The 282,870-nt window shown below is 42.1% G+C and overlaps 3 protein-coding genes, 1 long non-coding RNA gene and 3 pseudogenes across 6 annotated transcripts; 4 read left to right on the top strand and 3 right to left on the bottom strand.

Moving 5' to 3' along the window:
• The first annotated feature begins 61,027 nt into the window (after positions 1-61,027).
• LOC116590297 lies at positions 61,028-61,857 on the top strand (annotated as a pseudogene).
• Positions 61,858-65,611: 3,754 nt separating this feature from the next.
• LOC116582731 lies at positions 65,612-132,597 on the top strand. The gene is made up of 3 exons (XR_004282509.1): positions 65,612-65,876; positions 110,549-110,680; positions 132,473-132,597. It is a non-coding gene; the product is annotated as an uncharacterized LOC116582731 (long non-coding RNA).
• LOC116582663 lies at positions 100,648-101,527 on the bottom strand (annotated as a pseudogene).
• A 15,875-nt stretch (positions 132,598-148,472) lies between the features above and the next one.
• Positions 148,473-225,285, top strand: LOC116582356 (ubiquitin-conjugating enzyme E2 E1). Of its 3 annotated transcripts, XM_032329736.1 has the most exons (7): positions 148,473-148,665; positions 149,785-149,969; positions 153,988-154,038; positions 214,702-214,758; positions 222,012-222,144; positions 223,286-223,433; positions 224,490-225,285. In XM_032329736.1, the coding sequence occupies exons 2-7, from the start codon at positions 149,818-149,820 to the stop codon at positions 224,585-224,587; spliced, it is 639 nt and encodes a 212-aa protein (XP_032185627.1). In that variant the 5' UTR covers positions 148,473-148,665; positions 149,785-149,817; the 3' UTR covers positions 224,588-225,285. The 3 variants fall into 3 exon arrangements, with proteins under 3 accessions (XP_032185627.1, XP_032185772.1, XP_032185693.1); XM_032329802.1 differs by lacking the exon at positions 214,702-214,758 and having other exon boundaries at positions 148,477-148,665; XM_032329881.1 differs by lacking the exons at positions 153,988-154,038; positions 214,702-214,758 and having other exon boundaries at positions 148,474-148,665.
• Positions 164,415-166,154, bottom strand: LOC116582610 (annotated as a pseudogene).
• Positions 225,286-226,609: 1,324 nt separating the features above from the next.
• Positions 226,610-256,316, bottom strand: NKIRAS1 (NFKB inhibitor interacting Ras like 1). The gene is made up of 4 exons (XM_032330115.1): positions 256,117-256,316; positions 249,815-249,927; positions 233,115-233,356; positions 226,610-227,277 (listed from the first exon to the last, which is right to left on the bottom strand). The coding sequence occupies exons 2-4, from the start codon at positions 249,906-249,908 to the stop codon at positions 227,035-227,037; spliced, it is 579 nt and encodes a 192-aa protein (XP_032186006.1). The 5' UTR covers positions 249,909-249,927; positions 256,117-256,316; the 3' UTR covers positions 226,610-227,034.
• A 111-nt stretch (positions 256,317-256,427) lies between these two features.
• RPL15 (ribosomal protein L15) lies at positions 256,428-258,666 on the top strand. The gene is made up of 4 exons (XM_032330001.1): positions 256,428-256,511; positions 257,167-257,355; positions 257,678-257,814; positions 258,310-258,666. The coding sequence occupies exons 2-4, from the start codon at positions 257,184-257,186 to the stop codon at positions 258,613-258,615; spliced, it is 615 nt and encodes a 204-aa protein (XP_032185892.1). The 5' UTR covers positions 256,428-256,511; positions 257,167-257,183; the 3' UTR covers positions 258,616-258,666.
• The last annotated feature ends 24,204 nt before the right edge of the window (positions 258,667-282,870 follow it).

Below are 282,870 nucleotides of genomic sequence, written 5' to 3'. Positions count from 1 at the left end.
TTTTCTTTTCTTCTTTTGGTCCATTTAAGCCAGGAGTTTGTCAATTTTGTTAATCTTTTCAAATAACGAGCTTCTGGTTTCATTGATTTTTCTCTATTATGTTTCTATTATAAATCCCCACTCTAACTTTATTATTTTCTTCCTTCTGTTCCCTTTAGGTTTTGTTTGCTCTTCTTTTTCCAGTGTCTTAAGGAAGAAGGTTAGGTTATTGATTTGAGATCTTTCTTCTTTCTTCATATAAGCGTTAACAGTTATAAAATTTCCTCTAAGCACTGCCTTAGCTGCTTCCAATAAGCTATAGTATGCTTGCTGTGCCTTCATTTTTGTTTATCTCAAAGTATTTCATTCATCTCAAAAGATTTTCCTTTTGATTTCTCTGCCAGCTCAAGTTTACTATTGAACCCCTCTGTGAATTTCTCATTTGGCTTTGTACTTTTTAGTCCAGGATTTCTATTTGGCTCTTTCTAATAGTTTTTCTTGATTGGCATGAGACACTGTCATCTTCTTTTAGTGCTTTAAGCATGGTTATCTTTAGTTCTTTGAACATATTTATAATAGCGGTCTTAAAGTCTTTGTCTGCTAGGTCTACTATTTGGACCCTTCCAAAGTCAGTTTCTACTGTTAGGGGTTTTTTTCTTGCATATGTTTCACATGTTCCTGTTTCTCTGCATGTCTTATAATTTTTTGTGCAAACTGAACATGTTAAATAGTGGATATTGACACTACTCCCAGGGGTGGTGGTGGTAGTTACTGTTTGCTGGGTTGTGTCTTTCTTTGTTTAGGGACTGGACTTAAACAATCCTGGGAAGTCTAGTTCCCCGGCAGCGCACAACCCCTGATGCTGGTGCTCCATTTCTCTTACAGTGTTCTTCTCTTCTAGCCTGGCCACCTAGGAATCACTTCCGGTGGGTATAAGCCATTTATTGGTCAAAGGTTGTGCTTAAGCCCCCTTTAGCCTGTTAGATTTTGACCCTTTTCAGTGGTAATATGTGTATGGCTTGGAGTTCACAGTGTTTACTTTTTTGTCCCATGTTCTAGCTTCTTTGAACCCTCTGACTGCTGCTCTCTGAATGCTCCCAGGTTGGGTGCAGCCTTGGACATGTGCGCAGTCTTCTAGATTGCCATGAATGACTATGATGATTGTTTTAAAGCCTAGGTCCTCAGATGTCTCTGTGTCAGAGGAACTTAGTTTTAGGTCACTGCTTGATCAGAGGTAGTATTTAAGCCCCTCAAGTCAGTGAGGCCCTCCCTGTGTCTCTGGGTCTCTTTGAGACCTGTGGGATGCTTTCCAGTCAGGCCCACCCAGCTGCTCTGATGGATACACTGGTGGGTGTGGTGGGGGCAGGGAGAGGGGAGGTGCCCTGCATGTGCACAGCCTTCCCAACCCCTGAGTGGACTGTGATCCCAGGAGGGTTCTCCTCAGTGGTCTCTTTCTTACATCTCTCTATTAAATTTCTGGCTGCTCTGCTGCTTTCTGGTTTTCAGAATTACCGGCCTCTTAATTTCCACTAAGACCTCCAAGGCTTTTTGTTACTGTTTTTTGTTTTTTAAGACTTCCATTGTTTTGGGGGTGTCTGGATGGCTCAGTCCATGAAACATCAGATTCTTGGTTTTGGCTGAAGCCCTGATCTCATGGGTCATGGGATTGAGTCCTTAGGTGGGCTCCATGCTTAGTGGGGAGTCTGCTTGAAGATTCTTTCCTTCTGCCCCTCCCACACTTGTGCTCTCTCTCTCAAATAAATAAATCTTAAAAAAAAAATAAATAATTAAAAAGGACCTCCACTATTTCTGACAACTATTAGGCATGGCATTCGCCACTCTGTTCCAAATAGTTGCCTCACCTGAGCTGCAGAGCTTGTTGTCTTTCTGATGTGCCTCCTCCTCTCCTCTCCCAGCAGATCTCCTGCACCACTGCACAGCACTGCAGGCAAGGACCACTCTTCCCAAAAGGATAAATGCCCCCATTCTTCCAGTGTGCCCTGGGGGTAGGGGTTGTGGCAGCCCTTGGTCTTCGTGGCTTATCTCTCACACCATGGAACATCCACCCTCCTAGCCCATGCACTGAGCCAGGAATGGGGGTGACAGAAACCCCAGTACTGTCATCTGGAGTAGAGTTTCTACCTCAGGAGCAAGAAGGCAGTACCATCCAGAAGACAGCTTCTGCAACACTGGGGGTGGGGGCAACTTGTGTTATTGAACCTGCCCCTCCAAGAGTGAAAACAAAGCTTCAGCCTGGTTGCCAGGGCAAGAAGTAAGCCACATCTTCTTGGCCACACCTGCCCAGAGCAGAAGACCCAGTAGCACTTCCCTAAATCCCAGTTGGGGTAAAGGAGGGGCAGAAAGCTGAATGTGCCTGAAATCCCACACTCTTGCTGTTCCTACTAAGGTTGAATAGATTTTCCTGAATGACTTTTTTCCCATTTTTTGTATGCCCTTCAAACAATTTCCAGAGACTTTAAATTATTTCCTTTTATATCATTTTTACCAATTAAACTATTGTTTTGCTAGAGAGAATGTCTGCTGGGTTCCTATTTCACCATTCTGGAAGTTCTGGTCTACACTGACTTTTTTTTTTTTAAATGTCTATATTTTATTGGATTGATGAGCCCTTGACCTCTCCATTTGGGAGGACTGAGAGCTAAGGAAGTCATCAAGGACTGAGAGGATAGGAAAATGATGACTTGCCAACGTTCCCTGGAAACAGAGTTGCTTAATGCAAACTCTGGTTGCCTTTTAAAATTTCAAATGATGTCATATATTTCCTCCTCCTCCCCGCTCAAAGTTATCAGAACAGAATGCTGGTAGCTCACAACGTTTTCAAGTTGTAAGCAGACATCAAATAAATGAGGATGTAAGTCCCAAGAGAATAGAACTCGCTATTCTAGTTTTCCAATTTTTGTATGAAATAGGAAATGGTAGTCAAACAACAAATGATGTCTTTAAAATGGTATTTTCAAACTGAGTACTGTTTCTGGATGGCACAAATTATTCATAACTCAGCAGGGTCATAGCAAGCTTTATATTCTCCAAAGAATGCATTTTGTTTCCCGAGACAAGGGGCCCAATAGACAAAGAGCTGAATTAAGACATTTTCTTACATCAGCAGCAATTGTGAAGTTTCAGTTTGAAGAAAAATACAATTTGAAATCTAAGGGTACTCAAATGTAACGTCTTAAAATAAAAAAATCATTCTCTACTTAGTTATCGTGTCACTTCTGTTAAAAAGAAAGTAATCATATTTAGGAAATATTTGGGGGAATCAAAACCAAAATATTTAATATTTAATATTAATATCAAATACTTAATATTTAATATTTAATATCTATGCCATACTTGTTCCACTGGGGTAGTAGTGCTTGAGTCTGTTAAGTTGTGAATTAACTATTTTAAAATATTGAAACCACTCTAATATATTTCCTTTCACAAGAGCTTCTATTTTTTTTTTTTACCTATATGAGAGTGTGGTATGTAAATATGCTTATAGTTTATTGACGTTCACTTTAATAATTTTGCCCATTTCTGCAGCCATATGGCTGCCAGCCCCGAGTGACCAGGAAGCTGTTTCCTGATGCCTAGCAGCATTCTGTAAATCACTAGAAATAACAGTGTTGTAGAAAATCATAGGATCCTAAGATTCTAACCTCTGGGGAAAGAGACACAAAGAAATTAAGTGATTTTTCCCAAGACCTAGAGTCAATAATTGGTAGAGATAAAACTAAAACGCAAGTCTCTCAACTTCCTGTGAATGCCCTTTTCCCTGTCTTAAGTAAGGCACATTCTATTCTGAGGTGATAAGGAGAATGAAAATGGACAACAGAACATTTAACAATAATAAAATTAATATAACAATAATAATAATAATAAAGTTATTTTGGTCTTTTCAGTTTATAGAGTATTCACATTCCTTTTCTAAATTTTATCTTAGCATAATCCTTTGAAGCAGAGAGCAGCAGTAGTAGGTGTAACAGTAAGACTGTTGATTGTCTCATTTTAAAGAAGAGGAAATGGAGACTTCCTTTACTGATTTGACAGCCATCACCCAGCCTAGGAGTAGGAGAACCAGGACTTGAACCTAATCTTCCCATCCAAATTACTGTCTTAGACACTGAGGGGGAGTCAGTGGGACTTCACACAGACTGAGGAGCTGCAGGAGCTATCAAGAGGAATGAGACAAGGCCTTGCCCTCTGGGCATTTGCATGCCAAATGGTAGCCCCTCACATTCCTTCCTATACACACAACGTCTACACCACAAAGGACTGACTCAATATTGACACCAAGAATCTAGTAGCCTCCTTGAAGTCTGCCGATGTTTTGCCTTTCAGTAAATTATTTAATCTCTTCCTGCCTTTAAAAAGCAAAACACTTCCCAACCTGGATATCATGCAACAAAGACTAGCTGACTACCTAACCAATAAGAAACTTTATTTTTTTAAGAGGATAGAAGGACTGCTGTTTTCTTTTCTTTTTTCTTTTTCTTTTTTTTTTTTTTTTTTTTTTTTTGTGAGAGGGGGAGGGCGAAGGAACAGAGGGAGAGGGAGAAAGAATCTTAAGCAGGCTCCATATCCATCGCAGAACCCAACTCAGGACTCGATCTCATAACCCTGAGATCATGACCTGAGCTGAAATCAAGTCGGATGTTTAATCGACTGAGCCACCCAGGTGCCCCTAAATATGAAACTTTAAAAGCAGAAGTGATAAACGGTACTTCCAGTGACACCCTTTCTCCTAAGCATCTTTCTGTAGCAATGATTTCCCTGTCCTCAGAGACAGACTCAGATGGCCTTACATTTTAAGTCCAATTATAAAAATGTCCCACACAGTCTTTGTCTATGTCACTTGCATCTCCAAATAATCCTTGTATGCGGTGTGTACACGTAGCTCCATGTAAATTAAGAATAAAGGCTTGGAGGGCAAGAGAAGACATGAACTGTAAGAAATTTCCTATGCAGATTCTGTTCTGCAATTCAATTCACTCCCTTTCATGGGAAGGTCATCATTCCCTTTCCTAACATTGAACTGAGCACAGTGATTGAAATACTGGTTTAAAAAAAAGTAGTAGAAAGAACAGGGGAGGGTTTCACCTCCCCGGGAAGAGGTGTTTTGGTATTGCTGCATTAAAAAAAAAAAAATCCCCATAAGTTAATGGTTTAAAACCATAATACTTTATTATTTCTCACTATTCTGTGGTTTCACCTGAGATCACTTGTGTGATGAAGGAGTTGTTGGCTGGAGCATCCTTGTTCTATTCCACATGGCCAGCTGGGGCTTCTGCACCATGTGATGGTCTCAGGATTCTTACAGAGCAAAAGTGGAACGGCCAGGCCTCTTCTGGGATAGACTGGCAGGGCATTGCACTGGTCAAAGCAAGTCATAAGAGTCAACTCAGATTCAAGTGGAAGGCAAGTAGACCATACCTCCTGGTGGGGGAAGTGACGTGACCATTCAGAAACGGAAGGATTGTTGGTGGCCATCTTTGCAGGCAACTGACCTCAGAGGATATTATGAAATAAAAACCTTATCACTGGGGCGCCTGGGTGGCTCAGTGGTTTAAACCTCTGCCTTCGGCTCGGGTCATGATCTCAGGGTCCTGGGATCGAGCCCCACATCAGGCTCTCTGCTCGGCGGGGAGCCTGCTTCCCCCTCTCTCTCTGCCTGCCTCTCTGCCTACTTGTGATCTCTCTCTGTCTATCAAATAAATAAATAAAAATCTTTAGAAAAACAAAAACAACAAAAAAAAAAAACCTTATCACTTCCCTTTGGAAATTCCAGACCCACAGAAAAGGTGGGTGAGGTGGAAGAGGCTGTGTGGAGTTATCTGACGGGTCCAGACAGTTCCGAAGAGATCAGTGCAGTGGTCCAAGTGTAGTGAGGGAGTGATCTGATCTTACGTTTTTCCAGAAACATTCTTCTCTGGCCGTTGAACAGATAAGGCGTGCTCATATTCCCGCTCCCCTCTCCTTTGGGGAGGAATTGGGAATTGGGACAGGGCTAACTGAGGTAGGACTGAATTACATCCATCTCAAAATTCATACTTCAAAATGTGACTGTATTTGGAGATAGGCCTTTAAAGGGATAATTATATTAAAAGAGCCCCTTTAGGGTGGGCCCTCATCCAATCTGACAGGTATCCTTACAGAAAGAGGAGATAAGGACACAAGAGAAGCACCAGCCCCTGCACAGCCCACCATGCCCAGAAGAGTGACCATGTTTTAAAGAAGCAGCAGGAGGACACCGCTTTGCAAACCAAGGAGAGAAGTTTCAGGAATGACCCATTCTGAGGACAGCTTGATCTCGGACTTCCAGCCTCCACAATTGTGAGAAAATTAGTTTCCGTTGTTGAAGCCCCCAGGTGTGTGGTGTTTTGATTGGCAAATTTTGATTGGTTCCAAAGCCTGCTGAGCTAACAAGACCCAAACCTCGGAGCTATCTGGCAGCTTCTAACTCCGGGGAGGGGCGCTGGGAGGCTCACCAAATCCGAGTGGTCAGAGCCCGGTTCAGACGTGGTTCTGGGGACTGAAGGCAGAGAACCTACCAGAAGCCCACAGACTGAGGTGGCACACTGGGCCGTCAGCCCCAGGTTCGTCTTGTCAAACCCACCATATCTCCATAGACATTGTAACTAATTGCAAAGATTGAAAAATCAGTAAAATTACCTTCCAAAAAAAAAAAAATAGGGTTTCCATATTTTCTGGAAAAGTTAGAAGCCCTGGTTGCGTGGGCCCCGCAGCCGTATGCAGCTAGAGGGCAGGGGGCTGGCTTTTCCTTTTGAATCCCAGTTGTCTGTCTCGGCGCGTTTCCAGAACAGAATTTCGAGAATAACAAGTGAGAAGAGAGACAAGCACATTCTCTCAAATTGCAGCACTTGGAAATGTGGGGATTGAAAGTCTTTATGGTAATTTATGTCTTGTCATTACTGTAAAAAGAGCGCAATTCACCTGCTCGGCTCTGTTCATTGGGATTTACGGTGGAGAAAGTTCTCTAATTGGGCATAGCCAGAAGAGGAGGAAACCTCTAATATCCCAGGTAGGGCTTTTAAAAGGTTTTTGTGATCTTAAACCGAGTTTTTATAGGTGTTTCTATTTCCGGAAGACATTGGAAATAGCTTTAAGGGTACGTGTGTGTTCAAATTGCTTCTCACTTGACACTCTTAGATACGCGTTGGCAGCTTGTAAATTCCTGCTTCGGTGTAATGAAAAATCTCGTTATAATTTGCACATCAAACAAGAGGGGCTGGTTACTCTAGTTGGGGGAGCCTTGATTGAATTTCTAGGCTTTAGAGAAACTCACAACACTCCCAGTTGTTAATGTTCTTTATACATAATATCTGAGACAGAATTAGCAACAGAATTACTGCTCAGATCTGGGTTGCTTTTCTTTCTTGCAAGGCACTTTGCATATTTTAGAGGATTCTCCCTGTTCCTGTGTTAAATTAGGCACTCACAGAGGCTGCAATCTCTTTCCTGGGTGCTGGCACTTTAGCTGCACTTGGAGCGTCTGATTCTAGAACGGGGGTGATGCCTGGCTTTTCACACCTGAGCCTCATTAGGACATGAAGGCATAGCCTCTTGGAGGGAATGTATGAAGAACACCCCAAGTGTCTGGCATCCTTGTGCCCCCAAATCCTCTTTTAATGACCTCCCTTCGCACCCACCACCTCCATGGATTCTCCCCCACCCCCACCCTACAGCTGTTTGGCAATTTGAGGGAACATTGTGCCTCTCTGGAAAAATAGCTTTGATCCAAACTTTCCCTGAGTTCCTGTAAGTCATTTTCACAAGACTGGCTTTTCTCCTCTGGCCAGTCTAGTCCAAGATCCATCAGGGATGTTCCCTTGACCCATCAGTAATTATCGTCCATGTGGCATCTAGTGGAAGGTCACCCTTACTCCCCTGCGGCAGGAGTACGGGGGTGGGGGTGGGGGTGGGCAAGACTCCAGGGTGTGTCCGCTGTGATAAAAACCGGAACTAGCCTCTGTAGAGGGCTCACTGGGCTAAGAGTTTTCCACGAGCTAGCTCACAGAACCGTCACCTTTACTCATTGGGGTAACACTGACTTGCATAAAGTCACACAGGAGGGAAGTAACAAAGCTGTTGAACCCAGGCCGCCTGAACCGAAAGCCCTGCTTTTGAAAATCCTGCTCATATTTACATAAATAGCTTATGTATTATACAACACATGCCTCAATCCAGAAAGGACTCATGAGGGTTTACGGAAGTGCATAAGGATAAAATTTAAAATCCTCAGAGCGTTACATCAGGACCATTGGAAAATGAGAGCAGGAAAAAGCAAAGGGTACCCTGCATGTCTCTGTACACAGAACTAGAGGCTGCGGCACTGTGTCTGCAGCCTCACTATCCAGTCAGGACCTGTCATCAAAGTCCTTCTGGAGCACATCTTACCTGCACCCTGGAACGGGTGGCTGCTTGAGGGCGAATGAGCCACGGTCACATGATTGTGATGGATTGTGACATGATTGTAATTGTTTTTGATTGGTGACATGATTGTGATAATGGAGAATGCACCTTCTCCCTTTCTCCCTCCAAAATTCCTAGTTCACGAAACAAGCTTCTCAACTTCTCCAACACTCTGGAGAAGTTTCTCGGGTACCTTCCACTGGATCCCTCCTGGGGAAAGGATGTGGTTCCGTTGACCACAGAGGTGGTAGAGGAGCCCCATTGGCTCACATTGCTCTGCAGGAGGGAGTCTGTGCTTTCCAGGGTCACTGCCCCCCCATGCATCCTCTTTCCTACCTTGTGCTCTTCTCTTGGTGTTGATGGCCTCAGGGCTCTTCCCCCGCTCTCATGGGCCCTAGTCCTGGGGGTGACGATGGTGTTGGGTGTGGTCGGGGTATGGTGAGGGTGTCAGAGCCTGAAGTTCTCCAGCTGTTCTGAGCAGGCTTAAGTGAGTAACATCAATTCAGTGGAAAGTCCTGGGACAACCATGCTGGCTTCAGCTCCAGATTTTGCAGGAATAAAGTGGCCATTTGGATCCCTGACTAAGTTACACAACCATTTTCCAAATTGTTCAGAATCTGAAAGGAAAGGTTGTTTGTTTTTTTTAACCCTTTAAAATCTCAACTAATGCTTTCCTTTGTCATAAATACTTCTATTCCTAAAATAGGGATCTTCCAGGAGTCAGGAAAGCCCGTTGTTGGAAAAGACAACAATGGCTGCCTTTTGGCAGGGTGGTGGGGGGGAGTGGGGGCGTTGTCTTCTGAGGCACAGGTACCAAGACAGGAGGAGAGATCCAAGAACTGGATTAAAGCAGTGCTGGCAAAGGATGGAGAGGGGAAGGCCTCCGGGCTGTGAAAGGAAGAGAAAGCCTGCAGGGCAGGTCTGACCTCTGGGAAGGTGAGATTGGGGATGGGAGGGGAAGGCAGGAGGATGAGTGGGCAGTCTCGGACTGCAGTGCAGGTCAGCCTTCCGGGGGTGGCCCTGATCTGCGGTTGCCCATTGGAAGGTGCCCCCATCTCCCAGGAATGAGCCTATGCTGACTCGGTGGCCTTGTTCGGTCACTGGCCAGCATGTGGGAAGCACGGCCCCCCATAAATGTGCTGGTGAGATCCAGAAGAGAAGCAGCAAAACCTTGCACTGTGCTCTCTGAAGGAGGAACTCTGCTCCGGGCTGCTCACGGTGCCCAGTGGTTTAACCCGGTACAGATTTGAATTCAGTGGGCACCTGTTGGCATCTGGGCCGGCATCGCTGCTATACCTTGGGTCTGCCATCGGGGTTTGGGGAGAAGCGTGGTCCCTGCTGCTCCCACATCCACAGTCAGTGGTGGTGGGAGGCTGGCGGGGAAGATGGGGGGCGCTCCTTAGAGGCAGCAACTCTAAGAAGAAAGCCAGATCTTTCCCAGGAGCCTCATGGCCGCCTTCCACCTCCTTGACCAGGGCGGGGGCAGGTGGCCCGATGGCCTAGAGAGAAAGTCGGGTCAGCCACCACTGTTGGGAGGCTGCCACAGAAGTGTCCCGCTGAGCCCCAGAGAAAGACCCTACAGCTGGTGCGTGAGTCCCACGCAGACCGTATCGGCCCATTCCACCTCATGGAAGCTCCAAGTGCTTCTGGTCAGTCGTGGCTCCGTGTACTCCCTGGGGGTGACCCAGGTCACTCTCTAATAGCTCATCATGGCGAGACCTACCATCCCATCGACAGGGTTCAGTTCCGCCCTCCCAGGAGAGTAGTTCACTTCTCCTCGCAAGGCTGAGACAAGGGAAATGACTTCTGTTGTCTGGCCACCATCCCAGGTGCGTTTCCGTGTGTCCTCTTGCTCTCTCCCCACAATGAACTTGTGTGTGAGGTAGAGGTTGTGTCAGGCCTGGGGCGTGTCTCCTGTCTCCCCTGCCTCTCCTGTTGGGTGGCAGCCATGGGGTTTGGTACACAGATGCTGGATCCCCGGGGTGGTCTGGATTAATTTAAGCCCATCAGCGCAATCAGCGCAATCTCTTCCCCCTGTGATTAGTTCAGAAATGGGTATAGGACCAGTTTGGCTCTGTGAGATTCAGGGCCATGTTGCTGGGGCTTCTGGCTCTTTTTTTTGTTCTTCTTTGGAGTAGAGAGAAAGCTACAGGCAACTAGTTTCTATCTCTAGCTAGATGGGAACAAGAAAACTAGCTTGCCTCCGATGGTCATCCTGTGACGGTGAGGGAAACCTCATTAGAATGAGTCTAACACTGTACTGCAGGGAGGCAGAAAGAGCGGGAGTCCTTGAGGACATCACCGAGAGGCTGGACCAACCATCCTAAAAACCTCGGTGTGTAGACCCCTGGTTATAGGAGCCCATACATTTCCTTGTTGAAGCTACTCTGATTACAGTGAAAATACCCTAACTGCTCCAGATGTTATGCCCATTTTGGAGAGGAGGAAACCTACACCCAGAGGGGTTAAGTAACCTTCCCAAGGTTGCCCAGTGAGTGTGACAGTACTGGGCTTGGAGCCAAGGTCTGACTCTTGGCTCCACACCCTGCAATTAATCTGGCTTTTCACTGGGATAGCTGATTCACGGTATTTCAAAGGTTCGAAGAACAGCTCAGACATGCTAAACTAACTAAAAAAACTGGTCTTTGACTTTTTGTATTTCCTCAATGAGTCCAGCACTGGGCCATTTCCTGTGTAACAGGGCTCTCCAGAACATCAAAAGACTTCACAAGTCATACCAGTGCCAAATCGGGCAGATTTATTACCAATTTTCAGGATGACATCAGTACTTTTCCTCTATTTATTAAAATAGTCCATAATAATGAGAGGGTGTAAAACAAATATATATAGGGTAGTGTCTTCCAGCCCTCTCTTATCACAGCTGACAAATGTCCCACACTTGTGGGAAGGGTGTGGGTGAACAGTAGGCACTGAATCTTCCAGAAACTTCATACTGTGGGGGAAAGGCTTGTGAATGCAGCAGTATAATCAACAGAAGCCGAAGACCTTTTTTCTAAAGCAACTTACAATCTTAGAATTGGGTGGAATTGGAAAGGCAGCTGGTCTAGTCTCCCACTCATAGAAGGCAGGAATCCCTCCCGGAATGCCCCTGATGGGCTTTCCCTTGAAAATGTTCCAGGGTGGGAAGGTACTCTATTCCCTTTGCTAGGAAGTTCCTGATACTGTGCTGACGTCATACTTATATTTCACTAGTCACTCTTCTTCAGAGCATAACGGATACCGGCCCCTTGAAAAACAGATGATGGGATTATCTTTGTCGCTGTGTTTCACTGTCAAGAAGATGCTGAGCCACCAGTACTAGATAGCCCCCAACAGGGAGACCAAACCCACTTATCCCTTTATCCCCTAACTTTGGGTAGACATAGAACCCATCCTACCTATGAATTTGAGGTAGCCCAAGAGAAAGACAAAGGATAACTTCAAGGATTTATATAACAAAATGGGGAGGGAGTTGGAACATGGAGTGGCTTTGCTTTTATTTTTATGGTTTTCAAACCTATATTTGTTGAGTTCTGAGTTAAATAGTACCACAAAACTACTAATGAAACACAGCAGTCTCCCATGATACGTTCCCTATCTTCAAATATTGCTCTCCAGAGGCAAGCACTTTGAAGTCTTGTAGTGATTTCTTATGGTGTTTATACTTTAATGTGTTCATCTTGTTATTTCTTGATTTTTCAATTTTAAGTATCATTTAGTTCTTATTGCAGAAAAGGAGGATTTAGCATGGTCACACCTTCCCTTCCCTTCTGGTGCCAGCCCCCACCACCACTTACACACATGCTCCCTCTCCTGTCTTCCCAGTATGGTTCTATTACAATTTTTGCTTGAGTCAACATTCAGTATTTACACTTTTATGACGATGTAAATCTTGTTCACAGCTGAGCCATGCAATGAAATCCAGAAAGAACAAAGCATAACTTGACCTCACTAACAGAACTCGAGGATGTGTGACCTAGGCATGCCAAAGCCCTCCCTGGAGTCTTCTAGAACAAATAACCCAGACTGGGGGGAAAGTATTGGTGGGGGTTATTTGTCCTGTGTCTATATAGATGGAGTCAAGACCAACTCCAGAGGTGGCAGGCGAGCTCTTCCTTCCTAAGGGGGGTGGATTCTGGAGATTTTCTACAGAGGCCAAACACAGATGAAAAGAAGAGTGAATCCAAGCCAGTAGAGCGAAGCTATAAACTAGCCTCTAGCCACGTGGGGACCTTTCCGAAGAGGCTTTTTTCCTTCTGCTGCTTCTTTTGGACCTGGAAACAGTCCTATTAAGCATCCTATTGAAACACTTTTCTTCTTAGAGGCAATTCTTTCCTGTTATTCATAATCATTCAGTGATTCACAAACCACCGTGTGTTTGAGTTGATGTAACAGTGTGAGGAAGGGACAAGGCAGTCAGGGAAGTTCCACGTCCCCACTCTAAAAGCTTCTAGTTCTCTCTGGACCTGGCAGTTATGTCCCCATGGTGGGGGTCATTTTGCTTCTGTCCTCCCCCATGGTGGAGTCCCGCTGGTCCAGGAGCGCTGGGGGGCGCCATAGTCTGAGTGGAAGGAGACACATATGTTTGTCCTCGCTGATAAAAAAATATATTCAAGCTGAGTCTATTTTTTTTTTAAGATTTTATTTATTTGACAGAGAGAGAGAGAGAGAGGGAGCTAGCTCACAAGTAGGCAGAGAGGCAGGCAGAGAGAGAGGGGGAAGCAGGCTGCCCGCTGAGCAGAGAGCCCAATGCGGGGCTCGATCCCAGGACCCTGAGATCATGACCCGAGCCGAAGGCAGAGGCTCAACCCACTGAGCTACCCAGGTGCCCCAAGCTGAGTCTATTTTTAAAATAAATGTTGCCACTTTTTCAAGGATTGGGAATTAAAATTCAAACTTAAATTTCTCCCAAATACAATGGAACCAATCTTTAAGAAGTTCCCACTCACTCAATTTCCATGTCCGTATTTCTATAATGAGACAGTCTATAAGTCTATCATTTTTATTTCTGCCCTAAGAAACTGTCCTTATTGTGACTGAGTTTTTAGTTTCCAGGTCCTAACGGGAAAGAGTAAATCTATAGGGACTTAACCATAAATCCTCTTCTAGGGGTTATTTTTCAATATCTGTGGAGAGGAGCTGATCATAGGAAAGCCTCACTACATTTTTTTTTTTTGGTCTTCATCTTCTGAATGGAAAAGTTCAGATTACTTACAGAAAATCAAATCAACAAGTACCTAAACGTCCCTTTACTTTTTCAAATGTTAAGCTTCAGTTTCTAATCTACAGAAAGTCCTCCCCTTCTGAAACTCCCAGTTACTTTTCTAAACAGCTTCATTTGAATGGTTCCCTTTAACTGCTTGCTTTTATGGGTCTGTAAACTTTTGAAGATTCAGTTATGCAAAAGAAGTTTCAAGAGCTGTCTTCAAAGGAGGGGAAAGCCAGAAATGGATGTGAAAGAAAGCCATTTGCCCCACTCAGGCTGTTTCTAGAGAAAGACGACCTTCCTCTAGTCTTCATTAGAGATTAATATAACTCCATTCAGTCATGATCTGTCAGACTTAGAGCTTGTCCTCTGCGATTAATTGAGCTCAACCAAATCTCAGCCGCCGCAGAGGTGACCAAAGAACCGATTTTCAGATGTCATTTTAAAGATTTTTTTTTTTTTTAATTTGACAGAGATCACAGGTAGGCAGAGAAGCAGGAAGAGAGGAGGAAGCAGGTTCCCTGCTGAGCAGAAAGCCTGATGTGGGGCTCGATCCCAGGACCCTGGGATCATGACCCGAAGCCGTAAGGCAGAGGCTTTAACCTACTGAGCCACCCAGGCGCCCCCAGATGTCATTTTAGGCCATGTGATAATCATAGCTTACAGTGGGATTTTGCAGGCTGCTAAAGGGCTTTTACCCTTTTATTGGGAATATTGAGAAATTTGATCCTTAAAACAACTGGCTGGTGATAAGAACAGTAGCAAATATTTACTGAATGGTTATTCTGTGTCAAGTCCTGGTTTTGAGTTTTACCCATATTAACTTTTGGTCCACAGAAGGGTCCTCTGAGGTCTGTGTTGGGATGTCTTCTAATCCCTTCACACGAGAAAACAGAGGTCCTGTGGCTGAGAAATGACTGAGCAGGGATTTGAACCCAGGGAACAAATTTCCAGCGTCGACACCCTTAATCACTACAGGACAATCTTACTTCCTCAACAGCCCAGTGGGTGATTATCCTGCTCAGTTCACAGCTGGGAAAGCAGAGACTGATGGCCTGTCTCTTGAGGGTCACACAGCTAGTAGGGAATGCAGAATAAAGAGTTAAAACTTAGGTGTTGATTTCCAAGTCCTGCACACACCTACACATTAACGCCGCCTCCCTTTGCTTGTCCTTCTGACCCAAGCAGCTCTGGGATGAATGGTTTGTCTTTGTGGAGGGCCCTAGAACGAGGGAGCACTCACCTCAGGCACAGAATTTAAGGGTCTCCAAAACCCTCAGCAATCAAAATAAATAATAGCCATGAAGTATTTTTTAAGTAAGAATGAATACGAAAATCCGTGATGAATAAGATATTAAAAGTGAAGTACAGGTTAGTCCCTCCCAACTTCTTTTCAAGCCCTTTGCACAATTCTAGCAATTTTCCCAATTCCTTCATGCCTTGCTTTTGAAGAAATACTTGAAAGTCTTGAAATAGAACTCATTTATTCCAGGAGTATTTCTATTTCATCCCTTAGGTGTAAAGACATTAGATTCGGTGAGAATTGCCAGAACTGGGGAAAGGGCTTGACAAGAGCTTGGGAGGGACAGAGCCTGTCTTTACTTAAATTTTTGATACCCTGTTCATGATGGGTTTATATTTCTGATGTTTTTAAAATAAGATTTATCTGATTACTGAGGTTTTTTTTTGGCAACCCCTTAAATTTTGTTACATTTAGTACAGGATCTAGAAACCAGTGGAGATGAACCACTTTCAAAACCAGAGGAAAGGCCAAATAGAAAGTTTCGAGTGGTGAGGCAGGAAGGCAGCAAAACACTGGCGGGGGCGGGGTGTTGCAGGTGTCTGAGGGTTGAACAACGCTCTGGCAGCCTTCCAGTTACGGCTCGACATGCACTTGAACTACAACTCTGTAAGGTAGGAAGTGTCTCCTAGAAATTCGGTAAGTTGCCCGAAGCCAGGCAGCTAGCAAGTGGTGAACCAAGATTAGAATTTTGATTTTTCTCTCTGTTGCAAAGCCCTGAGCAGTGGTCTCTTTCTGCCATGAATCAGGAGTAAACAGAAGAGAGCATGGGAATGGCACAGACTCTTCAGTATGTGTAATGAAATGCCATTTTTTGGCTTTCAAATGCAGAGAAAACCCAAGAGACCAATGCATTCTTTAGGAATAAATAATACATAAAATAATTTTGAGTCTCCATCTTTGTTCTTTCAACTTGAAGTATTATTGAGGAACATAAACTGCACATATTCGAGTGTAAAACGTGGTAAATGTAACACCTGGGAAAGGAGACCCACATGAAGCTAAGGCTTTTATCACCTCCCAAAGTTTCCTTGTGCCCTTTGGTAATCCATCTCTCCTTCTGTCCTTGTCTCCAAGCAACCACTGCTGTTTTGTCTGTCACCCTGGGTTTGTTTGCATTTCCCAGTATTCTATACAAATGGATTCGTCTGGTAGGACTCCCTTTCCCTGGGCTGCTTTTTTTTACTCAGCGTAACTGAAGATTTAGCCCCACTCTTGGGTATCTTAACTCTTCTCTCCTTTTTACTGCTGAGTAGTACTCCATTGTGTGGATAGATGATAATTTGTTTATCCATTTACTGGCTGGTGGTGGTTCTCAGTATCTTAATTTTCTTATGCTCATAAATAGATTTAAAGATCCTTGAACCTGTTTAAAAATGTGTTCTCCCTGAACTCCTAATTTCCCGGATATGGTAGGGGCAAGACCATGTGTTCACCTGCTGCCTTACATTCCCTCCTGGGAACAGGGACCGTACACATGTCATGCCTCTCCCTGAAGATAGAGCCCTCTGGCTAATTTTGACCAAAACAGTGTGAGCAGAGGAGGTGAATGGTCTTTCCCAGTGAGGCAGCGAGAAGCCTCCCTGCAATTTTTCCGTTTCTCTTCCCCTTGGGCAGGGAGAGTGGAAGCCAGGATGAGCCGGCGGTGGAACTACCCAGTACGACCAGGGGGGCCCACTGAGTCACCGGATGAAAGCAGCTGCCATGGGGAAGCCACTTGCCCTGTGGTGCACTAGCCGCCATGAGAAATAAGCTCTTCTCTGACTCGGGGTTTTTACCACAGTAGAGGCCTGGCCCTTCCTTCCTAATGCACTTGAACTCGGCAAACCTGCCCTTTTTAGATCTAAAAGGACTAAATTTCTGCCTAGGCTAAATGAGAGCTTTACTATTTAGAGCTGCCTAAGAAATCAACTAATGCGTTACCGACAGATCCCCTTTCCCTTTGGTGTCTGCGAAAGAGATGTACATATTCAGAAGAGGAGCATGGCCAGCCGGGGTTGGGGGGGTGGGGGGGGGGCGTGAGGTGGCAATAAAGAAGGGAAAGGAAAAAAGCATTTATTTCTCTTGATCGTGTACCAGCAACGCACCTCCATTGACTTATTTAATTGTCACAACTCTAAAAAGATATTTATAGTCTCATTTATACAAAGGAAAAAACCTCACAAAGACACAAGGAGGTTCCCAAGGATACACAGCTGGGAGGTAGCAATTGAGGAATTAAAATCTAGGTCTGCCTCACTCCCAACTACCTAAGAGCTAGTCCATCGACTTGGGAAACACAGGAAGATGGGAGAAAAGGAGTTCCTGCCCGGGTCCCAGCCGCCCCTTGCTACATGCTCCCTAGAGCTGGGTGAAAAGTAGGCATTCAAGCAGGAAGGGGCCACAGCCCCGGCGATAGACGGCCGGCCACAGCACAGAGCCAGAGCCCCCCAGCCCCAGCCACGCTGATGCAGGCAGGTGGGGAGGTGGGGTGTGGACAGAGCAAGCGTGGAGTCCCCGTTCTGGATCTGAGGCCGCCTGTTGTCACTGAGGGTGCTGTGACCTCAGGCAAAGTCACCCCTCTCAAGCCTGGACTCCCTGGATGTAAAGTAGGGGTGAACTCTGGAAGGCTCGTGGAGAACCCTGATGGGCTATGTCCGTGTGGGCTTGTCCCACTCTCTATTGACACTTGTCTGTGTGACACAGCACACGACCACACAAGGCCTGAAGTGTGGATAAAGTGGGCCTTCAAGATGGTCCCTGGGCTCCGCCTCAAAGAGCCATACTGACATGATGTTGTTATTACAGGAAATTATTAAAGGAAATTCTCCTTTCGGATCACTTGTTAAGTTCACCTTGTGCAAAGGTCAGGTCCCTCCCGCTGGGACTGGTAAGAAAACACTTGCGAGAATCTTAGTGGCTCAAGCACCATGGAGCCTGAGAACCCCTTCATCCCAGTGCTGGGAAGAGTTGTGTCTCCTGGCTAAACTTCTCTCCCAGACACGGTGGGAGTGGCAGTTGGGCCAGGCACAGAGGCCCCGCCGTGCTCTCGCAGACTGTGAGGACTTGTGCATTTTTGGAGCTGAGCCCCCCACCCCCCCTTAGAGTTTGAGAGGGAGAGCTGTTTTTGTGAGCTGTGAAATGGTCCCCACTCTTTTGCTCTGGGAAGATCCCCAGCCCAGGGTAGAGGAGCTGAGCGAAATATGTACAATTAGCAATTAAACATAGTCCCTTTATAGCAATCGAGCCATGACCACACTACATAATATTAAATATATGGAGCGCTGCCTTAGTTGGTTAAAACAATTTTATCACTTGACACATTCCAGGACGGAGAGTGTTCTCTTGGTAACTTTTTACATTTTTTGCCTGTCCCTCTCTGCTTTTTTCTTTAAGAGCAACCAATATGAGCAAAAAGATAGATGCAATATAAATACACCCTTTAAATAAAGCTTCATCTTCTTAAACAATAAATGCAGTGTATTTTTTTCATATTAGATATATGGAACTTGCTAGGAGCTGCGTGGAAAAAGGTGTTAGCACTTGCTCTTTTCTCAGGGAGAAAAGGCATGCAAAGAAGATTGGTAGGTTGCTTATTAAATAATCTGAAAAGTTTAGGAGAAACTAAAATTAAGGATCACCTCCTCCTCCCAGAACCCTACTCTGCACTATCTGTGTGATAGAACTAAAGATATTTAATTACAGGTTAAAGGTCCTAGTCTTCGGTTGTTATTATTGGGTATTACCCCATAGAAACAAATCATTGCTCAATTATAAATGTATCGAAGCATAAACTGCTTTATTAAGGCTGTGATTATTCAAGTGTGGTTTCTGAAGATGCACCTTGATAGGTTCATTTTCACTGCCTCTAACTCCGTCCTCCATGGCGCCTCTAAGCCATGCAAGCAGTTAGCATATCCACGTACTTAATAACAAATTATTGGATCTATTATATACTTAAGTTCTTTGCTATGACCATGTAATTAGATCCCTGGTTCCTTTAAAGGAAAGGCGCTTCATATAAATAGAGCTACAGCAATAAAAGAGCGTCGGTGGGCCTGCCGGCATGTTGTTCATTTCAAGCCCACGACCCAGAGCCTGGCGGGCCCCCGAGAGATGCTGGTGTGGATGGTGGGGCACGACAGGACTCACCCAACCTTGCTGTCCATCAGCATAAAAGGATTTTAAGTATCAACTGATGACGTATTAAGAAACTCAGGTAAAATAACAGGATGCTTTTTCTTGTGCTGTGATAGAGAAGCCCTGACCACAGCATCCTAAGGGTAAGGAAAAGGGGGCACAGGCTTGGACCCAACTGCTAAATGGGAAGGAAAGGAGAAAGCAGCTGAAAGCTTCAGCTGACAACAGACTGTAGGCAGTGAAGCTCTGGGTGGCCTGAGTGAGCAAACATTGGTTAAGTACATGAGGCTGGGACGGAGAAGCAGAGAGGTGGCCTCTGGGCTCTGGGGCCAACCGCCCTCCCCCGCTATGTTCTGGTCACTCCCAGCGTCTGACAGTGTTGCCAGAACATGTCCCCACCTCATTCAGCTTCTCCTCTCCTTACCCCTCTCCCTTCTCATTCCCTTCCCTTTTATCCCCCACTCAAACCTAATTTCTTAATAAGTTAAGATTCTGTAACTGTTGTTCACTCGCATCCATCTGGCAAAGCTCAAACTTGACCTTCACCGTCCCTCTTCAAAGTTCCATAGCTCGGAGTAATTTGCTTGAAGACCATCTTTAAATGAAACCAGGTGAAAATGTTAACATACCTACCCCCTAGAGTGAACGAACGGATATTGACATTTTGTCATTAAAAAAATAAAAGCGAAAGGACAAATATTACAGATCTGAGGAAACCCTGCTCTCTCTCCTACTCTTCCCCACGCATGCTCGGTCACGAGCCCTGTGTCCCTCTCATTCTTACTGCATCCTGTGTAGATCTGTGTGATGAACAGGGTACAGTACTGCTGGGTTATCGTTTCACATGAATGAGCATCCTTCTAGGGGCTGCTGTATTCACTCCGCTGTGGACGGGAGCCCCACAAGAACCAGTAGGCTTTGTTCATCCCTGGGATTGTCCTGTAGGGTTTCACCGGCTGAGCATTCCTTGGCATATGTCTTCCCAATTTGATGGTGGGTTAGGTTGTTTCCAGTGTGTAGCTATTTCCAACGAGGCTGTGATTTCCCAGAGCACAGGTGGCTTCACCCTTCCTAGGTCCTGGCAGATGGCTCTGCAGAGCGGCACGGGACTCACGCCTGCCAGCGGCTGAGCTCTCTCATTTTCCTGCGTCCTCTCTCACTTGCTTTTCTCCGACTTTTTTTTTATTTCCGCTCATCTGTTGGGAGCTCTTTGGGGTTTTAATTCTCATTTGTTTCCCTGATGATCAAGGAGGTTGGGTATATCCTCGGCTGGGACTGTTGGCCATCCAGATGTCCTCTTCTGTGCACTGCCTGTCCCTGGGTTTTTGCTGTTTTTCTGTTGGTTTGTCTCATTTATAATTCTTCACATATTCTAAATGCGATCCTTCCTCTGACTTATTCACTGCAAGTATCTTCTTCTGGTCTGCCATTGGCCTTTTAACAATTTTATGATGCTGGTCTAGTACAGACAGTTTTCATTCTGATGAACTCGGATGTATCCAGTTTTTAATTTGAGTTCTGCTTTTTTGTGTCATCACTAAGAGATCTTTGTCCCTAAGGTTATAAAAACATTTTAAAGTTTTGCTTTTCACATATAGGTTTTCAGTCACATCAGGATGGGTAATTTTACATTTTTCTATTTCCGTTTTTCTCGCTGGGATTGCCAGCCGACCCAGCATCATTGATTCATAGGGACGTTGGTGTCCCCATCCTGAGCAACCCCCCTCCCCGTCTGTCTAGCATGGTTCCGCAGCTCTCTATTTAGTATCCATTTTTGTATCTTTCTCCTACCCTTTCCACCCAGTTTATCTACATGGCCTCCAGGATACATTAAGTCTATGAAATGGTTATTTGGTTTTATTAAAATTTACATGGAAAGCTGTAAGTAATTTTTTCTGGCCTAAGGAAAGAGTGGTGATGAAAGCCAGGGCTGATTTCTCCATGGATGGTGTTTTATAAATGTGCCGTGCAACAGAGTCCTAGACTAGGGGGCGCTGGGAGCGGGAGAAAAGAAGGCAAGTTTGTCGAGCACCTAGAATGTGCGGCTTTATTTTGGGTCATGCTTTATTAACTCATTTCAGATTGTCAATAGCCGTTTGACTTAAGTCTTATTGTTGTACTCACTTTATAGACAAGAAAAATGGGACAGACCCTGAGCAGTTTCATAACTTGCTCAAAGTCACATAGTAAGTGAACAGCAGGGAATTGGGACTGACCCTTCAGTCTGTCTCCAAACACTTTGACCTCTCCACTTGGGCAGAAAGGTTAAAGAATGGGCCACTAGGCCACGCCACCTCAGCCAGGAGAAGTTCCAACAGTCCTTTCATACTACCAGGTGAGCTCAGGGCTGGGACTGAACCACCCTCGTTTGTTGAGCTTCTGTTACTCTGTATCTATCAGGCCATTTGCATATGTTGTCTTACTACCGTAGTATCAGCCCTACACCGTAGGACTTAACTCTACAACTGCAGAGGAAGAGCCTGAGCTGCAGAAACGTGAGGATTTTCCTAAATGCTTGCTGAGATACACCACCAGAGCTGCAGGTAGCCTGTATGCCTTTGTGTACCTGACCTAAAAAACAAACAGCTCCCACCCCCCGGGTGGACACAGCCCAACGTAAGGGGCTTGGCTGGCAGAGTGCAGGCAGGGTCAGTCCCAGGAGCCCCTCCCCACGATGGCCTTGTGCAACCGCAGCCTACAGATTAGACCACAGAAATCCTGAGAAGGCTTGACCTCAGGTTGGTCTGACTCCAACAACTGGTTCTATTTTTCTTCTATTCCATTGTTTTAGACCAGTGCCTCACAAACTTTTCTGGTTCCAGACCATTTGGCTGAGACAAAGACTCCAAAGACCCACCCATTTCAACCTCCTAGTGAAGAAGGCACCAGGTAAGAACAAGCAATTGGTATTTATGTGTAGATGTATATGTTTCATTTAGCTGTAGCTGTTTCATCTGTATTTGAACCACAATGCCTATGACATATAAAATCCATTCATTAGGGGGAAAAAAAGAAAAAAGAAAAAAAACGAAAACGTGGCACCTGGATGGTTCAGTCAGTTGAGCTTCCGACTCTAGATTTTTGACTCAGGGTCCTGAGAGCATCCCTGTGTCTGGGGCTCTGCGCTCATTGGGGAATCTGCTTCTTTCTCTCTTCCTTTCCCTCTGCACCCTCCTCCGTAATGCGCTGGCACGAGAGTTCTCTCTCTAAAAATAAACAAAATCTTAAAAAAAAGTTAGTCAAATTAGCGATGCCAAATGTTGTCATAGCTGGAACTCTCAGGAAAAGACAGAGTTTTCTGCATACTCCAGTATGGTTCTAATTTTAAGATTCTAGATTACTTGTAAGTGGGGCTGAGTGGTACATAAAAATAGAAATCGGTGGGTACCTTTGTGGCTCAATCATTAAGCATCTGCCTTCAGCTGGGGTCAGGATCCCAGGGTGCCAGGATCCAGTCCCACATAGGCTCCCTGCTTGGCAGGGAGCCTGTTTCTCCCTCTCCCACTCCCCCTGCTTATGTTCCCTCTCTCACTGTCTCTCTCTCTCTGTCAAATAAATAAATAAAGTCTTAAAAAAAAAAAATAGAAATCGGTGAAAGGAGTTGAATATTTGGATTAATTCACAGCCACAGGAGATATCACTTGGAGAATCACCTCTTTAAACAAAAGTCCAGTTATGCTGGGTGTCTCCAAATCTCCAGTAGAAATCCTAGTTTGGGAATATTCTGGAGCATTTATTACCAACTGCATACCTGAACAACTCCCCATTCTTCTCTGAACTGTCCACACAGCCGTAGTTTATCTAGGCTCACAACTGTAGACACCAGTCCAAAATGACCACAGTCCACTCACATATTTCAGAAGAGATCATCTGAACTGGGAACTGGAAGGGGGTAGGAGGACCAGAATCAAAGTATCCAAGAAGAAATAATAATAGAGTTGTCATAATTGTGCCAGAAATATGATAAGCTAGAAGGAATGGAGATGAATGACTTTATTGACGTTCTGGAAGGAAAAGATGGATTCCACGTGTTCTAAATCCAAATACTGTTCTCAAAAGACCATGTTTAAGAGCTGAATGAAACAAAGAACAAAATAATACCCTTTAGGGAGAAATAGAGAAGCTGAAACCAATAACTGACTACTCGACATTTATGACTTTTCCCAGCTGATCAGTCATTGGCTCAAACTTTAAGTTAAGACGGTTGCTTCCACATTTGCTTTTTACCTGGCCTCACATCGGCATCCCTAGCTGATTTCTTCAGGTCAGTTCCTGTCCTTTGAGGCTATCCCTTAATGAGAAGGGCAGCAAAAGGACAAACTGTGCTTTACCCAGAGAAGTGACAATTTCATTGGATTTATGTAATATATGTATATATTTGAGGGGGAGAGAGCACATGAGCAGGGGGGGCGAGGAGCAGAGGGAGAGGCAGAAGGAGACTCCCAGCTGAGCAGGGATCCCGATGCGAGGTTCAATCCCAGGACCCCAAGACCATGACCTCAGCTGAAGGCAGACGCTTACCCAGTTGAGCTGCCCAGGTGCCCCTCATTTGCTTTTTAAAGAGGGGGTCACATCCTACTTTTCTTTGGTTCCTGCTGTGACCAGGACGAAAGCAAAGCGTGCACGACCTGATTTGGGTGATTCAGATGTCCCGTGACGCTAAATTCAGTCCTTGATGATTCCTTTCTTTTTGTTCTGAGCGCCACCAATTTCGATCTCAGGCATAAATGTCCCCTTCCCTGGTTCTGTTTTTGCTGCTGCTGGTTTTCCTCTGGTTGCATTTTCCAATTCCATCTATGTCCCTGCTGTGTTCTCAACAATACCTCAACTTGATGGGACTTGGCACTTATTTCTTTTAGTCACTGGTGTGTTATGAATCAAGCTTATGAAAACCGCTTCCTTGGAAATTGTGAACACAGTCTCATTCCACAGGCAGAATTTTGCAGCCTCTTACTCTCCTCATCTGTAGTAAAGCAACCAAAGTTCCAAATGGGCTTTTATTAAAGAGTCTGGAATAGGTTCCCAGCAATGAGGGCTAAAATTTGGTATTCCTATTAGGCAGAAGAGATGAGAAAGTATTTCTTCTTTTATCTTGCCCCTGCTACAGAAACCCGAACTCACCAAAGGTACAAAAGAAGTAAAATCTAATTCATTTCGATTAACGTAAGCAGCTACCAGTTTTACCGTCTTGGCTAAAGAAACCCTCCCATTAAATAGTAAACAGGCCAAATAAGGAAATGATTCATCGTGCCAAGTTCATGGACCATAATTTTGTTGGCAAGTGTTATGTGACACGGAATAATAGAATTTCAACATTGGAAGAGATTTGAAAAGTCATATAGTCGAACCATCCACTGGATGCTCAAATGTCCTTTATGCACCAGTGGCTCCAAAACCTGGCTGCACATCAGAATAATTTAAGGCACTGGTTCAAAATGAAACTCATTTGGCCTCACCCCAGTGAGATTCCGATTCAATAGGCCTGGGTGGACCTGTTTATTCTGAATAACACCCAGGTGATCCTGACGCAGCTCCCCACAGAGCAGTGTTCCAGAACCACCGCACAGCCTCACAGGGTTTGGAGTTCGTTTGCCGAGCGTCAGCCACAGCTCCGTCCTCTCCCACACCTGGCCCTCTCTGCCTTCCAGAGTAGCTGAACTGGGGCAGCTCCGACTGTTGAAAAATTCTTCCTTTGTCTCCATGGAAATCCTTTTCCTCACAGCTTCCTCCTACACTCTCCTCCTACCCCTCGGAGCTACACAGAGGCCGTCTGACCACCGCTGAGCCTTCAGATATCTGATAATGGTGCTCATGGTCCATCCTGAGGTCTCTGCTCCAAGCCAAACACCTCTCACTCCTGTAACAGTTGCTGTGTGCCTGGGTTCTGACCATCTCCCCAGGGGGTTTCCTTTCTTGGGGTTCCTACCGTTGGGCGTTAGAAATCAGCAGATGGAAAGTCCAATATGGGCTCTTCGTCTTGCTAGCTAAGGGGTGTGGCCACTTCGTGGAATTTAGCCTTTGTGAACCTGTGCTCAGACACCTGTGAAGTGAGGCTACAGCTCCCTACTCAGGGCAGTTATGGGTCCAGCCCAGAGCCTGCCTCCAGTTGGCCTCAGGGGTAGCCCCTCTTCTGCCTCCTGGTGTGTCCCTCTCTCTCCTGCGATGCAGTGTTGAAAGTAGCACCATTCACTAGGAATGGGAGCCACCTATGTAATTTTAAATTTTGTGGCCACCACATTGAAAGAGTAAACAAACGATTAACACTCATTTTAATATATCCTAGCTTATCCAATGGATCTAGAATATGTCAACATATAATCTGTAATGAGATGTTTGACAACTTTCTTCCACCTTAAATCTTCAAAATCTGGTGTGTATGCTAACTCTCACTGCACATCTTAATTCAGGTGAGCTTCATTTCAAGCACTCAGGGCAACATGCATAATGGACAGTATAGGTTTAAGGGTGCCTCTGCTCCCACTAAGCCTGCGACCCTCCCACTGGCAAGAGCCTCACTCCTGTTCTTACCCTTGAAAAGTCTTCCTGTCTCAAGATTACTCTCTGGTCCAAAGCCTGTCCCTCTCACATGTCTGTTTTTAAATCCTGAGCTATTAAATCAGCTCTTCACGAGTCACTAGTTGAGCACCCATATAGGCTAAAAACTGGGGACACCCGTTTTTGCCCTCAGAGCATTTGAATCTAGTTAAGAAATAGATCCATAGAACTATAAAATCCAGGTAGAATTATTAAGTACACAAAAATGTAAATATATTGAGATATTTTGTCTTAACCATTGACAAAGTAATCCCTGCTAGAGGGTGTTTGCCGTACTCCCACGCAGACTCCTCCCTCGACTCACCGCGTTCCCAGATCTTTTAGTGTTCCACAGCCACGGAGGTCACGTGCCAATCAACTTTACTTTGGCCAGGTAGGGGTTGGGATTCAAAGACTTGGCTAAGCCGATGTAGTGTCAACATACACTGTGAGGAAGGACGTCAGAGAATAAGCCATACTAAGAATATGCCCACATCCCCACCATCCCCCAAGATATTTGCAAAACAGAAATCTCACAGAAGGCTCTGGAATTTCAGGGGGGATTGAGTGATGATGCCAGGCCAGTGGTTCTCAAACTTCGCTGTGCATTCCAGTCACTAGGGAAGGTTATCGAGATCCCCAATGTCAACATGGCATCTCAGATTATTTCATCTAAATGCCTAAGGCCGGGACCCAGGTATCAGAATGTTCTAAGACTCCCCCAAGAGATTCTAGGGGAGCTAAAGTTGGGGACTAAGGATCTTAAGAAGTGCTTCTCCAACTTTCACATCAAATGAAAGTCATCTGGGAATCTCCTTTTGAGAGCAGATTTCTGATGCAGCAGGGCTGGGGCAGGGCTGAGACTCTAACCTGTGGTCAGGTGGGGTCTGTGTTCTGGTCTGGAAAGTACCAAGGTCTCAATTTCAAGGGGCTGGGAGGCCCTGCTTGTTGCTGGGTTATGTGAAGCTCTCTGAGGCTTTGGAGGCTGGAAAGTTGATGGCCAACTAGGAGGCAAGAGCAGGCGGGTCTCAGGGAAAAGAAACAATAAAGCAGGAACATGAAGAACAGGTGGGATTTTAAAAGGGGCCAAAGGAAGAAAGTGCATTTCTGCAGGAAAACACCCACGTCTTATCCCCACAGAGTCCAAATACATGGCACATGTTTGGGACAAGCAGCTCCCTGTGGAGACTGGAAGCTGGTGTGGAACTCTGGCTTCGGGCACCCTGGAAAGCCTGGCAGGTTTTTGACTTGAAGCACAGCTTTCTGAAAATATCTAGCAACTTCTCCCTTTGCAAACAAGGGACATCTGGGTATGACAACTGATTCAATGAGTAGAACCAGACGGGTTTTGGAACATACCGAAGTTTGACTTGAGCCACTGCTCCTGGAGTCTGGTGAAGGAGAAACTGACAAACCCAAAGGAGCAAATGGACTAACCTTTACTTTTCTTGGAAAGCAAAAATGTTAAGTTCTCCTTTCTTATCTCCCCTGTTTCCCTATCACTCTATACCAGATCCAAAATCCTCAACTAATGTGTCCCAGCAATTTGGCAGTCCCTGAGTTAAAGGCAAAGATCTTATAATTTTCCCCTACTTCCCCTGAATATCAATGTCCCTGCCTTACAGCCTTGGAGCATTTTAGGTTTAAAGCAAACCATCTTGTTCTGATGCTATCTGCCACCAGCCCTCCAAGCCGGCTGCCTGTTCTCATTCAAACAGATCCCGAGCACACAAACCATATCCCAGTCCTTCCTCATGCCCACCACCCCCCCCCCCGACCCTGAAATTTTAAGGCAGGTGTTGGCTCTTTATAAACCGGCTCTGGCTAACTGGGACACACATAGCTTGCCTTCTTCCACTCTGTCCTACATGTTCATGCTTTATTCACATATAACATAAACGCTTCTTTTTTTTTTTTTTAAGATTTATTCACTTATTTTAGAGACTGTGAGTGGGGGAGGGGCAGAAGGAGAGGGAGAGAGAGAATCCCAAGCAGACTCCCCACTGAGGGCCCGATCTCATGACCCTGAGATCACCACCTGAGCTGAAACCAAGACTCAGACACTCAACCGACTAAGCCACTGAGTCTACAACATAAACTTTCAATCTTTGACTTCATGGTTTCTTTGACAGTCATCTGAACCCCGTTCCCAAGTTTGGGGAATTCCTTCCTGTGTGTTTCTGGGGATCCATAGAGCCCACCTCCCGTCACAGCCAAAAAGGGCAAATTCTAGCTGCATTCATGCCCCAACAGTTCACTTGTTGACATGTGGCTCAGCTTAGTAAATCAGATCCTCTCACCCAAGTTCACAAATCTCAAAGTAAGAGACAAAGAAGCAGAGGAAAATACTCTTGCAAAAAATTCCTTTTTTGCCCAAGTTGATCAGAGCCAGGTTGCCCTGCTTACAAGGTCAGGATGTTCCAGATCGTGCCAGGAAGGCAGGCAGGGGTTCAGTCCCAAAGTCTGAATGGTTGTGAAGTCCACATCACTCTATGCCTTCTCTTGGAGCCCACACCAGGGTCATGAAAAACCACCCTGGTTTTCCTGGGGCTGAGGGGGTTTCCCGGAATGCGGGACTTTCAGAGCTAAAACCGGGACAAGCAAAGCTCAATGGTTGGTCAACCTGGCCTGAGCCCTGTAGCTCAGGTTTAAAAGAGTTTGGTGTTGCAGTTGGCTGTGAGTAACTGGGGATTTATCAGTATGTCCTGGAGAAGAAAAGGATCCCAGGAAGGCACTCCCGGGAGAGATCCTTCAGAAATCAAAGGCTCTCTGCACGAAATGCTCACCGACCTTACGGAGTGACTCAAAATATTTGATGGGAGCAGACGTGGATATGCCAGGAAGCTACAAAAGCTTGAGCTTCAGAGGCCCTCATATGCCCCCCCCACCCCAGGGAAGCCCTGAGCGGGGACCAATGAGTATTCACAGGATCCCAGGTTTCGTTGTTTCTTTTTTTAATATAAAAGTAAGGTTTATTTTTACTGCTGGAGGTGAAGGTGCCGATCTCTTTCCCTTTCTGACTTGCCCTCCTGTCCAGTGGTGGCGGGGAGGGGCTGTTCGAGTTTCCCCAGATATTTTCAGAAATTCTGCTAAGGGGATTTTAAGCTTGAGACAGATTAAACTTGGGTTTAATGGGCTGTATTTATGTAGTCAGCATGACTCCTTGTGTAGCTGAGCTGTTGTTGGCTGAGCCGCTGTGGAAAACACACACACCCCATCTGGAGAGTTTTATCTCATCCCGCACACAAGGTACTACTTACTCATCCACACAGGGATGAAGTGTTGACTTACCCATACATTCAAAGCCTGGGAGTGGATGTGGGGAGAGAATTAATAGAATATCCTGAAATCGATGGGAATGGCCTTGAGAGACACGTGTGGGGCTCATGAAAGTGGAGGGGGCTGAGCAATAAGTGATTTCGGTCTGCAAAGAGAGGCTTGGGGAGCAAGTGCATTCCTATCTTGGACATTTTATTTTGGACTCGAATTGGTTGAACTTGAAACTGTCTGTTAGTTGGGAGAAAGAGTAAGTTCGGGAACCTCTCCTGAGGTCAAGAGAGACTATAAAAGGCGGGATTCCCATGTGAGATGCAAGTTTGAGGAGTGTCCCTCGCAGGATGCCAGAATCGTGATGTCAGAAATTATGCCAGTAGAGGAGGCATGCTGAGTGAAGGCAGGGTGCCCTCCTCCGGAGGAGGTCCTGCTTCTAACACCGTGCCTGGTTTTCCCTGACACGGCGCATAAAAAACAGCACTTTTTAGGGTTTTGGTTTGTGCCACCTGCGAGCTCTTCAAGGGCAAGTTCTTAGTGATGTTTGTATCAGCTGCACCTGGCAGAGTGCCTGGACTCTCCCACCCCCGCCCCCCCATCCCCCAAACTTGGCTCTCAAGAAATGTTTGCTGAAGTTAATTAAAATACCATGCAAGATCTATGACCGCAACACCACCCAGTGCCCTGCTAGTTAACAAAGATGAATAACAATGAGGTGCTCTTAGAATAAAAGGGTTATGTAGAAAACCAGCTAAAGGGATTCTGGGACCACAGATCCTTTCCTCTCTACTCCCAATGCCAGGGAATGTGGAAAGACAACTGAGTGTGGTCAAGGTGGTGGGCTCTGGGTCACAATAGAAGCAAGGTAGCAGGACTCGCTGCGCCTTGCGTAGAAGCCAAAAGAAGAGACAGAAGTGTTACAGGGAAGACAGGCAGAAGAGGAAAAAGAAAACGATGGCACTGGGATTAAATCCATGGCATTCACACATTTAAGTGATGTACATAAAGATGTTAACACCAATTTTAAAAAACCCTTAGAGGGGCACCTGGGTGGTCAGTTGGTTAAGCAGCTGCCTTGAGCCCAGGTCATGATCTCAGGGTCCTGGGATGGAGCCCCACATGGGGCTCCCTGCTCAGCAGGAGCCTGCTTCTCCTGCTCCCCCTGCCCCTGTTTGTGTTCTCTCGTCACTGTCTCTCTTACATAAATAAAATATTTAAAATATCTATAAAAAAAAATCTCTTAGGGGCACCTGGGTGGCTCAGTGGGTTAAGCCTCTGCCTTCGGCTCAGGTCATGATCCCAGGGTCCTGGGATCAAGCCCCACATCGGGCTCTCTGCGCTGCAGGGAGACTGCTTCCTCCTCTCTCTCTGCCTGCCTCTCTGCCTACTTGTGATCTCTGTCAGATAAATAAAGAAAAAATCTTTAAAAAAAAAAAAATCTCTTAGAGCAGTGATTCTTAGAAGGGTAGGTCAGGACAGCGTGCTACCAAGAACACCTCTGAGGTGCACTGCCCAGTTTTAATCAACGTATAAAAACAATGTGGACCTCCCCCCCCCCAAAAAAAAAAGCCATACAGGAAAAAATGTGGGCTACAGCTAAGGACTGCTACCGTTATGCTAGGTTCTTCCAAGTGGAACATTGAGCAGTGAGGGTCAGAGGACTGTCCAGAGCCAGGCATTCCTTACTTTGAGCGAGAAGAGGGGTAACATGATGATAATGTCAATCTGGAAACAAGAATGGAGTTTACTCTAATTGAGGACCCTTTGCCTAGTGAGTGAGTAAGAAGGCACCAGGAGGGAACCGAGGAATTGTGAAGGGCCATGGAGCGAAGGGAGGGTAATTACGGGTGCCTAGACACAGGACGCCACCACCAACAGCTGAGGACCCCCGCTTGGTTCAGGAAGTTAACTCTATCACTCTCTTGGCTTTCCTGGAGTATTCTTATTGTTTCTCCATTTTTTCCCCTCTTAACTCTTTTGAAATAATTCCAGATTCTCAGAACAGTGGTAAGAATAGTACCCAGATTCAACAGTGGTTAGTGTTTTTGCCACATTTGTGTTATCACTCTAGGCATGTGCTTTTTTTTTCTTTTTTTTTAGATTATTTGGGAATAAGTTGCAGACATCCTATCTCCTTTATCCTTATACATTTCCACATGTTCATCCAGAGAGAAAAACATTCTCTTCTGGGGCACCTCAGTGGCTCAGTTTGTTAAGTGTCTGACTCTTGACTTCGGCTCAGATCATGATTTCAGGGTCATGAGATCGAGCCCTGTGTCAGGGTTCCATGCTGGGTGTGAAGCCAGCTTAAGATTCTCTCTCTCCTCCTGTTCCCCGTCCTCAAAAAGACCAAACAAAATCATTCTTTTACATAACTATGTTACAGTGGTCAAAAATTAGGAAATTTATTATGGATATAAATTATTACCAAATATATTAAAATTTTGTCAGTTGTTCCAATATATTGTATATACTGGGTTTTTTTTTCAAGATTTTATTTATTTACTTATTTGTCAGAGAGAGAGAGAGAACACAAGCAGCAGGGGCAGTAGGCAGAGGGAGAAGCAGGCAGAAGGAATGGCAGAGAGACGGAGAGGGAAAGCTGAGCAGAGAGCCCAATGCAAAACTCAATCCTAGGACCCTGGGATCATGACCTGAGCAGAAGGCAGATGCTGAACCCAGTGAGCCTCCCAGGCTCCCCCCAATATGTCATATATACTTAATAGCACTGTCCAGTGGAGTTTTCTGCCATGATGGTTAAGGCCATTGAGTACTTAAAATGTGCTCAGTGTGGCTGAGGAAGTCAATTTTTGATTATATTTAATTTAAATTAATTTTTATTTAAATAGCCGCATGTCCCAGTGGCTCATGGTTAACATGCAAGTTCCATCTTCCTAGGTTTTAAATGAATAATTTTGAAACCCAAGCACTGTCAGGAGAGCTCCCCTTCCTCAGAATTCAGAGACGGGGTCCGCCTACTGGGTACGACCGTCAGAGGTGTTCTGTTTAGCCAGCACAGTGTTTTCTCAATACGGAGTTGAATGAGTTGCCTATAGTTAAAAGTTCTGCACATGACATTTGGAATGCCTGGCTTTTTATGTAGAATCAGAAGACCTGGCAACATGGCACCTCCTTCCCACAGGCCCTCTCCTCTGCGGGAGCCTTGTGGGCTTCAGGGTACTTCCCAGATCCACCGTGACAGGGAGTTTGGAGTCACCTCCCCACAGCGTACCCACAGGCACCTTCACTAGGGCCTCATTGCTCGCTCCAGAAACCCACCTCAGGGGCAGAAGTGGGTGAAGGCTCTGTCAGCCTGAGAGAAAGTCGTGCTCAGTGGCGCCTGTTTCTCCCAGAGGAGAGCTGCGTGGTGGGGACAACACCGGATTCCATTTGAATTAACCAAAATTATTTTCTCCAAGGAGTTTCTTCTACTCCCTTGGCTAAATTCCAAGAATTCCCTGCTGCACGGATTTCCCCACTGGAAACCAATGAGATTTCCCCTTGGGCCAATGAGAGTAACACCCCTTTTCTGAACTGCTGCAAGGTGGTGCTGCTCAGAACCCCAGCTACTCCAAGTGTCTGCCTGATGGGCTTGCAAGACACCCCCCCCCCCGAAACACAAGCCCATGCTCTGGAGGAGTATGTGTGTGTAATGAACTTTTACTTTAAATCCTATAGAATGATTGTGATGGTGGTACAGAATTCCCACATACCTGGCCCTAGTATCCCCAACATTTTACATCAGCAGGCTGCATTGGTTACAATTAATAAATCAATATTGATATACCATTATCATCAGAAGTTCATACTTCACTCAGATTTCCTTTATTTTTACCTACTGTCCTTCTTCTGGAATCTCCCTGGATTCTATCCAGGATACACATTACCTCTAGTTGTCTCTTTAGGCTTCTCTTGGCTGTGACAGTTTCTCAGACTTTGTTTTTGATAACCTTGGTAGATTGGAGGAGCCCTGGTCAGGGATCCTGCAGAATGTCCCTCAATTTGGAGTTGTCTGATGCTTTTCCCATGATTAGAATAGGGTTATGTGTCTTAGGAATGAAGACCCCAGAGATGAGGTGCCATTTTGGTCATACTTGAAGAACGTATTGTCAACATGACATCATTTGTCATTGTGATATCTGGCTTGAAGCAGTGTTGGCCAGGTTCCCCCACTGTAGAGTTACATTTTCCCTCCTTTCCATACTGTACTTTTTGGAAGGAAGTCACTATGTGCAGCCCACAGTTAAGGCATAAAAAGCTATGCTCCACACCTTTATGGTAGAATATTTTCATAAAATGTTTGGAATTTCTTCACATGAGAGATTTCTGTTCTCCTTCCATTTAATTATTTTTTCAGTCATTTATGTATACCAGTAGACTCACGTGTATTTATTTTATGCTTTGAGTTATAACCCAATCACAGTCCTTCATTATGTTGCTCAAATTTTTCCAGCTTTGGTCATTGAGAGCTCTTTCAGTTGACTCCTGGGTCCCTTTAACATATCCTCATCATCATGGGATTTGTTTTGTTTTGTTTTGTTTTAGCACTTCCTTACTTTGTGCCATTCTAGATTCTCCAAGTTCATCTTGTATATTTTCAGCCTCAGTCCTAGAAAAACCAAAGGGCTCTGGTTCCTTTTATTGGAGAATGGTATTAAAGACCAGGATTTGGGAGCAAGGTGTGCTTTTTGGGACTGGGATATCTTCATTTGTAGGCCCTCTCAGCTAACAAAGCAAGGGACATATATATTAACCTGCATATATATACATATCTTTAAATCCGTCCACATAACTACCTGTTTCTCTATTAAGTTCATCATGAGCTCATGCTGTTGTTTTTAGCTCTAATCCATCACCACATGGAATATTTGAACTTCCCACTCCAATGGGTGGTTCCTTTCACCCACTATCCATTTACCTGATTGTTCAGTTCCAGTATACAGGTCTAGCAACATATACATATTAACCCATGGCTAACCCATACCCACTCATAGAAACAACTTTATTAATTAGAGACAGTGCTTATGTGCAGGTTCTTTTGCCTTTGGTCTTATAGACTCCACTCATTTCCAAAGTTACTTAGGTTCCCCCAGTCCCTCAGTGAGGTTTTTCCTAGATTTGTAACACGATTTGTTTTGTCACATTCTAACCTAGGATTTCCTGACTTACTAAAGGACTTATTTATTAAGGTTCATTATATATTAAGGTTCATTCTTTGTGGTATTAATTTCTGTGGGTTTTGGCAAATACATAGTGTCTTGTACCCACCACTACAGTATCATATAGAATGGTTTCACTCCCCTAATAATCCCCTGCTGTCATCCATTCAATACTCCTTTCCTCCCCTTGGCTCTGACAACCACTGATCTTTTTTTTTTTTTTAAATTTCTCAATTTTGACCTTTTCCAGAGTTTTGTATAATTGGAGTCATAAACTGTGTAGTCTTTTCAAACTGGCTTCTTTCATTTAGCAATAGGTATTTAAGATTTTTGTGGATTGAAAGTTCATTTCTTTTTATCACTGAACAACATGCTTATACCACAATGTGTTCATCCATTCTCACATTAAAGGACATTTTGATTGTTTCCAGTTCTTGGAAATTATGAATAAAGCGTCTATAAACATTCACATGCTATGCAGACATCAGTTTGCAAATCAGTTGGGTAAATACCTAGAAACACAATTTCTGGATCATATGGTAAGCCTCTGTTTAGCTTTGTAAGAAAGTGTCACTGTCTTCCAAAGGGTCTGTACTATTTTTCATTCTTACCAGTAATTTTAACAAGTTATTTTTCATCATGATAAGTGTACTCTTTAATCCTCATCCCCTCTTTCACCCATCCCCTCCCCCACCTCTGCTCTGGTAACCATCAGTTTGTTCTCTATAGTTAAGAGTCTGTTTCTTGGTTTGTCTCTCTCTTTTCCTTTACTCCTTTGTTTTGTTTCTTAAATGCCACGTATGAGTGAGATCATATGGTATCCGTCTTTATCTGATTTATTTCACTCAGCATTATACTAATCTCTAGTTCTGTGTTGTTGCAAATGGCAAGATTTCATTCTTTTCTATGGCTTAATAATATTCGTGTGTATGTGTGTACATACATACACCACTTCTTTATTCATCTATCAATGGACCCTTAGGCTGCTTCTATAGGTTGGCTCTTGTAAATAATGCTGCAATAAACATAAGGGAAGATGTATCCCTTTGAATTGGTATTTTTATATGGGGGTTGGTAAATACCCAGTAGTGCAATCACTGGATCATAGGGTAGTTCTATTTTTAATTTTTTGAGGAACCTCCATACTGTTTTCCAGAGTGGCTGTACCAGTTTGCGTTCCCACCAATAGTGCAAGAGGGTTCCTTTCTCTCCTCCTTGCCGACACTTGTTGTTTCTTGTGTTTTTGATGTTAGCCATTCTGACAGGTGTGAGGTGGTATCTTATTGTACTTTTGATTTTCATTTCCCTGATGATAAGTGATGTTGACCATTTTTTCATGTATCTGTTGGCAATCTGTATGTCCTTTTTGGAGAAATGTCTGTTCATGTCTTCTGCCCAATTTTTAATTGGATTATTTGCTTTTTAGGTGTTCACTTGTATCAGTTCTTTATGTATTTTGCTTACTAACCCTTATCTTCTACCTTGCAGTAGGTTGAATTACTGATTTCATTTAGTTGTGTTGTGTCCCTCACTGTGTGGAAGCTTTTAATTCTGAAGTAATCCCAGTAGCTTATTTTTGCATTTATTTCCCTTGCCTCAGGAGGCATATCTAGAAAAATGTTGCCATGGCCAATGTCAGAGACATTCATGCCTGTGTACAAATTTTTATGGTTTTTCTAGGATTTTTATGGTTTCAAGTCTCACATTCAGGTCTTTAAGCAATTTTATTTTATGTATGGTGTAAGAAATTGGGTTCTTTTCTTTTGCATGTAGCTGTCCAGTTTTCCCAACACCACTTGTTGAACAGACTATCGTTTTCCCACTGTGTAGCCATTCCTCCTTTGTCAAAGATTAATTGGCCATATCATTGTGGGTTTATTCCTGGATTTCTGTTCTATTCTTTTGATCTATGTGTCTATTTTTATGCCAGTACCATGCTGTTTTAATTACTATTGCCTTGCAATATAACCTGAAGTCTGCAATTGTGATGCCTCCAGTTTTGTTTTTCTTGTTCAATATTGCTTTGGCTATTCAGGGTCTCTTATGGTTCTGTACATATTTTAAGATTGCTTGTTCTAGTTCTGTTAAAAATTCTGGTGGTATTTTGATAGGGATTGCATTAAATATATAGATTGCTTTGAGTAATATAGACATCTTAATTTTCCAGACCATGACCATGGAATGTTTTTCCATTTCTTTGTGTCATCTTCAATTTCTTTCATCAGTGTTTTATAGTTTTCATATTACAGGTCTTTTGCCTCTTTGGTTACGTTTATTCTTAGATATTTTATTGGTTTTGGTACAATTGTAAATGGGACTGTTTTCTTGGTTTCTTTTTTCTGCTGCCTCATTATTAGTGTATAGAAATTCAACAAAGTTCAATACACTGATTTTGTATTCTTTGACTTTACTGAATTCATTTATCAGTTCTAGTAGTTTTTTGGTGGAGTCTTTAGGGTTTTTTTTTTTTTGTTTTTTTTTTTATAGAATATCATGTCATCTGCAGACAGTGAGAGTTTCTTCCTTACCCATTTGGATGCCTTTATTTCTTTTTGTTGTATAATTGCTGTGGCTAAGACTTCCAGTACTGTGTTGAGTAAAAGTGGTGAGCATGGACATTCTTGTCTTGTTCCTGACCTTCTGGGAAAAGCTTTCAGTGTTTCCTCATTGAATATGATGTTGGCTGTGGGTTTTTCATATAAAGCCTTTATTATGTTGAGGTGTGTTCATCTAGACCTACTTTACAGAGGGTTTTTATCATGTATGGACGTTGTACTTTGTTGAATCCTTTTCCTGCATCTATTGAAATGGTCATACAGTTTTTATCTTGTCTCCTATTGATGTGATATATCATGTTGATTGTTTCGTGAGTATAAAACCACCCTTGTATCCCAGGAATAAATCCCACTTGATTGTGCTATATGTTTTTTTTTTTTAATGTATTATTGGATTTGGTTTGCTAATATTTTGCTGCATCTATATTCATAAGAGATATTGGCCTATAAATCTCTTTTTTTGTGGTGTCTTTATTTGGTTTTGGAATCAGGGTAATACTGGCCTCATAGAAAATTTGAACAAATTACTAGCAATGAAATTGAATCAATAATAAAAAAGCTCGCAAGAAACAAAAAGTCCAGGACCAGACAAGCTTCACAGTCAAATTCTACCAAAAATTTACTTTTTACTAAACATTTAAAGAAGGGTTAATATCTGTTCTTGTCAAACTATTCCAAAAACTAGGAGAGGAAGGAAAACTTCCAAATTCATTCTATCTCTTTCTGCTTCAGTTTTGGTGGGTTACATGTTTCTAAGAAATTATCCATTTTTTCTTAGTTCTCTAATTTGTTGGCATAAAAGTTTTCACAATATTCTGTTACAATTATTTGTATTTCTGTGGCATTTGTTGTTATTGCTCTTCTTTCATTAGTTATTTTGTTTATTTCAGTCTCTCTCTCTCTCTCTCTCTTTTTTTTTTTTTTTTGATGAGTCTAGATAAAGATTTATCAATTTTGTTGATCTTTCCAAAGAACTAGCTCCTGATTTCATTGACCTGTTCAATTGGGTTTTTTGTTTCTATATCATTTATTTCTGCTCTAGTCTTTATTATTTCCCTCCTTTTGCTGTGTTTGGGTTTTGGTTGTTCTTTTTTCTAGCTCATTTAGGTGTAGAGTTAAGCTGCTTATTTGAGATTTTTCTTGTTTTTTGAGGTAGGCCTGTATTGCTATGAATTTCCCTCTTAGAACTGTTTTTGTTACATCCCACAGATTTTGGATCTTTGGTTTTTATTTTCATTTTTTTCCATGTAATTTTTTCTCTCTTTGATTTATTGGTTGACCTATTCATTGTTTAATAGAATGTTACTTAGCCCCCATATATTTTTGTTCTTTCCAGATTTTTATTGTGGCTGAGTTCTGGTTTCATGGCATTATGGTCAGAAAAGATGCCAGTTTTAGGTATCTAATAGGTGTGTAGTGGTAACTTGTTTTAATTGGAGTAATTTTTAAAGTATAGTACTCTATGCCCAAAAAAGGGCGGGGTGGGGTGGGGTGGAGGTGGCTCATGATATTAAATCACATGAAAATAGGTTATAGAAATAATAAGGAAATAGGGCACCTGGGTGGCTCATTTGGTTAAGCATCCAACTTCAGCTGAGGTCATAATCTTAGGGTCCTGGGACGGAGTCCCATGTCAGTTCCCTGCTCAGCAGGGAGTCTGCATCTCCCTCTGCCCCTTCCCCCAATTGTGCTCTCTCTCTTAAATAAAGAAAATCTTTAAGAAAAATAACAAGAAGAAAACAAATTTTTTAAAAATGAACAAAACATAGGCATTGCCAAATAGCTGGAGTAGTTAACTTTTGTACTTCCATAGTAAGTTTAGCTTTATGTGGCAAACCATTTATCTTATACATGAGAAGGAAGCATATGAGATTACATGGAAAGGCAAAATATTTCCTGCCTCCAAATTTAAACAGAAATTTATCTTGTAAACTTGTTTTTTGTTGTTGGTTTTTTGTGTTTTGTTTTGTTTTTTAATCGTATGAACTTTAAACTAATAGGAATTGGATACCATAAAGGATGGCATCAGCAACCACTTTTACAACTGTAGCAACATGCTTCCAGCAGAAATTCTTTAAATCTTCCTTCATTGGAAGCTGCCCTCCATCAGCCATCTCTAAGAGTTATGGTTTTCTGAAATGTGTGACTGAGAGCATCATGTGTGTTTCTCTAAAGAATTTTAGAACAACAGGCATGATGATCTGAACATTTTAAACCCCACTAAAAACTTATGAATTAAATTGAATGGAGAAGGTGTAGACACCATGCTATTTGGTGATGGGGGTTGGTCTCTTGGGTTTCTCCTAGTGGTTCCCAAATATGTGATGATTCTCTTCTAGTAGCCACTTTGAGAATAAAAACAAAACAAAGAACAAAAAACATCATACCCAGACCCTAGAATGTTTCTCTTCATTCCAGCTCTTAATTTGGAATTTCTTGCTTTTTATTTTGCTATTTTTTAGAGAAGAGTCTGACTTTTAGTACATTTTCTTAAAATGTAGTGGTACATCTCCACTGGACGGAGATTCCTAGATTTGAAGGCATCTCGGGAATTGAGATCTCCTTACACTGGTTTTATTTTGCAATGGCTATGTGCACAAGAGTTATTGCTAAGCAATTACTGTTCATCTGACAACTGGAATGGAGCCAGGTGTTTGAAATGAATCAGTACAATGAGGCATAACTCCTTTACCTAGAATTAAAAGGAGCGAAAAATGTTCTTGATAATATTTCAAGTTAATTTTCCACCGTATCACTTGCAGACAGAGCAGTGGGAAGGAAATGCAGTGGTCTGACAGCCTATTTGTCTACCCCAGCTGCAGCATGGAGAGAAGCAGGTGAACCAATACTGCCACACACTTTTTTTATAAAGCTGCTATGCAGAGTACACTGTCCAAAAAGAAGAAGAAAAGAGGGGAGAGAGAACCAAGGGTGTCAGTAGCTATTTAGACAGAAAGACAGTAATGCTCTTTCTAGAGTGTCCATTAATGCCAATTTGTTGTGAAACTTTCCAAATCTAATAAGATATTAAATGTGTTTTGTCAAGGGAAGAAGGCGATTAGTCTTTGGTTTGATTTTTAATGTAATTGGCAAGGAAAAGGATGTGGCTTAAATTTTGGAAGTAACTTTCATTCAGAGCCCTGTGGGGTTGGACTCGTGAAGGGTATGAAGACCACTTGGCCAGGAACTGAACAGCAGCTATGAAGCATGATTTCTCCTCTGGATTGGGTTAATTGTATGACTTTTCCCAGTATTTTAGGAAGCCCTGAGCCCCTATGTGCAGATACCCAAACATCTTCTTTTCTACACATCACTGTCATGGCTTTCAAAGGCAGTTTCATTCTGAGAAGGGTTTTAGAACTTGGGGCTTTCCAGATACTCTTCCCACATGAGTTAAGCCAGTATTCAATCATTAACCTATATCAAACCTATAGAGAGTTAGTATGGAACTATATGTTATATAATACACAGAGAATGGTCTACTTGATAAAAGGCATTTGGTATTGTGGAAGCAGGGGGTCTTTGAACTTGATGAATTGTTTATTTTTTTTTTTTTAAAGATTTTATTTATTTCTTTGGCAGAGACAGATCACAAGTAGGCAGAGAGGCAGGCAGAGAGAAAGGAGGAAGCAGGCTCCCTGCCGAGCAGAGAGCCCGATGTGGGGTTCAATTCCAGGACCCTCAGATCATAACCTGAGCTGAAGGCAGAGGCTTTAACCCACTGAGCCACCCAGGTGCCCCGAATTGTTTATTTTTAAACCACACCAAACCAAACACTTTTGCTCCCCTTTGGGATGGTTTGGGGGACAGTTTGAAGAGTCCAAGCTTGGTTCCACTTGGGTAGGCTTGAAAAGACAACTCCATGAACTTAAAAAGTAGTTTCACACCAATTTCCTACTATCAAGCCATATTTAAAATTGTTATATAAGGTATATTAACCTTAAAAATAAAACTGTCAGTTATCTAACCAGCAAAAATGTGTTTATTTGGAAATAGCAGAGAATTCCTTTTGGGACATGCAAATTAAGACAAAACCATAGGCAAGTCTGGGAAGCAAATGAGAGGAATGTTCTTTTATAGAAGAAGGAGGGTTTGGGGAAAGCCTCTTACCAAAAAAAAAAAAAAAAAAAAAAAAAAAAAAAAAAAAAAAGTCCCCTGAAGTGAACAGGGAGTTCTAAGTCTAGCGGCTTTTCATTGGTTGACTTGTGACAGTCTTTCATTAGCTGGACTATTGCCAGAATGGGAGAAAACCTTTGTTCCTCCTGCTGGAGTAGTGAAGTATAGACTGGCTTCTTGTGGGGAATGCAATGTTCTTCTCTCCCTGCCTGGTCTGCAGTTGAGGACTTGGGGTGGGGCATGAGAGTCCCGCGCTTCTGGCCTCCTGGATCCACTCTAAATGAGGTTTCCTTTTATTCAGTTTCACAGGTAATATATTTTTGTATGTAAAAGTCCCACTTGTGGGATACTAGCTACTTAATCCAAACATTGGCTAGACATCCCCCCAAGTTCCTGTCCTGTCCTTTAAAATCTAGCTAGATAAGTAGATGGTTCTATGACAGATTATTCAAATAAAAATAGGCATGGCATCTGTGACAAAATGAAAATACCTTCTCATCAGTGAACATATCTATAAATCAGGAGTGGCTGTAACTATAGTGATCATAGTTGTCACAAATTACAGAATTCAAGTGGAAATATGTAGTGCTTCACATTCAACAAGACATTGAAATAAACAGGAGAAAAACGGTAGGAAAAAAACATTAAACTCTTGCATTAGCATATAGGAGTAGACAGTGGAAAAATCAGATATACTCCTGAGTGAAGCATAAATGAATAAAGTAACAGTGTGAGAAAATAGGGTAGAGTATGGGCCTCTCAATCTCAAGGTTGCGAGTTCAAGCCCCACATTGGGACACTGGGTGTGGACATTACTTTAGAAATCTTTTTTTTTTTTTTTTTTTTAAAGATTTACTTATTTATTTTAGAAAGTGAGAGCAGGAGTGGGGGAAGGAGTCCAGGAAGAGAATCTTCTTCAAGCAGACTCCCTGTTGATCACAGACCCCAACTCGGGCTTGATCTCACAACCCATGAGATCATGACATGAGCTGAAATCAAAGCAGATGCTTAACTGACTGAGCCATTCAGGCACCCTTAAAAATCTTTTAAAAAATGAACTAGAAGGTAAAAAGCTTGCCAAAAATTATTCAAATTAAAAAAAAAAAAAATCCACTGCCCAAAACTCCTCTACTGAATGGGCTAGGTTGGTGAGCCACCAGTTGAGACCTTGAGCATGGAGGAAGAGGCAGTAAAGTCAAATGATTAGGTCAGGAATAAAGTCCTGTAAGCCTGTGTTCAAACGCTAGTTTTACCACTCACTGGCTGAGTGACCAACAGAAAATCACTCCTCTAATCAGTTTCCTATCTATAAATGTGGCTAATACTGATAGCCAAATGACAGTCATTGTGAGGATTATGTGAGATAATTATATACAAAGTATTTAGGTTAACATCAACCAAAAACAAACTTGGTTTGTGATATAGAAAGAGAAAACTTTACCTTACAGTCTAATAAAATTGTTTAAGCAGACTGAAGATAAGTTTTTAAAAGACAGTAAAAATCTCCTCCTCAGATAGATGACCTTAGGGCCATAAGGAGAGCTAAAAGCAGAATACATACTACCCAGGAATAAACAGATAAAACTTTCGCTCCATCTTAAGAACAGAAGGAAACTTTGAGGCATATTTCTATTGTTTAGTTTCCAGCCAAGGCCTTGTGGGGATTACAGTGAACATGGCTCCGGGCTAATAGCAACCCCAGACCTGGCTGGTACCACATCCAGTCACTTACAATGCCGATGATTCAGAAACAAGAGGACAGTTTGCTCAATGACAGACTAAAATTGCAAAGGCTTTGTTTTGATATTCATTGAAGTTCAGCTAAAATAGAGATCAATTACAATTTTTATCAGAAGTCCTATTTCTTACAGACAGCAAGTACGAGAGCATGAGCAGGGGGTAGGAGCAGAGGGAGAGGGAGAAGCAGACTTCCCGCTGAGCAGGAACCCCCCCCCAACCAATGCGGGGCTTGATCCCAGGACCCCGAGATTATGACCTGAGCTGAAGGCAGATGCTTAACCAACTGAACCACCCAAGCACCCCAGGAGTCCATCTTTTAGACATTGTTGAGTTAAGTAAGTTATATGATGTTTTGAGTCCCTAAATGATTGTATTTCTGTTGTTTTTACACAGTGATTTCTGGAGAATGGTAAATGAGTCCTTAAATATGGGGTATGATTTTACCTAAAAAGTTGAGAAGTTATGTGGTGGACTAAATTGTTTGCTCTAAAAAGATATGTTCAAGTTCTTACCCCTAGTGCTTGTGAATGTGATCTTATTTGGAAGTAGGGTCCTTATAGATATAATCCAGTTAAGATGCCAAAGTAGAATGAACCCTAATCCAATATGACTGGTGTCCTTCTAAGTACAGATGAGACAGGGAGAATGCCATATAACAATAGCGGCAGCTGGAGTGATACGTATACCAGCTAAGGAATGAAAGGATTGTCTGCAATTCCAGAAACTAAAATAAAGGCATGCAGAGGATTCTTCTCTAGAGCTTTCCAAGTGAGCATGGCCCTGCCCACAGGATTTCTATGCAAAGGATTTAAGAACAAAGTTTTTTCTTCTAGAAAAACCTCAGTTTTTGCTCTAAAGGCCTTCAACTGATTAGATGAGGCTCACCTACATTATGGAGAGCAATCTGCTTGACTCAGGCTCTACTGATTGTAAATGTTAATCATATCTACAAATTCTCTCACAGCAACTTCTCTACTAGTGTTTGGTCATGCAAACTGGCCATCCCAGCCTAACCAAGTTGACACACAAAATTAGCTGATACACTTACACACTTCTTGTACCCTCCCTACCTAATCTCTCTCACCATCTCTAGCATCTCAAGGCCTAGGTTCATTCTATTCCTTTTGCTTGCAAAGCTCCCCACCCCCCACCCCTGTCTATTCACATGGTATCTCAGCATAAGCAGAAAAGCCCTCTCTGATTCTTCCAACTTAGTTAGGACCCTTAGCCGGTATGACCCTACCCAGCTTTGTATATTTTTCTCTCCCATTTTTTGGGATATGTACATTATTTAAATTGCATCTATGTCATTAATTGCTATATGTTTTCCCTCTTGGACTGGAAGCTCCATATGGAATCCTTGGTGTTCCCACGCTGACAGGTACATAGTAGGTGCTCGTGAACACCTTGTCAACTCTCTAACTGATATAAGAGACCTGGAAGTGTTCCCAGAAAGCTTTGTGTACAGGTGAGATCTGAGGCCCAGAGAGGTTAAGCATCTCCTTGGGGTCAAACAGCAGGAGTTAGACCAGGTCTTCTGCTGTTGAGTCAGAGATTCTTCTTTGCACCTGAACCCACGCCTTCCCGTTTCAAGGCAGAACTTCAAGTGTCCATTCTGAGCTGGCTGACTTTTTCTGTCTTACTAAGAAAGTCAGCCTCTCCGACTGTGGTTTCCAAATTTGAAATCAGTGTGAGGAGGGTGCTTCTTCTCACTAGCGAGTGTGGAGGGATCAGTGGGTTGAAGATGGATACCAAGAGCAACACTCTCATGCCCCACTCTCCCCCACCCCACCCTGTCTGCCTCTCGGTGTTGTGAGAAACTTTGAAGAGTAGATAACAAGGCAACCGTGTGTTAAATGCTTACTGTGTGCCACACACTGTTCCCTGTGCTTCAGGTCTGTTTTATTAAAGCTTCACCTGCGTCTCTACTAGCAGTAGCCCCACTCTGGACATGGGGAAACTGAAGCATGGGGACTTGACGTGACTTAACCAATTCTTGCAGCCACATAATGGCAGATGGGGGATTTCAGTCTAAACAGTCAGGGTCCAGAGCCCGTGTTCTTCATGGCTCTGCCTTAGGACAGATGAGACTTGAATGCATCTAAAGCAGTGAGTGCTTCCAAGAAAACAAAACATGAGCCCCAGGTCTGAGTCACATACATAATTTTAACTTTTCTAGTAGCCACATTAAAAACAGGAAAGAAAAACAAAATTATTTTTAATAATTAAGCCAGTATGTCCAAAAATACATCATTTTGGCATGTACCAATATTGTTTTTTCGTACTCAGTGTTTAGAATCCGGCGAGTGTCCACTGGGACTAGCCATAATTGAGGGGCTCAAATACTACTTGTGGCTGGTGGCTACCATTCTGTATAGCATAGGTCTAAAGCATCTCACTGTCACCCTTTGTCACAGAGATACCCTGGCCGTGCTCTGATTTCCCACGCACAATAAACTCTCCGCTGTCCTGGTCAGGAACAGCTGAGTTATACCCACTCTAGGATGCCAGTCACTTATTGGAATGCATGGGCTCCCTCACAGCCTTGGGAGGTAGGGAGAGGGATCACCACCAGCCTCATAAAACGCACACATCTTTTGCCGTGTGGACAGAAATCCAGATCCCACAGGCCCCGTTGTCTAGATTGGGCTCTGGGTTTGCCCCTGGCTGGGCGGCCAGTTCTGCGGGCTCAACCTGAGCCTCTCACTCCCTCTCTGCCTGGAGTGCATCCAGCCTGCTGAGTCAGGGCATGAGTTATGAGTAACCCAGAAGGCCCTGGAACAATTGTCTTCCTGACTAGCTTTTGAATCACCCGATCCTCTCTGGGATCAGATCAAGTTGGGAAAATTGGTTCTGCCCAACCAACCAGGGCTCCCTGCCAAGATTTCTCACATCTGGTCCCTCCTTTCCTTCTTGGCTCCCAGACAGCCCAGGCATTTGGCAGAGGGAACTTGAATTTTCTGGAATTGCTTTTGCAGGGAATTTGGCATAAGCTAATCAGCCCCTTCACGTGGCTTCCATTCTCTCAAGGTTTAGTTCATTGGTTTGTTGGTTTCTTTTCCCCGACTCTCTTTCTTTAAAAAAGAAGAGAAAAAAAAAGCCATAGCCATTAAAATATAAGCTAATTGAGGAAGCTGAAGAGTAGTTTAAATAGAATGAAAAATTGGAAGAAGATTCTGGTTACCATGCGTTATCAACCTCTCACTTGACTGAAACCAATCTCCACCCAAATCTTCACCCAAAAAATTCTTCAGTCTTTACTTCCAGGCCCCTCTGACCAATTTCGTACACAGGAGCAAGATTTAAAATTTTCGCAAGAGAAAGAAGTGCTCCAGTACTAGAGGGACTCTAATGTTGACAACAAAATACAACAATGGAGTTAATTAGCATTGCATGGCTCACAAACCCCCCTCCAGGGGCTCCTCCTCGGATTTAAATCAGGGCTGTGCGAGATGGAACAGCTCCCACAGAGAGACCCCTTCCGCCAACAGTTCTGCCCGCTGTTTTTCAACCTTCTCCTTTGGCTCTGGGAGGAGTAACAGCTGAGCCTGGATCAGTGGGCAGCATTTACCAGCTGCATGCTAATAGTGCCCAACCCCAACCCCAGCCCCAGCCCCAGCCCCAGCCCCAGCCCCAGCCCGCCCAGCCCACCTCCTGCCTGGCCTTCCCCCTCCGCCCTTTGCTTCTGAATTCAGACCTTAACCCTTTACACTCACAGTTAGCCCGGGCCCCAAGAGGCTTCAGGCATTTCCCTGGCCGTCTCTGGCAGAGCCGGTACTGTTTGGCTCAAGCTCTCCTCCCAGCTTGGTCAAAGGAAGGGCATTTCCTAACTGACCCTGCCATTATTTTACTCTGATCATTAACTAGAGGCTTCATAAGGTCCCTGCGTGCTTACAACAATTTCACTGGTAGGTATTCTAATCCCCATGTTTACAAATCAGGAAACAGACTCCAGGAGATTACTGTTAATAAGGTTGAACCAGTGTCTGTCTGGGGTCGTCCTGAGATTCCAACGCAGATCTGTCTTTCTTCGAAGGTGGATGCCAGGAATCCTGTTCCTCATCCCTCCCTGGGCCCCAGTGGTGGGAATGTGTCTCCACAGATGATGATGATGATGATCCTAGTGATAATAGGAGTACTAATACTTGGTGACTGAATGCATTTTGCAGGGATGGCTAAACTTAGATAAATATAAGACTGAAGGCTCTGATCAGAACTGATCAGTGCTGGTGGAAGGGGCTGCTCTGCGGGAGCTGTTCCATCTGGAGCACAGACCCTGATCGTACATGATCTGAAGGGTTCCACAGGGGGGTTAGAGCCATGCAGTGATATATACATATGTATGTGTATGTATACACATGTATTTATACACATAAGTACCCCATCCCAAATACTCTTAAAATGACACCGACACACCTTCCATCGAGACATAGAATCTGTTTACCTCCCCTTGACCTCATGACTTCCAGACTGCTCCAAGCCATGGGACCCAGTAGAAGTGATGCTGTGTGACTTTTGAATTTAGGTCACACAAGGGACTCAAGCTCTCTCACACAGCTGCAGTCCCCTCCAGGCATGACTGGGGAGGGGCCATGGCCCAGCTCACCATATGACTCAGGACCTTGCTGTTGCCCAGACGTATCTGTTCCTTGCCCCAGTGGGCCTCCCACGAGACCACTCACAACATGGAAGCTTGCTTTCCTCCCAACGGGGACTCTGAGAAGCAGAGATGGAAGCAGTCTTCTTGTCACCTAACCTCAGGACTGATATCTCATCACTCTGCCATGTTCTCTCCATTAGAAGTTAGTCACCAGGGCCAGCGGGAGCAACAGGGGCGGAAACCAGGCTGAACGAAAGCGAGACCCCTGAGGCCGTTTCAGAGGCTGCCTGCACCACGGCCTCCTTTGCTGATCTTTTGCTACCAAGCCCATTGCACAGATGCACACGCTTAGGCACCTAAGGCTGCGTGCCTTGAATGGGCTCATACATGGCAAGCAGAGTCGAACGTATTTCCAACCGAATATTCGCGCTGCTCTGCCTCCTCAGGAATTTTAATTCCAGGACTGATTTGCTGCAAAGGACACAGATCCCATTCAAGTATTTTAAACTCTCGCTAACTTTTCGAAATTAACTTTGCATTTTGTTATAAGGAGTCCTAGGCCCCAGCCTCCTCCCTTCATTTCGAGGCCATGGAGAACACCGGTAGAACAGCTGGACTTCAAACCACTTCTCTACTCTGGCTGCATTTAGGAATCATCTGGGGAGGTTTAAAAAATCCAGCTGCCCAGCCCACATGCCAAACCCAACACATCAGTATCTTTAGAGCTGGGACCGAGATGTTCCCTTGAAAGCTCCCCAGGTGATTCCAGTGATAGTTGTCATACTTGGTAATGGGATCTTGGTAAAATAGAGATTCTGATGCAGCAGGTCTGAAGGAGGTGGGCTGACCAGCTCCCAGGTGATGGCAATGCTGCTGGTCCATGGACCACACTTTGAGGATCACAGGTTGAGGGCAGTGGTTCTTGATCTTGGCGACCCATCGGAATCCTTATGGAAACGTGAAAAATGCTGATGCCCAACTCTGTCCTAAAAGTGTTTATCTAGTTGGTCTGGGCTGAGGTGTTGGCATCAGGCATTCCGCCAGCGAGTCCGGTGTGTAGTGGGTTGGGCACCGCCGCCCAAGACGCTCCCAGGGTCCCTGTCCACACTTCTCTCAGCCCTGCCTCCCAGTCTCCACTCTTCACTGATGTCCCCCACCTCTTTCCTCGCTGCTGCTCTTCCCGATGGAAGCCGTGGTCTCCAGCGCGGTTTCAGGAGCTGGGAGGGCAGCCAGGCTGGCAAAGGTCTCCCCAGGTGCACAGGATTCCATCATGAGGAACTCCTCTCTGTGTGTGGAGCGTCACTTTGGCTTTGATGTCTTTTTAAAAATACAGCATTCCTGAGGATGGTAGCTCATTCCATCTCGAACAAGTCTCTCCAAACCTCTCCTGGAGTTCCTCCTTCTGAGTGGCCTCCCTCTCAGCCAGTCTCTAAAACACAAGCAGAAGATCCTGAAAAGCAAAACTGATCCCTAGCTTTGAGCAAACCCTCCCGTTCTTCCCGCTGCTTCCTCTAGGACACCGGGGCCTCTACCCCAGGCCCTGCTGCCTTCAGTTGCTCCATCCAGACTCCTGGATTCTGTGCGCGCTTGGCTTGGGCTCCCTCTGCAATGGTCAGCTGCTTGGCCACTCCCAACCCAGTAGCCCAGTGAGGAGAACACCCTAGCTGGCAGTTCCATGTTTCCCATGAATCTCACCCGGTCTGCCCACAGCATCCAGCAACATAACTACTCACAAAATAGGAAGGAAATAACCTAGTACTTGAGTGGGTTGGGGTGAGGATAATGTGGGGCTGCGAATGACGAAAGGAAGAGAAAAAGGAGAAAAGGGGAAGGAGCCACCCACCCTATGCACACCTTAGGGAGGAGGGCCAGAGCATTTCTGGATCTTCAGGATAGCAATCTTTTCTTTGCAAAACACCCTACAGTAGCTCTGGCCTAGGCTCCTGGTGTGACTGAAGTGTCACTAGAAAATGAAAGTATGATTCAACAGACTTTCTTAGCTGAACATATCCTTTCTGTCTGGTAACTCTCAAAAGCCCCCAGTGCTAATTCAAAAATAATGAATTTGTTTCATAAAGATTGGAAAAGGGTTGGGGCACCTGGGTGGCTTGGTCTGTTGAGCCTCTGCCTTTGGTTCACGTCATGATCCCAGGGTCCTGGGATCAAGCCCCACATCGGACTCCCTGCTCCACGGGGAGCCAGCTTCTCACTCTCCCACCTTTCATGCTCTCTCTCTCTCTCTCAAATAAATAAATCTTAAAAAAAAAAAAATGGGAAAGGACTCCTGGCTGACTCCATCAATGGAGCATATGACTGACTCTTGATCTCAGGGTTATAAGTAAGAGCCCCATGTTTGGCGTAGGGACTACTTAAAAGATTAGAAACATTTTTTCACTGGACATGGATATGCACGTACCCCATTATGAAGGACAGACCATTGAACCCTGACCTTTGGGGGCTGTGTCTCTAGAAGGTGTCTTTTCTGTCAATATGGAGTTCAGTCCCAAAGGAAGATGAAACAGACTGTTTCCCCTGTGACCTTTCTCTGGCCCCTCTTCCTCTCCACTCTCCCCTTTCTCTTCTCATTCACTCCCCCTTTCTCTCCATTCTGCTGGCTGCGTTTCAGCGTTTCTTGGTGTAACCTGATAAATCAGAGCCCTAAGCCTGCTTTTACACGCGACCGCAAGTCCAGATTTGAGAGTCCTCGCCTGGAGCACACCCTTGTCCCTTCTAGGTCAGCTTGGCCTCAGCCTGTTTTTCTGTCCAAACCACCCATGATGGATGAGAGTCTCAAGCTTCCCTCCCACCAGCGCACTCAGGGCCATGGGTTGTTCCCAGGGAGCCCAATATAATGCAGGTGAGTGAGAATGACATCGAAGACCCTCGAATACTGAGAAACAAGCCAGTCTTTTGACAACCTTGTTTTAACCGTCATTAGTAATAAACAACTTGTTGCTTAAAAAAAATAAAAAGAAAAATGCATCCAAGTATTCTAAGCCAGAGCCCCCCACTTAAACTTGAATGTGCATCCAGAAGACCTTTGAAGATGTAATTCTGTGCTTCCTTCAGTGATGATGATGCCCAGGGACCTAATGGGGAGAGACATGCCTTTAAAAATATAAACATTGTCAAGGTTTTAGTATGAGTCAAGTTGATAGTGTACTTCCTAATTGTGGAGCATGATGGAGATCAGAGCCCTCAGTAACGATTTATTTAATAAAACAATTAATGAATTGAAAGTAGAAGAGGGTAATTTGCCCAGCTGTCACACGTCATTGCCATCTGTTGGATTCTGGTCTCACCTGTGAGCTCCTTAGAAGGCAGCAGAATGCCTGACACACAGTAGGGGCTCAATAAATGTTTATTGAACTGAATTGCTTGTCTGATGGCTGAGTCAGTGAAGCAGATGTAAAAAGAAATTGCCCAGCTCTGAAAGCTCCCCTTGGATTTTAGCCAAAACTCTATTTCAGCAAATACTATTAGGATTAAAGATACACTTATTCTCAAGGAAAAATAAAACGAGAAGTCACTCTCTTTTTTCTCATCGTGTTAAAAAAAGATCTTTTGCAATCATCCTCTGCCATTTCTTATCCATCAGCATTACATTAACATGATCTGTTGCTGTGAAAATGCTTCCCTTAAACACATCAAATGGATTAATGCTGCCACTTTATCAGGTACAATTTCTGTTTCCATAAAACATCTTTAGACATATAAAAACTACTTAAATGAGAAGGAGAAAATCCTTCCCTTCTCACATCATCCAGTCGACTCTGTGGAAAAAGCTGACATTTCTAGAGGCCCGGGCTTTTTTCCCTCCTGCGGGAGCTGTTGCTTTGTGAAAGGGCCAGCTCCTCCCTGTGAACCTGTCTTCTCCTTAAGCCTGTAGTGGCCTGGGAAGTGTAGCTGGCTGACTTCGGGGCGGGGGGGAGGGGGGGGGGGGGGGGGGCGGGGCGGGGGGGGGGTGGGGGGTGCAGCCAGCGGGGACCAGGTGGAGGAAGGGACGGAGACAGCAAAGGTTGGCACAGGAGCTGAGCCAGGCTAACTTATTGCAAAGTGCTTGGAAAATCTTTGTTAGGGGACAGTGGAGACATAGGGCATAGACTTGGGGTCATCACGAGGGACATCTCGGAATGCAGCGCAGGATGCCTAGGTAAGGCATTATTGCCTGGAAGCTCCCCTCCCTCCTCCCCACCCATTCTTATTAATCCATAGCTTCTGATGCACAAGGAATATTCTAGGCTTGTGGCTCTCAAAGTGTCGTCCCCCCCCAACCCCTATCAGCAGCATCACCTGGGAATTTGTTGGAAATGCCCATCCTTAGTCTAAGACTTACTCCCCCATCTGGGTGTTAATAAGCCCTCCAGGGGGATTCAGATATGTGTTTGAGTTTGAGAACCTCTGCACTACATTTGGCAAGCCCTAAAAAGGGAGATATCTCTTTTCTAGCTGGCAAGGATTACCACCAATTCTCCAAGTTCCCTTCTAATGGTTCTCCCAGCTGAGGACTAAACTCATCATTTGTCACAATTTTGGAAGGTTTTCAAGAGGACGGAAAGAAAGTAGCATTTATGTTGTGCCTGCTGTGTACAGACACCAGGCACAAACCTGTCCTGTGCCTCATTTCTTTACTCTTCAAAGCAGCCCTTTTGAGTTGATGTTACACCAGTGTTATGGGCCAAATTGTGTCCCTCCCAAAGTCACATGCTGAAGCCTTTACCACTAAGGACCGTGGAATGTGACGCTTTTCAAGACCAGGTCTTTAAAACAAAAACGATAAGCTAAAAATAAGGCCGTTAGGGTAGTCCCTGATCCAGTCTGATCACTGTCTTTTTAAGAGTTGCTGAGGACACAGAGTTGGGACGTGGTCACAAAGAGGAAAGACCACGTGAGGCGAAGGTCATCACCGACAAGTCAAGGAGAGAGGCCGCTGAAGAAATCAAACCTGCCAACACCTTCATCTTGGACTTCCAACCTCCAGACTGTGAGAAATGAATTTCTGTTGTTGAAGCCCACCAGTCTTACCTCCCAGTCTGTGGTATTTTGTTAGGCAGCACAAGCAAACTACTACAGTGGGTCATGAAATGTCTCTCTGGAGCACCACGACTGACGCAAGCATTGAAAACAAAATCTGGACAGGGAAGAAGCCTGGCCTGACCCTCCTTGGTACTGGCAGGAACCCTGCAGATGTATCTCATTCCGCTGTTGCAGTGTCCTCATGGAGGTCCCATCAGGAGCCCCACTCTACAGGGGAGGCACTGAGGTTTGGCAGTTGGACCGACTGGCTCGGTGAACCAGTCTGACGGTGAACCGTCGAGGCAGGTGTTGAAACTAGGCGCTGAGACTCTCGGGTTCATGTGTTCACCAACCCCCTCCACAGCCTCCCTGATCCAGACCCTGTGCCGAGGGTTTCAAGGTCATTATTCGACCTTCTCAGCAGTCCATGCACGCTCCGCAGCACGCTTAGTATCCCCCTTTCTCAGGTGAGAAAACTGAAGCTTACTGAAGATGAAGACAGTTGCCCAAGGTCGCAGGGCGAGCAGGTTGCACAACAGAAATTCAGCCTCAGGCCTGGCTCCCTTCAGGGAACTCACTCCCACCAGGGATCCTTCCTTTTTCCCCAGGCATGTTTCATTAGAGACCCCTCAAAGCCTTGAAAGCTCAAGAGAATACAACTCTGATGAAGAATTTAACAAGGAGCCAGAGAATGCGGCTCTCGGGAATAATACAAGAACGTTCATTTTAATCTATCTTGTGTCTTCTGCAGGCCCCTCATTGTGCCCGGGGCCTGGTTCTCTCATGCAGTGTTACTTAGCCACGAAGAATGCCGCTCCTGTCAACTCTTTTAATAAGGTACGGTAGCTCAGCTCCCAGGCAGATGCTGGCTTCCTGCCTCACTAGCTGGAAGACCTTGGACAAGTTGTAGAGCCTCTGTATGCCTCAGTTTCTTCCTCTGTAATATAGGGTGACTGGGACAGTAACAGTTCTGGGCTTGTCGTGAGGACCGACTGAGTTAATATGTGTAGGGAGCTTAGAGTCATGCCTGGCGCATGGCAAAAATTTGCAAGTTATTTCCTGTTGATATTCTAAACCAGATTGAAAACTGCCCCGGTCCCTTGTCAGACGGGTTCTCAGGAGTCTTCATTGCAGCCCGGGGTTGTCTAGAAGAACTGTTCCTGTAACTAAGGATGAGCTTCATGCAAACCCATGTACGTTCATCTCTAAGTGTAGAGGTATTGGAAGTGGAGAGAAATGGGCTTTACAACCTGCAGGATGGGCCTGTGATTATCTCTTCCCAAACCCAAGCTTGACAATTAGTAAATAGTGTTTTATTGAAGCGAAGCCACAAATATCCCCGAATTTTTGCTTTCCTGCCAAGCCACTGACATAATGCTCAGTGTCAACAATAGTAGTGATAATAATTAATAATAACATGTTACCCAGTATATGTTCAAACCATAGGCCAAAAGCAACAGAACGACGTGGAGCTCTATTTTGCAAGCGTCATGCATGTGTTGGTTTGTGAGGGATGATACTGATGTAACTGAAGGGCAGATCTAATCTCCCAGGAAAGGGGGAGGGACCAGAAGATAAACTTCAGAGAGATATTTGGACCTAAGTCCAGGGGTATTCATTATCAGGGGAGCGCTGGCGGCCACCATGATGCCCGGCAGTATGGGAATAAATAAAATCATGGTACATCCATACAGTGGAATGAGTTAGAGTCATAGAAAAGAATGAGCCAGATGTAATCATGCTGATGTGGAACTATCTGGGATAAATGATACATGGGAAAGGAAGGCACAATTTAAATGGGTGACTTGTAATGGTATGTGAATTATATCTCCACGGAGTTGTCATTATTTTTTTAAAGACATGATGTGTGCTACTATTTGTCTTTTTAAAAGTGCACGCAAATACAAATGCCTGTCTCTATTGACCATCTGGATGGGTGCACAAGAAACCGACATTCTCTGAGAGGGAAAAGAGGGTTAGTGATAGGAGGGAGTTTCTTTTCACTGTACTCCATGCGTAAGTTTAGTTTTTTAGAAGTCATATTCATGTATTTCCTGCTCAATCACAGAAGATAGCCTTCTGCAAAACAGAGGAAAGGGAAAAGGGAGGAAGAAGTGTTTTGTTTTGTTTTTAAGATTTATTTATTTGACAGAGAGAGATCACAAGTAGGCAGAGAGGCAGGCAGATGGGGAGGGGGAAGCAGGTTCCCTGCTGAGCAGAGAGTCCTACGTGGGGCTCGATCCCAGGACCCTGGGATCATGACCATGAGCCTAAGGCAGAGGCTTAACCCACTGAGCCACCCAGGCAGCCCAAGGAGTGTTTTTTGAATGATACCATGTGCCAGGCACTATTCCAAGAAGTCAGTCCTCATTCTACCGAGGATTGTACTGTGTACTATTATTATTCCCATTTCACGGAGGGGTTAAAGTAGCTTCCCCCGCCCCCGGGGTCCCACAGGGAGGAGGTCCAACCAGTGAAATCTGCTGAAGGTCACTAGCCTCCCACCCCCAGCTTCCTTGGATTTCTGAAATCTTCGAATTTAAGATTTCCCAGCGGAGTCCTGCAGGAGCTTTGTCAAGATCAAACAGTCTGAAGTATTTTAAAAGGTTTAAAAAAAAAAAAAAAAAAAAGCCTCACAAATAATTCTAAAGCCCCAGGGCTAAAAGGTGACCCATCTGCTGTAAATTGCATTTGCTCAGGAGACAGTCCTTTTGGCTCCCCAGTGAGCTGTCTAGGCAGCGTCCACGTCCTCGCAGGCAGGAATCAGTCTGGGTCTCCCCAGAGCCTCAGGAACAATGGTGGGGTGCCCTTACTCTTCAGATGAATCTTGCCAGGACCACAAAGAAGTTTGCCTGAAAACCGACTGCAGAGTCTCAAGGCTCCTGGTTCACCCTCACTTCCCCCAGGGCCATAAACGGGTGTTTAATTACAAAGCAGGTGGAAAAACTTCAGAATAAGGGGTCAGGCATTCCATTGTTTGTTTAACTTCTTTACGGGAGAACAGTGAGATGACACCTCAGATTGGCTGTTCCCTGGGCAATTTACATTTCCTCTGCCACAGCAAGAGTTGCTACAAGGTTGAGAAAGAAGGGACCATTTTGTTTTGTTTTGTTTTCCTTGAGAAAGAGGAAATGCCAGGGGCCAGAGCTGGCAGTAATTCTGAGAAACCACAGTTTATCACTCAGTGGTGATGTTTAGAAATTTCTAAAGGAGAAGTATCTAGGGAGCTGGGATCATGGAATTTTAGGGTCATTTCTATTTCAGACATGCACGCAGGACCTACGATGTGTCAGGTCCTTTCTGGAGGACCTATATATATATACATTATGTCGTTTGATCCTCAGACTTGGGTTTTTTGTTTTTGTTTTTTTTTTAAGATTTTATGTATTTATGACAGAGCTCGGGAAGAGCTGAGCAGGGAGCCTGCCATGGCGCGCTGGGATCGTCGTGACCTGAGCTGAAGGCAGCCACTTAACGACTGAGACACCCAGGCGTCCCTGATCCTCAGACTTGTAAGGAAGTATTGAGGAAATCACTACTTTCTTCAGATAAACCACCTGGGAACTCCCCAGTTGATTCAGGACAGAGGGGGCGCCTCCAGTAGGATTCCTGGCTCATTCACTATTGTCACCAGGGTCCTGGCATCTTCAGAGATGGGAGGTCCTCTGACCCTCAGCCTTTCTTTTATTACCCTGTGGCACTGCTGAGACACAGTGGGAATGTTTAAAAAGAATGACTACGGCCACGGGGACAACAAAAGGAAAACAAATAGAATAACAGGAACACAGAAAATGTGGCTTATAGGGTGCAGCCTCTTTGCTGGAGCTGTTCCATCCCTCCACATAAGAGGCCAGAAAAAACCCCGTTGCATTCTCTTCTGTTTCCATTTTGGGTCCCCATTTATTCATTTGTGATTCATTTATTTAATAAATATTTACTGAGCACCTATGATGTCCCAGGCACTGAAAATACAGCCTTGAATAATTCAAATAAGTTCCTGTTCTCCTGGAACTGTCATTCTGGTGGGGAGATAAAGGTATAAATGTATACATGAAATAATTTCTCATGGTGATAGGTGGTATGCAGAAAATAATGTGATACTGTAGAAAGGAATCCCTAAAAGGCTTTAGAAGCCAGCCATTTAAAGCAATGTGCTCACAAGGATGTATAATTATACCCATTTTATAGATGTGGAAATCAGGGCTCAGGCTAAATGACTGGACCAAGTCACAGTGCTTAAGGCTGGATTTCTACTCAGAGGTCTCTCCAGAGCCCAGTTTTTCTCACTACAAACTGCTGTCTTGTCAAGGGTGCGTATGGATCCCATCCAGCTCTGGGGATCACGCATGCTGGGCTAGCGTATGGTATCTGGTTCATCTGCTGCCTTAGTCTAGAACAAAATACTGTAGACTGGTATTCACAAATATTCTATGACATTCTGCTCCAGGCCCTTAACATCATATTCTTTTGGCATGTGAAATACATTCATTCCATCCCAATGGGCCCCAAAGCCGTAACTTGTTCCAGCATCCACTCCAAAGTCAAAGTCCAGAGTCTCAGATAAATATCATCCAGACAGATAGAGGGGAGGCATAAGTCCCAATTTGTCCTCAGGCAATTCCTCTCCAGTTATGAACCTATGAAATCAAACACATTATGTGCTTCCAAAATACAATGGTGGGCAGTTACAAGATAGACATTCCCATTTCAAAGAGAGAAATACAAAAGAAGGAAGGAATGACACATTCCAAATAAGTCCAAAAACTTATTAAAGGAATGACATGTTCCAAATAAGTCCAAAAACAACATTAAATCCTAAGGCATGAGCGGCACCTGGGTGGCTCATTCGGTTGGGCGTCTGCCTTTAGCTCAGGTCATGATCTTGGGGTCCTGGGATGAAGTCCCAAGTCAGGCTCTCTGCTCCGCAAGGAGTCTGCTTTTCTCTCTCCCTCTGCTTGTTACGTGCGCTCTCTCACTCTCTCGCCCTCTCTCTCTCTCTCTCTGTGTCAAATAAATAAATAAATAAAATCTTCAAAAAAAAAAATTCTAAGGCATGAGAGTAAGCCTCTGTGGCTTGATGTTCTGCCCTCCAGGCCCACTGGGGCAGGAGTCTCCCCTTCAGGACCCACTGGGGTGGAGGTCCTGCCCCCACCAACCCCTTGCATCTTTGCAAGACAGGAGTTGGACCCCCCAAGATCCCAGGAGCCCCTGTCCCCATAGCTTAGCCTAATGACCCTTCCCTTAGCTTTGTGTCTGGGCATCCTTTGAAATCTGGGGGGCAGCAGCCATGCCCCCACAGCTTCTGGAGAAACAGTGCCACTCAGACACCGGCGAAGTCTGCTGGTTCCCGCTGGAGGGATGGCCACAGTGCCCTGGATCCACAGGGGCTCAGAAACATTGGCATCTTCCCTTCTCCACCAGCTCCTACCCTAAGTGTGGGAAGCAGAGCTGCTAATGGGAAGACAGAGGTCCGGCAGGCACTAGAAGCCCCATTTTTATAACCACTCTGATGACTTCCCGAGTTCCCTCAGGTGGTTGCTCTTCCATTGTCTCGGACAATAGCTCCAGGCTTCTGATGAGGTGGCTGAGTCATACAGTCTCCTGATCAAATGTGGTTAGGCCACACCCTTGGTGTTCTCTGCCCAACACCCTGCCTCATTTTTTTTTTTACAAAATAAATAGGCTGAGAATTTTCCAAATCTTTAAGTTCTGCTTCCTTTTTGATGAAAAATTCCATCTTGAAGTCATTTCTGTCTTTTTGAATTTAACTATGAGCTGTCGGGAGAACACAGGCTATTCAACAGTTGGCTTAGAAATAGCTTCAGCTAAGGGGCGCCTGGGTGGCTCAGTGGGTGAAAGCCTCTGCCTTCAGCTCAGGTCATGGTCCCCAGGGTCCTGGGATAGAGCCCCGAGTCTGGCTCTCTGCTCATCAGGGAGCCTGCTTCCCTCTCTCTCTGCCTGCCTCTCTGCCTACTTGTGATCTCTCTCTGTCAAATAAATAAATAGAATATTTAAAAAAAAAAAAAAAGCTTCAGCTAAATATCCAAGTTCATCGCTTGCAAGCTCTACCTTCCACAAAACACTAGAACTTGAGCATAATTCAGCCAAGTCCTTTGCCTCTTGATTACAAGAATGGCCTTTCCACCACTCTCCAGTAACATGTTCCTTATCTCCATCAGAGACCTCATCGGAATGGCCTCTAACCTGCATATTTCTGTGAACATTCTGTTCAAGATCACTCAAGTGTTCTCTAGAAAGATGGAAGCTTCCTCTCCGGCTCTCTTTTCTTTCTGAGCTCTTATCAGAATTGCCCTTAAAGCTTCATTCACCAACAGTGTAGGCTTTTCTAGCACACATCTCCAACTTCCTCCACCCTCTGCCCATCACCTGGCTCCAAAGCCACCTTCACATTTGTGGTCTTTGTTAGAGCAGCACTCCACTTCTCAGTACCAATCTCTGTAGTGTGTTTGGGCAGCTGTAACAAAATATCATGGACTGAGTGACTTATCAACAGTAGAAATTTGTTTCTCAGAGCTCTGGAGACTAGAAAGTCCAAGATCAAGGTCATGACAGATTCATCATTGCCTGGTGAGAGGAACATGTTGGCTCATTGACAGGTTCCTTCTCATCGTGTCCTCACATAGCAGAAGGAGGCCTCTTCTATAAGGGCACTGACCACCTCCCAAAGGCCCCAATTCCTAATATCATCACACTGCAGATTTAGTTTCATATGAATTTGGGGGAGACACAAATACTTCATCTGTAGTGTCAAGGCACAGGACGATAAAGCCTCTTGATTGTGGTAACACCTGCAGGAGACATGTACTATCCAAAGGCTAAAAGACCTGCAAGAAGGCTAAGAAAGCCAGACCCACGGACACAGTAGCCCTGCTCAGTCCAGAGCCTTTCCCACAGTCCGGGTTCAGACAAAGTGGTAAAGCTGGTATGCTGCCTACTGAAAGCCATCCATCTCATCCCTCCTCCCACCTAATAACAAAGTACCAGATTGTGCTTTCTTGTTCTCACACTGGGCCCATCACTGGCACTTGCAGTGATGTCTGAGAGCAGAAACTCAACCCAACCTGACCTACCAGAAGCCCTCTCCTAGGAATCTGCAACATGAGTAGTGGTGCCCACATTTCTGAAGTGGCTGGAAATGTGGGAGAAGGACTGAGAAGGTCTACAATATCCATCGTTCCTGCCCTTGCAGAGGCTGTGTTGTCTTTGAATCCCACAAGCTCCTGGTCTTCTGTAGTTTAACCAAGCCAGAGAGGATTTCTGTTGCTTGCCACCAAGAGAGTGCTGAATAATATATAAAGCTATATTCTAGTGGCCCAGCAAGCAGACCAGAGAAGTCAATATATAATCACAGAATGTGACAAAGTGCCAAGAAAGAGAAGAGAAGGAACTGGGGGACACATTAGACTGGGGAGTCAGAGAAAGGAGCTTTTGGGGAATTGTGTTTAAGTTGAAACCTTAAGGATGGACTCGGGCATTAGAAGAGTGGAGGAGGGACACCTGGGTGGCTCAGTGGGTTAAAGCCTCTGCCTTAAGCTCAGGTCATGATCCTGCGGTCCTGGGATCGAGCCCCACATTGGCCTCTGCTCAGCGGGGAGCCTGCTTCCCATTCTCTCTCTCTGCCTGCCTCTCTGCCTACTTGTGATCTCTGTCTGTCAAATAAATAAATAAAATATTTAAAAAAAGAAAAAAAAAGAGTGGAAGAAAGACTACTTCGGGCAGATGGAAAGCTTGTGAAAATCAAAATGCCCTAGCCCAGGGAGTGCCATAGCACATTCCAGAGACTTACAGGAAATGACGGGGGCTGGAGTGGGTGTAGAGAGATGAGATTTACTCTCAGATTGAGTCCAGGGCGGTTTTCTTCTTCTTGGTTAAAATAGTGAAAATCTGTAGTTTCTTCCTCTTGAAAATGGGCAAAATATATGGTAACTTTTAGATCGACAATTGTGTGTGCGCATGCATGTTCATGTGCACGTGTGCACGTCCCACAAATGGGATTCCATTTGGGAACTGGCAAGTTTATTCTCTGTATCACGTGATTTTAGCACCTGCCTAGAGGATCTGCTAGGGTGAGAACCTTATTCCTTCAGGATTAATGTGGATGGATCGGATAATAGTCATGTGACCTGGGCTTCAGAAGATCGTTTATAATCCCAGCACAGAGGTATGTGTGTCCTGGTGATGGAGGAAGGTGGGGAATGATAGGGGCAAGACACTGGAGAAAACTCTCTCATACCTGCAGCCTCTCTGCCCATCCAGGTCAGTTCTGCAATTGGGGGTGTGTATCAGTTACTTTTGCTGTGTAACAAATTACCACACACCCAGCAGCTTGAAACAACTTCTACTTACTAGTTTATGGGTCTGTAGATCAAAAGTCAGGCACAGTGTGTCTGGATTCTAGCCTGTTCCAAGTATCACAAGGTCAAATCAAGGTGTGGGCTGAGGCTATGGTCCTCCTCGGGGGGCCTCGCGGTTCTCTTTTCAACTGTGGGCAGAGTCGGCTTCCTTAGGGCTCTACGTGTAAGGTCTCTGTTTTCCCTTACTGTCACATGGGCATCTCTTTCAGCAGCGAGAGCCCACCTTCTCTGGCAAGGGCTCCCATTGTACATGTTTGCTTTCTTCCAGGCCAGCTGGAGTGCATCCCAGTGATGTTCTTCCCCTCCCCTCCCTCTTCCCCTTCCCTTCCTTTCCCTATTCCTTTCTGTTACCTGTTGGAGAAGACTCTCTGCATTCACAGGGTTTATGTGACCAGGTTGGAGCCACAGGGATAATCTGTTCCGAAATCAGCTGATTAGTAATCTTAACTACAGCTGCAAATTCTCTGTGCCATGAGCCGTAACAGCCGCAGGAGAAACCCCAGGGAGTGGAGGTCATGGCCGTCTGAGGATGCAGCTCGCCGCAGGAGGTTGTGCCTCTTTGCCAGCTCCCAGGCTCCTTGCACAGTGACTCAACAGAAGGTTCTAGCTTCCTTGAGGATGCCGCTAAAAAATAATTTCTTTCTCTTTCCTCCAACCATCCAAGATGCCAAAAGGCAAGAAGGCAAAGGAGACGAAGGGGGCCCCAGCCCCTGCTACTCTGAAGCAGCAGGAGGCCAAGAAAGCATCAATCCCGTTTGAGAAAAGGCCAAGAATTTTAGCAGCGGATAGGACCTCCAGTCCAGAAGGGACCTCACCCACTCTGCCAAATGACCCCACTACATCTGGCTGCAGAGGCAAAAGGCTATTCTCTAGCAAATCTCAAAGTACTCCCAGTGATTAATAAACTCACAAGGGCCTTGGGCCACCAAACAGCTACTCAGCTGCCTAAGCGGCCCACAGATGAAGAGGAGGGACGCAGCAGGAGGAGAAGCAGAGACTGTTGTTCCGGGCTGAGGAGGAAGTTGCGGGCAAAGGGGATGTCCCCACCATGAAGCCACCTGTCCTCCAAGCTGGGGTTAATACTGTCACCACCTTAGTGGAAAATAAGACAACTCAGCCAGTGGTGATTGCACATCTCCCCCGAGATCATTGTCTTCCTGTCTGCCCTGTGTTGTAAGATGGGGGGGTCCCCTACTGCATTATCAGGGGGAAGGCCAGGCTGGGCCATCTGGTCCCCAGGAGGATCTGCACCACTGTCACCTTCACGCAGGTTAACTCAGAAGACAAGGGAGCTCTGGCTAAGCAGGTGAAAGCTGTCGGGACCAATGACAGTGACAGATACAATGAGATCCGCCAGCCCCGGGGAGACAGTATTGGGGTCCAAAGTGGGTGGTTCACTTCGCCAAACTTGAAAAGGCAAAGGCTAAAGAACTGGCTGCCAAACTGAGTTAAGTGTACACTGTTGAATTTTCTGTCTATGAAAGTTACAAGGGTGCTTGGGTGGCTCCGTTGGTTAAACATCCAATTCTTGATCTCCGTTCAGGTCTTGATCTCAGGGTCCCGGTATAGAGCCTTGCATCGGGGCTTCGAGCTCACTGGGGGGTCTGCTTGAGATTCGCTCCCTCTCCTTCGGCCCTTCCCCCGCTCTCTCAAATAAATAAGTCTTTTTTAAAAAGTAATAATAAGTTCTCTTTCAAAGGAAAAAAATCCCTTCTTTCTCCCCCTGCCTACTATCCATTGTGCTAGTTTTCTGCGGCTTCTATAATAAATTGCCACAAACTTGTCTTAAAACAACAGAAATGTAGTCTTTCACAGTTCTAGAGGCTGATATCAAGGGGTCAGCAGGGTTGCACTTCCTACCCGGACTTTGTGGAGATTGTTTGCCTCCCCTGGTGGTGGCAAGCGATTCTTGGCTCGTGGCTGCATTACTGCATTACTCCGGTCTCCGCATCGTTTTCAGATCACTTCATCTCTATGTGGGTCTGTGTCAAAACTCCTGCCGCATTGTTAGATTGTTACATTTAGAGTCTGCCTAGATAATCCAGGATAGGTTGGTTCCTCTTCCGAAGATTAATTTAACCACATCTTCTTGCCATATAAGGTATTATTCACAGGTCTGAGGATCTGCATGTGGATGAATCTTGGGGAGACCCCTCTTCAACCCATCACACCCACTGTCCCCATTCCCACAACCTGGATACCAAGTATCCAATTGTCAGATGGCAAGTGTTCATGACACTTGTTCACCCACTGCTCACACTGGGGTGTGAAAGGTGACTTGTTTCAGTCTTTGCCAAAAAAAAAAAAAAAACTAAAACATGTAACATCAGATATGAGGTGTGTACTCAAGTCTGAAACCACCTGATCTTGCTGGCCCTTCTGAAGACCACTCAGCTCAGGTTCTAGGTTCTCACCCTCTAGAGGCTTCCTGGACACCCATCACATCTTTTGTAGACTTGTACTTGGATGGCAAACCAGGTGACCCATGTGAGGTCCTCACGGGGTGCCTACGTACCACAGGGAGCTTTGGGGATGGGACCCTTATGCTTCTGAGTATTCTTTTTGAAATGCAAAACAAGAATTCACCATAGGTCTCTCCTGCCCCTTTTTTTCCACTTTGATACTTTCCTATTGAAAATATCTACTGTGGTTTAATTTAAAAGCTATTTCTTGAGAATAAAAAAGCCCTAACTTCAAATGATGCATACAGATTACTTTTCAACTCATCTTACCATATGTGATCAGTAAGCACTCTTAAAATGTGATGATTTCTAGTGATGGGGTGCCTGGGTGGCTCTGCCTTCGGCTCAGGTCATGATCTCAGGGTCCTGGGATCGAGCCCTGCATCAGGCTCCCTGCTCAGCAGGAAGCCTGCCTCTCCCTCTCCCACTCCCCTTCCTTGTGTTCCCCCTCTTGCTGTGTCTCTCCCTGTCAAATAAAATCTTAAAAAAAAAAAAAAGTGATGATTCCTAGTTAAATTTCTATCTGATGATCCTGTCCCACCAGCTAAAAAGTTTCTGTATAAAGAACTGGAGGAATAATGAGAGAAATGAGTCTGCTTCGATTGACCATCACACTCTGTAAAAGCAACCAACTCCCTTTGTAAAAGTGATCACTGCAAGGAATTCCGAAAAAAAAAACGCAGACATCGCATGAAATGAGGACAGGGTGGTCTGTAGGAAGAATGTTCTCCCTCAGTAGCAACTGCTGTTAGTTCATCTCACGTGGTGTCATTTTCAATGTTCAAGACATACTTGTGTTTATTACAGACCTTAGATTATTGTTTGAGAAACATCAGATGAAAAGAGTGTATATAATGTATATGTGCAGCTTAAGATTAATAATAAAATGAACATAAAGCATTCTTTTCAAAGAAAGTAGCAGCAAGCGTAGAAAGGCTCATATCGCCAGAGTATGAAATATTTGACATTCTATTGTGGAAATGCCAACACACAAATTATCCTTGTTCGTTTTTTATTGCTGTAGCTATATATTTCCCCCATATAATGCTGTGCAAACATTTTATCAGAAACGGTGGAGGAGAGAAAACCCATTGTTAACCACAGCCAATAAAGTAATTTGGCTGCTGATATTACAGTCTTTGCAGTTGGATGGTTATGTTGTTTTCTACATTCAACAAGGGGCGAGAATAACATATCGAGGGTGGTTATAAAGAAGCAAAGTGGAAGTTAAAAAGGCAATATGCCATAATATTTTCACCTCCCTGGTTTCTTCCATTTGGAGCCCATTTTGAAAATAGTACAGCCCAGCCCACCGCTAATCTGGGGCTTGAGCGCAGTCCGCCAAGCCCTGGGATCCCGCGGCGCTGGGGCGGGTCAGTCCCACAGGGCAGCGGGCCGCGGACCAGGTTTGGCCCAAATATAAATCAGATCGCGGAGCCCCGCTGCTTGCAACCTGAGGCGGACTGGGGAAATGAGAGAGCGGGACCGCCTGGGCGTGAAGCCCCACTCTCCGCCCCCCGTGGCTCTGCCACCCTGGGAGCGTTCTCACTCCTCCCTCGGCCTGGGTTTCTTCATTTGCGGCAAGAAGAGGTAATGACAGGAACGTACCTTTGTCAAGAGGATGGAGAGTGAGTGAAAGTATGCAAAACCCCTGAGAGTATCTGCACCGCAGAAATGCTAGGTCGCTCGCTAGATGAGTACTGTTCCAGAACCCCGGGCCTCACCGCGACCTGCAGCAACCCCCACCCAGCCCCCGCCCCCGCCCCCGCCCCCGCCCCGCCTGCCCCCAGTGGGCCTCCCGACCTCGGCTTTTCCCGGCTCGCTCCACTCCAGCTCCGCTGGCCTGCCTTCTTTTCCTCAGACTTGCCATCTCTGTCCCTGTTTCCTTGACCCTCAGCACAGGTCCCTGGCTCTGGGGGCCTCGTGTTAGAGAGGCCCCCTTCCCCCTGACGTTAGCAGGTGCCTCCTCCTGCCCCCCAGCCTCTGCTCCTCGCTCACAACGTATCACATCACACTAGTCGTTTCCTTCGTTGTATTGATCACTATTTGAACTGAACGTGTTCGTTTGTATCCTTGTTAAAGGTCCGTCTTCCCCCCCCACACAGGAAGTTACCAAATTGTCCCAATTTGCCCAGGCCTTTCTCAGTTTTAGCTATGAAAGCCCCACACCCCGGGAAGCTCTCTGAGGGCAGGGACTCTGTCTCCCGCCTCCATTTCTGGCACTCGCACCATGTGCCTGGCACCTAGCGTCCCCTTGGGATGTATTTGCAGAGTAAACAAATGACTAGCAGCACCTGGGCCAAGAGAAGGCCAAGGGAGCAGCAGAGCCTCTCTAAAGCCGCAGTCATCTCATCAGATCAGAGAGGCCTGGGAACCCTGCCCTCCTCATTTGTAACGAACCGACAGAGCCAAATTAGCTCCTGCCGATGCTTTTCCTCCTCAGAGGGGCACCTGCTTCCTGACATCCTCACTGATGTTTAGGCTCCTGTCTCCATAGTTACCGAGATGCCTCAAAGGCCAGCAGCTGTTTTGCATCCCAAGATCAACACACACAAGTGTCTGGAGACCCTGGGCGATCAAGTCCAGGTGGAAGTTTTGGAGGCTGACACGGTTGCACATGTCACTTCCTCGAGGACCAAATCCCCGGAGGGGGCTTGTCATAGAATGAGACTTGGCCTGTTGGGGCTTCGAGCTCTCCCTCAGCCTACAAGCTGCGGATTCAGAAAGGTCTTCCAAAAAAATCGTTCTAAAGAGTAAGAGAGGTCAGGAAGAACCGGTGTGAAGAGAGGAAACAGGGGCTACCGATAATTAGGAATGAATGGGGGGAAAACCGTAAAACTAGATTTCCCCGTCCCTAGCATGATAAAGCAGCTCTGGCATTTGGCTTTCTGGTTGGGAGAAACAGATACACAGCGATGCCAAGGCAGGCTGGAAATCATCTTGTACCTACGGAAGCTGCTATGATGAGCCTCTCTTGGCCTGACCTGGGAACATGTTCATGGGCTAACAGTGAGTATCTCTCTTGGGTAACTGTGAAAACTGCACTTCATTTCCTTTGTTTATTAAGTGGGAATGGTCATCTCTACCCTGACTTCCTCACGAAGATGTTGCGTTATTATGGGATATCAGCCTCATCCTATGGGTTGAATGAAGTAAACTGCTCCCTCTCGGGGGATCTGTTAAGGGGGTCGGGTCATTCCAGTTGAGTGAATAAATCGATTTCCTTTGACAGGTTGGTTTCCTGCTGCTCCAGAAGTTTTTGCAACAGGGAGAATTTACTTTATCAGCAGAGAGAGGTGGCGCTCAGCGCTAAGCTCCTTGAGATCTTCTAGAGATGGCCTAGGGAATCATGATGGCAATGTAACACTGATATACGTAGGGTTCATTCTTTGAGCTCTCTGGGTAAACTATTTTAGAATCTGGCTTTCTGCGTAAGAGAGGAAGGGATGGGCTTTGAGCTGTGCCCGGGGAAATAGCCCACCACTCTCTGGGGTCCGGCTGGGGTTACAAACCAAACTCCAGGTACTCCTCTGAGCAAGTGCTTCTGAGGTTCTGACTTTTCCTTCCTCTCTTTACAAACCCTATGCTTTGGGGCCACCCTCCCTCCAAAGCTTTGTTCCCTCCCAGTGCCTAGACTTCTCTGAGCTCCTAGAGGCCATGACTGAAGCCCATAATGGCCCAGCTCCAATGCTGCCTCTTCCACCAGACAGCCCTGCCTACCCCCAGCCTTCCCTGCCAAGGAACAGCTCTCCACATCCCCTGCTCCAGTGGCTGCTAGAACCATTGTGGGTCCTTCTTGATCTTTTCCCACGGGACAGCAATTTGTAGCTCTCCTTTCCTTCTAAACAGCAAAATTGCTGAGGCAAGACCCTTTGCATTATTAATTGTTGTATTCCTCTGGAGCCTAGTATGGTGTGATGAGCACCACAGGGGCTTAATAATTATTAATTGAATTGAATCCAAGTGGAGAGAGGGTGTGAAATTTACCAGCAGCACGTGAGGGGGAGGCTGGGTCTGCAGAAAGCCGAGTAGTGGGTTCTGTCGGCCTTCAGGGGCAGGGTTATCAGTGGTTAGGTAGACCTTGGCCTCAGATGCATGGGTTATGGTCTGTGTCAAGACTGTTCTCCACTGGTGACCATGTTACGCGTGTTTGGTTTTCATGATGTCATTTATTAGGAGATGCAAAATTTTAGCTGGCCAGCGTCCCTTTCAGATTTATCTGTCTTTGACCAAGACTACGTGTCATTGAGCCTAGTGTCTGCATCCTGAGAAGCGAAGCTCTTCGGAGCTGGGCCTGCCCAGGTCCGATTTCGATGTCAGGGGAAAGGGAACCAGGAATGAAAGTGAAGAGCCCTAACGATTTGCTTGATCATGAGAAATCAAATGGAGAAAAAGTCTCCTATCTCCATGGAAAAACTGACACTCTTTTCTCCAGCCAGCTTCGAGTGGGGGAGAGATGGGGAAATTTGTAATAATTTGCAAGTTTGCCCAGAGGATGAAGTTGTGTCATTTTTCCTGCCACAGTCTGTGCTGTTGGCTGACAGCATGGAATTTCTTCCTGGGTCGAGTTGGCGATTATTCACAAAAATAGCCAGTTAGCTTGTGCAAAGCCCCAGACAGCGACTGGTCCAAATGTGCTGAAGAGGGAGATGGAGGTGGAGGGTGTTGCCCCACGGTGTGGCTTTTCTGCACTCTGACCTCCTCCGTGTTCAATTTCTACTTTCTGATTTCATCCAGGCCCCCTGGCTTCACTGGTTGTTCCCTACTGGCCTGATATCTTCACAACAGTCCTTGGACAGTCCCTTCCTGGGCCCGGGCTGCCCCCTACCTCAGCCCCCCCAACACCTTTCCCTTGCAGGCACCTTGCAGACTGATGGTGCTGTAACCCGGAAAACGTGTCCTGGATCCAGCAAAAGGGATGCAGGTTTCAGGTTGGGAGGGATGCTTGCTGTGCTACCATGGGCTGCTGGAACCAGGCCTTCCCATGAACTCCAGTTTTAGAGTGCTTCAGTAAGGCCCCAAGAAACTTTCCCCAACCACTGGCAAGCGCATCCCTCTTAACATTTCAGGCAGCTTTTTCAATGACTTCCTCCCCCTAGGAAAGGCTACATCAGAGACTTACCACCTGCCCTAAATAAGTACTTATTGCCTGATGGAGAGTAGAGGAGGTGACTTCTGATTTTCACCTCTCATTTTCTAGCTCAGGCCCACATTTACACACAGGTGTTTTCTACATAGTCTGACTCTTGGCCAGAATAGGATGCCCAGCTAAATACATAATTTAAGTAAACAATGATTGTTTTAGTGTATTTCCCAAATATTGCGCAGGACGTACCTATACTAAAAAAATATTTAACGTCCATCTGAGATTTAAATTTCTTTAGGTCCTGTATTTTTCCTAAATCAGGCAACCCTAGCCAAGCAGACCCTGATCATTTTCCTTACTCCTGTCAGTCTCTGTTTATTTATCTTGATGGCAGGCATTTTTATCACATGGTGTATTAATTAGTTCACTAATGCTGCAAAATGCTGCATAACCCAGTGGCTTAAAATAACACTCTTTTCTTCATCTGGGTTTGTGAGTTGGTTGGGGGACAGGTGACGGAGGCTGGCTCAGCTGGGGCCATCTCTGCTCCACATGTCTCTCATCCTCTTTTTGGGACCTGCAGGCTGGTTTAGGCTTGTCCTCATTGTCTCCATGGCAGAGGTGCGTGAGAGCAAGACGCAGTGCATAGGCAACTTCAAGCCTTTGGCTGTGTCGCGCAAATTAATGTTCCATTAGCCAAAGCAGCCGTGGCCAAATTGAACACCAGGTTGTAGAAATGTGAAGAGTGTGGACATAAGGGGAAGGTGAAGAGCTGAATCAAACAATCTCTCACGGTCAAAAGCCAGGTCACCCTAGGGGCTGACCTCATTTTTGCCTCTTCTAGCTAGGAGACCTTGGGAAAGTCTCTAAACTGTTGTTTCCTTGCCTATAAGGCCTGTAGTGAAGGTTGGGTGAGGTGATTGATCACTAAGTGGTAGCTGGTGGTGTGCCTGGGTGGCTCAGTGGGTTAAAGCCTCTGCCTTCAGCTCAGGTCATGATCTCAGGGTCTTGGGATCAAGCCCTGCATCGGGCTCTCTGCTCAGCAGGGAGTCTGCTTCCCCTTCTCTCTCTCTGCCTGCATCTCTGCCTACTTGTGATCTCTGTCTGTCAAATAAATAAATAAAATCTTTAAAAAAAAAAAAAAGTGGTAGCTGACACCATGGTCAAGAACAGCCATGGCTTCCAGTTTCCAGCCATGAACCCCTAAACTCTGCTTTTGCTCTAGAGTTTCTGTCACAGGGTCCCCTGAGGAGCTGTACGGCATGGATGCCCAGGGCAGTGAGCCAAGCCCCATGCAATGCTCTGAGCCAGCTGTCTCTGCCTCTCAACCCTGGACCCCCCTCTCTACTATGGCGGGTACTACACTCCGGCTCATCGCATTTTCCCAGCTCAACCCTGCCCGCCACATGGGCCCAGCTGAGTTTCTTACAGTTTAATCTGCGTCTGAAATCAGTATTCTTTTCTTCTCTGGAAAGGGAACTGATTACAGAGTTTGAAGCCTTCTTTTCTAAGAACTCTGGCTCTGGGTTCAACTCTAGACTTTTCTATTTATTAGCTGTGCCTTGGAGAAATTATTTAATGCCTCTCTGAAACATAGCCATCCAACCTGCCTCCTGGGATGGTTGTTTTGGGGATTATGTGAGTTAAGACATGTACAGTCTTATTTAGAAGAGGGCCTGTCACATTGTATAGACTCCGTAAGTGTCAGGGTGGGATACTATCATTTTTGATACTATCATTTTTATTATTTTTATCACCACTATTTTCATATCTGGTCTTCTTTCATGGTCGTAATATCTTACTTTTTCTCTCTGAAGACTTAGTTCTTTTTTTTTCTTTTTAAGTTTCCTTTTCCTTTCTGCCTATTGCCTTCTCCCCCCACCCCCGTCCCCCGCCACTCTAACACTCTCTCTCTCTCTCTGAATTCTTTCATTTCTCTTTGCTTTGGTCTCTTTTTTATGTGAGAAGCTTTCTTGGTGATCTTTGTCTCTGGGTTTATAGAGACATCTACAAAGAGATGACGGTTTAGTGGCCAGCCTTCAAGATGGTGCCCAGTGAATCTCACTGCCCAGTATTTTCAACTCCTTTATAGTCCCCTCCTGTATTGACTAGAGCAACCCATGTCGCTGAAATAATACTGCAGAAATGACAGAATTATGATTTCCCAAGCTAGGTCATAAAAAACATTGCAGCTTCCACCTTACCATCTGGGACCACTTGCTCTGGGTGAAGCCAGCAGCCATGTTGTGAGGCTACTCAAGCAGCAGTGAACAGATGTCCGTGTGGTGAAGGACTGAGGTCTCTTGCCAAAAACACTAACTTGCCAGGCATGGGAGTGCACCATCTAGGAGGTAGATCCTCCAACACCAATCAAGTCTTTAGATGACCATTGGAACTGTTTCCAACCAGTATATTGACTGCAACCTCATGAGAGACCCTGAGCCAGAGCCACCTCAGCCACCCTGAGCCAGCTAAGCCATTCCAGAATTCTTGACTTACAGAAATTGTGAGGGAATACATGTTTATTTTTATCTGAGGCCACTAAATTATGAGGTAATTTATTATGTAGCACTAGATAACTGATACAGAGGGGTAGTTGGCTGACTGGGCTAGGAAAGGGAATCTGGGTCTAATTACTTATCAACTAAACTTTCAGCCAATCCCAGAGTTAACCCCACCCTATATGGCAGTGTTTAGAGTTACTTGGACCTCCAAATCCTGAGTTCAGCCAAGCAAATATGCCTTGTAATTCATACGAAGTAGGTTTCAGTTTCTTTGTTCTGTGAAATAGGTTATCATTTTTTCATCTGCTTTCACTTTTCTAAAATTTTATTGATATTACTCATCTGCTGCCAACTCCTCTTTTGTTCTCTTTTTCTTGTGGGTTTATATCCTTCTTTTTAATTTATTGTCATTTAATAGGATGGGGGGAGCGGGCAGAGTTAATGTCACATTTAGTCAGAAGTCAGAAGTGATCTTTCACTAGTCCCAAAACCTCCTTGGGTCTCCTGGGTTGAGTAGTTTGAGTAGCCCGTTCTTGGTTTTGGCTCAGGTTGTGATCTCAGGGTCCCGGGATCAAGACCTGTGGTGGGCTCCGTACTCAGCTGGGAGTCTGCTTCTCTCCTTCTTTTTCTCCCTCTGCCCCTCTGCCCCATGCATGCTCTTTCTCTCAAATAAATGAATAAATAAACCAGAAAGAAAAAAAGAAAGAAAGAAAGAGAGATGGAAGGAGAGAGGAAGGAAGGAGACCTCAGCTATGTGGAGACCACAACTATGGCCACTCTGCTTTTAAAAGGTTGGTTGTGTGGGCAAAGAGAGCCGGTGTGCGAAGGCCCCAGCAGACCCCAGGAACTTCCAAATGCCTTTGGAGCTATGATGGTGTAGGTGATGGGGAAGGGAGAAGAGGAGGAGAACTCTCCTAGCTCTTTGAGGAGGAAGAGCCACATCAGACAACTGAAAGGAGAGACCTGGGCAGATGCTAAGAATAAAGACCATCAGAAATGGGCTGAAATTTTAAGTGTAGGAAGAGCATGTGGATTGAGGATGTGCAGGGATAAAACTCAGAGCAATTCCATCCTCAGATACTGTCCTCAGGGTGTTAAAGACAAACCCACGGCTTCAGACCCCATCATCCTATAAGTCTACAAAAGATAAGGGAGAAAAACTGACTACATATAAGACATTTCAAAGGGACAGAATCAAAAAGAAGTGATGAGAGGAAGATCCTTTTTTTTTTTTTTTTAGATTTATTTAGAGAAAGAGAGAGAGAGAAAACGTGTGCATGAATGAGTGCGCAGAGGGGCAGGGGGAAGAATCCTCAAGTAGACTCACCACTGAGTGCAGAGCTTGCCACTGGGCTTGATCCCATGACCCATGAGATCATCATGACCTGAGCGGAAACCAAGAGTAGGACACCCACCTGACTGAGCCACCCTGTTGTCCCAAGAGGAAGATCTTGAGCCTAGCAGGAAAGCTTCTAGTTTCTCACCCTTAAGTATGATGTTGGTCATATGATTTTGTAGATATTCTTCATCAAGTCGATGAAGGTTCCCTCTATTCTTAGTTTACTGAGAGTTTTTATCATGAATGGGTGTTAGATTTTGTCAAATGCTTTTCCTGCATCTATTGATATGATCATGTGATTTTTCTTCCTTAGCCTGTTGATGTGATGGATTACACTAATTGATTTTCTAATTTTGAACCAGCCTTGCATGCCTGGAATAAAGCCCACTTGGCTGTGGTGGATAATTCTTTTTATACATTCTTGGATATGATTTGCTTTAATTTAATTATTTCTGCTCTAATTTTTAGAGCGGAACCTCTGCTTACTCTGAATTTAATTTGCTCTTCTTTTCTAGTTTCCTAAGATGGAAGCTGAGGTGACTGATTTTAGATTTTTTTTTAAGATTTTATTTATTTATTTGAGAGAGAGAGAGAGCGCCTGCATGTGCACAGAGGGAGAGAGAGAGAGAAGCAGGTTTCCTACTGAGTAGAAAGCCCGACCTGGGCCTCAAGATCCCAGGATCCTGAGATCACGACCTGAGCCAAAAGCAGACACTTAACCAACTGAGCCACCCAGATACCCCTCTTTTATTCTTTGTAATATATCCATTCACTGTTATAGATTTCCCTGTAAGTACTGTTTTTGCTGGATCCCCCAGATTTTGAGAAGTTGCATGTTCCTTTAGCTCACAATATTTTGCAATTTCTCTTTACATTTTTTTCTTTTACCCATGCATTATTTGGACGTGTGTTGTTTAATCTCCAAGTTTTGGGGATTTTCCAGCTCTTTTTCTGTTATTGATTTCTAGTTAATTTCACTGTGGTCTGAAAGCATACATTGTATGACTTCTATTCTTCTAAATGTGTTAAGGTGTGTTTTATAGCCCCAAATGGGGTCTACTTATTGTATATGTCATGTATACTTGAGAAAAATGTTTACTCTGCTCTTATTAGATGAAGTGTTCTGTAGATGTCAACTATATCCAGTTAATAGATAGTGCTGTTGAGTTCAGATGTTTTAAATTTCTACAAAAGCAATATGTTCATGCATTGCATGTATTGTTTCTGTAAAATAGCAAGGCAACAAAACAAAAACAATGGATGAAATTTTTTCAAAGCAATAATATGCCGAGGCAGAAGGTGTTTGTGGGGAACAACCTTGTGATCATCACTGAGGGCTCATCTCCTCATTCTGCCAGCCCTGCCAGTTCATATGGCAACCCAGGGTTTGGAGCCACTGCACTGACCACAGTCAGTGGCACAGTTAGTGCCAAGGGCTGGGCTTGGACTGGGAAGAGGACGGTACAACTCTGAGCCTCTCCCAGATGCAGGCACAAACTGCTGGTGATAAATGACTGAAGTCCAGCCAAGCCTGTTCAACTGTGATTATAATAAAAAGCATGAAGTTTATGCTCAGGCTCTAGGCTTGTTTATTTGATTAAGCAATTGAAGGCTTGTGTCATTTTTGCCTTGTGTTTTTGGCTGGGTATTAAGCATGCCAGTTCACAGAACCAGAGGTACCTACCAGAGAAAATGACATCATGGATAAAATTATACTTTCAGCCTTTTCTTTGGCAATTGTCACCAAAAACACTACACTTTTTTGTTACACCACCCCCTCTTTCATAATGGACATGAAAAGAAGGAAATCTCGAGTTCAAAAAGAGACCAGGGCAACCAAAAAGTGTCTAGTAAATGAATGTGGAGAGTTTGATGTAAATAACTTAATGTTGCTGCAAGTAATCTTACCCAGCATTCTGTCAAAAGTCCTCTCCCTGGTCCCTTTCTTTATGGCAACACTCATTCTTCCAGTGGAAGAAGTCTTACGAGGAAGGGTTTAGCCCCCTATGCAACAACTGTGGGGGCGGCTGGAGGAGTTCGTGGTGCTGTTTTCCGATTATGAATATGTTCATCTGATTTCATCAAAATTAGCTTCTGGATATCAACCACAGAGATAGCAATTATGAGAGGGATAGGGGCAAGGACACAGGCCTATCTGTTTGTGTACGTATCTAAAGAATCAGGATAATCATTTCATTGTCTTACTCATAGGAAGTTAGAAGCCCTGTGAATTAAACAGTTTTCTTGATAATTACTTTTTTAAAGTTAGAATCATCTAGAATACTCAAAAACATTTTTAGCCCAATATCAGACTGATTTTGTGAGAGAGCGAGTGAGTGATTGTGCCCACGTGTGCATATATGCATGCATGTGTATGTGTGCCTTTTTGGAAATATGTTTGTTTACAATGAAGATGATGACATCATTGGTAAAGATAAAGCTATAAATAGAGCGTTCAATTTATATACCTGTCTGTAATAAACTCATGGTTCACAGGAAGCAAAAAAAATTTATAAATCACTTACGATGCCCACTTATTATATACAAATTACAGTATTTGAAGGAACGATAGATTTTATTATAGCTGTATGTCACTTCTCAATGAATACCTTTCTCTAATCATTTGTAAATCTTAGAGCTTTCAACTTCTATATTCAAAACCAAATTCTTTGCTGATTCTGTAAAAAAAATATATTCAATGGCTTTAAGAGAAGAGGTCAAACTTACATGTAATTATTCTGTAGAGAGACCAACATTTTTTTTAAACATTGGGTTATGAGGAATAGTTGTTTTGTGAACCTGTACATAAGATAAGGAATATTATATGCCTTTGAAAATGCTTTCCAGTGACAACTGGGTGGCTCACTCAGTTAAGCGTCCGACTCTTGGTTTCAGCTCAAGTCACGATCTCAGGGTTATAGGATCAATCCCCACGTCAGGGTCTGCACTCAAGGGGTAGTCTGCTTGATTCTCTCTCTCCCTCTTCCTCTGCCCCTCCTTCCCCTCAAATAAATAAGTAAATCTTTTAAAAAAGAAAGAAAGGAAGAAAATGCTTTCCAAAGCCTATGGAAAATTAACTTGCATAATGATCTTCTCCAATAAGCCATTAATTTATAGCCTTTCCAAACACATTTGCCTGGACCTTAGAAGTAAGAGCTCAGTTGTCACTGCTTTTCCCATGACTGTGTCCAAGTGCCTCCATGTGACAGCCAAAAGTCAGAGGATGGACTTGATATGTTCCTCAGAGTCCCTACATATATCTAGATCTATGTAGAAGAGTTATAAATTCTAAATTTTTCTTCAACTCCGTGCCATAATGCTGCTTTTGGGTGAAGCATTATGTTTTCTAGTGTCCTTTTAGAAGTACAAATATGGCCATAAGAATGTATAATCAGGTTGCTGTCCTGCTAGCTTGCTCTCCTCAATGACTTCCGGGGTGAAGGGTGGATCGGCCAATGCTGCTTTATGCATTATTGTCAGTGAAAGAGAAGAGAGAAACTTCGGGATTAGATTTAGCCTATGAAACAGAAAAATCAAAGTATGGCTTAAACATGATAGAAGCCTATTTCTTCCTTCTATTAAAAAAAAGTATGGAGGCAAGTGTCCAAGGACAATGGGTTCTAAGTTCTGTGTTTCTGGGGCTCCATCCTGTTTTATAGCTTCCATCCTCAAAGTTCCCACAGGGTCCAAGATGGCCTCCTACAGACAGAAGAAGAGAAGTAAAGACAGAAAGGGGCTCCACCTTGCTGAGTCAGCTCCCTTCAGACTGGCTTCCTGGGAGTCCCGAGGATTTCCCTCACTGGCCAGAAGCAAGTCCCAGAGACACATCTAGAGGCAAAGGAGACTGGGAAAGCAGTACTTTTTTCCTTGGTCACAATGTGCCCAGCTACAAATAGGGACAAGTAAAGAGCAAGTAAGGAGTAGGGAAGGAATCCTGGGAGTGACAACTAGCCATTTTTGCATTTGGCAAGACATGAAGGTCATGACTAGGCTTGGAACAACATCTGGGCTGATGCTGTTCTAGGCTCTCAAGAGAATGCCTGTTCTGTCCACACTTTCCTGCTTCGTCTAGGCTTTTCCTGGGTGTGGGACAATCCTAAGGGTGGGAGTCGCCTAGTCCTGGTAAGTGAATTGGTTTGTCCAGAGCCATCAGGCCTAAAATCAATACAAATGCACAGGAAATCACTGAGTTTACTCCAAGCAGACCACAGTGATGCAGTAACAACCCTGGGCATGAGGGGGCAGGTGGTGGGATGACCTTCCCTAAGTGGCTTGTAAGCTGGGGAAATAGCTTAGAACAGTGCTTCCGAAACTGCTTTCCCGCCAGTCCATCACAGACCAATATGAGCTCCTACTGTGATGACCACAGGCGTTCAGCAATACCCAACATGGTCTGTTCCTGGTTGGAAGAGACTGATCCTCTGATCACACACTTGGAGATCATACTGTCAACCTGCTATGAAAGGGTTCTCCATGTGTATTCTGTTTCAGTAATGGAAGGGCATCCTGCTGATACAGCCAACCCCCTGAGGCAAACCGCCTCCTGAGTATCCCAACTTTCTGTCCATTTCCCCCACCTCCAGGATTCCATCAATCCCAATAACTTCGCTTCCTGTTTAATTTCAGCGGCCTTGGTTTTTGTACTTGTGAACAGGCCAGTGCTGAATCAGTGGATATTATCCCCATTGTGCAGATGAGGAAACCAAGGCCCAGGTTCAGTGACACTCTTGGGGTCACGCAGGGTACTCTATGGCAGAGAATGAGGGTTATTACTTAGTCTCAATCCGTGCAAAGGGAGAGGCAACCTCAAACCTGCCTTGGTAGCACCAGCATCACTCTTGCCGTGGGACCTTGTCTCCGTCCTTGCAGCCAGGGGACAGCATGGTCACACTGTCAAGAGCAAAAAACGCACAGATCCCTTCCACATTCCTCAGCTTTGCCTGACAGCATCAACCGGGCAGCTCAAATTGCTCCACCTCCAGCCCTTGCCCTCTCCGACCTGCCGAATCCTGTGTTTGCCCCACTCACGTGCCGTTTCTTCACATCAGAAGTGAAAACCCATCCCAGCGCACAGTACAATCTTCCATGCCTTTCCATGGCTTAGCTGAGCTTTTCTTTTAAACCCTTATTCTGATCTTTGTTTCATGTTTACAGAAGTGGATTCCTTTTATTCCTTTACCCAGCCCTCCCCCCCCCCCACACCCAGGAATAATCCCTTTGGAATTTAAGCTTTTAAAGAGCAATTCCTTGGATTATTTGAAAGGCAGCCCTCCCCCTCCTGCAGGGAGCGGGTTCTGTGGCCCAGAGCTGTATGGGGACACAGGGACACACACCTTGATGATGCATCAATCAGGAGGGGAAAGCTCAGGCCTCCAGAAGGAAAGGAGCTCTGGCTCTCTGCTCAGATCCAGCCTCCCCTTCCTCCAGCTTCCCTTCCGTTTCTATACTAGTTAGCATGAAGAGCAATCTTGAAAAAGAGGAGAGAGGGACTGGGTGGATGGAAGAAAATGACACTGACATGTCACCTGCAATGGGGGAGGGGAAGGATGATGTCTGCACACCTGGGGCAGGGCCCCTCATTTTTCATGGTTCCCTGGACATTGGAACATGAAGACATCTGAAGGAGGACTCCAGGGTGTGGTGGCCACCACTGTTCACCACCAGCATCCTCTGCTGTGGCCCAGCAGCTAGGAGGAGGATTGTCAGTGGGCAGCCTCGCCTGTCAGCCCCTTCAGGGATCACCTCAGCTACAGAGAGCCACCTAGACCAGGGTAGCACTCCTCTAGAGGGGCCCCACATCCGGTGACTGAGGGCGGCAGGAGTCTAAAGACTGGGCCGTGTCAGCTCAACTCAGGATCATGCTGGAAGTTGTGGGCTCACGAAGGCTGCTGTTGGGTTTCATCTCAGCGCCACTGCTCGATGCCCTTGTCTCCCTTCCACAGTTGGTTGTTCCAAGGGCGATGCCCAGTAAACATCCCGCTCACAAACTCTCTCTGAGTCCACTTCCCAGGGAGCCCAGCCCAGGAAACAGGTTGTTGACACACAAGCCAACAGTCCTAACACCAAAAGGTACCACACACTGATGTTTGCTTTGATGACACATATGCTAAATAAAGCTGGAAAGACTCAGAAGATTCTCCTGGTCCCTGCACAAATCCATGGTGTTCCATATTTTTTTCAACACGCCCACGCAGCATAATTTTGTTTTTGTTTTTGTTTTTGTTTTAAGATTTTATCTATTTATTTGACAGAGATCACAAGTAGGCAGAGAGGCAGGCAGAGACAGAGAGGGGGGAAGAAGGCTCCCCGCTGAGCAGACAGCCCTAAGCGGGGCTTGATCCCAGGACCCCAGGATCATGACCCGAGCCGAAGGCAGAGGCCCCAACCCACTGAGCCACCCAGGTGCCCTGCACCATAGTTTTATGTTCACAGGACAGTTATAAAATGAACTGTCAAAATGTTGATTCTTCTGGCATCAGTAAATTCCTTCAGTCCTCAGTGCGCATGTTTATGTACATCGTGTGGCGATAAAAAGTCCTATGAGGTAGTTACTAGTATCCCACTTTACAGCTGAGGGAGCAAGAATCGGTGAGGACAATCAATTTGCCCAACATGGCACAACTTACGGCAGAGCCAGAATTTGAACCCACACAGGCTGGTTCCAGAATCTGTGCTCTCAGGCGCCACACTCCCCTTCCTCTCAGTGCTTTGTCCCTGGACTCTCTTCTTCCTGTAGGGCTGGGGCACAGAACTGTGTCCTGATCTCCAAAACTATCAGCGTCAGGAAAGTAAAAAGAAGGAGAAGGAGAGGAAGAGGAAGAAAAAGGAGGAGGAGGAGGAGGAGGGAAGGGGAAGATCAGAGAAAAGAATAGCACAGACTTGAATATAAATGGCAAAACTCTAAGTAAAAATTTCTAAACTTACAAACATGATTCTCGGGGCGCCTGGGTGGCTCAGTGGGTTAAGCCTCTGCCTTCGGCTCAGGTCATGATCCCGGGGTTCTGGGATCGAGCCCCACATCGGGCTCTCTGCTCCGCAGGGAGCCTGCTTCCTCCTCTCTCTCTCTGCCTGCTTCTGCCTACTTGTGATCTCTGTCAAATAAATAAATAAATAAAATCTTTAAAAAAAAAAAAAGACAAACCATAGCTCAGTCAGTTAAGTGTCTGCCATCAGGTCAGGTCCTGGGATTGAGCCCCACGGCAGGCTTCCTGCTCGGCGGGGAGTCTGCCTCTCCCTCTGTTGCTCCTGCTGGCTCTCTCTCTCTCTCAAACAAATAAATAAAATCTTTAAGAAAAAAAGTGTCCATAGAAATGTAAAATGAGCATATACCAAACATTTGTTTAACTGACTGTATTAGTGTCCTAGGACTGCTGTAACAAATTACCACAAACCAGATGGCTTAAACCAGTAAAAGTTTATTCCTCTCACAGTTGTGGGGCAGAAGCCGAAAATCACAGTGTCACTAAGGCTGGACTCCCCCAAAGGCTCTAAGGGAGACTCCTTCCTGGCCTCTCAGCTTCTAGCGACTTCGCCATTTCTGTGGCCTCCTCCGCCTCACCTCTCTGCCTCCCCCACCTCCAACTTCAGCTTGCAGCCTGTTCCTCCTCTTCTTCTCTGTCCCTTTGAAGGACACTTAGCATTGGATTGAAGGCTCCCTAGGGGTTCCAGGATGATCTCATCTCAAGATCCTTGATTTGATTACATTTGTAAAGATCCTTTTTCCAAATAAGGTGACATTTACAATTTCAGGGATTTGGACAGAACATGTGTTTCTGAGAACCACCATTCAATCCACTACAAGCATTAATGAGGGAACTAGGGTAAAGTAAATTTAAGGAAAATTAGAGAAACAGAGGTTTATCTAGTCAGTCAGAAAAGGCATGCTAAGAGAGCTTTGCTAAGTTGGAGACAAATCCAACGGCTAATGCCTCGCAAGGTGATAAAACTGTAACTGTAACCTGGTGTTATCTTTCTCTACAGAAATCTATTTGGACAAAAATCTATAAGTTAACACATGACTTTACAAATTCCCTAATCAATAGTACATGGTAAATTAAGCAAAGTATATCTCTTAGACCAGCACTCTCTAACAAAACTTTCTACAGGGATAGAATATTCTCTACCTGGGCTGTCCAGTCCAGGAGCCACAGGCCACATGTGACTAAGGAGCTGCTGACATGTGACAACTGTGGCTGAGAAACTGAATTTGGAAATTTATTTCGTTGTAATTAGAGTTTAAATAGCCACAGGTGGCTAGTGGCTACAATATTGGATGATAAGATCCTAGAGAACAAAGTAACCCTTGATAGGGCCAGAGAGACCATGTTCTAATGCAACATTGAAAGGATCTGCTGTTACCTAATTTCCAAGTTGTCATAACTTTTCTTAAGACCTTAGAGTGGGAGATGATGGAGAGTGGTGGGGACTGCGCAACTGGCCATCCTGTGTTTGTGTAGTTGGGAAAGCACGTCTATTTAGTTCCGATCGATCACTGCCCTGTTGCCAGAACTATTCATTTTTCAGGAGAGGCCAGGCATGTGGGTTTTCATACAAAATCTGAGATCAACGAATATTTATAAAGCATCTGCTGTGGCCGGGGCCCGACGGGGAAGCAGGTCATCATAAGAGGGAATAAGACACTGGCCTTGCTCTCACAGGCTACTAGACGACAGACACAGCACGGAGTACTTTGTAAAGTGCAGCGATGAGGTGAGCCTTGGGTGTCCCGGGAGGCAGGGCACACCTGCCTGCAAGTGGGCAGTTAGGGGACGAGAGGGTGATCACTGTGCTGAACCTTAGGTAGGAGTTGGCCAGGTGAGGGGAGATGGAAGCAGCTTCTCAGGCAGAGGCACCAGCCCCGTAAGAGGCAAGAAAATGTGGTCCTGCCCATAGTGTAGCATGGGAGGGAGATTTGGAGCAGTCAGAATCATTAGAGCTTCAAACCTGAGGCCAGAAGTGTGAAGAAGTAAAAGGAAAGAGGAAGCAAGAATCAGATCACAGAAGATATTACTGTCTTTGACATGATGTGGGGGCATTTTGTCACTGGCTTATCAAGATGGTGAGATGAACAAATGAACGAATACAGTCATTTATTCTTTTTTAAGATTTTTATTTATTTATTTGGCAGAGAGTGAGAGAGCACAACGAGGGGGAGCAGCAAGCAGAGGGAGAAGCAGACACCCACTGAGCAGGGAGCCTGACTCAGGGCTGCAACTCAGGACCCTGGGATCATGACCTGTTTCTGTGATAACTATAGTCCTGACCATTATAATTTTCAGTATCTGCACTATTGTCCATCCAGTGGGCCTCACATATAGTATTTATCCTTTACACATTTAGACTGTTTTATTAATTTTCATATTAATGAGCATAAACATCTTTACGCATACATATTTTTCCTCTTCTTTTCTCAGATAACTTCCTTAGGCTAAATCTCCTGAAGGGAGAGATTTCCTGTGTCAGAGGGAATACTTCGTCTTAGAGCTTGTAATAAGAGTCACCAAATTGGGGCACCTGGGTGGCTCAGTCGGTTAGGCGTCTGCTTTCTGCTCAGGTCATGATACCAGGGTCCTGGGATTGAGCCCTGCATTGGGCTCCCTGCTCCATGTGGAGTCTGCTTCTCCCTTGCCCCCTCTGCCCCCTCATTCATGCTCTTTCCCACTCTCTCAAATAAATAAAATCTTTTTTTTTTTTTTTTAAAGTTGCCAAAGTGTTTTCCAAAAGGAGTAAGGAGGGAGACCTTGGTAGGGAGAATGCACCCGCACGTGTGTGAGAACACCAGCCCGCACGGATAGCAGCCATCATACTCTGTGAGGGCTGGAGCCTGGGATGCCCACGACTGTGTCTGCAGCGCCTGGCACACAGGAAGAGCTCAATAATGGAATGCGTGACTGACTTCCAAGCCCAAGGTTTGCAGCCGAATTGTGGTTGCGCTCCCAAGGATAGGAACGGCCCCATCAGGAATGGATATCCAAAAGGAATGGATATCTTTTTGTAGCTGCAGCTTTTGATGAACAGAATGGAAACCGGATAGATGTTTATGGAGACTGAGCACGAAGACAAGCTGAGCACAGGATCCAAGCTCCCCCTCCAAATCTGTAGAAAAGACTTAAAAGATACATATGCCTTAAGCAAGATGTCATGTGTGTGCGTGTTCAGCCCCTCCCCATCATGGGGCCTGGGCTGTGGTGAAGTACAATATTCACAGAGACCTGAGCAGCCTCCATGGGAAGATAGGCACAGCCTTCCACTGGGTTCTCACCAACAGCCTCTGAGACGGAGATCTGTGGGAAGCTGATTTATTAGGAAATATTCCCAGGAAGAATGGGCAGGAGAATGGGGACGCATGACCAGGAAGGGAGAAGGCCGTGCATAGGGGTTCTAGCAAACAGAAGCGCTCAGAGGATAACTGGCCTCACGCAGGGAGCTCTGGAGACAGCACAGGTCACACATCAGAGCTGTCTCCACCAAGGAGGGAGGGGTCTGGAGGATTTACATCCCCTGGACTTGCTGGCAGGCAAGCTGTCCCCAGGGACATTAATGCCCTGGCAGTTCTGGCTCTTGGTATTTGCTGGCCAACTGTGGTCCAGCAGGCTGCGGTCTGGCCGGCAGTGGACATGTGGAGGCTGGCTGTCGGGGACGAAAGCACACAGAGCCTGTTCCATGAAAACGGTAAAGGGATTCCAGTGCAGGTGGATGGAGCCCTGCCAGCTCCTGCTTCAAGCTCACAGCAGTAATCACCATGAAAACCAACTCCGTGAAAGAAGACTTCACAAACAAAATGAAGTCCATTGAAAGAGGCAGAAGAGGACTCTAGAAGATGGTTCATTGGAGGTCTTGAAAATTAAGTTTTTGATCACTGACATTAAAAAAAGATGGGGCACCTGGGTGGCTCAGTGGGTTAAAGCCTCCGCCTTCGGCTCAGCTCATGATCCCAGGGTCCTGGGATCCACATCGGGCTCTCTGCTCAGCGGGGATCCTGCTTCCTCCTCTCTCTCTGCCTGCTTCTCTGCCTACTTGTGATCTCTGTCTGTCAAATAAATAAATAATATCTTAAAAAAAAAAAAAAGAAATATATAAAGTCGCAAAATGGGAACAGGTGAGAAACAAATCACTGGGCTAAAAAATTAAGGAATTCCCTGAAAAGTATGAAAAAAAAAGGAATATGGGAAATAATTTCATAAGTCTCCCACATCTGGCTATTAACATTCAGAAAAATAACAAAATAATAAACATTCAGAATAAGAACACAAAGAGGATAGATGGTGAAAACAATGCCATGACAACAGAAGAAAATTTCCAAAGTCAATAAAATACGTGAGTCCTCAGAACCAAAGTGCCTGAACAAGACCCAAGCAAGAAACGTGAAAAAGGCCACATGCATCGTGCTGACATCATCAGAAAATTTCAGAACACCAAGGACAAAGAGGAGGTCCTTAATCTCCCTGAGAGAAAGCAGATTATACACAGGATTAAAAAAAAAAAAAAAAAAAAAGACCATCACACTGACCTCATACTTTATATCAGCACTATTTGATGGCGGAAGACAGTGAAGCTCCATCTTTAAAATTCCAGTAGAAAAAGGTTGTGAACAGAGACTCAAGTGAAAATGTCATTCACCTGGGCACCAAATATAGGCATTTCAGACAAACAAGAAAATGAAAACGTACCATTCACAAACCCTATTTGAAAGGATTGTTAGAGAATGTGGTCGACAAAGCAACAGAAATTAATTTAAGAAGAGCAGCAACAGAGAAGCAGTAATAAACTCATGAGAAAATAAACAGGTAAAATGTAAAGTTAACAGGGGCGCCTGGGTGGTTCAATGGGTTAAGCCTCTGCCTTCCGCTCAGGTCATGATCCTAGAGTCCTGGGATCAAGCCCCGCATCGGGCTCTCTGCTCGGCGGGGAGCCTGCTTCCCTTCCTTTCTCTGCCTGCCTCTCTGCCTGCTTGTGATCTCTGTCAAATAAATAAATAAAATCTTTAAAAAAAAAAAAAAAGTAAAGTTAACAAAAATAAGTATTAATCAAGGCTTCCATTTATTGGACGCTTACTGTGCACTTAGAACGTGCAACACATTGCAACTTTGCTTAAGATCGGCCTCGAATAAAGTAAGCCACCAACATCTCCAAACATATAGCCTCATGGAACATCGCAGTGAACTTCAGTAAAAACCAGTAGATGCACAGAGAGGGGCCCAGCACAGTCATGACATGAAGACTCAGGTGATAATGCAGGTGTGAAATGAGGGTCTGGATGGAGCCCCTTAGCTGGGTATTTGCCAGCTGGACCAACAGTCTCTGTCCACTGAAAGGACATCCTGGATAATACACACTCCCACTGGTTTGTGTTCTTTCTTCTCAAACCACAGGTTCTGGAAACGAATTTGTGTAATTTGCCCTTCTGGTCTATTAGAGCGCTTCAATTACTCCACTGAAACCTCCCAAAAGCTTTCAAACCTTGAGCATTGACTGGCAGTGAAATTGAGGAACAGATGAGCTCAAGTCATGTTGGGGGTGTGGGGGGAGCGCTCTTGTTTGAGAAGAAAGAAAGGAGCTGCCCTTAAGTGGTTTTGTGCCAGACCCCCTCATTTATAACACCTCTTTGAAGTGTAACACGCTTTGCTTTTCTTTGATTGATTGGATCCTTTTGGAGTTAGCTCCCTCTGGCAGAGCAGGCTGTGGTGTGAGGGTGGCTGTCTTTGCTTCAGGAGTCCCGTCCACCATCCAGCAGCAAACACAGGGCATTGTGTTTCCGTATCAGGAACTTGAGGGATATCCGTCTCCTGAGGGACTCGAGATTATTAATTACTTTCCGTGAGAGAGGGAGCCTGCAGCATTACAGCTTGGCAGGTTTGCTAAAAATAGAGGCTACAGGTTATTTTTAAAAACCCTCATCCAGAGGGATCATGACCATGAGTCACATTTATCTCCGGAGTTTGCCTGCTGAAGGAAAACCACATGGCTCTGCGGACATTTTAAACCCGCCCGGAAACACTGCCACCTCTACAGAATGGCCCCTCCCACCCACCCCCACCCCCCAAAGGAGGAAATGCACAAGAATTTGGGCACATGGAATTTTAAGACCCAATTTAGTCTAGAATAGATATTCTATACCCAAAGGATAAACACTATATTCTCAGTCCTAACTCTTAACTAATGTTTGTCACGCCGGTGGATAGCTCTTTCTACTCATTGTCAGCTTTTTTTTCCTTTTCCTTTCTAAGGAATATTCATAATCTAATGAAGAAATATTCGCTGCAGAGGAGTTCCGTGGCATGGGAGGTATCAGTCTTCTCTGAGACATCAATTTCACTTGCTTACAGAACATTAAAAAGAAATTTTAAGTGATAAATGCATTAATCTACAGCTACTTATGATTAGGCCGTTCTGGCTAAAACGGAATACATTATCTGAAAGACATCTTTCATACTCCCAAGGCACTTTAAAATAATGAAAACATATAAAATAATATCTAAGTAATTAAAGTAATGGCAAATAAAATCTTAGCATTATATGGAATTGCCTATTGGAGTAATATATCTCTTTTTATAAGCCCTTTGTGATATTGCTATTAATTTTTAAGTAACAAAATATTGCTCTTGAACCAAAAATGGGATATTAACTAACACATACACTATTAATTGCTTTGCAAACGCAAAGTGCTAAATTCTGGTTTATAAAAATAAACCTTTGAGGTTATCTCATAAAATCTATACACAGAGCCCACTTCCGAATCATGTAAGCCGTAGAGGAGATTCCCCATATTAAAAGCATAGAAGTCGCTTCTTAAACCCTGGATCTCTTCTGTGCAGATCCGTGCACATCCAGAAGCCTGCTCTCATCTGCTCTTCCTTCCCACCTCACACAGTCATTTCTGTCCCTTAGCCCAGCGCCTTTCCTGATATTCAGGCATTCAGTTTCCCATTCCCTTTCAGCTCATGGGTTTTCTGAGCCACACATAGGGCACTTCTTTTTTTTTTTTTCTTTTAAAGATTTTATTTATTTATTTGACAGAGATCACAGTAGACAGAGAGGCAGGCAGAGGGAGAGAGAGAGAGAGAGAGGGAAGCAGGTTCCCTGCCGAGCAGAGAGCCCAGTGTGGGACTCGATCCCAGGAACCTGAGAATATGACCCGAGCTGAAGGCAGCGGCTTAACCCACTGAGCCACCCAGGCGCCCCTAGGGCACTTCTTAAAATGATGTACATTCTTGGGGCGCCTGGCAGGCTCAGTCAGTGGAGCATGCAACTCTTGATACCAGGGTTTAGAGGTTCGAGCCCGACATTGGGTGTAGAGATAATTTAAAAAATAATAGTAATAAAAATCTTCTTTAAAAAACAACATACGGGGGTGCCTGGGTGGCTCAGTGGGTTAAAGCCTCTGACTTCGACTCAGGTCATGATCCCAGGGTCCTGGGATCGAGCCCCACATTGGGCTCTCTGCTCAGCGGGGAGCCTGCTTCCTCCTCTCTCTGTCTGCCTCTCTGCCTCCTTGTGATTTCTGTCTGTCAAATAAATAAATAAATCTTAAAAAAAAAAAAAAAAACATACGCCAAAAAAACAACGCAAAACAAAACCGATGCCAGTTCTTTTTTTTTTTTTAATTAATTTATTTGTTTGACAGACAGAGATCACAAGTAGGCAGAGAGGCAGGCAGAGAGAGGAAGGGAAACAGGCCCCCTGCTGAGCAGAGAGCCCCATGCGGGGCTCAATCCCAGGACCCTGGAATCATGACCTGACCTGAAGGCAGAGGCTTCAACCCACTGAGCCACCTAGGTGCCCCCCCCACCAAGGCCAGTTCTTGTAGATGATATTCTGTCCCCTAGACCTGCCTGTTCTCTTGGCAACCTCCCACCATCATGACTTCTCCAGCGCTCATGTCCCACACAACTGGCCTGATCACCTGATTTATTTTTATTCAGCCAGAGTGTGATTGAGTCAGTCAGCACATCCAGAGTTACCCCATCCCAGGGAACCTATTTCTCTGGGGACCACACTCCACACTCCACTGTACATATCACTCATCCCAAGGACAGGGCCAGGAACTTGGAGTGCATGATTTAAGGAAGCACTTCCTCTTGGCTTCAGGTAAGTGCAGGGTCAGCATTTGACAACACCGAAAGGGAGTGCCTCCTTAAACTGTGCACCTTACTCACAGTTCAGCTTTTCCAGCCCCCAAGTTCCAAGTAGGATTCACTGAAAACAGCAAGCAGCAGGCAGAAAGGGAAGCTGAAGGGGAAGAGCACTCAAAACTGGATACAAGTCCCCCTTTTCCTCAACTTCCCATTCTCCCCAGCTCTCTGCATGAAAAATTCTCTCTCTGGAACTGACAGACCGGGCTCCTCAGTTTGTCCAACAAATCGTGTTTAACATAACAAACTATTTCTTGCCAGCACTCCCATAAACTCTCAGAGGGAAAACACAGGCAGTGTATATATAAAATCATGAAATGTTCTAACATAAGATGACCTATTTTCCTCTTAGAGATTTCCAATGTATATGAATATATTAGAGGTCTGAGAGTTCTTGTAGGAGAAAAAAGCAGTCTGTTTAAATTTGTAGCAACCAGCCTTTGACCACAGAGGCTCTTCTGGGAGGTGGGAGACATCTGTTAGTATCATACAGAACGAATGTTCTGAGGAACTTGGTTTAGGAAACCATAATGAAGGCGCTCCTGGGTGGCTCAGTTGGTTAAGTGTCTGCCTTCGGCTCGGGTCTTTCTTGGGGTCCTGGGATCGAGGCTTGTATGAGGCTCCCTGCTTGGCAAGGAGACTGCTTCTCCCTCTGCCTCTGTGCTCCTCTCCACTCTTGTTCTCTCTCTCTTTCTCTCTCCTCTCAAATAAAATCTTAAGGAGGAAGAAAGGAAGGAAGAAAGGATGGATAATGAAATAGATTTTGACTTGGATTTAATTCAGGAGACATGGATGACAAACTCTGCTCAGGAATAAATGGGACCAAGCACTCTATTCACCCTATTCTCAGATCAGTAAATCGAGGGGGGATGGAAAAGGGGAACCCTTCCACCTACAGGATGCAAAAGCCCTGCAGCTCATTGCTTCCTGCCTTCACAGGGAATCATTGTCCCTTGGTGGGTCCCAGGATCTTTGTATAAAAATGAGTGGAGCCCCAGGTTGGCATTCTCAGGTTCTGCTGCCGGTTGAAAACAACTTTGAAGTGGTATTTCAGAAGAATTCAGAAAAGCAGTCTCACCCAGGAAGATGTGCTTCCTTAAATACACCAGAAACATTTAGGGAAGATCTGATGGTGGGGTAACTGAGTAGTGCCAACCCCTGGGCTTGTTCAGAGTCTGAGGACAAACCCAAAACCAGCCAGAAAGACCTACTAGCGTTGTACTCCTAAACCTTTCAGTGATTTCTGTGGGGCCCAGGATTTCCAACCTGCATCAGAGTTCAGGGACTTCAGTTAATTCCAGCTTCAAGCCAACTTTGGATGTTAACACTGATTAATTGTCAGCCTAATCTTTATTCAAATATATCAATACTTTTCAGGCCAACCTAAAAAGGCAAATATTTGTCCCTTGTGCTAAAGTAACCAACTTTTAAATAATAAATAGACTTCACTTGAATCACTAATAACTATTCTTTATCAATATTCTCCCACGTTTTGAGGGATCTTGTCTAGCAAACTATATTTACTAAGTAATTAATTTGTTTTCCCTTAAAAAATTAATCCAAAGCACATATCGCTTGGCTGTCTTCCCAGCCAAAAGCAAAGACACTTGTTATAGGAGTCATATTTATTCGTTCAGCTTTAAAATTTATGTTTATTTTGTCTTACTGTAGTTTATATTTAAATAAATGTACAGAACTCCAGTGATTCTGTTTAACAAAATACCTAACGGATAGCCCGATGCGGGCGGTGTGGGCGCTGCCACGGCTGCCGACAGGGGCTTTATGGAATGGAATTCCAGCACGTTCTAATTCATCCAGTCAGTTGGTTTTTGGTGTACTACTGTGGGACCTTTCCCCCAGGAGAGCTCGTGTCCCACTGAAAATTTCCTATCCTCAATGTAATAAACCTGTCACCAAGATCATAAAAAACTGGTAGGGAGCGCTTATTAAATGCAGATCTGTGGTGCTCTGCAACAGCCCCCAACCCCCACCACTCCTCTGGCGCAAACAGAGGGGCCTGGGCTCTGCGCACCCAGCAGGCTCCATCCCAGGGGACCCAGCTGGCACCAGGAGAGTGGCAGTTGGGTTGGCAACTCCCCCAGAGACCAGAGACTCCCTTTATCCCGTTCCCTAAGGCAGCGGGTACAATTCTGACCTCTTTGGGATTCAGGGTTTCCTTTGTAAAGAACCAGCCTCTACTGGGTCTGGTTTACTTTGTCCTGGAATTCACTAGGGATTCGTACAAAGATAAAGATGCTTGGTCCCTCTTTCCTAGGTGCCCTGTCTTGGAGAAGTGAATTACTGTGCTATCAGATTGAGTTAATATCTCCAGGGATAGCGCTCTTTCCCCACCCCCTCTCCTAGTCTAGTTTTCTGCCCATCCCTCCCCTTCCCGCCAATTCAGGCCTGTTACGCAGCTGTGAGCTCACTGTCCCAGGGGAGGGATGTGCCTGAGCAGAGCAGAAACAAAGGTGACTCACTACTTAAACTCCAGGAGGCCAGAAGCCAACCAAATGTTTGTAGAAGCAAAATGTTAGACAGACGTGATGTTTGAGGGAAGATTTCCTCAGGGCTAGAGAGAGGAAGGACGTGCAAGTGTGCAGAGAGAAGCCCTCTGTCCTTCTTGCGCGCAGAACCCCAGGGAGGCAGCACCACCTGAAAGAGGTATGTAAACCCTGAAAGCTGGGCGTCCTCCTTCCGCTTATACCCCACAAAGGTAGCCAGACACCCTAGAGGAAAGGCTCTGTGGTGTGTCCAGGGAGAGCCAGCCCCACGAGATTTCCGCTCCTTGGGAAGACACAGAAACAACAGAATGAGGCCTCTGCGCCAAGCATAAGACCCAGGGGGGCGATTTGGTGTCTTGGGGTGACCTGAGTAAGAGATGACCAAGAACTCAATGATCCCCTCCAATGCCTTGACAATACGTGAGTCCTGAGAGGAGAGGTGAAACCTTGATTTAAAATAAGCTTCTGCCACTCCATTCCATTTTAAGAATGGAAACTTAAAAATTAGTGAGTTCTTATTTTTTTTTTTTTTAAGATTTTATTTATCTCTTAGAGAGAGGAGGGGAAGGAACACGAGTAGGGGGCAGAGTCAGAAGGAGAGGGAGAAGCAGGCTCCCAGCTGAACAGGGAGCCTGACACAGGACTCAGTCCCGGGACACGGAGATCATGACCTGAGCCAAAGGCAAACCCTTAACCCACTGAGCCACCCTTGTGCCCCTTGTGAGTTGTTTTTAAAATTGTTTTTTAGGGCACCAAAGGCAGAAGCCTCTGCCTTTGGCTCAGGTCATGACCCCAGGGTCCTGGAATCGAGCCTCGCATCGGGCTCTCTGCTCAGCAGAGAGCCTGCCTCTCTCTCTATCTCTCTGCCTGCCTCTGCCTACTCGTGATCTCTGTCAAATAAAATCTTTTTTAAAAAATAAAATAAAATAGGGACGCCTGGGTGGCTCAGTGGCTTAAGCCGCTGCCTTCAGCTCAGGTCATGATCTCAGGGTCCTGGGAGCGAGTCCCACATCAGGCTCTCTGCTCAGCAGGGAGCCTGCTTCTCTCTCTCTCTCTCTCTGCCTGCCTCTCTGCCTACTTGTGATCTCTCTCTTCAAATAAATAAATAAAATCTTTTAAATAAATAAATAAAATTGTTGTTTATTTTCTATCAAAGTAATAGGCTGAGATTTCTAATCACAATTTGTCCTGGGGATAAGGGAAAAGCAGCCGACCCCTCTGAGCATAGGTCCCCTGTCCAGAGTTTCCCACCCCTTTCTCCCCAACCCTCCCACCTGTCTCTTCGAGAATCTTCCCAAACTGGTGAAACCCTTATTCTCTGAGAAGCCAAATGCTTTCTTCCCCAGAAGCCGGGAACCTATTTCTCAAGTGACCAGGGTAAACATCAACCTGGGGCTTAGTTGAATAAAGGCAAGATGGTCTGAAGCCAAGGACTGAATTCCAGAAACCACTGGTAACTGACCGTGAGGAGGACCAAAGAGAAAGCTGGTTTTCCAAACCTGGAGCACGCTAATTGGATATGAGTGTACATAGGGGTAACTGAAGGTGAAGACAGGTGAATGGGGGAAATGTGCCTTTTTCCATTTGCCCAGATTCCTAGTCTTTTTTTCTTTTTCCTTTAAGTTTCCTGTGGCAACAAATTGAAGGTGACAAGAAAAAAAGGTTTAATTTGTCCCATCTTTGAACACATCATCTCCCCCCATTTCCCCTACAAAGCTAATAAAAATTATGCACACACAACTGTACCCCAACAAGATATCAAAGTTAAAGAGGCCAAGCTTATCTTTTTACAAAAATGGGAAACTGAATCCCAGAATTAATACAATAATTTCACTAAAATCTAATACTCAACAGATATATTTCGGCAGACTGATTTTCTTTGGAGAGGAAAGAATGCTTTAAAACCCAGAAGTCTAAAATGTAATATTTGCCTCCATCATTTTCTTTTGGTTTTAAAGCCCCTTACTACCCACCTCTCTCTGTGAAACCCACCAGTTGTTGAATGACTAAAACAAAGACATGAAGAAAAATGAGGTAAACTTTGAGAGCTCTGGTGCAAATCTGCCATAGATTTTCCAAACTGACCTAAGTCTTTGCAGTAGAAGTTGACCAGGAGAACCCAAAATCAAATCTTTTGGGTTTTCTATTTAATTATAACTAACATACTATATTGTATTAATTTCAGGTGTACAAGATAGTGATTTGATATTTTTATATATTATAAAATGATTACTATGAAAATTCTAGTTACCACTGTCACTAGACAGAGTTATTACAATATGATTGACTATGTTCCCTGTACTGTACATTACATCCCTGTGATTTATTTATTTTATAACTGAAACTTTGTACCTCTTAATTCCCTTCATTTGTTTTACTGGTCCCCCCACCCTACTCCCCTCTGACAACCACCAGTTTGTTCTTTGTATATAAAGGTCTGTGACTATTTTATTTTGGTCATTTTTAATTTTTAATTTTTTTTAAACTTCACAGATAAATGAAATCATATGGTACTTGTCTTTCTCTGTCTGACTCATTTCACTTAGCATAAAACCCTCTACGGCTGTCCTTACTGTTGCAAATGGTGAGATTCTATTCTTTTTCGTGGATGAGTAATATTCCATTGTGTATATATAGCTCACATCTTCTTTATCCATTCATCTGTCCATGGATACTTAGGTTACTTTCTGTATCTTGGATATTGTAAATAATGCCATACCTAGGCATACACATAGGGGTATGTGTACACATAGGCAAAAACATAGGGGTACATATATATCTTTTAGAATTAGTTTTTCCTTTTTCTTCAGATTAATACCCAGTAGTGGAATTGCTAAATTGTATAGTAATTCTATTTTTAATTTCTTGAGATACCGCCATATTGTTTTCCATAGTGGGTGTGTGAATCATTTCTACCCATGGTGCGTGAGGGTTCCCTTTTCGTACATCCTTGCCAACATTTGTTATCTCTCGGCTTTTGAGGGGGGTGACAATAGCCATTCTGACTTTTGCAGAAGGGTGGGTAATAGCCATTCAACCAAGATGATATCTCATTGTGGTTTTGATTTCCATTTCCCTGATGATCAATGAGGTTGAGCATTCCTTCATATATCTGTCAGCCATCTATGTCTTCTTTGGAAAAATACCTGTTCAGATCCTCTGCCGTTTTTTTAAATTCAGTTTATTTCTTTGTTATTGAGTTATATGAGTTCCATATATATTTTGGATCTCAACCTCTTATCAGATTTATCACATGTAAGTATCTTCTCCCATTCCGTAAGTGGCCTTTTAGTTTAGTTTTGTTGATCATCGCCTTAATGGTGCACCAATGTCAATTCTCGTTCTCTGCCATTTCCTCTCTGACACCAGCCTTCTCTTACCTTGACCAGGTCCCACTTCTCTCAAGTCATTTAAAATAGAAAAACTCTCTTCATAAGATCCATCTCTCAGTAACCCACCTAGCCAACAAAAAAATATATATGTGGAAACCTGAGATAATCCAAGTAACTAATTCTGGCAATTAATTTTAGCCTTCTCCCTCCCTGGGAGATTCAAGAGCTGCTGAAACACCAAGAAATAAATTACTGAATTTAGTTTCACTTCTCATAGCCTACCATCTGGTGAAGGTGCTAATGAGCAATGATGTGCCCCACAGGAAGGAAGAAATTAGGGGAAGTAGGAATGGGACCCGAGTACTACATGAGCTATAATCAAGCCCTCGGTGATTCAAAGTTGCCTGGACTTTTAAGCAAATCTGGTTTGGGTTTTACTTCTCTAGCTTTTATTATAGCTATTATAAATGAAAATTAGACTCCTCCAGAAAATATTTCTTTCCTTCCTTCCTTCCTTCCTTCCATCTTTCCTTCCCTCTTCGCTCCTTCCCTCCTTCCCATTCAGCAGCATTGTTGGCTATTTATAGAGTACCCATCACACCATCAGTTTTACGCTGGAATACCAAGGGTCTGAGAGTGGATGGGAATTGTCAATGTTTCCATCAAGTATTAGTGCCCTGGACTCAAACTAGATTCCTGGAGGAGAAGACAACTCAGGAGTGGCATCATTTGGGGCACCTGGGTGGCTCAGTTGGTTAAGCATTTGACTCATGATTTGGGCTCAGGTCTTGATCTCAGAATTGTGAGATGGAGTCCCATGTCAGGCTCCACATTGGGCATGGAGCCTCCTTAAGAGTCTTTCTCTCCCTTTTCCTCTGCCCCCTCCCCTCTACAAAATGTGGCATGATTTATCTTTATTTGTAACTAGTATTAATATACAGACTTTAACAACCAGAATGCTTCTATTGTCTCCACTGAAATCTTGTCCTTGTCTCTTTCAATATGGTCACTGAAGAATGAGCAAGGTGGGACTGCTTTTTCATTAAGTTTTGTTGTTGTTGTTGTTGTTTTAAGTAAATTCTATTCCAAACGTGGGGCTTGAATTCAGGACCCCAAGACCAAGTGTCACATGTTCTACAGACTGAGTCAGTCAGGTGCCCCACAATAAATATTTTCTTAAAAGCAAAATTGAGTGAGCAGGAGGGAGGACCCTAAATATAGATTTCTTCAGATGACACAGGTTGAAGGATTCTTAAACCTAAGTAAGTTAGGAAGTGCAGAATAATATAATGCATGTGATACAATGGACATTTGACAGATTTACTCCAGAGTCAATATGCAAGGTAATGAGAGATTTACTTTGCTGTAGAAAAACCCATAGTTTGCACCTCCAGATATCTATTTTGATTTCCACCCTAGCATTTTATTATCAGCATCTGTAGCTCTGAAAATGTGTTAGAGTGATTTTTTGCTTAAATAGAACAAAAACATTGCTTCACTAGAGCATGGATATAAGAGAAAAAAAAAATCCCATCCAGTTTTATAAACTGAAGCTGTAATAAAGTGATTGATTAATACACTGCATGTCTTTTTCTGGGCCTCTCACAACCCTAATAAAATTTAAACCACTAAATATAAGATAATTGCCTTCTGAAAGGAAAGGAAAATGTGAGGACTATTGCCTGTCTTCTTCAATTCAATACCAAATAATAGTATTAGAACTAGGTTCTAGGAAATACAGCCCTGGACATATAGAGCCAGCATTAGGCAAGCCAGGAAATGTGTTTCTTCATCTCTCATTTTCAATGTATCGCATTTGGTTTTCTACTTCACCTCCCAGCCTTTATTTATCATGAAGTACTAAATCAGATAAATACATAAAATATTTGCAATTATATATTGTAAATATATAATATTTACATAAAATATTAAACATACAAAAATTAGTTGAGATAAAAAGAATATCAGACAGCAGAGGAGAAGAGAACCAGCTTTGGAGTTTATGAACCCATATGCAAATCCTAGCTCTACATTGCAATAGGCTGTGTGGCCTTGGACAGGTCCCTTCATCTCTCTGAGACCAAATGTTCCTGTCTGAAGAAACGCAATAGTATTCTTTAATCCCATTGGGTTTGTTGTAAGAATTAAATGAGACGATGGCAATGAAATGCACGGTTCGCACTCAGTAAATGGTTTTCTTCAATGAGCCCACGGAAGTGAAGTTTTAATAGTTCAGTGTATTGTCACTTTTCATAAGTAATTTTTTTGCTTTTGCATTTTTATGACTTTTTGAGGCATTAACTCAAAAAAAAAAGAGGAAGCCCTGTGGGAATTTCCCTTATTGTGGCAGATCAATTGAGAAAGATGCACTTGAGACTTCAGGGCCTTTGGGGAATTTGTCCAATCATGTCACCAAGATATTCTAAGATACAATCTTCTATATGTGTCCAGAGCTAAATGTGTCACCAAAGAATGCCTGGCTTTCCTGTTTCTGTTGGTAATATCATTGGTGCTCTTATTTGGGGCAATAGTGGCCCAGGGCATGGCCCCCAGAGAGAACTCCAGGAATGAAGTCCCTCTGACACGAAGGCCATGCCCTTCTCAAGACGTTCTCGCAAGCAGGGCAGAGCATTAGGAATATCGGTCTAGGACAGTGCCAACCTACCCTGTCATCGCTGCAGGATTATGAGTAGCATTTCCTCCCTTTGTCACTCTTAAAGTGATCCCAGTTTGAATGGTAAAAATTACATAGTTAGCCCAATCAGAGTGAAGCATATATGCATGGGGACAGTAAGTCACAGAGGGACACTAATTCATAGACTCCAAGATTGTACCAATGCTGAGACACACCACCATGTCGTGTTCCATCAAGAAAGAAAAATACTCACTGTGTTAGTTTGCTAGGGCTGCCTAGCAGACTGAGTGACTCACACCACAGAGAAATATTGTCTCACTGTCCCAAAGCTCAAAGTTCAAACATAAGACAGCAACTGAGCCGGTCCTTGTTGGCCACTCTCCTTGGTTGGTAGGCGGCTGTCTTCTCTGTGGGCCTTCACCAGCTCTTCCCTCCATGCTTGTCTTCGTCCTACTCTCTTCCTCATGTAAGGACACCAGTCATACTGAATGATGGCCCACAATGAAGTCCTCATTTAACTCTATCATCCCTTTAAAGATCCTGTCTCCAAACACAGACACATTCTGATGTACTGGAGGTTAGGACTGTAACATAAGGATTTTGCAGGATCGTAATCCAGCCCATCATCCTGCAGACACCTATCAAACTCTGGCCCGCCATCAGTTGTCAGATGCATCCTGATGTCAGAGATGTTTCCATGTGAACAAGTGTGCATGTCAGAACTACATAATTCTAAAACGTGGTCGTCTGGGAAGGGGGAGGACGAGGGCCATTCTATATGCTTTGGCTCATGTGGGCATGGAAATTTATACACCTCTTCCTCTGAAATGGTTGTTTTCTCCCCTTCATCCTCCTGAGGGGCCTGAAAGAGGAAGGGAGAGCATCGCTGCCCAGATTGTGATCTTGATTGCTTCCCCTCCCTGGTGCCTCACTTCCTGTCAATTCTGTAACAGGGCCCATGACAGCTCCTTCCTTTCTCCCTACCCACACCTGCATCGGCCCTTCACTCATACCTAGACAGTTTCCATAGCTTCTGAACAGGTCTTCCCACACCCATCCGCTTCTTTCCCCTCCTCATCCACCTTAACACAAGCATCGATCTCCAAAACAACACTCAAAATGGCAGCCTTGGTCACACCACACCCCTCACAGAAAGTCTTAACTGGCCCTTCGTTCCTAAGGAATAAGATCCAAGTGTGTCTTAGTCTGACACTTAAGTGAAGCCCTCCAGGCTCAGACTGGCCCCCAGTCTCCCAGCCAGCTTCATCTGGTGACCCTCCACCATGGCCGTGCACACCCACCTCCAGGCATTTGCAGATTCCACACCCGGAGTCTGGCAGGCTCATGCACTGGGCCTGTCTGAATGCTGCCATGTAATTATTACACGTAGTTATTTGCGTCTGACTGTCCAGCTAATAGCCATCCAAATTATGAAGACTGTAATGTGCTCCATCAACCACATGGGCTGAGAAAGGATTTGTTTCTCCGTGGCTGCTCCAGAAAGAATGAAAAGTATTTACTCCACCCCCTCTTGTCTCCCTCCCCTGAGAGAAGGTAGCTGAGTCTTTGTCCTGGAAGTCTGACTTCCCTTGGCCCCAAGGAGAGTTAACGAGTCTTTTTGTGTGTTTTCTGTGGGAAAAAGAGAAACTGCCTGGTGGGATGGCCTTCCCCTTTGTTTTCTGAGGTTTAGGCCACAAGTTAAAATTGATGGCTTGGGATATCTTTTTATTTGGCCTGGAAGTATTTTACATGAATTTAAAATATTAGTTGCAATTTTCAAAAAGGAGGCAATTTCCCATGAGAATCTAAATTTCTGGGTTCTTTAAAAAAAATAATAATAATAACAGATTTAGCATCTCTGGGTCCCTATAGTCCCTTGGCAAAAATTGGCAGGATCTGAGTTATTCTGGTTCCCATAAGACAGATCGCATACTTTCCAGTTTACCACAGTAACCACCACTCCCCAAGACCTTACAGGACGACCGTCATCCATTTATGTACCTGCCTATTCTTGTGAACATCTGAGTTTCCGGCCCCTGCCACGGGTGATTTACCTGAAGGATTGAGGGGAAGAAGATGGTGGCCACGAGCTTCAAAAGTGAAAGGGAGCGTGGATGTCCTATAGGTCTCTAGAACATGGGCCTCTTCTAACATACCTTCTGTTTTTTTAATTTTACTAAATTTTCGATCTGAATTCCAGTAGAGTTATATTAGTTTCAGGTGTACAATACAGTGATTCAACAATTCTATACACTACTCAGGGCTCATCATGATACAAGTGCTCTTTAATCCCCCTGATCTATTTCACACATCCCCTCCCCCCAACACACCCTAACATAGCTTCTTGAGGGAGGAGCAGGACCAGGGATAGAGATGGCTGTGTGGGTACCCCTGAGGACTGGGCTTTAAGTGTTTCACCTTGACAGTGTCCAGAAAATTCCTCATGGTTGAGCTGTGTCCAGAGGAACTGGATCTACCCTCGCAACCACGCACAGGGATACCCGCCTGCAGGGAACATGGGCAAAGAGCAAGAGCAACAGGGAGCACACCCACCAGCGACGGGCCTATCTCCATTGTTCTGCCTGCATAATCCTCCACGCCCTTGTACAGCCTAAGTGGGATGGGGTGGATGCATTGCACTCATGATGACAACCCTTCCCAACCCTCCACGTGGTCTGTGGTGTAACTCCTGCAGATGTTCATTATACAACTCGAGAGAGTGTGTGCGTGTGTATGTGTGTGTGTGTGTGTTGCCTCTCAAGTTGACATTTGACTCTCCACCAGCCCAATGAGAGCCCGGTGAGAGCCCAGAACTTAAATCTAATTATTTATTTATTTTCTTTCTTTTTTAATTTTTTCTAATCTCTGCATCCAACATCAAACTCATGACCCAAGATCCAGAGTCAGGTGCTCTACTAACTAAACCAGCCAGGTGCCCTTAATTTAACTCTTTTTAAATTTTTTTATTTATTCTTTTGCCAGAGAGATCACAAGCAGGCAGAGAGGCAGGCAGAGAGATGGGGGGAAGCAGGCTCCGCACAGAGCAGAGAGCCTGATTCGGGGCTCAATCCCAGAACACTAAGATCATGACCTGAGCTGAAGGCAGAGGTTTAACCCACTGAGCCACCCAGACACCCCTAATTTTTTAACAAATGTAATATGCCTTACTCCTAAGTATGGCTTAGTGATTGAATTCTGTTACAAAAAATAAATGTTTCTCAAAGACAGGAACCTTGCTTGGTCCTCCCATAGTGTTTTGCAAAATAAGTACTTGTTGACTCTAACTACAGTTCTCCGTATGAAGGTCCTCTCCCTGGTAAACTTAAGTGTTCTGTTTTGCTGGATCCTGGGCCAAACTGGCTTTTGCTACCCAAACTCACTTGAGGCTAAAAGTCATTTCTGTGATTTGCAGTGAAGAGTTTCCTTAGCAGATAAGTTTCATGTATATAGACCAGTCGGTGTGTGATCCGTCCAGGAGGGAGTTCAAACAAAGCTCTCTGCCATTAGTACTCTGTCCTCTGCCTTAAAATTTTGAGTCCCTCTGGTAACAAATTTCACTTTTAGGAATTTGTTGTAAGAAAATAATCAGGAGATATGAGCCAAGACTTAGGTGCATAGATGTTTATTGTAATATATTAATTACACCAGCAATAATAGGAAGCAAGCTCCACATTCGACCCCTGAGGAGTAAAATAACGTTCCGACATATTTATACGTTGGAGCAGCAGGCAGTGTTTGGAAACCATGTGCTTGGGTATTGAAGGGAATGAGGGAATGGTTACATACATTCCTAAGACCTCAAAATATGTGGTCAACATTTGGAACGGGGTGGGACTATTATTAAAAATATTTACTCTCTTCTCGAGCTCTTGACTGGGGTTCGGTTGTGAGATTCATTTTAACTGCTGGGATATAAGCAGATGTGATGCTAGGGGAGGACTGAAAAGCCATTGTGTGATTTGGCTTCATCTCTTGAGCCTTTGCCATTGCCAGGAGAACATACCTAAGCTAGCCCACTGGGTCTAGAGAAGGATGACAGGTGTGTGCAGCCAAACCAAACCACGCCAGCTGGGTACAGTCTGGTTCAGTCAACCCCCAGTGAACCCACAGATCCAAGAGAATAAAGCATTGGGAATCCACCGAAGGAGACCCGGGAGGTAGCTGTTGTGTGGCCCTGGATGATCACAGATGGATATAGGAAGAAGCTACACTCCAATTCGAGAAAGATCTTTTCTCCAGTGATAAAGCATACATGGACTTGTGCAAATAGTCCTTTGCTTTTCTCTTCAAGTGTCCATTTGATCCATACTGAGCTCACCCAGGTTCAAGGGGTGGGGGGGGGGGGTAGTCCTCACTCCTCAGAGGACTATCACAGTCCCAGTATAAGAAAAACATGTAGGATGGGAGATCATTTACGGCCTTTTTTGGAAAATATAATCTACCATATAAAATTCTCAGAACATTGTTTTATAAGCACTATGTATGCGTTAGCTACTTTCGTTCAACAAATATTTACTGAACACGTACTACATACCAGCTACCAAGCTACAACCTGGAGATGAGCAGCGAACATCTCGGGGGGTCCCTGTGCTCGTGGGTTAGCCGAAGAAACGCTGCAGGCTGAAACCCATTGTAAGAACCATGCCCTGTAACTGGCCAGATGAACTATTGGGCTGGAGATAATTTTCTAGTGAGTAGGCCAACCCCAGAGGACCAGAAAATAATTCTGGCTATAGACGTATTTTGCTTGACTGTGTCTGCTGGATGGAGGCTTTGCTGGCAGCTTCTCTGAGTGTAGAATGAAGAGGCCAGGGTTCTCAAAGGGCTTAGAGTCCAATTCTATTTCTTTCAAGCAGTTACTATAGCTTTAATGCAAAGCAGGTGTTGGGCTTCATTTAAAAAAAAAAAAAAAAGAACTAAAGGGACCTAGCTCAGCTTTGTAGTAGCTTGCGACTCAAAGTATGATCTCGGCACAAAGTGTGGTCAGATGGTGTCAGCAACACCTGGGAGTCTCATAGAAATTAGCATCTTGGGCTCTGCTCCTGAACTAATGAATCAGAATCTGCATTTTTAAAAATTTAGCTGTGGTAAAATCCCACATCGGGCTCCTTGCTCGGCAGGGAGCCTGCTTCTCCCTCTTCCTCTGCCTGCCTCTCTGTCTGCGTGTGCTCGCTCGCTCTCTCTCCCTCTGTCTCTGACAAATAAATAAAATCTTTAAAAAAAAAAATTTATCATCTTAACCATTTTACTTATTTTTTTAAATTTTATTTTCTTTCTTTTTTTTTTTTCTTCATGCCGTATGACCTTTAATTAGGTATAGAGACTTCCAATCACGTCACCTAGGGACCAGCAGGGACCTGCTGCTCTGTTTGGCTGTCAGTCTCTTGTCTCTCTCTTCAGCAATGGTGAGGTGGATACCCTTTTCACAGGGATGAGAAATCCATGGCTTGTTGCCTTTGCCATTAACAAAAATGTTGGAGCGTCAAGTGACAAAGCTGTTGCCACTGGCATCTTTCACATGAACCACATCAAATGAACCAGGGTGTCTCGCTTTGTTGGTGATCGCACCAGTTCTCCCCAGGATAGCACCCCCAGTCACCAGACACAGATTACCAGTGTCAGACTTGATGGAATCAGTAATCTTTCTGGTCTCCAAATCAATCTGAATGGTGTCATTTACCTTGATGAGGGGATCAGGATAGTGGATTGTAAGAGTCACCAGATGAGGGATTCCTTTCATCCCCACAAAGATCTTTCTCACACTGCATGACTTATACTTGGCCTCCTTCAAGTGCAATCCGATGAACAGCAAAGCGGCCCTTGGTGTCATAGATCAGACGGAAATTCTCCCCGGTCGTGTCAATGCTGATGACATCCATAAAACCAGCAGGGTAGGTAATATCATTTTGGACCTACCATCAATCTTAATAAAATGCTGCATACAGATCTTCTTTACTTCATCTCCTGTTAGGGGATACTTAAGTCTTAGGAAAATGATGAAAGGGAGACATTCTCTCAGCTTATGGGGACCAGTAGATGGGCAAGAGTGAACACACCGGTCAGTTTATCCAGCATCCGATGCTTTGGAGTTGCTACACGCTTCCGATGCTTCTTGGGACCATGAGGCATGGCTGCGCTGGGCATGAGAAGAGATTTTTTTTTCCTTATTTTTTTTATTTTTTAAGTCATTTCCACACCCAGCATGGAACTCAGTGCAGTACTTGAACTCATGACCCTGAGATCAAGACGTGAGCAGAGATCAAGAGTCAGATCCTTAACCAACCAAGCCACCCAGGTAGCCCATTTAACAATTTTTTAAGGTTTTTTTTTTTTTTTTTTTTTAAGTAATCTCTGCACCCACTGTGGGGCTCAAACCCACAACCCTGAGATCAAGAGTCACACATTCTTCCGACTGAGCCAGCCAGGCACTCCTCATCTTCACCATTTTTAAGAGTACAGTTTAGTGACTTTTACATTGCTCTACAGACATCACCAGCATCTGTCCACAGACCTCAGCATCTTGCAAAACTGAACTCTGTAACCATTAAACAGCAGCTCCCCACCCCCTTCCCCGTGTCTGTCTCTATGAATTTAAGTACACCAGGGACCTCATATAGTGGAATCATACAGTATTTGTCCTTGGGAAACTGGCTTATTTCACCTAGCACAATGTCCTTGAGTTTCATCCATGCTGCAGCAAAATAAGCATCTTCAGGTCCTGAGTGTGCACAGTAAGGTCGGAGAAGCCCTGCTGTACTAGACTACTGGGAGCTGAGACAGGGCCCGAAATAATGTCCAGGAGCACAGTGCCACCTGGGGTTCAGACTTTCCTTACTCCTCCTCCAGCCAGCACTTTGGGGTCATCTTCAGTGTATGAGAGAAATTTGGGATTCCTAAGATCAACAGATTGGGCTCCAATCTGTCAATAAAGAGGTGTTTAAACTGGCCTCTGGACATCAAAAGTTTCTGGCCTACAGGAAGTAGCTTGGTGAAAGTATAACTTGTCTAGTGCTCACAAAAGAGCAAGGGCTATTAGACATCTGTGTCTGGACCGTGTAGGGTTAACAGCCCGCTTAGGTTCAAGTTTATTTAATAGCACATACGTTTATATTGTGCCAGCCACTATTCCAAGTAGTTATCAAATATTAATACCTTTAACCCTCATAACATATCTAGCAGGGGAATCTATTATTACGCCCATTTTACAGATGAGGAAACTGAGGTACAGACTGGTTTAGTAACTTTCCCAAGGTCATATGACTGGTAAATGATGAAGCTGGGATTTGAACTCAGGAAGTTGAGACTCCAGGACCTTAATAACGACATATGTCTCCCTTCTGGTAATTGCTTGACTTGAGTATTTATCAAAACTGAGCAAGAGGGAATTAAGCAGATTGTGGGTGTAATGTGGGGTGGGGTCTACTTTAGCCTTAAGGGTTAGTATATATATAATGGAAAAAAAAAAAAAAAAAGAAGAAGAAGCCAGAATGTCAGAAAGTAAGAGGGAAACCCTTGTGATCTGGTAGATTTTTTTCTCAGTAGGGCAGAGGAAAATATGGGGTCCATGTTCACATTACTTAATAATCAGACTGGTTTCCCTCCGACCTCTCTAGCCACACTTTCTCTGCCTCCTGCACAGCCCTCTTCCCCTCGACCTTCTTCAAAGCCTCCTTTCTCTCTCCCATGCTCTCCCTCACTAATCTCTGTTGTTCTCTTAGCTTCCAAGTGCAGAACTCCCAAATCCATGCTGCTTACTGTGATCTTTCTTCCTGGTTCTAGATCCTATTTCATTGCTTCCTGGTGGCTCAAGGAAAATGTCACACTAAGATCTCCAACTCCACCTCTGGGAAGATGAACCCCGTTGATTGATGGCTTGGAGATCAGTGGGGAGCCCAATGTCACAGGCAGACTGCACTCAGAGCAAGATGCCCAAATAGCACCCATCATCTCCCTGCCCCAGCGCATTCCCCCAAGGTCCCAACTCACTGCTGGCCTCACATCATTCCCTCTGTGAAGCTTGGAACCTTCATCATCTTCTCCTCCCTTTCTCCAAACCTTAGGGAGACTCCCTCCTCAATGCATCTCAGATGTGTCTTCCACTTTGCATACTGTCGCTGTCAGAGCACAGACCTCCAGTCTAGTCTCTCTAGCCCCCTCTGCCTTCCTCCCCAGATGGCACCCTCCCGGCAGCTGCCGGCATCTCTCCGGAGTGCAGCTCTCCTTGGCACTACCCCGTAACTCCATCCCCGCATCTTGGGGAAATTTGCGGACTGCTCAGTGAAGATGACCTCCTTCCTTCCTTTTTTTTTTTTTAAATAACAATCCCAAACTTGGAGAAAAGTTGCAAATATAGTACAAAGAACGTTTTTGTTCCTAAACCATTTGAGAGTAAATTGCAGACCTGATGACTGAAGATGTCAATGTGCATTTCCCACAAGCAGGGACATCCTCCTCCACGCAGAGTACACCCCTTTTAAAGGTTGGAAAATTAACATCGATCCCTTGTTCCCATCTAATCCTCAAACCCCATGCAGGTTTCTCCTGCAATCCCCAGAATACCATGTTCACAGCGGAAGGATTGGGTCCAGAATCACACATGTGTCCTTGTGGTGTCCCTTTGGGCAACTTGAGTTTGAGCAGCTTCTCATTCTTTCCTTGATTTTTATGCCCTTGACATTTGTGCAGACTACAGTCCAGACACGTATGGAGTGTGCCTCAATTTTGGTTTGACTTGATGTTTCCTCTTGGTGAGATTCAGGCAGGACGAGTGCATCTTTGTCAGGAATAGAGCAGAAGCAATGCTATGGTTGCAGTTTGCCCCAATCCCGCTGATGTTCCCTTGCATCCCTGGATGAGCGTGGAGTCTGCCGGCTTCCTCTTCAACAGGGGCTCTGTTCCCTTTCGTAAGTATTGTGTGGAAACTATTGAAACTATGTCAATAATTCATCCCTCATCAGGCTTTCAATTGAATCATTTCTTTATGCATGTCGGAATGGACCAGTGGTTTTCTATTTTATTCAGTGTGTTATATGTAATCTGTTACCATCATCACTTTCTTGCTCTCTCTCATCCCATTACAACTGCTTACCTAAAGAGGCCTTTAGCTATGTTTTTTGGCTACGGAGTCCTGTGTTTATCAAAACCGTGTACTCCGTTCCTATACAGAGGGTGGTTTTTATCTGAGTATTTGTTACCCAAATGCCTACAGTTATGACTCGCTTATGAAGCAAAGTTGTCATAACATGAAACTTACATGCTAATGGACCGTAACACTGTCTACACTCAAATAAAGTCTCTCCCTGTTTCACGCTAGCAGACATCCCTACCCATCAACACCTTTGTGGCTTGTAGCAACATCTCAAATCATAATGCAAATCCAATGCAAATCGGTTCATAAGGTGAAATTGCAAATGGTGTAGAGCTGCAGGGTTTCATGAAGCCCGTGAGAGTAGCACAGCAGCAGCCCCACGCCTTGAGTATGGCCGCTTCATGGCACCGGGGAGACAAAAGAGAATGATAACACAATGTGAATAAGAAGGATTTAGAAAAGACCTTAAAAAAGTGGATGAAGCCATCAAATGATTTTGTAGCCCTTTCTATGAATGTGATGTGAAAGTCAAAAATGAAGCAGAGACTACCATACAGATTTATCAGGAAAAAAAAAAAAAAAGTTTAGTTTTGTTGTTGTTGTTGTTGTTGCTATTCTCGGAATTAGCACATGGCTGAAACCACAATCTAAATTTCGTTAGAGGGTGAAGTGTTTGTCAACCTTTTGGTGTCTTTTCTTTTTCAGGATAAAAGGTTAATCAATATTTTCCTCCTTATTTACTGTAAAGTTCCCAACCCTTCCATGAGGGTCCCCTTAAAATGGCCTTGTCTTGGTGCCAGTCACTCACAGGTCACAACCCCTCCTGCACCCACAGAGGAAACTCAAAGCTTCTGTGGCCTGGGTAAGCCTCTGCCCCTTCTGAAGTCCCTTGTATGGGTCACCTGGTCTCCCAGGCCTATGAACATCTTCTCTTTCTCTCCCCCCTTGTCTCCCTTGCCTTCCCCACATTTTTTTAACCTTTTTTTTTTTTAAAGATTTATTTATTTATTTTAGAGTGACAGAGCACACATGCACTCAGGGACTATGTGGGGGTATGGCAGAGGGAGAAGGAGAAAGAGAATCTCTCTGTTTTTTAAAGATTTTATTTCTTTATTTGACACGGGAGCAGGGAAGAGGAAGCACCAACAGCGGGGAGCATCAGGCAGAGGGAGAAACAGGCTCCCCAGTTAGCAGGGAGCCCACTGTGGGGCTCGATCCCAGGACCCCAGATCACAACCCAAGCCAAAGGCAGCCGCTTAGCCAACTGAGAGAGAATCTCAAGCAGACTCCCCAACTGAGTCCAAAGCCTGATCGGGGTCTCGATCTCACGACCCTGAGATCATGACCGGAGCTGAAATCGAGAGTCGATGCATAACCGCCTGAGCCACCCAGGCGCCCCAGCTCCTGCACTCTCTGATCTCATTTTCCTCACTTTTAAAAAAGAAAATATCTCAGCCCCACCAACTTCACAGGATTGTTCTTCTAGTCAAAGAGTTCACGGGTAAGAATAGCAGTTAATCAGCAACATGTCTGCAGTCTTTATTCTACGTCTGACAGTGTGCTAAGAGCTTAACATGGATTATTGCAATGAACTCTCCCCAAATGTGTGAAGGTGGAGGAAATTACGGGCTTGCATTTTACAGACAAGCAGTCTGAGGCTCCAGGAGCTGAAGCGATTCGCTGACGGTTCCTCGGTCGTTGCAGGAGTGAAGATCTGAGTCCAGGAGCTCCAGTTGTTAACTGTCAGACTATCCTGTGTATAAAGGGCTTTGAGGACTGAATGGTACTCTGTGAACATAGGCACCATTATTGTTATGCTTCCCTATGTGTGCTCTGAACTCTGGAAAGCTTTGAATGACAGAGGAGACATTACCAGAAGACATTCATTTTGTGTGTGACTGGTTGTCCGGACCCCAGAATACTTCACTACTGGCACCCAGTGGCATCCGTGGGCATTGCCTAACCCTGCGCAGACCAGTAGCTCTAAAGCATGTGCCTGGGAAGACCAAGGTGCCCCTGAGTGGTAAAACAGCAGCAGACCAGCTCACCCCAAAGGACATTTCATAAGGTTGCCAAACCCTCCTCCAGCAGCTGTGGCAGGGGCTAACCTTGGTCACCTAGGTCACTCTGCCCTAGCTTTCCCAGGCCTAGGTGGGTGGGACCAGGCACAAGAACCTAAAAGGAAGTTTGGTTTCTGTTAGATAACAGAAGAGAAAAAGGCACATATGGGGTTCTGTGCTGGGTGCTAGAATTTGCTGTTGGCAAATGCAAATAGGCCTGTTAAATACCCACCTATACAAGGAGTACAAATCCATCCACCGGGCCAGTCAGTTCTCAGCACCCCCAGGCCTCCCGGGTGGGGGGGGGGGTTGTGTTTACAGCACAGGGTCCCTTCCTCCCCTACAGGTGTCCCTATTAATGGTGCTTGTTCAAGGGGCACCTGGGTGGCTCAATGGGTTAAAGCCTCTGCTTTCTGCTCTGGTCGTGATCCCGGGGTCCTAGGATCGAGTCCTGCGTTGGGCTCTCTGCTTCAGCGGGGAGCCTGCTTCCCCCACTCTCTCTCTGCCTGCCTCTCTGCCTACTTGTGATCTCTGTCTGTCAAATAAATTGAATCTTTTAAAAAATACGATTAATAAAAATGGTGCTTGCTCAAGCAGGGAGTGCCCCACCCCATGGGATAGCCATCCGGCTGGCCGCTGTGCTTTGCATTTCATTCTTCCAGATGGGCTGCGTTTGTCCCCAGCTAGCGTCTGCTGGAGCTCAGGTCAGTGAGTGGGTGCTAATTTGCCTAACAGGCATAGAAGGGGTTTGTGTGTCACCAATGCCGTAGGGGAGGGATATTACAACCTAAACATGCCCTGGAGGTGTCAGATCTGACTGAGGCAGTAAAACCACCAATTTCACGCAGCTGAGACCCGCTGAGGGGAGGGCCCAGGGGGTGGAAGGAAGAAGCGTATTGGTTGACAGAGGCAGGGGAAGACTGGGAGGAAAGCAAAGAGCCCCAAGACACCAGACCTTGCTCTTTCCAGCATAGACTTCTCATGGGAGGGAAGGGCCCTGGGGAGAGTCCTCTTTCCTACAAATGAGGAAGTTGAGACCTAAAAAAACCATCAGGATCAGAGCAAGTAAGCCCAGATGGTGAAGGACAGAGCTGGCAATCAAACCACATCTGGAAGCTTCCACTCCAGCACACCCTCTATGAGTTAACATCACACACCCAATTTCAACAAACACTCACTTGTAAAACAGCTAGTGCATATGCCCTTATGCGGAAGCCACAGCTTAAGCATATCAGGCAAGAAAACTTGGCGTGACAGATCTCTTTGCGGCCAATGCCCAGGACATCTGCAGGGTTTGCCCACCACCTGTGCCACTACTGACGGTTGTTCAGGTATCCCACTGCATAATAGCATCCTGCCAAAGGGAGAGAGGGCTAGTATCCAACTTTAGCTCTACTCACTCCACCATGTGTCCTGGGTTTGGGGCTGCTTCTGCTCCACAGAAGCTGGAAGGCAGGTGCTATGCCCCCATCCCCAAGTGGTGGGTGCACAACACTGCGTCAGCCTGGAGGAGGTGATTATCTCCAACTCAAACAGGTCCCATCTGGGCTAGCTATGTCATTCTGCATCCATTCCCCCTTCTTCTGAAGCTAAAACAGAATTTTCTTTGAGAAAACCAATCCTGACCCAATCTCAATGGTGTGTTGCATGGAGCTGACCCCTCTTACATCTCTGGGACTGGATCAGTGACTCAACACTGTGATCAAGTTTAAGCCTGAGGACCTGAATCCATGAGGATTAACTTCAACGTGATTACTGAGTATGGGTACTGAGGCAACCCTTCCCCTGGTGTTGCCAGTGTTGGGAGAGGGAGAAGGAAAGGAAAAGAGGTAGCATCATTTGAAGCCTCAGAATCAGTTGTGTGATCAGATTCAAGCCTCTAAATTTCCCTGTTACAGGAACCAGTTCTCCTTTTTGCTTAGGCTGGGCTGTGTTGAGTTTTTGCCCTCGTGACCAAAAGAATCAAAGCATCATCTTCTGTGAAGCACCTCTAGCTTTCTCTACCAGACTGTCCAAGAGACCTTGCTATCTATATCTGAACTGATTCTAATTCTAAAGCCCTAGGGGATGCCTGTCCCCATCCCCTAGGGCTTGTTAGAAAGATGGCATAGTGGGGGACCTATTAACACACACTTGTAATACCTACCCTTTCTCTTTTCCCAGTTCTGGAAGACGCAGAAGCACTTATCCCTCAGGTCACTAAGAGTACTGTCAAGCAAAGACTTGCATTTTAAATTCCATTTAAGCTCGCTCTACAGAGCTGGGTAACCAAATGAGACAGCCATGGAAAATATATGACTTTCATTATTATGACGTGGAAAGCAGAGCTGTCTAATTGCTTTTGTCCACTGGTGTATAAAGATTGAGACCAGATGTGTTTTAAAAAAAAAAAAGCAAAAGAAAGAAGAAAAGGCTTATGTTGGCTGTTGCTTTGAACAAAGCAGTCTGATTTCCTCTCTCCCTCTCTAAGGGGAGGACGACATAAAAGTGTTTTAACTGCTTGTAAGTTTTCATAGCCTCGTTGATTTTGCTTTTCACAGAAGATAAAATTGTGAAATTGGCCTTGAAAACTTTATTTTCGCTTTCCTCAATTCAAAGGGACAATCGTGGAAGTAAAGAACTGAGCTGCGGGTCAGGCGCGTGCGCTCCTTTCTCTCTGGGCAGCTGCGGTGCAGTGGGTCGTGGGAGGAGTGAGCCCCAGTGCAGATCGGACCCCACCCCCACCCTCAGCCAGCGCACTAGGGGAATAAAGTCTTCACATGGAAATCCACGGGAAGGGATGAGATGGTGATCATCTTTAAATAGAACCACCCAGGGCCCAGCTTCTGTGTTTCATTTTCCACAAGAGCCCCTAAATCTGCTTCAACATTTTTTTTTAACCTACCAGTTATTTTTAGCACACCCAGGCAACAGAGCCCAGCAGGCCCATGGAGGTCCTAATGACGTCCCTGAGTTGGGCGGGTGGAGTTTGAATCTCTTTTCGCAAAGGTGCATTTGAAGGATGCAAAAAAAAAAAAAAAAAAGTGAAGAAAGGAAAAAAGAAAAGGAAAAAGTAGTGCAGACCCAAAGAAGGTAATGATATAGAAGCCAGGGTGCATGGCCCTAGGCTTGGGAGCCAGGTCTCCCCACTGGAAATCTAATTCATTTAAAGATCACCTCATTACTTTCTTAATATTTATTTATTTATTTATTTATTTGAGAGAGAGAAGAGCAAGTGTGGGGGTTGGGGAAATGCTAGAGGAGAGGGAGAGACAGAGAATCCCAAGCAGACTCTCCCCTGAGGGGAGCCCAGGGCAGGGCTCCATATCAGAACCCTGAGATCATGATCTGAGCCAAAACCAAGAGTCCCACGCTTAAGCAACTGAGCCCCCCAGGTGTTCCTACCTCCTTACTTTCAAAATTAAGTTTTTCCTTGAAAATTAAGAGTGTGTGTGGTGAATTGGGAAAAGACAAGTCTCCCACAGTGGCCCTCTCCTGAGGGTCCTGGGTTCCATGAGTGATGGTGTTGAGCCAAACCTGGGAAATGGGAGTGAATGGCGGGCAGATTCCTCTGCAAGAACTTCAAGCAGTCCCTTCCGCCCCAGTTCACTTCCTCAGCTACTGAGGAAGAGGAGTTTGGTGTCTCTCCGCTCCCCTGGTGCAGGCTCTCTCCTTCCCATTCCTGGCCCTGAAGCTGAGTAGTTGAATCTCCCAGTTTTTACAGGGACTTCCTAGCTCCCTGGGGGTCCTTTCCACTCTCAGCTGGAAGCTCCCCCACCCAAGGTAATCCCTAAGTTGGGAAAGATAAAGAATGTTAATGAATGTCCTTCGTATACTGTACAGGGAGCAACCCCTCAGTGATACCACCAGAAGACAGAAAAAAATAAATGACTGAATGAATATGAGATTTTGAACACTTTTGCTGGGGTGGGCAACATTCCCCAGCACTTATTTTCGCACATCTGTCTCTCCTTCCTTACCGTTATTATCATTCTAAATTGGAGTTGCTCTCTTTTCTAATAGGGTACCCTTGGCTTTACATTAATTCCAACCTGGTTTCTCGAGGGATGACTAACGTGTGGCATTACTGAAAACATGCAGTGGAAAAGGTTGTGGAGCCTTTCTGCCACTGTGCTTAGGAGGCAGTGACCTTGGGTGAGTAATCTAGCTGCTACAAGCCTTGATTTCCTCCTCCATGGGATGGTGGCAGAGCTGACCACTCTCCTGTGTAGCACCGTTACAAAGATACGATGAAAAATGACAGTGGCACTCTATGAATGGGGCCCTATTGTGATCATACTGTTACCAGAACCTCCCTCGTAACACAAACCCAGGATATGTGTTGGATGTCTCCCCAGAAATGTGACTGACTTCTAAAAAGGAGTATGGCACTTTCCTAAGGGGAGCACAGTCACAGGTACAATGTGGAACCCAGGATTCCACCACATTCTCCTCCAAGGGCCCTTGCAAGGGTTGTCTGCTCAAATATCCTCCATCTAAGAGAAGCCGTCCTCCACTAGATCCACCGCAGAGGCCTGAAGGCCATGTTTCCTCCCCTTCCCTGACCACCTCAAGACCTCGAGGGACTGACCCAGAGAAAGACACCTCCCCTGATATCAGCCTGTATCCAGACTGACCAACAACCTTCCATTACTTGGAAATTTGAATTGGGAAACCTGGAAGGACCTGGGCCATTATAGTGGGATCATGAGGGCCATGAAGTTGGGAGAAGAGAAACCATGAGAAGCAGGAGCTGCTTGAGGGAGAACAGTGGAGTGACCTATTCTCTGGTGCCATGTCCTGTCCACATCTCCTTAACACAAACTGCTTTTCTCCTGGGTCAGAAGAAATGAGAGACAGTCCAAGCCTTGTGTAGTGGGCTGAACTGTGGCTCCAGAAAAAGACGTGCCCACATCTTAATGCCTGGAACCTTTGAATGGGACCTTATTTAAGAGAGGGTCTTTGAAGATGTAGTTAAGGATCCTGAGATGATAGCAACTTAGATTATCTAGGGGGACCCTAAATCCAGTAACCAGCATCCTTTTTTTTTTTTTTTTTTAAGATTTTACTTATTTGACAGACAGAGACACAGTGAGAAAGGGAACACAAACAAGGAGTGGGAGAGGGAGAAGCAGGCTTCCCGCTGGCCAGGGAGCCCAATACAGGGCTCAATCCCAGGACTCTGGGGTCATGACCTGAGCTGAAGGCAGATGCTTAATGACTGAGACACCCAGGCGCCCCAACCAGCATCCTTATAAGAAACAGAAAAGGAGAAGGTGCACAGAGACCCTGGAACAAGGGAGGCAGAGATTGACTTGTTACACTGCCACAAGTCAAGGGATGCCAGGAACCACCAGAAGCTAGAAGAGGCAAGGAAGGATAGTCCCCCAGAGCCTCTGGAGGGGGCACAGGCCTGCCAATGCTTCACTTTTGGACTTCCGGTTTTTAGAACTGTGAGAGAATTAATTTCTGTTTTGTTTTGTTCTGTTTTGTTTTTAATTTACTTGACAAAGAGAGAGATCACAAGTAGGCAGAGAGGCAGGCAGAGAAAGGGGGGAGGCAGCAGGCTCCCCACTGAGCAGAGAACCCGATGCGGGTCTCGATCCCAGGACCCTGAGACCATGACCCAAGCCGAAGGCAGAGGCTTAACCCAGTGAGCCACCCAGGCACCCCAATTTCTGTTGTTTTAAGCCATGAGGTTTGTGGCAATTTGAAACAGAAGCTCCAGGAAACAAATATATCTTGCAAACCAAAATTGCCTGAAAACAGACATATCAAAATTACAGGCAAGTCTGTCTTTGAGGAATTACTCCTACTCTATATACAAATAGGTACCACAAGCTATCAGCTGTTTCATTTTCATCTCTAAATATCCTTTATTGCTGCCCCTACAATAAAATAATGACAGAAATGGCAACCATTAATTGAGCATATACTATATGCCAGGAACTCTAATGTGTTTTATACTGAATCTTCACAGTTTTTTCTTTCATCCTCAAAGAATATCCTTCCTTTCACACTTCCTTAAAATAATTCCCATTTTACAGTTCGGGAAACTCAGATTTAGAAAAGTGAGATAACCAGGACAGGGAGCCAGACCAAGCCCTCCAGCCCAGAACAGGAGTGTTCTCTGCTTCCTCACCAACAGTGGCCCAGACAGAAGAGAAGGGAAGGTGGAAGGAAGCCAGACAGGAGAACTTCCGGCGGGCTCAGGCTGCCACATTGGATGGGGTATACATGACAGGTCCAGGCTGCTTGGCATCATGGCAGGCAGAAGGAAACTGGTCAGAATTCAGGTCCTAATACTACTTACTGGCTGAGGGACTGTGGGCCACTACTTATCTTCTCGGAGCTCGTTTCTTTTCTGCAGCAACAGAGATTAGTATGGTCCTCTGTAGTATTAGAGAGCGGAGTCTCCATAAAACTCTGTCTGCAGTGGGAGAAAAGTGTCAGATCCTGAGGCTAAGAGTCCCCCTTGAAGCCCCAGGGCATTTCAGAGATGCTTGAGCTAGTAATACTCAATCCTCCTAACATATGTTTACAATCTCTCTCTCTCTCTTTCCAGAAGATCCGCTTCCCCCTTTGTGTTCAAAATTATACATTTAGGGGCACCTGGGTGGCTCAGTAAGTTAAGCATCTGACTCTTGATTTCAGCTCAGGTCATGATCCCGGGGTCCTGGGATTGGAGCCCCACATCAGGGTCCTTGCTCAGCAGAGAAGCCTGCTTCTCCCTCTGCCCCTGCCCCTGCTTATGCTTTCTCTCTCTCTCTCAAATAAATAAATAAATAAATAACATCTTACAAAAAATAAAACTATGCATTTAAAATATTGCTTACTAAAATTACCTGACCAGGGGCGCCTGGGTGGCTCAGTGGGTTAAAACCTCTGCCTTCGGCTCAGGTCATGATCCCAGGGTCCTGGGATGGAGCCCTGCATCGGGCTCTCTGCTCAGCGGGGAGCCTGCTTTCTCCAATCTCTCTGCCTGCTTCTCTGCCTACTTGTGATCTCTGTCAAATAAATAAATAAAATCTTAAAAAATAAATAAATAAAATAAAATTACCTAACCAGAAGACTCACCAGGAGGCATGTTAAAAATTCACATTCCAGGGCCTCATCCTAGACTCACTGAATTCAGCTCTACTGCAGGAAGACATGGGAAAGGGGGTTCTCTAATTACCAGTCCCAGATGGCTGTTAAATTAGAAAAGTTTAGGAAACAGAGCATTAGAGCAGCTCTTCTTCAACCTTAATGGGCATGCCAAAACCTGGGGATTTGCTGAAATGCAGACTCTGGGTCAGCCAGCTGGTTGGACCTGAACGTCTGCATTTCTCACAAGCTCCTAGGAGTTCCCCATGTGGCTGGTTGGGGAACCACACTCTGAGCAGCAGGAGTAACTAACAGGCTTACGGGAACTTCAATTTAGAGGCCTTAGTTATAATCCTCAGGGTCTGTCCACGTTGTACAGTCTTTGCTAGACTTTTGCCACATTTGTGTTCTTTCACTATCAGAACAACCATATGAGATGGGCATTTAGCCTCGTTTTACATACGAGGGTCCCCCTCACATGGCAGTCAGGCCGACTTCTGCAGTTTCCCATGGATGCCTGTTTAGAAAAGCTAAGTTCCAAAAACATGCTCACTCATGCCTTCAGAGCAGTTGTGCCCACATAGAGCTGCTAATGACACCCCAAAGGAGAAGAGAAAGTCTGGGCACACTGTGGTTTCCTCCACCTGCCTGGGGCTGGGTTTCTGGTCATGGAGGAGTCTGAGTATGGCACTTTCAAACTGTGTCATCCCTTAAAGAACTTTCCACTCTGGCGTCTCCCCTTCCTGGGGCCTGAAGGGTCCCCCGTCCACAGGCAGGTCCACTCTGTTGGATAGATCTGTCACTACTCTCCTACTTTTGTGATTTTATGTTTCCTTTCCCTTTCACCCAGGTACACACACTCTTCTTTTTAACTTTTTACTTTGAAATAATCTCAAAGAACAGTATAAATAGTAAAATGATGTAGATGTTTTGAAAACCAATTTGGCAGTTTCTTAGAAAGTTAAACATGACTTTACCGTATGAACTAGCAATTCCACTCCTAGGTATGTGCCCAGAAGAACTGAAGACTTCACAGTAGCCCAAAGGGAAGAACAACCCAAATGTCCGTTGATGGATATATGGGTAAGCAAAATGTAGTGTGTATATATATATATATATACACACACACACACAATGGAATATGATTCAACCATAAAAAGATACGCTGTTCTTTTTTTTCCTTAAGATTTTACTTATTTGAGAGAGAAAGAGCTAGAGAGCAAGAGGGCACGAGCAGCAGGGAGAGGCAGAGGGAGAGGGAGAAGCAGGCTCCCTGCTGAGGAGGGAGCCGGGTGTGGGGCTCCATCCCAGGACCCTGGGATCATGACCTGAGCTGAAAGCAGATGCTTAACCAATTGAGCCACCCAGGCGTCCCAAAATGAAGTTCTGATACATTCTACAGTGTGGATGAGCGTCAAAAGCACTGTGATAAGTAAAAGAAGCCAGACATAAAAGGCCACATAGTGTGTTATCCTATTTCTAAGAAATATCCAGAATAGATAAATCTGTAGATACAGAAATTAAAGTGGTGGTTGCCAGGGACTCAGAGGGAGGAAGTAACTGTTTAATGGGTATGAGGTTTTTAGCACCCTGGCTGGCTCAGTTGGTAGGGCATGAGACTCTTAATCTTGAGGTTGTAAGTTCACACCCCCACTGGACATCAAGCTTACATTAAAAAGAAAAAGTAAAAAAGAAAAATGGGCATAAAATTTTCTTTTGGGCTGGTGAAATGTTTTGGAACAAGATAGAGGTAGTGGTTGCATATTATTGTGAATGTATTCAGTGTCCCTGATTTGTATACCTTTAAATGGTTAACTTCATGTTATGTGAATTTTACCTCATTTTTTAAAACTGCACTAAGGCTTATGGGAATATATCTAGATATATATTTTTTCTTTTTCTGAACTATTTATGCCAACCAAATATTTCAGCATGCATCTCCTAAGAACAAAGACATCTTACATAACTCTGATAAAATTATCAAATTGAGGAAATTTAACATTAATGCAATACTATTATCTAAGCTACAGTCCACATGCAATTTTTGCCAATTTTGCAGCAATGTCATTCACAGCAATTTTCCTCTCAATTCAGTATCTAGGATTGTACGATGCATTTAGTTGTCAAGTCTCTTTATTCTCCTTTAATCTGGAACCGTCTTTCAGCCTTTAAATTTCTTTTTCTTTTTTTCTTTTTGGTCTTTCCTGACATTGCCATTTTTGAAGAGTGTAGGCCTGCTGTTTTGTGGACTGTCTCTCAGTTTGGTCTGTCTGATGTTTCCTCATGATTCAGGTTGTGTATTTCTGGCAGGAATAGCCCACAGTGATGCTGTCCTTCTTGATGCATCACATCAATTTGTCCCATTACTGAAGATGTCCACTTTAATCACTTGGTTCAGGTAGTGTCTGCTGGGTTTCTCCACTGTAGAACTACCTTTTTTTTTTCTTTTTGTATTTAATAATAACAAATCGTGTTTTTAAGGTCTAACAAAACTAATACATAAAATCATTTTTTTTAATGCCAGCTGCTATTTTTCTCACTCGTTCATTTCATTCCATCTCTACTTAGTCCAGGGAAAGCTATGATATTTATCAGAATTCACAATTTATGAATTTATAAATTTATGATACTTCCTACCCAAAGAACTCATTGGGTAGGAAGTTCCCAATTTATGATACTTCGTTTATGAAGCAAATTTATGATACTTCCTACCCAAAAATTTATGATACTTCCTACCCAAAGAACTCATTGCTTTTTGCGGGGTGACAGGTTCCAAGTTCCCCAAATTCTAGAGTACCAATTCTAGAGTACCGATTAACTATTTCTTTTATCAATTTTGTAAGCTGAACATAAGAGAGAGCTATATGAGAATCGAGGATAGAATATAATCATTTTGGCCGTGGAAACCAAGCAGTTGTTAAACTGTTTTGCAAACAGTAGAGCTAATGAGTCTGGAATATTTAACTGCAGAGAATGGAAATAATATACAGGCTAATGCGTAGATTTTTGTTATAAAACCTGTTTCAATATTTTGTGCTTCTCAAACGATAATAGCTTTTTCTTTAGTTGAATATCTTTAATGGACTGATTCTTTGGAATAGCAGGATAAAACTAGAATTTAAATGACCTGAGAGAACACTGACAAGTAAGTACCCATGTTGGAAACATGGTTAAGCTGTGTTGTAGGACTGTGAGTGCACTTGGCCTCCCCTAGTCACTTTCCCATATGTGACTAATCTTTATTGTCTCCATCATGAATTGTCAAAAGAAGGGGGCGGGGGGAGGCACACCGACAAAAATATATTTCTTGTGCAACTTCCAAGTATTTCTCTCACTCTGTCACTTTACTAATTTTGAGTGCTAGAAAAATGATAAAATATAACATAATTAAAGAACACATGATTATGCCTCAGTTATTTGAAAAGATAGTTTCCATTCTATGATTGGCCTGATTTTCATCATTTTGGATTGATTTTACTATTAGAATCACCTATTTTACTGCAAAAAGAATTGTGTGTGTGTGTGGTTTTTTTGTATTGCCTAACAGAATGCAGGCTCAGATTCTAATAATTTCACAGTAGCTTAAAATAAGTGCACTGATCCACTCATGTTTTCAGTGCCTCTTTCTAGGAAACATGAGGCCCCAGGCTCCTGAGAAAATCACATGAGTAGGAAGCCCAAGAAGGGGACTCAATGGGTGTTTTAGGTCATTGCTTTCTAAATTTAAAAAAAAAAAAAAAAAAAAGCTTATATCTGGTTACATCTCTGGGCCTGCCAGCCATGATGTAATTTTAAAAACAATTATTATTTTGTACTATTTAAGTATAAGTACTATTTACATGTTCACCATAGAAAAGGTAAAATATAGCACAATAAAAGAAAAAATTATTCATAAATCACATGCAAAAATAATTATATGTAAATAATTGTATATATGAAATTTTAAGGCATGTTGTGTTCCCTTTTATATGGTGAAATTTATATGTATGTTATGCAATTTTTATATATATAACGTAATTTATATTTTATTTCATCCATCATTTCAAGATAAAAGCTATGATTACACTACTTTTCTTTTTTTTGTTGTTAAGATTTTAATTATTTATTTGACAGAGAGACACACACAGCAAGAGAGGGAACACAAGCAGGGGGAGTGGTAGAGGGAGAAGCAGGCTTCCCGCTCAGCAGGGAGCCCAATGTGGGGCTCGATCCCAGGAACCTGGAATCATGACCTGAGCCAAAGGAAGACACTTAACAACTGAGACACCCAGGTGCTCCAATACTCACCTTTCAAAATATAACAGGATTCTTAGAGGGTATAGCAAATGTTGCCATTGCTCCACTCAGAACCCCTGAACATTTTGGTGTACTTCAGACTGGCTCCCAAAGTCTACCCCCTATATCTTTGTATCTTTGTGAGCCTGAGCCTTTGGGGCGTGAAAATCCACTTTGCCTGTGAACATGACAAGTCAGAAATGTCTGAGAGTTGACCCCCCACCTTGGGAGGCTCTTCACATGTGACTGACGTATGGAGTGTAAGTAACCCAGCTCCCTCACCTCTTGGCCAGGATGATTGTGACCTCTGTGTTCTATACAACTTTCTTTTTCTTTTTCTTTTTTAAGATTTTATTTATTTGCCTGAAAGAGAGAGAGCACTAGCAGAGGGAGCAGCAGGCAGAGCAGGCAGAGCAGGCAGAGGGAGAAGCAGACTCCCCACTGAGCAAGGAGCCTGATGCAGGGCTCAATCCCAGGACCCTCAGATCATGACCTGACCCGAAGGCAGATGCTTAACGACTCAGCCACCCAGGCACCCCTCTATACCGCTTTCTGGAGTTACCCTACAGGCTGGCTCTTCTGTTGTCCACTGTGGTAGCTGGCTTAAAAATTTATCTTTTTAGCGACACCTGGGTGGCTCAGTCATTAAGCATCTGCCTTCGGCTCAGGTCATGATCCCAGGGTCCTAGGATCGAGCCGCATATCAGGCTCCCTGCTCTGCAGGAAGCCGGCTTCTCCCTCTCCCACTCCCCCTGCTTGTGTTCCCTCTCTCGCTGTGTCTCTCTCTGTCAAATAAATAAATAAAATCTTAAAAAAAAAAAAGGACCTATATACAAATGTCCAGTTATAAGATAAATAAATCCTAGGGATATAGCGTACAGCATGGTTAACATTATAGTTAACAACACTGTGTTGTATATTGGAGAGTTGCTAAGAGAATAGACTGAAATATTCTCACCAGAACAAAAAAAAAATGTGTTACTATGTGTAGTGATGGATGTTAAGTAAACTTACTGTGGTCATCCTTTCTAATATATGCACATATCAAATCATTCTGTTGTGCACCTAAAACTAATACAATACTATATACCAATTATACCTCAATTTAAAAAAAAAAAAAGTTTTCCCAAAGAGCTTCTCCATCCCTTCTGCCATGTGAGGACACAACGAGAACATGGCCAGCCATCTGTGAGCCAAGAGCAGGCTCTCACCAGAATCTTCTGGCACTGAATCTTCAGGCACCTTGATCTTGGACTTCTCGGCCTCCAGAACTGTGAAAAATAAGTTTCTGTTGTGTAGAAGCTACCCAGTGAATGGTATTCCATTACAGCAGCCTGAATGGAGTAAACAGTTGCCTGCTGTCCCTTTTCTCAGGCCTGTGCCTGTGCCTCTCAAATCACTAACTACACTGACTCCTTCCCTTAAGGTAGACTTCTGGGGGCGGGGGCGGGGGGGGGGGGCGGCGGTGGCAGAAAGAAAAGCAACTTGCCAAAGTAACTAACAGAGCCAAGATTAGAACTGTAAATCGCTCCAGAGCCAACTCTCATAACTTCTGGATGAATGGCTTCCCCAATTTGGGGATGCCCACAGGGATCCTCAACTTTGGATTAGCAGGGATCAAAAAGGTGCAGGGAGGAGGTAGCTTTCTCAGGCACTGTTAAAAAGGCCCCACTGCTCAGCCCACAGAATTGGCCACCACCGCCAAGGCCACCCCAGCAAAGAAGACCTTCCTCATCAGCCCTGTGTCATGCTTGTGAGACCCCACCTTGTTTCACACTCACTCCTCCATACTTAATGCCCGGATCGGGGCAGCCAGAGGGCGTGGGCCAGCCAGAGGGCATGGAGGGATCTGAGGCTCATACCTAGGCAGTGCATGCGCTGCTTGAAACAGAAGCAATGGTTGTCTTTGTTCTTGAACAGTGTTCCTGTTGCCTTGGGCTGGCAGAAGCCGTGGCTTTGCCCTCCATGCGGCAGATGGGCAGAAAGTTTGGGCAGTCTGCATGCCTGGCGCAAAGCCCCAAAGGACACACAAATGTCTTTGTGGTGGATGCCAGGGCTGAACCGTGCCACAGAGAGCCGTGTGATGTCCTTTAGAAAGGACAAGGCATCTTTCCTTTCAAAGGAAAACCCATGTTTCAGAACCACTAGGGAGTAAGTAGCTAGACAACATGAAATCATTATCCTTTGTCCCTCTGGGACGGAGTGTGAGGTTGCAAATTTCCCAAGGAAAGCATGTGATTCCTTTCTGTAAAGCATGATTCATTCCAGAAAAGTCCACTTTGTTCTCCTAGTGACAGGGAATTAGAATCAGTATCTTGAACATACAAACAGAGCAGCGTTCCCTATTATCACATAACAAAAAGAATCCAATTTTGTAAGAGAGAATTAGGAGGAATAATGGTGTTCATAGTTTTCTGAACATTCCAGTCTCAGCTTGTGGAAAGAACAATTTTATGTAAAAATATCTGTTTTACCGTAAAATCTAGTGGAGCCCTCATGGTGAACCCGTGGGTCATTACCTGAAATCCTCCTGTGCAGCCATGAACCTGATGAGAACAGAAGTTAGCTTCATTGGCTTTTCACAGCAGCTCATCTGGATTTGCAGGAAGGACTCAGGTTTGCATGCAGCTCTAGCCCTCCACTCAGAGGCCAGTTTGCTCCCTGGAAGGTCCTGATACGGACTCTCTTCAGGATTATGATTAGCTGAAAGGTACCCAGGCCTTCCTCTTGCAAAAAGGCCTTCTCTCCTTTACCTTGTCCTCAGGTCCAGGCAATTAGACACTTCCTTTCTTCTTTCCTTCGAGCACCGTCCTCTCCAGCTCCCTGCCTCTCAAGCCTAGAGCTGTCTTCCCAGCTTTCCTTTCCTTACTGCTATTGTCTTATATTGTATTTTGTAAATTCTACACCCAGTGTGGGGCTCAAACTCACAACCCCTGGATCAAGGGTCACATGCTCTACCAACTGAGCCAGCTGAGCACCCCTCCTTTCCGCTCTTGTAGAAAAACCCACATGCCCTTTTCACAGAAGGCTTTCACCACTAACTGCAGGAAAAATGAGTACGAGAAAGAGTATCAGAAAATATGGGAAAGAAGACTTTTTTTTGACAATCATCAAATTGCGGAAGGGCTATTGTGTAGATGAGATGAGGTCATGTAGAGGGGCACCTTGGGGGGCTCAGCTAGTTAAGCATCTGACTCTTGGTTTAGGTTTGGCTTGTGGTCTCAGGGTCAGGGGATTAAGCCCCCACTTTGGGCTCCACAGTCAGCTTGGAATCTACTCAGGATTCTCTCTTTTCCTTTCCCTCTGCGCCTCCCCCTCCACTCTCTCTCTGACTCTCAAATAAATAAATAAATCTTAAACAAATAAATGGGCTCATATACAAAAAGTAGGCAACCCAAGGAAGAGAAAGAAATGGTAGAGTGACAAATATGGGCCATGCTGATAAGGGACTTGCTCAGCTGAGCTGTGTCGGCAATAACAGCCACCTCCTAATGTTCTCACACTAAGGGTTTAATTCAGAGCTGTCCAGTAGAAATGCAATGCAAACTACATATGTAATAATACACTTTTTAGCAGTCCTATTTTAAAAGGTAAATAGGAACAGGTAAGCTTCATTTTAATAACATTTTTAAACCACGTTATCATTTCAACATGTAACCAATATAAAAACCTCATGACATAGTTTGCAGTCTTTTTTTAATATGAACTCTATGAAACCTGATCTGTGTTTTACACTTCACATGTCTCAGTTTGGACTGTCCATGTTTTACTCTATAGTCACATATGATCATTGCTGTCATAACAGACAGCTTAGGTCTAACACATCTTATTCTGTCCTCTCTCCAAAATGAGAACCATTACTGCACCCCTGGTACCAATGAGGAAACTGAGGCCGAGAGCCATTCAGTAACTTGTCAAAGTGGTCAGCAATGAATAAGGATTTCATTTCTTAAAAGATTTTATTTTATTTATTTATTTATTTATTTTTCAAGAGAGAGAGCACAAGCGGGTTGGAGAGGGACAGAGGGAAAAGCAGATTCCCTACAGAGCAGGGACCTGATGCAGGCAGGACTCGATCCCAGGATCCTGGGATCATAACCTGAGCTGAAAGCAGCCTCTCACCTGACTGAGCCTCCCAGGCACTCTAGAAGTTTCACTATTAAACAGAATCCCATTTGAATCCTGGCTCTGCCACTTCCAACTTCCAGGACCTCTGGTAACTTGCTTAAAGTCTCCCAGCCTCAATTTCCCCATAATTAGAATGAAAGAAATAAAATAATACCTACTACTAGAGTGGCTAAAGGATTAGAGATCATGGATGCAGAGACCTATCAAGTAGCTAGCACATAAAAACAGCTTACTAGATACTGGCTATTCTGATACAAAGGACTGAGCAAAACGTCTCTGTGCAGGGGACATGAAGACTGCTTCTTTGGGTCTAAGAGCTGAAAATGCGCTCCCTGATGTCAGTCTTTCCCCTGCACCTAGCACCCTCCTACCCCCAGCTGGCTGCCACAGACCCAGACTGCCCAGCCCAGCAGTTCTTCTGGAGCCAGGAATCGCTCGCCTCCCTGTCTTTCTCCCTGGGAGATTTGCTTTCTACCCAGTGACTGGTAAACTAATAGAATCTCAATACGTCTGCGCTAGTTATCTATCACAGCATCACAATGACCATAAGACATTGTGGCTTAAAACAACAACATGTATTTTGCTCACAAATCTGCAACCCAGTCATAAATTAAAGTGTGCAGTTTGATAGGGGTTTCATGTATCCGTTCGGTGCCAGGCACCCTGCAGATTCTGTGAACGTGAAAAGAAATCTGATTGCATCCCTGCCTCTCACGGAGCCATGAATCTGGTAGAAGTCCTACAGAGCTGCCTGCATTCTGCTTCTGTGTTAGCCACTCCTCAGGGAGGTCACACCTCAGGAATTCCTTGTCAGTTTGTAGGGTCAATTTTTAATCGATGCAGCATCAATGTCTTCACCTCCAGGGACTTTCAAACCCAAGCCTGTGTGGTGAGGCAGGGAAGACTATAACAGACAGAAGGGTTTGGGTGGGCCATCTGTGTTAGAAATGGACCGAAAGGAATTCCCATAAAGTAATTTCATTTGAATTCTGAAGGTGGATTTTTTTTTTTTTTAGCTTAAAAATCTTCACTGTGGTTATTGTTCTCCATAATTGTACTTTGACAAGACCAGTGCTCTAACCTCTGAGCTACGGAACTAACTGCTGTCACTGTACTTTTCAATGTTCTCTGTTCTACTTGAAGTAAAAATAGTTCATTTACAAAGTTCAACATCTTCTAGGGACTTTGGTTCATGAAAGCTGACTCAGCATGTGTTTCTAACTCTTCCCCACCTAAGTCCCACTGAAGTGGCAGAGGAATTATAACAATCCCGTGAGCCTGTGCCGTGCTGGAGGCTGGAAAGGGTGCCGCCAAGAGACGAGAGCAGAAAGGAATTTTAAAGTGAGAGGAATAGCAAAACCTCATAAAACTGGACTCAGCTCTATGGAACCCAAAGAAAGCGTCTTCCCCCAAAAGTGAAATTTCCCAGAAGCGTCATGGAAAACCCCCAAGAAAAGAGGCAGCAAGAGCTAGGGAAAGGATTGAGCCGTGGGTAGACAACTTGACAACTTTTAAAAGGCAGCAAAACTTGGCTTTGCTTGTCAGAGGCTGACTCTGGAATATCGCCCTCAGGAAAACCTGTTAGCACCTGGTTGTAAAAAGGAAGGTTCCCTGCATGAAACTCCCTGAGGGGGCACTGGACCCACAACTTCTTGGGTAATGGCCCAGGTAAGCTCTGCTGCAGTGAGGAACAGGGAGCTCCATATCTAGAAGACTTTGGAAAGGAAAGGCCACCTAGCGGCACTCCCTACCTCTCTGGTCTCACAGTCACTGGAGCAAAAACTCACCTTGTCAGAACATGCATTGGCTGGCATGTGTACAGGGAGTGTCTTACTTGATCTAGACCATCATCTACAAATATAAACCAAAAAACTCAACTTTACCAGATACTTGAGGAAAATCACTAGTGCAGGAGAAAGTCATCTAAATTGGTACAAGAATGGGAAGAAAGCCTTAATTATGTATTTCAAGTCTCCTCAGATGGTCACAGTTAGCAGACCAAGAACATATAAGGAGAAAGTATGTGAAAGTAAGTAAAGAAAGGATTATTATCCGGGGAACCTGGATTGTGCAGTCAGTTAAGCAAGCTTCCGACTCTTGGTTCCAGCTCAGGTCCTGATCTCAGAGTTGTGAGATGGAGCCCAATGCATGGCTCTGTGCTCAGTGTGGAATCCTCTTGTGGGTCTCTCTCCCTCCCGCTCATGCTCTCTCTCCCTTTCTCAAATAAATGAGTATATCTTTTTTTGAAAAGAGAAAGGATTATTATCTATAACAAGCAAAGAGATTCTATAAATCAGTAAATGAAAAAACAAACTTCCTGCTAGAAAAATGGGCAAAGGATAATTATAGGTCATTCATATTAAAAAAAGTGGTCTATAAATGGAAATGCTCAATTTCAATATTTGGGGTTTTTTGTTTTCATTTTTGTTTTTGTTTTTTTTCTTAAGATTTTTTTTCTTAAGATTTCATTGATTTAGGGGAATCTGGGCGGCTCAGCCTGTTGAACGCCTGCCTTCAGCTCAGGTCATGATCCCAGCGTCCTGGGATTGAGTCCCACGTCAGGCTCTGGGCAGGGAACCTGCTTCTCCCTCTCCCTCTGCCCGCCGCTCGCCTTTCTTGTGCTCTCTCTCTCTCTTTGTCAAAAAAATACATAAATCTTTTTTAAAAGATTAGTATGTTCTCAACAGATTGAGAGAAAGAACATGAGCCGGAGGAGGGACAGAGGGAAAAGCTGACTGCCCGCTGAGCACAGAGCTCCACCTGGGCGCTCCATCCCAGGACCCTGAGATCATGATCTGAGCCGAAGTCAGACACTTAACTGACTGAGCCACCCAGGCACCCCTCAGTTTCATTGTTAACTAAGAAAATACAAATTAAATAAGGTATATTTTTGTTTATCAAATTGGTAAATTTAAAAGGTTGATCAAATACATTTTTGGTGAAGGTGCATAAGAAGGAGCTCACATGCTGTTGGAGGCAAAGCTCTTTTTCGAAGGCAATTTGGCAATACCTATGACAATTTTAAATGCTCCTAGCCTCTAACCTAGCAATTCTGCTTTAGGTAATCCAAACTCCAGAAATGTTTGCATGTATGCACAGAGATACACGTAGAGGAAAGTTTGTTGCTTTAGTCTTTTTAATAGTAAAAAACAAAAGAACAGAAAGCCACATGTCCTACGGTACAGGCACAATTCAGTACACATGGTACATACAAGTATGATGTACATACACAACGCTGTCACATTTTTTTAAAGTGGCCAGTCTACATATTCTGACATGGAAAGATTTCTAAATTGTACATATGTAGTACAAAACAAAACAGACACAAACAAATACATCGAGTGTGACCTCATTGCCTTCATTCATTCAGCAAATGTGTTAACCAATGCCTGTATGTTGGGCCCTGGAATGAGGCTGGGGATTCCACAGTGAAGATGACCTTCTAGTGGGTGTGTGAGATGATTATTAAATACATACATTAACAAGACGATTACAGATTGTGATGAGCTCCATGAAAGAATAACGTGGGGGATGAAAGAGTGATTGGGGAAGGGGAAGTTCCTTGGAAGAGGTGACTTTTTTTTTTTTTAAGATTTTATTTATTTATTTATTTATTTGACAGAGAGAGAGAGAGAGATCACAAGTAGGCAGAGAGGCAGGCAGAGAGAGAGGAGGAAGCAGGCTCCCTGCTGAGCAGAGAGCCCGATGTGGGGCTCCATCCCAGGACCCTGGGACCATGACCCGAGCCGAAGGCAGAGGCTTTAACCCACTGAGCCACCCAGGCGCCCCAAGAGGTGACTTTTTTAAGATACTGAAGGATGAGAATGATTTGGCTAAGTGGGGAGTTGTAAGAGGACACTCTTGGGCAGAGGGAAAGGGAGCATGGTGTGAGAGAGAAGAGGCAGGAGAGGACCTAAGACACTGGTCCACGAACAGGGGATTGGAAATCAGCCTTTGGAGCAGTGACAGTGCGGCCAAGTCAAAGCTGCAAGCAGGGGGATGGGGGGGGGGGTAGATAGTGGGGAGGGGCAACGAGTAGATGGGGGGAGGGGCAACAAGTTCCGACAAGCTGGGGTACTAAAAGATCCCTGATGCACTTGCTGCCACTACCAAGAACAAGGACAGGAGTCAAACAGTTAAGCTGAGAGATTAAATCCTCAATGAATAAAGTGCAAAAAGCAGCCAGCTGGTTGATGGCAGCATGGAGCCGTGCCAAGGGGTAGAGAAAGCTGTCAAGACCTTCCAAAGTCATTTAGGTCTTTGAGAGAGAAAGAAGGTGGAATGGTTTTGGCCATAGCTCTGGTGAGTAAAGTGGACCACTAGTCCCCTTCTGGCCCTAATGGACTACTTTGTTTGTTTATTTGTTTAATGCATAGAAAATGGTCTGGAATGATATGCTCCAACCTAGAAACATGGCTCCTTTGGGTGTGAAAACTTCTCTTTTGACTCAAGCGCTTCTGTTTGGTTGGTTGGTTGGTTGGTTTTTTTCTTTTCTTTTCCTTTTTTTTTTTTTTTTTTAGATTTTTACATATTTATTTGACAGAAAGCGCACAAGCAGGGGGAGCAGTGAGTAAAAGGAGATGCAGACTCCTCACCGGGAGCCCCATGTGGGACTTGATCCCATGACTCCGGGATCATGACCTGAGCCGAAGGCAGACGCTTAACTAAATGAGCCACCCAGGCACCTCTGTTTGTTTCTTTTTAACAATGAGTGTCTATGAATGCAAACATGCATTTGAGAGTTTTTTAAACAGTGAAAATGAAGGATAGGATTAAGGAGGGGGAGGGGGAAGCCAACATAAACATTATACCACCCCCATCACAACTATTAACAGAACAATTTTCATGGACAGTAACAGGTCTCGGGGTATACAGGTTGGCATCACAGAGCTCCCCTAAATCCTATAAAATCAGCCACTAGACTTCTTTGATGGAGGAGTTACACTCACCTTCCTCTCACTGCTCTGATTCTAGAAATGAGCAGTAAAAAAAAAAACCAAAATGGGTCCAAAGGGGCCATTATAATTGATTGGATAGTCAAGATATTCTCAAATTTTAAAAGGAGACATCATTATGAATCTATCATCCTAAAACTTATCTTGACAAGATTAAAAAGAGTTATCTCTTGAAGCTGATAATAAAAAAAAAAAGAAAGAAAGAAAGAAAAGGAAAGTTTGTGAAATGTTGGCTGTCTCTGAGTCAGTCTCTATTATTATAAAGTGCAGTTATCTTTGGCTGTTTGCTTCTCCTCAGTCCCCTATCTGCCTTCCTTTCTTGGTTCTCAGACCATTCCAGGAGAAAGAACTGTCTCAGTGCCAAAATCTTTGAGGAACCATCTCCCTGCGTCATGGCAGCTTTTGTATGTTTTGAATGGGTGTGGTTCTTGCCTGCAGGTGGGTTATGATCCAGCCGTGTGTCTCAGGAGGAGTGAAGACTTTACAAGGCCACTCTGTGCTCCTCTCCAAATGTAATGAATCAGGATATCTGTGGGTGGGGCTTGGGAATCTCTACACTTTTAACAAGATTCCCCAGGCCATTCTCTTCTGCTTAGTGAAGTTTGGCAAATACTGAACTAGGGGCTTGACGGAGGTAACTGGGGGTCATTTCAGAGGTAGAACCACCAGCAAGCATGTAGCTCTCACTATGACTTCTCTCCTTCTTGGGCATGCCGCTTGACAGGTGACATTCATGAAATTATATACTTAATAATAGAAAGATGTAGAGGAAATTATCAGACCAAAGTTGTTGCATTGTCATTTTGTTGCATTTTTTTTAAGCAAGTGAAACTGAAACATAGTATATCTATTATGTTGAGTTTTACATGAAATAATGGAGGTTCAATTTCTTTTTTTAAGTCAAGAAGTCATCTCTCAAATCTCTGAATGTTCTGAACGCTGGCATTTAATCTTTAGATCCTGTAACCTGTCTTAAAGTCCAGTCAAAACCTGAAAAAACAAGGCCAGATGTTCTCCCATATACACACCTGATATTTGGCCCTCCTGAAAATAAACCAAGAAACTCAAGACACATGAGGCAGAATCAGATACCAGCAATTACATAGCCTTGTTTGTGGAGCAAATGAAAAAAATTATTACATGTTTTATTGCACTTCACAATCTATTTACAACTGCCTAGTCATTCCGAGTTTTTGAAATGAAAAGCCCTGTAATAAAAAAATAATAGAGGGGGTACTCTATTGGGAAAATGGTAATGGAACTGTAAGAAAGAATAATAAATTATACCATTGTTGTTCTTTAGTAATCATTCAATAGTCACAAAAAAAAATTAGGATTCAGGCACAGTTCTAGGTACTCAACAACAGCAGTGAATGAAACTAAACAAGCATGTTTGTTCTCATGGAGATTCTAGTTGGGAAGGAGATAAATAAATAAATATGGAGAATATCATGTGGTAAGAGAAGCTATGAAGAAAATTAAGGCAGGGTTAGAGGGCAGAAAGTGAGGAAAGGTTTATTTTGGGGAAGAGAGGATGTAACTAATTTAGACGGGCCTTTGCGGGGAGGGGCCAAGGTGACATTTGAGCAGAAACAAAGGAGTTAGGGAGCGAGGCAAGCGACTAGAGCGGGGAGGGTGGAGATGAGAAGTGTGAGCATATGGATCTGTTCTGGCTGACAGATCAGCAAGAGCAAAAGTCCTGAGGCAGAAGTGTGCTGGGTACCTTTTTTTAAAAGATTGATAGAGGGGCGCCTGGGTGGCTCAGTGGGTTAAGCCTCTGCCTTCAGCTCCCGTTATGATTTCAGGGTCCTGGGATCCAGCCCCGCTTCGGGCTCTCTGCTCAGCGGGAGCCTCCTTCCCCGTCTCTCACTGCTTGGGGCTCTGCCTACTTGTGATTTCTGTCTGTCAAATAAATAAAATAAGATCTTTAAAAAAAAAAAAAGATTGATAGATTGACTGATTTTAGAGAGAGTGGGAATGGTGTGGTGGGCAGGGGGTGGGGGACAGAGGGAGAGAATCCTCAGACTCCCCGATGAGCAGGAAGCCCGACATTCCTCCAAAGTGGAGCTTAATCTCAGGACTATGAGATCACGACCTGAAATCATGAGTCAGACAAGTAACTGCTTAACTTACTGAGCCACTCAGGTGCATTTAAGAAAGAGCTAGGGGGGGCGCCTGGGTGACTCAGTGGGTTAAAGCCTCTGTCTTCAGCTCGGGTCATGATCCCAGAGTCCTGGGATCGAGGCGGTATCAGGCTCTCTGCTCATCAGGGAACCTGCTTCCCACTCTCTCTCTCTGCTTGCCTCTCTGCCTACTTGTGATCTCTCTCTGTCAAATAAATAAATAAAATCTTAAAAAAAAAAAAAAAGAAAGAAAAGAAAAAGAAACAACTAGGAGCCTGTTCAAGGGGAAAAGTAACAGGATGAAATCAGAAAGGTGGCTGGGATTGTGAGCTCATATAGGACGCGGTAGATTTATTTAGATTTAGATTCGGCCCAGAGCTAAAAAGCCATTGGAGAAGTGACCTAATATGACTTATGATTTGCAGATTCAGAACAGTAAAGAGGTCACGGGTAGAAGCAGAGAGACTGATCGGGGGCCACAGCCCGGAATCCACGTGAGAGGTGAGGACAGTTGACAGGGAGGGCAGCTGTGAAGGTGGTGAAAAGTGCTTCCTCTTGGTTGTCAACTGAAGAGCTGACTGGGAAAAGATTTCTCTGTAAAGACATGACCTGTAACAAACCCATGTTTCTTGAGTCACCTTCTGGTTAGGTGTGCCCTCTGCCCTGACCAGTTTAGCTCTTCTAAAGGAAGAATTCTTCTGGTTTTTGGGAAACCAGGGAAATCTCCAAGTTGTGGGAGTCACGCTCTTTCCCATTCCAGATTAGTCTATTCTTGCCAAGGGAAACAATGTCACCCCCCAAAGACCTTTCCCTGGGAAGATTCCACTGACTGCTCTCTAATCCTTGGGCTTTCAAAGGCAAAAATCTCCTCACCCCCTGGGGAAAATAGCCTCGATGAAGACACAACATCGGAATATTCGAAAGGACAGAGGACTCAGCTCAGCAAGCTGGTTTAGCTAGAGTATTAATGATTATGGCAAACTGTAGAAAAACTCATCCCTAATATCCCAGCATCCGTATATTTGCAAAGCCTCTTAAATCAAACAGGTAGCCCTCCCAGGGATGCTTGGTATAGAAAACTGAAGACTGCTGCAAAGCAATAATCTTAGGGTAGAAGCTGCAGCATAGAGAGAGCATGTTTGGCCACAGTAGGGGTGGGAGGAGATGTATGACTCCTATCAGTAGGAAGCTTCCCATCTTCTTTCTGCACTTCATTCATGTATTTGTTCATTCATTTAATTAACTGATCCATTCATTCATCCGGCAGATTTATCAGATACCTACTCTGTGCCAGGCACAGTTCTGAGCTCTGGGGCACAGAGACTTAAAAACAAAAGCAAAAACAAAAACCAGACAATGCCAACTGTGAAGGAATTTGCACAGTTGGAAGGCCACCTGTTATTCTGTGGCCCAGCACAAACGTGAGTCCTCTGCAGGGCCCCAAAGCCATGAACCTTGAGGGTCTCTTGTATGTGTCCTCAGTCCCTCAAGAGTCTCTCTCTCCAAACACGTGGGGTCTACCACTTCAGCACAGGGCAGTTCCCATTTTACTCCTTACTTGCAGCGGAAGGAATCAAAACAAGATGGAAAGAACTTTCTGATTTCGAGTCTGAGCCCTGGGAAGCAGCTTGTGTCTTCGCTGGTTGAAAAGTATTTTAAACCTGACCCCCAGGGGCGCCTGGGTGGCTCAGTGGGTTAAGCCTCTGCCTTAGGCTCAGGTCATGATCTCAGGGTCCTGGGATCCAGCCCAGCATTGGGCTCTCAGCTCAGCGGGGAGCCTGCTTCCCCTTCTTTCTCTCTGCCTGCTTGTGATCTCTCTATCTCTCTCTGTCAAATAAATAAATAATTTAAAAATTAAAAAATAAAATAAAAAATAGAAATAAACCTGCCCCCCATGTAAATGTGAAGAGAAAAAAATTCAAGATGCAAACACATACATACAGAATGATACCTATTTGGTTAAAAAAAAAAAAGTATACACATACATATGTGAGGAGAAAATACTGAAAGGAAACACAGCTAAATGTTTCTGGGGTTATCTCAGGAGATATGGGATATATGGGAGAATTTTTTGTGTTTCCTTTACCTTTCCTTCATTTTCCAAATTTCCCATACTCAGGGTGCATTACCTCTATTATTATTCAAAAGCAGCTTTTTGCAAACTAGTTAATGATCTGCCACCACTTATGTAGTGCCACTTACTCAAACTTCAAAAAGCCCTCTAGAAACCTTTGGAAAGCTGCCGCTGAAGTTCCTTGAATTCTCAACAGTGAGCTTGAGCTCAACTTCATTTTATCGATGAGCAACAGACTCAGGAAGGTAAACATCAGGTCCCAGGCGGGTCGGAACGAGAACGCATGCGCGCGCTGGCGGCTGCAGTATCCCTAGCAATATGGAGCCGCCCTAGAATGTGGGCACTCGTCACCACGCAGATTGGAAGCAGCCTCACGTGTCATTGGTGCTATTGGTCCACAGACCCAACAGGAATAACAAGGACCCTAGAGGCTTTAGATCCCTTATCCCTCCGGGCCTCGGTTTCCCCAGCTATCACTCAGGAACTCTAGTGTTTGCTCCAAGGGGGTGGTCATGAAGGTAAAATGAAAAGACGTTATCTGTAGAGCATTTCGCACGCTGCCTAGTGGACATGAGGGCTCAGAAATACTAGACGTTTTTCACAAACCCGGTGCTCCCTCCCCGACTTACACCATACTCTTCAATACCCGCCAGCCTTACTGGAATCTATCAATGCCTCTCTTATTCCAACTGCCCCCAAGCACAGTCTCAACTCACCCACACGTAGATGTAAATATTGTCTAAGGGGCCTCTGTTTGCAAGAAGGCCCAGGAAAATACTAGGTCTTTCTTTGCTGCAGAAATTTACTTTGCTCTTTTTTAAAAAGGTAAGGGATCTTTGGATGAAATGTTTGCTTGGGGGCTGAGAATTAAAATTTATGTCCCTGAACCCATCAAAACAATTTGTTGTGAAAATTTCAGTTTTAAAAATTACTGCAAAGAACCCTGAAGGAAGAAAATGGGAGGGGGGAGGGGGCGTGTTGTTTGTTTGTCTCAGAGACACTTCAGAGGGTTTCCTCTTCACACAGATGGAAGGAGAGGGTGGTGACAGGGAGCCAAGAGCACAGGGGAGGACACAGAGCGGGCAGTAAAGAAGACCCAAGAAAGAAGCCCTGTTTATAATCAACAAACTTTCTGCTTCACCATGTTAATTCTCTGAGATCTCAATGTTGGAGGAACAGAGCTTCCTGGGCAAATGATGATTGTCTCACTAGCTCAAATAAATCCCAACAAGGAGGGAAAAACTAATTAGAATGGCTGAAAGACAATTCACCTGAGTTTTGTTTTCCTCTTCTTTACCCCATAAAGGATGGTTGGGGAGAAGAAGGTGGGATGCTGCCTCCTGATGATTACTGGAATGTGCCCACCTGCGCAGGAGCTCAAGACCAGCACTTTTCCAAGTGACGACTGTCTCCAGGCTGATTCAATGGCTTAATTAGACAATCTGGTTTTTGGCTGTCAGTCTAGACAGAGTCTTTTTTTTTTTAAAAAGATTTTATTTATGCATTTGACAGACAGAGATCACAAGTAAACAGAGAGAAGAAGAAGCAGGCCCCCCACTGAGCAGAGAACCTGATGCTCAATCCCAGGACCCCGAGATCATGACCCGAGCCGAAGGCAGAGGCTTTACCCCACTGAGCCACCCAGGTGCCCCAAGTCTAGACAGAGTCTTGACTGAAGAATGGTTATGGCTGTGACTGAGTTAAGGAAAGAGCAAGGAGATTCCAAAGGTTTTGGGGGCTTCCAGGGGCCTTTTTTTTTTTTATTCTCTCAAGGTGTAGTCTGGCTGCTGGACTTCCATAGGTCCACCCACACAGCTCTGGCTACAGCGTGTTTTGTTCTAGTGGGTGGCATGAGGGACCCCTGAATTCTCTCCACAACATCACCCTTTTTGTATCATGCATTTAAGTCCATCCCACCAACTGGATGCACAAAGGCTGCAAATATCAGGGGCTAATAAATGCACAATGATTACAGCATCAGAAAGCACTGAACAGTTTGCGGAACCCCACCCCACGTGACCTTGTTTGATCCTTAGGACAACCGTGAGGTATGGCTTAATGGCATCATTTTATAATTAAGAAAACAAGGATCAAAGATTAGGTGACAGGACCCAATCACACAGCAAGTGCAGTGTTGAATAATATTGAGGCAACCAAGTATGAAATGTGAAGTAAATAATGTATCTAATACAGAATAAATAAACATTCCCCAACTTAATGATGAAGTTTAGTGAAATTTGTATTCTGGTCAGACTGAGGCTATTTTAGGCAAATGGCTTACTATTTAAGTACCTCTGTGTACCTTTCCACCTATGACTGGCTGGGCAGCTGTTTGCTCATTCACTCATTCATTCATTTATTCATTCAACAAATATGTATTGATTGGCTGCTGGTTGAAACCCCAGAGGTTGGGAAAGAAGACACCCTGCCCACCAGAGCTTTGAAGGGGAGGCGGAAAAGGGAGGGATGCCAAAGCAGCTGCAGACACCAGTGTGGCTGTAAGAATCTTCAAGAAGAACACCCACAGGCTGTTCAGGAGGGTGGGGAGGAAAGGGGGCCCCTGTAAGTGGTGAGAATCCTCTTCTGCTGCTGGTGCAGGAAATGTGAGTCTGAGTCCCAGCCTCTAAAGCTACATTTTGCAATCCAGTTTCTTGTGTTGCATTGCTCTAGGTTCAGCACAAGGGATTCTACTAAGTTATGAGTTTGCATGTTCTTAGGGTTTGAAATTCAGTTGAGGAAAATTGTTGTCGTTATTTATCGTCATCTGGGTAGCTGACCCACAGATGGGAGTCTGGGCTCTGGAGTCAGTCCTGAGTTTGACTTCTGGGCTCTGCCACCTAACATCTGTGTAACTGTTCCCAGTTACTTACAGAGAGGTTACCCCTCTGTAAGAGAGGTAAGAGAGGTAACCTCTCTGTAAGACCAAATTTTCTCGTCTATAAGTAGGTGATAATAAATGCAGCTACCTTATAGGGCAGTTGCAAAAATTAAGTGGAATAATGCAGGTGAAGTGCCTAAGACATAGAAAGCAATCAATACATCTCAGCTAGTAATTAGTAATAACACTGTATAACCCTTCCCCCTCCAAAAAAAGATCATCGTTAGGAGCTTTGAAGTGGTTGGGGCGCCTGGGTGGCTCAGTGGGTTAAGCCGCTGCCTTCGGCTCAGGTCATGATCTCAGAGTCCTGGGATCGAGTCCCGCATCGGGCTCTCTGCTCAGCGGAGAGCCTGCTTCCCTCTCTCTCTCTCTGCCTGCCTCTCCATCTACTTGTGATTTCTCTCTGTCAAATAAATAAATAAAATCTTTAATAAAAAAAAAAAAAAGGAAAAAAAAAAAGGAGCTTTGAAGTGGAAATCAGCTACGTGAAATTTTCAAGAACTTTCTTTCTCTTTATTATCATTCAGGTATGATAAAAGATAATTATGATTTTCAATTTTCTGATATGTTTACCTTACCACGGCTTGCTATAATTTTGGTGTCCCTCCCCTACATTGGGTTGATATATATATTTTTTAAAATCTATTCCAAAGATCTTACTTTTATGTAAATTATAATAAATATTTCAGGGTTAGAATGATCACAGTTACTAAATTAAACATGTTGTATTTCTGGGGGTACGTGGCTGGCTAAATTGAAAAAACATGTGACTCTTGATCTTGAGGTCAGGGGTTTGAGCCCCATGTTGGGTGTAGAGATGACTTAAATAAATAAATAATCTAACAAGAAAAAAAAAAGCAAAACATTTTTTTACAAAAATAGCAGAACAGATCCTTCCAGAAACCACATGGCCTGTTAATATTGTTTTAGGACCAAGTAAGTGAAGCTATTTGGAAATCAATGTTTAAACATTTTTATGAAGTGAGCCATACGTCAAATAAAACGGGACAAACGGAGGAGTATTGTAAAGAAAATACAGGATATCTGCTTATGGTGTTACTTCATATGTCTATTTCCCTCTAGGCAAAGTTTTTTTTTTATTATTGTTGATGTGATTTCTTTTATTCCGTTGTCAATACCACCAGCGCAGGTAAGTAATAAATGATTCTGATTGTTATTTTATATCCATATTGTATGTCTTCCCCTGCAAATGCCTATTCATTTCATGGATATGAAAGTAATAGAATAACATCAGTGAAAAACAGACAAAAAGACAAAGAAAAAAACGAAAAACAACATCCTCTCCATCCCCTACCACAACGACTGGTATTTCTGTGTTGATTCTTGGCTTTTGTGTAGTACTCACGGTGATTTCCTGCACAGGCTCTGCGGTCGGGTGGTGGAGTTTGCATCCCGCCCCTCCTCTTAACCGTGTGTGACCTATGCAAAATCGCTTCACTCTCTTTGTGTGTCTCTGTTTCCTCACCTGCATAATAGAGATGATAGTAATAGTACTTATCTCTTGTGGCTAGTGTGACGATTAATTGGAATCATAAATTTTAGTAGTATAATGGAATATTCCATTTCTAATAGTAAATGGAAAATTCTTGCATAAGGCTTGACATAGTGATTGCTCAATAAATCGTAATTATTCATTTTATTCTATTCTCCTGTGGTCCTTACCATAACCCTGTGAAAGTTACAGAGTTAGTACTGCTTTTCCTTCTCACAAGAGAACTGAGACCCATCTGAGAGGGAGGGTATATCACATTCACAGTTCTGGTCCAGTGGCTGTTTTTGTTGTTGTTGTTGTTGTTGTTTTGTTTTTTTAAGATTTTATTTATTTGAGAAAGAGAGAGCATGAGTGGGGGAAAGGAAGTTGGGTGGTGGTGCAGATGAAGAGGGAGAAGCAGACTCCGTGCTGAGCAGGGAGCCAAGCTCAGGGCTCAATCCCAGGACCCTGGGATCATGACTTGAGCCAAAGGCAGACCCTTAACCAACTGAGCCACCCAGGCGCCCCTCCAGTGATGTTTTTTTAAGACAAAGGAGAAATGGTACATGTTTCTGCTTCTCAGGAGATTCCTTTTAAGGGACAAGCATTCATTGCCTCTTGATGTGATGCAACAGGAAGTACGGTGCCACATATAACAACTCTCTTGGTGAAAAAGTTTAACTGGAATGAGCCACACCTCATTTACAGAATATAGGGGCACCTGTGTGGCTCAGTCGGTTAAGTGTCTGCCTTCAGTGCAGGTCATGGTCTCCAGATCATGGGATCAGGCCCCATGGCGGGCTCCCAGCTAGGCGGTGGGTCTGCTTCTCCCTTTCCTTCTGCCTTTCCCCCTGCTTTTGCTCTTTTTCTCCTAAATGAATAAATAAAATCTTTAAAAGAAATACACAGTATATAGGAAGGATAGAGGGGTATTATTAAATGGTACCCTGATGAAAAATATTTAAGCAAATCTGTAATGTAGGGCATTCTACAATACAAACTGGCATGTCTTTTCAATGACTCAATGAAAATGCCACAAGGAAAAAAAGGGGGAGAGATGTGGGATAGTTGGGAGATTGTTCTAGATTAAAAGAGACAAAACAGGGGTGCCTGTATGGCTCAGTGAGTTCAACAACTGACTCTTGGTTTTGGCTCAGGTCATGATCCTAGAGTTACCGGATTGAGTCCTGTGTTGGGGCTCAGCAAGGAGTCTGCTTGTCCCTCTCTGTCTCAGCTCCTCCTCCTGCTCTCTCTTTAAAATAAATAAATAAATAGGGGCGCCTGGGTGGCTCAGTCGGTTAAAGCCTCTGCCTTCGGCTCAGGTCATGGTCCCAGGGTCCTGGGATTGAGCTCCGCATCGGGCTCTCTGCTCAGCAGGGAGCCTGCTTCCTCCTTTCTCTCTGCCTGCCTCTCTGCCTGCTTGTGATCTCTGTCTGTCAAATAAATAAATAAAATATTTTAAATAAATAAATAAATAAAATCTAAAAAAAAAAAAAGAGAGACAAAGCAAACAAAAGCAACGTGAATGGTCTTTAATAGAATACCTATCCAAACCTAAAAGGAGATTAGAGAATGGAATATGTATAAAACATTTAGACAATACAGGGGAACTATTGCTAGTTTTGTGGGGTGTGATAATGGTATGGGGTTCTTTTTTGAAGAAGCATATTGAAGAATTTAAGGATAAATTGTCTTTTTTTAAAAAAGATTTCTGTATTTATTTGAGAGAGATTGAGGGAGAGAAAGCGTGCATGCACATGGGAGGAGGGGCAAAGGGAGAGGGAGAGAGAACCTCAAGTAGACTCCCTTCTGAGCATGGCACCCCACACAAGGCTTCATCTCATGACCCTGAGATCACAACTCCAGTGGAAACCAAGAGCAGATGCTCACTTGACTGTGCCACCCAGGCGCCCCAGGGGTGAATTGTCTTGATATCTGTCATTGTAAATGATAAAGCAAAAAAAAAGAAGGAGAAGACGAAGAAGAAGAAGGAGAAGAAGAAGAAGAAAAATAAGAAGGAGGAGGAGGAGATGAAGAAGAAGCAGCGTGGGGTGGAGGAGGAGAAGAAGAAAAAGTAAATAAGACAAATATTACCAGTTCTTGAATGTGAATGGTAGAGTGGGTATATGCGGATCCTTGTACTATTTTTATGAATGCTTGAAATTTTTCATAGTAAAAAGTAAACAAATAAACAAAAAGGGACTTTTTAGAAAGCAGAAGCTGTGGATTCAAGTTGTTCCAGGGGCACCTGGTTGGTTTAGTTGATAGAACATGTGACTCTTGACCTTGTGGTTGTGAGTTCAAACCCCACATCGGGGTAGGGTTTACTAACTAAATAAATAGTTTCAGAGGTAGCATGGTACCACACCCAAATGTCCTCTCAGTGACGGTAACATACAGCACAGCTTTGCCTTCACATCTTACACAAGTCACAAGTGAGAGTTTGATGCATATTTCGTAAGGAGAGAACACAAAAATCCTATACTAACAAAACTAAACAAAAACACCCTATACTCCTAAGGAAAGCCTTGCTAGCCATCCCTATAGGGGGCCAAACCTAAATTATCTAGTTTGGGCACTGTATAGCATTTAGATGTACAATAAAAATAAATGGGCAATTTCAATAATAGTATGTGTTTAAACATAAAGCAGGTTGTTTGTTTGTTTGTTTTGTGTGTGTATGTGTGTGTGTGTGTGTGTGTGTTTAAGAAGAGGATGGTTGATGACTATGGTAAGGATCAATCCATACACAGGAACGGAGCTAAGAAAAAAGTATAGAATTGGATTTCCCTATTCCGGGCTTTGCTCTAAGTCACTCATTTACAAGTAAGCAAGTTTGAGGAGAGTAAATGTATTCACTTCCAAGTTCATAAGATCTTTATTTTGTTTTCAAGCCAAGTTGAAGGAAAATCACAAGTTTTCATTTCATTCTCTAACAGTTTCCAAAAATAACATCTTAACTATATACCTCTTAAACCCACCCACTACCCCAAGGATTTATTTTAAGCTAAGACAGAACTGGAACTAAACAAACTCCAAATATTGGAATGTAAAACTCCTAATCTCCCCACCCATATCGCTCAAGGACATAGTGGTGCCGAGGAATGACCCAGAGCTGCAGATAAGTGGCTTTTTTAGTATTTGAGGGTTTCAGAATATAAATCTTTATGTAACTATAATGAAAAAATTGGCTTTCATAGAAAAGTTATGGCACTCAACCCTTAAATATAATAAAACTTTAGAACTCTAAAAAAAGGATAAATATTCCTCCAAACTGTCCAGTTCTAAAGTTCTCCCCTAGAATGGACTTAAGAACCTGAGCAGATGTTGCAGAAAATGACTTTTTCAAACAAGAAGTGATTATGATGGTTTTATTGCCTCTGGGGATCCATTGTGTAAATCCTATAGGGGAAAAATAATCGTGTTAAAGAGTCTAAATATTTTCACCAATATTTTCCACACGTGCCCATATTGTGATTAACAGATTTCCCAGAGAGTTTCTTCGTGTTTTAAATGTCTTTGGAAATCCCACCCTGTTCATAGCCAGTTTTCTTTTGGATCTCTTCATTCAACATTTTCAAGAGTTTGGACTAATGGTCCATCTAAAGAGAAAGAGAATTCTGTGCAACAGACACAAATCCTCTGAAACGATCGTTCACCTGACAGTTCTCCAAACAATTTAAGCAGAAGTATCGCATACTTGGGCCATTCTGACTCACTTATTTGGAGAGGAACATTACTGGGCAAAACCAGATGTTTTCTGACGTACTTGTTTGTTCATGCTCTTCATCTGTCATTTATCTGCATTTCTCAGAGGCTCTTGCCACTGGAACAATCCATCAATAGGTGGTTACTCAGTTCTGTGAGCTTGGCCTTGGGCTGGAGCCGGAAGAGGGCAGGGGTCCTTCCCTCCCTTTGCTTACCATTTCTCAACTGACAGGGAAAAATACAAAATAGTCTATAAGTAAGGTTGAGCTGCATGCACTCTTCTAATTTATTAACTCTGCAATAGCTGAAGAAAGTCTGAGGTTGCTGCCTTGAACTTTGAAAAATACATCAAGGCTGGATAACATATTAAGTTCAACTGATGATAGCTACCACTTATTGGGTATGGCCATGCCAGGCACCAGGGCTAATGAGCATTTTACAGACATTTCTCATTTAACCTTCAAAAGATCTTATGAAGTGAGTTTTATTAGTTCAGTTTTATAGATGCAGCATGAAGACTGAGCAGGTTGAAGAACTTTCCTGAGGTCACTGCTAGTAAGAGGCTATACAGGTATAGAAACTCGTCTGTTTGTTCTCTTAACTACCCTGAACTAGATGGAGGAGTAGGGAAGAATGAGGTGTGGGAAAACGGGGCTAGGATATTCTCCAACTTTCAGCTCCTCACAACCTGTGGGAAACCGATGCCGATGGGTGTAACCTCAGCCACAAAGCCAGAGTGGTCGTGTCCAACCCTTTTTCCTCTTCCCCAAGACCTAAAAAGACTTCCCAAGGTGAGTAAAGTCAGGGAGGAAGAAGGGGATGTAGGAATCTCATTTCTTTTCTTACAACCACACTGGGCAAATATCTGTTACCATTGCACTGTGATATTTAGGATTGCTTCAATTCAGTGAGTAGTTTAGGAAAGCAAGAGTTGTGCGTGCGAGTGTGTGTGTGTGTGTGTGTGTGTGTGTAGTAAATCTGGGTCCAGCCTAACGTATACTGTGGAGTGGGTATCAAAGCCTCTGACAGCCCAGATCCACAGAAAGCAGACTGGGTAAGATGAAATACAAATGTGTTTGCCTCCGCAGAAGCAAGTTACCTCTGGCTCCTCTGGCCACTGTCTGCTGCTCCTTGTTAGAGGGGTAGGCATGTAGATTCCACACATCCCCGTAGTCCACTTGGATTCTTCCAAGGGCTGCTGCTAACTAGTTGCCTGATCTCCGAAAACCCATCTTGCCTCTTTGGATCTCAGCTTCCTTGTCTGTCAACAGAACTGGGTCCATCTCATGGTCTCTAGAGCTCTTCCAATTTGGAATTCTGTAACTCCGATGTCAATGTCTGGATTCCTTGCCATGCTGGGGGGACTGGGGGTCAGTGCACGCTTTGCCCTGGGGTCACTTATGCTTCCCCTGGGAAAAGCACCACAGATTCCACAAGCCCCTTGTCGACCCCTGGGTGGAATGATGGAACACCATAGGAGACAGGAAAAGGGAAATAAATCACCACTATGAAAGACAAGGATGGTTTTCATTCCCTACCTGAATTTTGTATTGCTTGCCTACTAGGTGCCAAGCATTGTTCTATATAGTTCTAAGTAGGCATAGTCTCTGCTGTCACAGTACTGAAATTCCCAGAGCTTCAGCACTAAACTGCAGTTAATTAAAATAAGTGCAGAGAATTAGGAATTAGGAACTGCTTCCCTATGCATATACTCTTCAATGGCCTCCTCCTGGTTTCCTTGACTCCTTTCTCTCCTTTCTGCCTTTTCTATCAAACTAATCTTCTTAAAATACCCCTGAAGCTAAAATGCCTTTCACGTCTTTCCCTGGTACCTTTCATCCTATAATGAAATCCAGGCTTCTTAGCTCTCCATGAAGTCCCTCTGCAAACTCAGGGAACCCACTCTTCATCCTTCTGTCCATCCAGTCACTTTTCTGAGTCCTTTAACTAAATTAGCCTATTCGTGGGCTCCCCAGTCACTTCTTGGATTTTCTGCCTCCACATATCTTTTTGTTCTTTTAACGACTTAGTGGTCTGATTTAAAACGTACTAAAGGAATCACACTTCTTTTGAGAAGTGAAACAATATAGAGGTATGAAATGCGTTAGTAATCTCTTCTTCATCTCCCTGCATTTCATTCCTTCTGACAGAAACACATTTCTGTTCCTCCAAACTGAAAGGAAAACCATAGGTATAGTAAGGAGAATATCCATGCACCTTTTACCCAGATTCACCAATTTGTAACATTTTGACACATTGCTTTTGTTCCTTCCTTTCCTCTCTCTCTCTCTGCACCTACCCCCAACACACATTGTTAATTTTTTTCTTAGTAATTTACATAGTTTACAGACATCATGCCTCTTTACCCCTTAATATTCCAGATTGTGTTCCCTAGAAACAAGAATATTCTCAGTATAGTTATCAACTTCAGGAAATTTTACATCCATACAACACTTTAATCTAAATTCCATATTCTAATTTTTTTTTCAATTGACCCGATTCTGTTTTTTACAAATTTTCCCCCCATCCTGTACAGGACCTGGTCCATGATCATATATTACATTTAGCTCTCAAGCTTCTTTAGTACCCTTTACTCTGAAATCCCATTTTTCTTTGTCCTTCATGCCAGTGACAATTCTGGGTTTCTTTCTTTCTTTCTTTTTAAGATTTTATTTATTTATTTGACAGAGATCACAAGTAGGCAGAGAGGGAGGCAGAGAGAGAGGGGGAAGCAGCCTCCATGCTGAGCAGAGATCCTGACGTAGGACTGGATCCCAGGACCCTAAGATCATGAGGTGAGCTAAAGGCAGAGGCTTTAACCCACTGAGCCACCCAGGTGCCCTAACCAGTGACAACTCTGAAGAATAAAGTCCGGTTTCATTATTTTAGTTTTTAATAATAAAGTATTTTCTACCTTATGTGTATCTATATTTTAACAATGAAATACTTTGAGTCTGTCTGGTGATTTTGCCCTATCTTTTTAAATGTTATGCCCGGGGCGCTTAGGAGGCTCAGTCGATTAAACATCTGCCTTCAGCTCAGGTCAGGATCCCAGGGTCCTGGGATAGAGCTGCACATTAGGTTCCCTACTCACTGGGGAGTCTCCTTCTCCCTCTACCCTTCCCCCTGCTTGTGATCTCTCACTCTCTCTCAAATAAATGAATAAAGTCCTTTTAAAATATGCCATTTTCATCTCAGGGAATGCCTCTCTGTCTTCCCAAGTCTTTCTTGTCCTTCTCGGTTTAGCTATAATCCCTTCTCCCCCGGCCCTTGCTGGAGGCCAGCGAGTACCTCTTAGACTTCTTTACATTTGCTGAGACACCCAGTACTATGCTTAGCACACATGGGGCGATTAATAAATGTTGTTGATTAATTGATTTGTGGCTGAGACATAAGTACTGTCTGCTGCAAAGACAGAACTTGTCATGTATGCTCAGCAAGTCAAGATTGGTGTCTTTGCCGCTGATCGCTTCTGGGGTTTTGCAGTTATTGAGGTAAAGTTTGGATTCAAAACCGGATCCTTGACTATAGAGTTGCCACACCATGGAACTGCGGGGAAAGTGATATTTAAAAAGTATTACAATAGATAATTTAGAGAGTGAAATAGAAGTAATTTTTCCCTACTATTTCATTCCTCCCAAATTAAGAAAAACTATGAAAGTGTTAAGTTTAAGGAGAGCACATGGGTGGCTCAGTGGGTTGAAGCCTCTGCCTTGCGCTCAGGTCATGATCCCAGGGTGCTGGGATTGAGCCCCATATCAGGCTCTCTGCTCAGCAGGGAATCTGCTTTCCTCTCTCTCTCTGCCTGCCTCTCTGCCTACTTGTGATCTCTGTCAAATAAATAAATAAAATCTTTAAAAAAAAAAGTGTTAAGTTTAAGAAACGGTTTCAGAGATTAATGAACCCAAACTGCCTGAATTGCAGTCCAATATGTTTCAATATAGTCCTTACGTTATCAATATAAAGAAGGTTGAAGAAGCTAGTTTGTTTAGAGAATAAGCTCTACAAAGGACATGCTAAATTATAAATTGAGAGAACGCTTTCCTACTAAACGCTACCCATTTGTCAGCATCAAACAAACCTTTTTTGCCCTTGCCTGAGAAAGCACCAGACTCTTATCAAGTCTTGGTAAGTTTTGAAAATCACATAGTTGTTCAATGCCTCCATGTGGTAGAAAAAAATAATTTAGCTCTGTCCTAGCTTCCTGTGATAGCAACATTCAGGACCACTAAAGTCTAACAATGCTTAGGTCCTTCAAAGGGATCAGTGTTTTTTTAAAAAAGGCCTACAGAAAAATGACCTGAATTGAAGATAAAAGCCCTAGATATCATTAGACTTTACGGAATTGACCCTTCCTTGCGAACCTTCCTTATCTCTCTGTGTAAGGAATGCATTTTTCAGGCAAAGGAGCATCATAAAATAAATCAAGTGCACTGAAATCTGCAGTGAGTCCGTATTTTCAGAAAGACTTTACAGGAATTCTTTTTAAATTCCAAACGTAAGTTTTTTTTTTTTCTTTTGACAGAAAAAGGAAATCCTTTCTATCCAGCCATAAGGCAAGTTTAGAAACGCATATTAACAAATGTTAATTTGCTTGACCGTTCTTTCGATGTGAAATTGGCCAAAGAGAACAGTTGCTTTTATGAAACACCTGAAGTTCAGTGTAAGCAACGAGCCAAAAATAGGAATGCTCAAAAGTTAGACTAGGTCCCTTTCTTCTGAATCAACTGAATCATTTCACCTACTAGGGATCAGTCAACACCTTGATCTTCAAGTGTTTCTGCTTAAAAGTACTTGATACTCTAAAGATGGCTTGAGGAAAAGAGTTGGATTATTCTGAGGATAAGGAATAGGTATTAGTAAAAACTGAAGCCCACTTTCTCAAAGCTCAGAGATATCACAGTATTACATCACTTGGGCTTCTGTGACTGCAATCATCTTTTAAATGTAAATTGAGCATTCCTACCAAAGCATCCAGTGTATTTGTATGCATTTGCTTGCTTAAGCACAGCCCACCGCAGAGTTGGGGGAGTGGCAGAGAGATATTTTCCTGGCATACCTTTGATTTCTTTAAAAATGACATAGCATGAGAATGTATTACCTATTTAAAATATATCCAAAAACATAAAATAAATAAACAATGATGATTTTTCTCAGAATGGGGAGTAGGAACTTCAGTGGTGGTCATTGTTTTAAGTAAATGTTGTCAAGTAGTGATTCTTTTAACTTGCTTCCATTTTTTCCACTTTCCCATCTGTCTTGATTGTTAATATGTTATTTTTTTAAAAATTTATTTATTTATTTGACAGAGAAAGAGCAGGAGAGCACAAGCAGGGGAAGCGGCAGATAAGGAGAGGGAGAAGCAGGCTCCCTGCTAAGCAGGGATATGGGGCTCCATCTCAGGACTCTGGGATCATGACCTGAGCTGAAGGCAGTCACTTAACCAACTGAGACCCCCAGGCACCCAATTGTTAATATGTTCTTGAAAGTATTACCCAGTTGGTTTTTTTTTTTTATATATATTTTTTATTTGACAGTCAGAAGTCACAAGTGGGCAGAGAAGCAGGCAGAGAGAGAGAGAAGGAAGCAGGCTCCCTGCTGAGCAGAGAGCCAGATGCGGGGCTCAATCCCAGGACCCCGGGATCATGACCCTAGCCAAAGGCAGAGGCTTTAACCCATTGAGCCACCCAGGCGCCCCGAAAATATTACTCAATTTTTTAAAAAAGATTTTATTTTGGGGTGCCTGGGTGGTTCAGCGGGTTAAGGCCTCTGCCTTAGGCTTGGGTCATGATCCTGGGGGTCCTGGGGTTGAGCTCCGCATCCGGCTCTCTGCTGGGCAGCGAGTCTGTCCCCCCCACCCCCCCACCCCGGTCTCTGCCTGCCTCTCTGCCTACTTGTGATCTCTGTCAAATAAATAAATAAAATCTTAAAAAAAAAAAGATTTTATTTTTGAGTAATCTCTACACCCAATGTGGGGCTTGAACCTACAACCCTAAGATTAGGAGTCTTTTGCTTCACCGACTGAACCAGACAGGCACCTCCAGAGCTCTTTTATATTTAATACCTTTTTAAAAGATTTTATTTATTTATTTATTTTGAGAGCGAATGAGAGTGACAGAGCACAAGTAGAGGAAGTGGCAGGGGGAGTGCAGAGGGAGCAGCAGAGGAACAGACAGAGGCAGGGAGAGGCAGAAGTAGGCTTCCCGCTGAGCAGAGAGGCCCCCATGCAGGCTTGATTCCAGGACTCTGGGATCAGGACAGGAGCCAAGGGCAGATGCTTAACCGACTGAGCCACCCAGGTGCCCCTTAATACACATTTTTTAATGTAATTGAGGCTTTCCCCTCCTCTCCCCCCCATATCATCTCTCGGCAGCATGAGTGATAGCCACAATTTTGCCACCAACTTACTGCATGACCTTGAACAAGACATAACCAGGCTTTCTTTGCCTTAATTTCTCCATCTATAACACTAGAAATTTGAACTTGAATATATCTTAGGCCCCGTCTAGTAAATAAAATTCTATGGTTCCTTGACTCTCTCATAGGAGGCTTTTTATATTTGTCATCAATTCTAAGTCATAAAGGCTCCATGTCATAACAGAATTCCTGAGAATTAGTATCAGGGTGGGATTATTAATAATTTTCTTTGCATAACAGTTAACAAACCATCTTTATCATAGAGCCTCATTTGACTCTTCTAACAGCTCTGCCTGTCAGTGCAGCACAGGTAGTCTTGCTCTTTAGAGACAGGGAAACTGAGGCTCAGGGAGTTCAATTTAACTCCTTAGGCCTTGTAGCTAACAAGTAAAACTGGAAGGTTGCAAATGAATTTTTAGTTTTTTGTGACTGAGACAACTGTATATTTAAAATAATCTGATGTAATGATTAGTCTTTTGAGAGCAGTGAATTCTTTTCTAAACATTTTGAGGTTTTTATTCCCCCTCAATAGGTCATTCTCAAACCATAAAGCACTAACCAAGGTTAGAGATAAGGGCTGGGACACAAAAGAGGGCTACTATCCTTCTAGACTGGTGGTTGGGAAAACACTTCTCTTATAGAGGAGGAGCCCTTCGATTACATGATTTATTTCCCAAGGGACAGATCCAACCCAAGCATCAACAATAAACACAAACTACCATGTTCAGGATTTTTTTTCTTTAGATATTATTATATTTAGTATCCTAGTATGCGACATATGCAAACCAAAATTGAAGAAAAAATTCACCCACTGTCCTAGTCATATCAACAAATCAAACCTTTTATTTTCCTGTGTTCTGTCAGCTCTCTTCTTTATACATACATGATTTTTTACTGGTCGTACTCATATTGTGTACATGTATTTTAATGTATCAGAAACTCAAATTTTTGTGAAAGAAAGCCTCAATTGTAATAACTTTATTTCCTTTATTCCAACTCAGTTTATTTATACTTGCTTATCGTTTTCTTTTGAATTTATATCTTTTTCATTAGAAGCACAAAAATATATACTTTTAAAAAATATTTTATTTATTTATTTGATACAGAGAGGGAGAGCACAAGCAGGGACAGCAGCAGGCACAGGAAGAGGGACGGAGCAGCAGGGAGCCAGCCATGGGCTTGGTCCAAGGATACTGGCATCATGGCCTGAGCCAGAAGCAGACACTTAACCACCTGAGCCACCCAGGCACCCTACAACCTGGTTTTAGAGAGAATTTTTTGGTGGTTGTTTTTAAATAACATAGAGCAGAGAATGTCATTTAAAAAAAATATATATGCTCCATCAGGACTCCTGAAACCAAATGCTATGTGTGGAGGTCTTTCAAAATTTCTATGCATTGGAGTGACTGAGGGATAGCTCTGTCTGAAGGTAGGAGGCTGGAGGCTGATATGATGACCTATAAAGTTTTTTTCCACTTCTTGAATCTTGGCAATTCCCAGTAGATACAGGTTTCCTGCTAAGGATTAAGAAGTATGCCCAATCACTTTCTCAGTCCTGATAAAGTTGGAGTTTCAATGTTGAGGGCTAGAAGGGTTTCAGGTGGGTGGTAAGAATGCTTGTTTTCCTGCTTAGTGGATTTGCCATAAGCTTTATACCTGTTGTGTTGTCTTATGGTAACTGAAGCCACTGTTGCCATGAAAAAGGATGGCAATTTGAACGAGATAATTTAGAATGCCCATGGAAATCTCTCAGCGGCTCCTTAATGTACCAGATCCTGTATATGTGGCATTGCACATATATCTTCAGTTTCCTTCAACTGAAATGATAAGTGAGAAACTAAATCATAATTTGATGCATTCATCTTTTTTTTTTTTTTTTTGATGGCTTAATCTTAACCTTGGTAAAAGTGCTACACAGGGAACAATTCATAAGAATTACTGAGTGATTATTCTAAAAATATTATTTGAATAGCATTTATATTATTGTTTAAGCAGGTTCCAGAGTCCCAAAACTTTGGATCTAATTTTCAAAATCCAACTTTCTATTTAAAGTAAACTGACACCAAAAATTCTAAATCCAGTCTAATTCAATAGCAAAGGTAGCAAAGGGTTCTTTTTCCCAGTGATTTCTCACAATTTGTAAGGTCGATACACGTTGGTTTTACCTGTCACGAATCCTTTGTATCACTTTTACAACACACCACCATTTTTTATGAAAAGTGACTAAAAGAATCTAAAATTGTAAAATTGCACGTGCCTGAGCAGAAAACTCCAACTTTGAGATTTTTCTCCCAGGCATGCCTAAACCGACCTCTGCTCTTAGCAGGTAAATTGCCAGAGGGTGAAGCCAGTGTCAGCTCAAAGGGAAACCCTGTTGTAGGATTTCTTTTATCCCCTTAAACTGATCACTTTTTCGGGGGAGTTTCCACTGCATTCTCTGGTCCAAAGTCCTTCCCACCAAATTACTACCTTCCCTACCAATTTGTCCCCCTCCTTTCCAAAAGCCCTTATTGGAAAGAACTTCCTCTCGTGACCGCCCTATTCCATACAGTTCCTATCGCTCCCAGCGCCCCCCATCTCGGAACGGCTTGCCCTCTCCAGCCCAGGATCCGGGTCCCCAAACCACTTGAGAGAAAATTCCCACCCCTCGCCCCTTCTCTGGCGTCCCGCGGCGGCGCTGGGGTGGGGGAGTGGGTGGGGAGGGGGGTGGGTTTCCCGGGGTCCCCTGTGTCCTCCTCGCGCCCCCCCCCGGAGGTGTGCAGGGGGAGGGGAGCGCGGGTGGGTGGGACCGGGCCGGGTGGGGGAGGGGTGAGGGCGAAGAGGAGGAGGAGGAGGAGTGTGTGTGCGAGCGTGTGTGGCTGGGGGAAGCCATTGCCTGTTTAATAGTTGCTGTTGCTGCACTTCCGCTTCTCTCCCAGCGAGAGAGAGACACGAGTGGCCAGGCCCAGCCGCAGCCGCAGCAGCAGCCGCCGCGGCGGCACGGAGGAGCCAGACACAAAGAGAGGTACGGGGATCCCCCCTGCCGCCCGCCGCCCCCCGGCCGCGTCGCCGGGCCTCGGGGACACCCCTCGCCGCCTCCCCCGACCCGCGCCTCCCGGACCGCCCGGCACGGGGCTGAGGGGGGGCGGAGAGGGGCCGAGGAGCCCCAGGGGTCCGGGGCCCGCCCGCGGGGGATGGGTAGGGACCCCGGGCCGCGTGGGGTGCGGGGGCCGCCCGCGTCGGGGATGGGGGGGCATTGTGGCTCGAACTGTCAGCGCTGCCCCGGGAGCCCCCCACTGGCCGCTGAGGGGGTCGGGAGCGGGGGAGGGGGAGGCGGGGGAGCCCCGTTTCCCCCCCGGGGCGGGGGCCCGCGGGGATTAACCCCTCCGGGGCGGAAGGGCTCATTGTTATTCCTCCGCTGTGGAGGCCGAGCCCCCCCTTCACCCTCGCCCCACCCCCACTAGGGGTGGCTGTCGGGCGTGTGCTCGGGACCCCCGCCCCAGCCGCGCAGCCCTGGCCGGGCGGCCAAGCCACAGGCCTGCGGGGAGAGGCGTCGGGGCGCGGCGCTGGGGGGGGCCTTGGGCCTCGTCGCCCCTGCCTCCCCCGCCGGCCTCTCCCTTCCCCCACCGGGCACCCGCTCCCCGCCTCCGTCCCCCCGTTTCGGCTTCCTCTCTTACTCCTCTCCGCCCCTTCTCTCTTCTCGACCTCGTCAAACTCCACTCCTGGCCCCAGCTGTCTCGCCCTGATCAGTGGCCCCCCGCGACCCCCGGAAAGCCCACTGAAACAGCCCCGAGGCCAGCACTCCTTGCCCCGCCGAGGCGCTCGGCGCTCGGCGCCCCCACCCTGCCCTCAGCCTGCTTGGTTTCTCCCCTCCCTGCCCCGAGGGGAGCCCCGAGGGGCGCGGGAGGGGCCTCTCCCTGAGCTCGTTCTGGTTTTCCCACCGCGTCCCCCACTTGGGGCCAAAAATAAACAAGCCGCGTCGGATTTGCTAAAGCCTTAATGGGCCTGAAGACTTGGAAAAGCGAGAGGAGGGCGGTGGGCGGCCGGGTGCACCCCTGGCCAAAGCCCTTCTGACAGCACCCGAGTTCCTTATTTACACTGACTGCATGGTCTGTGTGTTTGTTTTGTTTCTCTCCCCCTGCAGGGGCTGTTTGCGGGGTGGGGTGGGGGGTTCGCTATGTCGGATGACGATTCGAGGGCCAGCACGAGCTCCTCCTCATCTTCGTCCTCCAACCAGCAAACCGAGAAAGAAGCAAACACCCCCAAGAAGAAGGAGAGTAAAGTCAGCATGAGCAAAAACTCCAAACTCCTCTCTACCAGCGCCAAGAGGTACCGTACTCCACCCCCCAACCTCCTAGGCTTCCTATTTTCCGAACTGCCTCTTGCTGCTTCGTTTGGTCTGCCTCCCAATGAGGGGTAGCTTGAATGCTCCTCTTGGTTTGCGTGCTGTTAAAAATGAAAAAAGGGCTTGGAAAAGCTTTAATTATTTTACTCTATTGCTTCTGGTTTTTCCCTTTTAATAGTTACCCACGTGCAGCTGTTGTGGCTTGCCTCTCTCATTTCTTGCTAAAGTTTGTAAGAATCCTCATTACTTTTATTAGTGACCCCCAAATCTGATTTCAAATTACTTGTCCTGTTAATCACTAGCTTGTGACCCTTCTCAAGGCTGTCATCCCACTTAATTACTAATACCTGCCCAGACAACTCTATCAGAATGAATTCTGTTACTGTCTTGCTTCCTCTTCACCTGTTGCACTGTGATCTTTTTTGAGTGGAGCTGCATAAACTGCATAAGGAATAACTCCTGTTAGTGGGGTAAAAAATTTAATAGGTGAAAACAGGTGTTTTCCGGTGGAACTTAAAGAGATTCTTCTGATTTGGAGAGTTGAGGCAAATGATAAATGATGTAAAATGGGTGTTGTAGGTTGTTTGGGGGATTCTCTTTTTCTCTTTAAAAACTTCAATTTTGCCAAATTAAAGGGAGACTCACTTTTTTCATGATACATCCTCTCATATGCTCTAAAAATTTTTCTTTTCCCAAACTGAATTCAAGCAGTGGTTCTTTTTTCTTTACTATTTTCCTCTTAGTCTCTGAAAGAACCTACTTTTTTTTATCTCAAGCATCCTTCATTCAGTAATATTCTCTGATTCTGGGGAAACCCCGTGCCCTTTCATAAATCCTGCTGCTCTCAGGTGGACAGTCATTAAACTTTCAGGTGGCAAACCAGGAAGACAGTAAGGAATACAAATGGTGGGTTAGATAGGGGTATCTTTTTTAAAGGAACGTAAAATAAAACAGAATGTGAGTCTTTAGTTTCCACTGAGTAGTGAGCCCGGAACTCAGAGTCAAAGTTTGTTCTGTCATTTTTCCAGAAATTTGAAAATTTGGTAAAGTGCTTTGGTGATCTAACCGTGGGGGGAATGAAGGAGAGATGTTAGCTTATTTTAAAGAATATAGAGGTTTAGAGTTAAATGGCAAGATACCTTCGCAAGATTCTACTTATTTTTGGAGAGGTGGTTTGATGGCACCTCGGCTTCCCAGGAATCCAAACTGGCCCTTGATTAGTCCAGAACCTGGCATCTCCCCTGCTCACCTTGGATAGGGCTTTCCTTAATCTCCCCAACTCCCTACCCCTCACTACCCTGACCTGCAGTACCTGTGCCCCCTGATCCATGCTGGAACAGCTTTGGTACTGACCTGAGTAAGGCAGGATATTTGCTTCAGATTATTAGTATTTTTTGTGTACCAGGATATCACTGGCGCACATGAATATATTTGGGGGTAAAAACACAGGTGTCAAATATAAAATAGTCTTCCTTTGTGTCAGCAAATTACTGAGGGAGATTTTCATTACACACAATTTGTCCATTTATGCTAAGGAAGTTTAAAAATTTATTTGAAAATTCCTGGGAAAGAGATTAGTAGGTGTACAAAAAATGAAAGGTGGGAAGCTACAAGGGGTAATTTTACGTATAAAGTTAACATCAGTTTTCGCTCCTTGAATATCTTATGGAAAGAGTGGCTGTTAGTGTTAAAGCAGAGCTAAGGTTAATAGTGAAGGCAAAAAATGGGAGAGGGGCAGCATATCCTGGAGAGAATAAGGGGGAAATTAATGTTAGTGGGACCCTATTAAAGCTGCTCTGTGAAATACGTTGACTTGGAAGTTGAGTGTTGCTGTAGACTGGAAAGGGCCCATATACCGGGAGACAGAATAAAAAAGCCTGAATTGGTAGACATAAAGTTACTTAACTGCATATTGGAAAGTGGTTTCGTTTGTAGTCCATGGGTAGATGAAAAGCTCCCATTGAAAGTGGTCTGGACAAGAATAATTCTGTGAAACGTATGTTACTCGTAGGAATCTTTTGTCAGTATTACGGAAATCGTGCAAATGTTAGTTGTAGAGATGAAGTGGTTAAAACTGGTAGTATACTTTTTAGGTATTAAAGAAGTAACCACCTTTTCAGTAAATATAGTAGAGGTTGAATTGGCAAGAAGTGAAGTCAATATGTATTTTTATACAAGTTGTGTTCAGGTGGAGGATATTTTTGCTTATGTCCATAGGTCTTAAGGTATAGTCATTCTAACACGCACATAAAGAATCAGGAAACCAGGATTCCAAACTTTTAGTCCAACATACAGTAATGAGTCAAACAGCCCGGGTGTTTGGGAATGTCTCAGAACTGAAATGCTTATTGGTAGCAAAAGAATTTAGCAAGACACAGATAAGTAGATGTCTGTAAAGGCTGTGATCAAACCGCCTTCTAAAGCTTACCAGATTTGTAGGGGGCAGGAAGTGTCCTCCAATAGGAAGGTCTAAAGAACTTCCCTAATAACCACCCTTAATTTCTCTTTACTTACACATGGAGAAAACAATGCCTTCTGAAACCTACTGCCCATTGCATCTACCCAGCCTATCTTCCCACCCTCAGAGAACCTTTGGAAAGAGAAAAGCGACCATTGTGATTCTGATTGCCTTTAGACAGTGTGTGTGTTTAGTTTTTTACTACCGTTCTACCTCCGTGAGATTTTTTTAAGTTGTACCGTAGCCCTTTGGGGTTTTATGTGATAGGAGCAAGAAAGGTTATAAAAATAGAAGGCACCATTTAGTAGATGTCACAGGCTTAAAGGTCTCAAACTTTGTCTTATTAATTGATGCTCTAAGCGCCTAGGTAAGCAGAAGACAAAGGCCAGGGTTTGGTGTGAACTGCTTGGTGGCGTCGGCCTAGGAGTGGGGGATGGGGCTCTTTGTGAAGTCGTGGGTTGGTGCAAAGATAGAAAATGGGCCAGGGGCCGCGGGGGGCGGGTATTGTCCCTGGTTTTGTGTTCATGCTGAGATGGAGAAGGAAGGGAGCAGATCTAAGAGAATATAGAGGATATCCAGGAAAAAGCAGGTCCGGAAAGCGGGGGGGGGGGGGCGGCTAGAGTGCGAGCGCTTTGCCGGACGGAGGCTGGGTGCACCTGTGCGGGTCGGCTGCTAGTGTCCGGTCTCGCTGGAGGGGTGGGCGGGAGTGTTGGCGCCCAGGGGTCCGCGCGCGGCGTGAAGGCTGGAGGTCCCAGGGCGCGGTGGAGGCGAGTGGGGGAGGCGCTGTGCGTCCTGGCGCGGGCTCTCGCCACCCCTGGTCCGCAACTTCACCCGCGGGTCTGGCGTGCGCCTCCCGAGTTGTCCGGCGCGCGCGGGCTGGGGGAGGGAAGCCCGGGCAGCCGAGCGGGGGCTCGGCCTTGCGGCCTGCGCTGCGCCGGCACCCCGCGACGCGGGGCAGGTCAGTCAGGACCCGAGGGGCCTCGCGGGGAGCGGCCATGTTGGCTTCGTCATTGAGGACGCGGGACGGCCTGGGGAGGGCGCCCTGCCGAGGCGGCGGGGAGGGCATCCGAGGTGCCCGGAGTGTGTGTGGGGGGGTGACCCGGGCGGAGATTGGGGGCGCACCCTTCCCACCCACGCGGCGGCTTGGGTTTCTCGGTCCAGGGAAGACGTGCAGCGCAGAAGTGAGTGTGTCCCGGCACATTCTAATGCAACTTGGGAAACGAGTCCGCAAGCGAAGCTTTACAGTGATTTCCTAAATGGAAAACCCCGAGAAATACAGCTGCCTCAGTGTGCGAGGCAAGACTGGAACCGAAACATTTTAGATAACAGCAGGAGACCCCGGACCGCCAGCTCACTGCCGGTGGGAAAGAAGTTTTTTCCTAAACTATGGGCCTGAAGCTTTTGATGTGTAGTTTCCGTCTCCCTCAGTAGAACCCAGTTATCATGGCAGGCAGTTAGGGTTATCTGCCAGACCTATGCGTTACCGGTGGGAGGCTACCAACGCCTTCATGTTTCTTGTTTCTCTCTCACTTCCCTGACTCCAGGATTCAGAAGGAACTGGCAGACATCACTTTAGACCCTCCACCTAACTGCAGGTGAGCTTCCTTTCACATTTTTTTCTTTTTAAAAATCTTCTAATCTTTATCTTGGGGGTTTTCTTTTTGTTATTAAAAACTGCTTTTATTTCATGAATTATTTTGGTGCTAACATCAAGTAACAGCTGAAATTGATTAACCTGGAAGTAATGTTTTGATGAGCCTCTGACAGTTTCAGTGTCAATGCTGAAGAGAAGTAATGAATTTATCTGGCGTGGACCCTTACACATATATAAAACAGAACTGTGAAATGAATTTAAAGGTGTACATTTGGCCTAATTGTGGACCTTGGATATGTCATTAAGGATTATGTAAAACCTTTTTAGATACTCAGGTACATTTTGGTTTAGAAAATTGCTTTGCCATCTTAATCTGTTGTTCCAAGTTCTCTGTTAAGCTAATAGATCATAGAGTTAAATCACAACAGATTCTCAAGCTTATTTCATTGTATATATAAATTCTGTGTTGGACTTTGGCAGATCAATTCAGGACATAATTTGTGGCCTTGATAGAAAGGTTTCTTAAATTGTATAGATTTAAGCTCTTCCATGTATACATACGTGTGTATGTATACTTACGTGTGTTTCAGTTTCAAAGCAGTTTGATTCCAGCTTTGTGGGGCATTTGCCAATCACTTTATTTTATTTAGAACAATTGTTTTGCCGCTGTTGAGGTAAAAGACTTGGATTTTATTAAGTCAACAGTGAAGTGAGGAAAGAATGTGTTGTAATAGGCCATTTATTTAAGGAAGATTAATTCAAATCTTTTACTCCCCTAATTTAAAAATTAGGTGTAACATTTAACCTAATCCTCAGTTCTCAGGGTTAGCATTGATGGGATGCCACATATCAGAAGTGTTCTCAACTTAAAAGAAGTCAGTAGGAGAAAATATTCAGTGGCTGTGTGCAGAATTTAAAACAAGCATGTGGAAATAATTCAAGTTGAAAAACTAAATGAAATATTTTGTTTATTAACACTGAACTTTCTAAAGTATGGTTAATGGGTTAAATGGAAACTTTAATATTGCCGTTTGGGTTACATATGTTCTTACTGTTGGTCAGGTGTGGGCTTTTCTTTGGTAAAATTTTGTCCTGTTTTGTAAGGAAAGTTGTTTTGAATTTGAAATGCTCTTAAATTATGGTTTGTAACTGAACCACTTAACTTCTTAAGGATTTCTCTCATGGCTTTTAAGAATTTTTATACTAATGAGAAAGTGGAGAAATAGGCAAGGGTTAGGGCTGTGACATTTTACTTTTTTATTTTAGTGGAATCATTGTTCAGATAGAAGCCTATAGCTTCCCTTGGCTGTGTTGAATCCTTGGCATTCCCCATGGTAGATGCATGCTGTGTAGTTATTGCTCGTGTTTGGTATCATGTCTCTTCCAATGTGCCTCTTGTGAGTTCAGACTTAAGCTGATGAAATTATACAGTTTTTAAAGCATCTTTCAAAACTAAGAACATTGATCAAAGCCTAATGGTTTTCTTGCAGATACGTGCAGTCAGCTTTATAATTGTAAACACTTTGAGGGTTTTCATGGGATTAACAATTTTTAAAAAATGGGAAAAGTACACTTACTTTCACGGCATTTGAGTTGAATTCATGTGTGAGAGATTTGTGCTGCTGAACATGTAGAACTTTTATTCATGGGAAACCCTCTTAATTACCCCTTCAAGATAAAACCTGTGAATGTTAGGGGTGCTCTGGTGAAGCACCAAACTGGATGGGTATTGGATGGTTGGTGTGGGGAGACAAACTGCAACATACTTAAATAAAAATTCCAAAAAAAAGATTCTTGAATTTGGGAGAAGACACTAGGTATCTAATTTGCAAAGAATATATTATGGTGAGTTTTAAGAATAAAGACTGCTTTATTTTCTGAAAACATTTTTACAGCATGACTTCTTAGGTGATAATGAATTAAAGCTTCTACTTTGTGTTGGCTTACTAGTGTTACTGACTAAATATCATATAGTAGTCCCAATATTTAGCTACCTTAAATAAATTTGGTTTTGTGTTTTGGTGTTGGTACCTTTTGGGATTCAGTTATTAAACATTTTAATGTACATTATTTGAGATGGAAGAGGATAATTTGGGGATACTTTTGAAGTTAAAAATGTATGAATTAAATGACATATTGAATGCATTCATGTTTATTTTTAGTAAATCTTTCTGATGTTACTCAGCATGAGAGCTCCATAGCTTGGTCTTTCTGAAACTGTAATTTCATCAACTATGAATTCTGTTTTGAATGAGTTAAACAATTGACTTTAAATTAAGCTATTTATGTATTAATCCTTTGTAGGACTGCCTTTTTTCAATCAGTATTCAGCCTGTAGTTTTAAATTTAACCGTGTTACTTTATTAAAATACAACAGTTGGCACAGAGTAACCTCTCAATACACAGTTGATTATTGCAGATCAGTGGAAGAATTGCTTCTCTTGAAGGTGCATTGCTTGCATTCCAGTAATTTTCGCACTTTACTTGGCAAACTTCAAAGTTACTGAACTTAAACTTGTGTGAAATGCAGTTGCTAAATATGTTATAATGTGTGAGCGAGCACATAAAGTTAAATCCTGTGTTGAATATTGTGTTGAGTAGATTTTTTTTTAAGAATGGGGTGCAGGGGCGCCTGGGTGGCTCAGTGGGTGAAGTCCCTGCCTTCAGCTCAGGTCATGATCTCAGGGTCCTGGTATCCAGAACCCTGCAGGATTGGGGGGGGGGTCTCTGCTCAGCGGGGAGCCTGCTTCCCCCCACTCTCTGCTTGCCTCTCTCGGCCTACTTGTGATCCCCTTCTCTCTGTCAAATTAAAAAAAAACAGAGTGCAGATTATAGTGAGTGACCAGTCCGAAGTTTTTTAGGTGAATATTTAAAGATTTTTCTATATTACCACATAAATCAAATTCTTTGGTATGTGTTTGGTTCTGTGTGTGTATGCAGATTAAGTAATAGTCTCCCCACTCATGTACTATGTATGCATTTGGTTAGTATTTTCCTTGCATTTTGGCTGTTTGGGGGAAAAATATACTGTCTTAACTACTGTAATGATTTCCTCAAGCATGCTCTATCCTGGATTTTAAAATTATGCCTTTTATTTAACTTTTTAAAAGTTTTTATTTAAACAAAATGATGCCTTTTAGATATCTGATGAACTCTGGGCCACTAGAGTCAGTTTTGTACCTGTTATTTATAGTCTAGGGCTCAGGCTTTTCTAAATTGTCTAGTTACAGCTATATAACCAATCTGTAGACATGTTTCTATAGATAGTATGTCTGTATGTAATAAATGGTATTTTCCCAAATCCTTTAAATTCAGAATTTGTGTAAGGAAATACTAGTATTTTGAGTAAACTATTTATATAGCAATGTGAAACCTAAAAATTCAATTTTTTTAGAGCCACTCTTTTAGAATAAAATGTCTTTGAGAAGTCATTAGATTTTTCAAGTAAGGTGGAGAATAATAAAAAATAAATTCTTGTTTTATATGACTTTATTTGATAATTTTTGTATTTCTTAAATATGTAAACCCTACTAAATAAATGCGTTTTATTTTTCTGGGAGAACTATAGAATCAGATATAGTTGGTTTTAAAGTTTTACAGATAAATCTTACTTTTATTTTTTTTTTTAAGATTTATTTATTTGAGAGCGAGCGAGTGTGAGTGTGTACAAGCATGAGTGGGGCGGGGTGCAACGAGGGAGAGAATCTCAAACAGACTCCTTTCTGAGTGCAGACCTGGACATGGGCTCATCCTACCACCCCGAGATCATGACCTGAGCCAGAATAATACCGAGAGTTGGATGCTTAATCACGAGTCACCCAGGTGCCCCAGCTAAATCTTTTAAATTATCTTTTTAAAGATAATTTAAAGGCTAAAGTGAAGAGCATTTTAAAAACGTAATGGATTTGTTGAAGAAGTTAAAGTTTTTTTAACCTTTTTCTCATTTACTAAAAGGGCCAACTATCTGACTTGCCTATCACATAGTATTGTAAAAATTCAAATGAGATGAGAGTTTTCTGTATGTGTTAGATGTTGGTATTATTAGAGTTGCTCATTTAGCTTCTTTTAATTGCTCATTTTTAAAATTAACATTATCTTTTATTGCTTGTATTTTATTTTTTTAAAAGATTTTATTTATTTATTTGACACGGAGAGAGATTGCAAGGAGGCAGAGAGGCAGGCAGAGAGGTTGGGGGGGTGGTGATTCAGGTTCCCTGCTGAGCAGAGAGCCCAATGCCAGGCTCTATCCCAGGACCCTGAGATCATGACCTGAGCCAAAGGCAGAGGCTCAACCCACTGAGCCACCCAGGCACCCCTATTGCTTGTATTTTAAATAGTCTTAAGCCATTATACAATAATTGGAGTGAATGTTTTTGAAAACTTGAGATGTAGAAGTTGCGCTGTAAAAAGTGAAAAGTCCCCCTCATGATCTCTTCTGATCCTGCTCCTTTACAGAGATGCTCCTAATTTGGAGCTAATTGCACTTTGTGTATATCCTTCTAGATAGTTTCTGTGAATGTACATTTTTGTATTTTTCTGGTTTTATAAAATCTGGAATTAGTGGTAATAATAATGAGATGTTAATTTAGAAATCCCAGGCTGCTAAACTTGAAAGGAAAAGAGGCCTTTTCCTTGGAATAGTAAAGGCCTATACATCTTGTCCAAATTTAGCTTGCTTTAAACGGTGGTTTGGGTATAAGAAATGGGCTCAATAGAAGTCCTTTACAAAATCCAGTATCTCACCTGAAAAAAACCCTTTTTGTTTTTCATTAATCTGATGTTACTAAATGCATTAAAGATAAAAATGTGACTTCAATATCTGAACAGTGTTCAGTTTCATAATAATTTTCATTTGGAGAGTTACCAGTGCAGTGTGTTTGCTTTTATGTGCGCAGAGGCAATGTTGAAAAACAGCGAGAACCAGGAGACTGGAGTGTCAATGCAATCAAAGCCTCTAAACGAGGGTCAAGTTCCTGGAAATTAGATCATCATCTAGGGCCTGAGTGGGTAGGAAGGAAGGTAATTTATCCAGAAGTGAATTGCTTACTAAATAAGTAGGAAATCTTGTGACTGTTCTGTTTACTAAAAGACCATGTGTCTGGATTATAAAACTATACTACTATTGTTCCTCAGAAAGCTAAACAGAATTACCGTATGACCCAGCAGTTACACTCGTAGGTATATACCTGAAAGGATTGAAAACACGGAGTTGAACAGATTGTTGTCAGTGTTCATAATAGCCCCAAAGAGGAAACAACCCAAGTATCCATCAACAAATGATTGAATAAACAAAATGTGGTATTTACAATGGAATATTATTTAGCCATGAAAGGGCATGAAGTTCTGATATATGCTACAATGTGACTGAATCTTCAAAAATGTTAACTTAAGTAAATAAGCCAGATACAGAAGGACAAATATTGTGATTCTAGTTGCATGAAATACCTGGAATAGGTAAATCCATAGAGGCAGAGTATTAGAGGTTTTCAGGGCTATGGAGAGGTCAGAATGGGGGAGTTATTTCTTAATGGGTACAGTTTCTGTTTGGGGTGATTAAAATTTTGGAAATAGTGGTGATGGTTATACAACATTTGAATGTCATCAAATTTCACATTTAAAAATGATAATGGCAAATTTTATCACAAAAAAAAAGAGGGAAACCCCTATACCATTGTTGTTGCTGCTTTTTAAAGTTTTTTTTTTTTTAATCTCAGAGAGAGAGAGAGCTCTTTTTTTTTTTTTTTAAAGATTTTTATTTATTTGACAGACAGATCAGAAGTAGGCAGAGAGGCAGGCAGAGAGAGAGAGGAGGAAGAGGCAGGCTCCCTGCTGAGCAGAGAGCCTGATGTGAGGCTTGATCCCAGGACCCTGGGATCATGACCTGAGCCGAAGGCAGAGGCTTTAACCACTGAGCCACCCAGGTGCCCCAGAGAGAGAGAGCTCTTGAGCACACAAGTGAGGGGAGGGCAGAGGGGTAGGGAGAAGCGGGCTTCCAGATGATCTGGGAGCCTATTCGGGACAGATCCCAGGACCTGGATACTTGGACCTGAACCAAAGACAGATGCTTAGCTGACTGAGCCACCCAGGCACCCCACATTGTTTAAATGTTAGCAGTATTTTGAGGAAAGATGCTTATAGCTTACAAGGCCACATATCATAATCTTTATGGATTACTGCACAGGGTACTAATATTATATTCTTGTCACAAACCTTGAGTGCTGTTACATATGAAAACTGATGACCTTGAAGGAGTTCATTGTCTAGTGGTAAGAAATGCATGTATGGTTCTTGAGTAGTACTTGGAAACATGAGTATTATTTGGAAGGTAATGAGTGCACATCACATGTTATGAAGGTTCAGAGCAGTGAGAGATTGCTTGGCCTGGGTGTGAGGAATAGTGTCTGGAGCACTCAGATAAAACTTCCTGGAGGAGATGAGAAGTGGAGTGGGAAGAGCAAGAGACATCTCTGTAGTAGAGGAAAGGCTGAGAGGGCACTATTAGGTAAGAGTGAATAAACCTCTGGCCAGAGTGGGAGGATAACCAGTAAGAGATAAAGGTTGTGCTCTTCAGTGTCAGGCTGAGGCTTTGAATTTCATTATATAGTTATTGGAGAATCATTGAAATCCTATTGGGCTGGATGTCTAATCCAGTTAGAACTGAGTATCTGGATAGAGACAAAGCAAGGGTGGAGTGGAGTTTGGTGGGAAGCAGGAGACTTGGTAGAGCGCTGCATTCGTCCAGGTGAGAGGCCAGGTGGGCCTGGGGGCAGGTGACAGCCATCAAATTGGAGAGGAGAGAATGGGAAAGCAGTGGAGTCTAGAGAACTTGGCCACTGATTTAGAGATGTAGGACTTGAAAGGACTCGGGTTCTTTGGGTATTGGGGAAGATGGTGGTGCCATTAAAAGAAGTCAGTAAGGCAGGAAGAGGAATTAGTTTGGGGGAGCAGAGGGATTAGAGATAAATCCTCTTTCCAAGGTCTAATTTGTATGGTTTGTTGACCATATAGAGCGCTTAACATATTGTTGTCATGTAGTAGGCTCTCAGTAATATTTGTAGTTCCTTTTTTTTTTTTTTTTGAGGGAGACAGCGAGCAAGCACACGTGTTTGGGAGGGGTTGGTACAGAGGGAAAGGAGAAGCAGATGACCTGATGAGCAGGGAGCGGGAGTGGCTCCATCCCAGGACCCTGAAATCATGACCTGAGCTGAAATCAGACGCTTAACCAGCTGAGCCACCCAATCCCTCAATATTTGCAGTTTGATTTTACATTTAAGTTTATTGTTAATCAGTCATTGAACTCTGACATCTACCTAATCTAATTTTAGATTAGTTTAGACAGATGGATTATAAACGCCTTAAAATGCAGGGACCATGGCTTTTCTCCTTGATTTTGATCTATGTGTTTTTCCCCCCAACTTTTTTATTTTGTAGAATTTCAGAGTTACAGAAAAGTTGAAATGATGTGCATCCTTCACTCTATCTACCATATACAATATATATCTTCAAGGAATTGCTGTATGCCCATGGCTTTTTTCTTTTTTTTCTTTAAACTCTCTATATTTATTATTTGATAAAGAGAGAGTGTGAGCGTGCGCACGCCAGTGTGCAAGCCAGCACAGGCAAGAGGAGCTGCAGAGGGAGAGGGAGAAGGAGGCTCCCTGCTGAGACCAATGTGGAGTTTGTTCCCAAGACCCTGGGATAATGACCTGAGCCCAAGGCAGATGCTTAACTGACTGAGTCACTCTCTCTTATCTCTGTATGTTTATTTTGTGGGACCCTTTGACAGTGTGTTACAGGCATCATGGCACAACTGTGTGTTTAGGGTACATGCATTAAATCTGAGGTGGGCTGGCAGGGATGCTGAGGCTGGACCTGGCTTTGCGGGGGAAGTACACATTAGATTTAAAAGTTTGGGTGGTGGTTGAAGTACTCCTAATTGCCAAAGGGAGGAGGTGAATTGAGAATTGTGCTCTGAGGGGTGTCTACACAAGGATAGGGAGATAACGACCTGGACAGAAGCAAAGTAGGAGGAGAGCTGCAGGCCTTAACGGGAGGTCAAGGAAATTTTTTCGTTGGCCTTTGAAGTGTAGAATTAAGAGTGCTCTGTAGGCTGAGAGGAAGAAGCAAGTAGGAAAAAAAGTGAAAATGCGAGGGAGGGAGTTACTGTAAATGTTTTAAAAACACAATTTTAGAGAAGGTGATAGAATATGGAACTGAGGTCATAAGTGGAGAGCGTATGTTTAGAAAGGCTGGAAGCCTGAACTTTATGATGGAGTGACAGTTTCAAAAGGATTGGAAGCATTTTTTGTCCTTGAGTAATACTCCAGTTACTTGTATAGAACAAAAAGAAGCAGCATATGTCCCCAGTGCTATTTGGGTAGATTTTTTTTTTTTTCTTTCTTTTTGGGTAGATTTTAAGTTCCTTGAGAGCAGGGATGTCTTTGCCATCCCTACCTTGTCCAAGAAAGAGAAGATAATACATATTTGTTAAATTAAAACACAGACACAAAAACCTAATTTGAGTCTGATGGCTTAATGGAATGTCTTCATTACCCTCTTTGGAAAATAATGGAAAGAGCTGGGAAAATTGCTGTCACATTTTACAGCTGTCTGTTGCTGGCAGTCTTTCTGAGTTGGCATCCAAGCAGTTTTGGCAATTTTCACCTTCTCGGAATCACAGAGGAACTCTGGACTGCAGTGTGATGCAAAAGACGGGATCAGTGCTTTGGGCTAGATTGAGAAGATGTATAAAGAAAATACCAGTACCTTTGGTTACCATGTTTTGACTTGATAAGATTACCGTTTGCTGACAAGTAAGCGTGGGTTTAGGCGTGCTAAGTAAATTGGACTTCCTAGCAATGTTCTCCCAAATCCTAAAGCTATTCCTGATAGTCAGTTATGTTATAGATGCTGGCACCCGCCTGAGACATCTGACACATTCCCAGTCATCAGTGGAGTGAAACAGGGTTTCATAATAAGCCCATTCTTATTCAGCCTCTCTTATGCAGCCATGCTGTAAAGTGAAACAAAAGACCTAGTAACTGGTGTCAGAATATGCCTCTAATCCTCTGGGAAACTTCCTACTCTGTAGGCTAAGAACCTCATCAGAGCTCTTTGCTGGAACATTGTAATCCAGGAATTGCTGTATGCTCATGGCTTTTTTTCTTGAAACCTCTACGCAAGTGATTATGGATAGTTTTGTAGAGTCTCTGCTGCACTGCATAGGTGATAAACCTGTGGAAGGCCAAGGTAGTGTTTCAGCCCAGTCAGCAAAGTCCTAGGAAGCCAACGGTTTTCATATGCAGAATGTAATTGAAAGTTGTCACTGGGTTTTGTTACCTGGGGCAGCATACTGTTCACTAATATGTCAATTAAAAAAGTAGTTAAAAACTGAATTCTGTCTGCTTCTAAAGAACCTGAATATGACAAAGGACAAGGCCAGGCCAAAATAAAGGGACTGTATTATCAAGCTCTTAAATAGCATTTAACATTGCATTCGCCACGGATGTCACATCTGACTTGATTCTAGTACTGAGTTGTGTCAGTATTAAATTTTGAATATAAATAATTAATGGAGAGTCGCAGTAGGATCTGCTAGCGTTGAAATGCTGATCATTATGTGTAATACCAGGACATTGGTTGTTTGTATCTATTTAAATAGAGGAAAATTGATGTGGGATGGATCCTAATTAATTTCTTTAAAAAGAGGCATAGAAGCACATTTTCAAATAGCAATAGATAGAGCAGCTTGGAAGGATTTTACGTAGAAAAAAGTTTTAGGGGCACCTGGGTGGTTCAGTTGGTCAGGCATCTGACTTCTGCTCTGGTCGTGATCTCAGAATCCTAGGATTGAGCCCCTTGATGGGCTCAGCGCTCTGCAGGCAGTCCGTTTCTCCTTCTTTCTCCCCCCCGCCCCCCGCCATGTACAGACACATGCGTGCATCCATGCTCGCTCGCTCTCTCTAATAATTAAAATCTTTTAAAAAGAAAAAAGGTTTTAGACTATAGTTCAGAAAGATTGTACAAGAGTGACAAAAGCATAAGTAAATTAGATTATATTCATTTAAAATAGGAGAGTCCTCTCTGTCCTACTCAGGTGACTAAAACAGATCTGGCCTCTGGGTTGTGGAACTTGAATTTTATTTTATTTACTTTTTTTTTTTTTTTTTAAGATTTTATTTATTTATTTATTTGACAGATAGATCACAAGTAGGCAGAGAGGCAGGTGCAGAGAGAGAGGGAAGCAGGATCCCCGCTGAGCCAAGAGCCTGATGGGGGGCTCGATTCCAGGACCCTGAGATCATGACCTGAGCTGAAGGCAGAGGCTTTAATCCACTGAGCCGCCCAGGCGCCCCTATTTACTTATTTTTAAATCACTTTTTTAACATACAAGAAATACATGAGACACAAAGCCCAAGAAAGTGCTCTCAGTCCCTGAGTTGGCAGTTTAGGGAGGGTTGATGACAATGAGCCTTTCCAGTCTCCCAGGGAAAGACAGGGTTGAGAAGTCACAGTATCACAAGGCCCCTCGTGAACTCAGCACTGGGGCCACTCGCGGCCTAGATTTTCCTTAACCTGGTCCTAGTCCTGCTTCCGCACTAAGCCTCCAGTTTTCAGAAGTCATCCAGTTCCCAGAATGTCTGCTTCCTTTAGCTCCCTAGCATTTTCAATCAGGGGAAAAGACCCTGTCAAGGTATTAGGATGGTGGGGGGAGAGCTCCCTAGTACCTTGCCATTTACTTACCGTTCATCTGTTGTGCTTAGAACCTAAAGATCGGGGGAGTCTCAGGTTCCCTTAAGGGCTTGTTCGAGCCCTGGCTATTCATGGGGGTTTCTGAGGGCTGTCCTGCTTCCTTCTTGGAGAACACCTGCTTAGAGAGGAGGGAAAACTAGGTACCCAGAGGCAGAAGAGGAAGTTGCCTCTGTCTCTAAGGGCAGAACAGGCTCTCAGGAAGATTTGATTTGGGGCCTTCAGTTTCAAATACTTCATTCAGGTGTTTAACCAGTGGGTTTGGGAGGCTCTCTGCTGCTGGTTTTCATAGGTGTCCTTGCAATACCAAGGGTAGAAGAGTGGGGGTCTGAGTTTTGGATGTGATTAGGACCTTCCAGCTGCTCCCCTGCTGGTAGGTTTGGCTGTGGAGTGCTCTCCACTGGAATGGGAGTATGCAGAATGACGGTGTTAGGTAAATGGAGTCCACCACTTGGGCCAGAAGTTTGTGTGGTGGAGGCTGTGCTGGAGTGACTGGGGTGCTTTTGGCTGAGCCCATCTCAACCAGGAGGAATCAGGTGGGGCAAGGGTGCAGCCTGGGGAAGGGAGAAGGTGCCTGGCCCCGCCCCAGTTCCTCTTCTGGGTGCACAGCAGCTTGAGCTTCAACTCCCTACGTTGAGTTTCAAACTTCCCTGAAACTTAAATTTTAGCAGGCAATACAGACAGTAACCAGGTGGAAGGTTAGGTATCTACAAGTCGTGTTAGCTAGTAAGAGAGAAATTAACAGTGCAATAATGGAGAGTAATTGGGGTAGGGAAGTTACTTGGAGAAGGCTTAAAAAGACATTTAGGCAAAGACCTGCTAGATGAGAAGAAAGGAGAAAAACCTTGTTCAAAGTACAAAAAGAACATCCCAGACTGAGGTGGGGAGGCCATGAGGTGGGGAGTAGTACCATGTGAGGCGGAATCATGTAAACCAAGGTAGAGTTTGGATTTCATTCTAAGAACAGTGGAAAGCCATTCAAGGTTTTGAAGCAAGGAGGTGACATTATTTCAATAGTGACTAAAAAGTCTTTTCCTGCCTTCCTTGCTATGTGGCAGATAGCTGGGAGGAAGGCACAAGTGGAAGAACAGAGATCAGAAAGGAGGGTATTGCTCTATTCCAAGCAACTGGTGATGGCAGTTAGGATTAAGATGGTGGCAGTGGAGATGGGGTTAGAACACCTGTATCTGTTGATGGATTGGATGTGGGAGGTGAGAAAAAGGACCAAGAATGGCTCCAAGTTTCTGTGGTCTTAACAATTAGGTAGACAATGGCCATGTTTTACTGATAGGAACAAGACTGGAATAGGACTACTGTGTGTGTGTTTTGGATGAAAGCAGCATAGAAAATGAGTCCTTTGTGGATATGTTTGGCTTTATTTTTTAATTTTTATTTATTTATTTAAAAGGCAGAGAGGCAGGCAGAGAGAAAGGGGGAAGCAGGCTTCCTGCTGAGTAGAGTGCCCGATGCAGGGCTCAATCCCAGGACCCTGAGATCATGACCTAAGCCAAAGGCCGAGGCTTTAACCCATTGAGCCACTCAGGCATTCCTATTTTTTTTATTTTTTAAAAAATATTAATTTATTTGACAGCACAGGTGGGGAGGGCAACAGGCAGAAAGAGAGGAAGAAACCGGCTCCCAGCTGAGCAAGGAGCCCCACACGGGGCTCAATCCCAGGATCTTGAGATCATGACCTGAATCAGAGGCACACAATTAACCGACTGAGCCACCCAGGCACCTCATGTTAGGCCTTAGATGGAGACATCCAAATGAAGGTGGCAGATAGAAAGTAGAAGTTAGATACAGGTGAATGGAGCTCAGAGGAGTATTTTAGACTCAAGTTAATATTCATAAGCTTGAGATACATACACATTTGGGAGATGTCAATATATAGAGGCCCTTGTCTGAGGAATCCCTCAAGCTCATCAAGAGAAGAAAGGTGGAATGAGAAGAGGGTCCAGGATGCAGACTTGAACCTCTAGTTTAGAGGTTGTATAGTCTGAGGGAGAAGCAAAGGGGACTGAGAGATAGAAGGAAAATCAAGAGAGTAATGTCAGACAGCAGCGAGTAGAAAGTGTTTTGAGGTAGAGTGGTCATGAGTGCCAAAATAACACTTTGAGGTCGGGATAGATGAGCAAGTAATCACTGGATTTTACAGATCTAATGTAGAAGAGGTGATGCACAAGAGGGAATGATTTCAAGAAGGAAAAAATATTTGTGTTACTCTACCGAATTAGAAGATTTCATGTGTTTATCCAGGGGAGGTGATTTAGTATTCTCAGATTTTTACACTTTAGCGCAGAACTTCTTAAAACATTGTATAATTATTTTTCTTGGGGGGTGTGTGTCCTTTTTAGTGGATTCTCAGATTCGCCCCACCCCCACTAGAAAAAAGTTGACTTCTGCTTTACAAGATTCAAGTGCTTTGTGATCTTTATGGTTAACATTGTAGTATGGATATCATATGTAAGTGCCAAGTTCCCATATCACATCTTGATGAATCCCATTACCAAGGCATATTTTATAAATACTGGAGAGTGGGTAAATTGGAAAATTCCTGCTGCCATCCTTAAATTTTTTTTACATGCTTTGATTTGCATTGATCTTTTTTACTTTTCACACTTGGGGATGCATGAGAATGAATGGGTATATGTGTTTATTTATTTTTTTAAGATTTTTGTTTATTTTACAGAGATCACAAGTAGGTAGAGAGGCAGGCAGAGAGAAGAGGAAGCAGGTTCCTCGCTGAGAGAGCCTGATGCGGGGCTCGATCCCAGGACCCCGGGATCATGACCTGAGCTGAGGGCAGAGGCTTTAACCCACTGAGCCACCCAGGCGCCCCTATGTGTTTACTTTTAATACAGTGTAGATTATCATATTCAATTTTTTTTTCCTTTTAAGATTGTTTTACGTTTAAGCTTTACATTGAACTTACCTGGAGTTTTGTTTTGTTTTTACCTGGAGTTCTTAAAGCATCATCATATAAGCATCATCTTTCTAATCATTTACCAGTCATATTTTGTGGTTTCATATTAACCAGGTACTCTTGATCCTTGGTCCTGTGTAACATAATTAAGATTGTCACTTTTTCTGAGATTGATCTTCTCAAGACACATACTTATAAATTACACACAGTAAGCCAGGGGAGAGTGGGACAACTAGAGTCATTGTTAAATGTGGGTTAATAGTTTCATATAAGAAATGTCACATGATGCAAAGTTTATCTTAATATTTCCCAGCAGAGCAGTATGTGTACATAATAGTCTGTGTATAAAAAATTCAAGTGCCAGATTCCCATTCAAATTTGGGTGTGGGGGACTTGGGGCATGTGATATGCAAACATCCTAAGTGGTCTAGGTCTGGTGTCTTTTTATCCACGTCACCACAAAAGTGATCAATCAGGTATCTTTTAAAAAGATTTTATTTATTGAGAGAGAGAGAGAGAGAGAGAGAATGAGCACGTAGAAGAGCAGAGGGAGAAGCAGACTGCCTGTGAAGCAGGGAGCCTGATGCAGGATGACCTGAGCCAAAGACGTATGCTCAACCAACCGAGCCACCCAGGTGCCCTCAGCTGGGTACTTTACAACATTTTTAGTCTCAGAAACATGGTGTAGTTCATTGACATTAATTTTTTTTCATTGACACTAATTTTGTTTAAAAGTTTTAAAGGTTCTTTGGTTTAAGATTGATGTTTTTCACATTTTCAAATCATTATTAGAGGTTCTCTTCTAGTATGCCTTTATAATAAATGAGTATTTAGAGGAGAAATTATTTATGGTATCTCTGATTCAAATAACCGACAAATTTCTAAATTAAAATTGATGACATGGAGACATGGTTTCTATTTGGGTTGTAAATTTTTTTTTCTTGAATAAACAAATTGATTTAATAAAGGTTGATTATGTTTTATGGAGCTCTTAGTATATCAGAACGTCCTGTGGAGTGTGGTCAAGTGCTATTCACTGCTAGGCAATACTAGATGTGAAAGTTGGCTAATAGCATATATAAAAGGAAGAGTTTATTTGCAGAGTTCGGTTTTGCTTTTTTATTCAGTTAATTAACATGTATTGATTTCAGAGGAAGAGGTCAGAGATTCATCAGTCATTATATATCAGTGCTCATTATATCACATGCCCTCCTTAATGTCCATCACCCAGTTACCCCATCCCCCCCACCCCCACCCATCAACTCCCAGTTTGTTTCCTATGATTAAGAGTCTCTTATGGGGGCGCCTGGGTGGCTCAGTGGGTTAAGCCACTGCCTTCGGCTCAGGTCATGATCTCAGGGTCCTGGGATCGAGTCCCGCATCGGGCTCTCTGCTCAGCGGGGAGCCTGCTTCCTCCTCTCTCTCTCTGCCTGCCTCTCTGCCTACTTGTGATCTCTCTCTGTCAAATAAATAAATAAAAAAATTCTTTAAAAAAAAAAAAGAGTCTCTTATGGTTTGTCTCCCTCTCTGATTTCGTCTTATATTATTTTTTTCTCTCTTCCCCTATAGTCCTCTGTTGTTTCTTAAATTCCACATATGAGGGAGACCATATAATTGTCTTTCTCTGATTGACTTATTTCACTTAGCATAATACCCTCTTGTTCATGTTGTTGCAAATGGAAGATTGCATTTTTTATGGCTGTGTATTATTCCATTGTGGCAGGTTGTGTGCACCCATGTGCACGTGTGCACATTTTCCACATCTTCTTTACCCATTCCAGATAGTTTGGCTATTGTGGACATTGCTGCTATAAGCATTGGGGTTCAGGTGCCTCTTGGGATCACTACATTTGTATCTTTTTGGTAAACACCCAGTAGTGCAGTTGCTGGGTCGTGGGTAGCTCTATTTGCAACTTTTTAAGGAACCTCCATATGGTTTTCCAGGGGAGCTGCACCAGCTTGCATTCCCACCAACAGTGTAAGAGTGTTTCCCTTTCTCTGTATCCTCACCCCCATCTTTTGTTTCCTGACTTGTTAATTTCAGCCATTCTGACAGGTGTGAGGTGGCATCTCATTGTGGTTTTGATTTGTATTTCCCTGATGCCAAGTGATATGGAGCATTTTCTCATGTGTCTTTTGGCCATTTGTATAAGACATGGTTTTTATTTGTATAATATGAAGCTTTAGGCTCAGATCCTGGTGCTGGAGATCACTAGGTGAGATGAAGGCAGCTGGATTGTGCTGCTTGGGTAGGTAGGTAGTGACTCAGACTGTCTTACAAAGGGATACAGAGTTCTGGGAACATTGAGGGTAGAATTAAGACATTTTCAAGATTGGGAGACACTCTTAAAGTTCAGAGTATTAGTTGGAATGACAAAAGTATTAGGCATTGCCAGAGGGAAGCAAATGATAACATGTAGAGCCACAAGTATTTGGCTCCATAGGAGCTTTGCTCCCCAAATAACTTAAATTTCTCCTACTACACATAATCCTTCCTCCTCTATGGGAATACATCTCAGTTTTCCAAGGTAATTTATTGGAGTTGGCTTTATAAAATTTTACTTCGTAGTAGACTTTGCTAGAAACACTTATCCTAAAGAAAAAAGAGATGTTGAATTGGTATACATCAAAGACACTAGAAGAAAACATTTGTTTTTATAACAAGTACCCAGGAGGATGTTTTATAAACATGAAAGATAACTTTCCTCTAACCTAAGTATTTCAAAACAAATATGTGTTAAGTGATTATAGTAATGTGTGAGCAGAGACTAGCAGTAAAGACAAAAATATCAACTATTACCTAATAGTATATGATACTTCTTTAGCCTTGGTCCTTTTTCTGAGTAATTGTTTCTGTGGAAGTCCTCCGAACACAGAGCTTCAGTTTTCAGCAGACTGGTAGCCTCCCCAGAAGTTGTTAGTATTTTGAGATGTTTTCACATCTGAAGTGTTTATTACATAGAAAACATTGTCAGCTGATATGGACCAGCCCTAAAATAAACCATATGTTGAGGACACAATTCTTGTTAGAGCTGAAATTTGAAATTGATTTCTGTTCTGTCTGGCCATACTGCTAGGTTTTGTGTAGATGCAGGGCTTTCTACTACTATTTTTAATACAGCTATTATACTTCTCTATATATTGGGAAGGGGTTTTGTATTGTAGTACCTGCAAATTAAAACACATGATTGTGGGGGCACTTGGGTTGCTAAGTGTGAAGTGTTTGACTCTTGAACAGGTTCATGATCTCAGGGTTGTAGAACTGAATCCCGTGTTGGGCTTTGCCTGGGCGTGGAGCCTGCTTAAGGTTCCTTCTCTGCCCCCTCCCCCCAAATAAAATAAAACATATGATTGTGAAAAAAAGTAAAAAGCTATTAAGATCTTGGAGCCTGTGCCTGAGTGGCTCAGTTGGTTGAGCATCCAACTCCTGACCTCAGCTCTGGTCTTAATCTCAAGGTTGTGAGTTCAGGCCCTGAGTTGGGCTCCAGGTTGGGCATAGAGCCTACTTAATTAAAAAAAAAAAAAGCAAAACAGATCTTGGAGCCCAAATTAATATTTGTGGTAGAAATTTTGTAGCTAAAAGGACTGGCTGCTCCCTTCTCTGTGCTCCTTTGTGTCCTAATTGTTACGTGGTGTGTATTGATAAATGAGTTTTTATCCATTCTCCATTCTGTTGCCAGATGACTGCTGCATTCTTCTTTTTCCACAGCCACTCCTGAAACCTTTCTACGTGATTTTTTATTCCAGTCTAGCTCTTACTGCTTTCCAAAGATACACACTCCCCAGCCCTTTTAGTAAACCCCTCCAATGCAGTTATCTTCAGTTCTGAAGCTTCCTTGATGATCTCTGGCAGGCCTCTATCTACTGTAGTGCATGGTTTGAGGGAGATAACATTTGCACATTGTCATTTAACCTGGAGGTGCATAAAAGAAATGCTACCTTGTTTTTTTTAAGGGGCTATGTCAAATCTCAGGATACCTAATGACATTACTGCAGGGTTAATTTGCATTTTCCTTTCTGTTGAAATCTTTGACAGTTCACTCTTGGATTTCTGGCTTTCCTTACACCCTGGTTGCCCCCTCCCCCTCATTGTACCTTCTACAAAAAGAGGATGAGACACTCAGGTGAAGTTTTCTCAGCAGTTTCTACTGGACATGCTCACTTAAGTTAAAAAAAAACAGTTAGTAGGGACGCCTGGGTGGCTCAGTTGGTTAAGCGGCTGCCTTCGGCTCAGGTCATGATCCCAGCATCCTGGGATCGAGTCCCACATCGTGCTCCTTGCTTGGCAGGGAGCCTGCTTCTCCCTCTGCCTCTGCCTGCCATTCTGTCTGCCTGTGCTTGCTCTTGCTTCTTTCTCTATGACAAATAAATAAAATAAAATCTTTAAAAAAACCCCAAAAAACAGTTTGTAGACACTTGCCTTTTTGAGGGAAGAGATGCAAATTGTGTGCATCCAGACTATATATATGAATTGTTATTGGCCTAACTTTGAGGGTATGATTCATTCCCTAACAGGTATTTACCAGGCCTTCTAGAGTAGTAATTAGGTTCCTTGAATGAGTTTTTAAAATATGTAACTTACTGAACACACATCATTTGCATCATGAGAATTGTCTGTATTAATAACAGTTTTTTGTTTGTTTCAGTTAAATCTTAGTACTAGTTTTGCCAAGTGTATTGAGGCCTGGCAAGGTTATCAGTGACTCAGCTAAGGTGGGCGGGACAGTCTCCTTCTTGGTCCATTTGTGTTCTCTGCCTGTTACTACTGTGAACGAGGCTGAGCAGTACACATCACTGAACATGCTGCCAATGCTTTGGTCTCTGCCTGACCTGGTCTTTTCTATTGTGTGGTCCTTTGACCTAAGATAACAGCTGTAACCAGCTGCTCCTCACTATATTCACTTGCTCATTCTAACAATTGCTGGGCATTTCCTATAGAGCAGTAAAAAAGACCACGTCCCTGCCCTTATGGAGTTTACACTCGTATGGAGGGAGGACAGTTTAAAAATGCACAAAAGTGATTTCAGATAACAATACTAAGGAATTGGGACATCTGGGTGGCTCAGTCGGTTAAGTGTCTGCCTTCGGCTCAGTTCATGGTCCCAGGATCCTGGGATTGAGTCCTACATGGGCCTCCTTGCCCAGTGAGGAGCCTGCTTCTCCCTCTGCCTGTTGCTCCGCTGCTAGTACGGACACACGTGTTCTCTCTCTCTGACTTAAAAAATAAAAAAAATATTAAAACAGAGTAATGGCATAGCAAGTGGCTGGGCAGATTGGGTCATTGTTACAGGCCATTTTAGGGAGATGGCCCTTAATGATGACAAGGATCTGGCTCTGAGAAGGGCATTTTAGGCAGAAAGACAGCCAACAGGTGTTACATGGGGAAGGCCAGCAAGATTGGCCATTGTGAGTGAGGATGAGAGTGGTAGGAGATGAAGCAGGCAGGAGTCAGATTTTATCAGTTTCAGTAGAAAGCATTGGAGAGCTTTAAGTAAAGGAATGATAGACCACCACACTTGACCTATACTTGAAGAATAAGATTCTCATAAAATTTCCAACTCCTAAAAAAAGAGTTTTTGAAGCTATTCTTTGTAAGTATCCTTTTTTTCTTTTAGTTAACAGATTTACTCACATTTTCTTGTATAGCATTTCTGTTACGTTTACATGTAATTGATATATTTATCATACCTATTATGTCTAAATATCTCTACCTATTACATCTAGAACTTTCATAAAAATTAGAGACCTGCTACCCAAAATTGGCATCTAAACCTATGAAGGGAGTTATAACAGTATTCATCTTGTCTTGACATAATGGTTGGGTTGAAGTGTGGATGCTTTGTAGTGGGTATATAGCATTCAAACCCAACAAAAGCAGCTTGTTAGTTGTCTTTGTAATCTCCTTGCCTGACTTCCTCACTGTGGAGTTGAAGTGAAGATAGCTTGAGTCTGCCAGTGTGGAAGCATCAAGAGTTTGGCTTTGTACCTCTTTAAGAACAGGAACAGCAAATGAAAGCTTGAGGAAGCAATGAAGAACCCTCAGTGGTCTGGGAGGTAGCTTGCCAGATTTCCTTTAGTCCCCCCTTGGTTGGTTACCCATGGTAAGGAAAAGATTTATCTATGCAATGGGAAGCCTCTTATCAGTGTGATATGACTGTATAGTAGGATGCTTTCCAGTTTCTTTGATTTGGTAGATGCTTTTATGGAGTAATAATTTTGCCGTAATGCTTAGTTAGAATAACTGAAATATGTGGACTAAAGGGGACATGTAGGACAAACACAGGTGTTAAGGCTCTAAAACAGATTGGAGTAGTGATATAAACATTCTTAGACATGTATTTGCAGTTTCAGTTACTAAAAAAATTAAGTTATTGAAACCTTTTTTATTAGCTTTTTTATCCTATAAAATGAAATGTAATTCTAGCATATCTTAATATTACAGGAGATACGGGGTTGCATTGATTAGGAATTAAATCGTTTCTTAATGAAGGGCAATTTTTCTCACTGAAAGACCAGTTTTTTAATGATTTTTTCCCCCCTTGAACTAATAATAAACAGCTAAGAGAAAGGCCCCTTAGGAAAATTTTTTTTCCCCACTTACCCATTATAGAAAAATTACACAGGTCATTCAGAATTCTTAAGGGGACAAAATTTCAGTGCAAATATAACATGGGTATTTGCTTAAAGGGAAATGAGACCAATAATATAAAATAATCAGCATTCTAAAAAACTTCAAGTAGTTTGTATTGGACTTTGAAATGAATTTTAGTATTTATTTATCTATCTATCTATCTATTTATTTATTTATTTATAGATTTTACTTATTTGACAGAAAGAGTATACAAGTAGGGGGAGAAAGAGAAGCAGGCTCTCCGCTGAGCAAGGAGCCCGCTGTGGGGCTCTGGAATCATGGTCTGAGCCAAATGGAGACACTTAACCTACTAAGCCACCCAGGTGCCCCGAATTTTTGTAATTATATTGTAAAATGACATCAGTGTGTCCAGTATTCTGCATATTCACTTTATACAAAGTAATGAACAGTGGAAAACTTGATTGGTGGTATTTTGGACAACTCTTTTGACCTACCATACAAATCTTAGCTTCTTTTTGCTTCATATTCTGTGCTGTGGAGATTTTAAAAATAGAATAAAACTTAAATAATAATGATAGCTGTTAACCTGATGTGAATATGATTGTTATTCTCATTTTACAGGTAAGACAAGCCTCAAATGTTTAAGTAGCTTGCTGAAGGACACTTGGTTCTCCAGTCGTGAAGCTATTTAGGTCCTGGCCTTCAAAGCCTTTATGCCTAACTCTACTGCCTCTTGTAGTAGCTCTATGAATTATATAGGCTTTACTTCAAATTGTTGCTTGTTAAATTTTACTTAGCAAAACTGTATTTAAATTTTAAAAGATAGGCTTATTTTACAGCCTAGCTACTGATACTGTTTCATCAGGCTGGCTATTTACTTCTAAATGTTCTCCTTAGGTTTGATCTTTGTGGCATTCCTCTTCTTGAAAGTTTAAGGCCTCCAGTTGCTCTTCAGATGAAGTGCCCGAAATAATATATATGAGATTTATATGATATAAACTTCTTACACCTGATTCCAGTCTACTGTATCCCCATCTTATTGTTTCTCCACCCATTACTTAATACATTTAGTCTGCTCCCTGGAATATTTCAGGAATATTTCATCTCTCAGTTTCTGTCCTTATTATTCTTCAAGACTCAGATAAAAATGATTCATTCCATACAACTCTCTCACCTGTGTCCTGTGACATATAATTTTTTTTTTAAAGGTTTTATTTATTTATTTATCTGACAGAGATCACAAGTAGGCAGAGGGGGTAACAGGCTCCCCGCTGAGAGCCCAATGCAGGGCTTGATCCCAGGACCCTGAGATCGTGACCTGAGCTGAAGGCAGAGGCTTTAACCCCTGAGCCACCCAGGCGCCCCATGACATGTAATTCTTTACAACATTTATCACATTCATTCATAACCATTTGTGTCTGTCACTGCAGTAGACTAAGTTCTTTAAAATCTGATTGTTTTATTTTTATTGCTTGTGCTTAACACCAGGAAATAACTTAAACAATTTGAAAGAGTACCGAAACAAATTACAGTATTTGATTAGCAGTACAGTAGTTGTGTAAATGTTATTAGGGCATTTCTTTAGATATTAACATCAGTCACTGAGAAATTATTATAGTCAAGTTGAAGGTGACTAAACCACGAAGTCTTTTTTAGTTTTTTGTTGATTAAAAAAACCAAAACAATTTCTGTTTTATGTTAAGGGCAATATTTATCCCTAAGATTTTATTTATTTATTTATTTTCATTTGAGAGACTGTGCGCATGAGAGAGCGCACAGGAGGGAGGGGCAGAAGGAGAGGGAGAGAAGCAGGGAGCTGAGCAGGGAGCCTGACTTGGGGCTCATTCCCAGAACCCCAGGATCATGACCTGAGCCGAAGGCAGACACTTAACTGAGCCACTCGGGTGCCCCTATCCTTAAGATTTTAAATACAGGTTTAATTTTTAAGAAAATATGGTATACCTAGTGATACAAAAGTTAGATCAGTTTTACAGTTTGAGAAGATGGGATCGTTATTTGGGTATTTGCCTAAGTTAGTTGAAGCATTTGCTAAAAAAGGCAGTGGTGTTGCAATCAAATGTTAGAGTAATAGCCACCATCAAAAAAAAGGACTTGAAAATTTTTTACTACAATTATATGCTGAGCATTTATGTGTCCATGTGCACAGCATTGAATTAGACTGTGTGGAGATACAAAAGTATGATACATGCTCTTCACGTGGAATGACAAAACAAATAATAAGTAAGACACTATTTATTTTTATTATCCCCTTTCATCTAAAATTTTTGTCATGTGGTTGCAGCACTATCTAATCCTGCCCCTCTCCATGCACATCTGTAACTGAGTTTTTCAGTGGTTGGAGAGGAAGAGAGATTAGTGAATTTGCCTGGCGGCTAGGTTGGGGGGTGGGAGAATGAAAACCCTCCATCAGTAGCCTGAGGGGCAGTCCCTCCCTCTATTCTTCCTAGAGGTAAAATGTGAGGGTTTTTACAGATTGAGGGAGCAGAAGGGAAAGGTTACAGACCTTTTGAAGCTCTAAATTGAGCTAATGAGAGGTGAGGGAAAAAGAGTTGAAGAAAGGGAATGGGTCTAGAAGAGAGATTGTATACTTCTTGAGGTTAGAAATGGGGTCTTTTCTGTTTCTCCCTACAGGTTTCATTTGGTAACTTGTACAGATAAGAAACCTCTGAGAGAAAAACAAAAGAAGAAAAGGAGATAGTCTCCTCCAGAGAGTTTGTGACTTAGCATGGATTGACGGGCTCTGCTGGTTCTGGGTCCCTAAGACAAGGAGCCCTAGAGTTTGCCATTATTTCAGAATTTCTGTAGAGAAGCCCTAACATTGTTAGAATATACTATAGGTTTTCCTTCTTTCTCATCTCCTTTTTATTGGTTAGATACATACTGGAATTTTGGCTCCAGAATGATTTAAAAAGATTTTTAAAATTTTTTAATTTTTTTTTATTCATTTGACAGAGAGAGAGAACAAGCAGGGGGAGGAGCAGGTGTAGCAAGAGAAGAGGGAAAGCAGGCTCCATGCTGAGCAGGGAGCCCGATGCACGACTCAAGCCGTGGGCAGACGCTTAACCAACTGAGCCACCCAGGCGCCCCTAAGATATATTTTTGCCAAGAAAATCTCTCTCGAGAAAGTCATGTCTGTATGATTCTTTTTTTTTTTTTGACAGGCAGAGATCACAAGTAGGCAGAGACGCAGGCAGAGAGAGAGGAGGAAGCAGGCTCTCCGCAGAGCAGAGAGCCCGATGTGGGGCTCGATCCCAGGACCCTGGGATCATGACCTGGGCTGAAGGCAGAGGCTTAAACCCACTGAGCCACCCAGGCGCCCCTGTCTGTATGATTCTTTATGGCCTTTATTCTAACCTTTATTCTGATGGCCCTTTAGACCCCTCTGTTTATTTTTTTTTAATGTTTATTGGTACATTATATTTGTTTCAGGTGTACAGCATTGTGATTCAGTATTGAACAACACAGGTTTGAACTGTGTGAGTCCACTTAAAAATGGATTGATTTTTTTTTGTTAAGTTTTTAATCTATTTATTTGACAGAGACACAACAAGAGAGGGGCATAAGCAGGGGAGTGGGAGAGGGAGAAGCAGGCTTCCTACCGGGCAGGATGCCTGATGTGGGGCCTGATCCCAAGACCCTGGGACCATGACCCAAGCCGAAGCCAGACGTTTAACGACTGAGCCACCCAGGCACCCCCAAAATCCCAAAATGGATTTTTTAAAAATTAAAAAAATTTAAAATTTTAATTTTAAATGAAAATTAAAATTTTTAAAAATTAAAAAATTGTATTTTTCTTATGTTTTCTTAATAATGTTTTTTTCTCTAGCTTACTTTATGAGTATATTTTATGTATACTTCCATGTATACATAGAAATGTACACAATATGTGTTATCAAACTGGTTGTTACTGGTAAGGCTTCCTGTCAACAGTAGGCTATAAAGTAGTTAAGCTTTGAGGGGAGTGAAAAACTTATATGTGAATTTTCAGTTGTGTGTGTGTGTAGCGAGGTAGGCATCTCTCCCCCTCGTGTTTAAGAGTCAACCCTTGTGGAATGATCACCACAGTAGGTAGTTTCCAGAAAAGAAGACTTAGTTTCCAAAAAAGAAGAGTTTTTTTCTTATCATGAGAACTTTGAAGGTTTACTCCCTTAGCAACTTTTAGAATTGCAGTCTGGCATCATTAACTATAGTCGCCATGCTCTATATTACATTTCCATGACTGACTTATTTTGTAAGTGGAAATTGGACCTCTTGACCCCTGCTCCTGCTCTGGCAAGCACCAGTCAGTTCTCTATATCTATGATTTTTATTTTTTTTTAAAGATTTATTTATTTGGGGGGGGGGTAAGGGGAGGGGAAGAGAGAAAATCTCAAGTAGACTCCCACTGAGTACAGAGCCAGACCCTTGGGGCTGGATCTCAAAACCCCAAGATCATGACACGAGCTGAAACCAGAGTCAGATACTCAACCAAAATTCATCTCAATTGCTATTTTGTGAAAAGATGTAAGTTAGGCTGCTTAAATATTACCTGAGAGCTTTCAAAAAGTATAAATTACAATGAAACATCTACTTGTAGGAGAATAGATAAATTATTGAATCTCCATATGCTGGAGATTTTAGTGGTGTATGTGTGTGTTATACTTAGCATATGCTGTGAATAATATAGGAATAATATAGTAACTACTTTTTCAAGTTTTTATTTTTACAATAACTGTGTGTGTGTGTGTGTGTGTGTGTGTGTATAGTCTCTGGGTGTCCCCAGCTTTAACCCCTTTAAGAACAGAAACCCTAGAGATGGACACGTTTCCCAGTCCTCTGTGTAGTGGATGTTGCCACATGACTAAGTTTGGGGTAAAAAGATGTGAAAATAAGTGATGCATTTAACTTCCAGGTCATTTCCTTTAAAGGGAAGCACCCTACACTGGACTTTCCTTTTCCTTTTCCCACTTGCTGAGAAGTTGTGACAATGTGGACAGCCACCTTAAACCCAGAGGTAGAGGCAATACTATGAGAATTGTAGGACCACCTTGGCAGAGAATCTCTGAATGTCAGCCCTGTACTGAGCCACCTCTCTTCCTGAAAATAAACATAGATCAGTGAATTTATTTATTTATTTATAAATTTTATTTATTTGTCAGACAAAGATCACAAGTAGGCAGAGCAGCAGGCAGAGAGAGGGAGAAGCAGGCTCCCCACTGAGCAGAGAGTCTGATATGGGGCTCGATCCCAGGACCCTGAAACCATGAAATTGTCTGCCTTCAGCTCAGGTCATGATCCCGGGGTCCTGGATCGAGTCCCACATCAGGCTCCCTGCTCCATGGGGAGCCTGCTTCTCCATCTGCCTCTGTCCCCTCCCTATAAATACCTGCATAAATAAAATCGTTTAAAAAAAAAAAAAAAAGAAATGTCACACCTTCAGTTATAAAAACAGCAAGCAGTATTCACATCTACCCTGTGCCTGGCCCCAAGGTAGGTGGTGGAACTGCTGTACAAATGAGAAGGTTGCTCTATTGAAGCTTTGGACATTTTTAAGAATGAGATATAGTCGACATATAACATTAGTTTCAGGTGTATAACATAATGATGCAGTATTTGCGAATTTTGTGGAGTGATAACCACAGTAAATCTAGTTAACATTCATCACCATACAGTTAACAAATTTTTGTGTGTGATTAGAATTTTTAAGATCTACTTTCTTAGCAACTTCCAGTTACATAATACAGTATTATTAACTGAGTCACCATGTTGTACATTACTGACTTATTTTATAAGTGGAGTTTGTACCTTTTAACCCCGTCCCAGCCTCTGGCAACCACTAGGGAGTGCTTTTTGTTTGTTTTGTTTTCTTAAGATTCTGCATGTAAGTAAGATCAAATATTTGTCTTTCTCTAACATTTCAGTTAGTATAATATCCTTAAGATCTACCCCATGTTGTTGCCCATGGCCAGATTTCATTCTTTTTTATGGTTGAATAATAATTCATCGTGTGTTTACACACACACACACACCCTTCATTTTCTTTTTCCTTTTGTCCTTTGATGAACACTTAGGTTGTTTCTATATCTTTGCTCTTAATAAATAGCGCTGCAGTGAACACAGGGTACAGATACCTTTTTGAGTTAGTGTTTTCATTTTCTTTGGGTAAATACTCCATGTGTCTTGGCCATTGTAAATAATGCTGCAGTGAACATGGGGGTGCATATATCTCTTCAAATTGGTGTTTTTGTTTTCTTTGACTACATACCCAGAAGTGGGATTGCTGGATCATATGGTAGTTTAATTTTTAATATTTTGAAGAATACTGTTTTCCACAGTGGCTGCACCGATATGCACCAACAGTACACAAGGTGTAGAACCCTGTATTTCCTAAATGCATGTGCTTAATCTCTGGGCCATACTTGGTCCTAGTTCAGTCAGGATGATATTCAAATTTTATTCTAAATCCTTTTTTTGAAGTTGTCTTACCCCTTCACAGGACCATTGACAGGTATGGAGGGTCTTGATCATTGCATATCATATAAATCTATTGAGGGTTCACAAATGTCAGTCAGCCTTCTTTGCCCAGTCCCCATTACACACAAAATAAAAATCACAAATAACAAAGAATTGTAATGTTTATAACCATCAGTAATTTTTTTTTGGCAAGCTCAGATCTTTTGAAATAAAAACATACAAAAAATCTTTAGGTTTAGAAGCCCAACAGAACAGAATGAGGAGTAGTGTGAGTAAATACTGGAGTGGGGGCAGGTTTGGGGTTTTGGATGCATGGAATCTCTTCACGAGAGAACAGTGCGATGCTTGGAGCAGTGGATTAGCGGCTGCTTTTCCTTGTGCTCTTAGCTTATTCCGCTTCACCATTCACCTGCATGTGGAGCCTCTCGCTGCCTGCCACTGGTGTTGCCTTGCCATTGCACTCTCTGTCCCTGTGTCATGGGGAAGGGAGTGTGTAGAGCCGAATGACTGGTCACAGTCGGAGCACCTAAATCACAGCATTAGATCCCTCATGGAGCTCTTGGTCACTGAACAACAAAAAGAGTAATAGCTCATTCTTTTTAGGCTGTCATTGTGGGTCAGGCTTCATTCTAAGGGCTTTAAATGTAAAAACTGATTTAAAATTTAAACCATTCCTATTAGTGAGTGTTGTTATTGCCATTTTACAGATGATGAAATCCAGGTGTAGGTTATATAGGTAGCTAGTAAGTGGAGGAACCCAGAGAGGAGCCCCGGCAGTCTGGGCTCCAGGGCCTGTGCTCTCAACCACTTCACTGTGGGGAGAATTAGGGAGTCAGTCTGGTACCACTTTTGTTATTAAGACTCTCTATGTGCAAGTAACAAAAGTCTAATTCTGACTCATTGAAATAAAAAGATGAGATCATTGTAAGGATATCCAAGTATGTGACTGATAACTCAAAATGTTCTGGGTACCAGAAACAGCGGAAGCCAGGGATTCTTTTTCTCATCTCTGCTGTTCTCTACAAGTATGCTTTATTTTTTTTTCGTAATGCAAACTGCTACTGACTGTCCCAAAGCCTGACTGGAAGAGCATGGCCTCAGATGAGGTGGTACAGTTGGGTACAGGTGAAATACATGGGAACAGCAAAAACCAAAACATTTTAAAGTCTGGTGAATTCACAGTTTTAGTAACTAAAGTAAATAGCAGTATCCAGAATGAGTATTCAGGTCATAAAATTAGCTATTCATTCATGGAATTTAGGAAACAACTGAGTTAGAGTACTACATAAAAAAATAGGTTCTCGGGACACCTGGGTTGCTCAATCGGTTAAGCATCTGCCTTCAGCTCAGGTCATGATCCCAGGGTCCTTGGATTGAGTCCAGCATGGGGCTCCTTGCTCAGGAGGGAGCCTGCTTCTCCCTCTGCCTGCTGTTCCCCCTGCTTAATCTCTCTCTCTGATGAATAAATAAATAAAATTAAAAAAAAAAGTCCCCATTTCATTTATTGCTCACAAGTTTTCACCTATAATGCATTTCATTCATTAAATATCCGGTATCTTCCATGTGTCCACAACTGTACTGGGGATATTTATAAACAAGACAAACAAGGTCCAGGCCTTGTTGGAGCTCTCAGTCTGGGAGAACAAGAGATTTTAAACAAATAAAGGGGCTTTAAATGTTACTCTGAAAACAGCAAATTATTTCTGTTCTGGTGAGAAGCATTTCTTTTTTTCTTTCTCCAAAAGAGCAATATTGGCTTTTCTTGGAAATTTTAGAGCTGAAAGGGAACTTAGTTTTAGTTCACGTCTTCATTTTATAAATGAGAACTGTCAGATCTAGGGAGGTAATGTGACTTAAAAAGGCACAGCTGAGGACTGGTATGGTTGAGGATAGAGCACCAGTCTTCTGATTACAGCCCCTGCATGCGTAAGTGACATGACAAGATCATGCACAGAATCCATTCATTGAGCCCACTTTCATTGATTTGCTTTATGCTCTCTTTGTGCTAGATTGCTGGGATTATTCAAAACAAAGAAGATAGAGCTCATATTAATTAGTTGGCATTCTAAAACAAAAGACATGCAATTTTTGGGAAAAATATTTATAAAGGAGTTACTTATTTAGCATATTGATTAGGATGGCAGGTCTTAGAATCAGATTGAGCTATGTAAATTTGGGAGGAACACAGATATCTGTACTTCAGTTTTCTTATCTGTGAAATGGGATAACAATGTTTGTCTCATAGGTTTTGAGGATTTAAAAATACATTGTATGTAAATTACTTGGAACAGTGCCCTGATTGTAGTAAGGCCTCAATTCATAATGACTGTTACTACTTTAAAAAGCATTCTTCAAGAAAAAAAAAATTTTCACTATTTTACAGATGAGAAAGTTGAAGCATAAAGAAGTAAAGTAACTTGTCCATGAAAGTAAAGTAACTTGCCCAGCTAGAAAGTTTGACAGCCAGGATTTAAAAGCAAGGAATTTGAACAGGTGTGCTGTTTAGACTTAGGGGGCCGAGTAAGAGAGGTTATCTTTCAAACCTAGCATCGGAACTAGCAGTACTCTCAAAATTCTAAGCATCCCATGATATTAGTGTCGCACAGATAGTAATATGTTTAACTGTTGAAATATTTAGTGATGTATTTGCTTTCTTCTGAAGTGAGGAGGGACTACATTTTGGGAATGTTGCCCACTACATCCAAGTCCAGCTTGATGTATATTTTTATTTTTAGTGTTGGCTGATCCCACCTTTCAATTCAGAGGTTTATGTGATGTTAGAAATCACAACTGTCTTGTTGCATTTTATAAGGCATTGAACGTAGTTTGTGTTTGGTTGGGTTTAATCTTTGGCTTTTTGTTTTTTTTTTTTTTTTTTGCTTAGGGGAGTAGCTTACTTGTTTGAGTGAGAATGGTTTATTTGATAAGCACCCTTTTTATCAAATCTTTTGAAGAACTTTGGGCGTAGAGAGAAGTAATATATGGTTTGTACCTTCACTAGAAGACAGAGTCTGATAATTTGGAGAATTGAGAATCTTTATCATTCTGTTGAAAAATGTCCCTTTCTTTCCATGGGATTGTTGCTCTGTTTTACAAGTTGATAGTTTTAAGTCCCAGCAGGAGAAGATTTTCATATTGATTAGTGGTTTAATAAATGATAGCTGGCACATAACTTTTAAAAAATTTAATAAGAGTTTCTTTTAAGCAGTGTATAGTTGGGACTTGATCTTTTCCAATCTGACAGTCTGCCATTAAACTGGAATGTTTGAGCCATTTACCTTTAATGCTTCTTTTGATGTACTTGGATTTGAATCTCCTGTTTTAATGTTTGTTTTCTGTTTGTTCCATCTGTTGTTTATTCCCTTTCCATTTTTCCACACTTTATTTTGGGTTGGGGTGGATTTTTTTGTTTTGTTTTTTTGATCAACATATGCCTTGTTGAGTTAGTAACTATACCTTTTTGTTTTGTTTTTTAGTGGTTGGTATAGAGTTCATAGCATACCTCTTCAGCATATTACACTGTCAAGTGATATTATGCCCCTTCTTGTAGTATAGGATCCTTCAACATTTCTTCCTTCCAGTTATAAACCCTACGATACTTTGTTACTGTTTTTGCTTTAGACACTTATTTTTTAGAGGGATTTAAGAAATAATTAAAATTTATCTTTTCCACAAATGTATTACCATTTTGGGTGTTCTTTATTCTTTTGTATAGTTTCGGATATACACCTCATTATCTTCCACTTGAGAGACTATCTTTAACATTTCCTACAATCAGTTCTGCTGGTGATGAATTCTTCTGGTTTTTGTACACCTGAAAAAAATCTTTATTTTGCCTTTGTTTTTGAAACATTTTTGCTGGGTGACAGTTTTAACATGTTTTCTCGGGTATTTTCTCTTTTTGTATATTAGGCTGTTTGAAGTTTTTCCACAGATCCCTGATGCTTTACTTCCAATGTCTGTGTGTGTGTGTGTGTGTGTTGAGTAATTTCTCTTGCTGTGTTTTCAGGTTTATTCATCTTTTCTTTTGCAGTATCTAACATACTGTTAATCCCATCCACTGTGTTTTTCATCTCAGATGTTATATTTTTCATTTAAAGGTTTGATTTGGGTATTTTTATAATTTCCATGCCTGCACCTAACACATTCAGGCATTTGTCTATCATTTTGAAATTGTCTGTCATTTTGAACTTGCTAAATAGTTATAACAACAGTTTACTGTCTTTGTCCGTTAATTTTATTCTCTCCAGGGCGCCTGGGTGGCTCAGTGGGTTAAAGCCTCTGCCTTTGGCTCAGATCATGGTCCCAGGGTCCTAGGATCAAGCCCTGCATCGGGCTCTCTGCTTAGCAAGAGGCCTGTTTTCCTCTTCTCTCTCTCTCTGCTTGCCTCTCTGCCTACGTGTGATCTCTGTCAAATAAATAAATAAAATCTTTAAAAAAATTATTTTATTCTCTCCGTCATTCCTGGAATTTTTAATGTTGATTGGTTTTTCTCCTCACATTTTTTTAAAAAATTATTTTTTATTTATGTATCTGTCAGAGAGAGAGAGATCACAAGCAGGCAGAGAGAGAAGCAGGCTCCCTGCCGAGCAAGGAGCCCAACGTGGGACTCAGTCCCAGGATCCTGGGATCATGACCTGAGCCGAAGGCAGCGGCATAACTGAGTGAGCCACCCAGGCGTCCCTCTTCTCACATTTTTGAACTCCTTTCTGTATCTGGGAGTTTTTTTATTGAATACCATACGCTGTGAATCATAACCTTTTTGGGTGCTGGGTATTTTTGTATTTTTAAATATATTCCTAAGGTTTGCCATTAAGGTCACATGCATTTAATTTACTTGGAAATAGATTGATCCTTTTGAGACCTGCTTTTAAGCTTTGTTAAGAGATGGTCAGAACAGGGTTGCCTGGGTGGCTCCGGGTCCTAGGATTGAGGCCTGCATTGATCCCTGCTTGACAGGAGGCCTTCTCCCTCTCCCACTCCCCCTGCTTGTGTTCCCTCTCTTTCTGTGTCTCTCTCTGTCAATAAATAAAATCTTAAAAAAAAAGGAGTGATCAGAACTGTGATGAAAGCTAACTTTTCACTTCTACTGAGGCAATACCGATCTGTCTATCCCTACATTGCAGGGGCAATTGTAGGCCTTCCTATGTTTGTTTTTCTTTTTCAGGAATCATTACCTTGAGCCTGAACTCCCTTGATGTCTATTGTCTCCAGACTATTGTTTCATCTATTTTGGCTTTTGTTATTGTTTAAGGTGGTAGGGTAAGTTTGGTACCTGTTATTCCATCTTGGCCAGAAGCTGAAGTGACTAAAAGACCTATGACATTTTTTTGTAAATAAAAATTAATCATTAGAAAATAGTACTTATTTGTTATTCTGTACCTTTATATGGATCATATTTACTTTCATAAATGTTGGTGAACTGTTTGAAAAGATTGAAAGGAGTTATTTGAAGAATTAAACTTATCTTAAATGGCTTGTGCTTAAAATTTTATGTGCTATAATGAGTAAGAGATTTTATTTGATTCATGTTGATGGGGCACCTGGGTTGACTCGGTTGATTGGGCATCTGCCTTTGGCTCAGGTCGTGATCCTGGGGACCTGGTACTGGGCCCTGCGTCAGGCTCCCTGCTCAGTGGGGAATCTGTTTCTTCCTCTCCCTCTGCCCCTGCTCCCTCCCCCCCTTGTGCATGTGCGTGTGCTCTCTCTCTCTCTCAAATAAATGGATAAAATCTAAATAAATAAATTCATGTTGATATTTGGAGACTGATACTGTTTCTGGCCATATCAGCTGCACTTTGTGATTAGAATTTTTAGTTGTTTTAGACTTCTGATATTTTTTAATCCCTCCACTCATACTGGTTTTTAGGATTAGATGTGTGTTGAGAGCATATTAATTCTAATATAATTATAGGTCAAGCCACATTAGAAGAACTTACTGTAGATGTTGATTATAATAGAATTTAGATAGCTACATTATTACAGATTACATTTCTACTTCAAATTTCTGTTGGATATGTAAATATATTTTAAATCTAATGAGAAAATGTAAACATAAAATCATCTTTTATACTTTTTTATTTTTAAAAATTGCCTTTTCTAAACCAATGTCATCCAGTTTTGGGATTCTGGAACCACATTTGTAGTCACTATTAACCAAAAAAGCCACATGACTACTTTTTTTTTTTTTTTTTGGTTAAAGATTTTATTTATTTATTTGACACAGTGAGAAAGGGAGTGGGAGAGAAAGGGGAGTGGGAGAGAAAGGAGCAGGGAGCCCGATGAGGGGCTCGATCCCAGGACCCTGGGATCACGACCCGAGCTGAAGGCAGACACTTAATGAACCGAGCCACCCAGGCGCTCCAACACATGACTACTTTTGAACACAGTGTTATGCTGAACTATTCTGACGCAAATTTGAAATCCTATGGGTTAGTGAGTGAAAATACCACATGCAACTGCAAGTCCCAGTTTTATATCATTGTCCTAGATCTATTTGTTTTGTGGAAGTGTGTTTGGGTGGTAGTGGTTTAGAGTTCTAGTAGGAGAGGGGTTGATGGTAGGTGGTGAGGGGTAACTGCTGTTGGAGGCTCCAGCAAAAAAGGAGTCTCCAAAAAAAGTCTGACACAGAACTCAGTACTTTGATTATTCTAGTGGTTGTTAACACTGTGATTATTCTAGTGGTTGCTTGTTTACCTTGAAAGATTTATTACGATTAGATGAAAGTAAGTATGGTGTAACTTTTAGTTTGACTTACTTAAATGGGTGGTAAATCTCAGGTTTAATAGACTCTCTGTTAGGATCAGGTAAGAAGGTAGATTTGAACTGTTTCATGGCCCATTGAAGGGATCTTTGGTCTTAACGGTGGTTCTTAGAATAGATCTTTTCATTTCAGTATCTTGTATCTGCTTTAAATATCCATAAATTCTTTCACATTAATCTGAAGATAGGTAAGCAATGCTTTAGGCCTCCTTTTGTTATATAAACTGAATTCAGAGCTTGAGGAAATAAAACTGAGTCTATTCTTATATGCAATTTCGTATCAAAACCCAATAGCAGTTTTTGTGATATGAAATCTCATTACCATGAGTTACAAGTGTATTTTTAGATTTTAAAAATTTTGATCTTTTAAGTTATACATACGATTTTATACTTTTCAAGAGAATGAAAATTACTCATTTTAGAACACTAAATGAAGTAGACATTTAAAACTTAGACTCTTCGGGGCACCTGGATGGCTCAGTGGGTTAAAACCTCTGCCTTTGGCTCAGTTTATGATCCCAGGGTCCTGGGATCGAGCCCTGCATCATACTCTCTGCTCGGAGAGCCTGCTTCCTCCTCTCTCTCTCTCTCTCTGCCTGCCTCTCTGTACTTGTGATCTCTCTCTGTCAAATAAATAAGATAAAATCTTTAAAAAAAATCTGTTAAAACTCAGACTCCTCTGGAATAGCTACTCAGAGGTTCACTTTTTCCTTACTTGATATCTAACTTTGACCTCTAAGAGGAACAATGTCTTATTTCCTTTAAATAAGAGCCTTATAATACTATAGTTATGGTATAAGTACCATAAAGTTTACCATGTGCTATTATTATATAGTTTATATGCTTTTTATATAAAAATATATACATAAATACAATACCATGTATTATTTACTGTTACAATATATCAATGTATATACTATATATAGTCTATATAATGCATTATATTTATATAATAGTAGTATATAGTATAATATAAAGCTGCTTTTATGTCAAGAGCATAGTTTGTAGACAACTTCCTTCAGATTTCTAAGATTAAAACTGACTTTTTTGGAAAGCCATCTATCACCTAAGGGTAAAGAAGGGGGCAGGGGAGGCTGTTAGGTTACTGTAATACCTTGCGTTGGTCTGTGTAATTATAAGCTTGATACTAGTCTTGCTAACTACAGGATAGACAATTCTGTTAAAATATTTTTTGATGACATTCTGAACTGTGCCCAGCATCATGCTGTTAAATGAGAGGGCCACTGCACAACTCTGTGGAGCACTGTTAAAACATTCTAGATTTTCTGAGTTCTTGTTTGCTCGCAGAAATTTATCTTAAATCTTTGGTGTCTACTGCTATTGGGTAGATTATACTGTTTTGCTTTGTTTTTTAAAGAACTTATTTATTTGGGAGAGAGTTCATGCAAGCATGAGGAGGGGCAGAGGGAGAGGGAGAAGCAGGCTCCCAGCTCAGCTGGGAACCGGACCTGGCACTCTATCCCAGGATCCCAAAATCATGACCTGAGACAAAAGCAGACATTTAACTGAGCCACCCAGGAATCCTGACTGTAATGGTATTTTATTTATTTATTAATTATTATTTATTAAAGATTTTATTTTATTTTATTTTTTATTTCAGTGAGAGAGATCACAAGTAGGCAGAGCGGCAGGCAGAGAGAGAGGGGGAGGCAGGCTCCCCGTCAAGCAGAGAGCCCGATGTGGGGCTCGATCCCAGGACCCTGAGATCATAACCTGAGCCAAAGGCAGAGGCTTAACCCACTGAGCCACCCAGGCACCCCTGTAATGGTGTTTTAAACTTAAAAGTATTTATTTAATTTTTGTTACACATAGGTTACTTTCAATCAGTGAGAGCCATAGTGATTTACTCCCTACCTTCTCCACTCTTACCTTCCACAGTTACTTTCGCCTCTGCTTCCTGTTAGTTTATTTTGTCTTAAATCAGCATCTTTCCACTTTCCTTAGAGTGTTCATGATTAGCACTGCATACATCTTCCATGCCACAGTCATTTTTTTTTTAATGCCATAGTCGTTTTTAATAAATATGTGGCATTTATAACAATGGACAATTCAGATGACTCTCATATCTATCTATAGCCATCCTCAGCTGCCCTCTGGAGTCCGTGTTTTCAACCAAACACTGGAAACAAACCTGTCTAAAACTTAGTTCCTTCACCCAAATGCTTTTCTTGTGTTTCTTTATCTCTTTAATGGGTATCCTACTTTTTATTCAAAATACAGACGATACCATCTTTATCCTGTATTGTGGTTATACCAGTTCAAGATGTCTTCTTGATACTTCTTTTACCATTTATAATTTTCTTTTATGCTTAGGGCTCTTTCACTGTTACATGCCAAACTGGTGTATGTAAAAATAATTTTAGTGGTAGAGTGTGTGTATGTTGTGTTGTGTTGTGTTGTGTTGTGTTGAGAGTGGTCTCTCCTAGGTGCAGGCTGCAGTAGCTAGCTTGGTGTTTGTTGGCGGTTTCTCCACCACAAAATAAAAACCGAGAATTTGTATAAACTAAGTGCCTTTTTCTCCTTTTCCTTCTTGCTTGTTTTATTCCATTTTATTCTTATTTTCTAGTACAATTAACCTGTAGTGCACTCCTTCTAATGTGTTTCTGTACATTATTAATATGTCTTCTTGCCAATGCATTTAGTGTATTTGTATTTTTAACTTATATAAATGATATTATCTCATTTTGTTTCCTGCTTTTTTACTAAGCACTATGTTTTAATCTCTCCCTGTTGCTCTGCAGAGGCCTAATTCGTTGCTCTGAACTGCTACCTAAAATTCCACCAGGTACATTTCCATTCTGTTTGCAGAAGCCCAGTTGGTTCTAGCTCTCCCCCACCACTGGCAGAGCAACAGGGAGCATTCTAGCATATGCTTCTGTGAACCTCTGTAAGAATTTAGCCAAACTGCAGAAGAATCACAGAGTTTGTTGAAGTTCACTTTTACTTAAGTTGTGCCACATGCTTCTCCAGAATGATTGTGTTTTTCTGTGTGCCTGTTAGTTGTGGGGCATGAGAGTTCTTGTTTCCCTGGATCTCCCTGGCATGGTCGGATTTTCAGCTTTTATCATTCTGTAGATATAAAGTGGTATTTTATAATGTGATTTGCATTTTCTTGGATTATACCACTTTATGTTAGTCTCTTGTCTTATACTTGTTAGATTTTTATGTATCCTGTTCTGTATATTGCCTAATCATAATCATTTGCCTACTCTTTCTACCAAAGTTCTGTTTGGATACGTTAGATATTAAACCTTTTTCTAGGTTTTGCATATGTCTTCTCCCTCTCTGACCACTATCTGTTAATTTTATGGTGTATAGGTATTAATTCTTCATTATAAATTTAATTCAGTTCCGGTCTGAATTCCAGTTGGATTTTATTTTTTGAGGCAACTCTATAAACTTAATCTAAATTTAGGTATGGAGAATGTGTTCGGAAACAGCTAGGTCAGTCTTAGAAAAAGAATAAGTTGGGAGGGAGTGGTTGTTGCATTACCAGATATATAAAGATGTGCCTCAATAGTACCCTGTTTTTCTTGCCCTGGTCTTATAGGGTACTAAGATAGACAAATGAAGAAGATGAAGAGTGCTGAGAGATAGATTTTAATATATGATTACCATGGTATCAGAAAAACAGTGGGGGAAAGGATGGAGCATTTAATAAATGGGTGTATGGAAAACTGACTCGCCATATGGAGGCAAATAAAACAACTCCTACCCCAATACCATATGTGAGGAAAGTTCTAGATAGATTAAAGGTCTACATGTGAAAGGTAAACTGTTAAAGTAGTTGTTTTTGGTGGGGGAGATTGGTGGTAAAAAAGAAAATGTGACCTGTAGGCTAGGAAGGACTTTGTAAACCTATCTTCAAAAGCGCAAATTTTAAGATAAGATGAAATCAATTTATCACATGAAATTAAAGTGTTCTGCTTAATGGATTTCTTTTTTATCTCAGGATCTAAATGGCAGTGTGCACTGCATGCCTTTAAGGAGGGAAGGCTGAGTTGGTTGTGCATGTATGTACTGTGTTGGCAGAAGGAAGCCTCTCTGTTGTCTGAGGTTGCTCACACCTTAACTCAGCTATGAAATTAGATGCCTCTACTGACAATTTCCCCTTTTTACAAGTGTCTATAGAGAAATAGTCTAGATCATTTTTTTCTAAATATATTATCTATGACAGAATTGTACCAGGTGGTGGTTTAAAACAGTGGTTAAAAATTCATTTTCTCGGGTGCCTGGGTGGCTCAGTGGGTTAAAGCCTCTGCCTTCACCTCGGGTCATGATCTCGGGGTCCTGAGATCGAGCCCCACATCGGGCTCTCTGCTCAGTGGGGAGCCTGCTTCCCCCCTCTCTCTGCCTGCTGCTCTGACTGCTTGTGATCTTTCCCTCTCTCTGTCAAATAAATAAACAAAATCTTAAAAAAAAAAAAAATCTTCTCTCCATCTCTCCCTCCCCTGTTGTTTCAGTTTATGGATCTACCCTTTTCTGAAAGCCTCTACAGCAGAGGTTAGCAAACTTTTTCAGTACAAGTCCAAATAGTAAATATGTTAGGCTTTGCAGGCCCTGTGGTCTGTATTTAAACTGTTCAACTCTACCCATAGTACAAAAGCAGCATAGACCATACATAAATGAAGGAACATGGTGGTGTTCCAATAAAACTTTAGCTATAGGCACTGATAAGATACTAGTGTCACAAAGTGTTATTTTCTTTAAATTGTTTTCAGTTACTTAAAAAATGTAAAATTTGCCATTCTTACCTTAATGAACAAAGCAGGCAGTGGGCCTGATTGGCCTATGTGAGTTATAGCTGGCCAACCCTGCTCCAGAAGGGTCCTTACTCAGCTGAAGTTTGGAAACTAGTCCTTGGGATTATCTAATAAAATTAATTGTTAAACTCTGCTATTTTGGGACATTTCTTGTTTTATAATAAACTTCCAGTACTTATGAGAGAAAGTCGTTCTTAAAAGTCAGGAAGGAGGGGCGCCTGGGTGGCTCAGTGGGTTAGGCCGCTGCCTTCGGCTCGGGTCATGATCTCAGGGTCCGGGGATCGAGTCCCACATCGGGCTCTCTGCTCAGCAGGGAGCCTGCTTCCTCCTCTCTCTCTCTCTCTCTCTGCCTGCCTCTCTGCCTACTTGTGATCTCTGTCTGTCAAATAAAATAAATAAAATCTTTAAAAAAAAAAAAAGTCAGGAAGGAATGATTACATAAATTTCTTATGGTCTGATGCAACATTTGATTTTTTTTAATTGTTTCTTAAACATGTTCAAGAATGGATAGTGAAAAGGGAAACTGGAGTATTTAATTATATTTACTGTATCCTGAAGTATACCATTCAAGATGGAATTGTGAAAAGATGAAAAATGGAAGCAGCATTTTAATTTTTTTTTCTTCCCTATTTAAAATAACAGTAGTATGGTATCTAGTTTTTGTTTTTGTTTTTGTTTTTTCCCTTTTAAAATGATTTATCAGGATGAACAAATATCTACTACCTTGAAGTACTCTAAAGACAGGGACTGGGTATGCTGTGTGAGGTCAAAATGTTAGTCATGATAGGGGTCCCTGGGTGGCTCAGTCAGTTAAGGATCAGACTCTTGATTTTGGCTTGGGTCCTGATCTCCGCGTTTTGAGAGCGAACCCTGCATTAGGCTCTGTGCTGACCGTGGATCCTGCTTAAGATTTTCTCTCTCTCTCTCTCTCTCTTCTTCCTCCTCCTGCAACTCCCCTGCTTCATGCATGAGCCGGCTCCTTTTCTCTAAAAAACAAAAACAAACATTAATCATGTTGTTATACACTTATTGATACTTCCAAAAGAGGAATTTACTATAAATTTTTTTTGTAATTTTGGGGCTCCTGAGTGCCTCAGTGGGTAAGCCTCTGCCTTTGGCTCAGGTCATGATCCCAGAGTCCTGGTGTCTAGCCCCACATGGGCTCTCTGCTCAGCGGGGAGCCTGCTTCCCCCTTTCTCTCTCTGCTTACCTCTATCTACTTGTGATCTCTTTGTCAAAAAAATAAATGAGATCTTTAGAAAAAAATTTTTTTGGGTAATTTTTTCCTTAAGTTGGTGGAATGGTTCTCCTGATGGATGTTATAAGAAGAATAAACTTCTTCTCCCTTTGATTCATTAGTAGGGTGATCCTATAATTATCATTGGTAATTTTAGGGCAGTAGGCATAAAGCAGGATTATCCTGGGCAAATCAGGATGCATATGTGTAATGACTTGGTTCACCAGGCACATACAATACTAATTAAAATAAAGCATGGGTCAGTCTTCTAACTTCTAGATGAGAGGAAGACATCTGGTAAATTAATGTCCTGCCTCAGTAGAACATGATGTCAAAATAAGCACTTTCAAAGAAAGTAAGGGTGGTGATAAATATGAGTAAGATAATTACAACTGAATTGAAATGTATTTTTACCTCAAAGGGTAGAAATACCCTGTGGTTTTAATATCTTAAAAATATATTTCAAAAAATAGATATTTCATACATCTGTATATGTGTTTGTGTGTATTATATACATTGTAATTTTTTAAAAGTTTAGTTTGGAGGTAATGAATGCACATGGTAAGACAATTCAAACAATTGAAAAGGGTGTAGAGAAACAGTTTTCCCATTTCCACCCTGAAAGGCAGTTGCTGTTGCCAGTTCCCTGTGCAAGTTATGCATATATTTTATCTATAGAAACACATTTGGGGCGCCTATGTGGCTCAGTTGGTTGGGCATTGGACTCTTGATTTTGGCTCAGGTCGTGATCTCATGGTCGTGGGGTTGAGCCCTAAATCACACTCAGCATGGAGTCTGCTTGTCCATCTCATACTCCTCTGCCCCACCTCTTTAAAATAAAATCTTTAAAAAAAAGAAATACAAACACGTATTCCCCTCCACTACCTCCATTTTTTATAAACACAGATGGTAATATGTTAGAGACACTGTTCCACATCTTCCTTTTTTAACTTAGGATATCTTGGACTTTTCCCAGTGTTTTACAACAGGCCTTGGGTATCGTGATTTATACATGAAGAAACTCAGGCTCTGGGTTTAAAACTTGTTTTAAGGTAATGCATATTAAGTAGTTAGTTAAGCAGGTACTTAATAAATGTTTGGTCCCATTATGTTCTCTTGCCCAAGTATGTCTTTATCTTAAGGAGCTCAGAGGAAGATAATTGTAACACAAATTCAAGAAAAATAACAGGAGAAGTAATTATAAATGCCCAAATCAATATGTGATACAATCATGAACTGCCCTGGCAGGGTCAGACATGGGAGAAATAAAAGTGTAGTCAGGGAAAATTTTATAGACATTAGGAGATGGGGAAAGGATTTAAATGGAAGGCCAAAAGGGGAGGACTTTATTAACATTTTGGGAAATGGCAGAATTGTTTTTCATAGTGGGTATACTATTTTAGATTTCCATCTAGCCAATACTTCTTATCTGTGTTTTACTATAGCCAGCTAGTAGGTGCAAAGTGGTATCTCATTGTAGCTTTTTTTTTTTTTTTTTTAAAGATTTTATTTATTAATTTGACAGAGAGAAATTACAAGTAGACGGAGAGGCAGGCAGAGAGAGAGAGATAGGGAAGCAGGCTCCCTGCTGAGCAAAGAGCCTGACGCGGGACTCGATCCCAGGACCCTGAGATCATGACCTGAGCCGAAGGCGGCTTAACCCACTGAGCCACCCAGGCGCCCCTCATTGTAGCTTTTAATTGCATTTTTCTAATAGCTAATGATGTTAAACCTTTTTTTTAAATGTGCTTATTAGCCATTATATATCTTCTTGGGAGAAAAGTTTATATCCTTTGCCCGTTTGAAAATTTGCTTTGTCGTTTTATGACTGAGATTTAAGAGTTCTTTATATTCCGTATAAAAGTTCCTTATCAGATACATGATTTGCAAATATTTTATTCCATTTTGTCAGTTGTCTTTTCATTTTCTTGGTGGTGTTTGCAGTCCAAAGTTTGTGATTTTTAGTGACGTCCAATTTATCTATTTTTTCTTTTGTATGTGCTTTTGGAGTTGTAGCTGAGACACCATTATCTAACCCAGGGTCACAAATATTTGCTTATTTTCTTCTAAGAATTTTATAGTTTAGTTTTTACATTTAAGTCAGTGCACCAAATTAATTTTTTATGTATGGCGTGAGGAAGGAGTCCAGCTTCATTCTTTAGCATGTGGCTATCCCATTATCCCAGCACCATTTGGTAAAAAGACTATTCTTTCCCCGTTGAGTTGTCTTGGCAGCCTTGTCAAAAATCAGTTTACTCTGAATGTGAGGGTTTATTTCTAGACTCCCAGTTCTGTCCTGCTGACCTCTATGTCTAGCCTGTGGCCAGTACCATACTCTCATAATGTCTGTAGCTTTGTAGTAAGTTTTGAAATTGAGAGATGTGAGTCTTTAACCTTAGTCTTTTTAAATTTTAGTTTATTTTTTATTTTCAGCATAACAGTATCCATTATTTTTTCACCACACCCAGTGCTCCATGCAATCTGTGCCCTCTATAATACCCACCACCTGGTACCCCAACCTCTTCCCACCCCCCGCCCCTTCAAAACCCTCAGATTGTTTTTCAGAGTCCACAGTCTCTCATGGTTCACCTCCCCTTCCAATTTCCCCCAACTCCCTTTAACCTTATTCTTTTTTGAGATTATTTTGGCAGTTCTGGATCCCTTGCATTTTCATATGAATTTTAGCATCTGTTCATCAATTTCTGTAAAAAAAAAAAAATCTAGCTGGAATTTTTATAGGGATTGCATTGAATCTGTAGAATAATTCGGGAACTCTTTCTATCTTAATGCTAGATTTCCATCTGTCAATATAAGATTTCATCTCAGTTTATTTAGGTCTAACTTAATTTCTTACAGAAATGTTTTGTAGTTCCCAGTATATATATTTTGGACTTCTTCTATTAAGTTTATTCTTTTATTAAAGGATTTTGTTTATTTATTTATTTATTTATTTATTGGACAGAGAGAGAGAGAATCACAAGTAGGCAGAGAGGCAGGCAAAGGGAGGGGGAAGCAGGCTCCCTGCTGAGCAGAGAGCCAGATGTGGGGCTCGATCTCAGGACACTGAGACCGTGACCTGAACCGAAGGCAGAGGCTTAACCCACTGAGCCATCCAGGTGCCCCTAAATTTATTCTTTTTGATGGTATTATAAATGGAATTAAAATTTTTTATTTTAGGGGCCCCTGGGTGGCTCAGTTGTTAAGTGTCTGCCTTTGGCTCAGGTCATGATCCTAGGTCTTGTTAAGTGTCTGCCTTTGGCTCAGGTCATGATCCTAGGGTCCTGGGATTGAGCCCCACATCAGCTTCCTACTCTGGGGGAGGCCTGCTTCTCCCTCTCCCACTCCCCCTGCTGTGTTCCCTCTCTTGCTGTGTCTCTGTCGAATAAATTAATAAAATCTTAAAATTTTTTTTTTATTTTGCCATTATTCATTGGTAAACAATATAGAAATACAGTCAACTTTTGTATGTTGATTTTTGTACCCTACGGCCTTACTTAGTTTGTCTCTTAGTCTAATAGCATTTTAGTAGATTCCTTAGGATTTTCTCTGTACAAAATCATGTTATCTATAAATAGAGATAGTTTTAATTCTTTTTCTTACCTAATTGCACTGGCTAGAATTTCTAGTACAGTATTGAATAGTGACAGTGGGTGTGTTTGTCTTGGTCTTGAGCAAAAGCACTCAGTCTTTCACCATTAAGTACGATGTTAGGTGTCGGTTTTTCACTAGTGTCTTTTTAAGAGCCAAACTTTTAAATTTTTATAAGTCCAGTTTGTTGTTTTTTTTTTCCTTGTATAAGTCATACTTTTTGTGTTTTAGGAATTCTTTGCCTGCACCAGGATTATAAAGATATTCTCCTATACTTTCTTCTTGAAGTTTTAACTTTTTTTTTTAAGGTTTTATTTAAAATCCTCAGATTTTATTTAAAGATTTTATTTAGGCGGAGAGGGAGAAGCAGGCTCCCCACTGAGCAGAGAGCCCGATGTAGGGCTCGATCCCAAGACCCTGGGATCATGACCTGAGCCGAAGGCAGAGGCTTTAACCCACCGAGCCACCCAAGTGCCCTTACAGTTTTAACTATTAAGTTTTAGTTTGTTATACATTTGTCTTCATAATTCAGCATTTAAGATTAAATACATTTAGGAAAGTTGGCAGGAAAAAGGAGGCATTTGTCATGAATTACTTGTTTTTTGAAAATGAGTAAATTGGTGAGAATAACTACATGTAATCCAAAAGCCCTGCTTTGTACAGTTTTTTTTTTTTTTTTTTTAAGATTTTATTTATTTATCAGAGAGAGAGGCGGGAGAGAGCGAGCACAGGCAGACAGAATGGCAGGCAGAGGCAGAGGGAGAAGCAGGCTCCCTGCTGAGCAAGGAGCCCGATGTGGGACTCGATCCCAGGACGCTGGGATCATGACCTGAGCCGAAGGCAGCTGCTTAACCAACTGAGCCACCCAGGCGTCCCTGTACAGTTTTTTTTTTTTTTTTTAAAGATTTTATTTATTTGACAGAGATCACAAGTAGGCAGAGAGACAGGCAGAGAGAGGGGGGGAGGCAGGCTTCCTGCAGAGCAGAGAGCCCGATGCGGGGCTCGATCCCAGGACCCTGAGACCATGACCTGAGCTGAAGGCAGAGGCTTAAACCACTGAGCCACCCAGGCGCCCCTGTACAATTTTTGCATTTGTTAGTCTGCCACTGCTCCTCAAAACACCCTGGTGGTATTTTGGGGGGAGCACACCCTCATGACTGACATAGATGTTATTTGTTCATCTAACATTCCTTTAGGGTACCACCACCCCTCATTTTATAATAACCCTTTTCATTCCATCAAGAGTCTCTCCTGACCCCCAGGAGTGGTACATGACTCAAGCCAGCCCACCAGAGCTCTGCATTCTTCTAAGAACAGTGATTATTTCAGAGTGGGGTATGTGACCTAATCTGAACTGATAGGAGCTGTGGCAAAAGTATTGGGGAGGGCTCTTTAAAAAAGGTTATCCCTTTTCCTGAGGTAGCTGTGAGTTGGATGTGAGTCTTAAACTTCTGATGTCTACTTTTCCAAGCCGCCACGTGTGGAGAGCCTGTCTGAAAACATAGTTGAGGTCATGAGCTCTTAATGACTGTATCCCTTTGGGCCCTCCCTTGGTGTTTTATTTTTTTTTATTTATTAGAGAGAGAGAGCACGTGCACGCATACACTAGAGGGAGAAGCAGACTCCCTGTTGAGCAGGGAGCCTGATGCAGGGTTCAGTCCTGGACTCGGGGACCATGACGTGAGCCAAGGGCAGATGCCCAACTGACTGAGCCACACAGGTGCTCCCTCCCTCCCTTGGTGTTTTAAATTATGTGGGCCAATAAATTCTTCTTTTGGCTCAGGGTCATTTAAGTTAGGTATCTTTGCTTGTAACTGAATAGGTCCTAACTAATTAGCTATTAGTCTTTTCAAAAAAAGGTCTATATGTAGGAATTTAAATTAGGATCTGTTTCCTTAGTAGATAGTAAAGGAATAATAATTTTTATGTGTGTGTTGTGGGAGGAAGCCGCACCTTTGGCCTTTACAGAAGCTAGGAGGTTCTGTTACCTAGCGTCGTGATACGGATTTCATGGAATACTGAATTTAAATCCTATGGTTAAATGAGAATTAGTGAGGACTTAATCTTTAAATGTCTGCTTTTAATGAATATATGGATTAATTACTCATTTGACCAACTTCTTGATAGTATTTTATGGGAGAGTTAAATGTACGATAGAAGCTTCACATTTAATTATGAGAGCAGGTTGTTCTCTGAAATCTTAGAATTTTCAGGTATAAATTTTTATATATTTTTATTTATAATTTCAGGTATAATTTTTTATTGCTTTAGAGTAATTTGTGAGATTATAATTTCGAAATTAAAAATGAGGAATATTTTTTCAACTTAAAGATGCACAGAGTAATTATTTCAGGTATGTATCTAATGTAGAAATGCAGAGTTCACTGTGTAGTGGTGAATTTAAAACATGCTTAAAGCAATCTTTGGGTTTAAAAAGGTAGGTCTCTCAAATGTCTCTCTCTCTTTTTTTTTTTTTTAAAGATTTTATTTATTTGACAGATCACAAGTAGGCAGAGAGGCAGGCAGAGGAGAAGTGGGAAGCAGGCCCCCTGCTGAGCAGAGAGCCCATGTGGGGCTAGATCCCAGGACCCTGAGATCATGACCTGAGCCGAAGGCCTCAGAGGCTTAACCCCCTGAGCCACCCAGGTGCCCCAACAGTTGTAGTCTTTTTTTTTTTTTTTTTTTAAGATTTTATTTATTTATTTGTTTGACAGATCAGAAGTAGGCACAGAGGCAGGCAGAGAGAGAGAGTGGGGGAAGCAGGTTCCCTGTGAGCAGAAAGCCCGATGGGGGGCTTGATCCCAGGACCCTGGGATCATGACCTGAACCCAAGGCAGAGGCTTTAACCCACTGAGCCACCCAGGTGCCCCAACATTTGCAGTCTTTTTAGGAAGCATTTCCACCGTTCTTGCAAGTGTATGTTTTTAAATTTTATTTAATCAGAACGTACCTTAATAATATGTTAACATTTGTATTATTTGATTTCAGTATAATACTTTCGTTAGCTATGTGGAATTTTACCATATTAATTTTGACCTTTAAAATGAAAAGATTAGGTTGATTATTGGAGAGCCAAAATGTAGCTTTAGATTTTTGTGATAGCCATTATTAATACTCAAGTAGTCATTATTTCTATGGAAATGTTAGCACTTACTGCTTTTAAAATAATTGTGTAGGTTTAAATAGTGCTGTAGGGTTCAAAGCCACTTTGTAGTACTTCCTTTACTTTTTCTCAGTTTAGTTCAGTGAGGTGGTATGTAGGAGAGTATCATTGGCCACACTTGCCAGATAAGAAACTGAGGGTTGAATTGGAATTTGTATGCTGTTCTTATTTTCAAGTTCCTTGTGTGTTTAGTTGTATCTTACTATGAAGTGTACTTTTAAAGGTTTTTGAAAGCACTGTAACCCTTTCTTAAAACAGATTTCAGGGAAATCAAGCATTTAAAACATCAAAACTTTCTTCCCCCATCTGGAGTATGGTTTGAAAGTCATTGCTTTGTAGTAGACATTATTTTTCTAGTGTGTTGTTGAGGCCCAATATCTGTTAAGTTAATGCTAAGAGTTACTGAATTTGTATCAGATTTTGATTTTGTCTTCTGCTTTCTCCTTCCATGAATGCCCATTAAGTCCACTCTGGACCCCCAAACCCTCCAATGAAATGCATCACTCTTTATACCATTGCAAGGGGAGCTCCTTGGGGTTTGCCCCTGTGCTTTGACAGATTAACAGGGAAAGGCTTTAGAAAGGGGAGAGGGGAGATCAGAGGTAAGAGGAGACTTAAGCTGAGAATCAGAAAACTAATGTCATGATTGGCAAGAAAGTTTTCAAGAAGGCAGGGTTGATAAGTTCTTGACCAAAAAGCTGATGAAGAAAGTCAGAAATGCTGTTTGAGATTGGAAGGTCATTGGTACATTTAAGAGAACAGTTGACTGGAATATTGAGGTAAAGCAGGATTGAATCTTAGGTGGAAGGGTATGCATAGGTGGAAGCAGGAAGTTGCTACTAAAGGGCCAGGGAAAGCTAGACCCGTAGCTTGAAGGGAAGGTGGGGGGTAAGGGGTATTTAGGAGTATACTTAGGAGTAGGCTTTATTTAGTTGTGTTTCTCTTTTTGCATGGAAAAGTTTGAACTTTTTGTAATGAAGTGCTGGATTCAGTGATAAAGGAAGAGGAATTTGATAGACCACATGTTTGTCTTGGAAAGATGCACATATACTTCTGAAATGAAGCGGGAAAAGAAGAAATAGGGAATTGAAGATAGGGATTTTCATATGGGAGAATCAAAGTTTGAGGGAGCAAGGGATACCAAGATAAGTGAGAAGTCCTTATAAAATAACACATTTAGTGCTTTAGGATGTTCTTTCCAAAGCCTATATCTTTTTGGTTGCCTGTCAAACTAGAGATGTATACCAGCTTAGACAGAATAACAGCAAATTTATTTAGGAAATAGTTTTGGCACAAAGAGGTTTCACTTCACCTGCCACTTGAGGGACTCTAAACAGTGTGTGTCAGCCTGCTGACAGGCAGGACTTCCTTGTGATTTGGGAGCTATTTGTGAACCTTCTGTGCACGTGGAAGTGGCTGCTATTGTGTGTGTGGTTCTCGGGGAGGAGTCTGAGTGATAGAGGTGCCACTGGGCTGCAGAGGGTTTGGCAGGCGGTGGCCTTAACCTAGGCCCGCTGGAGAGCTGAGATCCTGAGGACACTTGAAAGGTGCTGGGCTAGTTGAGCCTCAGGCTTGGGACCAGTCCTTTTTGCTGTTTAAATTGCAATGGCAGGGACGTCTGGGTGGCTCAGTCGATGGGTGATCGACTCTGGTCATGATCCAAGGATCCTGGGATCAAGCCCTACATGGGGTTCCCTGTTCGTTGGGGAGTCTGCTTCTCCCTCTCCCTGTCTACCACTCCCCCTGTTTTGTGCACTTTCTCTTTCAAATAAATAAAATCTTAAAAAAAAATTGCTATGACAGATACCAACCACCCAGGGCTACAGGCAAAAGCTGTTACTACAGTACAAATATTAAATTTCAATTCACAAGGGGCTGATATATGGTTGCTAATTCTATTTTGTCTTGCAAGGACATTGAAAACAAAATTACCATCTACTGTCATCAACATTTCACAAAATGGAAGATAATTTTATCACAAAATAGGAAGAACTGGATATCAGAATGGATAGAACTTTATTTTAAATAAAATTTATGAAAAACAAGTACTTTATCCTTTTCCCTTTATTCTTTACCTTTTGGTGAAAAGTTTGTCTTAGAAATGTGTGTAAGAATCACTGACCTACATCACTAAGACTGTTCATTTTGGGAAATTTGTTCTAAATACTTGTCCTCTTTTTTTTCCACTTCACCTCACAAGCGAAAGAACGGGAGCTCTTATGGTGGAAAGCCAGCATGTTTGCGTGCATGTGTGAGAGGGAAGGAAAGAGAGAATTGCCTGTGTGTTTATATTGGCCCATTTCTAAGCCACCTGCACTTGAGTTCACCTTTACTCCATTCCCTTTTATCCGTCTTCTAATAGTCTGCTTTCTGTTTTAATAATTTGTTGTTGACCCTCCTCTTAGCTGAGAGTTTTATGAGAACAGACAGCAGACATTTTTGTGACTCTTGTAAGAATTTTCTCCATAGCATAATACTGAACAGATACGGTCTAAATGGATACTTTTAATTGGTTTATTGTATTCTCATAAAACAGATTAAAATTTATCTTACAATCTCAGTTCCATGTCTAGCAGCCCCAACTGCCAGAGCCACTGAAATGTTCCTTTCCTTCCCTTTGAGGAGGCAGTTCTTCTCCAGAACCATGCTGTATGTACATTTTGCACGAAGCGAATGTGTAAGGGTCTCTGGACGTGGAGGATGGCTCTGATTAACATGATTATTGCTGAAGGACAAAGGCATTTTGCTCGACCAGACTGGAACTCAGAGGCTCTTTCCTTTGTCAGCCTGCCTGCTCCAGCAGCTGTCTGCTCCTGGCTGCCGAGCGCTCTCACCGGCGGCTGGGTACAGACGAACGAACGTTCTGTCCTGCGATCAGGTTTCTGTGGGGCTGGGACTGCTGTCGCAAGCTGCTCCTCCTCCCAGGCTGTTGAGGGCACCTCGCAGACTTTGCTGTGTTGCGAAACAACTCTTGTCTGCTTGGATTTTGTCTTATTGCTTCAGCAGTGTCTTAGTTGGTGTGCCTCCCCGTGGCTCTGTGTGGCGCTCATCGTTACTGTAAGTGCACGTTCACAAAACACTGAAATGGCTAAATATGGACAATGCTTTTGGTTAACTAAATTCTGCTAGAGGTATTAGTGGTTAAAAATCCGCTGGATTTTAGAGGCTAGCCTGAGTTTATGTTGGAATTCCTTTTACCTCCTGCTTATGTGGTGTTGAATGTGCCTGTTCATGAGTCTTTATAAAGTGAGCCCTGGTTCTTTTTAAAAGAAACACAACCCAACCAAGTTGCCAGATAAACTGATAAGATGTGTTTCCTTCCAAAATACTTCCATCTTTATTTGCCATAAAGCATAAATTCGATTTAAATAAAGCCATAAAGCCATTTAAAGGGTGTTTTTAAAAGAATATTAAACCTGGTATTTTTTTAACTTTTTGGAAGAAACCTAGACGGTATCTAAAATAGCATGTATGCTGTATTTTTTAACTACATATAACAGCAAGCAAGTATCAGTTAAGCATATAACTAATGATAAATATTTTCTGAACTAAAATCAGCATACATGGTTTGAGAGTTTTCTGAAATGTTAATACCGTATTGAACATGCAGGAACATACACATAAACTCAAATTTTGTTTATTTAGCAAATGATGACTTAACTAAGTGCTGCATGGTAGTGGTTGGGATATCTGGTTAGCAATGCTGCCAGGAGACTGGGCAGGCCCTGCAGACTCTTGGGGTTTCTTCCTGTTCAGTGGGAATTGGATGTAGGCATGTATGTATAGATATAGTCAGAGGATTTGGTTTATTGATAGCTCTTAGGGATTGTCACAGTGAAGTACTTAGGATTTCCCCCAAGATAATTTTGTTCGCACTGTCACTGCTCTAATCCAGGTTGTTAGATTTCTGTAGTCTCCTAATTAGGCTCTCTGCTTCATTCATTGAAGATTGAATTTGTAGCTTCCTATTTCTGAATAGGTCGATGTTTTCAGTATTTAGAATTTTCTACTTCTTAAAACAGTGACTGTTTTTCACTTCACTCCTGTAGGTGCAAAGCTGTTAAAATCTAAATGGTTTGGTAGGCATTTAAGGTCCTCTGATTTATTCTCATTTAGTCTTTCCATTTTCAACTACATTCCTGCAGAAAACACATGTGTACCAAAAAAAGTTGTATGTTTTCTCTCTCTCTCTTTTTTTTTAACCTTCTTTCTTCCTTTTTTTTGGAGATTATAACTTTACCCTACATTATATTTTTGAAAATTTTTTGGTTCATTGTGTGTATGTGTTTAATTGAGGTATTATTGACACTATGTTATGTCAACTGCAGGTGTAGAACATGGTGATTCCACAATTCTATATATTATGCAGTGCTCACCATTGTAGGTGTAGTTACCATAATAAAATATTACTGAATATATTCCTTTTGCTGCATTTTTACCCCTGTGACTTACTTGTTTTATAACTGGAAGTTTATACCTTTTAATCCCCTTTGCTTATCTTGCCCATCCTCTACTACCATTGTTTCTGGCAGCTATCAGTTGTTAAGCCCCCCCCCCCCCCAATCTAGGAGTCTGTTTCTGGTTTTTGTTTGTTCACTTGTTTGCTTTGTTTTTAGAGATTTCACATATAAGTAAAATCATATGTCATTGTCTTTCTCGGTCTGACTTATTTAGTGTAATCCCTTCTAAATCCATCCATGTTGCCTTTTCATTTCTCGATAGTTTCCTTTCCTGTGCAGAAGCTTAGTATTTTGGTTTGTCTCTGGCTGGCTTGCTTATCTATCTATCTATTTATTTATTTTTTATTTGACAGACAGAGATCACAGGTAGGCAGAGAGGCAAGCAGAGAGAGAGGAAGGAAAGCAGGCTCCCTGCTGAGCGAGAGCCCAATGTGGGGCTCTAATCCCAGGACCCTGGGATCATGACCTGAGCCAAAAGCAGAGGCTTTAACCCACTGAGCCACCCAGGCGCCCCTCTGGTTTATTTTTGCTTTTGTTTCCTTTGCCAGAAGAGACCTGTCCAGAAAAACACTGCTAAGGCCCACATCCAAGAGATTACTGGCTGTGTTTTCTTTTAGGAGTTTTATGGTTTCTGATCTTGCATTTAAGTCTTAAATCCATCTTGAGTTTATTTTTGTACATGGTGTAGAAAGTGGTCTAGTGTCCTTCTTTTGCATATAACTGTCCAGTTTTCCCAACACCATTTGTTGCAGAGACTGTCCTTTGCCCATTGTGTATATTCTTGCTTCCTTTGTTGTAGATTAATTCACCATATAATGGTGGGTTTATTCTGGTTCTCTATTCTGTTCCGTTGATCTGTATGTCTGTTTTTGTCCCTGTACCATACTGTTTTTATTACTATAACTTTGAAGTATAATTTGAAATCTGGGACAGTAATACCTCCAGCTTTGTTCTTTCTCAAAATTGCTTTGGCTGTTCATGGCCTTTGTGGTTCTATATGAATTTTAGGATGGATTGTTCTAGTTCTGTGAAAAATATTCTTGATATTTTTTTTAATAAAAGATTTTATTTATTTATTTGACAGACCTCAATTGCAAGTAGGCAGAGAGGCAGGCAGAGAGAGAGGAGGAAGCAGGCTCCCTGCTGAGCAGAGGACCCCCCCCCCCATGTGGGGCTCAATCCCAGGACCCTGGGATCATGACCTGAGCCGAAGACAGAGGCTTTAACCCACGCACCCAGGCGCCCCAATAGTCTTGGTATTTTGGTCGGGATTGCATGGAATCTGTAGATTGCTTTGGGTAGTATGGGCATTTTAACAATATTCCTCCAGTCTAGGGGCATGGTTTGTTTTTCTGTTTATATCATCTTCAAATTCTTTCATCAGTATCTTTCAGAGTATAGGTCTTTCACCTCCTTGGTTAAATTTATTCCTAGATTGTTTATGATTTTCGGTGCAATTCTAAATGGGATTGTTTTCGTAAGATCTTTTTCTGCTACTTCATTATTAGTGTATAGAAATGCAACAGATTTCAGTATAGTCTGTATCCTGCAGCTTTACTAGATTCATTTATTCTGATAGTTTTTTGGTGGCGTCCTTAGGGTTTTCTGTATATAGGATTATGTCATCTGCAGATAGTCAACAATTTTACTACTTCTTATCAATTGGATGCCTTTTGTTTCTTTTTCTTGTCTGATTTCTGTGGCTGGGACCTTTAGTACTATGTTGAATAAAAATGGTGAAAGCAGACATCCTCATCTTGTTCTGATATTACAGGGAAAGCTTTCAGTTTTTGACCATTGAGTAATGTTAGCTGTGGGTTTGTTACACGTGGCCTTTATTATGTTGAAGTATGTTTGTTTGCTTTCATTTTTAGTTTCTAAAAGCCCTTCTTTCTTTTCTCCCTGCCCCCACTTTATTGAAATATAACATCGTATTAGTTTAGGGTGTAGAATGTAGTGATTTGATATATGTGTATATAACATAATGACTTTACCACAGTAAGTTTAGTTAACACCCATCACCTCCATTGTTTCAGTTTTTCTTCCTGTGATGAGACTTTTAAGATCTACCTGATAGCACCTTTCAAGTATATGATACAATATATTATATTCCCCAGAACTTGGTATCTTATAACTGGAAGTTTGTACCGTTTGACTGCCTTCGCCCATTATCAGCACCTGACCCCTACCCTCCTTTTTCTTTTCTGAATACTGTTTTGTTTTACCCATATCCTTGTTTCATCAGTGCAGTATCTTGTGTCTCTCTGGATATTAGTAATTCCATTTATTTTGAAATTTTCTTTCTAAATTCTGTTTTCTCTAATTGACTGTCTTCTAGTTTGTTTTGATCATCATTTGCCATTTTAGAGAAGAACCATGTTCCTTGGTTATCTGTTAACTTAGTTAGGGAGACTTTTCCTCTAGGCTGTTAACATCCCCCAAAGGAGACTGCCTGGAGGGTAAAGGCCAAGCTTTGTTCTGGGAGCTGAGAAACAAAACTGGGGATCTTATTTTTGGCCATGCATAAGCTCATTGTCAGTACAGCACCTCTGCCCTCATCCATATTAATGTTCCCTGGTTCAGAGACCCTCAGTTTTAAACCTCTCTAGAAAATAAACCCCAGTCAGGCAGGATAACTATTACTGTATAACAAACTACCACAACTTTAGCAGTTCAAAACAGTACATACATTTTAGTATGTACAGTTCACATGGGTCAGGAGTTGGGGCACAGCTTAGATCTCTATTCAGGGTTTTCTAGGCTGCATTCAAGGAACCAGCTAGCTAGCCTGTGTGCTCCTCTGTTGCTCAGGGTTTGCTTCCAAACTTACGCAGTTGTGACGTGGAGTTTACTTCCTTGCAGCCATAGGACTGAAGTCAGTTGCTCTCAGAGACCACAGCAGCAGTTCTCTAGCCCTCTCTTTGGGCAACTGGTATCATAGCAGCTTGCTCCTTCAGGGCCAGCAGGACAGTCTTTCTCTGGTCAGGTAAGACTGAGTCTTATGTAATAACAATTTACAGAAAGCATAACCTGATCCAAGAGTGGTGTCCAATCAGCTTTGCCTTATTCTGTTAGGGAGAAGCAAGTCATAGCTCTGTCCATCCATGCTCTCATGGAGGAGGTCAGAGTGTATTAGCGGGAGGATATCATGCTGCCCATTTCAGAATTCCATCTGTCACACAGGGTCTTGGAATTGGACCACTGATACACACTTTTAACCAATTCTTATTTTAAAACCTCCCCTGCCTCATTCTCAACCTCCTCAGGCACCACAGATTCCTGAGTCTTTAGGGAGGGTTATGTGGTCTACCTGGGCTTGATTTTTGGCTTTTTTCACAGCCACTTTAGGATTCAGCTTCTTGGATATATCATGTTGAATCCTTTACCACTTGCCAGTTTGCCTTCTAACTTCCAAACTTCTGTGAATATTATTCCCTTTCCTTTTCTTCCCATCTTTGTAGGTTTATGCCTTTAAAAATCTTTACTGTCAGGGGCTCCTGGGTGGCTCAGTGGGTTAAGCCTCTGCCTTCGGCTCGGGTCCTGATCTCAGGGTCCTGGGATCGAGTCCCGCATCGGGCTCTCTGCTCTGCAGTGGGCCTGCTTCCTCCTCTCTCTCTCTCTCTGCCCACTTGTGATCTCTCTCTGTCAAATAAATAAAAATCTAAAAAAAAAAAAAAATCTTTACTGTCATATTGTCGGAGTTTGGGGAAGGAGTGAAAGTTGGTATCATGGGTTCAATCAGTCATCTTTGTGTATATGTTCTGAGATAGTTGTCTTCTCCCTCTGGGCCAGTATTTAAATTGGGGTTATTTTTTTTCCTTTTAAGAGGGAAAAAAAATAAGAAATTAAAACTTCCCCTCTCATTTCATTTTTCATGTCCTTCTCTTCTTTAACTTTATTTTCCAATTATGTATGTGGGCTGTGTTAGTCACATTTTATACCTCTCAGCCAAGCTCCTCACCTTTGGCTTTGGAACATCTGCCTCCTCTCTTTCAGAACTTTTCTTGCCTTTTGGCGTTTTCCATAAGACTTAGCCTGAATGGACATAAACCTTAGCAGTTAATTCTCTGCGAGTGTTTTTCATATAAAATTGGGAATTACTAGCTGACGTTTTTGTTAGGACCCTTTTCTGTTTGGGCATTATGCTCTGCACTCCTTTCTTATTAAATATTACATGGTGAGAATTTTTTTAGGAAGCACCTGATTTTAGCATGTGGTAGCTATATGCACTGTATGTGTTAGTTTACAAGTCAGAATGGTAGCTGGTCAGTGGCCACTGGTGAAGGTCACATGTGTCTGCTTACCAGCACTCGGAGAAAATTTGTTAGACTTAGTCGGCTGTGAAATGTCCCATGTAGGTGCTCCCACTTGGGCCGCTTTAGCAGCTGCTGCAGCACCGAGTTTTGTTAAAGCTGTTGTCTCCTCTCCTCAGCTAGAAGAAGATATGTAGACAGCAGGGCAGAGACTTGGTGATGAGGTTTAGCAGTGAACAAGAGGCCAGAACAGATTCTCCCCTCCAAACGCAGCCCTGTATTTGACCCATAGGGCATAGTCCCTCATTCACACTCTCAGCCCTCTGCAAATATAAGCAGCCTGTGCCTTTCTCTCCTGGCCTTCTGGGGCCAAGAAGGAAACCAATGACTCTCCAAGTGCAGTAAATAGTTCTCCTCACCTTCTGACCCTGTGATTTCCTGGTGGTTCTGAGCTGTAGATCCTGCAATGGAGAGGGAGGGAACAAAGAGGTTGCAGAGGCCTCAGCTTCACAGAGCATTGAGCAGTGGGTGATATTGTATCCTCAGGCAGGAGTTGACCTCCATTTCGGTGGAGGTCATTCATTCCAGTGATTTGCTGGACCTCCCAGTGCCACCATGGACTAGAATGGAATGGAGTGGAGTGGACCAAACAGACTTCTGAGCTGGGAAAGTAGGTATCATGTTCTACACCTCCTTTTTAGCATTTCCCCCCACTTAAAGTTCTTTAAAAAGAAAGAAGGAAAGAAAGAAAATTGTATTGCTTATTCTTTTTGCAATTTAAGAACATAACATCTGGACTATTATTCAGTTGAACTGATGCTTGTTTCCCAAAACCGTCTTTGGTTTTCATTAAGCTGGGAGTTCTCAATTTTTATAGTTGTCACATTATTATTGAAATCCCCTCTCCTCCACACTAAGTAGTAGTACTCCATGTGGTATGTACTTTAAAAAAAAAAAAACTGAATCAATTTTTAAGAAATTTTAATAACCTTCTAGCAGGTCACAAGATTTTCTTGTTTGTAATTCTAGCTTCCTTCCAAGTATAAAAGACAAATGAAATAATAAGGTAGGAAAGGCAGAGTAGTAAATGTGATTAAACAAAATTGGTGGGGAGTCCAAAGCAGATAATTATATTGGAAACTCCATGGATGTATTGGGGGAAAAAAATCACTGTGGGAAAGAAAGCCTGGGTTGTATTGACCAGAAGTGTGATTTCCTAGCTTTAGGAATTTGTACAGCCCCATCACTTAACGTTAACTTAACCTTCTGAATGCTTCCCCATCTTTAAAATGGGAATAAGGAGGGGCGCCTGGATGGCTCAGTCAGTCAGGTGTCTGCCTTTGGCTGCATTGGGCTCTCTGCTCAGGAGGGAGTCTGCTTAGAGGAAAGAATGATTTAAAAAGGTCAATTTCTCTGTACATATTAGAGTATTTTTCTCCTTTATCTACTTTTTAAGGCACAATTTACCTGCAGTTAAAGCCATTCACTTCAGATATTTCGTATCTTAATAACTATTAGATAAATTGACTATTAGATATCTCGACTATTTAGACATTGAACAGATCATCTTTGCTAACCGTTGGTATTTGGTGGGTGTGTCTGCTGAGTTGGCTGTCAGATCCCTTTGCCTTGTTTTGAAAAATATTTGTGGGCTGTTATATAAACTTGAGCCCCTTTGCTTTACACTGTTGAAGGGTTTGCATTCTCTCCCTGGGTTCAGTCTCTCTCTCAGCACCCTATCTGGAGCATGGTATAAAGAAGAGTTTAGGGGAGGGCCTGATTTGAAGAGAGGAGGGAGGAGATGGCAGGATAGAGTGGTAGTGTCGGTAGAAGCTTTTACAGTACTAGGGCCAGATCTGTCCTTTAATGAGAGACCACAGGACACCTTAACCCCCATAATAGTTACTGACGGCTTTCCCAGGGCTGTAAATTGGAGATGGGAGCAGTATTACTCATTTTCTGTGAATGACTGTTGTAGATCTTCATCCAAAGATGCAGTACTTCACTGGGTCACTATTGCACACGTATTTGGGCCGTGACAGGCAGGAATGAACTTGTCAAAAGTCACCCCTCTGAGACCCTTAGCAACTCTGTTCTCAAAACTACAGTCTACAGAAACTGGGCTGAAATTGCCTAGATTGAGTATCCTGCATCCCTGCAAATTTGAAGTCCTGGTTTTCCAGGCAGAAACCATCCTTACCCAGGGTAACCACAGTTATTTTCTTTATTAGTTGACTTTCTCTGTTGCTAGGTGAATTTGATTTCATTTCTTCTACCCTTTGTTACATTCTTAAGAATGGAAATCCGTTGTTATTGTAAAATAAATCCCCTGCATCTCATCCTGCAGGTACAACCTTGATCAATAGTTTGGTTATGTGGTATGTCTTATAATGAAAATGAGGTTGTTTTGCACACTGTTGGGAAGTCTGCCTTCTCACTTCACATTATATTGTGGATTTTTTTTTTTTTAAGATTTTATTTATCTATTTGACAGAGAGAGAGAGAGAGAGAGAGAGATCACAAGTAGGCAGAGAGGCAGGCAGAGAGAGGGAGAACCAGGCTTCCCGTCGAGCAGAGAGCCCGATGTGGGGCTCTATCCCAGGACCCTGAAATCATGACCTGAGCTGAAGGCAGAGGCTCAACCCACTGAGCCACCCAGGTGCCCTTTCAGGTTTTTTCATAGTCAAGATATTAACCCTTAATCATGTACTGCAGTTCTCTTACCCCTTTCTAATCTGTTTGTCTTTCTCTTACAGATTTTCTGCTTTTTATGTAATCATATCTGTTCATCTTTTCCTTAGTGTGTCCAACTTCAGTGGTCTGTCAGCTTTGCTTTCCCCAGGAGACCCTTAAGAGGAGAATTCTAATACAGGTAGTTTTTTAGTGGTGTAAGAAATAAAGGTAGAGGTGGGAAGGAAGACAGGGTAGGAAAGACTGTCAGTAATGGATGCCTTTTATTAAGCGCTCCCAAAGTGAAAGTTGCCAAAGGGAACTCTGGGTAAAAGCACTTGCCTCAGAATTGTCCCACTCCACCATCAACTATTGGTTGAGGGTTATTCCTGGGAAGTGTTCACAGAACAACCTAAAAACTACATGGTGTAAAACAGCAGCCACCATTTATCATAAATCTCTGGTATATCTAGGGGCTGGCTGGGCGACTGGAACTATCTGAAGGCTTCTTCACTCACAAGTCTGCTACTTGGGCCAAGAAGACTCAAATGGCTAAGGGCTGGAACACCTGGGGCTTCTCATTCATCCCTCATATTTGGTCTTTCCATATGGTCTCTCCAGTAGGTAGGCTTTGGGGTAGTCATACTTACATGGACTTGAGGGTTTCCAAGTTGCAGAGAGAGGGGGAAGGGCAGAGAGACCAACAGCTTCTAGTTCCTATTTAAAACTTTTTGTTTTGTTTTTAATTGTTGCCTAGTTGTGCTGATATTAAAGTAATCTGCCTAGCCATTCTCAAACCTTTATTATTTTAGGACCCCATTATACACTCTTAAAAATTAGGGGCCGCAAAGTGCTTTTGTTTATATGGTTAATTATTATGGATTTTACTGTATTCAAGATTAAAGCTGAAACATTAAAAATATCATTCATTTTAAAATAACAAAAACGTGTTAACCTTTTTAATGAAAATAATGTTTTCCAAAGCTAAAACACCTAGAAGAGTGGCACTGTTTAACATATACGCGAATTGCTTTAATGTCTGAAGACAGCTAGATTTTTTATCTGCTTCTGCATTCATTCTGTTGTCATATCACACCTTATGTAGTCTCAGGAAAAGTTCACAGTACAAATGTGAGAGGAGGAGAGTTAAAAAGGCAAATACTGTTGAGAATTGTGAAAATAGTTTTGACCTGGTGGCTTGCTGTGAAAGGGTGTTGGGAGAAGTGCCAATCTAGCCTTTCCCAGATGTGAATGTCAGCTTTAGCTCCAAACATCTTTATTCTCCAAATCCTCATAAGTTCTCTACTGAGGGAAGTTGTAGGGATCTGGACTTAGGATGAGAGACACCGGCCTCAGGTGTTTAACCAAATCCCTGGAAGGAAGATGCCCCTTGAGGATGAAGAATCCTTAAAATTGCTACAATTAAGAGACTGGCAGGGCAGTTCCAGGCTGACTAGGTGGTGTAGGAAGATGTTCTGAGACGCCCTTTGTCTCACTTTTAAGAGCAAAAAGGGGCAGTAAAAAGTTAAAATTATTTTTATTTAAAAAAAAAAAAAAAGCTTTACCAAACAAGAGTTCAGATCATGTGATAAATGACCCCCCCGCCTCCAAATCACTGCAGCAAGATGGTGCAGGCAGTTTTCTCTGCTCAATGGCAAGATGTTGAACCTGCTCCTTGTGCATTTACACTGTTACTTTGCACATTTCCCTCTGACCGTGCCACCCCCGAGTGCCTCACCTGCAGTGTGAGATTGGCAGCATTTGCATTGTGGAGGCTGTGCAGTTGAATGTGAGTGAATGAGAAACTGAACTGTGGTCATTTCCTAATCAAAAGATACACTGTAGAATCTTAGAATTGAGTCAAACCTGGTAAGTTCCTTTTTGAGAATTTTTGTATCCTTTGAGTAGCTTTCCTTGCAACACTGTTGCTTTTAAGGACCTGCATTAAATGTGTGGAAGGTACAAGTGTTAACAACTTTACTATATCCCCTACAAAAGTCTAAACAAGAGATTCTGCTTTCCTCCAGTACTCTCATTTAGCCTCAGTACAGTTACCATCCCAATAGAAGAGCTGGTTGTGCTTTTATAGGCCTTGTGAACTGATTACTGTAAGAACCAGAGATTAATAATTGATTTCTACTTACTCACTTAGATAGCGGTGTTACATATGCTTATATAAGCAATGCAACTAAAAAATCAGGACTCAAACCACTTGACTGTAAGGTGCAGATATCCTCCTCTGGATTATTTTAGTTTCAGTAGAGGAGGAATAGCTTTAGAACTTGGTTCTGTTCTGGCCCTGTTTTTCTAACTTCTCTGGGGAAAGAGCAAATTAGAATTGTTCTTAAGCTTGTGTAGTTCTGCAGAAAAGAGCTATTGTCTGATCCACCTTTGTCCTGACCACCTACGTATTTAACCTTGTATAGGGAAAAAAAAAAATGGTTTTTGAGACACAAGAAATGCCAATCTCTTACTTAATTCTCTCTAATCATTCCTATGTGCCATTCTCTACCCTTCCCCACCCCAATTCCTTTTAGGCCCTTGACATCTAACTAGCTTGAATTTCACTTGCTTGGTACTTTTATCCCCTTTGTATATCAGCAGTCCAAAAGTTAAAGTATGATTTTTATTTTAATTTTTCTTAAGACTTTATTTGAGAGAGAGCAAGCACAATCAGGGGGAGAGGGAGAAGCAAACTCCCTACTGTGCAGGGAGCCGCATGTGGGGCTCAATCCTGGGACCCTGGGATCATGACCTGAGCTGAAGGCAGACACTTAACTGACTGAGCCACCCAGGCTCCCCTAAAAGGGTGATTTTTAGTTCAGTTTACTAAACACTATCATTATTCAGCCATCCCTCCCTGACAGTAAGGACCCACTGATGTCCACAGTGTTGTAGATCTGCTTGTTTCACTGTCCCTACTGTTGTCTCTTTCAAATTATTATGAAACGAGTTTTCTTTTTAAAATTGTGTCCTTACTCCTGCATCTGATTTTCTTTCTTCAAGACTGGAGTGTAGATTTCCAGAAAGCCTGGATTGTTTTCTAAAGCAGCAACATATAAGGTAAAAACACAATTGAATGGCTAGCTGAGCAAGATTGAGCTCTTGTAGTGTTTTGTTATTTCACCAAATTTGACAGTATTGTCAACGTAATTCTGAACAGTGGTACGTATTTTACCAACTAATTAAATATTGCTAATTACTATTATACTAAGCCCTGGTAGTATGTGTGGAAAATCACTATTCTCTAGAGACTTAAAATCTGATCTTTGAGAGATTGTATAGCCACATAGCTGTAGCAATGTATGTAAATACCTGCCGATCTGTCCACTTTCCGGTTTGGAACAGACTTCAGAAATAAACTCTACAGCTTCTGTAGGCCTAAAATCAGATTGAAAAGTTGTATCAAATTCCTTTGAAGGTTTATCCCCTTTCTGCTGGGAGAAAGGCACAATTTCCTCAAAGTCGATATGACACGATTTGGGGGGCCTCCATGGGAACACCATTCTTAGTGGACATGGATCATCTTGTTCTAGATCTTAAGTGTGTTGAGTCTGTTTTCCTCCCATGTGTAGGAAACTCTAATCCCTTATTTGGGCCCACTTTGTTCCAGTGCAACTGCTTAGATATACTGGATACTACTGATGTGAATTCTTACATAGGAGTCCTTTAGGTTGGCCTTTAAACTGTAATTCTTCCAGGGAATGGTAATCTGGATGTACATCCTCTGCAGTACCACTTTGTAGGAGGCCTCTCTTAGTTATCCCCGTACGTGACCGACCCACTTTGTAATAGCAGTGTCACCTCACCAAACCATGTCACTCGTGTGTTAGTAGTCACCTTACTGAGGTTTTCTGATTTTTCAAGTTCCTTCTGCCACTCACTTCTAGGTTACAGAGAGCAACTGTTTTATGGAGGGATGGCGAGAACAAGATGCTTTTTTTTCATTTTTTATAAAATTCCTCTGCATGTGCTATATAGATGTCATGGAGAAGGCAGCTTTCATTCCCTGGAGAGTAGTCGGTCTACTGGGACATAATTGTGGGCGATGAGGATTCCCTCTGGTAGATTGCTGCATTCATACTATTCTGTCATACTCTCTTTTCACTTCTTAGCAGAAGAAGAGTAAATTAAGAATGGATTTTGAATAGTGGGTTGTCAGGAATATAGATTTGATTGTGGGTCTCTTCCTGTAAGCATTTTCTAAGTTCTCTATATGGTACTTAGTAAGCGTTACTAGGGTTGATACTTGTTTCTTACTGCAGAGAATTACAGGTAGTGAAGGAAAGAGCTAGAGAATATATATATATTTTTTTAAGATTTTATTTATTTGACAGAGATCACAAGTAGACAGAGAGGCAGGCAGGTTCCCCGCTGAGCCTCGGAGTGCCCTATGTGGGGCTCCATCCCAGGACCCTGGGACCATGACCTGAGCCGAAGGCAGAGGCTTTAACCCACTGAACCACCCAGGCACCCCAAGAGCTCAAGAATATAATTGGTAATTTAAACTTAGATCAAAAGGTAGCGTTGGCATTCATTTGCCACTTACTGTCCTCTGTAGCTAGAATCTCAAAGTTTTAATGGGCAAATTCTGATGCTTTAGGTGTGGGGTGGAGTCTAAATCTGCATTTCTAACAAACTTCCAGAGGATGCTGATGTTGCTTTGTCCAGGGACCACATTTTGAGTTATCAGGGGTCTATGGAACATTTTAGGGCATATGCAAATCTGACTTTTAAAAGCAACCCTGGATATTGATTTCTCCCCCTTCCCCCTTCCCACACACAGCAGTAAAACAGATAAGAGGATGGGCACTAGAGCCTGACAATGGATTCAAACTGTGAAGCTCTTACCTTATTAGGGCTACCTTGAGCACATTTCTCTAAGCAGGATTCTCAGCCTTGGCACTATTGACATTTTGAGTTGAGAGAATTTTTTTAATTTATTATTTGACAGAGAACGCATAAGGCAGGGGGAGAAGCGGGCTCCTCGCTGAGCAGGAAGCCTGATGTGGGGCCTGGACCCAGGAGCCCCTTGAGAGAATTCTTTGTTGTAGGGGGCTATCTGGTGCCTGGTACATTGGAGAATGTTTAGCAGCACCTCTGGCTGTCATCCACTAGGTGACAGTAGCACACTCCCTCCCAGCTGTGACATCCCAAAATAATCTCCAGACATTGCCAAATATCACCTGGGGGCCCCCACCATCCTCTACTGAGAATGACTGCTTTGGGGGCAGTGAGAATGTAGCAGTTTGGAGGATTTTATGACAGAATACATTTTGTATAAGCAACTGGTTTGAGAGGTTACTTGGGATTTTTAGGTGGTTAGAATGAACTTCTAACTCAGTTGATCATGAGCCTCTATCTACCCTTTTTTGAAATATGCCGGCACATTTGCTAACTTGCTCCATTTTTCATTTATTTTGTGCTATTGCTATACAAATGCCTGTCTTTAGCATGTTCCTTATCTTTTCATCTTCCCAGCCTTTACCCTCAACTTTTTTTCCCCTAAGATATGAGACCACATAACTAAGCTTTTTAGAATTATGCCAAAAATAATATCTGAGTTAGGGTTTCTTTGTTTGTATGCAGGGGTCATCTCTCCCAATAAAAATTTTAAAAACTGATCAGATAGAAATATAATCTTTAAAAACACTGATTATAATTTCACCTTACTTCCAGGATGTTCTTTAAAAACTGAAATGCATCTTCGGTTGCTGTTGAAATGGAAGAAGAGTAGTCTATAGTAAGTTAGTATTGAGGATGGGAATGGGGGAGGACTTAAAAAAACAACAACAACATGATTTTAAAACAAATTAAAGCTTAAACATTAGTTTATATGATCATCTTAGAAATTTTCAGATCAATCCAGAGAGCACATCAAATTCTGGAAGACTGCTTTAATGACAGTTTTTCTAACTGGTTTTATTTCTTAGGATTATACCTTAAATGACTTGTATGGATAACATTTTATACTATTCAAATGCTATTACTAATAATAGTATTAATAAGGCATAAGAAGTAGGACATGTAGCCACCTTGTCCCGTGGTTACTAGAGGAAACGTGGGTTTCAAGCATTAAGGGAAAGTCTGGTGGAGTAAGAGTCCTTGTCATTGAGTTTGTTGCTGATCAGTCAAGAGGCCGATGTCCCTTCAGAAGAAGGTTGTGGTTCATGACAATTCCTGCTGCTAATGTTAATGTATCTCTCTGAAGTCAGAAACCATTACAGAAGAAAATACTGAGTCAAAAATAGGAATGATTTTTTTTTTCTTTTCTTCTTTTTTTTTTAAAGTAAACTCTACACCCAGTGTGGAGCTTGAACTCAAAACCCCAAGATCAAGAGTTGCATGCTCTACCAGCTGAGCCAGCCAGGTGCCCTTGACTATTATTTTTCTTAAAATGTTTGCCACAGCTCTCTTTATTTTGACTAAAAGGAAAAAAGACTGAATCAAGGGCAAAATTTTTTTTCTTTTGCCTTGTGTAAGAGTTCTGTGTATTACACGTTTATTTTGAAAGGTGTTTTTGTTATGAATAAACTAATTCTCTGACAAAATGTCAAAGGCAAATAAATGCATGGTCTCCTTCCACCTTCTCAGTCTCAGCCTCATGTGAAGATTCTAATCACAGTTAATGTTGCAACATCTTCAAATGGGGACTTGTTTTTTTTTGTTGTTGTTGTTGTTCTCATATTCTCTTAAACACCCCCATCTCCCATACTTTATTCATTTTAGTAATTACTAATTTAGATCACATGCTATTCTAAAGTACACTTCCGTAAGTGTTTCAAACTTAAGTTGTATTTCTTATTGTGAAACTAAAAGGTATCTTAAAGGGTGGGGACAGAAGGTTGGTAAAGAAATATGCTGACCTGTGGGTAAACCTAGTTAGTCATTTTATAGAGAAGAGGGTGGGGTGCTGGAACAGACCTTTCTCTGTAGTGTCCCAGGTAAAGATTCTCTTGTTCCTCGTTCACCTTCACAGTAGCGTTCTGAAAGCTGTAAACTTGTGCCCTCCCCACTCCCCCCATAGGTCTCTTTACCCACCTTCTAGACCAGTAGATCCTAACTTTTACAGTGAGAACCTGGAAGGGAAAAAAAGGGGGCAGAAGATTTGCAGGGCCATAATTTTTGTTTCATTCTATAATTAATAAAATGCATATGACAAAAAGTTTTATGAATTTCTCCAGTAACAGCTTTAAGGTGAGTAAAATTTTTCATCAAACAGCAATGCTTTGTCCTTCCAATGGGTTCTCATCCTTCCCTGTAACTCCCAAGTCCCCTGGCTGAGGACCTGTAGATAAGGGATCCATGCTGTTTAGTTTCCTACAGGGCTCTTGTTGCATGCTTTAGGATTTCAACTACATTTCATATTATTTCATTTAGTATTATTTTTCTTAATATAGCCCACTTTTATTATCAGTTTTCAAAGTTTAATGAAGCATGTTACTTTTTGAATTATAGTTATGTTTATATTGTATACTTAATGCCCTGTCTTTTTTTCTGAACTTTCAGAAAAGTTTATACCCCAGACTGAAAGCTGATTACACACAAGTAGCCACCTTGATTTGAATATCTACTTGTATCATAGGTGATAAGCTGTAATGTTAAAGCTTATGTTCTGAACTGATTGTCTTTCAGTAACTTGTACCAGTGATTCCCAGAAGCAACCAATACCTGTTTAAAGATCACCATAGATTCTTAAGTCCCTTCCGAATATTCTAAATTCAGTAGGCCTAGGATGACAGGTCTCATCCTCTCACTTGAAAGTTCTATAGGTGATGTTGAGGAACAATGAAGTTTGGAAAGTACAGTTTTCCATAAAATCCGTAAAAGCTGATATAGTGCTATATTGTTAAACCTTTGTTCTTTTTTCTGTACCGAGGGGCCAGCAGCATCGGGCCCATGTCAACATGTCACCTCTAGGGTTAGATGGACTTTACTGTTATTTTTTCTGGGTCTCTTTCTTAGCATTACTAAGCTGACTATGAGGTAAACTGTATGGAATGCTGCCATTACTGGATTTTAGATGGCCTAGCTTCTCCTTCAGGCCTTGGTTCCTCATCGGTAAAAAAGAGGTTTACAGCAGATGATTGTCTTTGCCTTTTAGCCTTTAAACCTTAGATACTATGAACTAGATGAACCAGATTAAATAGGATAGTTCATCTGTTATCTGCAACCTCTGTATCAGTGGTGTCTTTACCTCATTAGTCCACTTTTCAGTTAATTCTAGTCTGGTAAACAGGCGTCCTGGCTGGTAATGGCCAGTGTATATAGACTTTTTGTCCAGATACATACACTGGATGCAAACACGTAGGCAGACCAGATAACCAAGGACCAGTTCTAACCTCAGGGTTTGAAGCTGTATCAGGAGAGTATCCTTTCACTAGAGGTTACCTCATGTTCCTAGAAGTAGAAAACTGATTAAAAGTTCTCTCTACGGGGCGCCTGGGTGGCTCAGTGGGTTAAGCCGCTGCCTTCGGCTCAGGTCATGATCTCTGGGTCCTGGGATCGAGTCCCGCATCGGGCTCTCTGCTCAGCAGGGAGCCTGCTTCCTCCTCTCTCTCTCTCTCTGCCTACTTTGTGATCTCTCTCTCTGTCAAAAAAATAAATAAATAATCTTTGGGGGGGGGGGAAGTTCTCTCTACATCCCACCTTGTCCAGTCTAAAACAAGTCTTTTAATAGTTCTGAAGAATACCAGTTACAAAGGATATTAAAGGACCATACTATTTGAATTAGTAGAATAATTCATAACTGTTATTATTATGATCACTATCATTTAATGAGAAACTGCTGAGTCTCTTTTTCTACAGAGATGCCACCCCCCATTTTAATTATCAAAACATTCCTGAGAATTTGTGATTTAGGTTTAGTGACTTGTTCAAGAGTCACATAGCTAATAAGTGCTCAAGTCATTGTCCAAGCTCTCTGCCTCTTGGCCAGTTTGGCTCTACTCTTCCCATTAGCTCATGTTCTTTTATCTGTATTTTCTCCCTCCTTTTTTGCCACATTATGTTTTCTTCTCCAGCTTTTGTTCCTTTTTGGTCTTCTCCAGCTTTTGTTTCTTTTTGGTTTTCTTTTGTAAACTCATTCTGAAAGAAAAATCTGTAGTGGGTTTGTAGAAAGTGTAGGGCCCAGGCAGGTCCCCGCCCCCCTTCCCTTCCTCTAACCTTTCTCTTAAATGAAGGAATTGAACCTCATCTCTAATCAGTTAGCAGAGGGCATCTTGAAGACAAGGAGTTCTTGTCTTGTTCATTATTGAAATCTCTGCCATTTAACTTCGTGTACATGTGCATTCAAGAGTGAATGAATCCAGTTCATACCATCCATTCGTTTAAAATAGCAGTTTGCCTGCTCTGTAGAAATTGTCCTGTGTATTGACTGGGATATACAAGTCTCTCCAAGTAAAGACCTTCCTGCTGACACACCTCATTATCCTTGAAGCAACTATCAGTAGCTAGGTTTGAGAAATCTGAGCTAAAACATGTAAGTTAACCACATTAGTACTGTCCTGTCCATGCTGTGGGAAGTCTTTTTAAATTTAGTATCTAAAACCATTTCCCAAACTTGTCTTTTCCTCTCTCCTCAATAGGAGAGTCCTACCCACACTTGTTTTTATTATTGTACTTGGATACAGAGCAGAGCACTCTACAAGCCAACACAGTGCTTCAGAAGGGTATTATGGTATAACTAAATATAAATAACAGCGATTTAACAGGGAAAGGGATAAAGAAACATACCCACTCTAATATTTAGAGAACAGAATTTTATACATTGAAAGGCAAATGGAATAACTTGTCATTGGATACTCACTCGGTCATCCTTGTGTTCCTCCCACCCGACATGGTTTATAATGTAAAAGGTACTAAAATCCATTGGACTCCTTTTAGGATAAGATTATGGGAGTAGAAGAGCAAGGAACAAGACCCCAGTCAGTGGGTCAAAAATGAAACTTTATGCTTAAAGTGGTCATCAGAAACAAATAGCTGTGAGCAGAAACCACTGAATACTGCTTACGTTTTCTTATGATGTATCCAGGAGAGGTTTGAGAATTGAAGAATTTCTTGCTTATTCACAGCTTAAATAGGCTTAGAATAGTTTAAACATTCTTTATCATTCAGTTTACTTGACCTAGGCTGATGGGTTTGTTGCAGTCCAGAATCAGATTGTGTGTATCTGAAAGACACTTCTATTTTATGGAGAGGATCCCCCCATTAAATAAAAAGGAAGAGAAGAGGTTATCTTTTTTCCTTTTTTGAATACCTTATAAAAACTTGGATAGTGCCACCATCTGCTTACCTTTTGATGTATTACTTCACAGTGCTGGTCCCAAAGGTGATAACATCTATGAATGGAGATCAACCATTCTGGGACCTCCAGGATCCGTGTATGAGGGTGGTGTATTCTTCCTTGATATCACTTTTACACCAGAATACCCCTTCAAGCCTCCAAAGGTAAGAATGTCCGAATTTATAGTTAAATTTACATATTGCTATGAGAGACTATTGAAGGTTTTAAAATTGAGTTTTAATCACAAAAGGTAGATTTCTGTTATATCAACAAATCTCTAAGTACATTTGGATGGACACAAAATACTGCACTGGGGAGGGGAGCTTTGCCTCTTGCAGAGACCATAGTTCTAAAAGTATGTGCTTTGTTTTGATGATGCTTAAAATTCTGCTATTTTTAGTGACACAGCTGTATCACTGTGTATTTTCCACTTAGAAAAAGTTACTGAACAGTTAAAAATGATTTCAAAATATCTATTCACTAAAATAATGAGAAAGAATCTCCTACCAAAGACTTGGATTCTGCTCCTTGTTATGTTTTGGTCTTGTTCAAATTCTTAATCTCCAGGCTTCGGTTTTCTAATCTAGGATAGTATCTCCTATGATATTCAATCTATGATTCTTATTTATACTAAGTGGAAATTTTTACTTTGGAATGATTCTGTGTGTCTCACACAAAAAAGTTAGGAAACAATAAAGTAACCCAGGCTCATATGGCTTGTGTTAATTTGTCTACTACTATGATCCTTACCCATTTCTGGCTCCTCATTTGTGGAGACTCCATTACAGTGATTCTGTGACCTAGGTAGACAGGATATCTGCGGGATCTAATGTAAAAATCAGAAAAAGCAGAAACAAATCTCATCTTCATTTTTTTTATAGCCTTTATACCTAAACATCTTGCTTTTGTTTATGTACCCACTGTGTTTTAGCTGTTTGAATTCATTATGAAGTTTATTTTAAGGCCATGTAGTACCACCAGCTAACACAAGAGGTCAGCAAACAATTAGCTATTTCAAACTTGAAAAGTCAGGAAAATATTTAAAACATTGTAACTGTTAGAATAACTGAAGTTACCTTGCTTTTTGTTGATGGATATTACTTTTGAAATGACAGAGTGTATTAATGAACATTCTAATCTCAGATTAAAGTCGTTTAACCTATCTTACCAGCTTTAAACTCTATTCATCTTTTAAAATTTAAAATTAAAAAATTTTAAATTACAGCATAGCCACTCAACTGAAAAACAATGTAAAAATTTCATTGTTTGCTGTTTAAATTTTAATACTGTCTTTTTTTTTTTTAGGTTACATTTCGGACAAGAATCTATCACTGTAATATTAACAGTCAAGGAGTTATTTGCTTGGACATATTAAAAGATAATTGGAGTCCAGCACTAACCATTTCTAAAGTTCTCCTTTCTATCTGCTCCCTTCTTACAGACTGTAACCCTGGTAAGGTTAATATTTTTTTTCTTCTTTCTCACCTGAAAAATACTTGTTTTGATAAAGTACAAGGACCTTCAAAAGAACAAAATGTAGGGGGCACCTGGATGGTGTAGTCAGTTGAGCATCTGACTCTTGGTTTTTAGCTCAGGCTGTGGGATCAGGCCATGTTTGGCCCTCCGCTCAGTGTGGGGTCTCTTTTAGGATTCTCTCTCCTTCTGCCCCTGCTGCTCATGCTCTCTCTCAAATGAATAAAAAAAATCTTAAAAAAAAAAAAAAAAGCTAATCTTTTTTTCAAAGAAAGTTTTAATCAAGAGAAGTTCAATCTACTAGTTGAAAAAGGCAGCAACTTCTGTGCTCTAGAACAAGAGGTTTTAAATTTTTCCATACAGTTCTCTTAAATCACATACTTATAACTAAATGTTGAGTCATTGCTTAACCTCTCCTGTGCCTTCTGGTTCACTGAGTACTTTCCCTAAAGCTGGTGTTCAATTTCGAAAGTGATAATTCTTTGCTTTATAGTGATTATCAGACTGATTGTGGGGGGTGGGGGAGGAAGCTTATTCTTTTTATTATTACAGATTCTATTTAGGTTTCAGAGCAACACTATACTTAATTGTTAAGGTCTAGGTTTTGACCTGGTAACCTGGCTTTTTCTAAGTAACTAGCATGGATGTAGTGTTATATTGCAGTAGCCCAGAGGACTGCAGTATTCCACAAAGTCAGGTGAACACAGTTGGATTCCATGTTCATTGCAGCCTTGAACATTCCAGTTTTTATTGAACTTACCTAGTAAGAGCAAAAACACCTCTAATTGGGTGGTGTTTGCTGGGAGAAAAATAGAATGAACTAAGGAGATAAAGCCACACTAGTACTAAAGCCTGAGCATTCTGTTTTGCTGAGACGTTTTCCCCTTGCAAGTGCCCAAGATAATGGAATGGTGTTTCAAAACTGTTTTTTCACAAATACTTTGCATACTTCTTCCCAAGCTGTCACTGATTTATTTGCTAAAATTTGAAACATTCTTTTCCTTTCTCCAAAGTAATCTACATTCTTTTCTTCCAGCTGACCCTTTGGTGGGAAGTATTGCCACTCAGTATATGACCAACAGAGCAGAACATGACAGAATGGCCAGACAGTGGACCAAGAGATACGCTACATAAATTGGGTTTTCACATTCTTACATTATTTGTCTGTCACAGAGAGAGCTGCTTATGATTTTGAAGGGGTGGGGGAGGGTGGGAGTTGGTAAAGAGTAGGGTATTTCTATAACAGATATTATTCAGTCTTATTTCCTAAGATTTTGTTGTAACTTAAGGTATCTTGCTACAGTAGACAGAATTGGTAATAGCAACTTTTAAAACCGTCATTAGTTCTGCAATATTAGCTGAAATGTAGTACAGAGAATAGACATTGGGTTCAGTTGCTTGTAGTCTGTAAATTTAAAATAGCTTAATTTTGTACAGGTTACACACATGGCCATTTATGTAAAATCCTTCAAGACTACACTTTTTTGTTGTTGTTCAAAAAAATTGGAACTTGTTTTCCTTTCTTGGGAGGGAACATTGATATTTAACAGTTTTTAGAGACTGTCATCTCATATATATAAAATGGATACGTGGCTATAAGACACCATATAGGAAATGAGTAGTTATGTATTTTATTTTATATGCCAATCTACTTTATTGTGACAAGATAAGAGGTTTGAATCACGACTTGTGAAAACCTGTAGTAAAATACCTTAAGCTGTTAACTGTAAGGTGTGAAATAGGAGTTGCTCAGTGGATTGGTTATATGTTGTGGACTACTTAAGTCTGCATTTGTTACTGTGCTAATAAACAATATTAAAACAACCACCTAACACTGCTGTATTCATTCACTTTATTTTGCCTGTGTTTGTAGTTTGTAGATTCTTCTAAACTTGGTAAGGCTTTGCTACTACACAACCTACAAGTACTACACACTGAATAATGTGCAAGGACCTAGGTTAGTTTTGGTGTGCTACTCTGTTTCTTAGGTGTCTTAGAAAAGGTCAGAGATGGATTCTCATGGCTAAATTAATACATCTGAGGGCGATTTGGCAGTACCTAAGTGTGTGTGTATATATATATATATATATATATATATCCAGCAATTCTGTTCCTTTGCGTGTACTCCAGAGACTTCTTAAAATCACTGTAAAAGTATTTCTTCATCTCTTTAAAAATAATAGGAAAGAAACCGAGATCAACCTCAGGCAATGACTTAACCATTATCTGAATAGTTTTTTGGGGTTCCCCCCCCAAAATTGTGATGAGGAGGTTTAGCCAATTAAACAGAAGCAACACTGGCTGATTTACAAGTTTTGTATTATACAGTTCTTGGTTTGAACTCTCACAGAAATGAACCAACTAAATCCACTGTACCTAGCCTTAAAAGTATTCCACTTAAATACGGGATGAGACTCTTAATCTTGGGGTCCTGACTTTGAGCCCCATTGGTAGAGTTTACTTTAAAAAAAAAAAAAAAAGGTTACAGTGTACTAGTTTTTTTAACATGTCTTTTTGCTGAACAGCTTATTTCATATTTTACATATAAATCAAATAGCTAAGGGAGCTATTTGACAGAGCCTGGGTGGCTCAGTTGGTTAAGCATCCGACTCTTGACTGTGGCCTTAGGTCTTGACCTCAGGGTTATGAGATTGAGCCATGAAACCTGCTTAAGATTCTCTTTCCCTCTCCCTCTCCTCCCTGCCCCCACTTCTTTAAAAAAAATAAAATAAAAAGGCTGCTTTGCCAGTTGAAATACTAAGTACAATAGTGTCAACTTGCAAAATATAGTTAGTCCCACGGCTCGGATATTGCCAAAATCTTCAAAGAATACCACAGCACAAACTCCGGTATCTAACAAGACTACCTTAAGTCCAGTATTTTTATGATACGTTTTATTCCACATGACTGTGTATCCAGAAAACTACTGCAAAAGGCATAGTTAATACTTGGGGAAAATGGAAGCTTTAGTGCCTTTCAGTGCTTAGCGGTTTTCTAAAGAAAGAGCAAACGCTTTGAACATACTTCCACCACCTACTACCTCAAGTCATGCTAAACATATAATTTGAACAAAGTTAAATCATGGGTTTTGTTCTACTTAGCAGGGTCTCCATGAGATAAAATTTAGTTTAACACCTAAACTGTTTACTGGTTGTGATCTAAAAATGACATTAGATGATTAGTGAACTTCTTAAAAACAAAATTATATTTAAGCTAATAAGTTTGCGGAGTTATATAGAAAAATGGGTTTCTGGAACAAGTTGGGGGTTGTGGAGCTACTGCTCACAGGTATATCTGTATACTACCCAAACTTTATTTTACTGTTTAGACAAGTACAACAAAACAGCAGAGGTGCTAAGTTCAGGGACAAGTTTCAAACAATGACAATGCAAATCTATTATTTCGTATCAGGCAATAAACTTAGTCCAAATAATTTATAACCTAAAGTGCATTAAATTACTTAAATTACTTCTTTAACGGTTTCCTAAGGACCAAAGTAGATGCAAATGGCCTGTTTTAAATATGTTCACGGACACCTAAGGCAATCACTATTCAACAAACAGTTGTAGCATTACTGATTTTTAGTTTTCCGAGTTAGAGTTCCCTTTGTTTTTCCTCCCAGGCAAAGGAAAGCTTGATTTGCTCTGGGGCTGGGTAAGTTTGCTGGCTAAGAGAGTGAATGGCTCAATCAGTGTTCTCCGATCTGTAACTGTTACCTCCCACAGGCGTACTTTCTCACTTCTTGCCCACTGCTGTGCCACCTCAGCATCCACTTGTCTCTGCTCAGAAAGGTCAATTTTGTTTCCCAATACGACAATTGCCACCTGAAAGGAAAAGAAAAAAGATTACACTTCGCCAACATCAGTTCCTTAGCAAAACAGAAAAATCAAGAGAACTGTCCTGTTGAATAGAATTGCGGCTTCAAAACTGATTCTCAGATATGGCCTGAGTCAACTTAGTAGGACATTAACCTCATTCTTCCTGAATGCATATTTGTTAAAAATACAGATGCTCTACACCTTAACTAGGAAACATTTTAAGTCATCAGTAAGTGAAGTTACTTAAGTCAGGAATGAATAGAAGCTAAACTTGGGGCAATTAATACCTAAGAAACAGACAACAGTTTCTGAAATGTGTCCACATTTCAGTGTAGCTATACCTGCTGTTTGGGAAATCTGCAATATCTACTTCAAAAAAACAAAAAAGGACTGGGGCTGTGAGAGTTTACCCCTAGAACCTAAGTTCTATGAAAACAGGAACTGTTACTCCGTTCACATTATTCCTGATCACAAATAAGTGCCTGATGCAAGTGCTAAACATGTGTCGAATGTAGGGACCAACAGCAGTATTTTACACTAAATGTAAGGCAGTCAGTCCTTCCCTTAAGCTTGAATGCTTATTCTACACCACGCAGTTTCAGGCCACCAGAACACGGCAGTCACAAGGTAGTCAAAGCTCAGGAGGAGGGGTGGTCTGGAGGAGAGAGAATATCCAATTTTCAGGCCCTTCACTATATAAAGAAGACAATAAAACAAGATCATGGAAAGTAGAAGAAGGGCAGTAAGAGTTTATTACAGAAGGCACCTCTGAGGAACAGCTTTGAACGAGGACATACAAGCCACTGCTGTGTTTCTGCCTTAAGACAGCTCTCTGTGCTCCAGTTGGACCGTGCCTCCCAGGTAGGATGGCGCAGCAGGCCCAGAGCTCTCGTTTTCTTGGCAGTTCTCGTATTCCTTCATTTCTCAACAGGATCTATCCCTTCAGGCCCTCCTGTCATTCTTCATCACTCATGTTTTCAGCTTTACATGTTATCTCCTATTCCGATCTCCCATCGCCCACCCTGACCTATCCAGTTGCAGAAACTGTTCCATGTTGCCCCTAGACTCAACAAAATCCCCCTTCTGTCCCCATATCTGCTTTGAATATTCCCTTCACCTTTTTAGCTGAAACTGGCTCAGCTCTGTAGTACTTACCATCACAGTGAGCATGGGATGGAAGGGCTAACCTTGTCCCTCAATGCCATCTCCAATAATGTCCTTCTCTAAGAACCCTAAAACTGAAGGCTGGTGCTATTAGTCTATACTACCTACTGTGTGTTTCCCACCCCCACCCTGCTGCTACTCATTAAAGACCTGGCTCATGGTCACCCCCACACTACTTTTATCTTAAGTCCTAGTGACTTCACTAACCACATGGATGACCCTTCCCAAATAGCCTTAACCTCCTCCTGACTTTGGCCATTTCCTCCCATGAACATGCCATTATTAATGCTCCCTTACGTGGTCCCAATTCCAGGAATCCCACTCCCACCTCTGCCTTCCTAGTCCATGCATAACGCCCTGACTACAACAATCCTCAACACCAGAAGGACCTACAACCCACTGGCTCACCCACCTTTATCACTGTCCTTCAATCCCTCTCCTGTCCCAAGTTCTCAGCCCAGTTTAGATTCTTTTAATTTACTACCTTGCCATCATCATCCCATTATATTCACCTGGTCAACACCCCCCCCCACCAACCTTAAATTTAACTCTTAATTGGACTGACTTGAAGTGAGCTGGTGTTCCCCAGCAAATACTGTAACAGCTCCTATCTTGGCCCTCTTCAACCTCCAACATCTCTTCTTTCCCCACGTTACTCTCTCAGCTGATGTCTGGACTATTTCAGGAGGAAAACAAGCAGTTAGAACTTTAACCTGCATCCACCACCACATCTAACAACCTACCATCTTCTACCCCAGATTAGACTGTCATTCCGGCAATTATTCCCCTCCCCATCAATTTCCTCCTCTTTCGAATCATTCCATGAGTATGCAAACACTAGCTCTTGTCTAAAAAAGTCCTCTCTTGGGCGCCTGGGTGGCTCAGTGGGTTAAGCCGCTGCCTTCGGCTCAGGTCATGATCTCAGAGTCCTGGGATCGAGTCCCGCATCGGGCTCTCTGCTCAGCGGAGAGCCTGCTTCCCTCTCTCTCTCTCTCTGCCTGCCTCTCCATCTACTTGTGATTTCTCTCTGTCAAATAAATAAAACCTTTAAAAAAAAAAAAAAAAAAAAAAGTCCTCTCTTTTACACATCCTTCTTCAGCTCCTGATTCCCTTTAAAGGACAATATATTTACCCTTTGACTCAAAACTCTTTCAAAGAGCTATCTTTGCTGTGTCCAATCCTTATATCCAGTCCAATCAAACTTCATCTCACTGTTTTACTCTAATTATTTTAAAAACATCCCAAGTTTCTAAAGACTGGCCACATGCTAGTCCTCAGCTTTCCCGACCTATCTGCACCATGATGCAGTCTGACCTCTCTGCTTTTTAAAGTGGTTTCTCCTCAACTGGTAACTGTTTTAAGTGCTCCGGAGCAATAGCATTTCACAAAACTTGCTTCTCACCTTGTTCCCCAACTATGTTGTCTGTTGTCAACACAGCAGCCAAAATGAACATTTTAAAACAAGTCAAAAGATGTTTAGCCTTATTCGTATTAAGGAAATTGAAACTACTAAAGTACCATTTTCACCCCGAAGATGCACAAAATCTGCAAACACACACCGTTGTTAAGACTGCAGAACAGGTACTTTCATACCCTTGTTATGGTCAGTAATTTGAGAATATATCCTTTGATTCAAGAACCTCATTTTGGCTGATCTTACAACTATAAAACATACAAAATAATAAATGTGTAAATTATTCATTGTAGCATAGTTCATAATAGCAAATGACTGTAAATAGCCCAAGTGTCCCATCAGTTTGGAACTGGTTAAATAAGTATGATACAGGGGCGCCTGGGTGGCTCAGTGGGTTAAAGCCTCAGCCTTCAGCTCAGGTCATGATCCTCGGGTGCTGGGATCAAGCCCCGCATCAGGCTCTCTGCTCAGCGAGGAGCCTGCTTCCCTCTCACTCTCTTCCTGCCTCTCTGCCTACTTGTGATCTGTCAAATAAATAAATAAAATCTTTAAAAAAAATAAGTATGATACATCCATACAACGAATATGCATCAGTATTTTTTTTTTTTAAAGGAATCTGAATACTGCTATGGAAAGGACTCCCAAGATACATTACATGGAAAATAAAGTGCGTAACACTGTCCTACCTTTGGTGTAAGAAAGTAGGGGTTGGGGAAAACTATATGTATATTCCTATTTGCTTGTATTCATACAAAGAAATTTTGGAAGGATGCTCCAGAACAAGTAAAGTGATAAAATAGTTAGAAAAGCATGCTTGAGGTGCACCCTGGCTGGCTCAGGTGGTGTAGCATACGACTCTTGATCTCAGGGTCATGAGTTCAAGTCCCATGTTGGGCACAGAGCTTACAATCAATCAATCAATTGATAAATGAATAAAAAAATAAATGAATAGTATGCTTGAGATAAAGGAACTCAGTGGTTGAGGATAGAGGTGGGAACGAGACCTCACATTAGTCCTTTTTATATAACATTTTTATTTCTGAACCATGTGCAAACATTACCTATTCAATTTTTTAAAATCAAACATGAAAATAAATAAAGCAACGTAATCTATTATGTCTTTCCTTTGCTCAAAACCAGTGGCTTCTGATCCAAAGTGCGGCCCTCATCTCCTACCATCCTCCTCCTAGCCCAGTCTGGCCTCACTGTTGTTCCTGAACATGACAAAGCAAACTTTCCCAGACCCTTGCGCCTGCTAGTTCCCCCACTTGGAGCCTCCACACGGGTCTGGCTCCCTCCCTCATTTTTTTCAAATCTTTGCTAGAAGTCACCTTATCAGAGAGGCCTTCCCAGATGGCCCTACAGAAAAATAGTACCCTTGCATCCTGCTCTACTCTTAATTTTTCTACATAGCATCTGACTCTTTGTGATACAAATGTGTGTGTTGTCTGTTGTATTGCCTGCACCTCACCTAAAACAATGCCAGGCATATAGTAGTTGCTCAATATGCATTTGTTGAATGAATGTGCTTCTTAAAATCTCCGTAACAACCATATGAGAAAGGTACTATTATCCCCATTTTATGATTAAGGACACTGAGGCAGAAAGTTGAGAAGCAGACCCAAGATTCAAGTACCAAATATGAGTGGTCAATGAATCACTCTTTCAACTTTTGGGGGGCAGGGAGGAGAATATGAAGGATACCCTGGAAAATAACAACAGCATTTATGTGTTTCGGTGGGGAAAACCAGTGGGAGGAGAGCATCCATCTGCTACCTGCCTCTATGTCTTGAAAACTGAACCTTGTGACTGTAATCTATTCACAAAGCAAGTAAGTATTCAGAATAATAAAATACCAACAACTCAGATGTCCTTCAACGAGTTAATGGTTAAATAAACTTTGGTACATAAATACCATGGAATATCACTCAGCAATAAAAAAGAATGAACTACTGATACATGTAAAACTTCGATGACCCTCCAGAGAATTGTGCTGACTGAAAAATGCAGATACCAAAAGGTTACACACTGTATGATTCCATTATGTTAACCCTTCTGAAATGACAAGGTTACAGAAATGGAAAACAGATTAGTCAGGGATTAAGGGAACAGGATGGGAGAAAGTGGTTATAGCAAAAAAAGATTAACAGGAGGGATCCTTGCAATGATGGAACCGTTTTCTGTATCTTGACTATAAATGTCTTGGTGGTAACATTATACTAGTTTTGTACAGTGTTAGCACTGGTGGAACTGGGAAAGGGATCTCTATAATTTCTTTAAAATTGCATGTGAATCTACAATTATCTCAAAATAAGTAGTTTAGCATAATAAATAAAATATAAAAATCTAGGTTAAGAACATCTTAGCCAACGCTGTTAACCAATACATTATGTGGTTCCCTAGATGAAAGGGAGTCAGCCATGTGAAGATATGGGGTAAGAGCTGCATTAAGAGTTCCAGGAAGGGAACCAGCAATTGACAAAGACTTAAGAGGGGAACAAAGTCATCACATTGAAAAAAACGAGAAGTAGGGGCGCCTGGGTGGCTCAGTGGGTTAAAGCCTCTGCCTTCAGCTCAGGTCATGATCTCAGGGTCCTGGGATCGAGCCCCACATCAGGCTCTCTCTGCTCAGTGAGTAGCCTGCTTCCCCCCTCTCTCTGCCTGCCTCTCTACTTGTGATCTCTGTCAAATAAATAAATAAAATCTTTTAAAAAACAACAAATAACAAAACAAAAACAAGAAGTAGACCAGTGTCCCCAGAGTGCAGTGACAGAGGAACAAAATTATAAAAACAAGACGAAGAGGATGGGTACGGGCTGGATCATTTAAGGCTACAGATCGCAGTAAGGAGCTTATTTCTAAGTAGTAAATGAGTATAATCCAATCATTTTATTTATTTATATGTATTTATGTTTATATTTATTATTTTCTGCTAAGGCTGAAAACAATCCTGTTTAGGCAACGAAACAAAGAGAGCCCTAGGAAACATTGATCCCAAGCAATATGAAGTGAACTATGTAGTATTTGAGACATCATGTCATTAAAATTCAACTTGCACATGGCAGCAAGCAAAAGCAGAAAGTCAAACACTGGTCCTGACTGAATTCATTCAATCCTGTATTTCCTGGGCTAAGAAAAAATATTATGAAGATTATAGGTACATGAATACAATTTAAGGCTTTTTAAATATTGTTACTGCCCAAAAGTCCATGCTACAAGTTAAATATTACAATTCATAGTTAGCATTTTTAACAAACCCACTTACCTCCTTTTTGTCTTTAAACTTATCAATTTCTTTCTTCAGAAGTTCTACTCTTTGAAAGGATTCAAGGTTATTCACACTGTACACAAGAACAAAGCCATCAGCAAATGAAAAATAATGTTTTGGAAGCTCCACACCTTCCTGTAAACCTCTGGTGTCATAAAGATGTAACTGTTCCTTTACTCCCCGATCTGTTTCCACTGAAGCCATATATACATCTTCCATTGTTTCACAATCTTCCATTCCTAGGGTTAAAAAGAAATTATTCTCATATTGAACCATTATGCTGTACACCTGAAATTAATAAAGTGTTAACTCAATTAAACCTCAATAAAGAAAAAATATTATTCTTTTTGGATAACTCAGTACCAATTAGTATTTTCCTTTCCTTTAGAAGTTTGCTTTCTAGAGGTTTCCGTATTTACTACATGTAAGAATTATATTTCCATTTACTAAATTTCTTTAAAGTGAAAGGTAGTTGTTACAGTAAGTGAACAAAGTGGCATTAAAATATATTTCGTCTGATTAGAAATAAAAGTAGAAATAAAAACTTGGCAATGAGACTTGGTAGTAGGCATTTTTTAAAAAGTAACTGTTTACAAAGTCAAAGAACTTAGTACCAAAATTGGAGAATTAAAGGCAGATTTTAAAAGCAGCTTCAACAGCTAAGTACTTCCATTTTCTTCTCCATCACAGCCAAGGACAGAACCTGTGGTAATTTTGCTGCCTTTATTCTATACAACTTCCAGTATTTCCAGAGCCTGTTTAAGGGACTCAAAAATTGGTATGTCATGTCTGGGCCTGAGCACTAGGCTTGAGTTCTCAAGTGCCTACTGGGCATTTACATGTGAATGTCACTGTAACATAAGGACTTCAAACTAACAAAACCTCTCTCTCCTCCCTGCACTTGTTCTTCCTCCTTGCTTTCTTTCCTTTATCGCCACCTCTCCCTGGCAGTCTTCAGAGTTCTTGCTGACCAAGAAGAGTGGATGAAAGTTATCAAAAATCAGCCACTCTGCTGCTGGAACACCTGTTTTATCTGTTGTCTCCTTCATTCCTGTTGGCTTGTTATATTCACCTGAACGACTGCAATAGCTCAGTAAACACCTGGTAAAAGACCTCCTTCCCAAACGTCACTGAAATGTGAACTCTATAGATCCTCTCCTGTCCCTTGTACCAGTAATACCACCTTACACTTCAATTTTTCCTTATCTTTCCCCTCAAAAACGTGACTGTCAATGCTGAGAGCCAACACTGGCTTATCTGTCTTTACAGCTCTGAGGACTAGCAAATTGACTTACATACCTAGAAAGGCCTTAGTAAATGTTTGCTGAGTGAATGAATGAATGAATGAACTCCTCTCATAACTGATGTTCTAGTTTCTGTTCCCTTCTGGCCTGAGTGATCCTTTTAAAATGCATTTTTGTTTGTGGCATTTGTATGAGTTTTGTCTCTTCAACTAGTCCCACATCTTTGAGAGAAACAAACCATTCTGTGTACATAGCAAGTATCCAATAATCATTTGTTGATAAGGAAATTAAGGGGAGATTAACACTCTGAATTTTAATGAACAGTGAAGAGGCTTATAAGATAGGTTATCTAGAGTCCCAGGAACTATCTTCCTATTTAAATATGAGCTATATCCAGAAATAAAATCATGTGAATAACATCCTATGCCAATAAAACATACAGGTATATCCCAGAAATTTGCTGGTTCTGTTCCAGACCTCTGCAATAAAATGAGCATCACAATATAATCAGTCTTGAATTTTTTGGTTTCCCAGTGCATATAAAAGTTAGTTTACACTACTCTGTGAACCAGACTAATGCCATCTTAGACAAATCTGCCATGACCACTCTGTGATCTAAAGCCTTCCAGAGCAGTCTTCCCTGCCCCATTCTGTTTTGCCACACGCTTAAGCACACCCTTGGCGCATAATGTCCTTGATCTGCTCTGGAGATTGGACTATGATTCTCAAACATTCCTTCCCAGGTGGTCTTCCAACCTGTACTCCTCAGCCTTTGGGCGGTAAAAGCAGGTCTTATAGGAGGTAGAGTTGCAGAGATATACTTGCTTGCAGCTGCCCAAGAGGGACTTCTGTTCAGAAGCCCCTTTAAACCATTTTTTGTCAAGTTGGACTTGTTGGCCTTTTTCTTCAGTCTTATGGCTCCTCTGGCCTTTGAATATCATTTTGCCTATTACTTCCTTTTCACAGAACAGTTGATGAACCAGCCAGGAGGAGCCCAGAGACTGAAGAATAGGCAAGGGAATGAAGCTTCTTTTGGGGGAAACCCTGGAGTGGCTGACCACAGCAATGTGGGAAGGCACAGTCTGTCTGCTTGATGGCTATGGATTTCTGCATGGGGACACTCTGAAAATGCCATATGGATTAGAGCTATTACAAATAGCTCTAATATCTAATATCTAATATCTAATATCTAATATGTAATATCTAGTAATCATATTGCATGATCCACTAGGGTAAGGAAGGCCACCAAGCAATGGTGGGTTGGCTGCTCCTGTGGGCTCTCCAGGACGCCATCAATGCCTGGTTAGGGGCAGAAGTGAAATAAAGGAGCTGGAGAAAGAATTACAACTGGAAGGACAGGAGACTATCTACATCCCTTTTGGGTCCTAATTTGGTAGATACTATCTAAAACCAGGATGCACAAATTGAGACTTTAGTGTGTCTGTCGCTTTGTTTGCCCTGGAGGGCATAAAATGTGGCAACCTCAGATTACAGCCATCATTTGAAGCCAGTCTGGGATGCTAAACCATGGAACTCATGGGAAACATCTTTGTATGCCAGGAAAGTAGGATGTGTTTTCAGTAGGAGAAGGTATGAAAAATGGAGATGCTTTTTTATTGAGGAATAGAAAAATAATTTTGTCCTAAAGAGGATCTGATAGTCTGGAGAGGAATAAAAAACAGGACAAAATCAGAATGGAGAAAATTGTAGAAGGTCTGTGGAAAAGGAATATTTGGAAAGGAATTTTATGTGTGACCAAGCTGGCTAAGATTAAAATGGATTTATATTAAAATGAGTTTTAATATCAAAAGTAAGTTGATGAAAAATTAGAATCTGGTTTTCTGTCTGTTAAAAGGACATATAAATCTTAAGTGTTTTTTTCCAAACATAAGTGGAAAAAGCTTAAGCCATCTATACAGTTTACCTTACCTTACCTTATTCCATCTACCAAAAAAACAAATTTAGATGCAACATTTGAGTGAGTTTTGTACCTACTTCATGGCAGTAATTTTAAAACAGAAGCTATAAAGTTTCTGTATCTGTATGTATGTGTGTCCATATGTATGTGTTATGTAGTATTTTCTACCTCTGGATGGTATTGCTAAAATTTGTATTAAAAGAAACCTCTATTTAATTGGCTTAAAGAAAATTAAGCATTACATAATTTAAATTCTCAAATATAATAAAAATTAACCCAAATGTTCTTTAAGTTCATGGGATCTAACCTAATTTTTCTTAAAGTTTTAAGTTTGTTGGTTTAATTAAAACAGGTATGTCTTCAGAGTTATCAACATCAAATATGATTCCAATAATCAAATTTACTAGTTAAGTTCATGTTCATCTATTACAGTTTGTCAGCAAAAATGACTTAGAATGTTGGTTGATTTTGTCTAATGTCTTATGAAATTTTCACAGGTCATCTAGACATAATTGTTAGTAATACAAAGACTGAACAGATAAAAAGTTTTAGGCAAATTTTTAATTAGCTTCCCAAATCTTCCTGGTGTCTTGGAACCTTAAAGTTTTGCTAAGTGAAGAATGCTGGTATAAGAGTTCACAATTGCTTACTTAGTTTTTACTAGAAATTAAGGTTTCTGAGGGTTAAGAATTTTATGTAATATATGTAATCAAAGCTGTTAGAAATAAGGTTACTCTAAAACAAAGGCGCCATTAGGGTAGCCCAAAAGCAAATGTGGCATAAACTGCTGGCAGTGGGCATAAACAGAGAAAAGACAGATTGCCAACCAAATACTGTTCTAGTGGTTTCAAGGAAGGAGTTTACTTCTGCTCAGCAATTTAAGCCACTGCCCTCTATCCACCCCTGGGAAAAAAACTAAGCCACAAGTGATTTCTTACCAGGGCCAGGTACCCCCTTGCCCGGAGAGACCAGGGATGGGACCAAGGTTGCTTCCATGTAAGAGTAACAGGGGGCAACAGGAGGTCCCGAGTACAGCTCACAATTTACTGGACACCATAAAATAAGCAAAAAACCATGTCCTGAGTGGATACCAGAGCAGAATGTACCCTAATTCATGGCAATTCAGAATGGCATTCAGGGCAGCCACCAACACTCATGGAGGGAAAAGCCTGGGTGGCTCAGTTGGTTAAGCATCTGCCTTTGGCTCGGGTCTATGATCCCAGGGTCCTGGGATGGAGCCCCAAATTTGGCTCCTTGCTCAGCGGGGAATCTGCTTCTCCCTCTGCCTGGTGCTCCCCCTGCTTAATGAGCTCTTTCTCTCTCTCTCTCTCTGACAAATAAATAAAATCTTGGGATGCCTGGGTCACTCAGTCAGTTAAGTGTCTGCCTTCAGCTCAGGTCATAATCTCAGGGTCCTGGGATCAAGTCCCACATCAGGCTCCCTGCTTCTCTCTCTGGCTGCTGCTCCTCCTGCCTGCTTGTGTGCTCTCTCTGACAAGTAAATAAATAAAAATTTTTAAAAAAATAAATAAAATCTTTAAATGATCCACTGATGTTGCCTTACAGAGAAGCTTATTACAAATACTCTCTTTTCGAAAAGGCTAAATTTATGGGAAAGCTGGTTTTAAATGATCCACCGATGTTGCCTTACAGAGAAGCTTATTACAAATACTCTCTTTTCGAAAAGGCTAAATTTATGGGAAAGCTGGTTTTAAATGATCCACTGATGTTGCCTTACAGAGAAGCTTATTACAAATACTCTCTTTTCGAAAAGGCTAAATTTATGGGAAAGCCGGTTTTAAATGATCCACTGATATTGCCTTAATAAATAAAATCTTAAGAAAAGAAGAGCATAAGGGGAAAATGCACAACAGTGTGCTTGAGAATAAAAGTCCAACTGCTCCTTATGAGGTTTTCGTTTCTCCAATACTGAAGGATATATTAGTCATAGATATTCTTCTGGGAAAAATTACTACAAAGCTCTGTAGGAGAATTTCACATTTGACTTACAGTAACTAAAAGGATCTTTTAAAAAAGATTTTACTTATTTATTTGAGAGAGAGTGAGTGAGAGAGAGAGCATGAGAGGGGAGAAGGTTGAAGAAGCAGACTCCCCGTGAAGATGGGAGCCTGATGCGGGACTCGATCCCACAACTCCAGGGTCATGACTCAAAGCAAAGGCAGTGGCTCAACTGACTGAGCCACCCAGGTGCCCCTAATTAAAACTATTAAGGGGAAATGCAAGTTGGGATCCCGTATTACTCCCTCCCAGGTTATAAATTAAAGCGATACTGGTTGTTAGGAGGATTTAAGGAAATACCTGCCACTATAGGGGAATTAGCAAGAGTACAAATAATCAGCCCGGCACAAATTCCCTATAATAGCGCTATATGGCCTGTGAAGAAACCAGATGACATCTGGAGAAGGACCGTAGATTATAGAGAACTAAACAAGGTTGTACTAATATTACCCAAATCACTGAACAGAATGTACATGGTGTATGTAGGCTCTTACCATGTGGTTTCAGATTTAGCCAATGCTTACTCCCCCCCCGCCCCCGGGTGGCTCAGTCAGTTAAGTGTCTGCCTCCACAACCTCAGGGTTGTGGGACTGAGTTCTGCATCGGGCTCTCTGCTCAGGGAACCTCCTTGTCCCTCTCCCTCTGTCTGCCCCTCTCACTGCCTGTGTGCTCTATGTCAAATAAATAAAATCTTAAAAAAAAAATTTATTTGAGAGGGTATACGCATGCACATGAGCATATGTGGGAGGGCAGCTAAGGGAGAGGGAGAGAGAGAATCTCAAGCAGACCATGGCTGAGCACAGAGCCTGATGCAGGACTTGATCCCATCACCCAGAGATCATGACCTGAGCTGAAACCAAGAGCTGAACTGACTGAGCCACTCAGGTGCCTTCCCCTGCCCCACCCCCAATGCTTTCTTTAGTATCCTTTGCATCCCGAGTCACATGAGATGGTTGACAACAGGTATTCCAGACATCACCACAAAGATATTTGCCTAGCTCCACTATCTGTCATGGTAGGCCTGCTCATGACTTGTCTTTATATCCACCACTACTCATGGTTAAAAGGTACCATATGTCAATGATGTGATGCTAACCTTTGGAGACTTCCGTTATTGTCTTTACTTGAACAGTCTCTGCTCTCATCTGAACAAGCAAGGATGTGCCATCAAGCCACAGAAAAGTATAAGGCCCTGGGCCAGTAGTCAAGTTTTTGGGGGTTACCTGGTTAGGTTAACTGACAAGACTCAGTGACTGACAAGATCCAACAGTTTCCCATCCCTCAGACAGTTAAGCAATTGCAAGGGTTCCTAGATCTCCGGGGTACTATAGGGCCTTTAGCCCAATTTAGCACATTGCCTACCATCTGGTGAAAAAGGAAGCCGACTGGCATCAGGAAGAACATCAAGCTGGCTTTGATGAAGCTATTAGTTACTCAAGCACAGGCCCAGGAATGCCTTTACCTAGTGTCCTCATGACCCTAGATGTGACCAACAATGCCAAATGGGATAAGCTGGGCATTTTGGCAGGAACAGCACAGAAAGTTAACCCTGCCGAACTTCTGATCACAACTCTGGAAGGGAACAAAGATCCAATATTTTCCTACGGAACAAGTAAGTATAGGGGGCTATAAGGCCCTTCAACAAGTAGAGCCCCTAACTGCCACTCTTCCAGTAACCGTCCAGACTGGGTTGCCTATAACAGGGTGGCTAGATTATATATTCACAAGACTGGCCGTAACACAAGCCCCCACATTGCAAAGATAGCATGCTTACCCACAACTGAGTGTGTTCTTGTCAACAGTCCCCTGGGAGCTGAATTACATGGTATTTTGGAGCCAGAAGAATATGAAACCTTTAATGGCCATCCCCCAAAAGCCTCCTATGGAAACTTCTCACAAGTAAAAGGCACATATCCTATTCCTGAAAATGCTTGGTATATGGGTGGCTCTCCTAGAAGGAATCCTAGTCACTAAACTGCAGGAATAATCCTACTCCAGACTGATACTGTCCAGTTTGAGATTGCAGATAATAAAAGCAGCCAATGGGCTGAACTGAGAGCTGCCTAGATGGTAGGTATACATGAACTCTGACCCCTTACCCTCTGCATGGATAGTTAGGCTTTCTATAAGGGCCCAATGGGCTCAGGCTGACTGGGAAGTTTTACAGAAACCATTATGGGGAGAATTATGGAAGAATATATGGAATATAGGACCCTGCTGCCTCCCATACTGTTTTCCATGTCTCAGTGCATAGGCCTGTCTCACACTATGGGAATACTGAGGCAGACACCTTAGCAAAAAGCAGGGCCCTTACCTCCATGCAAAGTTCAGAACTGGCTGCATGCTTTTATAAGCAGTGGGCATTGCAATGTAAGGGGGATTGAAACATAATGAGGGGAGCTGGCATACCCCTTTACTATACTGACTTCCTAGCAGTATCAGTAACTGATCTGCTCCCATTTGAGAACTAGAAAGCTCCACACATCACAAGATACATACATCACGCAATCAAACTGGTTTTAGATTGCCAAACTGATTATATAAGCCCTCTAACCATAAGTCAAGGGAAAAAGAACACCCTAACTTGTGTGGCTATAGCCAGGGCTCATCTAAAACCTTCCCTGTAAAAGGGCCAATCAAAATGCTGCCATCAATGCCCTAGAACAACTTAGTGGCATGTACAGATATCCTCAAAGGATAGACTGTGATATGGAAACACATTACACTAGATATGATGTGAGGACGTACATTGGTGGTTTCATTTTCCCTATAGTCCAGAGGCCACCAGGCTAACTGAAAAGAAGAATGGCATTCTTAAAGCTCAACTCAGAGCTCTCTTACAAATGCCATGGCTGCATGGATAGACAAGTCTTGCCAGAAACCATACACTTGTTAAATTCAACTGAGACCATCTGTGGTGACCATTTCTTGCCACAGTAAGAAATGCTCGAGAGAGCTAAGGAGGTCCCCATTGTTCCTGCTGGAGTTGGGGCCGAAAACAGTCAACACATACATATTCCAGACAAGCACCTATACTGAAAGGCTTTAAGTCGCCCTTCATCGTTGTTTGTACCACTTTTAATTTTACATGTACAGGCTGACTCTTTGGCCACAGGGCAACATGCCTGGTATGTCCCACCTACTCGTGCACCACAGGCTACCTCTGTGCTCCTGACAAAGGGCAAAGGCAATAACAACATCTCAACAGAGGGAGAGAATCTCCCCTAGACAAGTACCTACTACACATTTATTCTTTTATCCTCAGCCTGCTGCTTCTCATGTTCTGATAAAGGAGACCCTTTCCTGCAATGAACATAGACATATATGGATGGTTTACAATGAGATTCATGCTAGATATGTGGTTTGCTCCCCTTTTCATAGGTCTCTTCTCCTGTTGCTATCTACATACTGTGGTTTATGCCTTCAACTTGAACATAGTCTGGCAAAGGAAGCTACTGACAAGTGCCACTCTCTGATGGCTGAGGGAATACTGCAGAAAAGGTGGGCATGAGAGATTGTGAGAGCCAGATTTGAGAGGTGGAGTGTGTGAACCAAACTAACGTCATCTTGGACAAATCCACCATGATGACCACTCTGTGATCAGAAGCTTTCTTAAGCACAGTACCCCCCACCATATTCCTTCTGTTTAACCATACCCTTCACTAGATCCTTAGGGTGTAATGTCCTTGATCAGCTCTGGAGATTGGACTATGATTCTCAAACATTTCTTCCCAGGTGGTCTCCCAGCCTTTCCTCCTCAGCCTCTAAGGCTATAAAAGCAGGTCTTATGGGGGGTAGGGTTGCAGAGATCAACTTGTAGCTACTCAAGACACATCTCTGTCTGCAAGTCCCTTTAATAACCCATTTTTTGTCAAGCTTGACTTGGCCTTTTTCTCCAGTCTTATGGCTCCTCTGGCCTTTGGAGATCACTTTGCGTGTACCACCCTTTCATGCTGGTCTATTAAGTGTGCAACAGCATTATGTCTAAAAAAAGTACATACCTTAATTTTAAAATAATTCATTGCTAAAAAGTGCTAACCATCACTTGAATTTTCAGGGAGTTGTAATATTTTTGTTGCTGAAGGGTCGTCAACGTTGATGCCTGCTGACTGACTGGGGTGGTGGCTAAAGGCTGGGGTGGCTGTGGCACTTTCTTAAAATATGACAACAGTGAAGCCTAGCACATCAAATGACTCTTCCTTTCACAAAGAATTTCTCTGTAGCATGTGATGCTTTGATAGCATTTTTAAAAGATTTTATTTATTTATTTGACAGAGAGAGAGAGATCACAAGTAGGCAGAGAGGCAAGCAGAGAGAGAGAGAGGGAAGCAGGCTCCCCACTGAGCAGAGAGCCCGATGTGGGCTTCGATCCCAGGACCCCGAGATCATAACCTGAGCAGAAGGCAGAGGCTTAACCACTGAGCCACCCAGGTGCCCCTTTGATAGCATTTTAACCCACAGCAGAACTTCTTTCAAAAACTGGGAGTCAATCTGGGGCACCTGGCTGGCTCAGTTGGTAGGGCATGCAGCTCTTGATCTCAGGTCCATGAGTTCAAGCTCCCACACTGGGCATAGAGAGCTTAATTAAAAAGAAGAGACAAACTGAAGTCAATCCCCTCATACCTTGCTGCCTTTTTTAAATTTAATTTTTTTAGTACTCTCTATACCCAATATGGGGCTCAAACCCACAGATCAAGAGTCACACACTCTTCCAACTGAGCCAGCCAGTCACCCCCTTGATGCTGCTTTTATTAGATCAGTTTATGTGATACTCTGAATCCTTTGTTGTTATTTCAACAGTCTTCACAACATTATCACAGAAATAGATTCTATCTCAAGAAACCACTTTCTTTGCTCATTCATAAGTAGCAAATTCTCATCTGTTAAAGTTTTATCATGAGATTGCAGCAATTCAGCCACATCTTCAGGCTTGCTCCACTTGTAATTCTAGTTCTCTTGCTAATTCTCCCACATCTGAAGTTACTTCCCCCACTGGTCTTGAGCCCCTCAAAAGCATCCATGAGGGCTGGAATCAACTTCTTCCAACTCCTATTAATGTTGACATTTTGACCTGTTCCCATGAATCGTAAATGCTCTTAATGGCATCTAGAATGCCAAATCCTTTCCTGAAGGTTTCAAGTTGGAGCAAGGTCCTTACCCTTTAGGCGGAAGAACCTGGCCAGTGAAAAAGGAAAATTCCTAAACATACTAATATCCAGGGTTCCTTCAACAAATGCTCTACTGGATCACCTTACGGTGAAACTCCAAGTCATAAATCCTAATTTCACTCTTAGAGCTTTCAATTAGCTTTTCAGTTTCCCATTCCTAATTAAGAACAGATAACCAAGGATTACCAGATAGTTGAGGAAAAGAGACCAAAAATCAGAAAAAAGCACCTTAAAGGGAAAAGACTATGCAAAGAAAACAAAACACTACAAAATATTTACTAGAAGGGATAAGATAGGGCACCCATGAAGTAAGAACAGGGTACTAAGAAATGAAAACTCAAGAGAAGGGCTAGAATATAAAGATGAGAAAAACTCAGAAAGTGAAACAAAATAGTGAGAGATTAAAAACAGAAGTGAAATTCAAAAATTAGAGGACTAGTCCTCTCAAAAGAAAGTTCCAGAAAGAGAACAGGAACACAGAAGAGGGAAAGCCTCAAGAAAACAATTCAGAACTGAAGAACATCCATTTTCATATTGAAAGAGCCCACTGAGTGCCCACTATCACAGATGAAAACTAATTTGATACACCACTGTGAAACCGCAGAACACTAAGGACAAAGAAAAGAACCTACAAAAGCTTCCACATCCAAACCATCAAGAATCATAATGGCTTCTCAAAAGCAACACTGGAAGCAAAAAGAGAATCTGGTAAAATTGAAAAAACTCATCCTCTCTGAACCAGCAATTTCACTCCTACATATATAACCCAGAAATTGTCCACATATGGGGCGCCTGGGTGGCTCAGGCCATTACGCAGCTGACTCTTGATTTCGGCTCTGGTCAGGATCTCAGGGTTGAAAGATCAAACCCATGGTTCAGCTCTGCACACACTCAGCACAGAATCTGCTTGTCCCTCTCCCTTCCTCTTTGAGCCCCATCCCCCCACCCACCTCACACACCTGTGCATGCACTCTCCACCTCTCTCTTAAATAAAGAAATAAAATCTTAAAAAGAAAAAAAAAAAAAGAAATTGTCCATATAATAGCTGGGCTAAATGTACAAGGTTGTTCATTATTTCTAATAGCCCAAACTGGAATTAATCAAAATGTTCATCAAAAGAGAAGTGATACAATAGCCAAACTACGGAAAGAACCTAGAAGTCCATCAACAGATGAATGGATAAAGGAGATGTGGTATATATACACAATGGAATACTACGCAGCCATCAAAAGAAATGAAATCTTGCCATTTGCTAACAACGTGGATGGAACTAGAGGGTATTATGCTTAGCGAAATAAGTCAATCAAAGAAGGACAACTATCATATGATCTCCCTGATATGAGGAAATGGAGATGAAACGTGGGGGGCTTGGGGGGTAGGAAAAGAATAAATGAAACAAGATGGGATTGGGAGGGAGACAAACCATAAGTGACTTTTAATCGCACAAAACAAACTGAGGGTTGCTGGTGGGAGGGGGGTCGGGAGAGGGGGGTGGGATGATGGACATTGGGGAGGGTATGTGCTATGTGAGTGCTGTGAAGTATGTAAATCTGGCGATTCACAGACCTGTACCCCTGGGGATAAAAATACATTATATGTTTATAAAAAAAATTTTTAAATTAATTAAAAAATACATTAAAAAAAGAGAAGTGATAAATTGAGGTATACTCATATAATAGAATACCATAAGCTTTTATGAAAGAAAATTTTTAAGTATTTTATTTATTCATTTGAAAGAGACAGTGAAATAGAGCAGGAACAAGGGGAGAAGCAGAACCAGACTCCCCACTGAACTGGAAGCCTGATGTGGGGCTCGATCCCAAGACCCGGAGATCATGACCTGAGCTGAAGGTAGACGCCCAACCATCTGAGCCACCCAGATGCCCCAAGCCCTTATGAAAATTAAACCATAGCTACCTTCAACAATACAGATCAGTACTAACAATACAATATCTTACAAATATAATGTTAAGCAAAAGAAGCCAGAAACTGAAGAATTTATACAGAATGATTCCACTGACATAAAATCAGTAACAGGCAAAAGTAAACTGTATCATTTAGTGATACATATATAAATGGGAAAACTACAAAGAAAAGGAAATGATTAACTAAAAGTTAAGGGAAAGGCTGAGTTGTGATTGGAGAGAGAAATATGGCAGCTACTGGAGTGCTCTCTATTCTACTTTTTGACCTGTATGGAGATTACACAAAGGATTGTTTTATAATTATTCATTAAGCCATTAATATGTTTTATGCACTTTTCTATGTTGATGAATTTGATGAATTTTATAATAAAAAAAGAAAAGATGATAATGGAGCAATGCTTGCAAAATTCTGAAAGGAAATTATTCTCAATCTAGAATTCTATACCCTTCAAAATTCTAATTTTGAGAGTAAGAGACATTTTCAAACATGAAGGCTGGGGTGCCTGGGTGGCTCAGTGGGTTAAAGCCTCTGCCTTTGGCTCAGGTCATGATCCTGGGGTCTTGGGATCAAGCCCTGCGTCGGGCTCTCTGCTCAGCAGGGAGCCTGCTTTCCCCTCCACCTCTCTGCCTGCCTCTCTACCTGCTTGTGATCTCAGTCTGTCAAATAAATAGATTAAGAAAAATATATGATGGCTCAAAAAAAATGTGTCATGCACATTTCTTCAGGTAACTATTTGAGTAAGCCCTCCATCAAAATTATCACATACTCATAGAGAGATGAAGACTTCAGATCCAGAAAACACACCCTAACACAGAGGTACAAGAAATCACAGGAAAAATAGAAAATACCACTATTCAGAAGCTCCAGGATTACTACTGGCATAGTAGTACCAAAATAGTACCAAAGTAGTAGCAGGCATAGAGGGCACTTTAACAACTGTCATCACCTTGATGCTCCACTCCTGTACAACCTCTTTAACTGACAAAAAGTCCTGTAAGATATGTTCCACCAAGAGGGTGTAAACCCAAAGAAGATAAAAGAGATCTAAGACACAGGACTCAGGGGTTCCTGGATGGCTTAGCTGGTTAAGCAGCTGACTCTTGGTTTGGGCTCAGTTCATATTCTCAGGGTTACAGGATCCAGCCCCATGGCAGGCTCCACGCTCAGTGCAGAGTCTGCTTGGGATTCTCTCTCTCCCTCTCCTTCTGCCCTTTCCCCTCATATAAATAAATCTTTTTAAAAAATAAATAAATATATATTTTTAAGGATTTTATTTATTTGCCAGAGAAAAAGAAAGAGAGAGAGAGAACAAGAATACAAACAGGGGGGAATGCCAGGCTGGGGGAGCAGCAGGCAGAGGAAGAAGCAGGCTCCCTGCTGAGCAAGGAGCCCAATGCAGGACTCATCCCAGGATCCTGGGATCATGACACGAGCCGAAGGCAGGTATTTAACTGACTGAGCTACCCAGGTGTCCCTAAATAAATTTTTAAAAAAGGAAAACAAACAAACAAACAAACAAACAACAACAAAAAACAAACAGTAACTCAAACCCAGGAAGAAAGGTAAAGAAAAGTTCCACAGTGATAGCTGTGTAATAAGCTAACCTAAGAGAATCACTAACTCCTGGAAGGATAATCTCCAAAGGTGGAGGTATTTGATGTAGCTACTTTGTAAAAACTGAGAACCATGTGTACATGTGGAAGAATTAGCAAAAGAATAAAACTAAAGAGATGACAAAGCAAATATCAGCCTCCAGAAAAATAAAAATAAAGAAAAGAAACAATCATAGTACAAACTATTGATCACTGAGAAAATTTACATGCACCAGCAGTTTTTAAAGTGTGGTCTAAAGATCCCTCAGTGTCTCCTTTCAGGGAATCCATGTGCACCAAACTATTTTCATAATGATCAAAGACATTTGTCTTTTCCACTGTGTTGACATTTGCACTGATGGTGTGAAAACAATGGTGGGTAAATCTGCTGGTGCATTAGGACAAATCAAGGCAGAGCACCAACTGTATTTATTAGTAGTAGCATTCTTCACCACCTCATACTTGCCATTTGGGGGGGAAAAAAGCCAACATAAGAATGTCCTTGACAGGGGCACCTGGGTGGCTCAATGGGTTAAGCCTCTGCCTTTGGCTCAGGTCATGATCTCAGGGTCCTGAGATCGAGTCCCACATCAGGCTCTCTGCTCAGCGGGGAGCCTGCTTCCCCCTCTCTCTGCATGCCTCTCTGCCTATTTGTGATCTCTCTCTCTGTCAAATAAATAAATAAAATCTTAAAAAAAAAAAAAAGAATGTCCTTGACAAATCAGTAAAAATTTACAAATTTTATTAAATCTCAAATCTTGAGTATACATATTTACATTTTTAAATATTCTGTGTCATTAATGCATAAAGTATTCTGCATGATGAATTGTGGTAATTGGAGGAAAAGCTCTTGTGTTTGAGTTGCAGATTGAACTAGCCAAATTTTTTTTTTTTAAAGAAGGAAGGACAGGAAAACTATGTTATTTGGGGTATTTGATAGATATTTTCTAAAAATGAATTAGGGGAGCTTATCATTTTTGAGAAATATAACTGGCAATATTTGTTGTCAATGATAAAATTTGAGCTTCTGAGTGAAAATAAGAATTGTACCCATCACCACGAACTTGATAGCTTCTTAATACTGGTAAGATTGGTGATGACATTAATAAATATTATTTGGAAGATCTGCTTATCTCAGTGAGCCAGTATTTTTCAAAAATGACCAATTCATGATGTTTAAAAACCAGTACTGGGTAAAAATGCCATTTATAGTTCAAGATAGATCAATAGAGTAGGAAAAGTTTACTAATGTGGTTTCCAATAAGCTTTAAGTAAACATCACTTGTTGAGTTTTAGTGAAATAGCAAAGAATACCGACAATTATCTGGAAAGGCTATAACATACTCCTACTTCTTCCAATGATTTATCTGTGTGAGGCAGGTTTTCTTCATATATTTCAACTAAAAAAAATATACCACAACTGATTAAATACAAAAGCAAGTAGATATGATAATCCGGCTGCCTTATAGTAAGCTGAACATTAGATTTTTTAAAATGTAAATCAGTGCTCATTCTCTCACTTTTTTGAAAATATAATTACTTTTCATAAAAATGTTATCTTAGCATATAACAGGTTTATTATTTTAAGCAATAAATGAGTATTTTTAAAAATTCCTCAGTTTTAATTTCTAACACAGTAAAAATATTGAATGATAAAGCCTACATAAACAAAACCTGTTTGGGATTTTAAGAATATAAAGAGATTTTATCCCCCGGATATAATTTATTTTTGCACAGGCATAAATTAGAATTGGGAGGTAAAAAAAAAATTAAGAATCAATAATGCGGGGGCTCTGGGTGGCTCAGTCAGTTAAGCATCTGACTCCTGATTTTTGGCTTGGGTCATGATCCTAGAGTTGCGAGATGGAGCATCACCTGGAACCTGCTTAAGATTTTGTCTCTCCCTCTCCCTTTGCCTCTTTCCCCATCTCTAAAAGAGAAAAAAAAGGGGGGGGGGAGGAGAAACCATAGTGCAGTGTTTGTAACAGGGGGATTCTGAAACCAAAAATTCTCAAAAAGTTTGAGAACTGCAGGCACTGGCATCATAATAAAAACCAAATATGGATTTAACCAAAATTGTTAACTATTATTTTGGGAAGCTGGAAGAGAAGACGGGTCAATAAAAGATCATCAAGACCCATCAAGATGGGTCAATAAAAGAAATGTGCTCTGAGCTACTTGCTAGAGATAAATACTTTGAAGATCCATGGTTCCACTTATCTAACAAACCTCATTTCATTCTAACCTGTAATGTCTATATTCCTTACTCCTTAAAAAGACAGAGATATGGTCTACTTCAATTCTGCACTTTCAAAAGGTCTCATTACAGCCTGTATCATACCGCAAGTATTTACTAATTATTTAACTCAATGAATGGAAAAATGAATGTGATAATCCATTCACAAAATTAGGTCATATTAGAGCAAATAAGAGTTTCTTCCATTTTTCAAACTTTTATAGCAGAACTGGAAAGTCCTGTTTGAAACTTGAATGACAGATCATTGTTCAGTGTATTCTTAGGTCAGTGATTCTATGACTCCAACGTCACTATTTATTATGTAAATACACAGGAAACTACATATACACATACACATTTGTTTTCTTACCTGTTGTAACTTACAGCAAATACTCCTGAATTTCCATAACAAATATTATTTTTTTCTCTCCCCTACTTCCCCTGCTTTTCAGTTTCTGTTGACTTCAACCCGTTAGTCCTTATGGATTATACCTTACTTTTGATACCATTACCCATCTTTAGGTTAGCATGGCCAACAAAAGACCCTGAACAGTTCCCAGAACCTACAGAGAAACTAGAGAAAAATAATCTTACCAATAGTATGATTCCCATAAAGAAGCTGCTCCAAAATTGCCGTTTTCCCCACAGATAACAAGCCACAGACCACAACCTTGCAGCCCTTTCCCATCTTCTCTCAGGATATGCCACTGTGAAAAGAATAAAAGATCTGTGAAACTGTATACTGTTTGAATCAACCGTTTTTCCTTTTTTCTATGTTTAAATAAGTCATACATATGCAAGGGGAAATGCCAAAAATAAAAAAGGATATATAGAATAAGGCATAGCCTTCCAAACCCCATTCCTAGTCTGCCATTTGCTCCTTTAGAGCAATCAGTGTTACCAGTTTCTTACACATTTTTGCAGAGGTAATCTAGATAAGCACAAGAATACATGTAGATACAAATATATGTTTCTTTAAAAAAAAAAAAGACACACATTTTATTCAAAGAATATTTCAACACTAAGTCTACAGAAATCTAAATCAAATCCTAGATGAAACAAATCCTTGAAAAACACTGCCTGCTCATCAATATTTACCTGGAAAAAGCCCAATATTCAAACAAAAATTTAAGGAGGCATGAAGACAAAAATTCGGATAGAGAATGGACATGATTTTAGAGAAATATTAATGCTATTAATGCCATCCGTCTTTTCTCAGGAGAGTGAAAAACTAGGCTCTCTTCTCCATGCTTCTTTTTGAGTCATGCTTTTTTTTTTTTTTAAGATTTTATTTATTGGGTGCTTGGGTGGCTCAGTAGGTTAAGCCTCTGCCTTCGGATTAGGTCATGATCTCAGAGTCCTGCGATGGAGCCCCGCATCAGGCTCTCTGCTAGGTGGGGGGCCTTCTTCGCCCTCTCCCTCTGCCTGCCTCTCTGCCTACTTTGTGATCTCTCTGTCAAATAAATAAAGTCTTAAAAAAAAAAAGATTTTACTTATTTGACAGAAAGAGAGAGAGAGAACAAGCAGGGGGAGCGGCAGGCAGAGGAAAAGGCAGAAGCAGATTCCCCGCTGAGCAGGGAACCCGATGGGGGGCTGAATCCCTGGACCCTATGATCATGACCTGAGCTAATGACAGATGCTTAACTGACTGAACCACCCAGGTGCCCCCAAAAGTCTGTAATTTTTATAACCCAAATTAGCCACAACACCAACCTGCTAACAGGAAAAATTTTATTGCTACCATTATTGCAGCACAGTAGTAACACAGCACTCATTGCCAGAGGAGTACAGTACATTTTACTAGTAGAGAAATAATCATCACTTAATGCAATGTAGCCATTATTTTCTGGTGGCATGCCTGGGGTCCTTCCAAATAGTCCCAAGAATACTTATCACTTATTTCTATGAGAACTATTTCTCTTAAGGGACATACATTTGCTCAGGGTCCTGAGATTGAGTCCCACAGCAGGCTCTCTGCTCAGCGGGGAGCCTATACACACACACACACACACACACACACACACACAAAAATACATATATATTATATTTACTTTTTAAATATTTAAAGTCATCTCTATGCCCAATGTGGGACTCAAAGTCATGACCCCGAGATTAAGAGTTGCATACTCTACCAACTGATCCAGCCAGGCACCATTTTAAAAAATATATTTTCAACATAACTGCAATAGAAAAATTCTCAGCCTTTATTTGTAAGAGGAGAGCTCTGTGACACACTGATCATCTATGGTATGACATCTCCTATGTCAGCAGCTATGGACTATTTTAAAAGGTTTTCTACACCTGAATTTATGATTAATCTAATGTCATCTCATTGATTCTACTCCTTTTGCATTTTGTGATCTCCTATAAGTTTATGATATCATTGAATCTTTCTTTCAAAGCGTTTTTAATGATAATAGTTAAAATTTAAAGGAAGTTGCCACTTAACCATGCCACCAACCAAAAGGATAAAAAAGAAATCTGTCAGATAAGAAAAATGATGGCAGCATAGAGCAATTCCGTTGTCAGAAAAGGTTGCTACTGGAATCGAAATTCTAATTTTTTTATTGTTATTTCCCATCCCCTGAAAATGTCTTAGTCCCTGCAGAATTTCTAAATACCTTACCTTCTCTTCTTTTCCTGTTCAATAACAAAATGGCCCTTTACCACATGTCATATCAATATTCAAACAAACAAAAGTGCTTTAAAAGGGCAGGTACATGCTGCAGTTAAGTGAACTAGATAGTTAAAAGGAAAAAACAACCCAATTATTAACAGCAATAGACTCCCCATAAAAGAGAGGCAAATATGAGTTCTGGGGACTCCAGCAAACTGGGAAAATGCTGAAACCAACAGAATCCTGAGAAATCCCAATCGAATACTCCACTCTTAGGAAGTGGTCTTAATATACTTGCTTTAAAAGTGGCATACTACTGCAGCGCCTAGGTGGCTCAGTCGTTAAGTGTCTGCCTTCAACCTGGGTCGTGGTCCCAGGGTCCTGGGATTGAGCCCGCACTAGGCTCCCTGCTCCTCGGGAAGCCTACTTCTCCATCTCCCACTCCCACTGCTTATGTTCCCTCTCTTGCTGTCTTTCTCTGTCAAATAAATAAATAAGATCTTTAAAAACTATATAAATAACTAAAAGTGGCATACTACAATTACACTTCGATCACTCACTGCTAATAGGATTAGCAGATGAAGTGTGTTAAAGATACACACTACTTTTAGTGTATGTGTGTGTATAAATAAACTGGGGGAGTTATTTTAGTCTATCAGAGAATCTCCATCAAAGGCAAACAGTAAAAATAATTGAACAGAGGGTATTCAAACACTTGGTAAGGATTTTAAGGTATTTCATAAGGAAAGAAGCAAGATAAAACAGAATAATCCATGTTAAATATTTTATACCATTAAAAACAAAACAAAGATGAAAGGATAAATATGATTAATCAAAGTACAGCTGAAACACTCTAGGTTCTAAGTCGTTGTCAAGTGGGAAACAAAATTACCTAAAGCTGAAGGTTAACAACCTGCTAATGAAAGTATTAATTTTTTTTAATAGTATCTAATGTTTTTTAGTAGCCTCCACACTCAGCTTTGAGCCCAATGCAGGACTTGAACTCATAACCCTGAGATCAAGATCTGGGCTGAAGAGTTAGACACTTAACTGACTGAGCCACCCAGGCATCCCAGTTAGTGCTTACTGTAAAGCACTAGTTAGAACTACTTAGTACCGTCCCTATCCTAAGTAACTGCTGAACAATAAAATTCAATCTGTGACCTATTAATCCTCATCTGATATAAATGACTTGAGAGAACAGCCTTAACAGGCAAAATCCAATGCAGTCTTAACTGCATATTGCTTTGCTTTCCAGGCTAATCAATAATGTTTCTAGAGAATAAAAACATGACTTGATCCATTCCTGTGGAAAACACTATGCTTGGTCAATAACCCCTTTAACGAGCTATCAGAAACAGCTGCTTGAAACTGCCAGTACTTCTGTTTTTCTAAGGAAATCATTCTACTTTTATAAGTTAAACACAACTTTTTTTTATGCTACTAAAACAATATTAATACTGAAACACTTAACATCACAGAGAGATGTTATAATCATATTATGAAGCCTCGCATGGAGAAAACTTTTACACTGTGTATTTATGCAAACAGTAGGTACTGTGCGCAACACTTATCCATATATGAATAATTTTACATAAACATACATTTAAAAGGTTTTGTAAACAATACTGCACATAATAAAATATAATGAGCAGATTCTAGCTTACCATTCTTTTATTCATTAAATATTCACTGAGGTCTTACCGTAATGCCACTCATGAGGGACAAACTAGGGGGGCAAAACCAGAAATGATACCCGCCCTCAGCAATCTCAGAGTCAATTGAAAATACCAATCCAAATCTTACAAAACTACTAAGGAACTACAAACTGCAAATGAAGAAACAAAACAGCAAAAACTAATTAAGGAATTAGCAGAAATTATTTGCATTGCCAGAACTCCTTTCCAAATGATTCATCCAACTTTGTAGTCATTTTTTAAAAGTAATCTCTATGCCCAACATGTGGTTCAAACTCGACCCTAAGATCAAGAGTCACATGCTCTAGAGGCACCTGGGTGGCTCAGTGGGTTAAGCCTCTGCCTTCAGCTCAGGTCATGATCCCAGGGTCCTGGGATGGAGCCCCGAATTGGGCTCTCTGTTCAGCAGGGAGCCTGCTCCCCGCCCCTCCTGCATGCCTCTCTGCCTACTTGTGATCTCACTGTCAAATAAATAAATAAAGCCTTAAAAAAAGAAAAAGTCATATGCTCTACTGACTGAGCCAGCCAGGCATCCCTTTATTTTTTTAATTAATTAATTTTTTATAGCCAATCATGGACTCATTTTTCTTTTTATACCCCACATCTGAACCACCAGTAAAGCCACCACCTTTGGAACACATCCAGGACTGGACCACTTACTTACCAGGTCAACTAATGAAGTGATCAGAGGAACCAACTTCTCTCACCTGGTCTCTTAAGGATGTCTACGTGATAATCCCCAAAACCTGTGAGTATTTTATTTTACAAAGTACCAGGAACTTTGCAGCTGTGATTAAATTAAGACGCTTGAGATGGGGAGACTATACTGGACTATCTGGGTAGACCCAGTGTAATCACATGTATCTTTATAAGGAGAGAAGTGTGTCAGAAAGAGAAACAGAGAGTACAAAGATGCTATACTGCTGGCTTTGAAAATGAACGAAGGGGTCAGAAGCCAAAGAATGCTGGTGGCCTCTAAAAGCTGGGAATAGCAGGGGCACCTGGGTGGTTCCATTGGTTGAGCATCTCACTCTTGGTTTTGGCTAGGGTCATGGTCTCAGGATCATTGGACTGGCCCCTCAACCCACTTTGCCCTCCTATGTGGAACTGGCTTGTCTCTCTCCCTCTGCTCTTCTCCGTGCACTGGTGCCTACCCCCCTCCTCTCATATAAATAAGTAAAATCTTAAAAAAAAAAAAAAGGTGGAAAAAGCAAGCAAATGGATTCTCCCCTAGCTTCTCTAAAAGGAACACAGCAATCTGATTTTAGCCTACAGAGATTTCTGACCGGTGTAAGACAACATATTTGTGATATATTAAGTTTGCTGTAATTACCAAAAAGAAACTAATACAACTTCCTAGTCTCTCTGCTTCAACATTTTCCCTTCTTTTAGGGTCAAAACTGCAATCCCAATAATCCTTTAAAAATGTAAGTCACAAGAAGTCACCCTTCTGCTTAAAATCTTCCAATAGTTTCTGATCTCAGGCAGTGTGAAAACCTAAGAACCTCCATCGCTCTCATGTCATCTGCTAGTTTCCCTTACGGTTCATTCCTGCCACACTGCCTCCTTGCTGTTTCTGTTTGAATCAAGGCATACTACAGCCTTGGCAATTTTCCTTTTGACTGAAATCAGCCCAAATCTCCAAGGTTCACATCCTTCCGGGTTTTTCTCAAACGTTATTTCTCAAGAAGACTAATCCCGAATATTTCATCCAAAATTCTGACCCCACCCCCACGCCAACACTCTCCTTTCTCTCCCCTTAACGTTTGTCATTAGTACTTTTTACCGAACATAATATGTATCTTATTTATGTTTATTGCCCATTTCCAAGAAAGCTAGAATTTCTGCGTTCACTATTGCTGCATCCCCCAGCAGCTGGGACACTATCTGGCACGTATTAGGCATTTCATAAATATTTGCTGAATAAATCAATGAACCATGTGAGGATTCCTGCAATGGTAAAGCTACAATTAAAAAAAAAAAAAAAAAAAAGGAAAATAGGGGGGAAAAAAAGGGAAAACCCCGCTAATAAGTTAGAAGGTAAACTACATGACTGCATCAAAAATGAAAATATTCTGGAGACGCAAAAAACTGGTTAAATGTTTCTCAATAAAATAACTCAACCCAAAACGCCAGCATTTTCTCGGCATTTCTTCCCCCAAACACTCGCACCTGCAAACCAGGTCTTGGCATAAAAATATTTTGCCTTTCTTAAAAAAAAAAAAAAAACTGGTTCTGACGTAGCAAATCTGGGACCAAGTCGGCAGGAAAGGTACGAAAATGGAAAGGCGCCGAGCCACCCGCGCACCCCTCCCTAACCCCCCCCCCCCAGTTCCCCACCCTCCGACCCTACTTGAGGGTAAAATCCCCCGGAACCCGGGCCTGCAGAGGCTGAAGCCCGAAGGCGGGGCGCGCGCCCCTACCCGTGAAGCCCTGACAGCACGAGCGTGTTATCTGGCTTGCTGGGGTGCAGCTAGTGGGATAAGGGGGATAGATAGCGCCGCACTGGGGTACCCGCCGCGACTCCCCAGGTGAGGAGCCTGCGGCGCGTTAAGCAGTTCTCTGTACCTCAAGACACAAACCTTAACACCTCCACAGGCTCCAAAGACGCGGTGCTTCGGCAGAGTGGCTCCACGACCGGCTTCGGCCACGTGAGCCCCGCCCCCAACTTGCCTCCTCCCCTACAAGACCGAGGCGGACGCCGGCCAGTCGAGGCCTAACCAAGGACTCTCGCTCTTTGAGCCGCCCCTGCGTCTTAAACTCAAATCCTGAGGACCAGAGGGGTGGGATAATAAGGGAGGCTGCGTCCAATCCGGGCCAAACTCCGCCCACCAGACTCGCTGCCGGAACTACATGTCCCATGAGGCCGTGAGACCTGAAGCTTTCCACCGGAAAGAGGCTCGCCGCTGAGGGGGAGGAGCCCAAAAAGGATTGTGGGAGAAAGGCTCTTTCCTTTCCGTCGGGCGGCAGCCATCAGGTAGGCTGGGTTGCTGGTATTCGGTGTTGCATCCGCCGCTCATCTCCGTTCGCTTCAGCCATCCAGACTCAGGGACCCTGCGTCCTTGGAGCTCCTTCTGTGTCCTGTGCGGCGCGAGTTCGATCGGGATGCGGGGCTGCGCGGGCTTGGAGAGGCGGCTCCCGAGGCGGGCTGGGGTGGTGATGTGATGGCGGCGCGAATTCGAGCGGGCCCTGTAACGTGAATGAAAAGGAAGCATGGGGCTGAGGAAAGGAAGGCCGGGCCTAGAGGGTCCTAAAGCGAGGCCTGTGGATTGAGTGCAGTAGTGGATTTTCTTCGAGACATCCTTCGGGGATAACGGCCGCAGCACCTTAACCTATGGTACCGGCGAGGTTTCTTTGCAGGCCAGGCCCTAGGGGACACCGACTGCCGCATTCAGCGGCCCTCCTCAGTGCTCAGGTCTGGTGCCATTCATTCATCAAAAACGTACCGAGACCCTTCTTGGCGCTGCTCCGCGCTAGGGTCGCAGAGGTGACAGAGCTGTTTTCCTAGGGCGCAGCTATTCCTGCAGCTCATGGAGAGCCGTTTTCAGCCTCAGTGGTTTTCTTGTGGCTGGTGGGGAACTAAGATGGACGGACGCGGTCGTCTCATATTAAATGCATCATGGTTTTTTTAGCTCAAAGGTAGGCCAAGATGGGCGCTTACAAGTACATCCAGGAGCTATGGAGGAAGAAGCAGTCCGATGTAATGCGCTTTCTTCTCAGGGTGCGCTGCTGGCAGTACCGCCAGCTCTCTGCGCTCCACAGGGCCCCCCGCCCAACCCGGCCCGATAAAGCGCGCAGGCTGGGGTACAAGGCCAAGCAAGGTGAGTAGTCTCTGGATCCTTGGATAAAATGGTCTTCCTGGGGAAATGCTAGAAGACTGGTATTTATACGAGATACTGTGGCTCCAATATCTCCGTGTAGAGTGGGAATGAGAAGTTAGTCTTCTTGGGTCACAAAGTACTTCGAAAAACAGTGGGATGTGTGTTTTTAGAGTAAGTCTCAAGTGGTAATTTATTTTATCTTCAGGTATGTAGTATTTGGCTTACAGCCCAAAATACATTCGACATTGCAGCATTTAGTAGCAAGTTAATGAGTCTTCATCCGTCTGGCTTTTCTAAGACCACTGTAAATGTGTTTGTATAGGTTATGTCATATATCGGATTCGTGTGCGTCGTGGTGGCCGCAAACGCCCGGTTCCTAAGGGTGCTACCTACGGCAAGCCTGTCCATCATGGTGTTAATCAGCTCAAGTTTGCACGAAGCCTTCAGTCTGTTGCAGAGGTAAGTGATTTTTCAGCAGTTGTATCAGTCATCTGGAAATGGTGGAGAAGAGTTAGAGGACCTTTGTAAAGTGTTGCTGTTGAAGTCATAGTCTTTGTTATTGTGTCTTTGCTTGTGTGTAATGGAACGTGTTTTAAGGTTAGTGTGAGCCTTGGAACCTAAGATTTTGTATGAAAACTTCGCTGATCCCTCAGTTGTCTTAGAAAAGGACTAGGTTCCTAAATTTTGTAAGATATTACTAACATTTGTGCCTTGGTCAAGGAGAGGGTGATAATAGGCAGTGGTTTCAAATAAGAATGTTTCATGTGTTTATTGTAGTAAGTCTTACTCATATTTGGGGTCCTAGCCTCTGGGAAGATGCTTAGCAAATATTCAGGTAGCTAAGTGAACAGCCCTAGTGAGTTTCTTGTCTGGTATGGTAAACTAAAGGGGATTTTTCTTAATTTCCTACTGTGGGAAACAGGCTGACCTTGAGCCTTTTTTTTCCTATTACAGGAGCGAGCTGGACGTCACTGCGGGGCTCTAAGAGTCTTGAATTCTTACTGGGTTGGTGAAGATTCCACATACAAATTCTTTGAGGTTATCCTCATTGATCCATTCCATAAAGCTATCAGAAGAAATCCTGATACCCAGTGGATCACCAAACCAGTCCACAAGCACAGGGAGATGCGAGGGCTGACATCTGCAGGCCGAAAGAGCCGTGGCCTTGGAAAGGGTCACAAGTTCCACCACACTATTGGTGGTTCTCGCCGTGCGGCATGGAGAAGACGCAATACTCTCCAGCTCCACCGTTACCGCTAATCAAAGTAATGTTTGTAAAATTCTTACCTAATAAACAATTTAGGACAGTCATGTCTGCTTAAAAGTGTTCTTTAATTTGTCTGTTAAATTTAGTTGTCTGCAGATTGTTCCATGAATGCATTGTCACATTATGAAAGTTAAAGTGCAATAATGTTTGAAGACTAAGTGATGGTGTATCTTGTTTCTAATAAGATAAACACTTTTGTCTTTGCTTTATCTTATTAGGGAGTTTATATGTCAGTGTTTAAAATACTGTTTGGTATAATAGGTATAAAATAAATTCTGTAAAAGTGGAATGCATAAGCTAGCCATGTAGATTTGTTGGTGCATGTAATGAAACCTACAGCTTCATTGGGGTGATGTAATGCTTTGGTTTACTCTCAAATGGCTGTTATTAGGGCTTTGGAAAGAAGAAGCTTTTAAAACTGGATCTAACTTAGAAATGTGAAGACTATCCTAATCTTTAATCATGATCATACGCAATCAGCATTAACTAGGAACTACATTTTTTATACTGAATCCAATATTCCAACTATGTAACTGTTGCTTTGGAAAGGATACTTAAAAAGAATCCCACCAATTTTTTAAGAGAATTGAATAAACCCACCTGTTACAGGAAGGTTTTCTTAAAAATGAAAGTACATCCTGCTTAACCAAAGCAAAATTGCCTTGGTCTCCACAGGACTGTTGAAGTTAACATAAAATGTGGAGGCTCCTGGTTGTATCCCATAACTCCATAGGATCTGTGGAATCCTGAATTTCCTGCAAAGCGGTTAGTTAATGGTCTCTATGAAAACTGATGGAAATTGAACATTAGGTAAATGAGAAGACTAAGATAATGTAAGCTAGTAATTAGTGTTAGAATTGGGAAACTGGTGGCCCTCAGATAACCTTTGAAGTGTGAGGATAAAAAATTAAAGTTGGCTTTGATTAGAATCTTAAATACTTTATCCATGGTCTTTGTGACCTTTATGAATCCACTAGCCACCTCAGGAGAAAAAATGGGGTTGGCTTTAAAAGTATGTCGCTCATTCCAAGTCCCAAGTTATCTTGGATCAACCCACTTAAACATTCCCATAGGCTATTGAGAAAAGTCATGTAGTTGGTGTCAATACAAGTCTATAGTTTCCAATCTAATCCGTACATGTGTTAGCCCAGTCATTTTTCTCCTCCTTAATTCAAACCCCTCAAAATCTGCCAGTCCCATCAATTGTGCCCATGTTGATGTTAAGTATACCACTATTCTGTGTCCATTTTGTCTTACAGTAGATGAGGTTTTTGTTTTTCAGGGTGAATTTGGGTGTGTAGGAACTACAGGAGAGGAATTGCCCCAATTTTAAGTTCGCTAACTTAATCCATAGTTTGATTTCAAAATCTAATTGCTGGTTTTCTTGAACCAGTTTTTACATTTTTTTTTTTAGGGGTCTTAGGCTCAGTTAAATGATTACCAGAAAAAGGCTCAAAACCTCTTGAGACCTAAATTCCTTTTCCACTCAGAGATCCTAAACCATATATATATTTTGTGTGTAGAGGTTGTTCAACTAAAGGAATAAATGTTTATTAAACTAAAATGAACCTGTTATCTTTTGTCATCTAATGCTAATAAGCAAGCCAAACACCCTAACTTACAAAAAATTGTAATGGCAGAAACAGCCACTTTGAGAGAAAATAAAATGTATAGTATTTAGTCTTGAGAATTTTTTCCTCTTGGTTCTTTGGTGCTTGTGTGAATTAGAAAATACCCATTTAAATGTTTTTTCAAACAACGCTAATTTGGGAAAGACAGCAGGGAGGGTTCAGGCTAAAGGTCAGTGTTCCTTATTTCCAAAAAGGGCTTGCTTATATTCTTGGCACTCTATAGTTTGCTGTCCATTACTGTAGCTATTTAAGTGTTGTCATTCCAGTGCTAGAAGCTGAAGTCCTAGATGACTTCTGTGATCTTTACACACTTCCCCACCACTGAATTCATGTCCTACTGCTCTCTTGATACTGCAGTGTCTTTGCTGTTCTCAGACAAGCCAAGCACTCCTAATGTCTTTGTGATGAGAAAACTCCCAGAGCTTAAATGTCACTTTAGAGGCTTTCCTGATAATCCAACAAGCTCTTCTTGTTTATGTCAATGTTTCTAAGTGTGATTAAAAAACACCTAAATCAAAATTTTCTTTAGAAATAGAGCAGTTGGCTTCTTACAACCCCACAAAAGCAGGTTGTACTAATAACAACTCTCCTGATGAACACACAAACCTAAAGATGAAGCAACTTGCTCAAGCAACTTGCTCAAGTGGCTGGCTGAATTCATATCCTCCCAATAAGATTAAAATTTTGACTAGGTAATACATTGACATGTCTAAAAATTCAAAAGGTACAATTAAGGTTGACAGTAAAAGTCTCCTTAGGTCCCCTCTGGAGACAATCTGATCAGTTTTTTTGGATTTTCATCAGGAGATTCATACGTGCACAAAAAAAAACTTTGTTATTTTACCCAAATGTTAATATTGATTTTTTTTTTCATTTAGTTACAGAGAGCTTGTTATACATGACTTTATGACCGCATGGTATTCATCATAACAGATGCATCATAATTTGATGTGGCCACTTAACGAAGAACATTTAAAATTACTTCCAGACTGTTGCTTTTACAAAATTTTTTTGCATATATCAGTCTTATCTGTAGGTTAAATTCCTAGAAGTAGAATGGCAGTTAAAAACTATTGGCAGAGATTCTGCTCTACCAATCTGATAGGAAAAATGGTATTCTTACCTAGTTTCATTTTTGCACTTAAGAGTGTGGCAGAGGCAAAGCCATGTGCGCATCATAGTCTTTTTTTCCCTCTGGACACATACCTAAACTATGTTTTCCTGGTTCTTTATACAATTAGGTTGGAGTTTTATGACATTCTTGGAATGAACACAAATGATTTATTACTTCTTCCAAGACAAGGGTTGGTATACCAGTGGAGGCCAATAATCCAAATAGCATAGCTACAAGAGGAAGAAAACTGCTCAATCCCTATCAGACTGGACAAGTGAGAATATTTTGTGTTAAGCCGCTGTGTTAGTTGTGTTCATTCTTATGGCAACCTAGCCTCGCTTGACCCTAACTAATTGAATAAGTAAAGTTGAGCCTTATTTATAAGAGTTGTGTTTGGGGGCGCCTGGATGGCTCAGTTGGTTGAGCCTCTGCCTTCGGTTCATGATCCCCGGATCCTGGGATGGAGTCCTGCATTTGGCTCCCTGCTCAGCAGGGAGTCTTTCTCCCTCTGCCTGCCTGTCTCTCTTTCTCTCCCCGCCCTCTGTCTTGTCAAATGAATAAATAAAATATTAAAAAAAAAAAAAGAAAGAAGGAAAAATGTTGGCCTTAAAAAAAAAAAAAAAAAAAAACCTTATGTTTGCTTTACAGTGACCTTTCTTTATAATCTTTTGTCCATTTTTCTACCAGAATCCATACTGTATTAAATGGAGGGTGGTTGCTAGCTCATTGCTAACCATCATTACTCTGCTCTTAAGAGCCTATAGCTGGGGGGCGCCTAGGTGGCTCAGTTGTTAAGCGGCTGCCTTCAGCTCAAGTCTTGATTCCAGCCAGGGTCCTAGGATGGAGCCCCACATTGAGCTTCCTTTTTGGTAGGAAGCCTGCTTCTCCCTCTCCCATTCCCCTTGCTTGTGTTCCCTTTCTCGCTGTGTCTCTCTGTCAAATAAATAAAATCTTAAAAAAAGGCAAAACAACTTAGAGCTGGACCAGTTTCCCACACCATACACAAAAATAAACTCAAAATTGATAAAAGACCTAAATGTGAGACCTGCAACCATGAAAATCCTAGAAGAGAGAATAGGCAGTAATTTTTGACGTTGGCCTTAGCAACATTCTTCTAGATATGTCTCCTCAGGCAAGGGAAACAAAAGCAAAAATAAAGTATTGGAACTACATCAAAATAAAAATCTGCATAGCAAAGGAAACAATCAAGAAAACTAAAAGACAACCTACAGAATGGAAGAAGCCGTTTGCAAATGCTCTATCTGATAAGTGATTAATATCTGAAATATATAAAGAAGTTGTACAACTCAACACTGAAAAAACCCCAAATAATGCAATTAAAAATGTGCAGAAGACATGAACAAACATTTCTCCAAAGAAGACACATAGATGGCCAATGGATAGGTGAAAAGATGTTCAGTATCACTTACCATCAAGTAAATGCAAATCAAAACAACAGTGAGGTTTCACCTCACACGTGTCAGAATGGCTAAAATAACACAGGAACACAAGAAACATTGGGGGGGTTGTGGAGAAAAAGGAATCCTCAGGGACACCTGGGTGGCTCAGTTGTTAAGTTGCTGCTTTTGGTTCAGGTCATGATCCCAGGGTCCTGGGATCAAGCCCTGCAGTGGGCTCCCTACTTGGCAAGAGGGAGAGCCTGCTTCTCGTTCTCTGATTACCCCTGCTTGTGTTCCCTCTCTCACTGTGTCTCTGTCAAATAAATAAATAAAATCTTTTAAAAAAAGAAAGAAAAAGGAATCCTCATGTACTGTTGTTGGGAATGCAAACTGGTGTAGCCACTGTAGGGAAAACAGTATGGAGTTTCCTCAAAAAATTAAAAAATAGAATTACCATATGACCTAGAAATTCCAGCCCTGGGTATTTACACAAAGAAAATGAAAACACTAATTTGAAAAGATATATACACCCCTAGGTTTATTGTAGCATTACTTAACATAGCCAAGATATGGAAGCAACCCAAGTGTCCATTGATAGATGAATTAATAAAGAAGAGGTTGTATATACACATACACAATGGAATATTATTCAGCCATAAAAAATGAATTATTGTCATTTGCAATAACATGGATGGATCTAGAGGATATAATGCTAAGTGAAATAAGTCAGAGAAAGACAAATACTATATGATTTCACTCATATATGGAATTTAAGAAACAAATAAACAAAGAGAAAAAAAAAAATCAAACTCAAATACAGAGAACAAACTGGTGCTTACCAGAGGGGAGAACCATGGGGCGGGGGGGGGGGGGGGTGTGTGAAATAGGTAGAGGGGATTAAAAGTACACTTTCTGTAATGAGAATTGAGTATAGGATTTTTGAATCACTATATTGTATACCTGAAACTTATATAACACTATATGCTAATTATATTGGAATAAAAATATTCTTTTTTAAAAAAATATTTTTCTTATTTATTGTTTAGAAAGAGAGAGAGAGAGAGAGCAGGAGAGGCGAGAGGTCAGTGGGAGAAGCAGACTCCCTGGCGAGCAGGGAGCTGGATGTGGGACTTGATCCTGTGACTCCAGGATCATGCGCTGAGGCAAAGGCAGTAACTTAACCAACTGAGCCACCCAGGTGCCCTGGAATAAAAATATTCTTTTTTTTTTTAAAGATTTTATTTATTTATTTGACAGACAGAGATCACAAGTAGGCAGAGAGGCAGGCAGAGAGAGAGAGAGAGGAGGAAGCAGGCTCTCCGCGGAGCAGACAGCCCGATGCGGGGCTCTATCCCAGGACCCTGGGATCATGACCTGAGTCGAAGGCAGAGGCTTTAACCCACTGAGCCACCCAGGTGCCCCCTGGAATAAAAATATTCTTGAAGGTGACTTTCTATAGAGTAAGTTCTGGAAACTCAACTGTTCATTTTATCCTTTTGATTCTGAGCTGTGATTTCATCTCTAAATTCTGAAATTGCTAAGGGATATTAGTAGGTATATGGTATCAGTAAGGCAGACTTGATTAAGCTATAGTAAAAAGCATTCCCCCAAATCTCAGTGGCTTAAAATAATAGGTTTATTTCTTGCACATATTAGGTTCATCATGAAGGTTCATCATGGTCCCCTCTCTAGAAACCAGGCTATTGGAGTAGCTGCTATCTGGAACATTGCCATGTGCCCAAGGCAAAGGGCAAAGAGAGCACAGTATAGCATGCCCTGGCTTTTAGTGCTTCTGCTGAGATTTTCAGAAGCAAGTCTGAGATTAACGGGTAAGGAAGTGAAATCTTACCATGTGTCTGGTAGGAGAGGAAGAACCATTTATTTGTGAATAACTCTAATAGCCATCACATACACTAATCCATTGATTTTCTTTTGTCCTTGTATATGTGTGAAGTATTGTGGAGAAGAGCTGGTATACCAAGGGGGCAGAGCAGAAACTACTGCCGTCCACCCTGGCAAAGAGGAGTACTCTGTAACTGACATTGTTTAGAATTGTCAGCATGTAAAGGTAGTAAAAACAGTGATGACATTTAGCCAGCTTTTGTTGTTTTTAAACTCTTTACAGAGAATGCAACCACCTACTGAGTTGATTTTTTTTTTTAATACAAATTAAGGTTATCTACATACAACTCAGCAAACAATTTGCCTGCCACTTTATTATGTGACATGGCTTCTTTCTGGAAACCACGCAAATATTTACTGGAAAATACTTTAGAATTGTGCCGTCCAATGTGGTAGCCACTAGTCAGCTGTGACTATATTTAAATTAAATACAATTTTAGGGGATGCCTGGGTGGCTCAGTCGGTTAAGCTTCCGCCTTCCGCTCAGGTCATGATCCCAGTGTCCTGGGATCTAGCCCCATATATGGTTTCCTGCTTAGCTGGGAGCCTGCTTCTCCCTCTCCCTTTGCCCCCACTCCTGCCCCTGCTCCTGCTCTCTTATGCTCTCACTCTCTCTCATGTGTGTGCTCTCTCTCTCTAAAAAATAAATACAATCTTTAAAAAAAAATTTTAAATAATTTTAGAAGTCAGTTCTTCAGGGGCACCTAAGGGCTCAGTTGGCTAAGCATTCAACTCTTGATCTCAACTCAGGTCTTGATCTCAGGGTCATAAGTTCAAGCCCCACATTGGGCTCCATGCTGGGCATGGAGCCTACCTTAAAAAAAAAAAAATGTCAATTCTTCAGTCCTACTAGCCACATTTCAGGTGCTCAACGGCTACACTGTTTATCACTTTGGAAAGTACAGAAAATATTTTAACCATCAGAGAAAGTTCTATTGTACAGGTCTGCTGCTTTAGACCCTTGACATTCTTTCCTTTTTTGTGGTAATTCTCAGTAGGTAAAAATGAGGTATCTAACGTCTGGTTTTCCCATACAAAATCTGTTTGATGCATAAATTTCTTATCAGAATAATATTTATTGCCACGGATTTTTAAGGTGTGTATGATTCCATTTCTTTTGCTGGGTTGATATTGGGTTTATAGAAATTCTAGACAAGAGTTTTATCCCATGGGGATTTGGGTTGGCTCAGTTAGCAGAGCATGGGACCCTTGATTTGTGGATGGTGAGTTCAGGCCCCACATTGGGTGTAGAGCTTACTTTAAAAACAAAAACAAAAACAACAACAACAAAAAAGAGTTTTATCCCATCAGCATTAACTATACAAGAAGGAACTGCTACAACTTTACTAAGAATGAATATTTGGGTTGATAAAGACCTTTAGTTTTCCACAGGCTTCAATGTAGCCTGCATTTCCCGCTCCCCCCCCCACCCCAACTCAAGTACTGGATACTCAAAATAAGTTTATAAATATTCATTATTTGGAATAAAAACAGTCATTGGATTTGTCCTAGAAGGGCTAAGCTGGGCTGAGATACCAGTTGTGAAGTGATACGCAGCCGCAAATTATATCTTGACCACCCCACAGAGACTCACCCAAATTGGCAGTTTTGCCCAGCAACCCTCTCCCCATAGCCCCATCAATACCTTCTAGTTCAGCCTTGGGAATGTTGCTTGAACATTTACCTCATTCATAGATTTTAGCTATTGTTATTAATGCTGCAGTGAACATCATCATTATACATATAGTTTTTAATCTATTTTTATGTAGGAAAAACAAAACAGAGGCCTTTATTAGGAAATACCGATCAGGTTACCTTAAAAAAATCTCTGCAAAGGTGGCTTGTTTAGCTTGTACCTTCAAAACTCATAATTAAAGCATTCAAATTTAATGAAACATCTGGAATTCATACTTCACAGCTCACTCTCAAATCTTAGTGAAGGAAGACTCACCTTTAAAATTGATTGAACCATTTAATTTGTTATACCATGACCATCTGAACTCTTTTGCTTGCAATTCTCATTGCAAGCAAAAAGAGGTTGATTATTTGGCAATCCTAGTTGATTTAGAAATAGTAATTGATAGGTAATATAATTATCAGCCATCTTATCACTAAACTTCTTTCTCTGAGACTGTAAACAGACCATTTAAGTTCCAGAGGTTGATTTTTTTTTAAGATTTTATTTATTTATTTGACAGAGATCACAAGTAGGCAGAGAGGCAGGCAGAGAGAGAGGAGGAAGCATGCTCCCTGCTGAGCAGAGAGCCCAAAGTGGGGCTTGATCCCAGGACCCTGAGAGCATGACCTGAGCCGAAGGCAGAGGCTTTAACCCACTGAGCCACCCAGGCACCTCGGTTGATTTTTGTTTGTTTGTTTGTTTGTTTGGTAATCTCCACACCCAACATAGGGCTCAAACTCCCAACCCCGAGATCAAGAGTAGCATGCTCTTCCAACTGAACCAGCCAGGCACTCCCAAAGGCTGATTATTAACTAAGCTAGGAAGTTTCACTTATCAGAAAGGAAAATCCCAAATATGATCACTCACATTAAAGAATTCTGTCTGTTGGCCTGTAGTTGGATTCTTTTAGAATCTATTGCTGCTAACACACCCACATTAGTATTGTGATTAGGATAAAAAATAGCTGAATGTTCCACCCCTTCCCAATTTAGTTCTCTAATTTGTTCATTCTTGGTCATTTTTGTATGGTATATGTTGGTATAATGACTGCTCATAGATTTGATCCTCTATGTCCTTACCATACCCTGGCTCTTCCCTTTCTTAAAATTAGTCAGTGAAGAGAGAATTGGAGGCCCCAGTATAGGATCAATAACAAAACCTAAGAACAAGTTCGAGAAGTGCCTAACTCAAAGATCAAAATCACACTGAAGATGTTAGCCACCAGCTGAAAAGTTTGCCTACTGAAATGCATCCTACAATGTAATGGTAGAAATAAAATATGTGTAAGGCTACAATATCACTGATTGTTTTTATGTGACATGCAAAATACTTTTGAAGTTTTGAAAATGCTTTGAGCAACAGCATTATTGCTGTTTCAGTATGGTGCTCTTCCTCTTATTATTCTTCATAAATGTCATTATATTTTAAAAGCTACTGCCTTTATTTCTATCTCAAGAAAGAAAACTCTCAAATAAAGAGCCTAACATTACACCTAAAGGACCTAGAAAAAGAAGAACAAAGAAAGCCCAAAACCATAGAAGAAAGGAAGTAATAAAGATTAGAGCATAAATAAACAAAGTAGAAACTAAAAAGCAATAGAACAAATCAATGAAACCAGGAGCTGGTTCTTTGAAAAGAGCAGCAAAATTGATAAACCTTTAGCTAGATTCATGAGAGAGAGAGAAAGAGAGAGAGAGAGAGAAGTCAAATAAACAAAATCAGAAATGATAGAGGAGAAATAACAACTGACACCACAAAAATGCAAAGGATTATAAGAAAATATTATGAACAATTATATGACAAAAAATTGGACAACCTAGAAAAAGTGGATAAATTCCTAGGAACATATAACCTCCCAAAACTAAATCAGGAAGAAATAAAAAAGCTGAATAGACCAATTACCAACAATGAAATTGAATTAGTGTTAAAAAAACTCCCACCAGGGGCGCCTGGGTTGCTCAGTGGGTTAAAGCCTCTGCCTTCGGCTCAGGTCATGATCTCAGGGTCCTGGGATCGAGCCCCACATTGGGCTCTCTGCTTGGCAGGGAGCCTGCTTCCCCCTCTCTCTCTGCTTGCCTCTCTGCCTACTTGTGATCTGTGTCTGTCAAAGAAATAAATAAAATCTTTAAAAAAAAAAAAAAAACAACTCCCACCAAACAAAAGTCCAGGACCAGACAGTTTCACAGGTAAATTCTACCAGACATTTAAAGAAGAGTGAACACCTATTTTTCATGAACTGTTCCAAAAAATAGAAGGGAAGAGAAGGTTCCAAATTCATTTTGTGATGCTAGCATTACCCTGATACCAAAACCAGATAAAGATATCACAAGGAAAGAGAACCAAAAGCCAATATCTCTCATGAATATCGATGTAAAAATCCTCAACAAAATAAAAATCCTCAACAAAACAAAAATCCTCAACAAAACAGAATCCAAAAATACATTTTAAGAAACATTCACCACTATCAAGTGGGGTGCAAGTGTAGTTTAATATTTGCAAGTCAGGGGCACCTGGGTGGCTCAGTTGGTTAAGTGTCTGTGTTTGGCTTAGGTCATGATTCTGGAGTCCTGGGATTGAGCCCCATGTCAGGCTCTCTGCTCAGTGGGCAACTGCTTCTCCCTCTCCCTGCCACTCTTCCTGCTTGTGTTCTCTCTCTGTCAAATAAATGAACAAAATCTTAAAAAAAAAAAAGCTTTAAAAAATAAAATAAAAAATTTATTTAAAAAATTTTGCAAATCAGTGTGATACATCACATTAAGAGAAAGGATGAAAATTATATGATCATTTTGATAGATGCAGAAAAGCATTTGATAAAGTACAACATCCATTCATGATTTAAAAAAAAAAAACCTCAACCAAGTAGGTTTAGAGGGAACATACATAATAAAAGGCATAAATGAAAAATCCACTGCTAACATTATATTCAATGGTGCAAAATAAGAGCTTTTCCCCTAAGATCAGGAATAAAACAAGGATATCCATTCTCACTACCTTTATTTGACATAGTACTGCAAGTCCTAGCCACAGCAATCAGACAAGAAAAAGAAATAAAGGTATCCAAATTGGTAAGGAAGAAGTAAACGTTTCACTATTTATAAATGACATGATACTATATACAGAAAATCCTAAAGATTCTACCAAAAAGCTCTTAGAACTGATAAATGAATTAAATAAAGTTGCAGTATATAAAACCAATATACACAAATCTGTTGCATGTCTATATGCTAATAATGGAATAGTAGGAAAAAAATTTAAGGAAACAATTCCATTTATAATTGTACCAAAAGGGGCGCCTGGGTGGCTCAGTGGATTAAGCCGCTGCCTTCGGCTCAGGTCATGATCTCAGTGTCCTGGGATCGAGCCCCGCATCGGGCGGGCTCTTTGCTCAGCGGGAGCCTGCTTCTCTCTCTCTCTCTCTGCCTGACTCTCCGCCGACTTGTGATCTCTCTGTCAAATAAATAAATAAAATCTTTAAAAAAAAAATAATAATTGTACCAAAAATAATAAAATACCTAGGAATAAACTTAAGGAGGTAAAAGACCCATATTCTGAAAACTATAAGACAGAAATGAAAGAAACTAGAGATGACACAAACAAATGGAAAGATATGCTATGATCATAGATTGGAAGAATAAATATTGTTAAAGTGTCCATACTACCCAAAGCAATCTACAGAATTAATGCAGTCCCTATCAAAATATCAATAACATTTTTTCACAGAACTAGAACAGATAATCCTAAAATTTGTATGGAACAAAAGATCCTGAATAGCCAAAGCAATCTTGAAAAAGAAGAACAAAACTGGACGTATCACAATCCCAGATTTCAAGATATACTACAAAGCTATAGTAATCAAAACAGCATGGTACCAACACAAAAACAGACACATAGATTAACAGAACAGAATAGAGAACTCAGAAATAAACTCATGATTATGTGGTTAATTAATCTATGACAAAGGAGGCAAGAACATGCAATGGGAAAAAGACAGTCTCTTCATCAAATGGTGTTGGGAAAACTGGACAGCAATACCCAAAAGAATGAAAGTGGACCACATTCTTACAATATACACAAAAATGAACTCGAAATGGATTAAGGACCTAAATTTGACACCTGAAACCATGAAAATACTAGAAGAGAGCATAGGCAGTAATTTCTCTGATGTCAGCCATAGCAGCATTTCTCTAGATATGTCTCCTCAGGCAAGGGAAATAAAAGCAAAGATAAACTACTGGAACTATATCAAAATAAAAACTTCTGTTGGGCGCCTGGGTGGCTCAGTGGGTTAAGCCACTGCCTTCAGCTCAGGTCATGATCTCAGCGTCCTGGGATCAAGTCCCACATTGGGCTCTCTGCTCGGCGGGGAGCCTGCTTCCTCCTCTCTCTCTCTGCCTGCCTCTCTGCCTACTTGTAATCTCTCTCTGTAAAATAAATAAATAAAATCTTTAAAAAAAAAAAAGAAAAAAAAAACTTCTGCACAGCAAAGGAAACAATCAAGAAATCTAAAAGACAATCTGTGAAATGGGAGGAGATATTTGTAAATGACATATTTGATAAAGGGTTAAATTCCAAAATATCCAAAGAGATACAATTCAACACCAAAACCCCGAATAATGCCATTACAAATGGGCAGAACACATGAACAAACATTTTTCCAAAGAAAACACACAATTGGCCAGTGGACACATGAAAAGAAGCTCAACATCACTCGTCATCAAGTAAATGCAAGTCAAAACCACAATGAGATATCACCTCATATTTATCAGAATAGCTAAACATACACACTTGCACACACACACACACACACACACACAGGAAATAAGCCACATTCAAGAGAGTGTGGAGAAAAAGGAGTCCTCATGCACTGGTGGTGGGAATGAAACTGGTGTAGCCACTGTGGAAAACAGTATGGAGTTTCCTCAAAAAATTAAAAATAGAATTATCATATGATACAGAAATTCCAATCCTGGGCATAATACTATATGTTGCCTAGAATCATATTCATATACAGTATAGTTGCTAGTACTAAAAAACAAAACAAAAGTCACTTCCTTTTTTAAATAAAATAAAACTTTAATCTCCAGGGCTTGTAGATTGAGAATGGTCTCCAAGTGGGATTGGGTGGCCAGACTATTCAAGATCCCCTTTATCTTCTAGAGCTCTTTGTGGTCATCTCTGTCACCATGCTGACCTCCTTGCTACTCTGTAGTGTAGCTGGGAACAGGAGAAACTATTCAAAGAGAATTTTAGAAGAATCAAGAGGTTAACAGGAAGGAAAGACCCACACACATATCCAACTAGGTAATCTAGTTTGGGGGAATCTGGCTGGCTCAGTTCAAAATCTTAAAAAAAAAAAGATTTTATTTATATATTTGAGAGAGAGCATAACAGGGGGACAAGCAGACTCCTCCCTGAGCCAGGAACCCGATTCAATCCCAAGATCCTGGGATCATGACATAACCCAAAAGCAGATACTTAATCAAGTCAGCCACCCAGGCACCCTGAACATGTGACTCTTAATCTCAAGGCTATGAGCTTGACCCCCATATTGGATATAAAGATTACTAAAAATAAGTAAATAAATAAATAAATAAACTTTAAAAAATGTGATTTTTAAAAAAGATAATCTACTTTTATCATTTGGGACTCACTGAGATGCCTCAGGCAAGCTTCTTAGTCTCTCTTGTGTTTCTATCTCCCATTATGAACATGAAAGAGAGTGCTGTTTGTTAGTAGGGTGATAGTTAAAGACAAGGAGGCTGGAGTCAGATCACTGGAATTCAAACTCCTGTTCTCCCAATTCCTGGCTGGAATCATCTTGGGCACATGGCTTCGAGTTCTTGGGTAAAGTGGATAAAACAATAACTTGAGGTTTGTCAGTAATTTTCCAGTTCCACCTGGAAGAAAGAGTATTCTGAGAGTCTGGATGTCTAGGTCATATATTTTTTTAATTTTTTCTTTTTTTTTTTAAGCTTTTATTTATTTATTTGACAGAGAGAGACACAGCAAGAGAGGGAACACAAGCTGGGGGAGTGGGAGAGGGAGAAGCAGGCTTCCTGCTGAGCAGGGTGTCCAATGCAGGGCTTGATCCCAGGAACCCTGGGATAATGACCTTGAGCCTAAGGCAGATGCTTAATGACTGAGCCACCCAGGCACCCCTAGGTCAGATCTCTTAGAGAGAAGTATTTCTGTAGTGGGACAAAGGGATCTACTTAGGTCATGATAGATGCCTGAGATTTCTCTCAAGAGTCAATTTTCAAGATTCTGGGGCAAGATGGTGGGGGAGTGGAGACCTAAATATCATCAGGTCCCAGAAGTTCAGCTAGATAGTTATCAAACCATTCTTAACATGTACAAACTCAACAGGAGATCAAAGAGAAGAATAGCAGCAATTCTAGGAACAGAAAAGCAACCAGTTTCTGGAAGGTAGGACGTGTGGAGAAGTGAATCTGAGGTGATATGGGAAGATAGATGGTGGGGAGGAGGGGCCGGCTCCTGGCAAGTGGCAGAGCAGCAGAGCACAAAATCAGAACGTCTAGAAGTCTGTTCCACTGAGGGACATCACTCCAGAGGCTAAGTGGGGGGTAGGGTCCTCACAGGGACAGTGTGGTCTTAGGACCCATAGGGTCACAAAAAGACCAGGGGGATCTGACCAGGGGTGGCAGTGCTCCCAGATATTGGAGCAGGGAAGTCGGTGGCAGAAACAGAGGCAACAAGATGCTCTCAGCTCAGGGTTACCTTAAACCATGATCTGAGGCACCATCAGGCCACTGCTCTTCAAGCAGGAACCCCATGGGTGGTAGATCTGGGAAGACTCACCTTCCTCCTCTAGGAGGAGTGGCATGGGAATGTGCTGCAAGAATCTGCTGGGTTTGGAGACTCTAAATGGCGCCATGCACCAGAGATAGAAATGTTTGGTCACAGGCTGGGTGAGCATAGAGTGTGGCCAGAAACCAGGGAGATGGGAGGGATTAACTGCTTTTCTCTCAGGGCACACTGAGGAATGAGGCCCTGAGCCTTCAGCTCCTACAGGCTGGAGATTGGGAGGCCGCCATTTTCATTCCTGTCCTCCAAAGCTGTACAGAAAGCATTCAGGGAAAAAAAGCTCCCAACAGCAAACATGAGCAGATTGCTTAGCCTGGCCTCTGGCAATGGCAGTGAGAGTCTACCTCAGGCAAAGACATTTGAGAATTACTGCAACAGGCCCCTCTCCCAGAAGATTAGCAAGAAAACCAGCCAAGACCAATTTCACTTAGCAATGAGAACTGCGGAACTCCAGAGCTAGCGGAAAGCAACACACAGAATTCATGTTCCCCCCCATGATTCTTTTGTCTTTCAAAGTTAAATTTTTTAAATTTTATTTTTTTCTCATTCTATTTTTAAAATTTTTCCTCCTTCTTATTTTAACCATTTAAACCACTCTTTCTTATTGATACCTTTTTAAAAAATCTTTAAAAATTTTCATTGTTATAGTCATTTTCTAACCTTTCATTGTCTTTAATTTTATTTTTTGTATACATATAGGTTTTTCTTTCTTTAAATTTTGGGATACAGTTTCTTCTAACAGATCAAGCTATAACCTAAATCTAGGACATGGCTTTGTTCTGATCTCCAGCTCAATCACATTCTTTCCTCTTTTTTTTTTTTCTTTCTCAACCAACTTCTTATCTTATCAATTTCTTTTTTAGAATCTTTAAAAGTTTTTATTTTTACAGTCATATTCCATATCTTCATCATATTTATCCTTATTTTTTGTGTGTGTGTGTATATATATATATTTTTTATATATATAAAAACTTGTGTGTGTGTGTGTATACACACACACACACACACACACACACAAGTTTTTCTTTCCTTATAATTTTGGGAGCATTTTCTTCTAACAGAGCAAAATACACCCAAAATCAAGTGTGTGGCTCTGTTCTATTCACCAGTCTAATATTATATATGTGTGTATACACACACATACATATATCTATATATCTATATATCTATATCTATCTATCTATCTATCTATCTATATATATATATATAATTTTTTCCCACCTTTTTTCTACCCCTGGTTTTAGGTTTCTTCCGATTTGGTTAGTGTATTTTTTTCTGGGGTTGTTGCTACCCTTTTAGTATTTTATTATCTCATTCATCTATTCTTATCTGGATAAAATGACAAGGTGGAAAAACTCAGCTTGAAAAAAAAGAAGAAGAGGAAGTACCTCTAAGTACCTCTTAGAGTACCTCTTGGGCTAGGGACCTAATCAATACGGACATTAGTAAGATGTCAGACTAGAGTTCAGAATGACAATAATCAAGGTGCTAGCTGGGCTCGAAAAAAGCATGGAAGGTAATAGAGAATCCCTTTCTGGAGAAATAAAATCCCATTCTGGAGAAATAGATAAACTAAAATCTAAGCAAGTTGAAATTTAAAAAAGGTATTAATGAGGTGCAATAAAAAATGGAGGCTCTTACTGCTAGGATAAATGAGGCAGAAGAGAGAATTAGTGATATAGAAGACCAAATATTGGAGAGTAAAGAAGCTGAGAAAAAGAGAGATAAACAACTACTGGACCATGAGGGGAGAATTCGAGAGGCAAGTGATACCATAAGATGACACAATATTAAAATAATTGGGATCCCAGAAGAAGGAGAAGAAAGAGGGAGAGAGGCAGAAAGTATATTGGAGCAAATTATAACAGAGAATTTCCCTAATTTGGCAAAAGGAACAAGCATCAAAGTCCAGGAAGCACAGAGAACCCTTCTCAACATCAATAAAAATAGGTCAATACCCTGTCATCTAATAGTAAAACTTAGAAGTCTCAGTGACAAAGAGAAAATCCTGAAAACAGCTCAGGACAAGAGGTCTGTAACATACAATGGTATAAATATTAGATTGACAGCAGACCTATCTACAGAGACCTGGCAGACCATAAAGGACTGACATGATATATTCAGAGCACTAAATGAGGAAAACAGGCAGCCAAGAATACTATATCCAGCTAGGCTGTCATTGATAATAGAAGGAGAGATAAAATCTTCCAGGACAAACAAAAAGTAAAAGAATTTGCAAACAACAAACCAGCTCTACAGGAAAATTAAAAAGGGTCCTCTAAGCAAAGAGAGAGCCTAAAAGTAGTAGACCAGAAAGGAACAGAGACAATATACAGTAAGAGTCACCTTACAGGCAATACAATGGCACTAAATTCATATCTTTCAATCGTTACCATGAATGTAAATGGGCTAAACACCCCAATCAAAAGGCACAAAGTATTAGGATGGATAAAAACAAAACAAAACAAAATAAAACAAGACCCATCAATATACTGTCTGCAAGAAACTAATTTTAGACCTAAAGGTACATCTAGATTTAAAGGGAGGGGGTGAAAAATAATTTGCCATTTTAATGGACATCAATAGAAAGCTGGTGTGGCAATCCTTATATCAGATAAATTAGATTTTAAGCCAAGACTATAACAAGAGATGAGGAAGGACACTCTATCATATGTAAAGGGTCTGTCCAACAAGAATATCTAACAATTTTAAATATCTATGCCCCTAACATGGGAGCAGCCAATTATATAAACCAATTAATAAAATAAAAAAAAAACATGCACAATAATACAATAATAATAGAAGACTTTAACACCCCTCCTCACTGAAATGGACAGATAATCTAAGAGAAAGATCAATAAGGAAACAAAGGCTTTAAAGGACACACTGGACTAGAAGACATCATAGATATATTCAGAACATTCCATCCCAAAGCAACAGAATACACATTTTTCTCTAGTGCACATGGAACATGCTCCAGAATAGATCACATCCTGGATCACAAATCAGGTCTTAACCAGTACCAAAAGATTGGGATCATTCTCTGCATATTTTCAGACCACAATGCTTTGAAACTAGAACTCAAAACCACAACAGTAAAGTTGGAAAGAACTCAAATACATGGAGACTAAAGAGCATCCTACCAAAGAATGAATGGGTCAACCAGGAAATTAAAGAAGAATTTAAAAAATTATGGAAACAAATGAAAATGAAAACACAACTGTTCAAAATCTTTGGACACAGCAAAAGCGATCCTGAGAGGAAAGTATACAGCAATACAAGCCTTTTTCAAAAAACAAGAAAGGTCTCAAGTACAGAACATAACCCTACACCTAAAGGAGCCGGAGAAAGAATAGCAAAGAAAGCCTAAACCCAGCAGGAGAAGAGAAATAATAAAGATCAGAGCAGACATCAATGAAATAGAAACAAAAAAACCCAACAGAACAAATCAACTACGAGCAGGTTCTTTGAAAGAATTAATAAGATTGATAAACCCCTGGCCAGACTTATCAAACAGAAAAGAGAAAGGACCCAAATAAATAAAATCATGAATGAAAGAGGAGAGATCACAGCTGACACCAAAGAAATACAAACAATTATAAGAACATATTATGAGCAACTCTATGCCAACAAATTTGACAATCTGGACGAAATGGATGCATTCCTAGAGACATATAAACCACCACAACTGAACCAGAAAGAAATAGAAAACCTGAACAGACCCATAAGCAGTAAAGAGATTGAAGCAGTCATCAAAAATCTCCCAACAGACAAGAGCCCAGGGCCAGGCAGCTTCCCAGGGGAAGTCTACAAAACATTTAAAGAGGAATTAATTCTTATTCTCCTGAAACTGTTCCAAAAAATAGAAACCGAAGGAAAACTTCCAAACTCATTTTATGAGGCCAGCATCACCTTGATCCCAAAACCAGACAAGGATCCCATCAAAAAAGAGAATTACAGACCAATATCCTTGATGAACATAGATGTGAAAATTCTTACTAAAATACTAGCCAATAGGATCCAACAGTACATTAAAAGGATTATTCACCATGACCAAGTGGGATTTATTCCAGGGCTGCAATGTTGGTTCAACATCCACAAATCAATCAGTGTGATACAATACATTAATAAAAGAAAGTACAAGAACCATATGATACTCTCAATAGATGCTGAAAAAGCATTTGACAAAATACAGTATCCTTTCCTGATAAAAACTCTTCAAAGTGTAGGGCTAGAGGGTACATACCTCAATATCATCAAAGACATCTATGAAAAGCCCACTGCTTTCTCAATGGAGAAAAACAGAGAGCTTTTCCCCTAAGGTCAGGAACACAGCAGGGATGTCCATTATCACCACTGCTATTCAACATAGTACTAGAAGTCCTAGCCTCAGCCATCAGAAAACAAAAAGAAATTAAAGGCATCCAAATCGGCAAAGAAGAAGTCAAAACTATCACTCTTTGCAGATGATATGAAAATATATGTGGAAAACCCAAAGGACTCCACTCCAAATCTGCTAGAACTTGTACAGGAATTCAGTAAAGTGTCAGGATATAAAATCAATGCACAGCAATCAGTTGCATTTCTTTACACCAACAACAGGACAGAAGAAAGAGAAATAAAGGAGTCAATCCCATTTGCAATTTTACCCAAAACCATAAGATACCTAGGAACAAACCTAACCAAAGAGGCAAAGAATCTATGCTCAGAAAACTATAAAGTACTCATGAAAGAAATTGAGGAAGACACAAAGGAATGGAAAAACGTTCCATGTTCATGGATAGGAAGAGAACAAATATTGTGAAAATGTCTATGTTACCTAATGCAATCTATACGTTTAATGCAATCCCTATCAAAATATCATCCTTTTTTTTTTTCAAATAACTGGAACAAATAATCCTAAAATTTACATGGAACCAGAAAAGATCCTGAATAGCCAGAGGAATGTTGGAAAAGAAAACCAAAGGCAGTAGGATCACAATTCCAGACTTCAAGCTCCGTTACAAAGCTGTCATCATCAAGACAGTATGGCACTGGCACAAAAACAGACACATAGATCAATGGAACAGAATAGAGAGCCCAGAAATGGACCCTCAACTCTGTGGTCAACTAATCTTCAACAAAGCAGGAAAGAATGTCCAATGGAAAAAAGACAGTCTCTTCAACAAATGGTGTTGGAAAAATTGGACAGCCACATGCAGAAGAATGAAACGGACCATTTCCTTATACCACACACAAAAATAGACTCAAAATGGATGAAAGACCTCAATGTGAGAGAGGAATCCATCAATATAATTGAGGAGAACACAGGCAGCAACCTCTTTGACCTCAGCTGCAGTAACTTCTTCCTAGGAACATAGTCAAATGGAAGGGAAGCAAGGGCAAAAATGAACTATTAGGACTTCAACAAAATCAAAAGCTTTTGCACAGCAAAGGAAATAGTCAACAAAACCAAAAGACAACGACAGAATGGGAGAGGATATTCACAAATGACATATCAGATAAAGGGCTAGTATCCAAAATCTATAAGGAACTTATCAAACTCAACACCCAAAGAACAAATAATCCAATCAAGAAATGGGCAGAAGACGAGAACAGACATTTCTGCAAAGCGGACATCCAAATGGCCAACAGACACACGAAAAATTGCTCCACATCACTCAACATCAGGGAAATCCAAATCAAAACCACAGTGAGATACATCACACACCAGTCAGAATGGCTAAAATTAACAAGTCAGAAAATGACAGATGTTGGTGAGGAGGTGGCAAAAGGGGAACTCTCCTACCCTGTTGGTGGGAATGTAAGCTGGTGCAGCCACTCTGGAAAACAGTATGGAGGTTTCTCAAAAAGTTGAAAATAGAGCTACTCTCTGACCCAGCAATCACACTACTGGGTATTTACCCTAAAGATACAAATGTAGTAATCCAAAGGGGCATGTGTACCAGAATGTTTATAGCACCAATGTCCATAATAGCCAAACTATGGAAGGAACCTTGATCTCCATCAATAGATGAATAGATAAAGACGATGGAGTATGTGTGTATGTATATATATATATATATATATATATATATATATATATATATAACGGAATACTCAGCAGTCATCAAAAAAACCCTGAAATCTTGCCATTTGCAAAGATGTGAATGGAGCTAGAGGGTATTATGCTAAGTGAAACAAGTGAATCAGAGAAAGATAATTATCATATAATCTCTCTGATATGAGGAATTTGAGAGGCAGGGTGGGGGGTCGTAGGGGGAGGGGAGGGAAAAAAATGAAACAAGACGGGACTGGAGAGGGAAACAAACCATAAGAGACTCAATCTCAGGAAACAAACTGAGGGTTGCAGGGTAGGGGTGGGGAGGGATAGGGTGGCTGGTGACATTGGGGATAGTATGTGCTCTGGTGAGTGCTGTGAATTGTTTAAGACTGATGATTTACGGACCTGAAGCAAATGATACATCACATGTTTTTTTTTTTTTTTTTTAAAAAGAGCCAATTTCTGGCCCTCTAATTCTACATTTCCCCTGAGCAACCACTTAATCAATAATTTGGTTCTCCACCTGGGCCGGGAATAGCTCTTTTTTTCTGCAGACCCTAGGTCTGGAATTTCAGTTTATATATCATCATATAAAAATGGTCCTAAGTGTATACTATTTGTGCTCATTTACCCCCCAGTCCCCAGTAATTCCTTAGTAAATTAATAACATTTCTGAATATAACAAGACTATTTAATTTTAAAGTATGCCATATTTGATTTGTGACTAAAAGTAAATCCTGTTGCATTTTGACATGATCTAGAAAAAAAATTATACTAGTATTTTTTTGCCTAGAAAAGTTGTCATTTGAAATAATGACATCTATAGAAACTGATCCCACATCAGGGATTCCTATGTTCGTGGTTATCACGGAAATCCTCTTGGGGAATACTGGTGTGCAAGTTATGCCTCAGAGTTTGTCCTAACACATGGCAAAGAAACTGGATTTTTACACATTCCTGCACCAGTCTCTCATGGGCTTGGGGTCACCTGGGGAGAGTGTAAACTCCCAGGCACTAGAATGTCACCTAGCAGGCAAGTGGCACCTGTAACTCTAGGATACAGGTGTGGGCCCTTAGAAACAAAAGCACACAGAAGCTGAGGAGGGCAACATAGGATCAGTAAAAAAAAAAAATCTTCAGGGCGCCTGGGTGGCTCAGTGGGTTAAGCCTCTGCCTTCGGCTCAGGTCATGATCCCAGGGTCCTGGGATTGAGCCCCACATCGGGCTCTCTGCTCAGCAGGGAGCCTGCTACCCCCTCTCTCTGCCTGCCTCTCTGCCAACTTGTGATCTCTGTCTGTCAAATAAATAAATAAAATCTTTAAAAAAAAAATCTTCAGTATTCTGGCTGAGCACCAACAGTGTCTGTCTCAGAAAATTACAGTGCTTGATCTCCATTATCTTCTCTCCATTTTTTTTTCTTGAAAGCATTTTCATTATCAATAATTTCTTCGGCCAACATTTCAAGGCTAATAGAATCAAGGAACAGTTTTACATGACTTACTTAGTCTTCAGTGTTTTGGAACTGTTCTTAAAACTGAACCAGTTTTAGATAAATATTTAAATGTGATTTTTCAAAACACATTCGAGTCTGTAGTGGAAATATAATTATTTAATTACATGTAGTCTCTTCTATATACAATAATTTTCTTTTTTTAAAGTTTTATTTATTTAAGCAATCTCTTCAACCAAAATGGGGCCCAAACTCATGATTCTGAGATTGAGTCTCGTGCTCTTCCAACTGAGCCAGCTAGGCGCCCCCAGTGATTTTTTTAATAGTCAATTAAATTGTAATTTCTAGGTGAAGTATGTTTCCAAAATCTCATATATCTTAAAATAAATGACAGTGTTCTTAACAAGCTTACACTAAATCACTTTTAATTTTAAATAAGTAGTAAACATATATTCGACTTATTGGCTAATCAAGTGTTCAGAGTACTCCAAGGAATACTAAGTTACTTGAAGTTTTTCACATCATTTAAAAAGAATGTTTAAAATGTACATTAGGGGTGCCTGGGTGGCTCAGTGGGTTAAAGCCTCTGCCTTCGGTTCAGGTCATGATCCCAGGGTCCTGGGATTGAGCCCCACATGGGACTCTCTGCACAGTGGGTAGCCTGCTTCCCCCCACACTCTGCCTACCCTTGTGATCTCTGTCAAATAAATAAATAAAATCTTAAAAAAAATAAAATGTACATTAAAATTGACTATAAAAATCACAATCTAGGGGCACCTGGGTGGCTCAGTTGGTTAAGCAGCTGCCTTCGGCTCAGGTCATGATCCCAGGGTCCTGGGATCGAGTCCCGCATCCGGCTCCTTGCTCGGCAGGGAGCCTGCTTCTCCCTCTGCCTCTGCCTGCCTCTCTGTCTGCCTGTGCTCACTCGCTCTCTCTCCCTCTGTCTCTGACAAATAAATAAATAAAATCTTTAAAAAAAAAAACCCACAATCTAGACTCCCTGTACAAATTATTTCTATTTCTAAATATGCTTAGAATGTATGGGACTTTTTTTTTTTTTTTTTAGTGTAATCTCTTCACCTAACATGGGTGAAGCTCAAACTCATGACCTGAGACTAAGAGTCACATGCTCTACTGACTTAGCCAGCCAAGTGCCTTTAGACTTTCAAACTTCTTCTTCTTCTTTTTTAAGATTTTTATTTATTTATTTTAGAGAGAAAGAGAGAGAGAGAGAGCAAGTGGGGGATTGGGGGATGGAAAAGTTACAAGGAGAGGGAGAGAAAGAATCTTAAGGAGAATCCCCATTGAATACGGAGCCCAAAGAGGGGCTCAATCCCATGACCCTGAGATCATGGCTCTGAGATCACAACCCGAGCTGAAATCAAGAGTCAGGTGCTCAATGCACTGAGCCACTGAGGCACCCAGACTTTCAAACTTCTTGAACATAAGGCTAAGAAGCAAGAAGACCTTTTTTTTTTTAATTACAGGAAATTTGAAAATACAAAAAATAATTTTAAAATTACCTGAATTCTACCACTTAGAACCATGTTATCATTTGGTTTCTTTTCTTTGAGATTTTTTTTTTAAATCATAAAAGTCATAGAAATTCCACCTTTAATAACGGTGGGATCTATAATCGGTGGAATAGGTAATCTGGACAAGTTCTCTCTCTGAGGACAACTAGAAAGGTAGAATAAATTTTATATATAATTATATACACACACATATATAAAGTGAATAAAGTATATATCCACACACATATAAGTATGTAATGTAAGTATATATACACACATGTAAGTATATAAATTATATACATACTTTATCTATATTCATGTATATGCAGGCTTTGGAGCTAAAAGCAGTGAAAACTTAGAGAACCCAGATCCAGGAGAACATGAGGAGTCTGGAGAAGGTGTGTGGCATTCAGGAAGGGGTATGTAGGAAGGGGTAGCCGAGATGTAGAGAGGCAGAGCAGCACTCTGATAGCCTTGGTGGGCTACAGTGATAAAAATGTAGGGATCCACCAAGTAGTGTAGAAGGACAGTCCTGATAAACCTTCTACACTTTGGTTTAGGATTTCCTAAAATCTATTCCCTACAAAGTAGCAAGAGTGACACTTCTAAAATTTGTTAGATCATGGTACTCCTGCTTAAAACTCCCCGGTGTCTTTCAACCTCAGAGTAAAGGATAAAATAAGGAAAAAAA

The sequence above is a fragment of the Mustela erminea genome, chromosome 1, assembly GCF_009829155.1.
Source record: "Mustela erminea isolate mMusErm1 chromosome 1, mMusErm1.Pri, whole genome shotgun sequence".
Classification (NCBI taxonomy): domain Eukaryota; kingdom Metazoa; phylum Chordata; class Mammalia; order Carnivora; family Mustelidae; genus Mustela; species Mustela erminea.
The sequence above is the reverse complement of the archived record's forward strand: the minus strand, read 5'-3'. Positions and strand labels throughout refer to the sequence as shown.

Excerpts from the sequence above, each read along its gene's own strand:
- LOC116582356 (XM_032329736.1), top strand. The coding sequence starts at position 149,818 with ATGTCGGATGACGATTCGAGGGCCAGCACGAGCTCCTCCTCATCTTCG. Across the intron at positions 222,145-223,285 it reads ACCCCTTCAAGCCTCCAAAG|GTTACATTTCGGACAAGAAT; the intron begins GTAAGAATGTCC and ends TTTTTTTTTTAG. Across the intron at positions 223,434-224,489 it reads TCTTACAGACTGTAACCCTG|CTGACCCTTTGGTGGGAAGT; the intron begins GTAAGGTTAATA and ends CTTTTCTTCCAG.
- NKIRAS1 (XM_032330115.1), bottom strand. The coding sequence starts at position 249,908 with ATGGGAAAGGGCTGCAAGGTTGTGGTCTGTGGCTTGTTATCTGTGGGG. Across the intron at positions 233,357-249,814 it reads TTATGGGAATCATACTATTG|GAATGGAAGATTGTGAAACA; the intron begins GTAAGATTATTT and ends TTTTAACCCTAG. Across the intron at positions 227,278-233,114 it reads AGTTTAAAGACAAAAAGGAG|GTGGCAATTGTCGTATTGGG; the intron begins GTAAGTGGGTTT and ends TTTTCCTTTCAG.
- RPL15 (XM_032330001.1), top strand. The coding sequence starts at position 257,184 with ATGGGCGCTTACAAGTACATCCAGGAGCTATGGAGGAAGAAGCAGTCC. Across the intron at positions 257,356-257,677 it reads GGGGTACAAGGCCAAGCAAG|GTTATGTCATATATCGGATT; the intron begins GTGAGTAGTCTC and ends GTGTTTGTATAG. Across the intron at positions 257,815-258,309 it reads GCCTTCAGTCTGTTGCAGAG|GAGCGAGCTGGACGTCACTG; the intron begins GTAAGTGATTTT and ends TTCCTATTACAG.